A 288358-nucleotide genomic window follows, 5' to 3' on the forward strand; every position below is an offset into this window, starting at 1 on the left:
TCAGTGATTGTATGAGTGACTGTATTGAAACTGCATACCTGTAATAGTGATTTTATAACACACTAAGCATAAGTTACTATCTATATGAATAAATAAAGTTGTTTTTTATAAGTGTGCACGTTAGTAAATGTAAGTATGATCAATTGTTTGCATAAGTGAGTAGGATGACTGCATAAGTGAGTAGGTTGTGTGCTGGTGTGTAATGTTGATGTAGGTGTATATGTATATTTGATAATGTTCTATTGATCTTTGTTAGCATGTATGAGTGAATCTATGGGTAAGTGTTTAGATGGGTGTGTATATGTAGGAATCACTTAGTGGGTTTTTACAAACTTGTATTGGCGTGTCAATGGTTTCAAAGATGGTACTCCATATTTTATAATGAGTATTGAAAGGTTGTGTTACTGTATGATGAGGTGTATTAGATTGTCACATGGATGATGTCATTAGTGATGTCATCAGTGATGTCATTTGAGATGTCATCAGTGATGTCACTGACCATGTCATGAATGATGTATTATGTGACATCATCAGCAGTGGATTGCGGGCGCGTGAGTTATAGTTAGTACAACTAACTATAACGGGGGAATTTCAATGGTTTTGTATGAGTGAAATGTCTAGCTAACTATAACACCCCTAAAACTTATGGTCTTTTCAGTGAATTTCCACGGTTTTTTAAATGCTAATTCCTAACTATAACATGTCTGAAACCTATGGTTTTTCAGTGAATTTCAAAGGTTTTTTAAATGCTAATTCCTAACAATAACATATCTCAAACCTATGTTTTTTTTGTGAATTTCAAAGGTTTTTTAAATGATAATTTTTAAATATATTTATTGTTGCTTTTGTTTTATATTTTCTTAACTACATTTCTTTAATCTTTTTATTTGTAGATGTTATTTTTAAAATTATATTACACATATTATTTTATTATTTTATATTGTTTATAATATACTTAAATTATTTGTATTCTTTTTTTTTCCTTTTTTTTTGGAGTCGCGCACCAAAAGCGCACCCTGCTCGTTTACTGCGCGCATCATGTCCCCCATTTTAGGATTGCTGTATAGGATCCGCGTAGGGTGTGCAAAGGGCATGACTTTTCCAACACGGTTGCTATGCGACTTGTACGCGACTTCTGCCGCATATGCGAGATATATGTATTACGTGACGTGACGGATGTGTGGTAGTGCGTGACTTCATCTGCATATCGGACGTTGTGGGTGCACGACTCCTGCAAAAAAAATGTAATGTTCAAAAAGTTATATATATATATATTTAATAGAAATATTAATGCAAGACATTATCTGAGGTTATTATAAAAATAATATTCTTTAACTTTCATAAAAAGTACATCACTTTTAAATGGATTTTCGCAAAGTCACGCTGGGTGCGAGCACGGTGCGAGCAGGGTGAGTGCTGAGTGCGCGCATCCTACGCGTACCCCATGTGACCTCAAAAAACGAGATTTGATTGGTTCATTAGACTTCCTATTGAAACTATTGAAGGACTCCACCCATTTCAATCACTCTTCTTAGACCTTTTCTTAGGTAAAGACCTGCTAAGGAGAACTGCTGTTCCTTCCTGATTGGAGAAGAGATTCACCTGATTCCGCTATGGCTGCAAATCAACGATCTTCCTCTGAATCAGACCATTCCTCAGCAGAGGAATTTGTTGCAGAACCTTTTCCTAAAGAGAGATACTGAAGTATTGTGTGGAAATTTTTCACATTTCCTACAGGCCTGAAGAAAGTAAATGCTACTAAAGTTACTTGTCGCATTTGCAAGGCAGTGCTTTCTAGGGGAGACCCACAAAAAAATACTCGTGTGGTCCATCGACAGTAAAATACTAGACAATACAAGTCACACATATATAAAATGATTACTGCTAAGAAAATGTTATAATTTAAATTTATAAACACTATAAATGATGCCAGTTAAAATTATAAACCGAGACAATGTGCAACAAAAAGTCCATAATTCAAAGAAATACCTTTCCTTGAGGCCAAATTTTATTTTTGCAGTCATTTTTATGTAAATTGTCCAATGGTAATCCTATTAAATGATAATAATAAATTCCTCAGAGGCTGAATTATCTTCCTAAAACTTTGGCTTTAAAAATATTAGGTAGGAATTTGGTCATTCGAAAGGCAAGCGTTGTTTAAAAACCAACGCAGCATCATTAAAAAGACTCCACCCTTTCTCACTTTTTAGACAGGCAGTGTAATGTCCAGATGTTGTCGAAGGACCATCGTGGAAAATTATTACTACTGCTACAAAAGTCCTTCCTGATATTGATAGTTGACTTGCTACAAAATGTTTTATTAAAGTGTCCAATTTTCTTCCGTCAGCTGTCCAACGTTTCATCATTAAAATTATATATTTTCCATATCTTTGTATAAATAATGTTGAAAACATTTTTGATTAGCATTGGCTACACTCCATGTTTTGATTTGCAGCTTTAACTAATTTACTGAAAGACACTGATTTACAGTCCGGTAATGTCAAATATAGAAATCTTTCAGTATCTACATTAGTGCTACATGTATACATACAATTTTCACATTGATGTTCCCATTTATAACAAAGGCCAAAAATATTCTCTGTGTCTACACCTTCATTTTCCAATACAGTAAGCATATACATTAGAAATTCCTGAGCATCTTGTTGGATATTTTGTGTAAATTGTGTAGAACCAGAACATACATCCAAAAGATTACGAACATCAGAAACACTGTGTATTTTACTTTTATCAGTTTTGAATTTTTCATGAACAGAATGCAACAAGGAACAAAATCTTTTTTCCCGATTCTACAAAATTTGCTGTTGCACTCCAAAATTTACCCCGTGCCCCAATCTGGCACACAGAGCTTGTAGCAATGCCAGATTAACCCGAGACATCTCAAGTGGCACTGATCTAAAAAAATATAGAATTTTGGGAAGAATCAACATCTTCAGGACTTTACATCGCCCTACCATAGACAAATGTGAACATTCGCACCGGTCCAATTGTTTACGCAGATCCCTTAGAAGAAACTGCCAATTAACCTCAACCAATACATTTAAACAGGTCCACAACTTGATCCCCAGGTATGTCCCCTCATTCATAACCCTTTGATCATCAAATGTCGTTATATTAACACACAGTATTTGTGTCTTGGTGGTATTTAGTTTGTAGCCTGAAACGGCTCAACACTGAACGCCATTTGCTCTATTTCTGACATAGCTGTTAAAGGATTCGGTGTTACCACTGCCACATCATCTGCATATGCAGAAAACACCCGGTAATGTTCTTGTCACCAAATCACTGATTCAATCCTAGAATTGTATTCTAGCATTTTTTTAAAAGGAACTATGTATAGAGAAAATAACAGGGGAGAGCAGGGACATCCCTGCCTTGTTCCCCAAATAATATATACAGGACTAGATTCTAGACCCTTAACACAGATTCTAGCTGTGGGTTGACAATATAGCATTTGTAAAGCAGATATAAAGTTTTGCTGAAAACCCCGACGTCGTAACACCGCCCATAAAAATCCCCATGCGACCTGGTCGAAAGCCTTTTCGGCATCTAATAATATAAGACTTAGTTCATCCCCGGTGGTAATTGCAATATCCAACAAAGTCACCACCCTGCTGATGTGATTAGTTGTCCCCCTCATGGGGATAAAACCGTGCTGTCGTTTAGATACCAACTGGGTTACTACTTCCACCAACCGGGTTTCAAGGATTTTAGAGTAGATCTTACTATCTGCGTTAAAGAGAGAAATAGGATGGTGTGAAACCGGATATTCAGCAGTCTTATCCTTTTTAAAAAAAACTATAATACTAGCCTCATCCCAAGTCAAAGGCGGAGCACCAGCCTGTGCCGACTTAAAGCAAGCAAGCATATCAAGTTTCAGAATACCAAAAAAAGTTTTATATATTTCCAATGGGAGCTTGTCCGGACGGGCAGCCTTTCCCATTGCTAAACTATTGATAGCTCTCTCAACTCCTCCATAGTAATAGGGGCCTCAATAGCTCCGCATCTTGCCTACTCAAATTATTATCACAGAAGCGCTGCACCAAAGGCTCCCCCGATTGTACATCATACCGTTCCCCTGTATATAATGTCTCGTAGAAATCATGAAATACATCCAAAATCCCAGCCTCAGTTTCAATCGCCCCTAGAATCTGTAATCGCACTAATCCTCTGGGCCGCCTCTTTGGATCTAAGCTTCTGAGCGAGACACCCCATATTCATAATTCAGCTGTTTCTTAGTCAGATTTTTCTTAGCTGTTTCTTTGCTCCAGTAGAGATTAATTTTAGCCTTGCAGTGGGCCACTTCAGTTTTGAGACCAGTGAACTCGTGGCCTCCATGTATACCTAACATAAGCTTTTCTTCTGCCACCATTAACGCAGCATACAATTCCTTCAGTGCAGCTCGCATTTGGTTTTTCTTATATAGGCCAAAGCTGAGAGCTTCCCCCCTGAAGGCTGCTTTAAAAGTATCCCACACACAACCGGTCCCTGCACTATTACGATTTATTAGAAAGAAATGCTTAATCCATATCTTCATATCACTTACAAACTGTTTATCAAGCAACAATTTCCTATCAAATGAGAAGACTCGTGGTTTGATTGCAGGGAGCATTAAGCTTAAGTAGAAGAGGACCATGATCTGAAGTAACCCGTGGATACACCTGTATTCTTGCCCCGACCAGCACAAGACTAGATGCAAAAAAAGAATCCAACCTTACCAGTTTCTGATGGGGCAAGAATAAAACGTATACCCGGGCTCCTCACCTCTCAATGTGGCCCAAGCATCCACCAAGCCATGGTCAACCAAAGGTGACTGAAGTGCCTTAAAAACCTCTTGTTTCCTCCCTAATACTACTGTCCTGTAAGCCTTTAGGCCCAATATGTATATTTAAATCACCACAAATGATTAATGGGGTGGGCCAGTGGGCCAATTCAACATTAAGCCACTCAATTACTAGAGCTTCATCAAAGTTTGACCCGTATATAGAACATACAGTACATTTCTGCTTCCCAATAATACACTCAGCAATAGCCCACCTCCCCTGCTTGTCTGCCAGTGCCCTGCCCGTCCCTTGTATATGATTTTTAGCTAGAATTGCAACTCTCCTCCTAGTGGTGGACTGCTCAGTGCACATCAGTACTTTAAGACCAAGATCCACCTTTAGTTTTCTTTTAGCCCATGCAACATGAGTTTCCTGCAGACATATCAAGTCACTCTGCTACATCGACAGCTCGCTTGCAACCTGCTGCCTTTTATTATAATTGTTTAGACCACTAACATTCAGAGAGCAGATCCGAATGCCTCTATAAATGCCACTGTCTGCCATCGATTTCCCCTATACTTTTAAGTTTGCAGACTGTGTACCAAAGACCCTCAACTACCCACCCCACAATCTTGTACCATCAGGATTATTTGTTCCCTACCCACAGACCCCCACCCACCCCACACCCCCAATGCCCCCCACCCTCCGTCTCCCCCATCCTGTTTGTGGCGTAAGGGCCAATGTCCTCAGTGATGGAGATAGATTGTGAGATGCAGCCCCCCAGCCCACCCGTGACCTACCACCCCCCCTTAAACTACCCTCGTAGCACCCACACACGCTAGTAACAACTACATAATATAAAGAAAAAGAAAGGGGGATCACACGTGATCAAAATATATGTTAATTTCACATTGTCTTCAAGAACTCTTGAGCAACAATTTCCGAGAGAAAATACTGAGTCTTTTCTTTATGTATCACTTTTAGCTTTGTCAGGGTTTAGAAGAAACGCCTGCCCCCCTTTGGCCTGGAATGCTGAGATCAGTTGGCGTAGTCTCCATATTTGTTGCACCGTCACCTGGCAGAAATCAGGGCGCACAAAGAAGTCACAGCCATGCGATACATGACTTTGTCTCGGGAGCAAGTGGTTGGGCTGTTCCGGATTTTACTCTATACTATTATGTGTGCATTTTACAGCATATAAACATCTTATTTACCGGGGCAGAACCGAGTAGTGTGGCCGATGCCCCCTCCATATACCAAATGTTGCTTGGTAGCGATGCTAAAAATCGATTGTTTATTAACGTGGATATGAGTTACTACAAGAGAAAGCGGTTTAAGGTCATGATAGCGGCCTATAAGGTATGGAGGGCAGTTAAAAAGCACTATATATTTGAAAAGATATCAGGGTATACCCCACTAACCGCTACAATGTTGCTTCCGTTGATATTTTGGGACCGAATTGTAGACAACTGGCCGTCTAACGGGGTTCAATGTATAGGAGATCTATATACTAATGGGGATCTGATGTCTTTCGAAATGTTAGTTGATAAGTTTCAAATTCGTCGCTCCGATTTTTTAAAATTTTTACAAGTCTGTGACTATCTGCTTAAACATCGATGGAAAATGGAATCAAATCCTGTTATTGAAGCTGTGGGGAAGAAAGCTTGTATTAGTCTTCTTTATTCTTTCCTGTTAGATACTAAGGGTAACGATTTAGAGATTCAAAACTCCAAGTGGGATATTGGGCTAGGGTGCCACGGCACTCGGGTCGAAACTTCTATAGACCTGGCGGGGAGACTGTTTATGGCTGCTAATTTGCCCTTGCAACATTACAAGACCATTTTTAATTTGTATTATACTCTGGCTAAATTGTCTAAATGGGGGGGGTCCAATGACGGGAAATGTTTTTGTTGCGGGGTAAATGATGTGGACATAGTACTTATATTTTTATGCCTGCAGGCACTTAAATATTCTGTTTGAGCACATAGAGAAGTTCCTGGCAGAAATGCTGGGTGGGTCGTTGCAGTTATCTTGTGCTCATATATTACTTGGGTTAGATGAGGCAACGGAATGGGATCAAGTGGTGTATAAACATCGGTATTTGATATTTTTGGCAACAGCTGTGGCAAGATTATGTATTGCCTCAATGTGGCTTCAGAATGATGTGCCATCTTTTGGACTATGGAGGGCTAGATTCCTAGCAATCTTTAATATAGAATACAGCCTATATGCTTTGAAAGGAAACGGAAAAAGAAACTGGACTGTGAAATCTGGGGTCCAGTTGTTATCTATATGGCTGAATAAACTGTATGTCCTTAATTCTTCTTATTCTCTTGCTTTTTTTTTCCTTTCTCCTCTCTGTTTCTTTTTTTTTTCTCGATGTAGATTGTGTACTATGTAGGAAATTAAGTATATGGAACAAGTGGTTGATGTACTGTATTGTGATTTTTGTGCGATCATGGATTAACAATAAAAAAATAATAATAATAATAATAATTTGCTGTTGCAAACCTTCAAGAAAAAAAACAACATTGACCACTACATTAGCATAGCAGTTGAAACCAGAACTATTTTCAAACTGATAACTAACAATCTCTTCCACATGGTCCTTTTACTTTTTGCTTGCAATCACAACATTATCTTGTTTTTTTCCCTTTTCTACAACTTCAGTACAGATATTCTCATACCTTTTTTTTCGACCAACCACACGCTTTTCAAATACAGGATATTGACCTAAATTAGGATCATGTGTTCTTCTTAACCTATTGTACTCTTTGACACAGTTGGCATCTGCAGTAACCTTTGTATCATCAAAATCAATCAAAAACAAACCTCATAATGTTCTGATTCGCGACAAAGCAACATATGCCATTCCCTCTTTAAACGCAGTATTTCTAATGTTCACTAAAGCACTGTCAACACTTAAACCTTGAGATTTATGAATAGTGACTGCTTATGCCAGAGAAACTGGAACTGTTTTCTACGGACATATAAATCTTTACCAAGCAAAAAACTAACAGAACAGCGACCGAATTTCTTTAACTTCTTTAATCTGATCAAATTTAATCTTTATTTTGATAATTAACAAAATCCACAACTTTGCCCATTGCTCCATTAACTAAACCTTTTTCTACATCCAAATTACGACTTAAAATTATCCGACAGTTTCAACATGCATATAGATTCTTTTATAAACAAGCAGTTTTAGATATTGATTTTTCTAAAGAATCTAATTTTGTCTTCAATTTTCGGTCAAAATAATAGTGATTCCTTCATGCTCTATTTTATCGATGGCTTTCATTTTTATTATTTTTTCATTTTCCAGTTTCAAAAGTTGTTTGTTGAATATAGAGCACTCACGCAGTGTTGCCATTAAGCAGACTACAGATTTGTTTTCTGCAATTTTCATGTATATTTTCTCAGGAACTACGTTTTCATTTGGAAACAAATTGGAAAGTAATCGAGTCTGCAAAGCTTGTTTGCCATGTTCAGACAGCAGTCCAATTCTTATTTCTTGGAGAATAGTTCCATAATCAACATCATATGCCTGTCGCATATTTGTAATGAGTTCTTTGTATTAAAAATATGACCAAATATTCACGTTTCCAACACTACCCAGAGACTTTCTGGTGTCTTCATGCGCAAGTGTTTTAAATACTGGTTGTCTTTTTACAGTAGTCAGTTGCAGGAGATCTCCAAAAACTTTGACATGTTTTCCTCCAAATAACACGTCATAATCTATTTTAAGAATTTGCTGCATTCTTAAATGCACAAACGCAAGCATTAAGTTTGATACCATGCTTACTTCATCAATAATAAGAAGTTTCATTTTCTTCAAGACTCTTGAAACTTCACAACAAGCTTCTCCAGATAGCTTGTGGTATTCCAATTTGTTTTCATGCTCAACTGGTAGCATTAGTAAACGATGTAAAGTAATTCCTTTAAGGTTGTGTGCTGCCAACCCAGTTGGAGCAGTGACAACACAAGACAAATGCGACTGTTTTTTTGTAGATAACTTGTAATTACTTTAATTAAAAAACTTTTTCGTGTTCCAGCTTGTCCACTCACGTACATTCGGATAGGTTGAAATGACGTGCATGAGCACTCTTTCTTTTCATGAAGTAATCCATGGTCAATCTGTTGTCTCACTTGCTCATATATTTGTTTTTGCTCAACATTAGTTGTTCTTCCAAGTTTGTTACATCTTCTTGAGCTTGATGCATTGCTGTTTCCACCTCATTCATGGCGATTGCTGCTTCATTTTCAACAATTGGTTGTCCTATTGGATCTTGACTCAGCGCAGCAGAACTTTTACTGTCTTGAGAATTGTCTCTAGCAATCTCAGCTGCAATTGTAGCTTCTTGATCAATTTCATCGTTCAATATTTTCACATAATTTGCAAAAGCTCTGCATTGTATACTATCTTTACAAGCATTAAAGGAATCTTCATAGCTCTGGAAATCTCCAAATAATTCCAGTTATGAACGCCATGGTTTCAATAGTTGTAAAAGGGCTAAATAGTAAATTTCCCTTTTATCAGCAATGTTGCAACTCAGCTTTCTGTGATTAATCAAATTTCCTTTCATTTGTTTCACCAAACATCCTTCGAAACCTATGACTCCATATTTTCCATCATTGATGTTTGCTGTAGTATTCCGTTTAAAAGTGTAGTTTTGCAGCACTTCATATAGACACATGTTCTCAAGATGATGCCTTCTGTTTGGGTAATATGTGTCCAACATATTCGCTTTCAAAATATCTGTACTTTTTGGATCTTTTTGCTGCTAAATATTCAATTTCTTGTACAGATTTCAGCACTTGTATTCAATATTTGTTATATTGGAATTTGCCTCTTGAAGAAATTCTAGCAAATCATCCCAAGCGTACTCAGCACAGCTTAGGGTAAGGAACCATGTTGGAGTTCCTAAGTTACATTTCAGTTCTCCATGACAACTGTACCAATATTCATTAGTCCCATGCTGACATGCAATTAAATTAATGAGCTGAGATTCTATATGATCATCTCTCTGGTGCACTTTATCCATAAAATCTTTTGCAGATACATTTTGCAGATGTATTCCAGTTTTTAGAATATGATTGACTGCATATGAAAGTCCAGACAAGTCACTTTCAAACAAAAGATGAAATATATCAGGGATACATTGTCAAAATCCTAGATCTTCTGCATTCAATCTTGTTGTCCGATATTCAGATGCAGGAATCTGCACAGGACATTCATCATATCGTCCTCCTTTTCCAGTTGGGAACAAATGAGGAAAACAACAAGCTTCCAAGCTCTCTTCTTATACACTCATGGGAGTTCCTTTTGCTTTTTTCATTTGGAACAAATCAATAGCGTTTCCCATCACTTCTTTTGAATTAAGTGAATGCACATTGTAATGTTCATAGATTTCTTCACATCTAAACATATCCACTTTTTCAATTTGTCCACTTGACGTTTCAGTATCTTCTGCTAAAACAATTTTTTATTCTCCCATATAAACATACTTCTTCTCCCATATAAAAATACTTATATGTATTGTTCTTTATCAAATACAATGTTGCCTTTTTCACTTTCCTAACATCCACTAATTCCTGCCAGATTTTCTTATTTTTAGTCGCACACCATTAACAAGAATTACTAGTGGTTCACTTTCTACACTCTGTACACCAATAGTTTCAATATTTTTCTTTAAATCTAACTGTAAATACACAACTCTTCCTTTTAATCCTCTTTGTAAATCTGAAGGAGGCAATTTACCTGTTTTAGGCTCCATACGAACAATAGCCTGAAACGGGTGCACACATTGAAGGAGAATAGACTCATACTTGTTTAAATTTATCAGTTCTGGAGGAATAGCAACCAACTCTAGATTATTATGAACAGCTCTAGCGGGCATTTTATTCTCATCTGATTTGTTATAACAATATTTACAAATACGCTGATCAGAACCCAAATCAAAACAATTTTGTACCAACATATAAGTTGCAAATTCTTTCCACTTATCATTATTTTCTTTTTCACTTTTTAAATACAAATCAACACTCCTAGTCTGATTTTTGTAGTGAGTTCTGCTACAATAAATACAAGAAACATTTGGCCTTTTAACTGAAATCACCTTAAACTTTGAAATTTCATTTTCAAAATTTTTTGTACAACTATGTTCAACATTCTCTACTACATTTTCTTCTATTAATGTCTGAGTTTCTTCACGCTCTTCTTCAGGACCAAAGTAACAAAACTCAATATCATCACAAACCTTTTTCACATCTGATACTGACCCTCGCAAAAGAGCACTGTTCAACTTATTTAACATTAGTGCTGGACTTTTTGCATAATACAATCTTCTCACTAATTTCCGCATTTGAGTTTGATGTACTGCCAACATCCTAAAATGATAAAAAAAACTTTGACATACTTTCCTAGAAAGACAGGCCAGAGAATGACCTTGCAAACCAGTATGTTTTCTCATTCTGCAAGGGTCTAGTCCTTGCAACACCGTCATCTTTTGTTTAACACTTTTTTACAATATGCTTGTAAGAAATTGCGTAATTTTTCAAAAGATTCTTGTCGTACACTACAAATACTACTACAATCCCAAGTGCACACTGGAGCTTTAGTACATCTGCCTAGAACTTCATCAGCTATCACTTCTTCTGCATTTCTAGGAACCATTTGGTCTTTCTCAATTGGACAACCATTCTAACCTCATAAGCTCGACCACTGGTGTCAACTGCATGCAACAAATCATTGCTCTGTAAATAACTCTCTTCATTAAAAAAAGAACTTGAAGTGTGTTTCCATTCCCCTAAGAAAATATCACAAAAATTACTTCTGTTGATTACTCTTTTCCTCTTTCTTTTGGCCTTCATTAAATGGATTGGTTTATCTAGTGATCACATTCTCTTTAATACTAAAATGAATAGTTTCCTCTTTACTTCAAAAGCCTTTTCAACAATGGATTTGATATGCTTCTTTTTTATAAAATAGTGTTCTCTTTCTACATTTCTTTCTATGTTTCAGTAAATTATGGACTATTCTGTTGTAAAATATTTTTTTGCGCATTTCTTTATATTAATTTTCTCTTCTTTTACTAAGTTGTATCCTTTGTATGTACATTGCCAATGTTTGCACTTTTTTTGTGTTTGGAACACTTTCACTGCTTTGCACATTTCCATTTATTTTCTGAATCTAGTAATATTTTTCATGAAATCCTTTGTGGTCTTACCAGAAATTGTTCTCTTTTTAGACACATTGGGGTCGATTTCGATTCGGGAAACAAATCCGTACTACGATTCGTATTCGAAGCCGATTCCGTACGATTCGTACAAATCCGTCCGAATCACGTAGTACGATCCGTAGGATAGAAATATGTCCGAATCTGTGCAAACCGTACGAAATACAAGGCGAAATCCATACTAATTAGATTCTAACAGTGAACCGTACGATTCACAAACATGCTGTACGAGCCGTCAACTATGATCCGGACCGGGTAATGAATACGCGATTTATACAGAAGTTGTCGCGTATAGGCAATTCGTACGGAGAGCCACCTAAACGCAATGGGTGTACGTACGGGGTGTACGTACGGGGTATACGCACCGTACACCTACGGCCTTGGGGGGTACAAACCGTACCCCTACGCGCTGTATGCCAACATTCATGGGGTGTACGCACTGGGACATATGCACCGTACTCCTGAAATCCAGGTGTGTATGCACCGTACCCCGACGCACTGTACCCCTGCTATCATGGGGTGTACGCACTGAACCCGGGGAGGTCCGTTTCGTACGCATTTCAAGGCAAAATATGCTTTTACGGATGTTTTAAGCTCCCGTAGAAAAAGAGTCGTACGGAGTGTTGTCGATACGATTTGTACTTGCTGGGTCGGAAAATACAGCTTCGATCCATACGGACGTCGCGTACTGCACGTTCCGAATGCGATTCGTACAGATCAGTGAGTTGTACGGTCTTCGGTATGATTCGTACAGAGAACTGCTTTGGGTACACATCGTACTAGGTCGTACGTACAGGTACGGTTCTTCATACGAATCGTACGGGAAAAAAGCTCCGTACGGCTATTCGGAGGGCATTTTCCCGAATCGGAATCGGACCCTTTATGTTGGTCTTCCAATACTTGTGGTTGAGTCTTTTTCAAGTAAGTATCCTTCTTCTGAGTATTTTCTTATTCTTTTTTTTCTCTGGCATGATAACTTTTTTTAATGATGATAAACAGTATCTGTAAAAAATTATCATAAATAAGTATTTATTAATAAATTTAAAATTATACTTTTTTATTATTATACAAACACATTCCATATAAATTCTAACTAAGAAATTTTAGGCCTGAAGCACAACTGTGAAGTTGGTAACAGCAGTACATATATAGTAGATACCAGTTTGAAGCACTCCATAACACTAAAACCTGAAGCACTTTATGAGTTATGTTATGCTATGTTATGTTAGGAAGAATTTATAAAGCGCACCGTCACCAGAGGTTTCAAGGCGCTAATCGAATGAATGTTGATGCCACGGGCCAGAATTAATAGGGTTGCACGAAAAGCCATGTCTTCAAGGCCTTTCTGAAGTCCAGTAAGTTGTTGCAGTTCCTAACTGGGACTGGGAATGAGTTCCAGAGCCTGGGTGCCAAGTAAGAAAACCTGCGTCCACCCTGCCTTTTTAACTTGATGGTGGGGGTGGTAAGAAGATGGAGGTGGGCAGATTGGAGGTTACGTATGGGGGCATATTTGGTGATCCGACTATTAAGAAATTTTGGGCTCGTACTGTGCAGTGTTTTGAAGACTATGCAGCCTGCCTTAAAGGTGGCACGATGTACTATGGGCAGTCAGTGTAGTTTGACCAGTAAAGGCCTGGCCGATTGCCATTTCGGCTGTGTATAGATCAGTCTTGCAGCCTGATTCTGAATCATTTGGAGGCGGTTAAGCAGGCCCTGAGGGAGGCCAGTGTAGAGGGAATTAGAGAAGTCCAGGCGTGAAAGTACCAGGGCAATGATCACTTGAACCAGAGCTGAATAGGATAACAAGTGTGAAATTTTCCTAATTTTTCGCAGCTGGAAGAAGCTGGTTGAAACCACGCTGCCCACCTGTCCTCTCAGAGTAAGATCGGAATCTATAGTTACTCCAAGGCTCTTCACAGATAGTGAAGGAACTGGGGGTGAACCTAATTCGGCCGGCCAAAAATGAGATCCCCAGTGTGTGGAGCTCTTCCTAGGCAGCACCAGCTCTGTCTTGCCAGGGTTGAGCTTCAACTGATTCACATCCATCCGATGCTGGATGTGACGCATTGTGGATTGGAATTCAGCAGCAGCACTAGGAGATTCCAGCGAGAACATAAGCTGAAGATCGTCAGCATAATTGAAGACAGTGGTTCCCCTGGCTTTAAGAGGGTGAATCAGGGGCCTGATGTAAAGGTTGAACAGTAATGGGGAGAGGGAGGAGCCCTGTGGGACCCCACAGGACGTGGATTAATTCGGGGCAGTATAACTCCCAAGACGCACTGCATGAGTTCTATCCGTAAGAAAGGACTTTATCCACTGGAAGGCGGCACCCCGTATACCAGCTTGCTCGACACGGTTCAACAATGTGATATGGTCGACTGTGTCGAACGCTGCAGATAAATCCAGGAGCACAAGTGCTTGTGAAATTCTTAGGTCAGCGTTAGCCCTCAAGGTATCCATCACCGCCAGGATGACTGACTCGGTGGAATGAGCCGGCCGAAAACCGGCTTGGTTAGGCTCCAGGTAGTCCGTTTCTTCAATAAACTTAGAAAGGCAACTAGCCACGTGGGCCTCCAGGATGTTTTACAAAAAATGGGAGGAGGAAAATAGGGCGATAGTTTGAAAGGTTTGAGGGGTCTGCTCTGGGTTTCTTAAGGAGCGGGACTAATGTGGCGTTTTTGAAGGTTCTAGGTACTTCTGCCTTCCTTAGAGATTCATTAAGGAGAGGAATATTACATGCATATTACATGCATATTAAGAAAATTATCACAATACTATAAGGAGAGACACTGAGTGAATTCATAATTGATTCACTTTTACTTTAGTAAATAGATTACTACATGGTATATAAACAGTCATTATCGTTTAGCTGCAGTACAGATTTATAGTTTAGAGTACTGCAGTGGTGTTTTTGTAGTGTAGGGGGTCGTTGTGGAGCACTGTTGTAGGGTAGTGCAGTGGTGTTTGAGTAGTATATGAGGTCATGCTGGGGTATTGTTTTAGCATTTAGGTTAGTGCAGTGGTGAATGGGTAATGTAGGGGTCTTGCTGGAGGTAGATTTTGTGTTTACGGTTGTAGAAAGGTGTTTATGTAGTGTAAGGTATCGTGCTGAATTACTCTTTTAGGGTAGTACAGTAGTGTTTCGGTAGTGTAAGAGGTCGTGCTGGGGTAGGTTTAAGGTTTAGGGAAGTGCAATGGTATTTGGGTAGTGTAGGGGGTCATGCTGGAGTAGTGTTTTAGGGTTTAGGGTACTGCAGTAATGAATGGGTAGTGTAGGTGATCGTGCTGGAGGCAGATTACGGGTTTAGGGTAGTGCACTGGTCTTTGTGTAGTATAGGGAATCGTGCTACGGATAGTGTCACTGCAAGAGTACATGTATTTATATGCAAACACATAAACCAACCAAATCAGTGTCTCTCAATGTTCCCAGATAGACACTGACTCACAGTGTGATTCTAGACACATAACAATATTTCTTATAAATGAAGTACTAGGGTAGTATAGTGGTGTTTTGGTAGTGCAAGGGGTCGTGCTGGGTTAGGTTTCAGGTTTAGGGTAGTGCAATGGTGTTTGGGTAGTGTAGGAGGTCGTACTGGGATAGTGTTCTAAGGTAGTACAGTGGTATTTGGGTAGTGTAAGAGGTCATGCTGTGATAGATTTAACTTTTAGGGAAGTTAATGGTGTTTGGGTAGTGTAGGGGGTTGAGCTGGGGTAGTGTTCTAAGGTAGTGCAGCGGGGCTTATGTAGTGTACAGGGTCATACTAGGGATAGTGTTTTAGAGTTTAAGGTACTGCAGTGGTGTTTGTGTAGTGTAGGGGGTTGTGCTGGGGTCGTGTTCTAGGAAAGTACAGTGGTGTTTCAGTACTGTAGGAGTTCGTGCTTGGGTGGATATAAGGTTTAGAGTAGTGCAATGGAGTTTGAATAGTATAGGGGGTTGTGCTGGGGTAGAGTTTTAGGGCTTAGGGTAGTACAGTGGTGTTTGGGTAGTGTAAGTGGTCGTGCTGTGATAGATTTAAGCTCTGGTGTAGTGCAATGGTGTTTGGGTAGTGTAGGGGGTAATACTGGGATGGTCTTCTAGCATAGTGCAGTGGTGTTTATGTAGGGTACAGGGTCATGCTAGGGATACTGTTTTAGGTTTTAAGATAGTGCAGTGCTGTTTGTGTAGTGTAGGAGGTCGTGCTAGGGTAGTTTTCTAGGAAAGTACAGTTGCGTTTGGGTAGTGTAGGAGGTTGTACTGGGGTAGATTTAAGGTTTACAGTAGTGCAATGGTGTTTGAGTAGGGTAGGCGGTCGTGCTGGAGTAGTGTTTTAGGGTTTAGGGTACTGCAATAGTGAATGAGTAGTGTAGGTGATCGTGCTGGAGATAGGTTAAGGGTTTAGGGTGATGCACTGGTCTTTGTGTAGTATAGGGAATAGTGTTAGGGATAGTGTCACTGCAAGAGTACATGTATTTATATGACTGCAACACATAAACCAACCAAATCACTGTCTCTCAATGTTCCCAAATGGACACTGACTCACAGTGTGATTTTAGACAAATAACAATATTTCTTATAAAAGGAGTAGTTGGGTAGTATACTTCTGTTTGGGTAGTGTAAGAGGTTGTGCTGTGATCGATTTCAGCTTTAGGGTAGTGCAATGGAGTTTGGGTAGTGTAGGGGGCCATGCTGGGGTAGTGGTCTAGCATAGTGCAGTGTTGTTTATGTACTGTTCAGAGTCATGCTAAGGATAGTATTTTAGGGTTTAAGGTAGTGCAGTGGTGTTTGTGTAGTGTAAGGGGTCGTGCTAGGGTAGGTTTAAGGTTTAGGGTAGTGCAATGGTGTTTGGGTAGTGCAGGGGGTCATGCTGTGGTAGTCTTTTAGCATAGTGCAGTGGTGTGTATGTAGTACACGGGGTCATGGTAGGGATACTGTTTTTATGGTTTAAGATAGTGCAGTGCTGTTTGTGTACTGTAGGAGGTCGTGCTAGGGTAGTGTTCCAGGAAAGTACAGTGGTGTTGGAGGTTGTGCTGGGGTAGATTAGGGTAGTGCAATGGTGTTTGAGTAGGGTAGGCAGTCGTGCTGGAGTAGTGTTTTAGGGTTTAGGGTACTGCAGTAGCAAATGGGTAGTGTAGGTGATGGTGCTGGAGATAGATTAAGGGTTTAGGGTAGTGCACTGGTCTTTGTGTAGTGTAGAAAACCATGCTAGGCATAGTGTCACTGCAAGAGTACATGTATTTATATTTCTACAAACACATAAACCAACCAAATCATTGTCTCTCAATTTTCCCAAATGGACACTGACTCACAGTGTGATTCTAGACAGATAACAATATTTCTTATAAACGGAGTAGTAGGGTAGTATAGTGGTGATTGGGTAGTGTAAGGGGTCGTGCTAGGGTAGGTTTAAGGTTTAGGGTAGTGCAATGGTGTTTGGCTAGTGTAGGGGGTCATGCTGGGGTAGTGTTCTACCATAGTGCAGAGGTGTTTATGTAATGTACGGGTTCATGCTAGGATAGTGTTTTAGGGTTTAAGGTAGTGCAGTGGTGTTTGTATAGTGTAGGGGGTCGTGCTAGGGTAGTGTTCTAGGAAAGTACAGTGGTGTTTGGGTAGTGTAGGAGGTTGTGCTGCAGTAGTGTTTTAGGCTTTTGGGAACTGCAGTGGTGAATGGGTAGCGTAGGTGATTGTGCTGGAAGTAGATGGAGGGTTTAGGGCAGTGCACTGGTCTTTGTGTAGTATAGGGAATCGTGCTAAGGATAGTGTCACTGCAAAGTACATGTATTTATATGTCTGCAAACACGTAAACCAACTAAATCATTGTCTTTCAATTTCCACAAATGGACACTGACTCACAGTGTGATTCTAGACAAATAACAATATTTCCTATAAATGGAGTAGTAGGGTAGTATAGTGGTGTTTGGGTAGTGTAAGGGGTCATGCTAGGTTTAAGGTTTAGGGTATTGCAGTGGTGTTTGGGTAGTGTAGGAGGTCGTACTGGGATAGTGTTCTAAGGTAGTACAGTGGTATTAATGTAGTGTAAGAGGTCATGCTGTGGTAGATTTAACATTTAGGATAGTGGAATGGTATTTGGGTACTGTAGGGGGTCGTGCTTGGGTAGTGTTCTAAGGTAGTGCAGTGGTGTTTATGTAGTGTACAGGGTCATGCTAGAGATAGTGTTTTAGAGTTCAAGGTACAGCAGTGGAGTTTGTGTAGTGTAGGGGGTTGTGCTGGGGTAGTGTTCTAGGAAAGTACAGTGGTGTTACGGTAGTGTAGGACGTCGTGCTGGGGTACATTTAAGGTTTAGAATAGTGCAGTGGTGTTTGGGTAGTGTAAGAGGTCGTGCTAGGGTAGTGTTCTAAGGTAGTACAGTGGTGTTTATGTAGTGTACATGGTCATGCTAGTGATAGTGTTTTACAGTTTAAGTTATTGCAGTGGTGTTTGTGTAGTGTATGGGGTTGTGCTGGGGTAGTGTTCCATGAAAGTACAGTGGTGTTTGGGTAGTGTAGGAGGTTATGCTGGGGTAGATTTAAGGTTTAGGGTAGTAAAGTGGTGAATGTGTAGTGTAGGTAGTCGTGCAGGAGATAGATTAAGGGTTTACAGTAGTGCAATTGTGTTTATGCAGTGTAGGAAAGTGTAATGGGATAGTGTCACTGCAAGAGTACATGTACTTATTTGTCTGCAAAAACATCAAACATCCATTCCATACATTTTAGAATTGCATTTTACTATTAAAGCTAAACTCATTTTGGAAACACATAACCCATGACTATTTTTTAATTCCACCAAAATGTGAGAACACAATATGTTTTTAATAAATTACATGTCAGGAAACACATGAACTACCAAAATGCTTCTCTCAGAGTGATTCCTAAATCCACACAGACTCACTGTGTGATTGTACTCAAGTAACTTTATCCCTTGCATTTTACCAAAACACATTTACCACTCAACAAGACTTTAGGTGACTCTACACATTGCACAGCATTTTCTACTACACATTAGTATAGAGTGCTTCTATCAGAATGATTCCTAAATTGTTATTATCCCTGGGGACTCCATCCCCCGGGGCTTATAAAAACGTTGGGGACCGTGGGGGAGCCCCACGGTCCCAGCCGGCTCCCCACGTCCTTCGGGAGCCGGCATTGCTTTTCCTCAGGGAGAGCAGCTAACATGCTGCTCTCCCTGAGGAAATGCAATCCGCTTTCCTATTTGGAAGAGAGAGCAGGTTAACCTACTCTCTCTTCCAAATAGGAAAGCAGTTTGCAATGACAGGGTGGGAGCTGCGAGGCTCCGGCCCTGTCATTGCAAACGGCAGTATCCGGTGGGTGGGCACCCCGGGACACTGCAGGAGCCGGCCCTAGGTGTTTGCGGTCCCCAGGGCCAACTTGGGCTCCAGGAGGGGGGATCCTACGTGCATCGTGCGATTGAAAAACTTTCGGCCTTGGGGGTCCTTCTGGGACCCCCTGAGAAGGCCTAGGGGGTCACTGTGTGTCTACCCTGCACCCTTTTTGCATTTTGTACACATATTTCACAGACTTCTACAGCCTCGCTTCTACTGAGGCATAAAATGGCTGCCAACAGTTCCTAGTTTCGAATATTGACAACCACTTGACAGCCAATTAGCATTCAGCGCGTGATCGGGAGGGTGCCCTTATGGTGCGCTCACGGTGCACGCAGGATGCTGATATATAAATGGTTTTAACTGTCATTTTCTCAGGGACTACTGAACGGATTTACACCAAATAAGCAAAAGGCACGGATATGAACCAAGGACTACCTCTTTGCCAAATTTGGTGTAATTCCATTCAGCAGTTCGGGCTGTAGCTGTGGCTAAAGGTCCTATGGGAAATTGCATGGGGAAAACACGTTTTGGGCCCCCCCTTTTTTCTTGCTCCCAGCTTGACGAATCATGCAAAGACATTTTCAGGATAGGAGCGGACCGGAGCTGGCCAAAAGTTAGGAAAATTTCACTAAGATTCGTCAACCGGCGCCAAAGTTATTCCAAATAGAATGTTGCAGATTTCCTATGGATAATAGGTCCTAACTATAACTACCTACATATATATATATATAACAAAACAGAGTCACCTGCTACAGAAGAGCCCACAACAGGTAGGTATTCGCCATTTCTTTATTGAGAGGCAGCACTTGTAGAGACTTCAGATGTGTCAGCAAAAGGCTCAATCACCAGCTTGACGCGTTTCATGTATACCACTTCTTCAGGAGCTTAACGGCTATGACAGTCAACAGCTTCGGTGATTTTGGTGGCAACTAAAATACTTGTAACGTCCCGCCTCAGTGGGCGTAACAAGTTCTGGTTGTTGTAGTTTTTGCTGGATATCTACAGTGAGATACATTGTCTGTGACTATAGTGTTGCATATTCAAATCCAAGTGGAGTGTGACAACATTCAGAGGTTTACCAGTTGCTCGTAACTCCTCCCAATTCGGCACCTGTTCCTTCAACAGTCACGCTGTTTGACGCGACCACAGGGGTGCCAGAACGGCACCAGGGCTTACTTCCACGGCTCAGGCCAGGCCAGGGTAAAACCCTTCATCAGCCAGGCTAGCTTGAATCCAGTTGCAACGTGAGCAAGGGACCCACGTCTGGGCTGACTGCCACTGGATTCAAGCTAGCCTGGCTGAAGAGGGGTGTTACCCTGAATCCGGACCCAGGATGCTTGTGTCCGGTTAAGGCAGGGGTACTCAAAGTACGGCCCGCGGGCCAGTGGCGGCCCGGCAAGCCTTCCTGGGCGGCCCGCGGACCTTGCAGACACATGTGTTAAAAAAAAAATAATAATCAATAGTGTTCGCAAATACAGCCGCGGCAGTGCAGACTCAGACTCTGCTCTGTGGGGGCCGGGGGATTCCAGTATTGTCAGAGGGGAGCTGCAGGGGCTTAAGCGGTGAAATTCAACAAAGCCTCATTAACATCTTAATGGTCTTTTAAAGACCCGTGAAGTACTTGGTGCGGCTGTGTGTGCAAGCTGAGGAACCTGTCGCTGCCCGGGCTGAGGGCTGACACACACACACACACAGGTGAGAGGGAGGGAGGGAGGGAGGGAAACGGAGAGAGTGTGAAGGGGACATAGACGGAGGGAGGGAGGGAGACACAGACGGATTGAGGGAGGGAGACACAGACGGAGGGAGGGAAACAGAGTGGGAGACAGGGAGGGAGACACAGAGGGAGGGAGGGAGACACAGGGGAAGGGAGGGAAACAGAGTGACAGACAGGGAGGTAGACACAGAGGGAGAGTGGGAGACGAGGAGGGAGACAGGGAGTGAGACACAGAGGGAGGGACGGAAACAGAGTGGGAGACAGGGAGGGAGACACAGGGGAAGGGAGAGACACAGCGGGAGGGAGGGAGACACAGGGGGAGGGAGAGACACAGCGGGAGGGAGGGAGACACAGGGGGAGGGAGAGACACAGCGGGAGGGAGGGAGACACAGGGGGAGGGAGAGAAACAGAGTGGCAGACGGAGGCACACAGAGGGAGAGTGGGAGACAGGGAGGGAGACACAGAGGGAGGGAGACAGAGGGAGGGAGACAGGGAGGGAGACACAGAGGAAGGGAGGGAAACAGAGTGGGAGACAGGGAGGGAGAGGCAGAGGGAAGGAGGGAAACAGAGTGGGAGACAGGGAGGGAGACACAGAGGGAGGGAGGGAGACACAGGGAGGGAGGGAGACACAGAGGGAGGGAGGGAGACACAGAGGGAGGCAGAGACACAGCGGGAAGGAGACACAGGGGGAGGGAGGTAAACAGAGTGGCAGACAGCTAGGCACACAGAGGGAGAGTGGGAGACAGGGAGGGAGACACAGAAGGAGAGTGGGAGTGGGCGGGAGACATAGGGAAAGTGGGAGACAGGGGGGGGGAGACACACAGGGAGGGTGGGAGACACACAGAGAGGGAGGGAGACACAGAGGGAGACACAGAGGGAGGCACAGAGGGAGGGAGACGCAGAGGGAGGGAGACGCAGAGGGAGGGAGACACAGAGGGAGGGAGACGCAGAGGGAGGGAGAGAGAGGGAAGGAGACACAGGGCGAGAGAGGGAGGGAGACACAGAGGGAGAGAGGGAGGGAGAGGAAGAGAGAGAAGGATGGAGAGAGAGAAGGAGAGAGAGAGAGAGAGAGAGAGAGGGAGGGAGAGAGAAAGATGTGTGTATGCTGGGTCTGGTGGCTCAGTGGACGAAGGTGTCTGCTGCAGGGACCTGTGTTTAACCTCATGGTCACAATTTTTTTTTGTTTTCGCCCCGTCCCCTCCCTCTCTGACCCCGCCCCCACCGGTGCGGCCCTCGGCCGCAAACCACACTGTAAATTTGGCCCCCGAGAGAAAGTTTGTGAGTACCCATGGGTTAAGGGAAGACCTGGCTTGGCAGTTCCGGTTGGACTGTACCCATGAGGCACAGGGTCAAGACTGATTTGCATATAGGTAGGTCTGAACTGAGGTGGCAAAGTGAGCTAAAGAATGATGATGGATTCAACCCAGATCCGTGACTGGGGGTGAGTGTTTGAAATGTTTCAGCACTCTGTCCATCATCTCTTTGAGATGTCATATCAGCACAGTACAATAATCAAATGTACTGTATGTAGATTGCAACACTTTTAACAATTTGTCATGTAAACACAGCTTATCACTTTGCCAGTGACAATTACTTATATTACTTCAGGGACATATGGCTTACTATACCACCAGGCATGATAGAATCATTGTGTGGCCACAATAGTAGTGTGCAACGTTTTACGTGACACCTTTAAACAACACTATTTCTTATCATGTACATCCTGCTGATGCCCACATTTCACAAGGACAAGTCAGCCTATCCCTCCCTGATTAATATCATCAGTCAAATATTGTCATGCTTGGATGCCATTGTGTTCTTCACATGAATATACATGCCCTTTTCAGATGTCGGTGAAGCCACATTTCCAAATATCTGGCTTACAGTGCTAAACCATAGTCTCATTTGCACACACAGATTAATTCCCCTTCTAACAACTATCAATATCATTGTGAATGTGTTACGTCCCCTTCCATGGACTTGACCCCCCTTACAACCTAACACCTACTTTGTTAGGCACTCACAGACATCTGTTGTCACCTATATTTAGTCCAAAACATAGAATCAGCTCAAATTTAGACAGGCTGTATTCTGTCATTCACTTATGGTAAGGTCCAGTGTGACATGTGACATCATTTCAGATAAGTCTGAATATTGCCAGCTGCTATATTGGACAACAGATAGCACCAGTGGTGTTAGTAAATTGTTTAACACAGATCAATCTCCACTCACGAAGGCCTGCAATTACACAGTGCCTGCTACCTGGTTGTATTGCATGGCACATCACAGTCAAGTTCACAAGCATCAAATAACACAAATGTTGTGTTGTCTTAATACAGAGAGCATAGCAAACAACGGTATTTGTGATGAACTATGTTGAACATCACAGACATATGTAAATGGTCTCTTTCTTGCACATTGTGTTGTCATGTGCCAATTATACAATGGAATTGCACTAATGGTATTACCCAGCCTCTGTTAGTCTTATACATAGGCCTTAATCAAGGGACCTAACCATGCAACAACTATTGTTGCATATGCTACATGTTACATATTACATAGATCTCGATTGTCGCAAAATCTAAAAGTCATGACACTGGCTGCAAAATGTGTACATGAAGGGTATTGTACAAAGTCCATCAAGGCACATGCTCGACCCCTCCTTGCTGCTGTCTGGTTCTCAACTGCCCATCGAGGTCTGGATAGGCCACCGCCAGGATGCAATGCATTAGGTGGGTCGGGTGCGTCACACGCCCCTCCTGCCTGGAGTTGTCAGGTAATGTAATGTAATGTAACATAGCATTTGTACCGCGCTGCAGTCACTCCAAGGAGCATCAAGGCGCCAGATACTGATTCAGAGATGAAGGAAACAGGTAGGGAGTGGATGGAAACTCACCCAGCTGTTACACTAGTGCTCTAACGCAGGAGTCCTGTAGCTTGAAAATCCAGGTTTTCAGTCCCTTCCTGAAGTCTTTTTCCTTGTCTAGGGCACGAAGGGCGGGGGGGAGAGTGTTCCACGCTTTTGCTCCGAGTACTGGTAGGGATTTGCCACCTCTCGTGCTGAGCCTGAACCTAGGTACTGACAGGAGATTGGAGCTAGATGAACGGAGATTGCGAGAGGGATGGTATCTGGCGAATCTCTGCTGTAGGTATTTTGGTCCCAGAGCATGGGTGGCTCTAAAGGTGATAATCAGTATTTTGAATAGGACTCTCTTGTTAATTGGGAGCCAATGTAGAGTATTTAGTGCAGATGATGCAGAAGATTTCTTCGGCCATTTAAGGACTAACCTAGCTGCGGCATTCTGCACCATTTGAAGTTTATGTGTGGTGGTTTTTGTAGTACCTGCATATAGACTATTACAATAGTCTATCCGCGACGTCACCAAAGCGACTGTTACCGTCTTCCTAGCCTCTAGAGGAAGGAGGTCGAAAAACTTCCTGAGTCCTTTAATAATGGCAAAGCAGTTACCTGCCACTTTCAAGGCTTGCTGCTTGAAAGAGAGATTGCTGTCAAATGTAATCCCTAGGTTTCGTGCCGATTGAGTTGTGTTCGGTGGGATTTCTGCCTTTTCTGGCCACCAGGTTTTGGGCGTGAAGTTGTTATTTGGGCCCATTGGCACGATTTCTGTCTTGCCTGTGTTGCATTTTAGATGATTGACTTTCATCCAATCAAAGGTTGCCGTGAGGCAGCTTTTAAGTTTTTCTTCCCATTCCTGTGTGTCTTTGTCCAAAACCAATATCAATTGAGTATCGTCGGCATAGGCGACTACATCAATTCCAAATGACGATATTAGTTTGATTAAAGGGGCGGTGTAGACATTAAACAGTGTTGGGCTGAGGCTTGAGCCCTGTGGAACACCCATCTTTATCAATTTTTCCTTGGAGCGAAATTCTCCAAGAGTAACTACTTGTCTCCTGTCACTCAGGAAGTTTTTGATCCATTCCAATACTGTGCCAGAAATGCCAGAGGTTTCAAGTCTGTTAATCAGAATGGCGTGTGACACAGTGTCGAAGGCCGCCGACAGGTCTAATAAAATCAGGACGGCCTTCTTACCCTGGTCCAGGGCCATGCGGATGGTATCTGAGGTGAGCAGGAGGGCAGTTTCCGTGGAGTGTTGAGCCCTGAAACCCGATTGATTGGGATGCCAGGCTTCATTTCCTTCCAGGAATTTGGTGATCTGTTTGTTTACACAGGCTTCAGTGATTTTACACAGCATAGGGAGAAGGGATATTGGTCTTAAGTTGGATAAGGTGGTAGGGTCAGGGAGTGGCTTTTTTTGCAATGGTTTGACTGCCGCTAGCTTCCATTCAGCTGGGACTGTTGCTGTGGTCAAAGAGGAGTTCACAATGCTGTTAATCACAGGGTTAGCGACCTCCACCATCATATGTAGCAGTGCGGGAGGACATGGGTCAAACGGGGAACCTGACTTGGCCGCTAAGATAGCCTTATGGGTCTCGTCCAAGCTAATGGGAAGGAAAGTTTCCAGTCTGTCCCTTTCCACGTTTTCCTCATTTACCCTAACTTCAGAGGTGATGAAATCCTTGGTGAGTGCTAATACCTTGTTTTCAAAGTAGTCTGCGATGGTATTGCATAGTTGTTCCGAAGGCGGGATTTCTTGTTCTAATATTTTGGGTTTATTAAAACTATTGACAATTTTAAAAATAGTTTTTTGTTTGTTTCTGGCATTTTCTACTTCCGAGGTGTAAAAGTTGGTTTTGGCTTGTTTAATCAGAGCATGATATGCGCATCTGGTGGATTTGTAGTTATTCCTGTCTTCAACGCAGTAGTTAGTTCTCCATCTGCGTTCGGCTCTACGCACCTCTCCTTGTTTTATTTTTAACATGGGGTTAAACCATGGTGCTGATTGTTTTTTAGCCGTTGGTCTAGGTTTACGGTTGGTCGGGGCTGCTGTTGCTTTCAAGTCTGACATCCATTTCCTGAAGTTGTCATTATCAGCTTCAGGATGTCCTGACCATGAAGGTTCGTGTTCTTTTGCTATGTTAAGCAGTTCTGGATGTTTCATGGCGTCTTTCCATTCTAATTGACTGCTGTGTACAGTTTTCCCTGCCAGTTTATTATTTCTAGGCATTTTAAATGGTAGTACAAATGGAATTAATGTATGATCTGTCCAGGTTAGGATTTTATGGGATTTGATTTGAATGTCTTGCAGGTTAGTTGATATGCAGTCAATCGTGTGCCCTGCCTCATGTGTGGGCTGTGTGACGCATATAGTAAGGCCCAATACGTCCATGGTGTCCCTAAAGGCAATTGCTGAGGTATCCATAGGTGAGTCAAGATGGATATTGATATCCCCTAATACAGTGAAATTGGAGAAGCGCGTCGCCAGGGGGCTCAGTGCCTCTCCTATGCTTTCTAGAAAGCTTTTGCAGGGGCCTGGGGGGCGATAGATTAGAGCACCAGCAAAGGTAGAAGAGTCTGTGAGTTTAAGTAAGAAGCACATCCCTTCCGCGTCCTTAAGCTCTTGAAGTTTCGTTGTGGTGCAGTTGAGGGAATCTCTATATATTATTGCTATTCCACCCCCCCGAATCTCCTCCCTGTCTATTCTTTGGATCTGATATCCCAGGGGGAGTGCTTGCACTATGTCTGGCGTAGACCATGATTTTAGCCACGTCTCAGTGACGAACAGGCAATCAAGATTTTCTTCTACAATGGTATCATATATGTCAAGTGCGTGTTTAGATAGGGATCTAGCATTGATCAGTGCCCCTTTTAGAACAGCATTATTATTTGCATAAGCAGCAATCTGCTTCGGGTAGAACACTATATGGCATTGACAGCAATTTATTGTGCCATTTAGTGTCGCCAGGTCAAGTTTACAGCAGCAGGTCGTAGCAGATCTACCGATAGCCAATAGTTCCTGACTGCTGTAGGTAATGAAGGGTCTAGTGCTGACAGCGTTTCCAGCCCTATGCCCGGTCTGTGCACGGACGGGCACAGACGGGCCTACCTTTGGCTTACCTTCGGCGCGCCTTGGGCGCGCCCGCTGCGCCCATCCGCTGCGCTCCTTGGAGGGTGGTCCCATTTTGTAGCTGCGAGGGCGGGATGTTCCAGCTGGACTTTGACGATCTTCTTTGCCCAGCCTCTCAGGTCCTGCCAACATTTGCACCAGTTGGCACTGTGCTGACATGTGACCCCCCCAGGGAATACAACTTCTGGGCGATAGTCCTCCACAGGAAAACCTTCTAGCGGGAGTCGACCTGTAAGGATGACATGGTATCGGACACTTAGTATACATGCAAGTTGTACCTATCCAGGTACTTTGTCACATAGGTCAGGATAGTTAGCGTTAACAATATCCAAGTCAGCAGACTACAATTCTCAACACTGCACCTGTTGTCAAACATGTGGTCCGAACATATTTCATGAAACTTTTTAATTTCCTGTTGACACAACATTCCTACCTGACCTTGCCCTAGGCGACCGTGCCACTGGAATCAAGCTAGCCTGGCTGATGAGGGTTGTTACCCCAAAACCGGTACCAGAATGCTTGTTTCCGGTCCAGGGATGACCTGGTTTGGCACTTCGCCCTAGACTGTTCCCATGAGCCACAGGGTCAAGACTGATTTGCATATAGCTGGGTCTAAACTGGGGTGGTGTTGTGAGCAAAAGAATGATGATGGATTCAACCCAAATCTGTGATTGGAGGTGAGTGTCTGAAAAGTTTCAGTGCTCTGCAGATCATCTCTTTGTGTTTGCTTTGTTTGCCCTAGGTGACCATGCAACACCTCTCATTACACTGTTAGTGGGACAACAACACAGGTGGCATGAAATCTCATAACTACTAACGTCAGCACACCTATGTCTTCTGGGGAAGGGACTCGTAGCATTTTGGCCCTGGAAATACACCTAACTAGTTTGGCTATTTACCAATGATTACACTGCGTCAATAACACATTGTCAAACATAATCTACACGTGGCATAAATGGACATTATGAGCCATGCATCTGGTCACCTTCCTACATCTGACATTACTATTGTGGACCACTGTGATTTGCTATATGATGGCTTGTGACATGACTGTCATAACGCTGATATTGCATCATGTACGTGGAGTTGTTGTTGTGACTATATACAGTAACATCTTAACCGCATATGCAAACAACATTTCACATTCACCATTATCGTTAGTTTAGCTATGACTTCACCAGCAATTACACTTGAAATGTGACAGAAAACAAGGCAACACCATGTAAAACTGATGTGTATATGCCTAAGTAAGACACCATCTGAAGTTTTTGATTGATGAAGAGATAGTCACATGAGAACAGTGATATGAAGTCCATACCAGTACTGACACACACACAGCAGTGAACTTGTCCATCACATTTCCAAACACGCCTTTAAACAAATGGCTACAGATTCAGATGTGTGTCTCATTGCAACAATCTGCCCTATGTGAATGGTTAGCTGACATTTAAAATATGTATCCTGTCTGAATTGCTCTCACCTGCTCCTCTGGTGGGCCATGCATTTGCTTGGACAGAGGAAGGACCGTGTCCACCAGCATCTTCAGCTCCTCTGGTGTGAAGGCAGGGACCCTGATCTCTGTACAAAGAGACATTGTAGCTCCCAGAGGATGTGAACAGCAGCAGAGAGATAGGGAGGCCTGCAGAAGTGCAAGTGATCTGTCTAGCAAAACCCAAGGCTTATATCTAGACCCCATAGGCGGTCTGCTCAGTGGGTGGTCAAAGGGATAGGTCAGCGTTGGTCTCATTTTCCGTAGTCTTCCAATGCATTCAAATGCTGCCTGACACTCTGGGTGGTTCCAAATAACCAGAGGTATGCGAATAAGATTGCTACATAAGCAATGGAAGTTTACTGTGTCTTCTTCACTGCAGGCGGACACAATCAGCGAGCCACAACTATCAACATAACAAGTTACAGCCTCTGGCCGTGTCCACCTCTGTTCTGAGCCGCCTACCATAACTTTTGAATGAAGTTTCAGTTGTGGGAAAAAACTTGAACATTTTGATGTTTTGGACTACACCATGCCTGGATGCACTATATTGTGTGTTGAAGGAGCTTACAAATCAAATACCCACATCAACATGAAGAAGTCACCTTGAGAGGACCATGAAATACTTGTTGGCAGGCTAAACTAACATGAAAGTGAACAGTACAGTTTGTGATTTTCCCCTTTGTCTCAGGCAGTATGCGGCCCATGTCCATTAACAGGTGTCAATACACCTTATCACAGTGTTGGAACCACCGTCACCCAGTGTGCGGTGTGTGTGATGTTTAGTTGGAAAGGGTCTGTGTGTCTGTTGTGCAGTATCCTACCTTCCCAGAGTGCCCATACACTCGACAGTTTATACCATGAAACATTTTTCTGCATGAAGTGCTAAGTAAATCTCAAGATGTATGTGGTGTGCATGATGTCATACATAACATGGTCCTACTGTGTTTATGACAAAACTTGCTCAATCATTAGACGTACCTAAGACATTTGTTTTGGCTTGTGAGGTTTGAACTATGTCCTGCTTGATTTTGCATCAAAAAACAGTGTCACTAGTGAAATGAGTTAAGTGTAATGTCCTTCCTGTGTAACTATACATTTCAGACATAATCAAAAATGTCATGTATGCTGTAGGGTGGGCGGAATTTGCGAAGTTGCCTTTTGCAAAATTCCGCGAAACGGCAAGAAAATCTCTGAAAGCACGCACAATTTTGCGTGCTTGCGGAGATTTTGCTGCGCCCGTCGAAAGTATCGCCTGTAAAGTGGCGCTACTGTGATTGCGTGAGAATAAAACCAACCTGGTCACCGTGTCTTGCTTTATTTATTTATTTATTTGATTTATTTGCCGCTTTGCGGCCAATGTGCTGTGCTTTATTTATTTCTTTTTCACGTTTTCTTAAACTTTTTTTCTGCCCTTCTCCATCCAGACGCTGCACTTTGAAAGAGAAAAATGAAAGACACAGACTGCTTTTTCAGCAACAGAGTTTCATTTGATCTTGGATCCATTTCACTGGGGAACAAATGGAGGAAGTTTGCTAGCAAGTCAGTAGGATCGAGATTCGAGATCGAAGTAGAGACGGACGGAAAGAAAGAGAGAGTGAGAGGGAGGGAGGGAGGGATGGAGGGAGTCAGAGAAGTAGTGAAGTGGACACTCGGGCTCCTGCAAGTGCTTCCTGGTCTGGTTTAAAAATACCTCATGCCCCCCGAATTCAGTTCCGCCGCGGATCACAGAAGTTTCGACATTTTTGGTTCCGCGCGGACCACGGAAATGCCAACATTTCACAAGTCCCTTGAGCAGAACGGAATTTGCCGTCCACCCCTAGTATGCTGTTGTATGTTTAATATATGTTTGTTTTGTGAAATCTGGGTTGCACTGCCATGGACTGTCATGTGTGTTTAATTGGTCTTTGGTGTTTTTTAAGTACATGTTACTAGGCATGTTCTGAGCTAACATCTGCTGTGTTAACACTTCACACACAGGCATTGCGGAATAGCCGTAAGACAGCCTCCTGTCTTCATGCCCTTTCCTGACCTACAAAGAGTGGGACGTGATCAGAAAATTCTGTTTCAATAAGGCCACATTAAAAGATTTGTGCCAGCAGTGGGCACCTTCATTGAGTTCACATTGCTACTCTCCTACATCACTGATGCCCAAAGTTAAAGTGATGATCAACAGAACAAAATGCCAGTACTGCTCAATATTTTCCTGTTTGGCAGAATAGTGGAAACTCAAATATCCTGCAAAAGACTACTATTTCAGTCCTGAATTAATCTCAGAAATTAATCTTTATTCTTAAATTTTCATTTCAAAATATGATATTTTTGCTACGTTTTTTAAAAACTTTTTTTGACAATTATACACATCATATTTACAAATGGGAGCCCCTATTTTCTAATATTTTCTGTGAATATGTACAAGAAAGCTGTGAATAAAGTAAAACATCCTTTAGAACGCATTCATCCACTCAAAATTGTGACTACTAACATTCCGTGTTGCATTCGTAATCTGGACAGTCAGCATTCATTCAAACAAATAAGAAGAAAGAAATAAAAAGAAAGAATTGCGTGTGAGTGTCCCTCACCTACAACTTATTAAGGAGAAAGATACTCACTCTAAACTGTTTTATACATTATTGGAAAACTACACTGTAGGAACTGGGTACGCCAGATCCCCGGGGGGTAGCATGGACCAAGCAGGCAGGCACCCGAAGCTTAGGTGTTAACTGACAATACAACACACACATCCACTGAGACAATTAAGTGCACGCAAAGACTGAGTCCACACCAGAATGCGTGTTTCAAATAAATAAGTTTTATCTGGTTCAAAATCAGGTCAGTCAAAAATCACAGCAGCATTAACTCATTGCTTTCCCTTAAAAATACATGCTGTCTATTTCTTGGCCATAAATACTTAAATAAATAAATATTAAATATTAAATAACGGTAGGCCTGGTAACAGCCTTGCTCCTAGTCAGCACCTGAAAAGATTTCCCTTTTAAGACATTTAAATAACATTTCATTACTCAGCAACAGTCACTTCGTCGCTGCAGGAATCTGCGTGTCAATAAATGGGGGGTGAACATTTCCTAGCTGCAAAGATAAGCCAGTTATCAGCAAATGTAGTGCATCTCACAAAGCTAGAATAAAGCAGTTCAATAATTAGAAATAAGCGTTTCTTTTAGGTAAACTCCAACAGTTCATTAGATGAGCAACAGGCACTAATAACCTTTCCTGCCGGCAAAATGAGCATTTCTTTTGGTCAGAATAGGCAGGAAATTACTCTCAGGAGTTAAGCATGACAAATTCCAATAACAATCAGGCCACCATAACAGAATTACCTTTGCTCTACTAAGGGGTTAACTTTTCCCTAGGGATAGTCACAAAAGCCCCCTGGAGGGTTCATCAAATGACACAGGGCTCCTGTCCAGTCCACAGTACTTATCGGGGCCAACGGGGCCCAACTGCAGGTCTCTCGTAGGGAGGGCGGTCTTGGAGCCTCCCCAGGGGTTTACCTTACTTCTTCGGCCCCTTCTCGGGCCCTTGCGGAGGTTCAGCACGCTGGAGTAGATACCCGGAGGAGCGCTCTCACTCCTGCGCTCTCCGGTGAAGTCGGGGACAGGCGGGGGCTCCGGTACTCTTCGCGAGCCCCCCGCGCAGGTGTAAGAGGCGGGCCCGGTCCTCCCTCAGTGCTTGGAGGGACCGGGAACCAATGGGAGGCCCGGGCGCACAGCGACCACCAATAGCAGTACGGCTCGGGGGGCACAGCACAGGGACTCAATCAGCACACGGCGGGGTGGAGTCAACACAGGGGCCCCCGTCACGTGATGCCAGATCCAGGCTTCAGGCCTAGCGAGGCCTACTGCGGCCTGACAAGATTTCACGGCGGCCCTCTCCTGGCTCTGGGGGCCGCCGAGGGGATACAGAAGGCGGCGGTGGTGTCTTGGGGAACGCGCCGGGCTGCGGCAATGTCGGTAAGGCTCAGAGGGCCCCTGGGCTGAAGCAGTAACTTCAGGGGCGCACTCGGTGGAAAGCACGAAAAGAGGGGGCCCAGCTGAGAAGCGCCTGGTAGATAAAGCGCTTGGTCCTCGTAGCGCTTTGGGGGCAACTCACGATCGTGCCTCGGGCAGCTCTCTTTGGGCCCACAGAGGGTCTCCACGCAGTAGCGCTTCTCAGGGGGGGCACAGCGCTTGCCAGTCAACAGTTCACAACGCTTCTCAGGGGGACCATAGGAAAGCGCTGGATAGGGGAATCAGACAGAGTTGCAGGTCAGATAGCCCAGGACAGGTCACACGACAGTGGCAAAACAGCAGAGGGTGTAGTGTAGTTCCTATATTGCCAATAGGCTCTGCGCATTGGAATAACACAAACAATAGTTTAGACTTAGGACTGAGGTCGACTAGGTCTCTATTGAATATGTTAGACTTAATTATGAATGCCAGCTAGCTCAGAGGTCACTAGAAACTTTCTCGAGTGAACAGGAAGGAGTTAACTTTCCTGAATAGACAAATAGGGATTAGTTTCTGACAACCGCATAAACATGACAACTTTGCTCCCTCCAGAACAAGGAGTATATCTCCAGAGTCGTGTGAAAACAATAGACAGCTATTTCACTCAGTCAAACGTGCATGCTTAGTTTCACCAGAGTGCAGAGAAATAGAGAGACGGGCGTTTTCAATAAAAGTTGTTATTTATTGAGCAGTCCTCTTTCTCGTGCAAGAGAAGTGAATTGCCACAATTGCAATACTTGTCATAAAGTAAAGCGCGTACAGTAAATGGAGTATTATGAAATAATACTGTAAAAGCATTGATATGGTTTCTGAGCCATATGATACTTAAAACGGATAAAATATATACATACATAAAAACATTGACTAAACATACTCAACTGGTGCTTCTAAGATACGCCTACCCCGGTGTACCTAACCTAAGCCTAGTATGTGGGAAGGAGTAAGTGAGCTGCAGTTTAAGTTAAGTTAGTTTTTGCCAAGAATCTGAATCAAGAATTCTCTAAGGATCTAATCAGCTCCGTACCTTGGTTATAGAATGAAGGAAGTCTTGTATCTCGTTCTCAGGACTCGATCTCCCAGAAACCCGCAAGGGTGACTGGAAAAACTGGAGCTGGATTTCTCGGCAGGAGAAAAGACAGCGTCTCTCTCAGTGCATCAAATGGGAGGATCGGCTTCCTTCAGCACTCGCATGAGCTGGGCGTCGGGCAAGTAGATAGCCGCTCTGCTCCAAACCACCGTGTGTTTGCTTAAGGCAAATGTTGGTATATTTATACCTGAAAGGTGCCGTGTTTGACGTAAGGTTGGACATAAGACGTCACCAAGAACTGACAGTTCTTTCTGGACTCCAGGAGTTCTTGCACAAATCAAAACAAAAGCAGGGGGAATTCCCGGGCTGCTGGAGGCTTGGTTTGTTTAAAGAACGCGTTGTACTTTCTAGGAGTCTATGGGAGTAGCCTTGCCGTATTTGGACTGCATTGGCTATGACTAAATATGGATATGATTCTTATGCCTTTATAAGGATATGTTTTGTTATAACCACATAAGGGCATAAATCGGGAATATTTAAATAGGGTCCTAGATACGTTCACAACAAGGGGTCCCAGGTGAAGTCAGGGACCGCAGGGGGTGACACAGCGCCAATACCTGGTCGATTCCTCACCAGTCCTGTTGGGCAGTGAGAAGGTCCTCTTGGCGCTCGCTGGTTCCCACGCCCTTGTTAGAAGTTACTTGAAGAGAGGGGTGGGTTTAGTTGACGTTTTGTCAAGTTTCCTCAGCAGATCACTTCAGGTGGTCCCTGGGTTCCCCTCCCGCTGGGCCAGATCAGTGGGCTAGTTCAGTGTTCCTCACACAGCTTGGTGGGCAGCGCCTAGACCCTGTCACCCCCAGTGACACCCCTACCGCCTAAGTCTCCTGCGTAGGGTCCCCCAGGTCAGTGATGCCCCAACTTTAGACTGACTAGAAAGTTTCCCTCCCTTTCCTTATATAGCGTCTGTTGGCAGTTGGCAGTGGCAGTTGGTGTCCACTCCCCTATTCTGGAAGGTTTCAGGAGCTTCTTCACTCTAGCTATGGGCAGGCTGGTACTGCAACAATGTTTAAGGGTTCCAGCCAGCTCCTGGCTACTAGAGTGCGCCTATAACGACCACGCTGCAGCTGCAGGGGTCAGTGGCAGCCATGTTGGGGGAAGAGACCACCTGCACCTTAGCATTGATAAGCAATGGGAAGGTGCCCAGAGACCTAAGGCCAACAAAAAGTAGGTGGGAAAAATGAGGCGACCGAAAAAAATATGGTACTCACTTGGATGTAAATATCCAGTAACATAAGTCATAACATTCAAGAGATCCGGTGTGACTTGGGGGAAAGGCTGAAAGAAACGATTTCCTAAGATCAGTTGTCGGAGTGGCATTCATTCTTAGCAACTTTCGAATTCCGTTTCTCGCATTTACCTTATGATGCTTTTCGATACCAAATGTTCCATGTGTTTGATTCAAACACATGGTAACATTTGGCCTTTCCCCCGAGTCACACCGGATCTCTTGAATGTTACGACTTATGTTACCGGATATTTACCTCCAAGTGAGTACCACACTGGATACAACAGTATAAGTCTTTAGAAGTTGTGTATTAACACCACAAAGAATATATATTCATGTCCGTGTTTTGTTACGCCCACAGAATCAGAATTGAAAAATCCCTCAAAGACTGACAGGTAATGCATGAATGTTGTTAGCTGCACGTAAGTTGAAGGTTGCATAATAGGATAAGACAGTAAGAATGGTAAATTTTTGTTTTACAGATATTTATGCATGTGGTCCTGAGGATAATCCCCACAGTCTAGGGGATTTGAAACACGTCGACCCTTTTTGCTAATAGGACAATCAAACACATATATTTGCATTTAAAATAATAGAAGGAGTTTAAAAAAAACCTAAGATGGTCTAGGTGTAGTTTTCCAATAATGTATAAAACAGTTTAGAGTGAGTATCTTCCTCCTTAATAAGTTGTAGGTGAGGGACACTCACACACAATTCTTTCTTTTTCTTTCTTTCTTCTTATTTGTTTGAATGAATGCAGACTATCCAGATTACGAATGCGACACAGAATGTTAGTAGTCACAATTTTGTGTGGATGCATGCGTGCTAAAGGATGCTTTACTTTATTCACAGCTTTCTTGTACATATTTACAGAAAATATTAGAAAATAGGGGCTCCCATTTGTAAATAAGATGTGTATAATTGTCAAATTTTTTTTTTTAAAAACTTATCAAAATATCATATTTTGAAATGAAAACTTAAGAATAAAGATTAATTTCTAAGATTAATTCAGGACTGAAATAGTAGTCTTTTGCAGGATATTTGAGTTTCCACTATTCTGCCAAACAGGAAAATATTGACCAGTACTGGCATTTTGTTTTGTTGATCATTAGAGTGGCGTGGCCTTACTGCGCTGAAGCCAAAACCCTTGTTGTTTAATTGCAAAGTTAAGGTGATGGCAGTACTGTATTTCTTGGCCACTGGTTGGTTCCAGTACACAATGGCAACATCTGGAGGTTTGCCCCAGCCTATGTTTAGCAGTGTACTTCAGGACGAACTGCAGGCATTGACCAGGCACTTGGACAGTTGCATGAAGTTTCCCAAACTAGGGGAATTGGCCAATATCAAAGCTGATTTTTATGGGTTTTGCGAATCCCACGTGTCATTGGAGCATTTGATAGGACGCATATTGCTTTGATTCCTCCACAGGCTAATGAGTAAATATATCAGTACAGGACGCACTTCCACTCAATCAGCCTACAGGTAGTGTGATAGGCAGATTTGTGTATTTCCCACATCTGTGCCTGATTTCCTGGATGAGACCACGACTCACATATTGTAGGGAAAAGCACCATACCCAGTTTGATGACTCAACTACTTCCAGGCTGGGCCTGACCTATAGGTAAGTAAGCTTATTAATGATGTTCGTTGTGAGTGGTTTTGTGTGTCTTATAAGTAAATGTTTGTTTGAACATTGTACTCATGTCTATCTTCCATTTAGGAGATGCAGGATACCCCAAACAGCCAAGGTTACAAACGCTATTGCAGAATCCAGTCACTTTAGGAGAAGTCCGCTTCAATGAGGGCCGTGAGAGGACAAGGCGGATAGTGAAGCAGACTTTTGGTCACCTTAAGGCAAGATTCTACTGTCTTGACAAAACTGGAGGAGCCCTACAATATTCTGTTGGAAAGGTGTGCCAGATCCATTGCCTGCTGCATGCTCCACAACCTGGCAATAAAGAAGGAAATACCTCTGATTGAAGACGGAGACCAGCAAATGCCACTGACTGAGGATCCTGGACTAGGCAATGAAGGCAGTGGTGAGGAGGAAGGAGTTGACTTGCGAGAACAGCTTATCATCAACTTATTTTCATGACTAAGTATGCAGTGAGATGTATTTTCATATCCACAGTGTTTGTTGTTGTGTATCTGTGTGGACTATGTGTATGTATATATCTATCTTCAATATTCCGTCAATGGACGACATTGTCAGAACTCACTTGGATACAAAACTGTGAATGAATAGGGGGGAATTTAACTCCTTAGGATTCAACAGCTACCAAACAAACCTATGAGGATTCAACTATAACAAGCATTTGCAATGCAATAGGTCTCGCATTAGGAAAGTTTGAGCTATTGGTATTGTAAATGTAATTTTTTTTATTTATGTGTTGGTTTTGAAAATAGCAAAATTAATAGCTTCGTCATTTACAATGCCAATAGTTTTAACTTTTGCAAATGTGACACCTATACCATTTGTAATGCAATATGTGTTGTATTTACGTGACTTAGATGTATTGATATTACAAATAAAAATGGCTTATTTTTTTAATAATTAATACTTAAATAAAAGTTATGGTAATTTATAATGGCAAATGCTTTTGTAAATAACTTTTGTGAAGATTATGTTCATTGTTTTCATTGTGACGAAAATCCAAGAACAGAAGTGAAATATTAACATCTTTTTGTGACATTTCTAATAAAGCTTGAAACATTGAGAGAACATATTTGAACCAGTTGTTGTTGAATGGTTGCACAGATTGATGCTGTGGCGCTGACTGATGTTGTGGTGGCGACGAGTGATGCTGTGGCGTTCAGTGATGCTGTGGTAGCGCATAGTGATATTGTGGAGCCCCTGAGTGATGCTGTGGTGGTGCTGAGTGATGCTATGGTGATTCGATAGATAGATAGAGTGATGGCGATAGATATAGGGAGGGCGACAGATATATAGAGTGAGGGCGATAGATATATAGAGTGTTATGTGGCACTGAGTGGTATTTGGAGTATATGTTCCATTGCAGAGTGTGTGAGGGTGCGCAGGGTGTTTGAGGGTGCGCAGGGTGTGAGGGTGCGCAGGGTGTGAGGGTGCGCAGGGTATGAGGGTGCGCAGGGTATGAGGGTGCGCAGGGTGTGAGGGTGCGCAGGGTGTGAGGGTGTGCAGTGCGTGTGAGGGTACGCAGTGTGTGTGAGGGTGTGCAGTGTGTGTGAGGGTGCGCAGTGTGTATGAGGGTGCGCAGTGTGTGAGCGTGCAGTGTGTGTGAGGGTGCAGTGTGTGTGAGGGTGCAGTGTGTGTGATGGTGCAGTGCAGTGTGTGAGGGTGCAGTGGGTGTGATGCTGCAGTGTGTGCAGTGTGTGTGTGAGGGTGCAGTGTATGCAGTGTGTGTGAGGGTGCAGTGTGTGAGTGTGCAGTGTGTGAGGGTGCAGTGTGTGAGGGTGCAGTGTGTGCAGTGTGCAGTGTGTGAGGGTGCAGTGTGTGAGGGTGCAGTTTGGGCAGTGTGTGTGAGGGTGAAGTGTGTTTGAGGGTGCAGTGTGTTTGAGGGTACAGTGTATGCAAGAGTGCAGTGTGTGCAGTGTGTGTGAGGGTGCAGTGTGTGTGAGGGTGCAATGTGTGCAGTGTGTGTGAGGGTGCCAAAAATGAGAAAGGGGTGTAGAGAAATGAAAAGAAGGAGGGTGAAAGAGAGGGGAGCTATGACAGAAGAGAATAAAGGATCTAAGAGGTGTGAAGACGAAAAAGGAGATGAAAGAGAAAGAGGGAGGAAAGGGTGGGGCTGTGGACGGTGGGAGAGATAAAAGCCATAAGGAGAAACGAGTAAAAGTTAGGGGCTTGAACTGGAATTAGAGAAAGAACTAGGCGAGAATGGAGACAGCGAAATGGCGGCACAAGAGAGTGGTGATATAATCGAGTAGAGATCGGTGAAATAAAGTCTGACAGAAGAGAGCGTGTGTGCTTGTGTTTTACAGCGAAAGTAAGAAACCAGATATCAGAAAAGTGAAAAGACGAATGAGATGGGACGATACAAGCTATCTACACATTACACAGCCCAGTGTTTGAGCATCACACACTGCACGATCAAAAGGGCTAAACCGTCGTGTTATTGAATCCCACTAGCGCAACTGGTACCCACGCCCCTTTCTATACAGAAGTGGGAACTGCATTTGGTCAAATTCATCTTTTCTGGAAAGTAAAGCCAAATAAATGACTTCTAAGCACTACTCTGAGTTCTAGTCGAAACTGACGTATCCTGCGAAGTCACAGGGTTGAACCGGTATTACCAGATTCACTCCCGTGTTTAGGTGCTGAGTCTTCCGCATCTAGGCTGCAGTGTTAAGTTGGTCACTTTTGGGTCATGCTGTTAAACGTGTCACAGTGAGGGCAGGGAGTGGGACTCGAGCAGGGAGGCTGGGCTCGGCGAGGATTAAGAAGACACATGGCTTATGTTTGGAAGGCTGATGCATCTTTTAATGAGGCCGTACCAATACAGATTTCTGAAAGGCATTTGATTGGAGTAACATCCTCTAAGTGAGGATATGCTGATATGCAGGAGGGAGGAAGGTCACATAATGCATGCAGGCAGTTCATTGAGCACCGATCATGCTCCAGCACCGCCAACAGTTAAACAGAACAATTTCTGCATGAAGCACCCTTTATTTCGCTCACATACTGCTATGCAACACTGCACCTACTAAAAGTAACCTTCCCTGCAAGTCCTGTATTCACATGCTTCGTCTAAATCTTCCCATACAGACCATACAAAAAATTATAATAATAATAGTTTAAATAGTTGTAAGTATTGTAGATAACAGGCGCTAGTAAAACCCAATTTAACAGTACTCAATTTACTAACATCGGAAGGATGGAAGGCTGAGTAGGCCATGTCTGGATTCAAACTTTTGACGGATTATCATATATTTCAGCAATGAACATTGATCTCACTGAGCTGCCCAGCAGTACAAGAACACAGTACTCCAACCAAAAACACAGTTCTGTCTGTATTTGCTCCAAAGACTTAAGAGCGCCACGATGCTGTACTATTGACAGGTATGCAATGTGCAAGTGTCAAAGACCATAATATTAAACAGTGAAGTCAATAGGAAATGGCTCATGTTTGGAAGGCTGATGCATGTTTTAAGGAGGCTGTACCAATACAAATTTCTTAATGGCATCAAGTTGGTCGGAGTAACATCCTCCAAGTGAGGATAAGCTGAGATGCAGGAACCACACAAAAAGCATGAGTGCAGCTCATTCAGCAGGGAAACAGCTCGGACCTCTCCCTGGGGGGCGTGACGCCTGTCCCTACAGTCTTTTCGGTGCATGGGGTCCCCACCTTCCAGGGGCCCGCATTCAGCTTCAGGGCTAGGAATGCCAGTGACAACCCAGGTGCCCCTCAAACCAGCCTGCAGGTGAACCCCATCCTTTTGCACTGCCTCTCCCCCTCCCGAGGCTCCACATCTCCCCTCACCTCTCGAGCGGTCTCCTGCCCCACCAGCCCCGCGGCGGTGGGCTTGGCCAGGCCGCTATCCGAGTCCAGCCCCAGCCCCTTCACGTGGCTGTGCGCAGCGATGCGCTGGGTCTTCGTGGTGCTCTTCACCTCCTCGATCTTCATGGCTGAGGCCTACGGAGCGGACACGGCCGGGAACGGTCGGTTGCTGGGGGAGAGTGCCTCCTGTGAGCCCGGGGCTGTCACAAGCCGAGAGCGTTGTGGAGCGGGAGACGGGGTCTGTGCGGCGGGACGGGCGTGGACAGGGAAGACGGACACCCACAGCAGCCGGCACGGGCATAGAAGACGGACACCCACAGCGGAAGCAAAATCGCTGGACCCGAGCGGCCGTTTCACCAATGCGCCATTGTAGAGTTCTAGCCTGCGAAACCAATGGAACCATTTTATAATACTATAAAAATGTATCAGCATTTTTTAGTCAAAGACTACGTGATTAAAACACACATTATAACACAGTGAGTAAATATAAAAATATGCTTTTAATTGTTTTTACGTTGTGGGGAACGTCCACAGTAATATATAATAATGCCATATTTTAGTAGAACAACCAAATAAGCCCATCTTATCGAACGTGTTTGAATAATTACCTTGTTTTTCAACGATAAGCGAACACTACAAGATGTCCGCTGACTTATGTTGTCTTAGACCGCGCTGGTTATGACAGCACTGTAACGGAGTCTTTCTTTTATGTCTGGGAGTTTAACACGTGCGAGGCGAACGCGCGCTGCTGCGGGAGGTGGCCAAAGGGCAGGGGCTATGAATCATGCGCAGCCGCCGCCTGCCCCGCCCATGCACCGCAGCTACCGTAGTAGGAAGTTATCAGGCTGGAAGTTGTTAGCCTGTCCCTGGCCGCGTCGCCCCCACCCACCCAACGGGAGCCGAGGACCCGGCGCTCCAGAAATGATGGTCAGCAGTCGGAAGCAGGTGAGAGGGGGGTGTGTGTGTGGAGGGGCGTGTATGTGTGTAGGTGTGTGTGTGTAGGTGTGTGTGTGTAGGTGTGTAGGTGTGTGTGTGTGTGTGAGAGAGAGGCAGTGAATGTGGAGCAAGAGATGTGCAAGGCTCCGGGAGGCTGTGCACGCGCGTCCACGATGTGAAATCGACGCGCGTGCCCAGATCTGTCTCCCTTGAGAGCCAACTCCACAGCAATAGGTCTCGAGCGAGACCTAAAATAGCCACAATAATGATTGTCCCTCAAAAGCTGGAGGCAAAACTGTGTTTAGACACCCACCATTGCAAAAAGTAAAATCAAAAACAAAATCAAAGAACAGCGTTCTCAGTGGTGTTAATCTGGATGTGTATATATATATAAATAATGACTGGTTGAACGTACTAAACAATAGGCAATCATAGTAGAGGATCATCAGTAAAAAGGAGAACAACAGTGGCTGAATAAGTAGCACTCATATGACAGATACCTCTGAAATGCTGGCAGGGCTAGTTTACGTTCGGACAATTGTGGGACCGGTGACATGAAGAACAGTATTTCTGGCTAGTCAGAAATAAGAATAACCTCATAGGGGGAGTGGCTGAATCATGTCATTTGAGGCTTGGTTAGTCGGAAACCAACCACCCTCATAAGTCTAGCTATTTACAACTCAGTAGAACTGCATTAGTTTAGGAAAATTAATTCTGGATCATCTGTCCCGAGGCAAAAGTATATTAAACCAGCAGCAAAAGTATATCATAACTATATACAGTGTAGGATGATGCGCAACACAGACTGAGCCCATGCGCTGAGACACAAAATGGAACGTGCATTGTAAAATCCTACTACAGACCACACTATTGTAAAACCAATAATATAGCTTTTCCCTATATCAAACAATAATAAAACTTAATTCTCGTTCTTCTCAACTCCTACATATTATTCAGTATGTTTCTACACAAACATGGAAGGCCAATACAAGTCATATTCATCCTCCAGTACTGTATCCCTCTGCAGCAACAATCATCAACTGAACAGAATTAGAAGATCAGTTGAGATCCGCCTCATATCGCAAGCTAACCCTATTGTAGGCTACCACTGCAGATCCCAACTAACTGCACACAACAATGCTAAGCTGGTAACTCGCTTGCAATGCCACTCAAAAAGAGTACATCAGTGTCATCGGGAAGCTTAAAGTGATTCCATCAATTAAAGCAAATACCACCTTCCAAGCACCCTTTATTTTACAGATTGACCACTTGTGCACATTTACATTTTTTTCAGGTAGTTTAGCTGTCTGCCCCGCCTTCATTTTCACAGCACAAGGATACTATCTGCCTTACACTTTTAGCTTAGACATTTCACTGTCGGAATCAACCGTACCGGATGGTGAATTTTCACAAAAAGAAGGCAAACTATTGTTCTTACATTTAAAAAGTATGGGCACCTCGTGCCCCTCAGTATGTATATAGTATCATACCAAATATAGCACCCTGTCAACCACACACCCTACATAGCGAGTCTACCTTATGTAGGCAGGGAAGCACTTCAGCATCCCACATATGGGTATTAAGTGCTATATAATGCTACAAATGAATACATACCAGGCAAGGTTTAGTGGTACAGTTTGTGGCACTTGCAAAGGCTTTAGTGTACTATGATTAACATTTTTGACCATTCTAACATCAACAACTTAGTGAACAGGAGTGTTAGTCTTTTAACGTGCGTTGTTTAGAGGACCAGCGTGCACGATAAAGAGGGAGCATCTGTATGTAAAATATACATTAACTGAGTATGGTCTACCACACTTTTAGCTAGCTTCAAGGTGCAGTCTGCGGTACAAGAGAGAATAAATACTATGCATGGTTTATACACAAAAGGGGTGGCGCAAAGAAACTCAGCATCATTGCAAAGTTCCTTACCCTCACAAACAAAAGGGTAATTTCTTACCAAGCGGCAACAGCTTTGAGGGATTGGTGGTTGCGTTCACCGCCATATCGCCTTCCCGCAAACAAGCCGTGAGCGTGCACGCTCTCGAACTTCCGGTTTCGGGATGTGAACGCTCACGGCTGTCGTGGGGCGGGACTTCCGTCTTTGCGAGAAGCCCACGGAGTGGATGACCCAGAGGAGCGGTGGCAGCAGAAGTCAGGATTGGCGGCTGAGGCCGCTGATGTGGTAAGTGGGGTTTGGGGGGCTTTCCACGTGTGTGTGTGTCTGCGCGCGTGTGTGTGTCTGCGTGCGTGCGTGTGTGTGTCTGCGCGTGTGTGTGTCGGCCGGCCTGCGTAAGCGCGTCCCCAGAGCCTGGTAGGCTCGTGCACCGCTCTGTCTCCCTTGAGAGACAACTTGGCTGCAATAGGTCTCGAGAGCGAGACCTAACAAGCAATCAGTACTCCAGATTAGCAGGGACTCTTCCACAGTTTCTAGAGACAATTAAAGGACAGCCAGTGACGAGTGAATTCAGGATTGTGAATTATGGCAAATTTCTTCTAAACAGAAGAATTTATAGTAGACCAGAGGTGAGCACAGGCTCCTACAGAAGGCATACAGTACCCTTTAAGAAACTGAAAGCAAACTGTAAAACTTTGGGCAATGTATTAAAGAGGTTCAACAGGATGGAAGGAAATGACCATTCAATGTTCAAAGGTTGTGGATAGGGTGCAGGAGGGGATAATAATGGTACACCCGGGCGAGATGGTAAAGGGACCCTAAACTGAGAACATGGTAGCACCTCATGGGAAATGTGCTAACACAGAAATAGTACATATGAAATACTGGTGCAAAGTATCAAGTCGTTCAGATTACTTCTACCCCTGCTGGCCATGAAATAACCCCCTTCTACTGAAATACTGTTGAACAATCTGGTTAACCAAAAATAGGCTTTTAAAGCAAAAAGAAAACAAGTGCAAGCCTGTGATTACCACGTCACTGGGGGAAATTGTACCATACTTATTTAGATGTAAATATCAGCATAAATGATATTGCAAATATGAACAAACTTTAATGAAGTGCAATGCACAACCTAACAGGTGCCCTGGGTGTAAGAACTGTGCTACTTGCTAAATGCTGACCCAAATCTGGGCAGGCTCAGGGCAGCTTTTTAAACCATATCTGCGTGACAGACAGCAAGCCAGATTGAGGGGAAAACACGGCTACTTGTTGAAAAAGCATTGAATTAGTCCAGGGTATGAAGGTGTAAGGCTCAAATAATACAGTTGTAAACCAGATTTACTCGTTCGACCCTGTCAGAAATTGTTTAAACAACTCCCCCCCCTGCTGCCTCCTTCCTACAGGAGTGTTGCTCTTCCATCCTTTCCCAGTTATCCTTCCATGTTTGCTTCCTTCTGCTTCAATTCCACTCTTTGCCTGCGCGTGGCTAATCTGACAGATACGGAGTTTCCACCATCGGTAATTCTTGCCTTTGTAGTTCTCTGCGTGGGCACGAGACGGGTTTATTATCATAATTCCAGCAGGATATAAAGCACATCTTACTTCGTTGCCTAATGTAGAAACAATGCTATCTCAGGAGACCCGAGGGTGCAGGGTAGAGGAGCAACTGCAAAACTGTAATATTTCCTGCTTAATTTATAAAAGCCGATGTTACTGCACGCATCTTCGCTCTGATGACCATTCTCTTCGCATTTGTCACAAATGATGGCGCCAAAAGAACTATTTCTCTGTCCAACTTTTCTTCTCAAGGCCGGAAAGAATGCTGTAAGAAATCCCACTACAGTGTCACGGATGTGCATGTGTCTGAAAATATGTCATTTCAATATTTGTTAAAAATCAATAAAAAGATTAGACTAAAACTGCGCACACTGAACACGCGGACGTCTGCCCTCCTCCGATACCTACAAATTATAGTTACAGTCTCACTACTAATTGCATTCAGCCCAAGTCGAGAAAAAGTCATCCACATCGTACGCACCGCACACGGCACCACCACCACTAGGGGTGCGCACGCGCACTGTGACGTGCACTAGTTCCACTTCCTGCCTGCGCGAGTGCACTTTCCGCATTTCATGTCGGGCCGGGCCCACTGATCGGCGGTCTATTCTGCGGGGAACCCTGGGCAGCTGCCCATACAGACCATGCCTAGGACCGGCCCTGGGACTGCCGCCGGCGAAGAAGGTAGAGCAAGATATAGAGGAGGAAGTAGTAACAGGAGAAACAACAAAAATCGAGGCAGGAGAAGAAGATGTGGGTCATTCCATGCAGCAGCGGCAGCGGGTAAGGGGGGGGCGGCGGCGTGTGTGTGTCTGTGTGTGTGTGTCTGTGTGTCTGTGTGTGTGTGTGTGTGTGTGCGAGCGCGTGCATGTGTGCGTCTGTCTGTGTGTATGCGCGTGTGTGCGTGCCTTCGGCCGGCCTGCGTAAGCGCATCCACAGACCCTGAGCAGCTAGTGCACCGGTCTGTCTCCCTTGACAGGCATCTTAGCAGCAATAGGTCTCGAACGAGACCTAAAAAGGAAATTAGTTTTGTGATTTCAGGATGCATGTGCCCTGATGAAGTTCAAAAGAGGTTTCTTTGAATGAAACACGTTGGCTGGATGTTCTTTGTGGCTGAAAAGCCTGTTATACAAAAGATAATTCACGTATATGGATATAAAGCAAAGAAAGAATAAAACAGATATTTGCCAACACTTATTGGCTCTTTATGGACTGCAATTTCTTCTGGGTGCACCTTTCCATATTATATTTCAATTTGCTTCTGTTGGACAGTGGTATCAAACAACGGCAGATACCGGAAAAGTAGTGCACAGGACACAATTGATTGAAACTTAGATTGAGGTGCCGTATCTGTGGTCCACCGTAGTTTCATGTTCTTTGGCTTTATATATGCTGTAACCTACCTAAAGACGAAGCCCCACTTGTTGTTATGGGAGTTGTTCACACTGGCCAGTAGTACAGTCCTGTGTGCTTTTCTTTTGTCCAATCAATCAATCAATCAATTAATCATTTGTAAAGCACACTACATACCCGTGAGGGTCTCAAGGCGCTGGGGAGGGGGGACGCTACTGATCCAACAGCCAGGTCTTGAGCATCGTCCTGAAGGTCAGCAGGTCTTGGGTCTGTCGTAGGCTCAGTGGGAGGGTGTTCCATGTCTTGGCGGCGAGGTGGGAGAAGGATCTCCCACTGGTGGTTGTTCTTCGGTTGCGCGGGACGGTGGCAAGTGAGAGGTCGGCAGAGTCTAGCTGGCGGTTGGGGATAAAGAAGGAGAGACGTCTGTTGAAGTAGGCTGGGCCGGTCTTGTGGAGTGCTTTGTGTGCGTGAATGAGGAGCTTGAAGGATAACCTCTTGTTGACGGGGAGCCAATGCAGGTTTCTCAAGTGGGGGGGTGATGTGGCATTGTTATGGTACATCGAGGATCAGTCGTGCTGAGGCGTTTTGGATACGTTGTAGTTGTTTCATGAGCTTGGTCGGAGCTCCCGCATAGAGGGTGTTTCCGTAGTCGAGTCTGCTGCTGACGAGGACCTGGTTGACTGTATTTCTTGTATCTGTCGGGATCCATCTATAGATCTTGCGGAGCATGGGGAGGGTGTTGAAGCAGGAGGAGGAGACAACGTTGACTTGCTCGGTCATTGAGAGCTTTGAGTCGAGGATGATTCCCAGGTTGCGTGCGTGGTCGGTGGGTGTCGGGGCTTCCCCCAGTGCCGTCGGCCACAGGAGTTCAGCTTCAGACAACTGATCTTCATCAAGTCGGCGGTGGACTTCATTCCTTAGTGGAGGTTGGCTTTGGCGGTGATGGGGTCCTTGGTGAGGGAGAGGATCAGTTGAGTGTCATCGGCGTAGGAGATTATGTTGAGGTCGTGCTGTTGGGCGACATGTGCGAGCGGGGCCATGTAAATGTTGAACAGTGTCGGGCTGAGGGAGGATCCCTGGTGTACTGCGCAGATGATCTTGGAGGCTTTAGAACGGGATGGAGAGAGGCGGACGCTCTGGACTCTGCCGGAGAGGAAGGAGGTGGCCCATTCCAGAGCCTTGTCTCGAATCCCTGTGGCGTGGAGGCATGTGCATAGAGTGCAGTGACAGACAGTGTCAAAGGCGGCAGAGAGGTCTAGGAAGATGAGTCCTGTGGTCTCACCGTTGTCCAGCAAGGTCTTGATGTCGTCGGTGGTGGCAAAGAGGGCAGTCTCGGTGCTGTGGTTGCTATGGAACCCTGACTGGGAAGGGCACAGGATTCTGTTTTCTTCGAGATATCGGGTTAGCTGTCTGTTGGCAATTTTCTCGATGACCTTGGCCAGGAAGGGGAGCAGAGAGATGAGCCGGAAGTTCTTAAGGTCTCTTGGGTCTGCCTTAGGTTGGTTGATCTCAGAGTGTTTTCAGCTCTCTGGGAAGGTTGCGGTTTCAAGGGAGAGATTGATGACGTTGTGCAGGTGGGTGGGCGATGGAGCTGCTTGCTTTGTTGAAGACGTGGTGCGGGAATTGGTCTGACGGAGAGCCCGAGTGGATTTGGCTCATGGTCTTGATGGTGTCATCGACGCTCACGTGGTCCAGGCTAGAAGGGGGTCATGGTCGATAGTGTGCGGAGGGTCTGCTGTGTACTTGTCTGTTGGGGCTGTCTGGGTGTTGAAGCTGTTGTGGATGTCTGCTATTTTGCGGTGGAAGAAGGTGGCGAGGGAGTCGCACAGGCCTTGTGACGGCGAGATGTCGTTGGTGTTAGAGCTGTGGTTGGAGAGTTCCTTCATGATATTGAAGAGCTCCTCGCTATTGTGTGCGTTGTTGTCGAGGCGGTCTTTGAAAGAGGTCCTCTTGGCCGCCCTGATGAGGTGGTGGTGGTGGTGGTGGCAGATGGTGTCCTTGTGAGCTGCGTGGCTGTCCGCAGTTTGTTCACTGTGCCATTCCTTCTCTAGTTTCCGGCAGGCTTGCTTGGAGGCAAGGAGTTCTAGGGTGAACCAGCTGGCCCTCTTGCTGGTGTCTCTGTGGGGGGGTTTCTTCAGTTGGATGAGGGTGTTGGCGCAGTCCTCGATCCAGCGTCTGAGGCTGTGGGCAGCGTCATCGGTGTTGGAGGGTTCGGTGGGTGGGTTGAGAGCGAGGTTTGCATGTAGTTGGTCTTTGGTGATTTTGCTCCAGCAGCGGCAGGGGATCTGTTGGGTGCAGAGGTGTGTGGTGGGTTTCTGGAAGGTGAAGTGGATGCAGTGGGGGTCGGTCCAGAAGAGTTCGGTGGTGTGGCTGACGAAGACGTGCGGGCTTGAGGAGAAGACGGGGTTGAGCGCGTGGCAGGCAGAATGGGTGGGCGTTGTGACGAGTTGCTTCAGGCAGAGGTTGGCAAGGTTATCGATCAGGGTTGTGGATTTGTTGTCGTTGTTATTCTGAAGTGAAAGTTCAGGTCTCCCAGGAGGATGTAGTCGGTGGGGATCAGGGCGTGTGCGTGCTGATGAAGTCGGCGATGGAGTCACTGAACTGGGGACTGGGTCGGTAGATGAGGGTGCCTCTGAGGGTGGAGCAGGGGCGTAACAAACACCCCCGCGTGGTGGGCCCCAGTGTCCAGCACATGAAGGGGGCCCCCCTCAGCTCATCTGCAGAGAGCTGTGACAGAGACAGGCTCTACAGCAGCAGCTGTGTGTGCAGCCTGCTCTGAGCTCCTCCTGGTGCCCCAGGACTCCCACTGAAGAGAAACAAAGTATCAATTTACATTGTTTCTCTTCAGTCAGAGTCACGAGCCAGGCCCGGAACAAGGATGTGGTGGGGGCCCTCAGAGGGTTACAGAAACTTCATCAGCCAATTTGCCACACATGGTAAAAAGAAATTCAGCCGTGCATTAAAGCCCCTCACTCTCTCTCTCTCTCTCACTGGGGATCTTGTAATTTGACATTTTCTTTTTCAGGGGAAATACAGAATTCCTCCAATTATGGATTCCAACATATTGGAGGGCTTGAAATGTGTTTTCTTCTTTAAAATGAAAGATAAGGAAGGGTCTGTTCTTGCTTCAGGCCGCCCCCCCCTTCCTGGGTCTGCAGTGACTCGTTTACAGGGACAGTGATGATGATGGTGTCATGATATGCTCCACCTCCTTTGTAAATAAATGTTCAACTTCTATTTTATTTGGATAGGATGGGGCAGCAGGGTCATGCCCGACAGTGATTAGACTAGAGACAGGAGGCTAACTCACTGAGTCATATGACTTGGGACCATACAACAGACTCTGTTTCATATCTTCATGTCTGGTGATGTCTGGGGTGTGCACAAGGTCTGTGTTTCATTACTGGTGATGTGTGCTCAAGGCCTGTGTTTCATTTCTGGTGATGTCTGGGGTATGCACACGGTGTGTGTTTTATTTCTGCTGATATCTCGGGTGTGCACAAGGACTGTGTTTCATATCTGGTGATGTCTGTGGTGTGCACAAGGCCTGTGTTTCATATCTGGTGATGTCTGTGGTGTGCACAATGTGTGTGATTCATTACTGGTGATGTCTGGGGTGTGCACAAGGTAAGGTGTGTGTTTAATTTCTGGTGATGTCTGGAGTGTGCACAAGGCCTGTGTTTCATTTCTGGTGATGGCTGTGGTGTGCACAAGGTGTGTGTTTACTTTCTGGTGATGTCTGTGGTGTGCACAAGGTGTGTGTTTCATTTCTGGTGATGTCTGGGGTGTGCACAAAGCCTGTGTTTCATTTCTGGTAATGTCTGGGGTGTGCACCAGGTCTGTGTTTCATTTCTGGTGATGTCTGTGGTGTGCACAGGGTGTGTGTTTCATTTCTGGTGATGTGGGCGGTGTGCACAAGGCCTGTGTTTCATATCTGGTGATGTCTGTGGAGTGCAGAATGCCTATGTTTCATACCTGGTGATGTCTGTGGTGTGCACAAGGTGTGTGTTTCATTACTGGTGATGTCTGGGGTGTGCACAAGGTGTGTGTTTCATTTCTGGTGATGTGGGCGGTGTGCACAAGGCCTGTGTTTCATATCTGGTGATGTCTGTGGAGTGCAGAAGGCCTATGTTTCATACCTGGTGATGTCTGTGGTGTGCACAAGGTGTGTGTTTCATTACTGGTGATGTCTGTGGTGTGCACAAGGTGTTTGGTGATGTATGTGGTGTGCAGAAGGTGTGTGCTTCATTTCTGATGATTTCTGGGGTGTGCACAAGGTGTGTGTTTCATTTCTGGTGATGTCTGGGGTGGATGTATGACGTTACAACGCAGGCTATTACAACGCCTGCCTTTACAATGCGGTTTTTACATCGCATACCATTACAACGCATAGCGTTTTTGGGTGCTGGATAGTGAATAGTTTAATTTACTATTCCAACTCCAGTCCCCGAGGACACTAGGGAAGGTGTTGGATAGTAAATTAAACGTAGTCCCTATCCTAGAGCGCCCCCCAGCGCAATGCGTTGTAATAGTTTGCGTTGTAATGACCGTGTTGTAATGGTAGTGCGTTGTAAAAGTTTCGTTGTAAGTGATGTTTACCATCTGGGGTGTGCGCAATGCCTGTGTTTCATTTCTGGTGATGTCTGTGGTGTGCACAAGGTGTTTGGTGATGACTGTGGTGTGCAAAAGGTGTGTGTTTCATTTCTGGTGATGTCTGGGGTATGCACAAAGCCTGTGTTTCATTTCTGGTGATGTCTGTGGTGTGCACAAGGTCTGTGTTTCATTACTGGTGATGTATGGGGTGTGCACATGGTGTGTGTTTTATTTCTGGTGATGTCTGGGGTGTGCACAAGGCCTGCGTTTCTTTTCTGATGATGTCTGTGGTGTGAACAAGGTGTGTGTTTATTTTCTGGTGATGTTTGGAGTGTGCCAAGGCCTGTGTTGTGCAGAAGGTGTGTGTTTCATTTCTTTTGCTTTCTGGGGTGTGCACAAGGTGTGTGTTTCATTTCCGGTGATGTCTGGGGTATGCACAATACCTGTGTTTCATTTCTGGTGATGTCTGTGGTGTGCACACGGTGTTTGGTGATGACTGTGGTGTGCACAAGGTCTGTGTTTCATTACTGGTGATGTATGGGGTGTGCACAAGGTCTGTGTTGTATTTCTGGTGATATCTGGGGTGTGCACAAGATCTATGTTTCATTACTGGTGATGTGTGCTCAAGGCCTGTGTTTCATTTCTGATGATGTCTGTGGTGTGAGCATGGTGTGTGTTTCATTTCTGGTGATGTCTGGGGTGTGCACAAGGCCTGTGTGTCCTTTCTGGTGCTGTCTGTGGTGTGCACAAGGTTGCATTTCATTACTGGTGATGTCTGGGGTGTGCACAAGGTCTGTGTTTCATTACTGGTGATGTTTGGGGTGTGCAGAAGGCCTATGTTTAATTTCTGGTGATGCCTGTGATGTCAACAAGGTCTGTGTTTCATTACTGGTGATGTATGGGGTGAGCACAAGGTATGTGTTGTATTTCTGGTGATATCTGGGGTGTGCACAAGGTCTATGTTTCATTACTCTTGATGTGTGCTCAAGGCCTGTGTTTCGTTTCTGATGATGTCTGTGGTGTGCGCATGGTGTGTGTTTCATTTCTGGTGATGTCTGGGGTGTGCACAAGGCCTGTGTGTCCTTTCTGGTGATGTCTGTGGTGTGCACAAGGTGTGCGTTTCATTACTGGTGATGTATGGGTTGTGCAAAAGGTCTGTGTTTTATTTCTGGTGATATCTGGGGTGTGCACAAGGCCTGTGTTTCATTTCTTGTGATGTCTTTGCTGTGCACAAGGTGTGTGTTTCATATCTGGTGATGTCTGTGGTGTGCACAAGGCCTGTGTTTCATATCTGGTGATGTCTGTGGTGTGCACAAGGTGTGTGTTTACTTTCTGTTGATGTCTGGAGTATGCACAAGGCATGTGTTTCATTTCTGGTGATGTCTGTGGTGTGCACAAGGTGTGTGTTTACTTTCTGTTGATGTCTGAGGTGTGCAGAAGGTGTGTTTCATTTCTGGTGATGTATGGGGTGTGCACATGGTGTGTGTTTTATTTCTGGTGATGTGTGGGGTGTGCACAAGGCCTGCGTTTCTTTTCTGATGATGTCTGTGGTGTGAACAAGGTGTGTGTTTAATGTTTGGTGATGTCTGGAGTGTGCCAAGGCCTGTGTTGTGCAGAAGGTGTGTTTTTCATTTCTGGTGCTTTCTGGGGTGTGCACAAGGTGTGTGTTTCATTTCTGGTGATGTCTGGGGTATGCACAATGCCTGTGTTTCATTTCTGGTGATGTCTGCGGTGTGCACACGGTGTTTGGTGATGACTGTGGTGTGCAAAAGGTGTGTGTTTCATTTCTGGTGATGTCTAGGGTATGCACAAAGCCTGTGTTTCACTTCTGGTGATGTCTGTGGTATACACAAGGTCTGTGTTTCATTACTGGTGATGTATGGGGTGTGCACAAGGTCTGTGTTGTGTTTCTGGTGATATCTGGGGTGTGCACAAGATCTATGTTTCGTAACTGGTGATGTGTGCTCAAGGCCTGTGTTTCATTTTTGATGATGTCTGTGGTGTGCGCATGGTGTGTGTTTCATTTCTGGTGATGTCTGGGGTGTGCACAAGGCCTGTGTGTCCTTTCTGGTGCTGTCTGTGGTGTGCACAAGGTTGCATTTCATTACTGGTGATGTCTGGGGTGTGCACAAGGTCTGTGTTTCATTACTGGTGATGTTTGGGGTGTGCACAAGGCCTATGTTTAATTTCTGGTGATGCCTGTGGTGTCAACAAGGTCTGTGTTTCATTACTGGTGATGTATGGGGTGAGCACAAGGTATGTGTTGTATTTCTGGTGATATCTGGGGTGTGCACAAGGTCTATGTTTCATTACTCTTGATGTGTGCTCAAGGCCTGTGTTTCGTTTCTGATTATGTCTGTGGTGTGCGCATGGTGTGTGTTTCATTTCTGGTGATGTCTGGGGTGTGCACAAGGCCTGTGTGTCCTTTCTGGTGATGTCTGTGGTGTGCACAAGGTGTGCGTTTCATTACTGGTGATGTCTGGGGTGTGCACAAGGTCTGTGTTTTATTTCTGGTGATGTCTGTGGTGTGCACAAGGTGTTTGGTGATGTCTGTGGTGTGCAGAAGGTGTGTGCTTCATTTCTGATGATTTCTGGGGTGTGCACAAGGTGTGTGTTTCATTTCTGGTGATGTCTGGGGTGGATGTATGACGTTACAATGCAGGCTATTACAACGCCTGCCTTTACAACGCGGTTTTTACATCGCATACCATTACAACGCATAGCGCTTTTGGGTGCTGGATAGTGAATAGTTTAATTTACTATTCCAACTCCAGTCCCCGTGGACACTAGGGAAGGTGTTGGATAGTAAATTAAACGTAGTCCCTATCCTAAAGCGCCCCCCAGCGCAATGCGTTGTAATAGTTAGCGTTGTAATGACCGCGTTGTAATGGTAGTGCGTTGTAAAAGTTTCGTTGTAAGTGATGTTTACCATCTGGGGTGTACGCAATGCCTGTGTTTCATTTCTGGTGATGTCTGTGGTGTGCATAAGGTGTTTGGTGATGACTGTGGTGTGCAAAAGGTGTATGTTTCATTTCTGGTGATGTCTGGGGTATGCACAAAGCCTGTGTTTCATTTCTGGTGGTGTCTGTGGTGTGCACAAGGTCTGTGTTTCATTACTGGTGATGGATGGGGTGTGCACATGGTGTGTGTTTTATTTCTGGTGATGTCTGGGGTGTGCACAAGGCCTGCGTTTCTCTTCTGATGATGTCTGTGGTGTGAACAAGGTGTGTGTTTAATTTCTGGTGATGTCTGGAGTGTGCCAAGGCCTGTGTTGTGCAGAAGGTGTGTGTTTCATTTCTGGTGCTTTCTGGGGTGTGCACAAGGTGTGTGTTTCATTTCTGGTGATGTCTGGGGTATGCACAATACCTGTGTTTCATTTCTGGTGATGTCTGTGGTGTGCACACGGTGTTTGGTGATGACTGTGGTGTGCAAAAGGTGTGTGTTTCATTTCTGGTGATGTCTAGGGTATGCACAAAGCCTTTGTTTCACTTCTGGTGATGTCTGTGGTGTGCACAAGGTCTGTGTTTCATTACTGGTGATGTATGGGGTGTGCACAAGGTATGTGTTGTATTTCTGGTGATATCTGGGGTGTGCACAAGATCTATGTTTCATTACTGGTGATGTGTGCTCAAGGCCTGTGTTTCATTTCTGATGATGTCTGTGGTGTGAGCATGGTGTGTGTTTAATTTCTGGTGATGTCTGGGGTGTGCACAAGGCCTGTGTGTCCTTTCTGGTGCTGTCTGTGGTGTGCACAAGGTTGCATTTCATTACTGGTGATGTCTGGGGTGTGCACAAGGTCTGTGTTTCATTACTGGTGATGTTTGGGGTGTGCACAAGGCCTATGTTTAATTTCTGGTGATGCCTTTGGTGTCAACAAGGTCTGTGTTTCATTACTGGTGATGTATGGGGTGAGCACAAGGTATGTGTTGTATTTCTGGTGATATCTGGGGTGTGCACAAGGTCTATGTTTCATTACTCTTGATGTGTGCTCAAGGCCTGTGTTTCGTTTCTGATGATGTCTGTGGTGTGCGCATGGTGTGTGTTTCATTTCTGGTGATGTCTGGGGTGTGCACAAGGCCTGTGTGTCCTTTCTGGTGATGTCTGTGGTGTGCACAAGGTGTGCGTTTCATTACTGGTGATGTATGGGGTGTGCACAAGGTCTGTGTTTTATTTCTGGTGATATCTGGGGTGTGCACAAGGCCTGTGTTTCATTTCTTGTGATGTCTTTGCTGTGCACAAGGTGTGTGTTTCATATCTGGTGATGTCTGTGGTGTGCACAAGGCCTGTGTTTCATATCTGGTGATGTCTGTGGTGTACACAAGGTGTGTGTTTACTTTCTGTTGATGTCTGGAGTGTGCACAAGGCCTGTGCTTCATTTCTGGTGATGTCTGTGGTGTGCACAAGGTGTGTGTTTACTTTCTGTTGATGTCTGAGGTGTGCAGAAGGTGTGTTTCATTTCTGGTGATGTATGGGGTGTGCACATGGTGTGTGTTTTATTTCTGGTGATGTCTGGGGTGTGCACAAGGCCTGCGTTTCTTTTCTGATGATGTCTGTTGTGTGAACAAGGTGTGTGTTTAATTTCTGGTGATGTCTGGAGTGTGCCAAGGCCTGTGTTGTGCAGAAGGTGTGTTTTTCATTTCTGGTGCTTTCTGGGGTGTGCACAAGGTGTGTGTTTCATTTCTGGTGATGTCTGGGGTATGCACAATGCCTGTGTTTCATTTCTGGTGATGTCTGTAGTGTGCACACGGTGTTTGGTGATGACTGTGGTGTGCAAAAGGTGTGTGTTTCATTTCTGGTGATGTCTAGGGTATGCACAAAGCCTGTGTTTCACTTCTGGTGATGTCTGTGGTGTACACAAGGTCTGTGTTTCATTACTGGTGATGTATGGGGTGTGCACAAGGTCTGTGTTGTATTTCTGGTTATATCTGGGGTGTGCACAAGATCTATGTTTCATTACTGGTGATGTGTGCTCAAGGCCTGTGTTTCATTTCTGATGATGTCTGTGGTGTGCGCATGGTGTGTGTTTCATTTCTGGTGATGTCTGGGGTGTGCACAAGGCCTGTGTGTCCTTTCTGGTGCTGTCTGTGGTGTGCACAAGGTTGCATTTCATTACTGGTGATGTCTGGGGTGTGTACAAGGTCTGTGTTTCATTACTGGTGATGTTTGGGTTGTGCACAAGGCCTATGTTTAATTTCTGGTGATGCCTGTGGTGTCAACAAGGTCTGTGTTTCATTACTGGTGATGTATGGGGTGAGCACAAGGTATGTGTTGTATTTCTGGTGATATCTGGGGTGTGCACAAGGTCTATGTTTCATTACTCTTGATGTGTGCTCAAGGCCTGTGTTTCGTTTCTGATGATGTCTGTGGTGTGCGCATGGTGTGTGTTTCATTTCTGGTGATGTCTGGGTTGTGCACAAGGCCTGTGTGTCCTTTCTGGTGATATCTGGGGTGTGCACAAGGCCTGTGTTTCATTTCTTGTGATGTCTTTGCTGTGCACAAGGTGTGTGTTTCATATCTGGTGATGTCTGTGGTGTGCACAAGGCCTGTGTTTCATATCTGGTGATGTCTGTGGTGTGCACAAGGTGTGTGTTTACTTTCTGTTGATGTCTGGAGTATGCACAAGGCCTGTGTTTCATTTCTGGAGATGTCTGTGGTGTGCACAAGGTGTGTGTTTACTTTCTGTTGATGTCTGAGGTGTGCAGAAGGTGTGTTTCATTTCTGGTGATGTCTGTGGTGTGCACAGGGTGTGTGTTTCATTTCTGCTGATGTCTGGGGTGTGTGCAATGCCTGTGTTTCATTTCTGGTGATGTCTGTGGTGTGCACAATGTGTTTGGTGATGACTGTGGTGTGCAAAAGGTGTGTGTTTCATTTCTGGTGATGTCTGGTGTATGCACAAAGCCTGTGTTTCATTTCTAGTGATGTCTGTGGTGTGCACAAGGTCTGTGTTTCATTACTGGTGATGTATGGGGTGTGCACATGGTGTGTGTTTTATTTCTGGTGATGTCTGGGGTGTGCACAAGGCCTGCGTTTCTTTTCTGATGATGTCTGTGGTGTGAACAAGGTGCGTGTTTAATTTCTGTTGATGTCTGGAGTGTGCCAAGGCCTGTATTGTGCAGAAGGTGTGTGTTTCATTTCTGGTGATTTCTGGGGTGTGCACAAGGTGTGTGTTTCATCTCTGGTGTTGTCTGGGGTGTGCACAATGCCTGTGTTTCATTTCTGGTGATGTCTGTGGTGTGCACAAGGTGTTTGGTGATGACTGTGGTGTGCAAAAGGTGTGTGTTTCATTTCTGGTGATGTCTGGGGTATGCACAAAGCCTGTGTTTCATTTCTAGTGATGTCTATGGTGTGCACAAGGTCTGTAGTTCATTACTGGTGATGTATGGGGTGTGCACAAGGTCTGTGTTGTATTTCTGGTGATATCTGGGGTGTGCACAAGGTCTCTGTTTCATTACTGGTGATGTGTGCTCAAGGCCTGTGTTTCATTTCTGATGATGTCTGTGGTGTGCGCATGGTGTGTGTTTCATTTCTGGTGATGTCTGGGGTGTGCACAAGGCCTGTGTGTCCTTTCTGGTGCTGTCTGTGGTGTGCACAAGGTTGCATTTCATTACTGGTGATGTCTGGGGTGTGTACAAGGTCTGTGTTTCATTACTGGTGATGTTTGGGGTGTGCACAAGGCCTATGTTTAATTTCTGGTGATGCCTGTGGTGTCAACAAGGTCTTTGTTTCATTACTGGTGATGTATGGGGTGAGCACAAGGTATGTGTTGTATTTCTGGTGATATCTGGGGTGTGCACAAGGTCTATGTTTCATTACTCTTGATGTGTGCTCAAGGCCTGTGTTTCGTTTCTGATGATGTCTGTGGTGTGCGCATGGTGTGTGTTTCATTTCTGGTGATGTCTGGGGTGTGCACAAGGCCTGTGTGTCCTTTCTGGTGATGTCTGTGGTGTGCACAAGGTGTGCGTTTCATTACTGGTGATGTCTGGGGTGTGCACAAGGTCTGTGTTTTATTTCTGGTGATATCTGGGGTGTGCACAAGGCCTGTGTTTCATTTCTTGTGATGTCTTTGCTGTGCACAAGGTGTGTGTTTCATATCTGGTGATGTATGTGGTGTGCACAAGGCCTGTGTTTCATATCTGGTGATGTCTGTGGTGTGCACAAGGTGTGTGTTTACTGTCTGTTGATGTCTGGAGTGTGCACAAGGCCTGTGTTTCATTTCTGGAGATGTCTGTGGTGTGCACAAGGTGTGTGTTTACTTTCTGTTGATGTCTGAGGTGTGCAGAAGGTGTGTTTCATTTCTGGTGATGTCTGTGGTGTGCACAAGGTGTGTGTTTCATTTCTGCTGATGTCTGGGGTGTGTGCAATGCCTGTGTTTCATTTCTGGTGATGTCTGTGGTGTGCACAAGGTGTTTGGTGATGACTGTGGTGTGCAAAAGGTGTGTGTTTCATTTCTGGTGATGTCTGGTGTATGCACAAAGCCTGTGTTTCATTTCAGGTGATGTCTGTGGTGTGCACAAGGTCTGTGTTTCATTACTGGTGATGTATGGGGTGTGCACATGGTGTGTGTTTTATTTCTGGTGATGTCTGGGGTGTGCACAAGGCCTGCGTTTCTTTTCTGATGATGTCTCTGGTGTGAACAAGGTGCGTGTTTAATTTCTGGTGATGTCTGGAGTGTGCCAAGGCCTGTATTGTGCAGAAGGTGTGTGTTTCATTTCTGATGATTTCTGGGGTGTGCACAAGGTGTGTGTTTCATCTCTGGTGTTGTCTGGGGTGTGCACAATGCCTGTGTTTCATTTCTGGTGATGTCTGTGGTGTGCACAAGGTGTTTGGTGATGACTGTGGTGTGCAAAAGGTGTGTGTTTCATTTCTGGTGATGTCTGGGGTATGCACAAAGCCTGTGTTTCATTTCTGGTGATGTCTGTGGTGTGCACAAGGTCTGTAGTTCATTACTGGTGATGTATGGGGTGTGCACAAGGTCTGTGTTGTATTTCTGGTGATATCTGGGGTGTGCACAAGGTCTCTGTTTCATTACTGGTGATGTGTGCTCAAGGCCTGTGTTTCCTTTCTGATGATGTCTGTGATGTACGCATGGTGTGTGTTTCATTTCTGGTGATGTCTGGGGTGTGCACAAGGCCTGTGAGTCCTTTCTGGTGCTGTCTGTGGTGTGCACAAGGTTGCATTTCATTACTGGTGATGTCTGGGGTGTGCACAAGGTCTGTGTTTCATTACTGGTGATGTCTGGGGTGTGCACAAGACCTATGTTTAATTTCTGGTGATGTCTGTGGTGTCAACAAGGTCTGTGTTTCATTACTGGTGATGTATGGGGTGTGCACAAGGTATGTGTTGTATTTCTGGTGATGTCTGTGGTGTCAACAAGGTCTGTGTTTCATTACTGGTGATATCTGGGGTGTGCACAAGGTCTATGTTTCATTAATCTTGATGTGCCTGTGTTTCATTTCTGGTTATGTCTATGGTGTGCGCGTGGTGTGTGTTTCATTTCTGGTGATGTCTGGGGTGTGCACAAGGCCTGTGTGTCCTTTCTGGTGATGTCTGTGGTGTGCACAAGGTGTGCGTTTTATTACTGGTGATGTCTGGGGTATGCAAAAGGTCTGTGCTTTATTTCTGGTGATATCTGGGGTGTGCACAAGGCCTGTGTTTCATTTCTGATGATGTCTTTGCTGTGCACAAGGTGTGTGTTTCATATCTGGTGATGTCTGTGGTGTGCACAAGGCCTGTGTGTCATATCTGGTGATGTCTGTGGTGTGCCCAAGGTGTGTGTTTCATTACTGGTGATGTCTGTGGTGTGCACAAGGTGTGTGTTTCATTTCTGGTGATGTCTGGGGTGTGCACAAAGCCTGTGTTTCATTTCTGGTGGTGTCTGGGGTGTGCACCAGGTCTGTGTTTCATTTCTGGTGATGTCCATGGTGTTTACAAGGTGTGTTTTTCATTTCTGGGGATGTCTGGGGTGTGCACAAGGCCTGTGTTTCATTTCTGTTGATGTCTGCGGTGTGCACAAGGCCCGTGTTTCATATCTGGTGATGTCTGTGGAGTGCACAAGGCCTGTGTTTCATATCTGGTGATGTCTGTGGTGTGCACAAGGTGTGTGTTTCATTACTGGTGATGTCTGGGGTGTGCACAAGGTGTGTGCTTCATTTCTGGTACTGTCTGGGGTGTGCACAAGGTCTGTGTTTCATTACTGGTGATGTCTGGGGTGTGCACAAGGTGTTTGGCGATGTCTGTGGTGTGCAGGAGTTGTGTGTTTCATTTCTGATAATTTCTGGGGTGTGCACAAGGTGTGTGTTTCATTTCTGGTGATGTCTGGGGTGTGCACAATGCCTGTGTTTCATATCTGGTGATGTCTGTGGTGTGCCCAAGGAGATTGGTGATGACTGTGGTGTGCAAAAGGTGTGTGTTTCATTTCTGGTGATGTCTGGGATATGCACAAAGCCTGTGTTTCATTTCTGTTGATGTCTGTGGTTTTCACAAGGTCTGTGTTTCATTACTGGTGATGTATGGGGTGTGCACATGGTGTGTGTTTTATTTCTGGTGATGTCTGTGGTGTGAACAAGGTGTGTGTTTAATTTCTGGTGATATCTGGATTGTGCCAAGGCCTGTGTTTTGCAGAAGGTGTGTGTTTCATTTCTGGTGATTTCTGGGGTGTGCACAATGCCTGTGTTTCATTTCTGGTGATGTCTGGGGTGTGCACAAGGTGTGTGGTGATGACTGTGGTGTGCAAAAGGTGTGTGTTTCATTTCTGGTGATGTCTGGGGTATGCACAAAGCCTGTGTTTCATTTCTGGTGATGTCTGTGGTGTGCACAAGGTCTGTGTTTTATTACTGGTGATGTATGGGGTGTGCACAAGGTCTGTGTTGTTTTTCTGGTGATATCTGGGGTGTGCACAAGGTCTATGTTTCATTACTGGTGATGTATGGGGTGTGCACAAGGTCTGGGTTGTATTTCTGGTGATATCTGGGGTGTGCACAAGGTCTATGTTTCATTACTGGTGATGTGTGCTCAAGGCCTGTGTTTCCTTTCTGATGAAGTCTGTGGTGTGTGCATGGTGTGTGTTTCATTTCTGGTGATGTCTGGGGTGTGCACAAGGCCTGTGTTTCCTTTCTGGTGATGTCTGTGGTGTGCACAGGGTGTGCGTTTCATTACTGGTGATGTCTGGGGTGTCAACAAGGTGTGTGTTTCATTACTGGTGATGTCTGGGGTGTGCACAATGCCTGTGTTTCATTTCTGCTGATGTCTGTGGTGTGAACAACATGTGTGTTTCATTTCTGGTGATGTCTGGGGTGTGCCAAGGCATGTGTTTCATTTCTGGTGATGACTGGGGTGTGCAGAAGGTCTGTGTTGTATTTCTGGTGATGTCTTGGGTGTGCACAAGGTCTGTGTTTCGTTACTGGTGATGTTCGCTCAAGGCCTGTGTTTCATTTAATGTGATGTCTGGGGTGTGCACAAGGTGTGTGTATCATTTCTAGTGATGTCTGGGGTGTGCACAATATGTGTGTTTCATTTCTGGTAATGGCTAGGATGTGCACAAGGCCTGTGTTTCATTTCTGATTATGTCTGGGGTGTGCATAGGGTGTGTGTTTCATTTATGGTGATGTCTGAGGTGTGCACCAGGTGTGTGTTTAATTTCTGATGATGTCTGGGGAGTGCACAAGGCCTGTGTTTCAGTTCTGGTGATGTCTGGGGTGTGCCAAGGCCTGTGGTTCATTACTGGTGATGTGTGCCAAGTTCTGTGTTTCATTTCTGGTGATGTCTGGGGTGTGCACAAGGTGTGTATTTCATTTCTGATGATGTCTGGGGAGTGCACATGGTCTGTGTTGTATTTCTGGTGATGTCTGGGGTGTGCACAAGGTCTGTGTTTCATTACTGGTGATGTGTGTGTGCACAAGGCATGTGTTTCATTTCTGGGGTGTGCGCTGTGTATTTCATTTCTAGTGATGTCTAGGATGTGCACAAGGCTTGTGTTTCATTTATGGTGATGTCTGGGGTGTGCACAAGATGTGTGTTTAATTTCTGGTGATGTCTGGGGTGTGCACCAGGTGTGTGTTTCATTTCAGGTCATGTCTGGGGTGTGCATAAGGCCTGAGTTTCAGCTCTGGTAAAGTCTGGGGTCTGCCAAGGCCTGTGTTTCATTACTGGGGATGTGTGCACAAGGTCTGTGTTTCATTTCTGGTGATGTCTGGGGTGTATCTGTTGTGTCATCTTCAGGTGTGCTCAGAGTTACAGCAGGGCTGAGACTGGCATCTGACCGCTCTCGGCCAGCCCTGGCCTCTAGCCGTCTTCAATGCAGCTCTGACGCCCTCAGCCAACTCGCACCTCTAGCCGCTGGCATCCACCTTGGGCCACTAGGCGCCCTCGACCAGCTCTGGCCTCTAGCCGCTATCAGCCAACCCTGTTCTCTAGCCCTCTCAGACAGCTCTGGCCTCTAGCCGCTCTCAGACAGATCGGGCCTCTAGGCCCTCTCAGACATTTCTTTCTCTCTAGCAAGAGCATTATTCACAAGAGTTATCTTAAATTTTTTTTGCTGTCAGAAAGCTGGATGCACAAGGAACTTTGCAGCAGGAGTTTTTAAATCGTAAGAAGCTGGTCAGCACAACGCCCCTCCTGAGTACATCGCTCACGCCAGGTCAGCGCGAAGTGCGGCCGCACCACTCGCACAGCCCTAAAGTGGGCCCTGCTCACCACTCCCAAGCTCAAATGTTAGATGGATATTTTCCCCTAAAAGCTAGAAGAATTTATAAAAATGAACCAGTAGTGGAAAGTTGAAATAAACAGATCTAAGGAAGAAAATGATTTTCCAGGGTGAGCGAAGGTGAGTGCTTCTGTTCTTGTTCTCAAAACTTAGACACTTACTTGACATTAAACTATAGTTTGTTGTCTGTTTATACAGTCCCTCCTGGGGTGCAAAGTCTTTTCCATTTTTGGGGGGATGCCAGAGCTCATAAACACACTGGTATAAATGTCCTTAGATTCGCAGCAGTCCATTTAGGAACAGCACTTGTGCTGGAGAAAGGTTCCTTTCTCCATGGTGAACACTACAAAGGACACAAGAACACAAAGCACCGGCCAGTGCATATTTGAACGTAGGGGCAAAAATGCTGCAATTTGAATTTTAGGCGGCATTATGCTGTTAAAACCTATATGCTGTGGTATATTAGAATGCGGCCTATCCATGAGGTGATGCAGCCCTTGGAGTATTTAACATGTTACTCCGGTATGCGATTCTAACCGTATTTTATAGATTCATTCTCGTGCAAAGTGAGACACCTACACATAAAGAAGTCTGAACTCTCAGAGAGCAATATAAGGGACAGAGTGGAAGATGACATTAGAGCTGAGAGTGCATCCATCAGAGCCAGAAAATGAGAGAAGGGAAACCTGTGATTGAGAAGTGTAACAATATGAGGGGAAACAAATGTGAGAAGCAAGAGAACAAAGTAGGTGACAGAAGAAGCAGAGCGTAAGGGGTGAAGAACGAGAGAGGGAGGTAAAACAGAGGAGGAGCAAGAGAATGAGAAGGCAATAACTGGAAAGAATGAGAGTAAGTGAGGCAGAGAGATAAAGAGAGTAAGGGTGCAAGAACTAAGAAGAGAAGATGAAGATTTTGAGAGAGGGAGAAAGTGAGAGAGTAGATACAGTGAGATCAAAAGAGAAGGCATGTTTTGTGATTTGCTGTTCATGAATTTTAATCTCAACTAGGCCAAGTCATAGTTTCAACTGTTTGAGGTTGGTAAATTTGTACAGTAACACATTTGGGACTGTAGAAATACAGAACAAAGAAACACTTTATTAAAAGAGGTGCCTTGATGTGAAGAGGAGTATCAGAGAGTTCCGCAGACCAAAAGAGAGTGAGATAAGTTTAGTAACAGCAAAATATAAGACCACAAATCTGAGAAACCTTAAAGCACCCTGAGATGTGAATAGATAAACAGAGAGAAAAAAAGTAATCTTTAAAGAGCACAAATGTGTGCATGTGAGAAAGAAAACAGGATTAGAGCTATGGAAAATGTATTAATTTGCACTTAGGAAAAAAACACTCTGGCATATGAAAGAATATAAGATCAAAAGGTGAACGAAAGCCCCAAAGAGAAAGTATAAAAGGAGCCTGAGAAACCCAGAGAGTCACATAAAGAGTGAAAGAGACCCACAAGAGCAAACAGGACACCCTTGAGAATGAGGGAGAAGGGTAGCTAAGCCATGAGAGAGAGAGCATATGAATGTTTTCTTTTGGAAGGAACACTGATAAACAATACGTTCTATTTCTGCTGAACATCATCAAAATATGTTGTGCAGAGAAAATTTAAGAAGCCACAGATGGTAGATTGTGTTGCGTAGACTTGTGTCAGGGGATAGATAAAGAGAAAATGAGCAAAGAGAGAAAGGTAATGTTGGACAACCTAGGAGAGAGTGAAAGAAATCCCTTCAAATAGATCGAGAGAAGGGGCGAATATGGATGAAGTAGGGCCTCAGGAAGCAATAGTATGGGCCCCAGGGAGACAGAAAGGGTGATAGAAACAAGCCCAGAGGGAGGTGATAAAATTTTTTGAAAGAAAGAGCGCCATGATTGTAGGGTAAAAAGATCCCAAATAGGAAAATGGGTGGAAGAGACCCGGAACCCACAAAAAGAGTGCAAATGTAAAAGAGAGAGCCAGTGAAAAGGTAAAAGGGAGCCAGTGAAAGACAAAGGGAAAAGAAAGAAGGCTGCTGAAAAGTATTAAGACTTTGCAAAAGAGAGAAATCCACTGAAACAGTGGGTAAAGGAGACCCACAGGAAGAAAATTAGATCAAGAAACACCGAAGGGAGAGGACAACAGTATTCCCTTTACGTGAGTTGGTTGTCAGTGTTCAGTGCATGTGTGATGTGCTGGATTGGGAGCACAGAGTTTGAAGTTCTCTAGTTAAGTGTAAATAGCTCACAGTGTTCTGATCAGCCACTGCCATATCCCCCGACAGTGCTTCCTTCTCAGACTGCTCAGCGGGATCAAGGTTCATTCATTAAGGCTCATGGACCACTTCTGCATATTCCATAATTAAAATCCAACTCTGTGTGAGGGATTAAACTTCCCAAGCTGATAACTCTTAATACATTGATTATTTGACATTTAAGGCTCACATTTACCATCTCACTAATAAAACCTGAATGTACTTTTCTTCAATCTTGGTGCAGTTAAAACATCTTTGTTTATAAAATATCTAAGTATTTGGTGGCATATCCTATTCTGCTTGATGTAATTAGGTCTTGGCTTTTTCCCTAAAACTTTTTAATTTGCTTTATTCTCCTTGTAAATAGTGTTTCTTACTGATGTTCCCCACTTTGAATTTTACTTGTGTAGATGGAATATTATATTAACAATGTTAAAATTTAAATATTTTGAAAACCCATTGATCTTTTATGGTTCAGATCTTTTTATTATTGTATCCAGGAACAGACACTCTTACCTAAATCTAAGGAAGATGAGGTAGAACAGTGGGAGAACAGAAGAAGGAGGCAAAATGTAGTTGGACAATTTAATGTGTGTGGCAAAGTGCAGTGTTTTTTCTGTGTTGTCACCCAATACATTTAGCAGCTGTGGTGGTGGGCTACGGGAGCCAGGACAAAAAAGCACTGGGGAACTGGCACCATCTGGCCTCTCTAGAGACACCAGTGAAGACTCTGGAGTAAACAAAAACAACCTTTGAGGCTAGGGGTTCTGGGAGAGTATGAGGAAGAAGAAGGGCAATAAGAGCTCAAGACGAGCGACCCAGGCTCGAGGTCTGTACGGGATTGATGAAGAGCATAGTGATAGATAAGAATGCACTGGAAGTGCCAATCAAGGGACACAGTGAGAAAGTATGAAGGAAAGAAATCATGAGGGGCTATAAGGACAAGGTCAGCTGGAAAGCTGATAAGGAAGAGAGGGTGGGGAATAAAAGAGGAAATGAGAAAGGAGAAATAGGGAATGGAGAGGGTGAGAAAATGGACGAAGGAAATGCAAAGCAGATAGCAGAAAAAGAGCAAAAAAAGGGAGAGAAATACTGCACAGGCAATAGGAAAATCATAGTTGGAATGATTTCGACTGGATGGAAGAGAAAAAGTTGGAGATAAACAGAGTAACAGAATAGAAGGAAAAAGGATAGGATGAGAATGAAGAAAAGATAGGATGCTTAGAAATAATGGAAAGGAAGAGACAGAAAGCAAGAGGGAGGAAGGAGGTGTGAAAGAGGAGCAGTGGATACACTTTTGGCGAAACTGAACGATGAGTGGGCCCGATGTATATCATGACAGGAGTCTGCATCAGGAAACCCACCTAAAATAGGATAAACTTTGTACCGTGTAGTGGATAGACCACCACGTATGATAGACTGCGAGCAAACAGAGCCCAACTATTAACCCCACCATCCAGGGGTACTTATAATGGATGTACTGGTGACAGTGGCGTAACAAAAGCCCCGCAGCCCCTGCAGTATGGTGGGTCGCTAGCCTGAGAGCTCTTGACCGGCATGGGTTTTGGGGGGCCCCCTCCATGTACTTTGCAGGGGGGCCCCCTCAAGTTTCGTTACCCCACTGGGGTGGAGTTAGGGTCTGTGTGGATCTGGAAGTGCATGTGTTCGGCGGTGCTGAGCGCGTCTTTGGTGCTAGTCGAGACCCTGATGCTGTTCTTGTGGACGATGGCTATCCTCCTCCGACTCCATTGGTGTGGTCTCTGTGGGTGATCTTGTAGCCGTCTGGGATGCTATGGCGATGTTGGGGGCGGAGGAGTCGTTCTATCAGGTCTCTGTTAGGAAGGCGACGTCCGGGGATGTTGTGTTGAGCAGGTCCCAGAGCTCAACAGCGTGTTTGCGTGTGGAGCAGGTGTTCAGTAGTATGCATCGGAGGTGGTTGGGGTCTTTCTTGGTGGGTGGTTCATTGGATCTGAGGCTGGTGTAGCTGCAGTTTTGACAGGTGAAAGGTCCGTGTGTGCGTTTCGGGGCGGCCTTGAAGCAGGTGTGGGTCCGTCTGGAGTTGAGAGCGTGCAGAGTGCTGGCGTCGTAGTGGCGGCGGTCGTCGTGGCGGGTGCGAGTCCAGGGGTTCTGGCCCTGTGCGCAGTCCAGGCACGAACGGGCACAGATGGCTCCCCCTAGGTGCGCTAGAACGCGGCCGCGCAGCGGCCGGAATATATGGCGAGGTGGGAGGGAGGAGCAGGCAGGAAGCAGGGGCAGCAACTGGGCAGTCAGGGGGACGGGGCCACAGGGGAGGCAGCGGCGGGGGTGGTGAGAGACGATAAAGGCAAAAAGGGCACAGAAATACAGGAAAAATTAGTGTCACAAAGGCAAGAGGGCACAGAAATACAGGGAAAAAATGAGTGGCACAGAAGGCAAAAAGGGCACAGAAATACAGGAAAAATGAGTGTCACAGAAGGCAAGAGGGCCCAGAAATGCAGGGGAAAAAACGAGTGGCACAGAAGGCAAAAAGGGCACAAGAGTACAGGAGCAGCTGAGAAACAGAAGGCAAAAACGGGCGGATAGGCACGGGGGCAGCGAGGGGAACAGAAGGGAAAACCGGCTGAGAGACACGGGGGCAGCGAGGGGTATAGAAAGAAAAAACAGGCGGAGACACGAGGGCAGCGAGGGGTACAGATGGAAAAAACGGAATGAGAGACACGGGGACAGCGAGGGGAACAGAGGGAGGAAAACAGGCACTGACCACGAACAGGCAGCAGGGGAAGACAGAACAACAGCAGTCACAGACACAACAATGAAATACAGGCAATACAATAACACAATAAAGCGGAAAATGAACAAACCTACGGCCTACCACTGGCCACCAGGGATGAGGGGCAGGTGGTGGAGGGCTTCGAATTTCCTCAGCAGCGACAGCTGGGTCAGGGACACACAGGCGGTGCTGTGCGGAGGGGGAGCGACCTACCTGGTGGGGTCAAGGGTTGCTCCACTTATTGTGTATGGCATTTATGGTGTTTGTGATCTGCTACCAGGTGTTCACAGTAAAAAACTATTTTGTTTCGAATTGAAGTTTGCATTGTCTCATGTAGCTCCTGCAAATTGTTTGTCTAGTTGCTTGAACATGACAAACTAGTTAGGTGGCATGGATTGTTAAGGGGGATGTCAATATCTGATGATTGTGAGGACTCTCAAGAGTTTTAAGGGCTGCATGAGAGACATTGTGCTGTGGATGAGCAATAATAAAGTCCAACTCAACGCAGGAAAAACAGAGGTGATGTTTTTCGGGAAGGAGTCGCCTCCAGCGCCGGATCTCTGGTGGCCAATGGAGATGGGATCACCCCCTGCCCCCGCAGCAATGATAAAAAATGTAGTAGTGAAATGGGAGGCTGATCTTTCATTCTTGGCTCAAATACAGCAGGTGACAGCCACCTGCTTTAGTAAACTGAAAAATTTGCGGAAAGTTCTGCATCTGTTGACAGAGGAGTGCCGTAAAGTCATAGTCCATGCCATGGTGACATCAAGGTTGGACTATGCAAATGGCCTCTATCTGGGCCTGCCAAAGTATTTAATCAGACGACTGCAGATGGTCCAAAATGCGGCTGTGAGACTCATTAAGCATGTACCATGACGCCATGATGTCTCTCCGCATTTAAAAGAGCTCCACTGGTTACTGGTGGCGAAAAGAATTGAGTTCAAGGCTCCGACTTTGGCTTTTTGAGCAATGCATGGTAATTGCCGCAGCTACCTGAAACAGAGGTTATGCTGTTACAAGCAGACTCGCTCACTAAGGTCCAACTCACAGAAGCTGCTCTGCATCCCTCGCTTTAGGAAGGCTCGTTTGGGTGGCAGATCCTTTACGGGGGGGGGGGCGCCAAATTGTGGAATTCTGTGCCTCGGAACTTCCGCAACATTGATTCAGAACCTCTTTTTAGGAATGCGATCAAGCCTTGGCTCTTAAGGTCAGAGTAGGGGTGGGGCCTTCGCTCTAGGCTTTCCATCTGCATACTATCTTCCACTAGAGCGCCGGGACACCTCTGTTTGAGGTACCTGTTGCGCTTTACAAGTGTCTGTATTTTTATTATTATTGTTCGTACAAATGACTATCTGTGAAAATGTAACGTGGACTAAGGTTTTTATGATACACTAGATCTGTATAACTATCTTGTGGTGCCACGATTGATTGACTTTGTGGCACTTAAGTTACAATTTACATTTACTTGTTGACCTAGGTTGATTACTCTTTCATCAGAGTGCTCACATGATACTCACAACAATTTGTGATAGATGTCAAAGCCACACCATGAGCTGGCATTGATGTGCAAAGTGTATCTTATTTACAAAACAGGTTAGATAGGTGGAGACACACATTATGGATCAGTGATAAAAAAAATGAAAATAGAGAAGTTGACAGTGTTGTTGGTTGGAATCTAAAACATCCTAGCCACAGTTATTAGAGTCCAAAGTCCAACAGTGTACTTCCATCTGATGTGGAACAGTTGGTATGAATAGTCAACAAAGTGAACGGGTAGCGCACAAAGAAGGATATCAGGTGCGCCTTTTTTTACTGCCTGGGGCTTCTGCATTGTCATCCGACCCTTCCTTATCTTTTTTGGATGACCCTTCCTATGTTTGGGGGGGACAACAACTTCAGGCTCCTTGGGTACTAAGGATTCTCCACCAGACTCAGCGTCCCTCCCTGTGACTTGTGCAGATATTGATGGCACAGCTAGAGAAGTCACACAGGGAGGGACACTTGTGTGTGCAAATGCCTGGCGGAGGATGGAACTGATCTCCTTCAGCACCCAGATGACCTCGTCCATTTGCTCATTGAAGCAATCAAGTCTTCGGTCTTGGGGCGGCTGCAGTTGTTCAAATTTCCGAAGGTATTCAGAAACCTGGGCCATTGTTCCCTGGTACCCCTCAAAGTCATCATAATGTCTTGGGCATCAGTGGCACCAGCTGTTTGGTGACGGGGATCCACACGTCCTCTCCCCTCTCCCCTACTTCGACAGGCTGGCACAGTTTGTGTCTACACAGTCGAAGCAGATCCTACTTCCTCAATGACTGAGTTTTTGTCCATCAACTCCAGAGAGGGCTGTGCAGCTGTGATGGTGTTGTTGCCCTTGGTTGATGTTGCATCTGTTGTGCTAGTGGAAAGCTGGGTGATGGTATCTGAGGTGGTGGTTGTCGCAGTGGATATGGCTGAGCATGCTGAGCCAAACCGGATTGGCCAGGTTCCTCCTCCTCCTCCAAGTCGCCGGGGAGCTCATTCAAGTTTGGAGTCTGAGCCAGGCTGTTTTCTTCAGTCTGCATCAAGGTATTCCAAGATTGCCCTGTTGGTACAAATATGACAAAGTCAGTTATGTGATTCTACATTATACCTCAATTAGTATACATTGAGAATACGCCTGGATGCCGTAACAGTTTGAGAAGGATGATTTGGCACCTATCTCCAGGATGTTAACCTTTATTTGGCATAAACAATGCAACTTAATCATGATGTGGATTCTGGTCTGTGCTGATATGCTGATGTTTGCAAATTAGATTGTAACATGTCTTCTGAAATTGACTTGTACCTGACACTCACTAGATGATGCTTGAGGATTAGTGAGCTCAACATCCATCTACAACAATTGCATGACCTACATACTCATCTATTATTAATGTTATTTGTGTGTGCTGTGCAAGGTCTCTGTCTCACCAGACACACTGGAGTAATAGCCTAACCTTGAGCAGTTTGTGTATGTTCCCATACAATGTAGTCAAGCTTTGGGTGATGGTCTCATTCTTTTCTACTCAAGAGACTGTGGTACTGCAGCCTGTGTAGGCATCCGTGTATGGGCATAGCATTGTGTATACACTGCTCAGTGAATGTTACCTTACGCTCCATAGTGGGATGTGAGGTGAATGGTTTTGGAGGGACACCATAGGGGACTGTTTCTGTGAGCTTGTATTAACAAGCATTGGAAATGCAATAGGTCTCGCACCATTAGAGTTAGTGTTTTTAGAATTGTTTATGGGTTTTTTTTGTAAATGTTTAACATTTTTGTTTCCTGTAGCCAATGCTAAAGAATTACAAATAAAAAAAGCCATAAACATTTCTAAAAGCTCTAACTGAAATGGTCTGAGACCTATTGCACTGTGTGAGGGTGAGGGATTGAGGGTGAGTGAGGGTGAGGGTGAGGGTGGGTGAGGGTGAGTGAGGGTGAGTGAGGGTGGGTGAGGGGTTGAGGGTGAGTGAGGGTGAGGGTGAGTGAGGATGAGTGATAGTGAGGATGAGTGAGAGTGAGGGTGAGTGAGGGGTTGAGGGTGAGGCGTTGAGGGTGAGTGAGGGTGAGGGGTTGAGGTGAGGGTGAGTGAGGGTGAGTGAGGGTGAGTGAGGGTGAGTGAGGGTGAGGGGTTGAGGGTGAGTGAGAGTGAGGGGTTGAGGGTGAGTGAGAGTGAGGGGTTGAGGGTGAGTGAGGATGAGTGAGAGTGAGGGTGAGTGAGGGGGTGAGGGGTTGAGGGTGAGTGAGGGTGAGGGGTTGAGGGTGAGTGAGGATGAGGGTGAGTGAGGGTGAGTGAGGGTGAGGGGTTGAGGGTGAGTGAGGGTGAGTGAGGGTGAGGGTGAGGGGTTGAGGGTGGTGAGGGTGAGGGTGAGTGAGGGTGAGTGAGGGTGAGGTGTTGAGGGTGAGTGAGGGTGAGTGGTTGAAGGTGAGTGAGGGTGAGGGTGAGTGAGGGGTTGTGTCTTAACTTTGGTCCCAGCACCATGAAACAGGAGTCTCTTGAGGGGATAAAGGTGGGCCTGGCAGTCAAATGTGTGCTGTCATTGGCGAGGAGTCAAATAATCAGTGATGCCTCTCGTTGCTCTTAACTTTGGTCCCAGCACCATGAAACAGGAGTCTCTTGAGGGGATAAAGGTGGGCCTGGCAGTCAAATGTGTGCTGTCATTGGCGAGGAGTCAAATAATCAGTGATGTCACTTTCGCTATCCTCAGCGAATTAATGAGCTGATGTCCATGTGCATATACATTCCACTCTGTACCGCGAGGATTGTTGTGGGTGAAAAACGCTCTTAAACTTATATCCTGGAGGCGTGATCCAAACCAGGTTTTCTAGACGCACAACAAAAAGCAACGGTTTATAAAAAATATATAATTGGAGAGGTTAAAATGTGATTCAAATAGTAATTCAATTCCCCCCCCCCCCTCTCTCGCGGTCCTTGCTTCCTGGAAGGGAGCCAAGCCCTTGGGGCGGGGTGCTGCAAAGCAGGACAGGCTGTGGTATGCACGTGCAACAGGAAATGAGGCAGCCTGCGCCCACGAGGACTCTCTCGAGCAGGGTTAGGTGCACAGTTTGTTTAGAATGTGTCCGTCCTATAAGCTGAATGTTGCACCTTTGAACTTGTCGCGGGAAAGGCAGAGTTTTGTTTTTAATATACAAAATGTTTTACCTCTGCAGAGACGTCTGGTCCTCGAGGAAGGAATGCATGGTTTCCCAAAGTCCAGCAGCATGCCCTACTCCCAGAGTCGAGGCGAACATCCATCACCCCATAAACCGTTTCCCACGGCTTTTTACGAAAGTCAATAGATTACAGATATAAACAAGACGGAGGGAAGGAAGATAAGGGGAGGGGGGAGGAGAAATGCGACACGGCGGGCAGGGGAGGGGGCGGAGCAGGGAGAAGGAACAGACGAAGGAACGGCAGATAAGGGGAGGGGGGAGGAGAAATGCCCCCTGGAGGTCTGAACCTGGTGCTTACTTCTGGAGGGCGTTGGAATCACCCTGTGAGAAGCGGCTTATTGTGGCTCGAGGGACGGAGGGAGAGAGCAGCAGCCCGGGTGGGGCTTTTTCCTGTGCGCGGGATGTTTGTCAAGCATGGTCGCATTTCAGTTACAGGAAACGGTACCCACGTGAGAGCCGGCATACTGACCGCGTTGCTCAATGTGGGAAGCACGTGGTGGCTGACGGGGGGTGGGGGGGGGGGTATATGGGATGTGTGCGTTTGAACATTGTGCACCTAAAGCAACTGCTTTCAGCGTTGATGAAGCAATAAATGTTCACGCTCTTGAGCAGTCATCTGTGCAACTCCCAAAATGCACAGTAATCGGCCGAAGCACACTTGCGTGCAGTTGTGACATTAATAACTCCCTTTTAGGGTTGGACGCTTTGCTGTGAACTCCGTGAACTGCAAATTATTGTAATGTTTCTGAAGAAAAAAAGCAAAACTCACGCTTTTTTCAATGAAAAGTAACAATATAGATACTTCAAAGTTCTGCTCAGACTGTGGAGTATTCCCCAATCATCGGTGTGCTTATACATTGCGAATTCAGAGCTACAGATTTATCTATACTGGCCGTAGGCTGCTTTGGAGCGACACGGCGGGCAGGGGAGGGGGCGGAGCAGGGGCCTGGCAGCTGGCAGGGGTCAGGGCATATCTAAATTTGAGTGACAACAAAATGGGACTATAACTAATGTGGCAGAGATATGGGGAGTGGGTGGGCGAAGCTAATCCCCATATGTACGTTAAAAATGCTAAAAAAATCTGCTGCTGTTTTTATCTCACCATTAACCGATTTCCAAACTCAAAAAACGTGCAAGAAAATAGCAGCAAGGAATTATCACAAGCACTCAGTGGGATTCCATGATGGCGGTACATCAACTACTGGGCTGAGGTGGACTGGAACTGACCTAGGAGGGGGGAGGAGGGAGGAGAAATGCGTCTCGGCCGGAGCAGGGGGCGGAGCAGGGAGAGCGGGCTTTTAAAATGTACTTCACACGGCCGGCCGGTCGTGAAACTGAAAGCATGGCCGGCCGGCCGCGAAAGCCTTTGATGCCGCAGGGGGTGGAGCGGCACCAGCTGGGAGAGTAGGCAAGGCAGGCGGCTGGGGGCATGTGCACGCGCTTTTAAGCTCAATGCGCATGCGCATTGAGCTTAAATTTCTCGTGCACTGCAAGGAATCGCCACGATTCCTTGCAAGTTGGATAAAGAGTGGATAAGCCACCATAGTCTCGCTTGCTCGATGCGCATGCGCATCGACAGGCGAGACCTAAAAAGCTTGCTGGGATCTGTGGTCTTTTTTAACCCCCCCACCCCCCACTTGACCAATGACTTCCTTGCAGAGAGGAAGAGCGCAGTAGTAAGATCGCTGACAGAAGCGATGGCGATTGGAGTGCAAGGCCTGCTGAGATGTGTGGTCAGTGCAGTGAGCACTGCTCCCAGCCAGCTCAGCCAGGCCACCTGGTCCTATTGCTTCCTGCCAGTGAGAGTGAGTGCAGTAACAAGATGGCTGACAGAGAGGATGGATTTGGGAGTGGAAAGCCTGCCAAGATGTGTGGTCTTTTCTAACACTCCTCCACCCTCCCCCACTTGACCATTAACTTCCAGCCAGTGAGGGTGAGTGTAGTATCAAGATGGCTGACAGAGGGGGATAGAGTTTGGAGTGGAAGGCCTGCTGGAAATTCTGGTGTTTCTAACACTCCTCCCCCTCCCAAACTTCACCACTGACTGTAGGAGAGTAGGGTCTGCTATCCTATGGTCACCCCAAATTTTTGCTTTTTGCTTCACTGGTTTATGACTTAATGTGGCTGTGGGCCTGCTAATCAGACCCACAGCCTGCTGCTCTCTCTCTAAATTAATGCCAATGCACACTAGGTGCATTACGAATTGGAACTGGTTCACCTTATTGGCCCCTGTGCTGCAGCATGTATTATGCCACCCCTGGCCTGGCCTCCATATTTGACACAACTGGCTGATCACTCAGCTGGGGTAAGTTGGTGTAATCATCTCTTGCTTAGGTATAGTATATCTATATCTAACTTAAAATGGACACATATGTTCCTATCAGCCACTACTATGGAAGGCCTCATCAATCCTGGAAGCAGAGTGCTTGGAAATATGTGAGATGGTGCTCTAGCATGAGCTGAGCCTGTCTGCAGCTGTCGGAACAACGTCCTTTAGCTGTTCCATGATACTGCCATACCATATACTCTTAAGTGCATTATGAACCTCGCGGTTAAATGCTATCTTTGGTTTAGCTTTATCAAAACATGTCGAGGTGTCATACGAATTGGGATACTACCCCCTCGCCAGTTCTGGTGACGGGGGTAGCATTCCACCCTTCTAGAGGGACACGACATGTACATAACCTGAACCCCGGTTAAAGTTAAACATGAGCCTCAGCATCACAAAATGGATGCTGCCACCACAGACACAAGTCTGACCTCCTGCTGCTGGGAGTCCTTCCAGCGAGGGAGGCTTGGACAAAGGGTTTCCTGCCTTGGGAGGTGCTAGCACCACCCCAGACAGGATTTTGTGTATTGGGTAGGACAGGGCTGAATAGATTGAGACATGCCTGGGGCACACAAGGTGTCCCTGTGCATAGGCCAGTTCAAACCGGTGCTGGGGCTCTCCAGCCCCAGTCTTGGCGCAAAGCTGGACAAAGGAAAGGGGGTGTAACCACCCCCCTTCCTGGTCCCACCCAGAGGAGGGACCTAGCAGGTAATCAGGCCCCTAGATTTGGAATAAGAGTAGGAGCTGTGTCCCAAGACTTCAGATCATCCTGAACTCGACTTGAAACTAAGTAGAAAACTGGACTTCGACATTCTGCTGCACAAAAGACTGAAGAGAATCTCCCTTGTGGCCAAGGAGTGACCACCCTGTGAATACAGGCACCAACCAGCAACTCGACGTCTGCTTTGCCGCCGCCTCCCGCCGGAGCCGGAGCCCAGAGCCCAACAAGACCTGGATTCCCAGACATCTCACAGCCCGATCCACAGTCCCTGAAAAGAAGAAACCCGTGGAGGCACCGAGAGACGTGGGACCGGCCATCTTGAAAGACCCCCGAGAAGCTGACTGCGCAGCACCCGAGGCACCCTCGATGCTGTGCTTTGGGGTTTGAGAAGCCCCACCACCGAGCAGCATCTGCACCGAAGATCAGCCCTCCAGCATCTCCACGATCTGCGTGGGGCCCTTTTGCACTTTGCCACTCGACGCGTCATCCCAGTCGCTAGCCCGTTGGCTGGTGGCCATCTTGGCGACGAAATCTACAAACAACAGAATGTTCTCTCATAATGCCGCCAAGTTGTGGAATTGCCTCCCCTTTCAGCTCCGGTCCAACCTGTACTCATTCCGGAAGCAACTAAAGACATTTCTTTTTAATGGGCACCAATAACCGTTCCCCAGTTAATACCTCGGACAAGCTGCCACACTTATCTATTAGCGCTTGGACGCCCCAGGGCAGCAACTGCGCTTTACAAATGTACGTTTTCATTTTTTCATTTCATTTCACTCACACTCATACAGCCACTCACAGATTGATACACCCACTCTGTCAGCCATCTCGCTACTGCACTTATCTTCACTGGCAGGAAGCAATAGGCCCAGATCAAGGAGGACCACTGCCACTGATCCCCCCTGGTCCAAGATCTTTCTGGTTTCCTCGGTGACCGCTAGCAGTGCGGTCTCCGTCCCGTGTCTTGGTCGAAAGCCCGTCTGGGTGGCATCCAACAGCTGGTTGGTGTCGAGAAAGTCCATCAGATGGATGTTGATGTGCTTTTCGAGAATTTTGCTCACCCAGGGGAGCAGGGAGATCGGGCGATAACTGCTGAAATCACCGGGGTTAAATTCGGCTTTTTAAGCAGGGCCCGGACCATAGCCTGCATCCAAGCGGGCAGGAGAATACAGGAGGTGATGGAGGCATTCAGGAGGTTCATGATGGTAGGCAGAATGACCTGAAGTACTGACAACATTGCCTCTGGTGGAGCTGGGTCCCATGGTGAACCTGATTTTACTTGATGGGCTAAAGATTCAGTGGACTCAAGCTCTAGCAGTGGAAAGAGTTACAGGGTTGCCCGGGGTTGAGATAAGGCTTCTATCAAGTCAGCCGGTCCCTGAACCATGGGAGCTGATTCTATGGTAGGAAAGGAGGAGTAAATATGGTGGACTTTCTGATGGAAGAATTCCACCAGGTCATTACAGAGGGCTCTGGTATTACCGGGCTGCATAACAAGAGGGGGGGGGGGGTTTAGTCAGGCTTTTTACTATCTGAAAAATTTCCTTTGGTTTGGATTTGGCTCGCATTATTTTTCCAGAAAAATAAACTGATTGGGCAGTTTTTACCTCTTCCTTGTAAGCTCTAATTGCCTCTCTATATTGGGACTTCTCGTCCAGGGAGTAGTCCAGGCGCCACCGTCTCTCCAATTTCCTACAGTGGTGTTTCTTTTCCCTAAGGGCCTCAGAGAACCAGGGAGCAGTTTTTCGTGCTGGTTTCAGCGTGACTTTACGAAGGGGAAGAGTGGCCTCAATGGATTTCGCGATCCAATCTTCAAATTCTTGGTTGGCTGCACACGGGTCCTCATTTGGGTGGGGGCAGGAGGTCGCGAGATGGGTGGACCAAGAATCTACTGGCAGTCTGGCCCAGTTTCAGGAGTTTCTTACAATAGGGTTAGGAAAGGGTGCCTTTCGAGTGGTCCAGGTCAGGGGAACAAGCGAATGGTCGGTCCAAGGCACCTGACCATAAGCTCGGTGCAGTTGCTAAACACCGGGTCCAGGAGGTGACCTTTAATGTGGGTGGCTGAATCGACCCGTTGATCTAACTGTAGGGCCGCTAAGTCGTCCCTCAGTTCCGTAGCAATGTGATCGAGAATGGCGTCAAAATGAAGATTAAGGTCACCTAATAGTGTGAAGTTGTAGGCAGTTGTAACCTGTACGGCCAAAATGGCTGGGAGGGACTTGTGGAACTGCTTTGGGGGGCCCGGCGGTCAATATACAAGAGTGCCTGAGAAACAATTATTAGAAGAGAATTCGATGCTAAATGTGAGGGTCTCGCACTCTGGGATGGAGCCAGGAATGGCTCGGCACCGATATTGCTCTTTATATATAATTGCCAGGCCACCTCCTCTCCCCACGGGCCGGTCCTATCGTATGATTTGGAAACCTGGGGGCAGGGCTGTCACTATGACCGGATCAGAGTCTGGAGTCAGCCAAGTTTCTGTTAAAAAGACTATATCAGGCATGCGCTCTTCCAGCATAAGGGCAACTTCCATGCCGTGTTTTACTAAAGATCTACAGTTTAAAAGGAACATTTAGTAGTCTTGTTTCGCATCATGAGGCTGACTAATATTTAGGTTCTGTTTGCACACTAAGCAGACCGCAGGAAGATCCATGGCTGCAAATGAGTGCAGACAGCCTGTTCCCCCTGTAATCCTCATGCTGAGGAGGGAGTCCGAACTGTAATACCTTGTCTGTGCCAGTGAACCGGCAGGGGTTTTGGCCCCTGGTCCCGACCTGTCGCAGACGGGCTTAACTTAGGCGCAACTTCGGCCACCTTCGGCGCGCCTGCTGCGCCCGCCCGCTGCGCCGTCTAGGCTGGGTGTCCATTTTATGGCGAGGGAGTGGGGGCGGGAGTGGCGAACAACTAGTGCACTGCACAGAAGTCCACCCAAGATGGCGGGACCCTCTCAAAGAGCTTGTCAGCGTCGCCGATTTAGCCAAGTGGGGAGCGGGTGTCTGCTTGCAAACAAAGCAGAGTGCTATACAATTCAAGGACACTGAGGGAAGGGTCCAAAAGGTGCAAACAAACAATTTAATAAGTGACAGTTAAATTTTTTTTTTAAATGAGCGAGTAGCTGCCTAGAACCCCCGGCTCACGCCTCAGGGGAAAATTCAATACACACTATCTGGACGCGTGAGGCTGCGCGCGATTTTAAATACTCCAGGGGGCGGGAGTGGCGAACAACTAGTGCGCTGCCCAGGAGTCCACCCAAGATGGCGGGACCCTCTCAAAGAGCGTGTCAGCGCCGCCGATATAGCCAAGTGGGGAGCGGGTGTCTGCGTGCAAACAAAGCAGAGTGCTATACAATTCAAGGACACTGAGGGAAGGGTCCAAAAGGTACAAACAAACAATTTAATAAGTGACAGTTAAAAAATTTTTTTAAATGAGCGAGTAGCTGCCTAGAACCCCCGGCTCACGCCTCAGGGGAAAATTCAATACACACTATCTGGACGCGTGAGGCTGCGCGCGATTTTAAATACTCCAGGGGGCGGGAGTGGCGAACAACTAGTGCGCTGCCCAGGAGTCCACCCAAGATGGCGGGACCCTCTCAAAGAGCGTGTCAGCGCCGCCAATTTAGCCAAGTGGGGAGCGGGTATGTGAGTTGTTCTGTAGGTGGGTGTGTGAGTGGTGCTGTAGATGATGTCATCAGAACCACTCTGAGTTGTCATTTGAAATGTCATGAGTGATGTAAAAAATGAGGTCTTAAGCAGTGCATTGCGGGGCGTAATTTATAGTTATAGTTGAAATTCAGTTGCTGAATTTCATTGGTTTTATAGAAACAGAAATCTGAGCCTAAATATAACGTTCCTGTAACCTTTGGTTTTTCAGTGAATTTCTAAGGTTTTTAAAATTCTATTTCCTAACTTTAACCCCTTCGGTGCTCATGACGGAGTGGTTCCGTCATGAGGGCCGGTTGGGCTGTGCTAATGACGGAACCACTCCGTCATGGCCCTGCCCGCTCAATAAAACCTTCAGCACAGCGCGAGAATTCGCACTGCGCTGAAGAGGTTAACATCTGTGTAAGCTTTGTTTTTTTCAGTGAATTTCTAAGGTTTTTAAATATTATTTGCTAACTATAACATCCCTGTAATCTTAGTTTTTTTTAGTAAATCTTCATACTTTTTTCAACTGTATATTCCTAACTGTATCCTTTAAGAGTGGGTGTGTGAATGGCTGTATAGGTCAGTGAGTGGGTGTGTGAGTGGCTGTATGTATTTGTGAGTGGATGTATTAGTGGGTGTAGGTGTCTCTGAGTAGGTGTGTGAGTATTTTTGTGGGTGTATGAATACATTTATGGGTCGGTGAGTGGGTGTATGAGAGGGTGTGTGAGTAGTTTTAAGGGTGTGTGAGTGTATTTGTCAATCAGTGAGTGGCTGTATGGGTTTGTGAGTGGGTGTGTGAGTACCTGTTTAAGTGGGTTTATGAGGATAGGATAGGATATCGTTTTATAGAGCGCTCGATTGCCGAAGCGTCTTGGCGCTAAAAGGTGAGATTGAGAGATCGCAGCAGCCATGCCTGACCTTAGAGTGCTGGAAACAACCACGTTTTTAGCGTCTTCCTAAAGAGAAGGTGATTCTCATAGAGATGGGCCGCTGGTTCTGATGAAGCAAAGCTTTGCATATTTTGCGGCTTGCCGAAACCAAGAACCTCATTTATGTGTAATAAGGTAACCCGTGTATGTTTTACTAACGTTTATATTTAGCTTAAGTAAAGTTCCCGAAGCTTGCCTATGTGTATTTCTAATGAATTAATCCGTGTCCTTTTAAAAATGGCCGTCGCTTGTATTTTAGTTACTGCGCATGCGTCAGCCACACTCACGTGTCCTGACGCGTCTGCAGAAGTGGAGGGAAAGTTATGCGCATGCGTAATTCATAGCTGTGCTTATCATGTGGTACAGCTCGTGCCACTGCTCTTGTGTCCGTCTCAGTGTAGCTAACATTTAAATGCATAAGTTTATTTCTTGATGATGAGTTAAAAGTACAAACCCTGTGATGTGTTTTCCTAATGACATTATTATGTATTAATTTGTTTTCGCTTACTTTTCATGTACCGCGGGAAATGGGGGTCTGAGTGAGAGGAGAGCCATATTGGAGGTCCCTTCTGCGCCTGTGCGACATTCGGCAGCACGAGGGACCTTGGCTGATGGAACATAGCCAGCTGGCAGTGATGGGCGAGATGCTCCTGAGAAAGTCACCTCTGCCCTGCGAGAACAGCGAATGTGGCTCCTTATGTGATACATTGTAATGTTGCGCTACTGTTAGCTCATGGGAACCCCAAATCTGCTAGGCGGTACCCAAATATGTTAATGAAGGCTTCAATTCGCGTATTGTGATTGGTGTGTTACCCAAACCCTACCTTAGGACCAATCGAAATTGAGGGATTCTGACACTTTGCAACATTGGGGGGTGGTACACTGTCCCCAAACTGTATATCTACCCTGGGTTCACCTAGTGAACCGTCCGACTTGTCTGGTTTAGCTGACCTGTCACTGACCCAACGCACTTAATAGGTGACTGAAGATACAGAGCGCTGCGGAGCACTCTGTCCAAATTTGACTATAGACTAAGGTTCTACTGAACCTTAAAAGTGCTGGCAAGGCACTTAGCTGGGAGTTCGCTGACCCAATCGGGGTCTTGATCGATAGCTGCAGAGTGGGTGGAGCGCAGGCGTTGCTTCCGAACTGTGGGTTCCGGTCCTATCCTGAAGAGGGTCCTGTCCTGAGGGTTTGCCGTCCTGTCCTGAGGGTCCTGTCCTGATTCCTTTTTCCGAGGGTGTCCTGTCCTGTCCTGGGTGTCCATTCTGCACCTGCTGTCCTTTGAGGGGTATCCTTCCTTGAGGGTTTCCTGTCCTTAACTGACCCGTGGCCAGGGTTTGGTTTCCACACCTTTTCTAGGTAAATATTACTCTGAACCTCTTGAAATTCTTGCACCTTCTGAATTTCTAACTTTTGCTTAAATAAAGTTCAACATTGCATATGTTATATTTCCATGCCTTTCCGCAACTATTGAACAGTCATTTATAATTTTGCAAAGTTATTCCTATGTCTTCTCATTTGTTAGGAATTATATTTTGCATAGCAGTGTGTCATTTTCTGATATGGTCTAGAACTTCGTTGCCTAGGTTGTTCAAAGGCCCCTTCACCTTAAGTGAAGCGTGTTATTCATTATAAGCTCTTCTATAGTCACACACACTTAGGGGGTCATTATGATGGCGGATTTTCCGCATACTCCGGGCCGGCGGAAGCCACCGCCGGCCCGGAGTATGCGGGAAATCCGCCGAGGAGGCCTGCAAGACCCACCGCCAAATCAGGATGGCTGGTGGGTCTCACAATCTGTCCGCCGCTTTTCCGCCGCGGTCGGAAGGCGACCACGGCGGAAAAGCACTAACATGGCAGGCGGTGTCTATCAGACACCGCCAGCCATATTAGGATGTAGGGAAAGTAATGCTTTTCCGCGGCGGCTTTTCCGCCGTGGAAAAGCATACGGACAATCACTTTGGGGGCCCGTTGCGGGCCCCCTGGGTGAAGGTTGCGTGGGGGGTGCACATGGGGGGTACCTATGGTACCCCCCTGCCTTTGCGTGCACGAAGCGGCAGGCACCGTGCGGTGCCTGCCGCTTTGTGCATGCAAATGCACAGCTTTCGTTTTTTACATTGCAGCGGGTGCTGCTTCAAGCAGCACCCGCCGCAATGTAAAACATACAGGATGTGACCGCCAGGGTGGCGGTCACATCCTAATTGCCATGGAGGGACCGCCGCTGCCCATGCGGACGGTCCCTCCTACTCAGGGGTGGCGGACGGACGCAAGTCCGTCCGCCATCCTAATCGGCCCCTTAGTCTATCCCTGTCTAGATAATACTGACTTATATAGTATTTTCTCGTTACATTTTATTTAGTACCTTGATGATTACTCTGTCATTATTTCTTTCTGCCTATGTGATTTACGTTATCTTGGTTATTGATTGCCTTATTTTACTGTACCTCATGCAAGAAAATATTGAATTTAGATAAACATTTTAAAACTTCCAGTTGTCCGTGGTCATTTAAACAGTATTTGAATGGTATTGGTGGGGTTTGTATTTTGCTGCTTTTCCTTTACAGCTAGCTCCCTGATTCATTGTGGTCATTAGGCACCCGCATCGGTGGATGGTAAGTCGGGTGCACCGAAATTTGGTAGCAGGGAACACACACACACCAACTTGATAGAGCTCGTGAAGTCACCTGATCGATGTATATGGTGGTTTGAAAAGTATATGGGCCCTGAAGCCGGAAACGGCGAAAACTGTTGGTCGGGTGGCCTCGCGCGCTCTATCAGTTTTCTGGTAGCTAGAGGATGGTTAGGGACTAGCTAAAGGTTAGGCAGGATTAGTTGGACTAGTTAAGTCGGAAGCTGCTATTATATTAATGCTGCTATAAGAGCGGCTGTTCTGAGGGAACTGATCACTCTCTTGTGAATACGCTGCTGAAATTCATGAATTACTGTATTGCCATTATTCTTGTTCTTATATTGTTATATGTACTAATCCATGCAATTGTCAATCGTTTAGTTAAGTGTTGTCCGAACTCCCCGGGGAATTGAAAGGGCAAGTGGTGAATAGAATCCATTGTCCTGAGGTCACAGGTTCGAGGAAAGTTAGGTGCAGGTTAGGATAACCGGGAAGCACTAACTAGGGTTTTCTGAATACATGTGTGAATAAATGACAGTAACGGGGTTCATTGGCAAAATTCCCATAGTGGCGTAACCTAGTAAGGGTCACATCGGAAGAGTAGCAGGTTCCTCGGAGCTAGCGTGAAAGCAGAGGGGTCCGCTGAGAAACCTTAAACTCGGAACATATCCCGGAAAGAAGTGGATGAGTTTAGGGGAATAACAGGTTCATCGATGCTAGAGTGAAGGGTAGGCGGAAGAGATCTGCCCGCAGCGAGTGAAAAGTAAATGGAAGTAGTTTACTTGCAGCAATAGAATTTTTTCTCTGTCTAGACACTTGAGCACTGTGGCGAATGTGTATTTGTTGTAAAATAACCAAGCACTGAGCACTTTAAAAGAAAGAAAGTTTCCGTTACCTTGTGAAGGGAGGGAGTCAGTCGCGAAGCGCCTCTGACGTCACTCTGTGCCGCGCTGGGATTGGTAGACGCAGCGGGCGGGTAGCGGAGCTGAAATTGTAAAGGAGGGGTGAGCGCCGGAGCGTGGGAACTGTCTCACGAAGGGGCCGCGCACCCATTGGCGGAGCTTATTTTGTGTCGCGCACCCATTGGTTGCACGAATTTTCTGAAGCGCGTTCTGATTGGAGGTAGTTTGTAAACAAAGTTAGCGCAGAAGTCGTATGTGGCACTCGCGGACTACAGAGACGCGACCTGATCCAAGGCATCTAGGGTTTGAAAGGGATCAGTGGAAGGCTAACAGATACGATATTATGTACGGAACCAAGAGAAAAATGTCCCTTGTAAGTAAGGTGAAAAATTATTTTAAAACGGACAAACCGATTAAATCTAGGGAAGGTGTTCTTGTCCCAGCACCCAATACTCCCGCCTCATTCATGATGTTTGACCGAGGGTACAATACCTGTGTGTGGCTGGAGAATTGGGTGAAGTATACAAAGGATGACGGAGTATTGGCGTTTCCGTTAGATGGTACTTTCAATGGTAGGATCTTATTTAATTTAAGAACCCGAATGAATGAGCTGCATCCCAGACCAAGACTAACGCAGTATGAGGCATTAGAGGAATGGGAGATTGAGGCTTTTGAAAGAGAAAGACCCCGAATGGACAAGGGTTTGACCAAGTGGTACCCCAGGCAGAAACAGGAGTCCAGGGATAAAAGGATGAAACAGTGGAGACAAAGCATGATTGTTGAGGGTCTGTTTCCCATGATGCCGGCATGTCATAACATTGGAACGGGTGAGAAAAGTACTGAAAAATGTAAGCATTGGGGGGCCCTGGGGGATTCAGATGATGAACTAATAGATGACATCTGTACCAGAAGTCCGCCACCTTACAATGAGGGAACCCGACCTTCCAGTGTAGGAGATGTTCCCCGACGCCACTTCCTAAAGGAAGAAGACAGGTCCCTGGGACTGGGAGGGGGTGGTCAAGTATTACCCTATCCTGAGAAACCCGAACTGGCGGAAACAAGGGATATATATCCCAAAGTGCCCGCAAGTCAGGAAGAAAAATATCCACGTACGAAAACTTTTTTCCCCAGACCCTTGTATGAAAGCGAAGAGAAACCTTCGAATTCGGGACTGCCTTTTGTTCAACCTCCATATGGGGAAGAGCGCAGGTCCTTTAATACTGGAACTTTATTCCCGAAACCAAATTATGGGGGAGGACCAAGTGAAACGCATCCTACTGCCCCGAGTTTTACTCCTCCATTGAACCCCCAAATATTACATGACACAACATTAAGAAGGGTACTAGTGGAAAAGGAGCAAGAGGCTCTAGCTAGACAAAGAACAGAAATAATTCAGAAAATTTCTCAGATAAATACCAGTCCTGAGGCATTGACTATTCCAGTAACTATTGGACCGGTGGTCCCGTTATACGGAAATGGTCAAGGAAATCCGATTACTCCAGTTATGACCCCAGTCATGGCAACCCCGAGACAGGAACCAATCATCATAGATGATCAGTCCAGTGAATGCGAGTCTGAAGTTGCGTTTTTGGAATTGCCAAACAAACAGACTGTAAAGGGAACACAGCAGAGGTATAACCCTTTTAATACAAAAGAAATTAAATTAGAGACAGCAACCGGTACTAGGAATGTCTCTCTGGTAACTCCGGATGAAATTGAGAGTTGGAGTCGTGAATTAGAGAAGCAGACTCCGCAAACAAAGCCTTTAGACCTCTACAAGCTGAGGGTTGAAATAGAAGAATTAATGGCAGGAAATGTGGGGTTGGATCGATTGAATACCTACTCTGAGGAAGAATTGTCGTTCATATGTAAAAGCTTTACAAGGAACACCAGAGTGCTCCACGAAAAACTGACCGAAACAGCAGTTAGTATGGGGGTAGATATCTCAAAATCCAAGCCCTTACAGAAACCGTACAGAGCAGACTTCTCAGACAAAGATATAGAACACCTGAATGTGGCAGGGAAGAAGTTGCAGATTAAAGAATTAATGGGAGTACTGCAGAAATGGGGAGATGTGGAAAGATGGAGAAGCAGGTGGGCGAAAAAGAGGGAAGAGGTTCGCTCCCGACAAGTGACTCCCGAGTTTGCTTTAAGAGAGGTAGAAAAACCTGAGCAGTTATGCCCCATGCGCGAAGTTCCAGGGGGGAAATATGTGCATGTCCCCTGGTCTAGGCAGGATATTGTGTCCTTCACGAACGATTTTCCAAAATTACGAGAGAAACCAGTTGACTGGTACCGGCAGGTGGAGAGGTTCGTGAAGGTACAGAAATGTCTGTGGAAAGACCTGGATGGGTTTTTCGACATTGTGGTTCCAGTAGATTTATGGACCCAGTGTAAAATAAACATAGATTGGCCCAGTGAAGAGTATCCCAGAAACAAGGAAACAGGGGAGCCATCAAAGGAAGTCATGCGAAAATATGAGCAGGTAATTCAGCACTTGAAAGAAAAGGTGCCCGCTAAGGAAACTGATTGGACAAAAATAGATAGAACAACACAGGAAAGGGACGAGACAGTGCACTCTTTCTATGAGAGGTTATTGCAGGTATTTAAAACATACAGTGGTATTGACAACATCGACCTGAAGGATATGACGCACTTTATTTACAGGTTTGTAAATGGTTTAAGACCTGAAATTTGTCAGTGGATAAAAGACAATAAAATCTGTTGGCATACTAAGAAAATGGATGAGGTCCTGCGGTACGCTAAGTACTGCGAGGACGAGATGGCAGAAAAGAAAAAGGCCCTTAAGGAGAAGGTTATGTGGGCTCAGGTGAAGCTCGCAGAACAACAGGAAAAACAATTGAGTAACATGGTTAAAAATGCTGAGAACAAAAGTCCTGGGGGAGGGGGTGGAGGAAAGCCCCGGCCCAAATTTAGCAGGGAAGAGGCTATGAAAAAATTTCCCTGCCATCAGTGCGGCGAAATTGGACACTGGCGAAACGAGTGTCCCCAATTAGTCGATGTTAATGAGAAAACTCCTGATTTAATTCCACAGACGCAGAAAGAAAGACCAAGAAAGACTCAACCCCAGGTAAAAACAGTTCAGGTGCCTCGAGCACCCAAACAGGTATACAGGGGAAGACAGGCAGAAAATGAAGAGATAGAGGTTTGGGAAAGCGGGGAGAACAGAAATACAGCAACTTCGCAGTATCTGCTGAATGATACCTTCCTTTGTAATGATCAGGACTGACGGGGCCTGAGAGGGGAGGACGAGGAGTGCGTACTTGGCGCTTCCTTGCCGGTAGACCAGTCTGGACCATATATTGAAGGAAAGGTTGACGGAAATGATGTCACCTTTCTGTTGGACACTGGCGCTACCCGTTCTACTGTAAGAACAGTGGACGTTCCAAACCTACCCCTCTCGGGAGAAAATATCCAAGTAGTAGGTGTATCTAATCAATTGATTAGTACTCCTGTTACCGAACCAATGGAGATTTCAATTGGAAATTTTAAACAGATGCATAGATTTGTCGTCTGTGACACCAGTCCAGTAAATTTACTGGGACGTGATTTGCTGTGCAAAATGAACTGTACCATCTTTTGCACACCAAAAGGTGTTGAAATACAGACCCCAGATGAAGACGGCATTTATAAATTATTGTTGCTTAGACCTGACTCAGAAATTAAAAGATTGACCCTGCAGGACTTGCCCCAAGAACTACAGGAAGCCGTAAAGCCAGAGGTGTGGGATTTCACTGGAAAGGATGTGGGGTTGATGAAAGATGTGGACCCCATACAAATAGCCATCAAGGACAATGCAGTATATCCTAACACTAGGCCCTACCGAATGAATGCTGAAGTGAAAGCAGGTGTCACTCTGGAAATACAAAAATTATTGGAAGGAAACATCATACAGGAAGTGATGAGCAGCCCGTGCAACTCACCGATTATGGGCATCAAAAAGCCTAGTGGCAAGTATAGGGTAGTGCAGGACCTGAGAAAGGTTAACAAAATTGTAGTTCCTTGCTGCCCTATTGTCCCGAACCCTGCAGTAATTCTGTACCAGATTCCTTGGGATGCTGAGTGGTTCACTGTGATTGATTTGTGTCATGCATTCTTTTCGATACCCCTGCACCCCGACAGCAAATTTCTTTTCTCATTTGCTTTCGAGGGTCACGTGTATTGTTGGAACAGGGTCCCTCAAGGGTATACAGAGAGTCCCTCTATCTTTAATCAGATCTTGAAAAAATGTCTAGAGACTTTGATCTTACCTGGGAACTCTGTATTAGTGCAGTACATAGACGACCTTCTATTGGCGTCTAAAAGTCACAGGGACTGTGTAGTTGACACCATTGCCCTCCTAAATCACCTGTGTGAGAAAGGGCATAAAGTGGCCCCTGACAAACTACAGTTCTGTGCAAAATCAGTGAAATATCTAGGACACCAGATAGAAAAGGGTGTCAGAAAAGTCACTTCAGAAAGAGTGAGAATAATTCAAAAAATGCAGTTGCCCCGTACTCAAAAAGATGTCAGAATGTTCCTGGGTGTATTAGGGTACTGCAGGCAGTGGATTCTAGGATTTGCAGCCTTAGCCAGGCCCTTGATAAAAATGACCACGAGAGGAATGCCAGATGTTGTACAGTGGGACGATGAAAGTCTAATGGCTTTCACAAGATTGAAAAACTGTCTGTGTACAGCCCCTGCGTTGGGAATGCCAGATTATTCCAAAGAGTTTGCACTATTCTGTGACACTCGCGATAATTGCGCATTGTCAGTCCTGACTCAAGAACATGGCACGACCAGGAGGCCTGTGGCCTATTTCTCTGCCACACTGGACCCAGTAGCCGCTGGGTTACCAGGCTGTCTGAAAGCAGTAGCTGCTACCTGTGCAAGTTTGGAGCAGAGTGAGTCCATTGTCATGGGACATCCTGTGACCGTGTATGTTTCACATGGAGTGGTAATCCTATTGACCAGAACTAAAACACAGTATCTCACCCCTAGTCGGCTGACTAAATACGAGAGGATTCTTGTGGGTGCAGCAAATGTGAGCATTGTTAGGTGCGGTATTCTGAACCCTGCCACCTTACTCCCCGACCCCTTGGAAATGGAAGGTGGGGATGATGATGAACATGATTGTATTGATCTGACAGAGTTCAGTACCAAGCCACGCCCAGACATAAAAGAAGTACCATTGCCTGAGCATGATAAAGAACTATTTGTGGATGGTTCCTGCCTAAGACATGAATTAGGAGGCTTGAGTGCTGCTTATGCAGTAGTGTCTTTCACAAAAATTGAACAAGCAGGTTACCTATATAACATCAAGTCTGCACAAGTAGCCGAATTGATAGCCATGATAATGGCTTGCAAAATTGGGAAGGACTTACGCATAACAGTGTATACTGACAGTCAGTACTGTTATGGCGTTGTGCATGACTTTGGCCAATTATGGCTGCAGAGGGAATTCATGACTTCCTCAGGTACTCCCATTCGGAATGCAAAAGTTGTTCATGACCTTTTAGAGGCCATCCAGTTGCCCAAAGAACTGGCAGTGGTAAAATGTACTGCTCATCAAAGGAGCATGGACAGAGTATCAATGGGAAACGATTATGCTGATCGAGTGGCTCAATGGTGTGCCAAAGATCGGTATATTGTAAATCCAAAACGAGGGGGGCCAGGAACCAGCTGCCAGCTTCAGGTGTTTGAGGAAGTGCCTACATGGGATGAGGTGAGAGAGTGGCAGGAGTCGGCTCCTTGGCAAGAAAGAGAGAAATGGAAGGAGGATGGCTGTAGACCGAGACGTGTGGATGGTGTGATTTTGGGCCCAACTGGTATGCCTGTGTTACCCCGACACTTGCTTGGCACAATGGCAAGATTGATACATGAAGGATCACACATTGGTAGGGATGCCATGATTCTGGTATTTCAACAGACTTGGTACAGCAAGAAGTTCAGGAAGGTAGCAGAGTCCCTCTGCCAGAGGTGCCTGTCATGTCAACAGATGAACCCAGGCAAAAGGACAATGGTTGAGCTGAGCAAGATTGGGAGATCAGGGGGTCCCTTTATAAAGATACAGATTGATTTCATCACCATGCCCCGTTGTGAAGGGAAACGATATGTCCTTGTCATTGTTTGCGTATTTTCAAAATGGGTAGAAGCTTACCCTACTCCTCAAAGTGACGCACTGACAGTAGCGAAGTGTTTACTAAAAGAACTGATACCTAGGTTCGGAATACCATGCATTATTGAATCAGATAAGGGTGGACATTTCCAGAATGACATACTGGCTGAACTTTGTAAGGCCTTTGGAATAAGGCAGAAACTCCATTGTGCATACCACCCAGAGGCTTCTGGAATAGTGGAACAAGTAAATGGAACTATCAAAAACAGACTAGCAAAGCTGACAGATGCTACTGGCATGACCTGGGTGAAGGCCCTGCCCCTGGTCCTGATGGGACTGAGAAGTGTTCCAGACCGCAAGACAGGCCTAAGTCCCCATGAAATCATTATGGGAAGAGTGATGAGACAAGCATGGGTGCCAGGAAGCAAACTGTTGAGTATTACTGATGATTTGGTGCTTGAATACTGCAGAAGATTGGGTGACCAAGTGCGTTCTATCTCTCGCCAGATTGGAGACGACGGCATCCTTAATCCAACGACTCCTCTCCACAACTTGGTTCCAGGAGACTGGGTCAAAATAAAGAAGCACACTCGATCAAGCTGTCTGGCACCAAGGTGGGGAAAGAAACGCCAAGTAATCCTGGTGACAACCACTGCAGTGAAAGTCGCAGGTGTTCCCCAGTGGATCCACGCTGGACACACCCAGAAGGTATTGCCAGACAAAGGATTTGAAGAACCAGGGCAACCAGCAGAGGACCCTGAAGGAGTCCGACCTGAAGCAACTGACAACGAGCAGCCCAGCACCAGTCAGGGTGCAGGAACAGCAGACGTTGGCCCAGGAGTAGTTGACTACGAACTGCCAAGAATCCAGCCTGCTGAAGAGGTCCAGGAAACTGAGCCAGGAGTAGCTGAAGACGAGCTGCCAAGCATATGGCCAGAAGAATGGATACCGATGATTGATCTGACCGAAGATCCTATCAGAACAAGAGAACGACTTAGTGAAGGTAGAGAGTGGACTAGTCAGGAAAAGCAAGGCACAGGCGAAGAACCTCAGCCACTTGAGATTCAAATCAAAACTGAGGAAGGAGAAAGTCAGACAGGGACAGAGCACGTGATTGATACAGATCAAGTGAATAAGACTGAACAAGTACCCGATACTGAACAAGTGCAGGATACAGAGCAAGTGTTTGATACTCCTCCGCTAACTCCTGATGTGGATAAGGGACAGACTAGACATAGAGTAATAGTTCGAGCAGAAGAAAATCAAGAGATCGAAGTGCTTGAACAGGATCAGATAGGGTTAAAAGAACGGGTTCAGGAAACAGAAACAGAAACAGAGACAATCGAAAGCCAAAAACAAAATATTCCTGAACAAGGCCAGATTAGCAACCAGGCAGAAGAATTTGATGCTAGCCCTGGAACTAGTCAGATAAGGGAAGTAGGAGAAGAAAGTGGAGAAGAATTACCACAAGATAAAGAGAACAAGAGAAGAAGAAAAGAAAGTGAAGTCCAAGTACCGACTAAGAGACTAAAGAAAAGAAACAACCTTGAGCCTAGGTTTGTAAAAAGACTGAGACTAAGGATAAAGACAGTGGAAGAAAAACGTGCAGAAGCAAGAAGAAGTGCTCGAATAGCAGAGCAAGAAGAAGACTCTTCCAAAAGAAGGAGTGAGCGAATAAAAAGACAAAACAAAAAGTACAAATCTCCTGAATGGACACTGGTTTTGGAAGAACTTGAAGATCTTGATATAACTGACGTGAGCGACGGAGAACCTGTCCCAGAGTACTCAGCTGAAGAGGAAGACGAGCCACCGTGAATTTGCACAAAGTAAGCTAGTTGTGTAAAAAGTAAAAAAGAGGGGTGAGAACACTCCTACTGAGCTAAAATGTCTGATTCAACAGTGAATGGTAGACCTAGTTGCAGCCGTTTTAAGACGTGTTGCAAGGTGTGTATATGTAGTGTAGTAGTGCTGATAGTTATCTGGATAGGATTAACAATTTTCATTCCCTTTGCTGTAAGTAAAGATACTAACATTGTCCCTACTGAAGTTGTAAATACTGACAATGAGGAGCTGACAACACAGAGTGTAGAAAGACATGAGAGAGCATTGAGACAAACTAAACGAGACTTAGAAGCATCAGATGAGAAAGGACTACATTATCATGGAATGAAAAACAGGACACATTTGAATGTTTTCGCAAACTTGTTAATACATTATGTAGAGACTATGGAAATTGAAGATTGCTATGTCTGCATGAAGCTACCTACTTCGGTGGCTGAAGGCGTGACATACCATCATCTGCCATTAACATATGGAATTTCCTGTAGCATTTTAGCTAGTTTATTTTACAAAAGGGGACCGTTACAGTATTATTACTCTAACAATGACGTGATCTTTTCTGAACTTCCTATACGTGGGAACTTGAATCCTGTACATACCAAAACTGACACCATAAGATATATGGGAGACTACTTTCTGACTATAGGGAACATTGACATAGCAGACGCACACAGAGATAACTTGACTTGTTCTTTGCGTGAGCAGGAAAAGATGTTCCTGAACATGGCAGAGAAAAGGAGAATTAAAATTCAGAAGAAGGCTAATGACGAAAGTCAGAAAAAGCCAAAGTGGGCAGAGAACATGGAAGGCACCTCATCTGGTGGAGCGGGTCCTGCTCTGTTGCTGGATTTTGAAAAGAAAGGCAAGCTATGTCTTCACCGCGAGAAGACTAGCTATTATAATAATGTTTTCATTGGTTCCAGTGAATGCGAACATAATTACAAGGTAATTGGAGGTTGGGGTTTCAAAAATGGGTCAGAGCCTGTGTTTCCTGGAATTTATTATATTTGTGGGGACAAGGCTTATTTCAAATTGCCGGATCACTGGTATGGAAGCTGCTACTTTGGCATTGTTTTCCCGAAAATATACCATGTGAATGGAAAAGCTGGAAGCAATGAAGATACTAATGGCTTAGTGCGTAGTAAAAGAGAAAGTATAGGTGAAATTATGGGTAGTATTTTCAGTGCACTGATACCTGGAGTGGGAGTGGTTCTGAACACTCACAGAATTTGCAAATTGTCTACTATAGTAGATGTGCTGTCTACTGAAACAGCTCATGGATTTCTGCTGGTCAATACCGAAATGGTTGCGATCAGATCAATGGTTTTACAAAATCGACTTGCTCTTGACACCTTATTAGCGAAAGAGGGCGGAGTCTGCCGGATGTTGAAGGCGCAACATTGTTGCACTTATATTCCGGATAAAAGTGTGCAGATCAAAAGATATGTGAAAAACATTACTAATTTGGCAAAGGAACTCAAACCACTCGAGGTTGATAGTGCCTGGAAGAGACTGGTAGATGGTCTCTCAAATGTAGGTCATTGGCTTGCTAGCATAGGTAAAAGCTTATTATTCAAAATTCTGATGCCAATTGGTATTATAGGTCTTATTATACTTTCCATTTTCTTATGCTGTAAATACCGCAAGCGCACCAAAAAGCACGAGGTAAATGCAAGAGGAGTGAAACGAAGTGTGGATGAGATTGAATTAGAGGAAGTGAATGATCAGATATACAAAAAGGTGAAAACTTCTCACCCTGCTAAAACTGAAAGAGAAAAGTTAGAGCGGTTGCTGGAAGAAATAGAACTTTATAAAGTGTGAAAGAAAGTTGGCATCTGGTTCCAGTATAATTTGTGATGATAGTAGATATCATCAAAGAGGGGATTGATGAAGCAAAGCTTTGCATATTTTGCGGCTTGCCGAAACCAAGAACCTCATTTATGTGTAATAAGGTAACCCGTGTATGTTTTACTAACGTTTATATTTAGCTTAAGTAAAGTTCCCGAAGCTTGCCTATGTGTATTTCTAATGAATTAATCCGTGTCCTTTTAAAAATGGCCGTCGCTTGTATTTTAGTTACTGCGCATGCGTCAGCCACACTCACGTGTCCTGACGCGTCTGCAGAAGTGGAGGGAAAGTTATGCGCATGCGTAATTCATAGCTGTGCTTATCATGTGGTACAGCTCGTGCCACTGCTCTTGTGTCCGTCTCAGTGTAGCTAACATTTAAATGCATAAGTTTATTTCTTGATGATGAGTTAAAAGTACAAACCCTGTGATGTGTTTTCCTAATGACATTATTATGTATTAATTTGTTTTCGCTTACTTTTCATGTACCGCGGGAAATGGGGGTCTGAGTGAGAGGAGAGCCATATTGGAGGTCCCTTCTGCGCCTGTGCGACATTCGGCAGCACGAGGGACCTTGGCTGATGGAACATAGCCAGCTGGCAGTGATGGGCGAGATGCTCCTGAGAAAGTCACCTCTGCCCTGCGAGAACAGCGAATGTGGCTCCTTATGTGATACATTGTAATGTTGCGCTACTGTTAGCTCATGGGAACCCCAAATCTGCTAGGCGGTACCCAAATATGTTAATGAAGGCTTCAATTCGCGTATTGTGATTGGTGTGTTACCCAAACCCTACCTTAGGACCAATCGAAATTGAGGGATTCTGACACTTTGCAACATTGGGGGGTGGTACACTGTCCCCAAACTGTATATCTACCCTGGGTTCACCTAGTGAACCGTCCGACTTGTCTGGTTTAGCTGACCTGTCACTGACCCAACGCACTTAATAGGTGACTGAAGATACAGAGCGCTGCGGAGCACTCTGTCCAAATTTGACTATAGACTAAGGTTCTACTGAACCTTAAAAGTGCTGGCAAGGCACTTAGCTGGGAGTTCGCTGACCCAATCGGGGTCTTGATCGATAGCTGCAGAGCGGGTGGAGCGCAGGCGTTGCTTCCGAACTGTGGGTTCCGGTCCTATCCTGAAGAGGGTCCTGTCCTGAGGGTTTGCCGTCCTGTCCTGAGGGTCCTGTCCTGATTCCTTTTTCCGAGGGTATCCTGTCCTGTCCTGGGTGTCCATTCTGCACCTGCTGTCCTTTGAGGGGTATCCTTCCTTGAGGGTTTCCTGTCCTTAACTGACCCGTGGCCAGGGTTTGGTTTCCACACCTTTTCTAGGTAAATATTACTCTGAACCTCTTGAAATTCTTGCACCTTCTGAATTTCTAACTTTTGCTTAAATAAAGTTCAACATTGCATATGTTATATTTCCATGCCTTTCCGCAACTATTGAACAGTCATTTATAATTTTGCAAAGTTATTCCTATGTCTTCTCATTTGTTAGGAATTATATTTTGCATAGCAGTGTGTCATTTTCTGATATGGTCTAGAACTTCGTTGCCTAGGTTGTTCAAAGGCCCCTTCACCTTAAGTGAAGCGTGTTATTCATTATAAGCTCTTCTATAGTCACACACACTTAGTCTATCCCTGTCTAGATAATACTGACTTATATAGTATTTTCTCGTTACATTTTATTTAGTACCTTGATGATTACTCTGTCATTATTTCTTTCTGCCTATGTGATTTACGTTATCTTGGTTATTGATTGCCTTATTTTACTGTACCTCATGCAAGAAAATATTGAATTTAGATAAACATTTTAAAACTTCCAGTTGTCCGTGGTCATTTAAACAGTATTTGAATGGTATTGGTGGGGTTTGTATTTTGCTGCTTTTCCTTTACAGCTAGCTCCCTGATTCATTGTGGTCATTAGGCACCCGCATCGGTGGATGGTAAGTCGGGTGCACCGAAATTTGGTAGCAGGGAACACACACACACCAACTTGATAGAGCTCGTGAAGTCACCTGATCGATGTATATGGTGGTTTGAAAAGTATATGGGCCCTGAAGCCGGAAACGGCGAAAACTGTTGGTCGGGTGGCCTCGCGCGCTCTATCAGTTCCACAGTTTGGCTGTGAATTATGATAGGCTCCTCCCTCCCCATCTGGCTTTATGAATTTTGGAGATACAGATGAAGCCTGCGTCTTTGGATCTGAGGTTTCTGGTGGGGGTATACCAGGAAAAGAGTTTCTGCAAATCCGCTGCCCCTCTACTATATAATGTCTTATGGACCAGGCATAAGGCTTTAAACTCCATCCTTTGTTGAATCGGGAGCCAATGTAATGGCCTGATGGCAGCGGAAATTAGGTGACCCCTAGGAATGTTTAGCAATAGCCCGGCAGCAGCATTTTGTATTGACTGCAGTTTTATCATCTACGCTATATTAATGCCTATAAAAAGTGCATTGCAATAGTCTAACCGCGAGAGGATGAGGGCCACTTCTACTGATTTTCTCAATTCTTTGGGGATGAAAGGAAAAATCTTCCTAAGAAGCTTCAATACAAAGAAGCAAGACGAGGTAACGCTGTTGATCTGGGCCGCAAAATTAAGCTGGGCATCAAAAATGACCCCCAGATTCTTAACTTTGATGGACGGCACAGGACATTGCCCCGCCTCTGTCGGCCACAAGGTTGGATTCCACAGGGATGGAACCCTGCCAAATTCCATCACCTCCGTCTTATCCGTGTTGATCTTAAGATAGGTACGACTCAACCATCTCATGATGTGGGTGAGACAGGCATGGAAGTTAACTGCCATAACTTCGATTTGATTTGATTTGATTTGATTTATAGTTTTGTAAAGCGCACATATGCCCTTGGGCGTCTTAGCACTGCACAAAACGGACCTGATAACGTGTGCTGTTGGAGGGGGCATGCTTTCAACGGGACTTAAACAGCCAGGTTTTCACTGCTTTCCTAAAAGACAGTAAGGAGGTGCTGTTCTTGATGTCCAGTGGGAGTCAATTCCAGTCCTTAGCTGCATGCAGTAGGAAGCTCCTGCCCCCCCATCTGGCCTGTTTGAATCTAGGAACCTGTATCAGTTTTGCTTGGCTGGACCTTAGCTCTCTTGAGGGGACATATGGCTTGAGGTGGGTTCGCAAGAACCTGGGTCCCAAGCCCTGGAGCGCTTTAGAAAGTCAGGCATAATGATTTAAACCTGATTATTTTTGCCAGAGGAAGCCAATGCAGTGATTCCAGATGATGCGATATATGTTCCGACCTCGGGATATTCAGAATCAGCCTAGCCGCTGAATTCTGTAGACGTTGAAGTTTGGTCAGATGCTGAGCCTGCATCCCGGCATATAGCGCATTCCCGTAATCAAGTCTTGATAGGGCTAGTGAGGTGGCCCCAGTTTTACGGGTGTCTATGGGGATGTACGGCAGTATTTTCCTAATAACTTTTAGAACAAATCACATTGTGGCTACTAGTTTGTTAGTTTGGGCCTCGAATGTTAGTCTATTATCTAGCATGATTCCTAAGTTTCTCACTTTATCCACTGGTGATGGACAATTACCTAGTTCTTCAGGCCACCAGTCTGGGGACCAGATCCCTGTGCTTGTTCCCAAAATCATCACCTCGCTTTTATCCCCGTTAAGTTTCAAGCAATTTTGCTCCATCCACACACCGACCTGCTTCCTGCAGTTCTTGAACTTATCTGCAGTCTTTACGGTGTCATTTTTAATTGCGACCACGATCTGCGTGTCATCTGCGTATGACACTGGGAGGAAACCATATTGCCTAATTATTCCCGCTAGCGGTGCTGCATACACGTTAAAAAGCGTTGGGCTTAACGATGACCCTTGTGGCACCCCACACGGGGAACTGAAGGATTTCGATTTTGTCTCTCCTAATTCCACTGTGAAGGTTCTGTTACTCAGAAATGAAGCCAGTAATTTTCTTGCCTCTCGGTGAACCCTGCTGTTGTTAGTCGGGCCAGGAGTGCATCATGGTTTACCGTATCGAAGGCCGCCGACAGATCTAGTAGGATCAGGGCGGACTTCCCCCCGGCATCCAGTACACTCCTGAGTTCTTCTACCGCCATCAACAAGGCTGTTTCTGTGCCATGGCCCTCACGGAAGCCATACTGTGTGGGGTCCAGGGTGTCTGTATCCGCAATAAATTGTGCGAGTTGTTTATTTAATAGTTTCTCAAATACCTTGGCCCCAAAAGGGATCCTAGCTATTGGCCTGTAATTGCCAGGTTCTGCTGGGTCTAAGTTAGATTTTTTAGAAGGGGTAGAACTGATGTTGATTTCCAGAGTGTTGGATAGGTACCTGATTTCACTATATGGTCCATAAGCCCTACCAATTGTTCGCTGAGAATCTCCGGGAAGAGATGAAAAATCTTCGGCGGGTATGGATCTACTAATGCCCCTGATTTGGTTTCCATAACTGTCTGATAGACCTGTTTCAGTTCTGGGGAGCAGAAGTTAAATGTGGGTTTTGGCTCTGTGCTCTGGCCTAATTCCTTAATTTGGTCCATATATTCTGAGGGGGGAGTTGGAATTTTGGCCGCCTTAAAGGAATCATAGACCGAAGTAACTTTATCAATAAAGAATCGCCCTAGAGTATTACAGAAATTTGTGTCGACTGACAAATTAGTGTTTCTTTTCATTTTGGATAGTTTTTTTACCGTAGAGAAGAGTTCTCGGCTAGAGTTTTTAGCCTCCTCTATTTTCTGAGTGAAGTATTGGCTTTTGGCTACAAAGATCAGTTTTTTGTATATATTCAAAGAAGCTCTGTATTCAGTTTTACTGTCTGCATCATAGCTAAATCTCCATATCCTTTCATGTTTTCTGCATCATCGTTTCTGGGCTCTTAGATGTTCAGAAAACCAGGGTTGGGATAGCTGGTTTTTCTTAAAGGTCACCTTTTTTTCTGGAACGGCCGTTTCTAAAGCAGCTGTAATCCATTTTGATATTTGGTCAGTCGCCAAATTGCTTTCCCGACTTGATGTTGGTCTATGGGAAGCCACAGATGTTCTTGTAACTTATTTGTGTCTATTCTAGACCAATCTGGATATGAGGTGGGCGGATCGTGTATAGAAGGGGTTGGTATCACTTCTGCGGTACCTAAATTCAGCGTGAAGATGACCACTTTGTGGTCAGACCAGGTAACGGGGAGACAGTCAATAACTTCAATGTTTTTATTGGAGGAGAAGATTCCATCAAGGGTATGCCCTGCTTTATGGGTGTCCTTGAGCACTAACTGTTCTAAGGCCAGATTGGCCAGAGTATCGATCAGCCCTACTGCCCCTATGTTGTTGTTATTTTCGAGGTGAAGATTAAAATCCCCCAAGATAGTGAACTCTTGGTAATGCACGCTGGATTCTAGAAACGGATTTAGAGACAGTGATAGGCTGGCTTTGGCTTTAGGTGGTCTATAAACCAGAAGACGATTAAATGTGTAGTTCTGTGTTAGTTTAATGTGAAACAACAGAGTTTCGCAGTCTGGCGTGCTGCCCCGTTCGCAGCCCTTCATCTGCAGCTCACTTCTGGCAATAATGGCTAAACCCCCTCCCCGTTCCTTTTTCCTATCTGCTCTGATCATATTGTATCCCTCTGGGATTGCCAGTAGTAGGTCTGTGTCGGAGGCTTCATCAGCCCAGGTCTCGGTAATGAAGATGAGATCTAGTCTTTTGGCATCAATGAGGTCCGCCATTTCAGAATTATGTTTCACTAGCGAACGCGCGTTGATTAGACCTGCTCTAAAAGATTTTGTTTCTTGTTTAACGGGCATAGAGCCTATTGACATACTGTGACAAAGCGAATATTCAAACTTCAACTGGCACTTCATGCCATGTTTTAGTTCCAATAAAGGTGAGAGCTGACAGCAACATGGTCTAGGTCTCAACGAGAGTAGATCCTTCTTGGAGTATCTTACCTTCCCCGTGTCATCACTAATATTTTGGGCAGAAATTATGGTCCTAGGCCCGGTCCCGGCGCGGACAGGCGCAGACGGGCTTGCCTTTGGACTTAGGACTCTTTGGATACAGTGATGACAATCTGTGAATTGTCTGCATAAGAGACCAACAAAAAGCCATACTCTCTATGTGACAAGTGGAGTGATGTTTATATTGAACAGTGGCTGCATGGGTATGTGATTGGCTGTATGGGACTGTGAGTGGGTGTGTGAGTGGCTGTATACGTCTGTGAGTGGGTGTGTGTGAGTGGCATTGTAGGTTTGTCAGTGCATGTGTGTAACTACAAGGGTGTGTAGGTGGGTGTGTGTGATTGGCTGTGTGGGCCGAGGAATGGATGAGAGAGTGGCAGAATGGGTGTATGAATGGGTGTCTGAGTGTCTGTGTTGGTGTGTCAGTAGTTGTCTGTGTGACAGTGTCAGAACGGAACCTCACCTGCCCTTTTATCCAACAACAGTCCACAGTTTTGCACAAAATATCTAGCCAACTGAAGTACTTTCTACTGGTTAACTAGTAAGTGCTACCTTGTAGGGTTAATGTTCAGTGTGTATTATACGCTATTCATTGGTATTTATTTATAAAGTTTTATATAGTGCAAACAAGATCCTGAAGGATATCAGAGCGCTTTACAATATGATGGAAGGAAGAACATAAATGCAATATGAGCATCAGGTAGAGAGAAAACCCCCCAAAAAACATGAATGGTCGCAGAATGCAGGACAGTTGTAAGCTGGCAATGAGGTGGGGTCACAGTGTGCAGTAAACAAATGGAGGTACCATGATAGTAGGAACATTGACAATGAACAAGTGAGCCTATCCCTCTTAGGGTAAGAATTTGTTCATTAGGAATCGTTTGGCTTCCTATTTGAAAGCCGCCGTTGAAGAGATTCTGCGTACTTCTTGTGAAAGAGAGTTCCATATCTTTGGGGCAGCGCCGGAGAAGGCTTGGTGACAAGTTCTTTTTTTGTTAAGGATGAGTGGTTTCAAGAGGAAGTTAGTGGCGCTTCTTCAAAGCACAGTATAATGGTAAAAAATCACTGCGAGCATGCAAAAGTTTCACAAACATGCGGAATTGCTTGTTCTGCCCATTCGCAGTGCTTTTTTCCTGTTCGCGAACGCTGTTTGCATGCTCGGGGAGAAATATCTTGTGAACACGTATTTTGAAAGGGCGAACAAGCAAAGATTTCTGCGAAGCCACGGATCGCGAAATTTATGGCAATTCCGCGTTCTCCTCGGAACGGGAAATTACCCAAATTCTGTGAGCGGAACGGAATTTACCGCCCAGGCCTACCTGTAGCCCCCTCAGGGCACCCAGTATACACGGTAAGGAACCATGGGGCTCCCCACCTCCAGCGGAGCTGGCATTGCTCCCACATGTAGGGAGCAGACAAAAATGTGGCTTCCTGCATGTGGGAGTAATTATTTCATCTTTTTTCCTGCCCGTCTGACAGAGGACAGGAAAACAGATGAAAAAGTCTGCTCCCAGAAACTGAGTTACTGTTTGCACTTGCTTGGCGGGAGCTGTCAAAGCTCCCGCCAAGTGAGAGCAAACAGCTATGTCTCTTGGGTGGGTATCCAAGGACATACGGAGCAGGCTCTATGGGGTGGCAGTTCACAGGGCCATTGGTGGCTCCAGAAGGCGGGTCGTGTGGCCCCCCTCCTCGTCCTCGTTTCTGTTTATTTGGCCAGGCCCCATGGAGGTGGTAATGCTCCGACAGGGCGACCGCATGGCCCCCCTTCAAATAAAACTTTATCCATGCCCCGGAGAGATGGTGGTCCCATGGCCTAATATGGCCCAGAATGAGTGCCACGTAACCCCCGTCCAGGTTTCATTAATACATTTTGCCTCAGGGAGGTGGTGGTCTCTGGGGCAAGCAGTAAAGAGGTAGGGGTGCGCGGCACCCTCTTGTTTTATGGTGAAACCACGGGGATGTGGTATACCCGGGCCACTTCAGAGTGGAGCTGCGTGGCACCCTACTTTTTATTTTTGGTTTGCTTCTGCAGTGGAGGTGGTTCTGGAGGTGTAGTCCCCTGGGCCCATTTAAGCAATGGGGAGGGGGCCACGTGAACCCCTCCCCTTTTTATATTTAGAAATAATACCCATGGACCTGGTCCACCACAGGCCCACGTTTAAACAAGTATTGGAGACAACGCTTGTGATTTTTTAAATGTTTGTCATGAATTTGTTAATCTGACCAGATTTTCGCCGCAAAATAAATTCTTTTTTTTAAAAAAAGCTTTTGGGCCAGGTAGGGTCCCATGGGACACCCAGGACCAGGCCTAGGGGGTAGGGTATTCCTATCCTTCCCCCTTCTCTTTTTTAAAACATTTTCGTTTGGAACTCGGCTGAGTCCAAGTCCTAAAATGGCTGCCAACACTTCATGGCTGAAGTGTTGGCAGACAATCAAATCTCTGCACGAGATTGGGAGGATTCGCGAGGGTTCGCGCCTCTAGATATAAAAATGTGTGTTTTCTTTAATATCTCCAAAACTACTGAATGGATTTACACAAAATGACAAAAAGGTCTCCTTCTGGACCAAGACCTACCTTTCTGCCAAAGTTGGTGTAATTCTGTTCTGCAGTTTGGGCTGTAGTTGTGTATAAAATCTCTGTGTGAATTAACATGGGAAATGCACTTTTTTTACCCCATTTTTCTCTGCCCCCGCTTGATGGATCACCCCGAAAAATGTTATGCACAACTAGACTTTGTAGGATATGTGATGTTACTCCACATACATTTACCCCGCATGCTTTTACCCCACAGTTTTTACTCTGAAAATCTTTTACAACGCAGGGCTTTACAACGCCATTTGTTACAACGCATTCCCCATTCCAACGAAATTAAGATTCTAACTCCAGGGTGGCGTTACTTTGCGGGAATGCATTGTAACAGTTTTGTGGTGTAAAGCCCTGCATTGTAAAAGTTATTTCCGAGTAAAATCTACAGGGTAAAGCCATGCGGAGTAAAAAATGCGGTGCAAATGATGTTTCCTGACTGGGTACAGCACGTTTGTGAGGAATTTCATAAAGATCTATGAAATGGTGCCAAAGTTATAAGCAACTCAAAAAGGTGATATACATATATATATATATATATATATATATTCACTGAAAAAAACATAGGTTTCAGGCCTTATATAGTTAGGAATTAGCATTTAAAAAACCTTTAAAATTCACTCAAAAACTATAAGTTTTAGGGGTGTTATAGTTAGCTGGACATTTCACTCATACAAAACCATTGAAATTGCTCCTATATAGTTAGTTGTACTAACTATATTTCGCGCACCCGCAATCCACTGCTGATGATGTCACATATTACATCATTCATGACATGGTCAGTGACACCACTGATGACATCTCAAATGACATCACTGATGACATCATCCAGTGAATGTGGTTTGCTTCGTTATTTAAATATGCATTATATATATAGCAATTTGCATTGAAGAATGAGTGGATATATAAAAATAAATATTTGGAAGGAGGATTTAGTAGCAGTGTAATTGACTGTTTACTTGACCAATTTATAGTGTCTCACTAAATATAGTGGATAGTGACTAAACTGTTTGACTTTGTCAGTTGTTGTGTAAACTGGTTCTCCAGTTGGTTACTAGCTATGTGAAAGTCTGTATTAGTTATTGATTAGTTAACTGAGTATTTGTATGGGAGAGTGAATGTGTGTGTGGTTCGGTGGGGGGGGTGTGACTGCCCAAAGATGTGTGAATAGTTGATTCACTAGATATATGAAGTTAAAACTACATGTTCTAACAGTTGTTTGGGTGAGTGAATATCTTTATGGGTGTGGTGATGAGCAAATATATTTCTCAATGGTACATGTCCAACAAACTAGAAAAATAAAAGGCAGTGTATGTGTCAGTTGTTGTATATTAATAAGTATACATAAGACTCAATGATTGTGTAAGTGACTGTATGGATAACGTTATACTTGTAATAATGATTTTATAATTCACTAAGTATGACTAACTATCTAAATGAATAGATGAAGTTGTGCTTGTATAAGTGTGTAGCCAAGTAAATATGTAAGTATGATCCATTGTTTGCATAAGTGAGTAGGATGACTTCATATGTGAATAGGATGTGTGCTGGTGTGTAATGTCGATTTAGGTGTATAAGTATTTTTGATAGTGTTCTATTGTTCATTGACAGCATGTATGAGTGAATGTACAGGTAAGTGATTAGTTGTGTGTATACATCTATGAATCACTAAGTGGGTTTTTAGATACTTGTATTGCTGTAACAATGGATTCAAATATGATACTCGGTATTTTACAAAGAGTGATGAAAGATTTTACGAGTGTATGAAAAGGTGTATGTGATTGTCACGTGGATGATGTCTTCAGTGATGTCATTTGAGATGTCATAAGTGATGTCACTGACCATGTCATGAATGATGTAATATGTGACATCATCAGCAGTGGATTGCGGGTGCGCGAAATATAGTTAGTACAACTAACTATATAGGAGCAATTTCAATGGTTTTGTATGAGTGAAATGTCCAGCTAACTATAACACCCCTAAAACTTATAGTTTTTTGAGTGAATTTTAAAGGTTTTTTAAATGCTAATTCCTAACTATATAAGGCCTGAAACCTATGTTTTTTTCAGTGAATTTCAAAGGTTTTTTAAATGCTAATTCCTAACTATATAAGGCCTGAAACCTATGGTTTTTTCAGTGAATTTGCAAGGTTTTTTAAATGCTAATTCCTAACTATATAAGGCCTGAAACCTATGTTTTTTTCAGTGAATTTCAAAGTTTTTTTTAATGCTAATTCCTAACTATATAAGACTTGAAAGCCCACCAGGAATCTCCAGTATGCGCCAGGGGACTGCATTGCAGAGAGGTGTAATGAAGCCACGCCCCTTTTTACACCTCTCTGCAACGCAGCCCCCGTGCATGTTTGAAGAGGGGGAACTAATTCCCCTTGCATAGTGGGGGCCCCTGGGGGCCAACTAGCCCACCTTGAACCTCCAGTATGCGCCAGGGGGCTGCATTGCAGTGGTGTAATGAGGCTATGCCCCTTGTTACACCTCTCTGCAACGCAGCCCCCTGGCGCATTTGCAGAGGGGGAACTAACTCCCCTTGCATACTGGGGGTCCCTGGGGGCCAACTAGCCCACCACGAGCCTCCAGTATGCGCCAGGGGGCTGCATTGCAGAGAGGTGTAATGAGGCCACACCCTTTTTTACACCTCTCTGCAACGCAGCCCCCGTGCATGTTTGAAGAGGGGGAACTAATTCCCCTTGCATACTGGAGGTCCCTGGGGGCCAACTAGCCCACCTGGAACCTCCAGTATGCGCCAGGGGGCTGCATTGCACAGAGGTGTAATGAGGCTATGCCTCTTTTTACACCTCTCTGCAACGCAGGCCACTGGCACGTTTGCAGAGGGGGGACTAATTCCCCTTGCATACTGGGGGTCCCGGGGTCATATCTGCCCAAACGCCGAAATTCCGAACGATTGAAAATGACTTTTCTTGAGAAACATTTGGATTTGGATTATCATGTCCTATACTTTGGAATTTTTGAAAGACTGACTTTGAGGATGCTATAAATTACTCAAGTCTACCCCGAATTGTGTGGGTAAAATTGATACCTAGTCACTTTGAATAAGAATGTACTTACGTCTCGTCTAACATTTGGAAGAAATATCTAGTTATATGACAACAGGATACTGACATAACTTGACGGAAATAAGAACGCCTTGAAGAAGTTCTGTTGTACAGAACGAAACGCGTCAGCTGGCTGTGATACATAAACTTAAGGAAAATAAAAGCATTTGAATATACACCAAGATTCAGCGCTTCAATAAGGACTCTAAGTGATATGATTTGATTGGACTTATTGTGCAAGTGGTGCTGTGCCAAACCTTGGAATATTCTCCACTACTCTCTACTACTTACTCTCTACTACTCCACTACTCTCTAATACTCACTCTCTTCTACTCATTCTCTACTACTCTACTACTCTCTACTACTCTCTCTCTACTACTCACTCCCTACTATTCACTATCTACTACTCTCTACTACTCACTCTCTACTACTCTCTACTCTCTACTACTCACTCTCTACTACTCTCTCTCTACTACTCACTCTTTACTACTCACTATCTACTACTCTGTACTACTCACTCTCTACTTCTCACTCTCTACTACTCTCTACTACTCACTCTCTACTACTCACTCTCTACTACTCACTCTCTACTACTCTCGCTCTACTACTCTCTACTACTCACTCTACTACTCACTCTCTACTACTCTCTACTATTCTCTCTCTCTGCTACTCACTCTCTACTACTCTCTACTACTCACTCTCTACTGCTCACTCTCTACTACTCTCTACTACTCACTCTACTATTCACTCTACTACTCTCTACTACTCACTCTCTGCTACTCTCTCTACTGCTCTCTACTACTCTCTACTACTCACTCTCTACTCTATTACTCACTCTCTTCTCTCTACCTCTCTACCTCTCTCTACTTCTTTCTCTACTAGTCTCTACCTCTCTACCTCTACCTCTCTACCTCTACATCTCTACCTCTCTACCTCTCTCTACACGCACACATATACACATATATATATGCATATATATGCATATGCATTTATGTATGTGTATATATATATATATATACATACATATATAAACATATATAATCTGCATATCTATATAAATACAAATATAAATGCATGCATACATATACATATATGCATACATATGCATGTTATTTACATGAACGTTTTAAAAACACTAATAAAAGCAAAGCTAAAAAACCACCTCATTACAAACAGAATGGCTTTAACTTAAACGAGGGCGAGATCTATTGCATTTTCAATGCTTGTTTACTTTGGTTCCATCAAGAAGGCATTCAGATGTGTCACACATTTGCCATAAATTCTGAATGTTAGCACTCTAGTTGCTCATTAGATCACTGTTGTAAAGCTACTGCTCACCAGGGAAGTCTGCTGCTAATCATACTTTCTATGGAAAAATAAACCCCCTCATTTTGTTCCTTTTTAAATTAAATGTTTTCAGACTTACCACTTCATTCCAATCAAGATGGCTTCTGGTGTGCCATACTTTTGTCATAAGTAAGACTGTTAGCGCTCTAGTTCTTCTTTAGAACACTCTGGGACATTCTGTCATTGGGCTATACTTGGGCTACATCTGGGTGATATTTGGGCTACATTTGGGCTCTTTTGTCTCTGGTGGCCATCTTGGGAAACTGCATGTCAGAATTGTTTTAATGAAATAGAAGAAGATTTGGGAAGTCACTCAAAATGTGCCCTAATTTTTCTTTCTGCAGCACTAATCATACTTTCTATGGCAAAATATACCCCCTCATTTTGTTCCTTTTTAAATTAAATGTTTTAAGAGTTACCACTTTATTCCAATCAAGATGGCTTCAGGTGTGCCATACCTTTGTAATAGGTAGGACTGTTAGCGCTCTAGTTGTTCTTTAGAACACTCTAGGAGGCTGCAGTAGAACACAAAGGAATCAACTGACAGTCTCCTGTCCTTGTTGGATGTACATGTTTTACTGAGAATGTCAGACTTCATTCTCACAGGACTGAGAAAGATAATGTGAATTTACAGAAAATATGCTTTCAGTTTAGCTTATAGATCCCCTTCCAAACCACTGTGGGAAAAGCATGAGATAATAGTTTTCTTTCAAACATGATTCATGATATCCCAGTAGAAGGCTTTTTCACATAGTAAAATCACCTTAGAACACACCACAATTCCTAAAATGAGTATGGTACCATCAACAAATGATTTATAATGTAACTAAAGTCCTAAAACCCTCTATTAACTACAATGCTTTTTAATGAGGTGCTGGACATGTATATTGGTCCCAAGATGGCTGCCAACACTTCTTGGATGAAGTGCTGACAGCCAATCAGATCTCACGATGAGATGTGTGGTTAGGCTCCGCCCAGATATATATGTGTTTTTGAAGTTAATTTTCATACAAACTACTGGAGCAATTTTCACCAAATATAGCAAAGGCACTTCTGCGTACCAGTCCCTACAATTTTGCCAAGTTTGGTGTAATTCCGTCCAGCGGTTCGGGCTGTAGCCTTGTCAGAACGTCTTATGGAAATTAACATGGGGAAAACACGTTTTGGGACCCCCCTTTTTTCTCAGCCCCCACTTCACGAATCTCCCCGAAACTTTCAGGGAAGGAGCGCAGCGGAGCTGGCCAAAATTGTAGACATTTACACGCAAATTCCTCAACCGGCGCCAAAGTTACTCCCAATAGAATGTTGCGGATTTCCTATGGTAGCTAGGTCCTAACTATGTATACCTACTGGCTATCGCCAGTAGGTAATATATATATATATATACAACAAGCAGAACCCTTGAAAAATTTGATTGCAGCATATTGACCCCTATGATCGTGACATTTTTTGAACTACCTTGCCCAGGATGCATTGCAACAATGACGCTTATTTTCTTTGCATACATTTAGACCCTGTGGGAGTGAGGAGTTCCTGCATTTGCCAAATCCCGTGATCAAGACGAACTGCCGAAACGCGTTGGGAATATGAAGGGAGTGCTGCGGCAATGATTAAAGGACACAGTTTCAGCTTGGGTGTGCCACTTACTGCTTTCCGGGGTCTTCGTGGGAGCATTAGTAAAGACATATTTCGCGGCACAGCCCAGTGCCGGTAGAAGTTGGCGCCACCTCCAAAACGACATCACATTGCCCGCGGATTCTCAGACGGGTGGTGTGAGTCATCGCGGACTGCCGCGTTTGAGGGTCTACCTAGGGCCATTATGATTGTGGGCCCGTGGTGGAACAAGCCGAACCCTTGAAAAATTTGATTGCAGCATATTGACCCCTATGATCGTGACATTTTTTGAACTACCTTGCCCAGGATGCATAGCAACAATGACGCTTATTTTCTTTGCATACATTTAGACCCTGTGGGAGTGAGGAGTTCCTGCATTTGCCAAATCCCGTGATCAAGACGAACTGTCGAAACGCGTTGGGAATATGAAGGGAGTGCTGCTGCAATGATTAAAGGACACAGTTTCAGCTTGGGTGTGCCACTTACTGCTTTCCGGGGTCTTCGTGGGAGCATTAGTAAAGACATATATAAATCTATATATATATATGTATATATATATACACATATATTACCTAGGTAGATATAGTTAGGACCTAGTTTCCATAGGAAATCCACAACATTCTACTGGGAATAACTTTGGCGCCGGTGGACGAATCTTCGCGAAATTCTCAAAGAAGATGGCCCGCTCCTGTTGGGGGGATTCGTCAAGTGCGGGCTGATAAAAAAGGGGGTCCCAAAACGTGTTTTCCCCATGTTATTTTCCATAGGAACTTTAGACACGGCTACAGCCCGTACGGCTGAACGGAATTACAAGAAATTTGGCAAAATGGTAGAGACTGATTCGCAGATAACGCTTTTGCTCAAATGGTGTAAATCCCTCCAATAGTTCCTGAGAAAATCATAAGAAAAAAAATATATATACCTATAAGCGCGCACCATGCGCGAATCGGGTGTGCGCGAGCGGAATTCTGATTTGCTGTTAGACGTCTCTCAACATTCCAATCGGTTGAAATCAGGAAGTATTGGCCGCCATTTGTGTCCGAGACAGAAGAGAGTGGATAAGAAAAGCGGAAAACGGGAAAAGGGGGCAGGGTAGAGACTCCCTGACCCCCTAGTTCTTCTCAGGGGGTCCCTGAAGGACCCCGAAGGCCCCCCAAAAATTGTTGTTTTTTTTTTTTTAATTCGCGAGGCAAAAGTGAGTGAAAAACAAAAGTGGAAAACGTGAAAAGGGGGCAGGGTAGAGACTCCGTGACCCCCTAGGTCTTTTCAGAGGGTCCCTGAAGGACCTCGAAGGCCCCCCAATTTTATTTATTTTTTAACTCGCGGGGTGCGCGCACGTTGCACGCACCCAGAGGCAAAAGTGAGTGAAAAACAAAAGTGGAAAAGGTGAAAAGGGGGCTGGGTAGAGACTCCCTGACCCCCTAGGTCTTCTCAGGGGGTCCCTGAAGGACCCCTAAGGCCAAAATACATTACTATAATTTTTTTTTTTAAATCGCGGGGTGCGCGCACGTTGCTCGCACCCCGAGGCAAAAGTGAGTGAAAAACAAAAGTGGAGAACGTGAAAAGGGGGCAGGGTAGAGACTCCTTGACCCCCTAGGCTTCTCAGGGGGTCCCTGAAGGACCCCGAAGGTAAAAAAAAATATATATTTTTTTTTTAAATCGCGAGGTGCGCGCACGTTGCACACACCCTTAAGGCAAAAATTCTCGAGGTGCGCGCACGTCAGAAGAAAAAAAAAAAATACAGTAAAATAACAAGTATGATTGTTTAGATGTTGGTTGGCTCTAAAAAGAGCCGTTGTGTTCATTGAGTGTTTTTTGTACCTACAAGTAAGTACCGATGCAGTCTAAAATTCAAGAGGAAGACTCTGTTTCCATCATCTGTGAAATGTACACTGTATCCTCTATAAATGCCTTGCATGTTGTAACGCAAGTTGTTGTGGTATATAAAACCCATACCCTAGTCTCTGAGGAAAGCAGAAACAGACTTATTCACATGTTTCCTTGCTTTCTCAACCTGTGGACAATATTGGTTGGACCAGTTCCATTTTTGCCTTTGGCATATATTAGATTATACAAAGGCAGTTTGTGGAAAAAGTGACATCAATTGCCCAAAGGTGTCCTTTAAAAGCATTTGCAGACCTACCCCAGTCAAAATGCCTAGGTCATTGCCACCACAGTGCACAATTATGAGGTCAGGGTGTGGGAGATGCAAAAAGTATTTTACCAATGGGATCAATTGGTGACATCTCAATCCTCTTTGGCCAATCCACATAATATCCACATTTGGTAAGTAAAGGTTGAGAAAGCATCTATTTGCTGCATACCTTTCACTCCAGAATATATAGCTGTGTCCTACAATCCACACTCTAATCATCTTGAAGGGAGATCTGGTTGTACTCAGATGGGCTCTGGAAATGAAATGGCAGTTTGAAAAGTAGGAGTTTAGAAAAAATGTGGATGAGATTCAGTGCACTTGAAAAAGAATAAATGATTGGTGGTTTCTGTAAATTCAACATTGAAAACTATGGTGCATGCTACTGTTTTATTTAAGGAGAAATGCTAATGGTTGAGAGAAAGTGATTGAAAGGAACATTGCACAGGATTCGCTGCTGTTTTGAAAAGTCAAACACCCTTGCTGGTTAGTTTTGCAGATGAAATTTTGACCTGTGTGTTCAGTTAGGTGTCTATGGAGTGTTACCATTGTAAGAGGCAGAGAGAGCAGTGGGGGAAGGTTGAATTTTATGAGAGATTGAAAGTGTTTCAATGTACAACCAATTAAAATTTTAGTTTTGTTTTGAATTTCTGTGGGAAGATATTTGATTGGTTATCTTCAAGATTAGAGTGTAAAATGAGAGGGAAGCTAAGCCATTTTGTGCTTGCTCTGAGTGGTGCACTGTTCAGAGATTCTGCTTAAGAAAATCTGCTGTGTGATTGACACTGTTCTAAAACTACAAAAGCATTTTTAAAGGTGAGTTGTTAATTTGTAAGGGGGTCTATGTTGTGCAGTTTAAGTTAAATTGAAAAATGTATTCTAATGTGGAAGCAGGAGTTTATTTGAACAGAGTTTGAATTTGGCTGCTTTGGGAAAAATTATTGTGAAAGGAGCATTTGGTATGTTGATGTGTTTGAGGAGATATTTTTGCAGTACAGTGCTGTTGTTAAAAATGATGTAAAAGCCTCTTTTACTGTAGTAATCATTTTGCTGAATTGCAAGGCATACTGTCATGTGTCTACATCACAGTGTGAGTCAGACTTCATTGCAGAAACATGTGTCAGAATAATTTGCTTTGTTAATGTGTTTTAAAATATGGAAAAAGATGTAGTCATGGAGTAAGTCATTCCTTATGACAGTTAGTGCTATATATTTGAAAGCAGCATGAGTGTCAGGCCTCTGAATTCCCAAATAGTCTCCATGCTGTGTGATAAAGATCCTGGATGTGCTTTAGAAATTGCATACCAACTTTTTCAGTAGCATGTACAAATTATTTCAGTAAATTCTCATTTCTACATTCTTAGTCACACCTTGAGCCTTTGCATTGCCTGTACTCCACTGCACTGTCCAAAAATGTGAAACAGCACTGCTAGCTAGACTGTTTTTTCACTGTAGTAATCATTTTGCTGAATTGCAAGGCATACTGTCATGTGTCTAAGATCACAGTGTGAGTGAGAATTCATTTCAGAAAAAAGTGGCAGAATAATTAGCTTTGTTGATGTGTTTAAAAATATGGTAAAACATGTAGTCATGGAGTGTGTCAGGCCTTAGGACATTTAGTGCTAGATAGTCCAAAGTAGCATGTGTGCCAGGCCTCTGAATTCCAAAATAGTCTCTATGCTGTGTAATAAAGATCCTGGGTGAGCTGTAGAAACTGCATACCAAATCTCTCTGAAGCATGTAGAAATCATTTCAGTGAATTTTCATTTCTTTATTCTTAGTCTCACCTTGAGCCCCTACACTGCCTGAACACCACTGCACGGAAAATAACTTTTACAACGCAACATCCATTACATAGCATGCCATTACAACGCATGACACTACAACGCATATCATTACAATGCATACCATTACCATCCAACACTAACCATACTAATGGTAATGAAATTTCCTCAATTTTATTACAAAGCATGGAGACTATTTTGGAATTCAAAGGCCTGGCACACATACTGCTTTGAACTTTCTAGCACTAAATATCCCAAGGCCTAACACACTCCATGACTACATGTATTGCCATATTTTGAAACACATCATCTAAGCAAATTTGCCAATGTTTTTTTTAATGAACTCTAACTCACACTGTGATCTCAGACACATGACAGTATGCCTTGGAATTCCGTAAAATGATTACTACAGTAAAAGAGAGTCTTGCTGAGAGTGCTGTTTCACATTTTAGGACAGTGCAGTGGGGTTGTATGACGTTACAACACACACTTTTACAATGCACACCTTTACAACGTATTTTTTACAACGCAACATCCATTACAATTCTGAAACAGCACTCCCAGCAAGACTCTCTTTCACTGTAGTAATCATGTTACTGAATTGCAAGGCATACTGTCATGTGTTTAAGATCACAGTGTGAGTCAGTATTCAGTTCTGAAAAATGTGGCAGAATAATTTGCTTAGTTGATGTCTTTAAAAATATGGGAATACATGTACTCATGAAATTGATAAAACTAGTTTTGTATTATCTATTAGTAAAAATAATAAACTGAAGTGTTTATATTTTTCTGCTAGGTGCAGCAACATTATAAAATATATTATGGATCAAAATCAGAAGAACATTGAAGTCACTTTTGAAATTTCTAACACTCTGATAGAGGACTTAAATGCACCTTTTGTGGACAGGAGCAATGAAGAACAACCTATTGGTGCAGGAGATATAACCTGTGATTTTTTGGATGAAAGTTTGGACAATTAATTCATGGATGTATTAGATAATGTTGAGTTTAATGTGTCAAGTTTATTAGTAGATGAAGATGTTCCTGAAATTCCTGATGACATCATGCTAGATTTTCTATTACAATATGAAATGTCACTAGAATAAATTATGATTAAAAATTAAAAACAATTTGAGAGAGTCTTCTTGTCCAATTGTAATTTTTGAACTAGTACCCAAGTTATTGTGATATAAACTGAGTCTTACAGCATAGTTTTTATTTCCAGGTGTATTTTGTTTGACTTTTAGCAAAGTCTGTGTCATTGTTGATTTCCTATTGTACAGAGGTATTCAAGAGAATGTCTGTTTGTATGCACTGTGGTAAAAAATGAGACTATTTGTGATCTTAGACAGATGACAGTATGCCTTGCAATTTACTAAAATGATTACTATAGTGAAAGAGAGTCTTGCTGGGAGTGCTGTTTCAGGGTTTAGGACAGTGCAGTGGTGCTCAGGCAGTGTAGAGGGTCAAGGTGAGACTGAGAATGTAGAAATGAGAATTCACTGAATTGATTACTACATGCAACAGAGACAGTTCCTATGCAATTTCAACAGCACACCCAGGATTTTTATAACACAGCATGGAGACTATTTCGGTATTTAGAGGCCTGGCACACATGCTGCTTTGGACTGTGTAGCACTAATTGTCCTAAGGCCTGACTCATTCCATGAGTACATGTATTCCCATATTTTTAAACACATCAACTAAGTAAATTATTCTGCCACATTTTTCTGAAATGAATTCTAACTCACACTGTGATCTTAGACACATGACAGTATGCCTTGCAATTCAGTAAAATGATTACTACAGTGAAAGAGAGTCTTGCTGAGAGTGCTGTTTCTGGTTGTAGGACAGTGCAGTGGTGTTCATGCAGTGTAGAGGGTCAAGGTGAAACTGAGAATGTAGAAATGAGAATTCACTGAAATGATTACTACATGCTACAGACATAGTTGCTATGCAATTTCAACATCACACCCATGATTTTTACGACACAGCATGGAGACTATTTCAGTATTCAGAGGTCTGGCACACATGCTGCTTTGAACTTTGTAGCAGTAATTGTCCTAAGGCCTGACTCATTCCATGACTACATGTATTGGCATAATTTAAAAATACATCAACTAAGCGAATTATTCTGCCACATGTTTCTGAAATAAAGTCTGACTCACACTGTGATCTTAGACATATGATAGTATGCCTTCTAATTCAGTAAAATGATTACTACAGTGAAAGAGAGTCTTGGTGGGAGTGCTGTTTCAGATTTTAGGACAGTGCAGTCATGTTCAGGCACTATAAGGGGTCAAAGTGAGACAGAGAATGTAGAAATGAGAATTCACTAAAATGATTACTACATGCTACAGAGACAGTTGCTATGCAATTTCTACAGCACACCCAGGATCTTTATTACACAGCATGGAGACTATTTGGGAATTCAGAGGCCTGACACACATGCTGCTTTGGACTTTATAGCACTAACGGTCCTAAGGAATGACTCACTCCATGACTACATGTATTGCCATAATTTAAAAACACATCAACTAAGAAAATTATTCTGCTACATGTTTCTGAAATAAATTTTGACTCACACTGTGATCTTAGACACATGACAGTATGCCTTGCAATTCAGTAAAATTATTACTACAGTTAAAGGGGTTCTTGTAGGTAGTGCTGTTTTAGGGTTTAGGGCAGTGCAGTGGTATTCAGGCATTGTTCTAAATTCAGAATTATCAGTCCAACATTGAACCTCTACAGTGTCTGAACACCACTGCACTGTCCTAAACCCTGTAATACCATCCCTAGCAAAACCTGCTAAACTCTTTCAACACTACTGCACTGCTGTAAACCCTGAAACATAATTTTCAGCAAATGCCCCTATAATATTCAAACACTACTGCACTGTCCTAAACCCTGAAACAGCACTCCCTGCATGATCTCCTACACTGCCCAAACTCTGCTGCTGTGCCTTAAAATTACTTATGGAGTGAAGCAGACTTAACAACATATAGTGCTTATAATTGCTATGTAGTATGCTAGTAGTGGTCAACAATTGTGAATAAAATAATTAAATATGGTTTTTTTCTTCACAACAGATTTTAATTATCTACAGAACGAAAAAAGAAAATGCCATCTAAAAATGTTATTTATTTATTTATTTTGTGCAATTTTTAAAGCGCGCAACTACCCGGGGGTGTCTCGGCGCTAAGAGATACAGAACCATCGCAGCGGTGATAAGTTATGATTAGAAGAGCCATGTTTTTAGTTTCTTTCTGAAACTGAGGAGGGATGGGGCAGTTTTAATGTGGGGGGGCAGTGCGTTCCAGAGTTTGGCTGAAGAGATGGTGAAACACCTGTCGCCCCATTTGACCCTTTCTGTTCGCGGGACTTTGAGCAGGTGAGCAGAGGAGGAACGAAGTGTTCTTGAGTGCTCGAGTGGACAAAAGGCAACTCTAAGGAACTGTGGACCCACATTGTTGACTGCTTTGTAGGTAATGCACAGAGCCTTAAATATTGTCCGGTTCCTAACAGGGAGCCAGTGAAGTTGGCGAATGTATGGAGAGATGGACGCGAACTTGGGAACGTTCAACAAGACCCTAGCAGAGGCGTTCTGGACTGATTGTAGTCGGTTGATGGATTTTTTTGGGGCGTTCAAGAGAAGGGCGTTGCAATAATCAGTTTTGGAGAAGACCAAGGTGCTGAGTAGAGTTTTGCCGGCTGAAGATGGGAGGTAAGGCAGGAGTTTTTTTTATTCTTTTCAGGGTATAAAAGGATGAGGAGACTACTGAGTTGACATGGTGATGAAATGTCAGTTTGTCATCGAATATGACTCCAAGGTTACGAACCTTGGTAACTGGTTGAGGGGGGGGCTCCCATCTCCGATGGCCACCATTGAGGGGACCAGGTGGGGTCCAGCTTCCCGAATGTCATCACCTCTGTTTTATCAGAGTTTAGTTTGAGACAGTTTGATGACATCCAGGAACTGATGGCCCGCATTCCATTTTGGAAGTTTGCTGCCACTGATGTACCATTGCTGTGTACAGAAAGTACCAGTTGTGTATCATCAGCGTAGGTTGTCAGGGCGATTCCATAGGATTTTTTTACTCTCGCTAAGTCCGAAACATAAATGTTAAATAGTGTCGGACTTAGCGAGGAGCCCTGTGGGACACCGCATGGGAGGGTGAAAGTGTGGGAAGTGAAGTGGGCCATTTTTACTGTTTTGTGGACGATCAGCCAGGAAGGATGCGAGGAGTTCTTTCGCTTTGTTTTGAACTCCTATGGCTGAGACACGGTCGATCAAGATGACATGATCGACCGTGTCGAAGGCTGCAGAGAGATCTAATAGTATCAATACCGCTGCTCCTCCTTTGTCCAGGGTCATCCTAATTTCATCTGCGGCTTTAAGTAGCGCGGTCTCCGTTCCGTGACCCTTTCTAAACCCGAATTGGGTGTCATCCAGTAGGTTATTATTGTCTATGAAATTGGATAGTTGTATGTTAATGGCTTTCTCAAAAATCTTTGCTGGAAAAGGGAGACAAGCAATGGGTCGGTAGCTGGCAGGAAGGAGGGGGTCAAGAGTGTTTTTTTAGAAGAGGCTTTATAATAGCCTCTTTCCAGAGAAGAAAAAAATATAAACAGGCTTACATTTCCAAGAAAAAAGAAGTACAAGATTTATCTAAAGAGCAATGTCTGGAAAAAACAAAGAAAGCTCCTGGTAAGTCAACAAAGGTTTTTATAAGGATAATAACACAATTTCAAAAAACTGTGGACAATCAGGAAAAAAAAAACTGTAAGTACAAAGAAAAGCCAGAAAAAAACGAAAAATTATGGAAAAATAAGTGGGAAAGATAGACGAAAAAATCGGTTTGTTGAGATTCGGAAGTGAATGTTTTATAACAGAGTTGTTGGAAATTTATTTAAAAATGTAAAGAATTGTACAGGAAAGACAGCTTTTTATAAGAAGAAAAAACATATCCAGTCAATTGTGGACAAAGCTTTTCATTTAAAAAAACAACTTTTTGTTTTAGTAATCAGTAGGATTCGAACACTAGATAAGCCAATCAATGTTATGAAGGTCAGAAGTAAGTGGAAAAGACTAATTAATAGAACTAATTTTTGTAATGTTTTTTTCTGGAGAATGGAAACATAGTTTAAGTTGTGAGCTGTTTTTTAATGAAGAGAGTTACTTTCAGAGTAATGATTTGTTGCATGCAGTTGACACCAGTGGTCGCGCTTACGAGGTTAAGAATGGTAGCCCGATTGAAAAAGAGAAAATTGTCCCTAGAAATGCAGAAGAGGTGTTAGCTGATGAAGATTTAGGGAGACGTCCTAAGGCTCCAGTGTACACTTGGAATTGTAGTAGTATTTGTAGTGTACAACAGGATTCAATTGATTTTTTGCACAATTTTTTACGTAAGTATACTAAGAAAAGTGTTAAACAAGAATTAGACCCCTGCAGAGTGAGAGAAAAAACAGGTTTGCAAGGTCATTCTTTGGCTTGTCTTTCTAAAAAAGTATGTCAGAGTGTTTTTCACCATTTTAGGATGTTAGCAGTGCATCATACTGAAGCGAGGAAATTAGTGAGAAGGTTGTATTATGCAAAAAGTCCAGCACTTAAGCTAAAACATGGATCTGTGTTAGATGTGATCAACATTTGTGAAGAAATTGAGGTTAGTTACTTTGGTCCTGAAGAAGAAAGTGCAGAAACAGATACATTAATAGAAGGAAATGTGGAAGAATGTTTTGATTTGGGTTCTGATCAACGTATTTGTAAATATTGTTATAACAAATTAGATGAGAATAAGATGCCTGATAGAGCTGTTCATAATAATCTTGAGTTGGTAAATATTCCTTCTGAACTGATGGATTTAAATACTTATGAGTCTATTCGCATTCAATGTGTGCATCCATTTCAGGCTATTGTTCGCATGGAGCCTAAGACAGGGAAATTGCCTCCTTCAGATTTACAGAGAGGATTAAAGGGAAGAGTTGTATATTTGCCTCTAAATTTAAAGAAAAATACTGAAACAATTGGTGTAGAAAATGTGGAAGAGGAACCTCTAGTTATTCTAGTTAATGGCGTTCCTACGAAGAGTAAGAAAATCTGGCAAGAATTAGTAGATGTTAGGAAAGTTGAAAAGGCAACGTTGTATTTGGTAAAAAATAATCAATACTATAAAAATGTGTATGTAGGAAAAGAAGAAAAAACAACTGTAGAAAAGGAGAGTGATTTGCCAACTGCACAAATTGAAAAAGTGGATGTGTCCAGAACTGAAGAAATTTATGACCATTGTAGTGTGCATCCACTTCACTCTAAAGAAGTGATGGGAAATACTATTGAGTTATTTCAAATGAAAGAAGCGAAAGGAAGTCCCATTAGTGTATGGGAAGAAAGCTTGGAAGCTCGTTGCTTCCCTCAGTTATTTCCAACAGGCAAAGGTGGACGATATGATGAACGACCTGTGCAGATTCCTGCATCCGAATACCGGACTTCAAGATTATATGCATAAGATCCAAGGTTTCGCCAATGTATTCCATATTTGTTTCATCTTCTGTTTGAGAGTGACTTGTCTGGACTTTCTTATGCAGTGAACCATATACTAAAAAGTGGAGTACATTTGCAAAAAGTTTCGGCAAAGGATTTTATGCATAAAGTCCAACAGAAAGATACTGTTTTGGAATCTCACCTTATTAATCTTATGGCATGTCAGCGTGGTACTAATGAGTATTGGTACCGTCGTCATGGGGAATTGAAATGTATGCTAAGAAACTTAGGAACTCCTACATGGTTCCATACTCTAAGCTGTGCAGAGTATGCTTGGGAAGATTTACTTCAATTTCTTCGAGAGGCAAATGCTAACATAGAAAATATAGAATACAAGACACCTGGAGAACTGTGCTCTTTGGATCCAGTTAATGTATGCAGGTATTTCAATCATAGATTTGAAGCTATGATGTATTTTATCACAACCAAACAAAATCCTCTTCTTTGAGAGGTTCCGGATTTCTTTTGGAGAAAGGATTATCAAGCAAGAGGTGCTCCTCACATACATATGCTGCTATTGATCAAAGAGGCCCCCAAAATTGGAACAGATTCAGATGACACAGTGATGAGTTTTATTGAACAATATTCTACATGTGCTGTACCCAAAAGTACAGTAGAAAAGAGTTTAAGACATCAAGTCTTACGGTTTCAAACTCATCGTTGTGGGAAATACTGTCGTCGAAAGTACAAATCTAAGGCTAAGTTCTCGCAAAATGTCGATTTGCATTTCCACGTCCAGTATTATCAAAAGGAAGAGTGAACAATTTTATGTCATCTTTGCGACATACTGTCACAAGAAAAGCACCGAAAAATACCTACAACTTAAAAAGAAATGAAGAGTCAAAATACATAAATGACTATAACCCAGTCATTTTGTCCATGAGGAATGCTAAAATGGATATTCAATATGTTGCAGACAACTCGATTGCTGTGGCTTGATATGTAACGTCTTACATTACTAAATCTGAAAAGACGGAACTAAAGGAAATGTGGGAAGAAATTTCTCATGAAAAGAACCTAAGTAAGAAATTGTACAGCTACAGTTTGAAGATGTTGTCTCATCGAGAGATCGGAGTATATGAATGTTCAGATTGTTTATCATCTGCAAGTCTATACTCCAAATCTAGAACAATCATTTGGGTGAGTTTAGGTCTTGCAAGAACACGAAACCGAGTTTTGAAATCTGTACAAGAAATTGAGTATTTAGCAGAGGGAGAACCAGACAGTACAGATATTTTGAAGACAAATATGTTAGATACATACTATCCAAATAGAAGTAATCATCTTGAGAACGTTTGTCTCTATGAAGTACTGCAAAGCTATACTTTTAAGAAGAATATTACAGAAGATATCAATAAAGGAGTATATGCTGTGATTGGATCTGAAGGATGTTTAGTGAAACAAAGAAAAGGACATTTGATTAATCATTGAAAACTGAGTTGCAAAACTGCTGACAAAAGGGAATTTTACTATTTAGCTCTTTTGCAACTCTTTAAGCCATGGCGAACAGAACTGGAACTACTTGGAGATTTTGACAGTTATGAAGATTCATTCAAAGCAACTAAAAATACTATAAAATGTCCTGTTTTACTAATTATCTGAAAATGTTGAACAACGAAATGCAGAAAGAGGCTACAATTGCAGCATAGATTGCTAGAGACAGTTCTCAAGAAAGTCAAAGTTCTCCTTTGTTGAGTCAGGATCCACTAGGAGAACCAATTATTCAAAATGAAGCAACGACTGCCATGGATGAGGTGGAAACAGCAATGCAACAAGCTCAAGAGGATGTAATAAACTTAGAAGAATTGGAAAAACAACTAAATGTTGAGCAAAAACAAATATACGATCAAGTGACTGAACAGATTGAGCATGGTTTATATCACAAGAAAAAAGAGTGCTCATGTACGTCATTTAAACCTGTCCGACTGTACGTGAGTGGAGAAGCAGGAACTGGAAAACGTTTTCTAATTAAAGCAATTGCATCTTATCTACAGAAAAGAACTGAGTCGTCACTCTCTTGTGTTGTTACTGCTCCAACTGGGTTGGCAACACATAACATTAAAGGGATTACTTTACATTGTTTATTGATGCTGCCAGTAGAGCATGAAAATAAATTAGAATACCACAAGCTATCTGGAGAAGCTTGTTGTGAAGTTTCTAGAGTCTTGAAAAAAAAGAAGCTTATCATTATTGATGAGGTAAGCATGGTATCAAATTTAATGCTTGCCTTTGTGCATTTAAGAATGCAACAAATCCTTAAAACAGAGTATGATGTGTTATTTGGAGACAGACACGTCAGAGTTTTCGGAGATCTACAACTAACTCCTGTGAAAGGACAGCCAGTATTTAAAACAGTTACACACGAAGACACCAGAAAGTGCCTGGGAATCAATGGAAATGTAAATATTTGGTCATATTTCGAATATTCAGAACTCATTACAAATATGCGACAGGCAAAGGACGCTGATTATAAAAGTATTCTTGAAGATATAAGAATTGGAAAAGTGAGTGAACACGGCAAAGAAGCTTTACAGGCACGATTACTTACAAATTTGTTTCTAGACGAAAATATTCTCCCAGAGAATATATAGAAAAATTGCAGCAAAGAAATCAGTGATATGCTTGATGCCAACTCTGCAAGAATGTTCAATATTCAATGAAAAAATGCTAGAGTTAGAAAATCAAGAAATTATAAAACTGGAAGCTATTGATAGAATAGAGCATGAAGGAGCTACTATTATTTTGTCTGAAAAGTTGAAGTCAAAATTGGATTCTTTAGAAAAATCAATATCTAAAACTGCTGGTTTAGAAAAGAATCTATATGCATGTATAAATTGTCGGATAATTTTACGACGTAATTTGCATGTGGAAAGAGGTTTATTAAATGGAGCAATGGGTAATGTTGTTGATTTTGTAAATTATCCAAATAGAAATGACATTGAATTTTTGAAAATCAAATTTGATGAAATTGAAGAAGTACAACAATTGAGTCGTTGTTCAGCTCGATTTTTGCTTGTAAAAGATTTATATGTCCGCCGAAAACAGTTTCCTGTTTGTTTGGCATATGCGGTGACTATTTATAAATCTCGAGGTTTAAGTGTAGATAGTGCTTTGGTGAATATTATAAGTACTGTGTTTAAAGAGGGTATGGCATCTGTTGCTTTATCTCGAGTCAGAATTTTATCTGGATTATTCGTGATTGATTTTGATGACACAAAGATTAGTGCAGATGTAAATTGTGTAAGAGAGTATAATAGGTTAAGAAGAGAACATGCTCCCAATTTATCTCAATATCCAGTATTTGAAAAGCGTGTGGTAAGTCGAAAAAGAAGATAGGAGAAAAATTGTAGCGAGGTTGCAGAGAAAAGAAAAAAACAAGATGAACCAGTGATAGTAAGCAAAAAGAAAAAGGATTCGATTGAAGTGGTTGTTGGTTTTCAGTTTGAAAACACTTCTGGTGTCAACTGCTATGCTAATGTAATGGTTAATGTTGTTTTTTTTTCTTGAAACTTTACTACAGCAAATTGTTGAAAATCAGGACAAATGATTTTGTGGTTTGTAGAATTCTGTGTTTGAAAAATGTAGTAGTGATAAAACTAAAATAGAAAGTGTTTCTGATATTTGAAATGTTTTAGACTTAGGTTCTGGTTTAAATCAATTTTCACAGAATATTCAGCAAGATTGTCAGGAATTTCTAATGTATATGCTTGTTGTATTGCAAGATGAAGGTATAGAAATTGAAAATCTTTTTGGCCTTTCTTATGTTATGTTATATGTTATAAATGCTTATATAGCGCTCTATTGCCGTGGAGAAGTGTGGCTCACTGGTTAGAAGAGGCAGACCCGGACGCAGAGGTCAGACCCGGGAACAGGGTTCAATTCGCGACGCGGCAGGGTCTTGAGCTCAAAAATGTCCACGGACTCGATAATTCTCGCCTCGGCGCCTACTCGAATCATGGGTTCACACTCTGCAACTCTGGGCAATAGCTTGCTTAGTCTCCACAACGGCCCCAACACGATGGGATGCCTGGCTTTCACCTTGGGGATGCCCAGTAGGGGTATTCTCGCAGGGAAAAGCCAGGACGGGATCCCAAAGCATGCGCCTTGAGACCTTACGGTGAAAGGCGCTATATAAGAACGTATGATTTACGATTTATTTATATTGCCGGGGCGTCTTGGCGCTGGGGTGTGCAGTTAAGCCATAGTCGAGAAACCTGATCATTTAGCCAGCATTGAAAATATAAGTTTTAAGCTCTTTCCTGAAGTGAGTATGACTAAGCTGTAATCTTAGGTGGACCGGCAACTTGTTCCATAGTAGAGCTGCCTGGTAGGTTAGCCGTCGTCCACCCCATCTCGCTAGCCTAAACTTTGGAATGGCAACATGACTGTGACAATTGTTCATTTTCAAGTAGTACTGAAATAGACACTGAAAGGTTTATATATTTGACTCTACCAGACTGCAAATCAGTGTCTTTTAATAATCTAGTTAGAGAAGCAAATCAAAACATGGTCTGTTCCCAATGTAACTCTCAAATGTTATCACATTATTTATACAAAGATATGGACAGTATGTAATTTTAATGCTGCAATGAGGCAGACCTGATGGAAGAAAACTGACAACTTTAATAAAAACATTTGTGGCTTCTCAACTATCAATATCAGGAAAAACTTTTGTAAATGTAGCAATTATTTTCCATGATGCTCCTTCTACAACATCAGGAATTTACACAGCTTATTTAAAATGTACGAAAGGCTGGACTCATTGTAATGATACTCAATAGATTTTTAAACAACGTTTGCCTTATGACTTATCAAATTCTTACCTAGTGTTTTTACAACCCAAATTTTAGGGAAAATAATTGGCCTGGGAAAATTACTGCTGTTAAGAAAGGGTAGTCTGTTGTTGAAAAGTACTTTGAGAGTGAGGGTGAGAGGTTCAAAAAATTCTTGTAGTTGACGTAGAGGTAGTGTAAGTGTATCAGATAGTGGGTGATGTGGCTATCACAGGAGATGTTGATCATCAGTGAGGCAGAGGTGTTTTAGATTTGTTGTAGTTGTTGGAGATGTTGATGACATTTTTCATTCCCTTGTAGAGGTTTCTTTTAATGGTATACAGCTCCTTGGTAAGATAAAGGGTGAGCAGAGTGTCATTGGTATACCAGATGATGTTGAGATTCTGATAGCATGCTAGTTGTTTAAGGTTCTATGTATATGATAAATAGCATCGGGTGGAGGTATAACCATTGTTAGATGGTCCAAAAGATGTTGGTGCTTTTGATTCAGAAGGTTGGGAAACGGACGCTTAAGAGTACTATTAAGTAACTTCCAAACTAAGGATTTCACACATACTATTTGGCCATCAGGAATTGTATGTGAAACAAAAAATGACTATTTTGGGTAAATGTTGTTAGCATATGTTTATACATTACTTTATTTAGAGTGTATAAGAAAGAAGTAATAATGTTTTGTTACTTTGTGATTGTTGGTGACATTCCTTACTTATGTAAAAAATTGCTGTTCGAAAAAGAAATACAAGATATGTTTTTTTCAAATTGTTACATTCTTAATGAAAATGTTGAATGGGCTTTTTAAAGACAATCTTATTGATTGTCTTTTTTTGCCCGCTATTATATGATGAGTACTATTGAACTCATTGTTTTCAGTGAAATTCGATTTATTCTGAGAACAGCAAAATAAAATAGAAAACGTATTGTACATATTATTTTGTATTGTGAAATATATATTATAACTCCCTCAGTCCCTTTCGCTCACTCCCCTTCCTTTATTCTCTCCTCACTCTCCTTTCCTCCATCCGTCTCTAAGTCTTTTTCTCTGTCTCAGTCACTATAACTGACTTACTCCTTCACACTTCTTCAAAACTCTCCCTCTGTTTGTCTCTCTCACTATCTCCCTCTCTCTCCACCACTCTTCCTTTTTTTTCCTCTCTCTTTCCATAAATCATTCCCTCTCACTTACTTCTTTTTCCTTTCTCTTACTGTGCTTTTTTTCCATCACTGCCATTCCTCACTCTTCTATCCCTTCTCTCACTGTTACTGCCCTTCACTCAATCTAAGTCCTCTTCCCCCACTTCATGTTCTCCTCTCTGTGTATCAGTCCCATTCCCTTTCTCCTGCTCCCATTCCCTCACTCTCTTTCACTCACTCCATCTGTCAATACCTTTCCCTTATTCCCTTTCCTCATTCCCTTTTGCTAACTCTCATTCCTTTAGTGTCTCACTCCCCTTAACTCCAATTCTCTCTCCCTGTCTCCCTCTGTCTCACTCAGTCTAACCACTTCACTCCCTATCAGTTACTCGTTCTCCCTCCTCTCTTTCTCTCTCACTCTCTCCCTCTCTCTCTCTTCCTCACCCTTCCTTTCTTTCCCTTTCTGTTTTCTTCACTCCTACTTTCTTTTGTATTATGAAATATATATTATAAATCAATTTGTTCTTGTCTTCCACAGATACTATATTTAAAAAACAAATGTACTATTAACTTGTCATTATTTATAAGGTAAGTATAACAAACAAAAAATACTTTTTTCATCACTCTCTTACTTCTCTTTCTCTCTTTCCCATTCTTTAATCTTTGTCTTACTACCCTTCCTTTACTCATCTTACTCACCTTTCCTCATTTTCATTACTCCACTTCATTCATATTTACAGTCCTTCTCTCACTATCAGTACTCTTTCTTCACCCTCACTCACGTTATCCAACTACCTCTTTCCCCTCTCTGTCCCTCACTTTTCTTTCCTATCTTACTCCATCACTACCTTTGTCTTGCTGTATCCCTCAGTCCCTTCTCACTCCCCCCTTACTCTCTTTCCTTCACATCATCCCTCACTCACCTTCACTCACTCCACTTCTCTCACTCCCTCACTCCCTTTCGCACACTCCCCTTCCTTTATTCTCTCCCTCACTCCCCTTTCCTTCATCCGTCTCTAAGTCTCTTCCTCTGTCTCAGTCAGTATAACTGATTTACTCCTTCACACTTGCTCACTCTCCCTCTGTTTGTCTCTCACATTGTCTCCCTCTCTCTCCACCACTCTTCCTTATCTTTCCTCTCTCTTTCCATAAATCCTTCTCTCTCACTTACTTCTTTTTCCTTTCTCTTACTATGCTTCTTTTTCCATCACTCCCCTTCCCTCACCCTTATATCCCTTCTCTCACTGTCACTGCCCTTCACTCAATCTGAGTCCCCTTCCCCCACTTCATTTCCTCCTCTCTGTGCATCAGTCCCATTCCCTTTCTCCTGCTCCCATTCCCTCACTCCCCCTCACTCTCATTCACTCACTCCATCCGTCAATACCTTTCCCTTATTGTCCTTTCCTCATTCCCTTTTGCTAACTCCCATTCCTTTAGTCTCTCACTCCCCGTCACTCCATTTCTCTCTCCCTCTCTCCCTCTGTCTCACTCAGTCTAACCACTTCACTCCCTGTCAGTTACTTGCTCACCCTCTCTTTCTCTGTCACTCTCTCCTTCTCTCTCTCTCTCCCTCATCCTTCCTTTCTTTCCCTTTCTGTTTCCTTCACTCCGACTTCCTTTTGTATTATGAAATATATATTATAACTCAATGTTTTCTTGTCTTCCACAGATACTATATTTATTTAAAAAAGTATTAATAACTTGTCATTATTTATAAAGTAAGTATGACAAACAAAAAATACCTTTTCATCACTCTATTACTTCTCTTTCTCCTATTCCCTTTCTTCACTCTCTCTCTTACTGACCTTCTTTTTCTTCATCTTACTCCCCTTCCCTCATTCTCCTTACTCCCCTTCATTCACCTTTACACTCCTTCTCTCACCATCAGTACTCTTCCTTCACCCTCACTGTCCAACTCCCTCGTTCCCCTCTCTGTCCCTCACTTCTCTTTCCTATCTTTCTCCATCACTACACTTGTCTTGCTGTATCGCTCTGTCTCTTCTCACTCTGCCCTTACTCTCTTTCCTTCACATCATCCCTCACTCTCTTTTACTCACTCCACTTCTCTCATTCCACCTCACTCTCTTTCTTTCACTCCATCCGTCAGTCCCCTTCCCTTACTCCCCTTTCCTCATTCACTTTTGCTAACTCTCATTTTTTTAGTCCCTCACTCGCCTTCACTCCATTTCTCTCTCCTTCTCTCCCTCTGTCTCACTCAGTCTAACCGCTTCACTCCCTGTCAGTCACTCGTTCTCCCTATCTTTCTCTCTGACTCTCTTCCTCTCTCTCTCTTACTCACCCTTCCTTTCTTTCCCTTTCTGTTTCCTTCACTCCTACTTTATCCCTGAGTCCCTTTTGCACTCTTTCAATCTCCTTCCTTTTCTGTCATTCCCCTTTCGTCACCCTCAAACCCTTTCTCTCATTGTTACTGCCTTTCACTCTTCCTCCGTATTTTTCCCTCACTCCCCTTACCTCACTCCCTTTCCTTCACTCCTCTTTCATCACTTCCTCACTCCATCTCACTTACTCAGTTTCGTTCACTCCTTCCCTCTCTTTTTTCCCTCTATGTTTCTCTCCCATTCTCACTCTGTCTCATTCACTCTAACTGCCTCACTCCCTCTCAGTCGGTTGGTCTCCCTCTCTGTCGCTCTTTTCCTCTCTCTCCCTTACCCTTAATCTTCTTTCTTCTGTCTTTCTACCATTCCCCCACTCTCCCTCACTCACTTTACTTCTCTCTTAATTTTATTTCTTCTCCTTAATTCTCCTTCACTCACCCTCATACCCCTTCACTAACTGTCACTGCCCTTAACGCACTGTCACTCCCCTTCCCCATTACACTTCCTCCTGTCTGTCTCTCACCCCCTTCTCTTTTCTGCTCTGTTTCCCTCACTCTCCCTCACTCTTCTTCCCTTACTGCCATTCCCTTACTGTTTCACTCCCCACCCTTAGTCCCCTTGTTTCAGTCACTCTTTGACTCCACTTTCCTAACTCATCATACTCCCCTTTCCTCACTCATTCTCTCAGTCCCTTCCTCCTCTTCACTCAGTCATTTCAGTCATTCATTTATACACTACACATTCATTCAAACAAAATAATGACACAGTATATAGGAAATACAGGTCTTCTTGGAGAAGTGAAGTTAGTTCTGAAAAGAACAGTTTTTTTTCTTGTTTTTTTCTTTTTTGAGGTTTTATATTTTTTGTGTGTTTTTGTATGAAAAAAATAAACAGCAAACGAAAAACTATTCAACAGGAACAAACTAAATAAAAAATTGTAAAAATTATTTTCGTGAGCATTGGTGCTGCCTTATCTTATTTTCTTGCCAGCAGCATGCATCTATCATCGTTTACAAAAATTCCCACATAGCCTCACTCAAGATGGGTGCAACCATTCGCGAGGTGGGAACTCGCATGCCACACAGCAACTCGTTTCACAAATTATGGAACACTCGCTGCGTCTTATAAGATATTTATTCCTAGCAATTATCCCTGCATGCCACGTTTCTGCATTTTGCCTTCCTCAAATGCCGTTAGCTGTGTTCGATTCGGTACACCGTGTGTTATCGGCTAATGTCGACCATTATCACTGGTCGACCTTGGCCAATCAATCAATAAATCGATCATAGTACTTGTAGAGCGCGCTACTTACCCGTGAGGGTCTCAAGGCGCTTAGAGGAGAGGGGTGCTGCTACTGCTCGAAGAGCCAGATCTTGAGGAGTCTTCTGAAGGCGAGTAGGTCTTGGGTCTGCCGTATGTGGGTAGGAAGGGTGTTCCAGGTCTTGGCGGCGAGGTAGGAGAAGGATCTGCCACCGGAGGTCATTCGTTGGATGCGGGGGACAGCGGCGAGGGCGAGGCTGGCGGAGCGGAGCTGGCGGGTGGGGGTGTAGAAGCTGAGTCTGCTGTTCAGGCAGGCTGGTCCGGCGTTGTGGAGTGCTTTGTGTGCGTGGGTGAGGAGCTTGAAGGTTATCCTCTTGTTGACGGGGAGCCAGTGTAGGTCTCTCCGGTGAGGGGTGATGTGGCTGTGACAGGGAACTTTCATGATCAGTCGGGCGGAGGTGTTTTGGATGCGTTGTAGGTGTTTGGCTGGGATTCCTGCGTAGAGTACGTTGCCGTACTCCAGTCTGCTGCTGACAAGGGCCTGTGTCACCTTTCTTCTTGTTTTGGTCGGAATCCACATGTATATCCTGCGGAGCATGCGGAGGGTGTTGTAGCAGGAGGAGGAGATGGCATTGACCTGTTTAGACATGGAGAGGGAGGAGTCGAAGATGAATCCTAGTTTGTGTGCATGGTCGGTGGGTGTTGGTGCAGTTCCCAGTGTGGTCGGCCACAAGGAGTCCTCCCAGGCTGAGCGGGTGGGTCCGCAGATGAGTACCTCTGTCTTGTCCGAGTTCAGCTTCAGATGGCTGCTCCTCATCCAGTCGGCGACGGCCAATGAGAGAACCAATTTACCAAATGTCTGTTGCAAGTCTTTCCTCTCCTTGTGACAATGCTATGAAATCCATGATCTAATTAATCTATGTATGGGCTCCAATTCCCCATATGCTCTCCACCCCACTTCATAACAAATAAGTCTCCCAAGATGACCACCAGAGACAAACAAGCCCAAATGTAGCACAAATATCACCCAGACGTATCCCAAGTATAACCCAATGACAGAATGTCCCAGAGTGTTCTAAAGAACAACTAGAGCGCAAACAGTCTTACTTATGACAAAAGTATGGCACACCTGAAGCCATCTTGATTGGAATAAAGTGGTAACACTTAAAACATTTAATTTGCAAAGGAATAACATGAGGGGGTTCATTTTGCCATATAAATTATGATTAGTGCTGCAGAAAGAAAAATTAGGGCACATTTTGACTTCTCAAATCCTCTTCTATTTCATAAAATAATTCTGACATGCAGACTGAAACATGCACTTTGAATACCAGCAGTAGACTTCCTTGGTGAGCAGTAGCTACAGTGATCTAATGAGCAACTAGAGTACTAACATTCAGAATTTATGCAAATGTGTGACGCATCTGATTGCCTTTTTGATGGAACCAAAGTAAAAAACTGAAAGTATTTCCTACTGAGGAGACTACAGTTAATGAGGAAATTAGGAAACTTCGTAACATATAAGTCTCCCAAGATGGCCACTAGAGACAAAAGAGCCCAAATGTAGCACAAATATCATCCAGATGTAGCCCATGTATAGCTCAATGGCAGAATGTCCCAGAGTGTTCTTATGAACAACTAGAGCACTTACTGTCTTACTTATGACAAAAGTATGTCACACCTGAAGCCATCTTGATTGGAATAAACTGGTAACACTTAAAACATTTAATTTAAAAAGGAACACAATGAGGGGATTCATTTTGCCATAGAAATTATGATTAGTGCTGAAGAAAGAAAAATGAGGGCACATTTTGAGTGACTTTTCAAATCCTCTTTTATTTCATTAAAATATTCTGACATGCAGTCTGAAACATGCACTTTTAATACCAGCAGCACACTTCCGTTGTGAGCAGTAGCTTTACTACAGTGATCTAATGAGCAACTAGAGTGCTAACATTCAGAATTCATGGCAAATGTGTGACATATCTGAATACCTTCTTGATGGAATCAAAGTAAAAAACTGAAAGCATTTACTACTGAGGAGACTGCAGTAAATGAGGAAATTAGGAAACTTCATAACAAATAAATCTCCCAAGATGGCCACCAGAGACAAACGAGCCCAAATGTAGCACAAATATCACCCAGATGTAGCCCACATGTAGCCCAATGACAGAAGTGTGCAAAACACTTTTTATTTTTTGTGTTTTTGCAGTTTTATATAGTGCAGACTTGTCAGGTATTGGAGTGCTTTACATGAGCATTGGTTACATCACACAAGAACAAATTTATTTTGGTTGTAGACATGGGGAGATTAAGGGCCATATGTATCATACAAATTCGCAGAATTTCGGCCTTTGCGAATGCAAATTTGCTAAATGGGATGTATGAAGGAAAATCCGGTTCAAAATAAGGAATCGCAAAATTTCCGATTCCTTATTTTGCAATTGCATTTAAGGAATCGCAAATTTTGTGATTCCTTAAATGCAATGTATGAAGCTAAAAAAAATTGCTAATTGTCCCCCAGGAATCGCAAATTACCACCAACTTCAAGTTGGTGGTAATTTGCGAATTTCTTGAAAAATGCCCATTTTTGCATTTTTCAAAGTGCCATGTGACGCACATACATGCCCCCAGGGCATGTATGTGCACCACATGTGCACCCATGCTTATTTCAGGGGTGCAGCAGCGTGTCCTTTGGACCCTTTGGCACCGTTGAAATTATTCTCAATTTGCAATTAGCAAATTGCGAATCGCAAATTGAGAATAAATTCCCATTCCTTCTTATCGGCCTCCTGGCCCATAGAAACGAATGGGAAAGTATTCCTTAATTGGGAATTCGATTTGCGAATTCGCAATTAAAGAATATCAAGAAATCGCTAAACAATTGCGATTTTTTTGATTCATACCAATTAGCGATTCTGAAATAGTGATTTCTTAAAAATCGCTATTACAGAATTGCTAATTGGTACCTTGATACATATGGCCCTAAGTGATTTGCCCAGAATCACAGAATTTCGAGTTGAAGCAGAAACTCCAACCGTGTTCCCCAGTTGCAAAGTCTGCAGCTCTGCAAGTAACAGCACATCCTCTCCCCTAAGTGCAACATTTAATCAAGTGGTCAACTGGATAAAAAAAATAAAGATAAAAAATAATTTAAAAGTGCTTTGTCACTATTTGAAAACAGAAAATATGTCCTCATTGTAGTTTTTTAGAGCACTAACCATAATTGTGATGCAAATAAGACCCTCTCATATATGTAATTTCTAAAGGAAATGCTCTAGGTATTACAGTTTTGATTACATCAAGATGACTTCAGGCGTTCCACACTTTTGTAATAAATATAGAATGTTAGCAATCTAGTAGGCCATTAGGATACTGTTGAGAGGCAGAGACCAGGGGCACGGACTCTGAAAATTGAAGGCAGGTAGGAGGGTGCAGAGGCAACAATTTTACCACACTGGGCAGGCAGGAAGTGCAGTGGCAGCAGAACAGACAATGGAGGGCAGTGGAAAGGGGGGCAGGGGCAACAAACCAACAATACAGGACTGGCAAGAGAAGCTGTGTCAATATAATAGACCATTGTGGGCAGAAGAAAGAGGCAGTGGTAGTACAACCATACATGCCAACAGACCCGATTCAGTCAGGAAACTTCCAATGTTTTTAAGCCCAAATCTGTCTCCTGTTTACAATCTCCTCTTTTTCAATGTAAGTCAAAGTGGAAAATCAATACCCCAGTTTCTTTTCAAAATCTCTCTTTTACCAAGTTCAAAATGTTAGCAAGTATGGTACATTGGATTATGGAAGGCAGGAGGAATTGGGGTAGGGACATGGACTCGGATAACAGAGGACAGGAGGGACATGGAGAGATGCACCAAACGACCCTACAGGGCAGGCATCAGGGTTTGCAGCAGCACAATACACCACACAGGGCTTGCAGGACGGGAGTGCAGCACAACAATCCATAGAAAGCAATGGGGAGGGGACAGAACCATGCACATGAACAACAGATAACAGACGGGAAAGCGGCAGTGGTAGCTAGCTAACCATAATGGACAGACAGGAGAGAAAGCTGCAGCATAATGGACCATAAAGGGCAGGAGGGACAGATCGAGGGCATTACAATGAAACAGACAAGCCAGGAGGGAGGGAATAGGGGTCTGCACATGGAAACAGAGGGCTGAGGGCAAGGGGTCCGGGCAGGAGCAGCAAGATGACCATGGAGGTCAGGCAGGATGGGCACTAGAAGCAAGGTACACCAAGGAGAGTAACAGTGAGACTATGATGGCATACACACAGACCATGGAGGAAAGGTGGGAGGGGGTCAGGGGCAGCTAGCTGACACACAGGGAAGGTGGGAGGGGCTGGGGCAGCATAGAAGACCATGCATGGCAAGCGGGAGTTTAGTGGCAGCACAATGGCTATAATGGGAAAGAAGAAGGGGGCAGGGGCATGCACAAAGGACCATGGAGGATAGAAGAGTGTTCTGGGGAAGGGGCCTCACAACAGACCACACGGGGCAGGCTTGAGGAGCAGTTGCAGCACAACAGACCAGGGAGGGCCGAAGGTGTGGAAGTTAAATGGACCATGGAGGGCAGGAGGAAGGGGATAGGGGCATGGAATGTTGACAGGCAGGGTGGAGGTGACAGGGACAGGTTACAGTCATCTGACTATGCTAGGCAGGTGGGAGGGGAGAACACTCAGAGTAGATAGGAGTGGCAGGTCCATGGAACATGGTGGGCAAAAAGGATGCAGCATACACACAGACATCGGAGGGCAGGGGGAAGGAGAATAGGGACAGCCAACTAAGCACAGAGGCTAAGCAGGAGGTCAATGATGAGGCATAGAATTGGGCAATGGAGGGCAGGAGGAGTGGACTGGTACATCATGCTAAATGGAGGGTAGTGGCAGCACATCAGACCATGCATGGCAGGAGGGAGGAGGCTAGTCCATGGATTCAGACAACAGAGGATAGGTAGGAGGTGGATGGGGCAGCAAGCTAACTGTTCAGAGAAGGCGGGAAGGCCAGTGGGAGAACAACGGCCACACAGGGCTGTAATAGGGGAACAGGGACATGGACTTAGACAAAGGATGGCTAGGAGGAGGGATGGCAGGAGCAGCAATCTTGGGTTGGGGCCGCACAATGCCAGGCACTGCTTCCAACCCCCCACCATCCATTGTGATATGCATCTTAACTAACGTTAAAAAACAAAGATTACCGGGACGTTACAGTTAGACTCAGATTTCACTCATACACAACCAGTGAAATTCAGCAGTTATAGTAACCTGAGCTAACTATAACTTACGCCCTCCCAATGTACTGCTAATGACCTCAGACGTTACATCATTCATGACATGGTCAGTTACATCACTCATGACATCTCAAATGAGCTGTGAATGGAATGGAATTGTAATCGTTGAACTTTATTGAGGGATAGTGTGTGTATAATAACACCCCCTTTTTTTTCTTTCGTGTAAGAACCATTATAATACGCAACGTGCCCAGATTAATTTGGCCGATAGACTTTCACTTTAAAGTAATGTGTAGTCCATTGTTTATGTTGATGTTTGAATGACGACCATACAGATATGGCGGTCATGGGGCAAGATATGCTGAAATGACATTGTGTGCATATTAACACTTGTTTTCTTTTCTTTATTGTATCAATTCCTGAATTTTCACATCCTGACCAGGCCAAAATGGCCACCCGCTTTTTGGATTAAAGTAATATATAGTCCTTTGTTAATGTTGGCAACTGGAGGCATTTGTACATTTAAATAAGGATGCTAAAATGACGTTTTGTATCGTTATCAACGTTCGGACGAGCCGAAACACATGGTTCACGTCTTTTGCCTTTTAAATACTCCCAAACTACAACCTGAGTGCTGATTCCTTCCTTGTAAGACTAAGAGGAGAATAAAAACATATATATAAAATTCACTGAAAAAACCAGAAGTTTCAGGGTCATTATAGTTAGAAATTAGCAATTAAAAAACCTGCAAAATTTTTTGAAAAAAACACAGGTTTCATGGACGTCATAGTTAGTTGGATATTTCACTCGTACAAAACAAGAGAAATTCAGCTGTTATAGTTAGTTGTGCTAACTATAACTCATGATGTCACATATTACATCACTCATGACATGGTCAGTGACATCACTCATGACATCCCTGATGACATCTAATATGACATCACTGAAGACATCATCCACGTGATTATCTGATGCACCTCCTCACACCCTAAAATACAGTCTACCATTCTCGAAACCATAGACACACCAATACTAGTACAGCTACAATATTCTGTGCACTATGCATGCAGACCTCTAATCAGCTATATGGCATTGATACAGTCTTTGAAATACTCAGTACCTATGCAGTCTAGGAATCCTTCTGTCTATCCCATGCACTTGTCCATTCGCCCATCCAGCACCATGCATGTATCCTGTCACTCGGCCAATACCTAAGCACTTATACATTTAGCATGCACTCTCTTTGCAGCACTGAAATTACCTCAGTTATTAGTCATATACTTAAGGAATGGCCTAACCACTAACCCAAGTACAGGTACATTGTTTTGTACACTATGCCTGCAGATCTCTAACACGCTACATACTATTAATACGCTCTTCCAAATACCTAGTTAATACCTATGCAGTGTTGGAATCCTTCTGTCTGTGTCATGTATTTCTCCAATCACCCAACTAGCACAATCTACGTATCCTATCACTCCGCCAATACCATAGCACTTTAAATTCACTATACACTCTGTAATACTGTAATTATTCTAGTTACTAGTCATGAATTTATGGAATGGCCTAGCTACTAACACAAGTACAGCTATAATATTTTGTGCACTATCCAAGCAGACCTCTAACTAGCTACATACTATTGATACACTCTTCTAATTACCCAGTTAGTACTCATGCAGTGTACGAACTTTCCAGTCTGTCCCATGCACGTCTTTAATCACTTATCTACTATCTACTTATCCTATCACTCCACCAATACGTAAGCACTAATAAATTAAATGTCCACTCTGTTTGCCGCACTGTCATCATTCCAGTTACTTGTGGTATTCTTATAAAATGACCTAGGCACCAACACAACTACACATAAAATATTCTGTGCATAATCCCTACAAATCTCTAAGCAGATACATACTATTGGTCCACTCCATTAAATACTGAAGTAGTACCCATGCCGCGTAGGATACCTCCTGTCAGTCTCATGCAATTCTTCAATCACCCATCCAGCACTATGTTGTTATTGTATCAGTCTGCCAATACCTAAGCACTTATGGGGCAGATTTACAAGCACCCTGCACCACCAGTACGTCACTTTTTGTAACCTAGTGATAGCGCCAGGCACTCCTTCATATTTACAAGGAGAGGAAAAGCCACCCTGTGTGGTTTTTCCTCTCCTTGTAAATATGACCCCTCCATACAAAGAACTTTGCGTTGAAGAGCCGTTTCATAGGTGTTACTGTGGGTATTCCCACGCAACACCCATAGACCAAGACACATCTCCAGATTCATGAGAAATCGTATATATATATTCTCCACACCAAATGCTCTCCTCGAGGAAAAGCAAGCAGGACACGGCTCCGGGTACAGACACAGGATTCATTGAGTAAAGCAGAAGACTGACAGGAGGTATCCTACGCTGCATGGGTACTACTTTAGTATTTAATGGAATGGACCAATAGTAGGTCTCTGCTTAGAGATTTGTAGGATTTGTAGGGATTATGCACAGAATATTTTATGTGTACTTGTGTTGGTGCCTAGGTCCACATGCGCATTGCTCCGGCAAGATTATAGTATAGTAAAAGTCTACTGATACAAAGGACGAAGGCTAATCAAGGTAAGAAGGAACCTTTATTCTCACTGCTCCTCTCTCCACCAGTACAAGAAAGTCCTCACACAACATCCTAAGGTTGACTCCAGAACACCTGGAATGTACCAATAGGAACTCAGGAGGAGGGAGGAAGGAATATACCATTATAGTATGAGAGCAGAGCAATGTGTTGTAATACTTGCAATTCGAGATTACCAGAGGTAAACTAAATAAGCTAAATAGATAATCCATACTAATATTATAAAGAGAGAGCCCAAACCTTTGAGGCGGGTAATCTCAGTAACCACAGCACCAATCAAAACACCCAATACAGCGTTGGAAAGGGCAGTTGCAGCGGAAGGACATAGGTTATGCAGACGGCCACCATATATATATATTTTTTTTTTTGCAGTTTTATATAGCGCAAACTTGACCCAAACTGAATCAGGTATCAGAGCGCTTTACATAGCACCAGTTATGTTACATGAGGACACACATTCATTTTTGTTAGGCACGGGGAGATTAAGTGATTTGCCCAGAATCACAGGATGTTTGACGTCGTTACCAAGACTCGAACCCAGATCCCCAGGTCCGAGGTCGAGCGCCTTAGCCGTTAGGCCAACTCCTCTATATATTTAAAAGGTAAAAGCACCGTACCAGCAAAGTAGTCCCTTGTGGGCGTGTCTGCATTGTGCTGTGGGCGTGGGCTGGGGGCGTGACTAACGCTGGGGGCGTGTGGTACGGCCATCACATTGTGGGCTGTGGGCGTGTGCTGGGGGCGTGACAAACGCTGGGGGCGTGACAAATGCTGGGGGCATGTGTCCGCCCTTCATGCCATGTGAGTCGTACATACAAGCGCCAATTACGTTGCTGCGGAGATCACAGGCACAAATATGGTGACAATCACATAGAGATGCTGCAACATGCTGCGGAGCATCAAGGGGCACGCTGGGGGCGTGAGAAACGCTGGGGGCGTTTGCTACGTTCCTGTTAGGAACGTAGCGAATGGGCTCCGCAAACGAGTAAGACCTATTAGCCCTAGGAACTACAAATCCCGAAAAGAACTTGCGCCGAACTACAGTAACCAGAAAGCCCTGCATGGTGCATGCGCAGATCGCGCCACCATAAAGCCAACCCGGAAGACGCCGACCGCGTCTGATATTTTGAATGAGAGCCGCAATCCTGCTACGCCGAGGCTGCAAGAAAGGTGAGAGCTAGTATCGAGAAGCAACCGAGAGATAGGACGGTCTCCATTACCGCCTAGGCTCGAGGCTCCGTACCTCTTTGCGTTTCCAGTCCCCACTCGAGGGTAAATCGAGCACGGTGGCTCGGTTCCGGTCCCGAACACAGACAGTCCCCGCTCGAGGGTTTATCGAGCATAGAGACTCTGTTCCCTTTACGTATCCTGTCAGTCCCCGCTCGAGGGTTTATCGAGCCTCAGTTCCCTTTCCGAACCCTGTCAGTCCCCGCTCGAGGGTTTATCGAGGATAGGGACTCTGTTCCCTTTCCGTATCCTGTCAGTCCCCGCTCGAGGGTTTATCGAGCGTAGAGACTCAGTTCTCTTTTCGAACCCTGTCAGTCCCCGCTCGAGGGTTTATCGAGCTTAGAGACTCAGTTCTCTTTTCGAACCCTGTCAGTCCCCGCTCGAGGGTTTATCGAGCGTAGAGACTCTGTTCTCTTTTCGAACCTTGCCAGTCCCCGCTCGAGGGTTATCGAGCGCTGGAGCTTCTTTTGTTTACCGCACCTTGCCAGTCCCCGCTCGAGGGTTATCGAGTGAGAGGGACACCGTTATTCATCGTTATCACAAACCGCGCATTGCCCTCCGTTGGAGTGAGTGTCGGGACCGACACTATTGCGGAGGACGAATTGAGGAAACAACGTAATATTTCTTACTCGAGTGGTATTGTCGGACACTGCTTAGCACGGTGTCCTCTGTTGGGGAATACCGGGACCGGTATTCATGCAGAGGACGGTTTGACCCGCCTTATACCCTTAACCAAGGAGTTATAGGAGATTCCTCAACTTGTCCTGTCTAGTGATAATAAAGGGACAGTTATCAGAACACGTACCGTGTTGTCATTACTTCTGCTTAGTCAGGGGGCCCGGAGGTGTTACCCAATCCTGAGGGAAACAGGATTACATAATATCCAACCACCTAACACCAATCAACCTCCCGGTTGGGTATAGCACCATGGCCACGATGGAGGACGTTTTGGCAGCGTTACTGGATGTACAAAACGACCTAGCAGTGTCACGACAGGAAACTGCGGACCTAAGAGCTAGGATGGACAACCAGCAGAGGAATCCCTTCAACGCAGGGGCTCCTAGCACAGGAACACCGTCTGCAGTCGTAGTGGAAATGCCCGTGGCAATACCCCTTGCCACCCCGGAACGATATAGCGGGGATCCCAACACAGTGCAGGTCTTCATAACGCAGGTGGCCCTCCACTTCTCCTGCAAGCCAAAATCCTTCCCCACAAAGCAAGCACGAGTGGCGTTCATGATCTCTTACCTGGCTGGGAACGCCGCTCAATGGGCGGTACCCCTAGTGAGCAGGGACGACCCGCTACTGTACGACTGGGAACTGTTTCAGGAAGAATTCGTGAAGGTGTTCGATCGGAGAGCAGATTCCTACACTGCAGACAGGGAATTGCTTACGCTGAAACAGGGCTCCTCAGGACTGGTTCAGTACCTGAACGCATTCTGACGCCTGGTTGCTGAAACCAAATGGCCGCCAGCCAAACAAACGGCCCTCTTCCATCAGGGTCTGAGCGAGGAGTTGAAAGACGTGATCGCCCAAATCGACCCACAACCGCTGCTATGCGAAGACCTCATAAGTCTGGCCCTTCGTCTCGAACACCGATTGGGTGAACGTCGGGGGGGTGTTCAAAAGAAGGACATAACACCGCTCAATACAAGCCATCATACAACCACAGAGGCGACCCCCACACAACGCTCTGATGCCATGGACATCGGGACCGTCAGAGCCAGTCTTACTGCAACCGAAAAGGAGTCCCGCAGAAAACAGGGGCTTTGTTTATACTGCGGCAAGAAGGGGCATTATGTCCAAAAATGCCCAACAAAACCAAAGATAGGACAGCCACGCTCCAGCAGAGTATCGACCGCCACGTTGGACAAGGGGGCGGAAAACTAACGGACTCCCGGAACAATGAAGGGTATTCCCGGAGTCATGGTTGTATCCCTTCAACGCTCGTAAGGACATCGACAAACGAACAACACCTGTTCATTCCGCTTCGATTAAGGGTGAAGACCGATTGGGTTTCGGTTTTCGCAATGGTGGATTCAGGGGCCACGGGGCTGTTTATGGACGAAAAAGAGGCTCAACGTGTGGGAGTGGAATTGAGGCAGTGCGCAGCCCCTGAGGAAGTGTTTGCTGTCGACGGGCGCAGGTTGGTTTCAGGGCCCATCAGCCACCACACGGGTGACATGGAGGTGAGATACGGGACACATCACGTGGAAGTCATGGACTTCAATATCATCTGTGCTCCTCAGTATGGGCTCCTATTAGGGTTGCCCTGGCTGAAAAAACACAACCCGTCGATCAATTGGGACACCCAAGAGGTACGGATGGACTCCCCTTTCTGTTCACGTTCATGCGGGGTGTCTTCATGTTCTCCCACCAGCCTCGAAAAAACAGGGTGGGAAGTGGCCACCGCGGCAGAAAAGGAAGTGGTGCTCCCTGTGGCCTATCTTGCATTTAAGGACGTTTTCGATGATGACCAAGCGGAATCATTGCCACCTCATAGGGTATACGATTGTCAGATCGACCTGGTCCCTGGGGCTACCATACCAGGCGGCAGGCTGTACGCCTTGTCATAGCCGGAAAACATCCACCTCAGAGCATACCTGGACAAGATGCTGAGCATGGGGTTAATAAGGCCCTCAAAGTCCCCGGCGGCGGCGCCACTGTTTTTTATCCCCAAGGCCAATGGAGAACTCCGCGCCTGTGTGGACTTTAGGGCGCTCAACGCCATCACCATCAAGAATCGATACCCCCTGCCTCTTATCAACGTGCTCCTTGAACAAGTCAAGAAGGCCCGTGTTTTCACGAAGCTCGATCTGAAAGGGGCTTACCATCTTGTCCGCATGCGCAGAGGGGACGAGTGGAAAACGGCCTTCAAGACACGGTTCAGCCTCTTCGAATACAGGGTGATTCCATTCGGGCTTTGTAACGCCCCGGCAGCGTTTCAGTTTTTCCTGAACGATGTGCTACGAGACATCCTGGATGTATACGTCGTCGTATACATCGACGACATCTTGATATACTCGGACAACATGGAAGATCACGTGTATCATGTGTTGGAGGTATTGCGGATTCTACGAAAAAACTCACTCTACTGCAAACTTAGTAAGTGCGATTTCCATGTAACAACGGTGGAATTCCTGAGAGTCATGCTGAGTCCAGATGGCCAAACAATGGCGGAGAGGAAGGTAAAAGCAGTGGTTGAGTGTCCTGCCCCTAGGAACATCAAGGAAGTGCAAAGCTTTCTTGGCTTTGCCAACTTTTACCGCCGGTTCATAGAGGGGTTTTCGGGACTGGTGGCTCCCATCACTCATCTCCTGCGGAAATCGGCGAAGTTTCTTTGGTCCGCAGAGGCTGAGGGTGCTTTCCGTGAGTTGAAGAACGCCTTTGTGTCCGCTCCAGTTCTCGCCCACCCTGACCCGGAACAACAGTACATGGTGGAAGCAGACGCCTCGGACGTGGCAGTTGGGGCTATACTGTCGCAACGGAACCCGGTAACGGGGTTGCTACATCCCGTTGCTTTCATGTCTCGGAAGCTAAACATCGCGGAACGCAACTATCATGTGGCCGAGAAAGAACTCCTGGCCATCAAGGACGCCTTCGCGGAATGGAGGCATTTGCTGATGGGAGCAAAGCATGTGGTCTTGGTGTTCACCGACCGCAGGAATCTCCAATTCATGACGGCAGCCCGACAGCTGTCCCCACGACAGATGCGATGGATGCTCTTTTTTTCTGGTTTCAACTTCACCATCACCTACAGACCGGGCACTGAGAACCGGAAGGCCGATGCTCTTTCTAGACAAACCACTGAGGTAATACTTCCATTGCCCACCATCAAGTCCATCATAAGCCCAGGGGCGGTGGTAGGTGCGATACAGCCAGGGGCCTTCCTCCAAGGCATTCAGAATGGCATCGATACCTTCAGATGGAAGACATGGGTACGGATGCATAAGGAATGGCAGGTCCAAGATGGGGTGCCGGTGAGAGGGGGGCGTATACTAGTACCTACGGCCCGTCTGCGGAAACAGGTATTCCGTTGGTGACACGAGTCGCCCTGTGCTGGACATTTCGGTGTGGAGAAAACGGTTGACTGCGTATTGCGCCAGTTTTGGTGGCCGTCGGTGAGAGCTGATATTCGAGAATGGACAGCCGCCTGCACGATATGTGCCACCATGAAATCGGATCACGGTCGCCCTCAGGGTCTGCTGCAACCGTTACCAACACCCGCTAGACCATGGGACCACATTTCGTTGGATTTTGTGGTCGGTTTGCCCGTGGACCAGGGATGCACCGCTATCCTTGTGGTAATCGACTACTTGACCAAGATGGGTCATTTTGACGCATGTAAAAGGGTACCCACGGCTGGACAATTGGCGATCATGCTCCTGAAGGAGGTGGTGAGAATCCATGGACTGCCCAGTATCATCGTGTCGGACCGAGGGTCACAGTTCACGGCACGGTTCTGGAAAACCTGGTGCTCGGCGCTACATGTCACCTCCGCGTTGTCCACTAGCTATCATCCCCAAACGGACGGCCAAACGGAGCGACTAAACCAAACGTTGAAGCAGTACCTCCGTTGCTACGTCGAACAGGGCAAGGAGGAGTGGGTGGATAAACTGTGGCTTGCAGAGATCGCGTACAACAACGTCACGCACGCATCCACGAAAGTGTCTCCTTTTTACAGCAATTATGGACACCATCCTAGATTCCTTCCTCTGTATCACCCCTCCAGCGCACAGGGCAATCCTGAAGCAGCCAGAAGAGTGGTTCACATCAAGGACACAACCGAGAAGGCCAAACAGTGCTTGACTGAGGCCAAGAAGGCCTACAAGAGGTATGCAGATAAAAGGCGGAGGCCGGGCCTTTGTACAAAGCGGGGGATTACGTATGGGTGTCATCGAGAAACCTAAGGTTTCGGAAACACAGTGCTTTTCAACCAAGATTCATTGGTCCGTACCGCATCAAGGAATGCATCAGCCCGGTGGCCATGAAGCTGGAGCTACCAAGAAGCATGCACATACACCCGGTTTTCCATGTTTCTCTACTCAAGACCTCCTACGCGACCACGCCTCCGGTTCAGGAGCCAGTGTTGGTGTGCAGCGAACACGACTACGAGGTCGAGGGCATCAGAGACTCAAAATGGAGTAGAGGCAAGCTGTGGTACCTCGTTGCGTGGAAAGGCTACGGGCCTGAGGAACAGTCATGGGAACCTGTCGCCGGAATCTGTGCACCTCGACTGGTGTCAGCGTTCCACAAATGGTTCCCGGAGAAGCCCGGTCCTACGGGGGGCCCCTGAGGAAGGGGGATGTACTGTTAGGACACGAATGGGCTCCGCAAACGAGTAAGACCTACTAGCCCTAGGAACTACAAATCCCGAAAAGAACTCGCGCCGAACTACAGTACCGAGAAAGCCCTGCATGGTGCATGCGCAGATCGCGCCACCATAAAGCCAACCCGGAAGACGCCGACCGCGTCGGATATTTTGAATGAGAGCCGCAATCCTGCTACGCCGAGGCTGCAAGCGAGGTGAGAGCTAGTATCGAGAAGCAACCGAGAGATAGGACGGTCTCCATTACCGCCTAGGCTCGAGGCTCCGTACCTCTTTGCGTTTCTTTGCGTTTCCAGTCCCCGCTCGAGGGTAAATCGAGCACGGTGGCTCGGTTCCGGTCCCGAACACAAACAGTCCCCGCTTGAGGGTTTATCGAGCATAGAGACTCTGTTCCCTTTACGTATCCTGTCAGTCCCCGCTCGAGGGTTTATCGAGCGTAGAGACTCAGTTCCCTTTCTGAACCCTTTCAGTCCCCGCTCGAGGGTTTATCGAGCATAGGGACTCTGTTCCCTTTCCGTATCCTGTCAGTCCCCGCTCGAGGGTTTATCGAGCGTAGAGACTCAGTTCTCTTTTCGAACCCTGTCAGTCCCCGCTCGAGGGTTTATCGAGCGTAGAGACTCAGTTCTCTTTTCGAACCCTGTCAGTCCCCGCTCGAGGGTTTATCGAGCGTAGAGACTCTGTTCTCTTTTCGAACCTTGCCAGTCCCCGCTCGAGGGTTATCGAGTGAGAGGGACACCGTTATTCATCGTTATCACAAACCGCGCATTGCCCTCCGTTGGAGTGAGTGTCGGGACCGACACTATTGCGGAGGACGAATTGAGGAAACAACGTAATATTTCTTACTCGAGTGGTATTGTCGGCCACTGCTTAGCACGGTGTCCTCTGTTGGGGAATACCGGGACCGGTATTCATGCAGAGGACGGTTTGACCCGCCTTATACCCATAACCAAGGAGTTATAGGAGATTCCTCAACTTGGCCTGTCTAGTGATAATAAAGAGCCAGTTATCAGAACACGTACCGTGTTGTCATTACTTCTGCTTAGTCAGGGGGTCCGGAGGTGTTACCCAATCCTGAGGGAAACAGGATTACAGTTCCGCCCTTCATGCCATGTGTGTTGTACATTCATCAGAAGATGGTCTGCTGTGGCCGTGTGCTGGGGGCGTGACAAACGCGTTCACCTGGAGGCCTGGTAAGTAACGTTACTGCAGCCTCTTCTGCGCGCTGTTACTGAACTCTCTCATTCAACAAAATTACACGCGCCTGCTACTATCAACCAGGGCTCTAGCCGGGCTCAGGCGGTGGATCAGTACACTAATTACACACGCCTGATAACATCAACCAGGGCTGCATCTGGGCCTCAAGCGGGTGAACACGCAAATGAGCGTGTCTGCGGGGACAATTACTGCAGCCTCTCCTACTCGCTGTCACTCAACTCTCTCATTAACACCTTCCATGCGGTGCAGATTTACCCCCGGTGCTGGGCCCCAATGTAAATGGGTGTGGTCATGACGGAACAGTTCCGTCATGAGCACAGCTCGACCGATGCTCATGACGGAACCGTTCCGTCATGAGCATCGAAGGGGTTAAACTGATTTACCCGCGGCTGATAACTCTCTCATTCCACGACATTACATGTGCCTGCTAACATCAACCAGGGCTGTAGCCGGGCTCGGGCGGCGGATCACTACACCAAGTACACGCGCCTGCTAACATCGACCAGGGCTGCAGCTGGGCCTTCTCTGTCCCTATTCTAATGAAACAAAAAAATGTGTCTACCGCGAGATTTTAAAATAAATTGCCCTTGCCAAATACACACATTACACACATTCTATTTCATACCCGGACAACGTCGGGACGGGCTGCTAGTACTTTGTAAAATAACAGGAATGTAACATATCTTCCCCCCTTAATAACAATGCAAACAATTATTTGTACCTAATAAAGTCCTTGTGCCAACCAGGAGTTTTACGTGTTCTCTGGGTAGAGGAAAGGTTGCTCGACTGTGGCATTGTGGGGAGACTTTGGTTTGCTGGTTGGATGTGTACATGTTGTGACTTAACTAATCTATCCATACTCCACAATTGATTATTGTCTAAAATGACAGTGTTGTTTCTTACAGCTGTTATGCGCATGGGTTTAGAGAATTTTGTCTCAGGATTGCTCTTCCTAGGATTCTTGATACAAACTCAGTCCCCTACCTCCCATCGTGGAACTTCAACTCCATGTTTGTAGTCATACTGGGATTTGTACCTGTCCTGATGTATGAGAATCTTGTCTTTGAACTCTTGCATCTCATTAGTGACGTGAGACCCCCCTCCTAACCAGCTAGGGTAGAACTTGGTGCAAGGTTTCCTACCTCCTAAGGCAGAAAAAGGGGAAATGCCTGTGGTTTGATTAGGGGTGGTATGATAAGCACACAACATATCTTGTAATGCCTGTTCTGTGGGAATGCTAGCTAACTGTATACAACCTTTGACCGTGCGGTTCATTCTTTCGACAAGAACATTTGCCCTAGGACAATAGAGTGTTGATCTTACATGTGCTATATTCAGGTTGCTGAGAAATTCTGTCACGGCATGAGAAGTGAATTGAACTCCATTGTCAGTGACGATGGATGCCGGAATTCCCTTTGTTGCAAAAGTGTCTCTAAGGAATTGAATGACAGTCATGGTTGTTATTTGACTAACCAACCTAACAGTTGTCCAATGGGAATGGTAATGCACTAAGACTAAAGCGAACTGCTTAGTTACCCTTCTGAGGTTAAATGGACCCATTATGTCTAAAGCGACCTTTTCCAATGGTCTATCCGGAACCGGTACTGGGAAGATGGGAGTTTTCCTAGACACTTTTGTTTTGTCGCTGTTAGCACATGTCTGGCAATCTTTGACTTTAGTTTCTACTAATGAGTCCATGTTAGGGAACCAATAGCGTTCATGCAGCCTAGCTTTGGTCAGGCTTCTGCCTAAGTGACCCTCGTGGACTAGGTCAATTATTTTATCTCTAATGGCCTCTGGTGGGATTATTTTATCATTCCTAAATAAAATGCCTTGGTCAATATTCAGTTCATGGCGTACCTCCCAGAATTTCTTTACCTCGGCAGCCATCTGATCATGAGTATCAGGCCAACCCTGTATAGTGTTTGAAATGAGTTGTGATATCGTGTTATCTGAGTCCATACTTCTTAACCATTCTTGGGAAGAGATTGTGGTGAGACTAAGTTGGAAGATAGGGTATTCACCTACGTCAAATTGTTCTTCCCTGTGGAGTGGACTTCTGGAAAGAAAATCTGCTGCTGAATTTTGCACACCTGGCACATATTCCATTCTGAAACAGAAACCTTCTAACCCCAGTATCCACTTGGCTATGCGAGGGGTGTTACAAGAATTGTTCTTTGGATTGAACATAAAAACTAATGGTTTGTGATCCGTACGTACACAAAATTGAATGCCCCAAAGAAAAACCTTGAAGTGCTTCACCCCCCAAACAACAAGCTAATGCTTCTCTCTCCACCACCGAATAGTTCATCTCAGCTTTGGTTAGAGAATGTGAGGCAAAGGCAACAATTCTTTCCTTGCCATCAATCCCCTGTGAGAGGGTAGCCCCCAAACCTTTTCCGCTTGCATCTGTGGTAAGAATTGTTTTTCGGTTATGTTCAAAATTACATAAGTAAGGGGTTGAAAGTATACCTTCTTTTACTTTAGCAAAGGAAATCTGGTGTTCTTCTGACCACTGAAACTGAAAGTTCTTATTGGTCAGTTCCCTGAGACTGGCAGTCAACTCCGCAAAATGATTGACATATTTAGACAGGTATTCTGCCAATCCCAAGAAGGACTTGAGTTCTTCTTTATTGGTGGGTGCTGGGGCCTCTTTCACTGCTTCGATTAGACAATGTTTTGGTTTGAAACCTTCTCTAGAAATGCAATGGCCTAGATACTCCACTGATTCCACCCCAAGTTTACATTTCTCTCTTTTCAGTGTGAGCCCTGTATATTTGAACTTAGAAAGGACGTGTCTTTGTAGTATGTTTATCTAGGGACCTGTATCGATACTCCTATTTCTGACCCTTGTCCGGTTATAAATCACTAATATCCATACAACGGCACAGAAACCCGTTTCATAAATTAGTCATAGCGCATGCTGTCACATTGAGCAAGCACTATTCCTCCAGCCCCCTAGAAAGCACACCGAGTTCTCTAAACAAACCAAGCCTCCAGCAAACCTGGGAAATCCCCGCTGCTATTGTTTTGATTTCGTTCGAGAACTCCTGTAAAGAATGTAAGAACGACTAGTTCTTAATGACATCCTTATTGACGTCTTATGTTCATCCTTACGTCAAACCCGGCACCTTTCAGGTATAAATATACCGACGCTACCCTAAGTAAAGACACGGTGGTGATGAGCTTGGAGCAGCAACTACTTGCCGGAGAGCCCAGCTGATGCAGAGAGCCCACGGACGCTGCCCCTCCCCTTTTGACGCGCTGAGGAAAACGCTGCCTTTTCTCTTGCCGAGGAATCCAGCCTCCAGCGTTTCTAGCTTGCCCTCGCGGGTAACTGGGATACCGAGTCCTGAGAAAGAGATACCAGCCCTCCTGCCTTCTAAATCCCAGGTACTGAACTGACTAACCCCTTACAGAGAATTCTTGAGTCAGATTCTTGGCAAAACAAACTTAACTTAAACTGCTACTTACTTACTCCCTCCCATGTATTAGGCTTAGGTCAGGTACACCGGGGTAGGCGTAGTTAGAAGCACCAGTTGAGTACGATTAGTCAATGTATATATGAATGTATATCTTTTATCCATTTTAAAGTATCATATGGCTAAGAAACCATATCAATGCTTTTACAGTATTATTTTATAATCCTGCTTTTACTGTATGCACTTTACTTGACTATAAGTATTACAATTGTAGCGATTCATTTCTCTTGTATGAGGAAAGAGACTGATCAATAAATAACACCTTTTATTGAAAACGCCCTTCTCTTCTTTTCTCTACAATCTGGTGAAACTAAGTATGCACGTATTGACTGAGTAAAATAGCTGTCTTTTGTTTTCACACGACTCTAGAGATATACTCTTGATCAGGGAGAGCAAAGTTGTCATGTTCTATGGTTGTCAGAAACTAAATCCCTTCTTGTCTATCCAGGGAGGTTAAACTCCTCCTCGCCTATTCGAGAAAGTTTCTAGTGAACTCTGAGCTAGATGGCACACAAAACTTAAGTCTAATATCGTCAGTAGAAGACCTAGTTAACCTCTGTCCTACGTCTATACTATTGAAGATATTATTCCAATACGCAGAGCCTATTGGGATAATAGGAACTACACTACATGGCGCCCAACGGTTTGGTAAGGCGATAAATCTAACGCAAGGCATTAGAGTAACTCAGTCATGCTTTTTCACACAGACCCTTTCTCCCATAAATACTCCAAAGACGTCTGGAGTGGGTCAAAGGTTAAAAATCCGCCAAACTTAGTAGGAGGAGACTCCTATGTATGGTTTTTGGTTTATTCAACGTTGAGGGATACAGTGTTCCAAAATATTGTGCACCTAATCTTTGTTTCCTTGAAAACCTGATCTGCAACAAAAAACCTTCCTGTCAGTAAAATGTCAGACAGCGAAGGAGAAAGGGAGGCAGCTAGAATAGCAGCTCAACTCCTAGCGGATGACACAAGTCTCCTGCAAACTGACCCAGATGCAATACTCATCCCGGTCAACATAAGAAAAACTATAACTTTAAAACTTATAGAAAATGGACTGACATCGAGAGGTGGTACAGTCATATTCGTAATTGAGGCACATGAATATCGGCAGACAGAGGTATTGTATTCATGGATAAACTTTCCAGCAGCAAACGCTGTAACAAAGGAATTCCGCTATTAGAAAATAGAGGAACCTCCGGAAGAGTACACTCCTTTTGAGGAGGTGGAAATACCACTAAAATACCAAGAGCACCTGCTCTGGTTTAAAGGCGCCCTAAAACATAATAATCACATCACCAGGCTCGGTCCACTAGGTAGACCAGGAGCAACGTGGCCGGTTCTAGCCAGCTACACACCACATCCAGACATTGAAAAAATGTCTATACCAGAACTTTTAACACAGCTTAAAATACTGTTTAAAATACATAGACAACTAGTCCAATATGTTATGCAGACTTCAACAGTCCAACCGACTATTAATGTTCCACAGCTGACCCCTCATCAGGGGAACACAAATAAAATCACACCACAGAACATACAGTCCTGTCTAGGCAAAGTACCCATTAAACGGGAACAAATTCCATTCTGGTTAGCACAAAAAATCACTCAAATAGAGGCAGTATTTCCGGATACTACCCCTGTTGAGAAACACAGAATTCTGACTATCTGTCTTCCAATGGGGATCGCACCACATGTGGAGGACTGTGACACTTGGGGCACAGTCTTTGCTTCCATTTACACAAAAACACATGGTGTTCCGTCCATGGCGGTAATACCAGATGTGCTAAAACAGATTCAAAATGAATACGGTCCAGAGCCTGCTTTAACTCTGGGAATGAAATTACTGAAAGACTTCAAGCAGGTCTCAGCTTTATTGTTATCCAACATAAAAGGAGAAGCAGCATCTGTGGCGATCCGCCAGAAGTTGAAAGAAACAGATATAGCAGAACAGCCAATTGAACTTGCCAGAATCATAGAAAAATCCTATGAAGAACTAGGAAGAGATAGTTTGGGTGGGAAACCAGTGAAACCCCAACTATCTGAAAATCCTGAAAAGGTATTTATTAAAAATAATCTAAACACTCCAAAAAAGAGCTGGGATGGAAATAAACAATCCACTCCCAAAGACAAAAGATTCCAGTCCAGAGGAAGGTCTCCTAGGCGGAGAGAAAGATCTCCGGACCAAGGACACAAGTCTCCCCAAAGGGAGCCCTCTGAGAAAAGATACAACCTCAGAAATAGGGATAATTTAAAGAAACCTGATAGATATCAAGATATTGATACACGTCCCTCTCGATCTTTTCAGACTTCCTCGCAGAAATCGGAAAGAAGAGGACGGTCAGAACACAGGGAAGAGCACGTCAAGTCCAAAGACAAGGAACCTGCTCATCAAAGTAAAAAATTACAATTTCCAAAGAAGAAGGTAGCCAGTATTAAAGTAATCAAACATGCCGAGGATACTGAGGACACATCTGAAAAACGGAGAGTGGGCTCAGACAATGCTAGACAGCGCAGCAGAAGTGAGCATAGCTCGCAAGATCCTGATGAATCATCTGGAGACAGTGGACACGAATGAATACATTCAGGTGGAAACTGCAGATACCAGAGTTAGCAAACCTCATATAATATATGAAATAACATTGCGTATAGAGGGAGATAAGACTAGGAAAATAAGGGGTCTATTTTGGGATAATCTCTCCAAAGGCTATGACATCCTTTTAGCTGAAAAAGACTAGCCACCGGAGTTTGTCAGGGAGTGCCCTCATGGCGAAGAAATGATTATGCTAATCAAATGGAGGGGGGAGAAGGAAAGTACTGATCCCTCAGTTTCCTTGGGTAATTACAAATAATCAAGAGGGAGGGATCACTTGTCCTGCGTGAACCAGGGTATGCAGGAGATCGAACAACGGTGTCTCCAGAATTAAACCCTCATGCACGTGTAGGGTAGCGTGGTAAGCGGTATATCTTGATTCTCCGCTCTTCTGACACGTGTGTGCATAATCATCGGGTTTTTCGGTATGCAGCCTCCACCAGGAGGATCTTACCCTCGGTAAAAACAGTAGTGACCCAGTGATGTGGAGGGAGTGTAGGACAATAAAAATCCCCCGGAGACCCAGTAAACGGACTTTTATTAAATCTGGGTTCGGGTGGATCCCATTAGGGGAATGCTCCAATCATGTGCGCTCTGTTGAAAAAGTTAAGTTTTCAGGACGCACTAGCATTCAAAATAATTTAAAATGGCCAACATGTTTCAGCCCTCTATGCCGTGAATCGGACTTTAGGGCTTTCTTCAGGACCCGTGGTGAAAGGTGATAGTGATGCTAGACTATTAAATTTATAGCAAGCAGGTGTGTAGAAAAAGGGAAATTCTCAACCTGTTTCTTGGATCTCGAGGTCACGATGTACCTATAGTTCAGACATAATGATAAGAGACATACACAGACATACACAAATACACAAAAAAGGGTAAGGGAGACACATAATGTAGTGAATTCACTACTAGTCAATGCAGATTGTTGCAACTTAAAATAGCAATACTTCGTAACCCCCAGTAATTGGCAATGTCAACTCTCTCTTTCTCCAACAGGCTAATGCATGCAAAAAGTGGTTCATAGACAATGAATCATATTTATATGCAAATTTGTAGGGTCTGGAAAACCCCACCACTCAGAAGACTATCGTGATAAGTCATAAGTGGTAATTGTTTGTCATGTGGCATGCAGTCAATGCTCATTCATAAGTGCAATTTCTAATATCTTTAGCATGAAATCGATTGCCCCGCGTAGTGAAAATCTTTCATACCGCCGTGCTCTGTGCGTCAAATTCATACCTGGAATAAACAATAGTTACACCTCCTTCCGTTGTAACTGGGGCATATATACTTATATGCAAATGCTATGACAGTAAGATAATACCTGTCCACTAGAATGACTATGGTGGTGAATCAAGATATGTGGCCATTGTTGTTCAAACATCACATGCAAGATAACTCATTCGTGAAAAATATATCTAGTTTGTTACTATGTTGGGGCTAATAATGGTTGCTTCACGTGGTGAGGGAAACAATCATGCCGATGTGCTCTGTGCGCCCTACGCGCCAAAATCATACCTGAGATATATATTAGTTACACCTCCTTCGGGTGTGGCAAGGGCTTCGAGGGGGCTAAACAGAAGGAATAACGCACTGTTAGCGTGAGGCCGGGCTCAGTATACTTGCGGTTTTGGTTGCAGAAGGGTCTCGTGGAAATACCTAACGCTCCTGTCCTCGCGCTTCGCGTTGCGCTTCTGCTGCCTCTTGCGACACGGAAGTAACAGTGCTGAGCTTCCGGGTCGGTATTTCTGCTGTTTTCATGAAAATAGAAAGGGGACTTCGTCGTCCTGCGTGTTTACAATGTTGTGACTCTGAGAATCTTGTTCTTCATGCCGCTTTGTTTTAATGCAAAGTTACTGATCCAAAATAGGATATTGGGAAAAATCTTTGAAATATCAATACAAAAAGAGGATTTTTTTAAAAAGAGGATTTTTTTAAAAAAAGGCTAAGTAATTTAGAAATTATATCTTTCAAATCGGGGTAGTCAATTGATTGGTGAATTAGGTAGTGAAAGGGTGCCGAATTCATCTTAGATGTTCCTCAAAATACAGCCTATGTTATTCGTATTGGAGAGATGGTTAATAGTGTTCTAAGTGGCGCTCTTCTTGGGGTCACGCTTATTATTTCAAAACTTGGAAAATGAAAAATGCGAAATGAACCGCTGGTCCAAATCATGGTGGTCAGTTGTACAGTTTTGACAAATTAGTGAATTTTTGTGGCGAGCAATTTCGTGCACAAATCATTTCTGGTATTTTTTACGCAGAGCAGTTTGGGGGTGTCTCTCATTCGGAATATGCTCACATTTGGTGCATAATTCATCTCTGATGTTTTTTTCTTCACAGTACGGCCTGGGGATATCTTACATTATGGAATATGCCTCATGGTAGGCAGTCTTATTTCAACACACTGAGCCACGGGATATTATCATTGAGCCCCCTGGTATCTGTCCCCAGACGGTGGACCCAACGTTGCTCTTTTTCAAAGAGGATTCTTTCTGCGTTGCTGTCCTTAGTATCCAGTGTTTCTAGGATGACCCAACTGAGGTCGTCCACTGTATGGTTTTTCTCCAAAAAATGACTAGCCATCTTGGTTGTGGTTTTTTTGCATTTAACATTGCTCTTGTGCTCAACGATCCTTTGTTTGGCTTTTCTGCAGGTCATGCCAATGTAGTGCAGTTGGCAGGGGCAGGTGATCATGTAAATTACATGGCTCGTGTTGCAGTTTGTGTGTCTGAGCATTCTCCATTTAAGATTTGGAAGTAGTTGTAACTCCTTTGTTGGTTGGGTCAATTTACACACTGAACAAGAACCGCAGGGATAGTGTCCAATAATGGGGGGGTTTCCCCACAAGTTGGATTGTTGTCCTCGTTTTGTTACAGGTGGTCTCGTGTGCACCAGGATGTCTTTTAGGTTCCTACAACGCCTGTTGGCGAATCTCGGTTTTGGCCAAGAAAGAGCGCCAGAGGTGAGGATCCTCCAATTCTTATTCACAATTTTCTTGACTTTGTCAGTTACTGGACTGTAGGTCGTGACACAGGTAGTGAGATCTTCAGGTTCTGTTTTTGGGAAGGTCTCAAGGAGGCCTTCTCTGTTCTGGTGCTGGGCTCTTTTTTTGCATTTATTTACCACTCGTCTTGGGTAGTCTCGATGTTGGAGTTTGGTGCAAAGATCTTCTGCTTGCGCCCGATATTCGGTGTTCTTGCTGCAGTTCCTCCGCAATCTGAGGAACTGGCTGCAGGGAAGATTTTCCCTCAGGGGGCGAGGATGAAAGCTCTTGAAGGAGAGGAGACTGTTCTTTGCTGTTTGTTTGAAAAAGGTGCGTGTTTGTAGATGCCCGTCTTCTGCATATATTGTAATGTCCAGGAAGTCTAGGCTTTTTCTATCTGCACTGTAAGTGAACTTCAGACAGTTGTCTTTTGTGTTCAGCCATGCGTGGAAGTCTTTTAGATCCTCCTCACTGCCTGCCCAGATTAGCAGGATGTCGTCAATATACCGCTTCCAAAGCAGTATATGACGGATATAAGGGTTTGTTTCTGTGTGTATATGAAGGCTCTCAAAGGTGCTTACATATAACCCGGCCACGCTCGGGGCAAAGGTGCTGCCCATCGATGTCCCATGGCGTTGTAGGTATAGTGTCTCTTTGTATAGAAAATGATTCTCTGTCAATGCCATGCGGCAACATTCCAAGACGAAGTGTCTAGGGGTTTTGTATATCCAGTCCTTATCAAAAAGAATTTGTTCAAGCATATCTAAGGTCTCTCGTTGTGGTAGACTTGTGTAGAGACTTTCCACATCAAGTCCTACAAGCATCATGGTGTCAGGTGAATATTCGACATCTTTGAGGAGGTTCAGAAGGTGTCGCGTATCTTTTAAGTAGGTGGGTGTACTCTGGACCAATGGTTTGAGATAATGATCAGCAAACTGTGAGAGAGGCTCTAAAACTGACCCAATGCCTGACACTATAGGTCGTCCCGGAGGTGGCATTCGGGCCTTATGAATTTTTGGCAATGAGTAGAAGTAAGGAATTTTAGGGTTCTTTGCTACTAGAAATTCAGCTTCTTTTTTGGAAAGCCAGTCATGAGCTTCTGCTTCTTCGATCATCATTTGTATTTCTCTCTGTAGCCTCGGGGTGGGATCGATGGATAGTTTTTTGTAGAATTTCTCATCTGAGAGGAGATCAAGACACTGCTTGTCATAACCTTCTGCAGACAAGAGTACTACCCCTCCTCCTTTATCGGCTGGTTTTATAATGATTTGGCCGTCGTTCTTTAATTCGTCCAACGCTGTCTGTTCAGCTCTCGTTACATTGTGAAACGGTTTCCGTTGGTCGGATGATAAATCATCTACTTCTCTCATGATGGCTTGCTCAAAGGTTGCGATTTCAATTGGAACTTGAGAGGGTAAAGGGCAGAAAGTGGACTTGTTCCTCAATGAGGTATCTCCCTCGGGGATGTACTTTGGTTGGTCCTTAAAAAAGGCTTTTAGTTTTAAGGTTCGGCAGAATTCTGCCAGTTCGCATTTTATTTTGAAGACGTCTGTTTTTGGGGTAGGGACGAATCCCAGACCTTTATTAAGGACATCCTCCTGTTCCTTGGTTAAGACCTTGTCGGTCAGATTTATGATGAGGGAACAGTGTTGGCTTTTGTCACACTCCTCGTTTGGACCTGTCGGGTCTGGTCCGACCAGGTTACACCTCGGTTCTTTCCTCGTTGTTGTGGTTGGCCCCTCCCTAAAAAAGGAACCCTGGGTGGAAAATTTTGTCCTTGTTGTTGGGGTCCTTGGTGATTCATGGGCGGGGGTCCCGCGAAGAATGGGTTCATCCAGCCTTGAAAATGTGGGTTGAAGGGTTGGAAAGGAATTCCTTGGTGGTCTACTTGGAAGAATGGAGGACGCCATGTGCTCCTGCCTCGTCGATTGTTCCTCCTGTTTTGTGGTCTTCCTCTATTGTAATTGGAAGAATCATCTCCACTCTGGTCTGATCCATCAACCGAGGACCCACTGGTTGACCCATAGTTTGATGTATTGTCATTGAATTTGTGGTCCTTATTACTATAAGGGTGGATGCGTTCAAGTGAAAACCTCTTCAGTTCTTTTGCTAATTTTTGTAGCTTGGTCTGCGTGAGATATTCTTGAGTGTCGTCCATTTCTTTATTGATCTCTTCAAGCCTTTTCTTATAGATGGTTACATTCACCGTATTGTTCAGTTTTGTTTCAAGGATTTGAATTTTAACGGTAAGTTCATCTGTTAGTCTTGATGCTGTCTTGATTATTAGGACTAAGTAGTCCCTTGTACACTTCCAGGATATGGCCGACCAGTCTTTTCTAAAGGCCAGGTCTTTCAGAAAGATACGTGGGGCATTAGTAACCCAGAGGCCTCTGGGAGCTGCATTTACCCTTAGGTATTCTGTCATGATAATGCCGTGGACGGCAGTTCTTACTTGTTCCTTTTTTATTTCGGTTAATTCATCCCAGTCTGTGGTGCTAGCTAGAGTCTGAGTGAGGTCACTGTCCAAGAAACGTGCATGAGGGTTTAATTCTGGAGACACCGTTGTTCGATCTCCTGCATACCCTGGTTCACGCAGGACAAGTGATCCCTCCCTCTTGATTATTTGTAATTACCCAAGGAAACTGAGGGATCAGTACTTTCCTTCTCCCCCCTCCATTTGATTAGCATATTCTAAGCAGCGCACAGCTGTGGGAGAATTCTAAGATCTAGACTCTCCGGTAAATCTTACCAGATTGAGCCTACTGCCTTGGCACGAACCAACCATGGCTGAAAACTTCGGATTAAGCTACACAACCGAAGAGATCGACGCCATACTAGCAAAACCTCCACGTTTCTTGGACAGTGACCTCACTCAGACTCTAGCTAGCACCACAGACTGGGATGAATTAACCGAAATAAAAAAGGAACAAGTAAGAACTGCCGTCCACGGCATTATCATGACAGAATACCTAAGGGTAAATGCAGCTCCCAGAGGCCTCTGGGTTACTAATGCCCCACGTATCTTTCTGAAAGACCTGGCCTTTAGAAAAGACTGGTCAGCCATATCCTGGAAGTGTACAAGGGACTACTTAGTCCTAATAATCAAGACAGCATCAAGACTAACAGATGAACTTACCGTTAAAATTCAAATCCTTGAAACAAAACTGAACAATACGGTGAATGTAACCATCTATAAGAAAAGGCTTGAAGAGATCAATAAAGAAATGGACGACACTCAAGAATATCTCACGCAGACCAAGCTACAAAAATTAGCAAAAGAACTGAAGAGGTTTTCACTTGAACGCATCCACCCTTATAGTAATAAGGACCACAAATTCAATGACAATACATCAAACTATGGGTCAACCAGTGGGTCCTCGGTTGATGGATCAGACCAGAGTGGAGATGATTCTTCCAATTACAATAGAGGAAGACCACAAAACAGGAGGAACAATCGACGAGGCAGGAGCACATGGCGTCCTCCATTCTTCCAAGTAGACCACCAAGGAATTCCTTTCCAACCCTTCAACCCACATTTTCAAGGCTGGATGAACCCATTCTTCGCGGGACCCCCGCCCATGAATCACCAAGGACCCCAACAACAAGGACAACATTTTCCACCCAGGGTTCCTTTTTTAGGGAGGGGCCAACCACAACAACGAGGAAAGAACCGAGGTGTAACCTGGTCGGACCAGACCCGACAGGTCCAAACGAGGAGTGTGACAAAAGCCAACACTGTTCCCTCATCATAAATCTGACCGACAAGGTCTTAACCAAGGAACAGGAGGATGTCCTTAATAAAGGTCTGGGATTCGTCCCTACCCCAAAAACAGACGTCTTCAAAATAAAATGCGAACTGGCAGAATTCTGCCGAACCTTAAAACTAAAAGCCTTTTTTAAGGACCAACCAAAGTACATCCCCGAGGGAGATACCTCATTGAGGAACAAGTCCACTTTCTGCCCTTTACCCTCTCAAGTTCCAATTGAAATCGCAACCTTTGAGCAAGCCATCATGAGAGAAGTAGATGATTTATCATCCGACCAACGGAAACCGTTTCACAATGTAACGAGAGCTGAACAGACAGCGTTGGACGAATTAAAGAACGACGGCCAAATCATTATAAAACCAGCCGATAAAGGAGGAGGGGTAGTACTCTTGTCTGCAGAAGGTTATGACAAGCAGTGTCTTGATCTCCTCTCAGATGAGAAATTCTACAAAAAACTATCCATCGATCCCACCCCGAGGCTACAGAGAGAAATACAAATGATGATCGAAGAAGCAGAAGCTCATGACTGGCTTTCCAAAAAAGAAGCTGAATTTCTAGTAGCAAAGAACCCTAAAATTCCTTACTTCTACTCATTGCCAAAAATTCATAAGGCCCGAATGCCACCTCCGGGACGACCTATAGTGTCAGGCATTGGGTCAGTTTTAGAGCCTCTCTCACAGTTTGCTGATCATTATCTCAAACCATTGGTCCAGAGTACACCCACCTACTTAAAAGATACGCGACACCTTCTGAACCTCCTCAAAGATGTCGAATATTCACCTGACACCATGATGCTTGTAGGACTTGATGTGGAAAGTCTCTACACAAGTCTACCACAACGAGAGACCTTAGATATGCTTGAACAAATTCTTTTTGATAAGGACTGGATATACAAAACCCCTAGACACTTCGTCTTGGAATGTTGCCGCATGGCGTTGACAGAGAATCATTTTCTATACAAAGAGACACTATACCTACAACGCCATGGGACATCGATGGGCAGCACCTTTGCCCCGAGCGTGGCCGGGTTATATGTAAGCACCTTTGAGAGCCTTCATATACACACAGAAACAAACCCTTATATCCGTCATATACTGCTTTGGAAGCGGTATATTGACGACATCCTGCTAATCTGGGCAGGCAGTGAGGAGGATCTAAAAGACTTCCACGCATGGCTGAACACAAAAGACAACTGTCTGAAGTTCACTTACAGTGCAGATAGAAAAAGCCTAGACTTCCTGGACATTACAATATATGCAGAAGACGGGCATCTACAAACACGCACCTTTTTCAAACAAACAGCAAAGAACAGTCTCCTCTCCTTCAAGAGCTTTCATCCTCGCCCCCTGAGGGAAAATCTTCCCTACAGCCAGTTCCTCAGATTGCGGAGGAACTGCAGCAAGAACACCGAATATCGGGCGCAAGCAGAAGATCTTTGCACCAAACTCCAACATCGAGACTACCCAAGACGAGTGGTAAATAAATGCAAAAAAAGAGCCCAGCACCAGAACAGAGAAGGCCTCCTTGAGACCTTCCCAAAAACAGAACCTGAAGATCTCACTACCTGTGTCACGACCTACAGTCCAGTAACTGACAAAGTCAAGAAAATTGTGAATAAGAATTGGAGGATCCTCACCTCTGGCGCTCTTTCTTGGCCAAAACCGAGATTCGCCAACAGGCGTTGTAGGAACCTAAAAGACATCCTGGTGCACACGAGACCACCTGTAACAAAACGAGGACAACAATCCAACTTGTGGGGAAACCCCCCCATTATTGGACACTATCCCTGCGGTTCTTGTTCAGTGTGTAAATTGACCCAACCAACAAAGGAGTTACAACTACTTCCAAATCTTAAATGGAGAATGCTCAGACACACAAACTGCAACACGAGCCATGTAATTTACATGATCACCTGCCCCTGCCAACTGCACTACATTGGCATGACCTGCAGAAAAGCCAAACAAAGGATCGTTGAGCACAAGAGCAATGTTAAATGCAAAAAAACCACAACCAAGATGGCTAGTCATTTTTTGGAGAAAAACCATACAGTGGACGACCTCAGTTGGGTCATCCTAGAAACACTGGATACTAAGGACAGCAACGCAGAAAGAATCCTCTTTGAAAAAGAGCAACGTTGGGTCCACCGTCTGGGGACAGATACCAGGGGGCTCAATGATAATATCCCGTGGCTGAGTGTGTTGAAATAAGACTGCCTACCATGAGGCATATTCCATAATGTAAGATATCCCCAGGCCGTACTGTGAAGAAAAAAACATCAGAGATGAATTATGCACCAAATGTGAGCATATTCCGAATGAGAGACACCCCCAAACTGCTCTGCGTAAAAAATACCAGAAATGATTTGTGCACGAAATTGCTCGCCACAAAAATTCACTAATTTGTCAAAACTGTACAACTGACCACCATGATTTGGACCAGCGGTTCATTTCGCATTTTTCATTTTCCAAGTTTTGAAATAATTTGCGTGACCCCAAGAAGAGCGCCACTTAGAACACTATTAACCATCTCTCCAATACGAATAACATAGGCTGTATTTTGAGGAACATCTAAGATGAATTCGGCACCCTTTCACTACCTAATTCACCAATCAATTGACTACCCCGATTTGAAAGATATAATTTCTAAATTACTTAGCCTTTTTTTAAAAAAATCCTCTTTTTAAAAAAATCCTCTTTTTGTATTGATATTTCAAAGATTTTTCCCAATATCCTATTTTGGATCAGTAACTTTGCATTAAAACAAAGCGGCATGAAGAACAAGATTCTCAGAGTCACAACATTGTAAACACGCAGGACGACGAAGTCCCCTTTCTATTTTCATAAAAACAGCAGAAATACCGACCCGGAAGCTCAGCACTGTTACTTCCGGGTCGCAAGAGGCAGCAGAAGCGCAACGCGAAGCGCGAGGACAGGAGCGTTAGGTATTTCCACGAGACCCTTCTGCAACCAAAACCGCAAGTATACTGAGCCCGGCCTCACGCTAACAGTGCGTTATTCCTTCTGTTTAGCCCCCTCGAAGCCCTTGCCACACCCGAAGGAGGTGTAACTAATATATATCTCAGGTATGATTTTGGCGCGTAGGGCGCACAGAGCACATCGGCATGATTGTTTCCCTCACCACGTGAAGCAACCATTATTAGCCCCAACATAGTAACAAACTAGATATATTTTTCACGAATGAGTTATCTTGCATGTGATGTTTGAACAACAATGGCCACATATCTTGATTCACCACCATAGTCATTCTAGTGGACAGGTATTATCTTACTGTCACAGCATTTGCATATAAGTATATATGCCCCAGTTACAACGGAAGGAGGTGTAACTATTGTTTATTCCAGGTATGAATTTGACGCACAGAGCACGGCGGTATGAAAGATTTTCACTACGCGGGGCAATCGATTTCATGCTAAAGATATTAGAAATTGCACTTATGAATGAGCATTGACTGCATGCCACATGACAAACAATTACCACTTATGACTTATCACGATAGTCTTCTGAGTGGTGGGGTTTTCCAGACCCTACAAATTTGCATATAAATATGATTCATTGTCTATGAACCACTTTTTGCATGCATTAGCCTGTTGGAGAAAGAGAGAGTTGACACTGCCAATTACTGGGGGTTACGAAGTATTGCTATTTTAAGTTGCAACAATCTGCATTGACTAGTAGTGAATTCACTACATTATGTGTCTCCCTTACCCTTTTTTGTGTATTTGTGTATGTCTGTGTATGTCTCTTATCATTATGTCTGAACTATAGGTACATCGTGACCTCGAGAACCAAGAAACAGGTTGAGAATTTCCCTTTTTCTACACACCTGCTTGCTATAAATGTAATAGTCTAGCATCACTATCACCTTTCACCACGGGTCCTGAAGAAAGCCCTAAAGTCCGATTCACGGCATAGAGGGCTGAAACATGTTGGCCATTTTAAATTATTTTGAATGCTAGTGCGTCCTGAAAACTTAACTTTTTCAACAGAGCGCACATGATTGGAGCATTCCCCTAATGGGATCCACCCGAACCCAGATTTAATAAAAGTCCGTTTACTGGGTCTCCGGGGGATTTTTATTGTCCTACACTCCCTCCACATCACTGGGTCACTACTGTTTTTACCGAGGGTAAGATCCTCCTGGTGGAGGCTGCATACCGAAAAACCCGATGATTATGCACACACGTGTCAGAAGAGCGGAGAATCAAGATATACCGCTTACCACGCTACCCTACACGTGCATGAGGGTTTAATTCTGGAGACACCGTTGTTCGATCTCCTGCATACCCTGGTTCACGCAGGACAAGTGATCCCTCCCTCTTGATTATTTGAAGAAATGATTATGCCTGCCTTCTCAAATCATATTCCAATTCATAAAAAATATACACTTGCAAGAAAGTGGGCAGTAGCCCAAGCTCCTGCATTATATAAAAACCATGTGGGATGGGATGAGGACTCTCCTCCTCACAAAATCCAGTTACAATCTTAACCAACTGCACAGAGGCAGTACCCAATTAAGCAAGAAGCTAAAAAACAGGTCAGGGAGATCTTAGATCAACTTGAATACCAGGGGGTGATTGAAACTTGCACCTCACAAATGAACAATCCTTTGTTTCCTGTCTCCAAACCAGATGATTCATATCGTCTAGTTTTGGACTACAGACACCTAAACTCATGTTGCAAAACTTTTGCAGTACAAAACTCACGCAGTGCAGCACTAATGAATAGCATAGTGCGCAAAAAATACAAAACAACATTAGACATCTCTAATGGATTCTTTTGTCTAAATATAGCACCTGAAAGCAGATATTTGACGGCTTTCTCCATAAATGGCTCGCAGAAAAATTCTGTCGTTTGCCACAGGGGTTCAAGAACAGCCCAGGATTATTCTCAGCGAGAGTAACAGAGTTACTACAAATATATGATGATGAGGCATTATCTTATGTCGATGACATCTATCTAACAGATGATGACTTGGATACTCACTTGAAAAGAGTGAACGCCATAATACTTGGGTTTGCAGCAGAGGGTTACAAATTCAACTTCAAAAAGTCAAGAATTGCCCATCTAACTGTCCTGTTTTTAGTATATGAATTATCAAGTGAAGGCAAAAGCCTGGCTGACAATTTCCTAGAGAAATGTGCTGTAATCCAAGCACCAAGAACGCTGAAAAACTTACAATCAATTCTAGGTTTCCTGAATTTCGGAAGAACTTACATTCTAAATTATGCAGAGAGAGTTAAACCTCTCTATAACCTAATAAAACCAGATTTTAAAGGAATCAATTGGACTCAAAAACACACAGAAATTTTGAGATCTTTACAAACAGACATGTTAGTTAAAACAAAACTGCAAACGCGCGATAACACACGCAACCTTGTAATCTGAGTCATCCCAGGAAGATGCGGATTCACATACCTAACCTCTAATGAGGGAGAAACGGTACCAATAGCATACAAATCTCATTTGTACACAGAAGCTGAAAAAACGTTCAGCATTAAGGAAAACATTGTTCATGCAGTTCAAACAGCTGTAGCAAGAGAAAAAGACCAAGCTGACGGCAGACGTATTACAGTCAGAACAGCAGAATCAGCTTTTGAGGCATTAACAAGCCCATGTAATTTACCTACTATGGCATTAAATCCAAAATGGATACAATGGGAAAATTCTCTTGCTACAGACAAAGTGAAATACTATGTTGATCCGGAAATGAAAAAATTAAAAAATCTAGAATATGAAAGAGAATACCCTCTGCCAACCGACATTCTGCCCATACGACAATACGCCTGTGTAATATATACAGACGGACATGCTCAACCCTCAGTTTGGGGAAAACTAGCCTATAACGCCACATGCGAGATTGTAAAAAACGTATGGCGTGGAGGTAAATTGAGACCTCTGGTAACAAAATCACACTCGGTAGAAAATAATTCAGAACAATAAACTGAAATAATAGCGTTAAAAATGGAGCTAGATAATGCCGATCGCGAATTCCCGACACTAATAGTGTGCGATTCGTATTACTGCGTCAAATCATACAATAACGATTTACAGAAATGGATTCAAAACGGTTACAAAGATGACACAGGTGCTACAATCAAGCAAAAATCGCTTTGGGAACAAGTAGTTCTTTTACAGAAAGAACTACCAAAGAATCACGTGATACACTCACTGAGTCATCAGCGTGATGGCATTCACGCTGCAGGGAATTCATTGGCTGAGACAGCCACAACGGAAGCAACTAAATCGGCTTCCGTAGCTACAAAAAAGCGTTCAGAAAAATACATTGACGGGGAAACAATGCTGGCGGTGAAAACTTCATGAAAAGGTGACTGCTCAGCGCTACCCATCAACTATCCACTCAATTATACATACATAATCGATGCAAACTCCGTTCCTTTTGCTCAAATCCCTGGAGTGGGGGATAGAGTAATTCCAAACACGAACAGGAGAGTCTTGTTAATAGCAGACGCACATATGGGTGAGGGTTTTAGACACCTTAAGCTTAAGGATTCTCTGGAAGAATTACAATCAATATACTGGTGGCCAGGAATGAGCCTGGAACATCACATATTTGCAAAAAACTGCCCAGACTGCAACAGAGATCGCAGTGGCGACCGAGACGGTATATTACCATGGCGTTTCGCTCCAGATTGGATTAAACAATAAATATAAATAAAAAATAAAAAAAAAAACAGTATGAATAATGCGTCATATTAACATGTAGAGACTATTTTCACTTATAATGTAGACCCCAGCTCTAGGCTGACGTCTGAACTGTTATGAAAAGATTTGCGAGTCTATAATGGCATATACGCTAGGAGCATGCTACATTCTGACCAATGTCTTGCCTTTAGCTCTCGAGCTTATAGGGGGGGCATGGCCAGCATGGGCATTGCATTGCGGGACTCTTCTCACTTCCTTCCTGAGGGAAACGGGATGGTGTAAAGAAAAAACCAAGGCATAAAGCAATCTATAATGGCAAAGGTATTAGGTTCGGGAGCTGGGTGGGTCAAACATTTAATAAGTGTCCAACGTAGTCTTAATAATCTGCCAAGAAATTCTCTGAGAGGTCTCAGTCCGTACGAACTATTGTTTGGGACTAGAATGTTGATCCAGGACCTCGATAGTCAAACTTCAGTGGTTAAAGAAAAATGCTTTGATATCAAAGATCGTTTGGCTATTTTACAGGACTTAAACGAAAAAAGAAAAGACCTGAGCAACATAAAGTTGAAACAACAGCCAGCAACCACTGAAGAGAAACCACCTGTCCCAGCAAGGCCTGTCTGGATTCCAAAAATCGGGGATCTGGTCAGAGAGAAGATCGCGGTAAAGAAGGAATTTGGGCCTTCTTACAGAAAAGCAGTACCTGTCTTGGCTATCAACGGGACAAGATCAGTAGTATTACCGCCCCTTGCTGGTAAAAAGGAGAACCGAGTTGTATCCATCGACCTGGTTAAACCACAATCATGTGGCCGCTAATAAGTAGTAGGCCAAGTGGACTCCCAAGAAGTAGTAGAACACCAAAGTTTGCTACAAACACAGAGGTTCAAACTGAGAGACTAATCACTTTTGATAAACCTACAGTGAATCAACAAGGACTATGCAATAAAGCCATGGAACTTAAACCTCTTGAAACCCAAATCCAAACCTTACATCAAGGAACACCAATTTACAATGATGTAACCACTGACTATGCTAATGAAACAAAGCAAATTCCAAAAGCAAAAAGGAATCCAGAAGCAATTGAGACAATTGACAGAACAGCATCAGGCTACTTCATCAACTTCGATGATTTTTCTGAGGATCCAAGTGAACCTGAGGAACAGCCAACAACATCAAAAACTTTTAAAGACAAAGCAAAGGAACTCATTCATCAACTACAAGAAACCTATCTGATTTCTCCATGGATTGAATTTTGGGTGGCACAAGGTACATTAGTCCTCATACTTTGGCTCATCATGGTAATATGCTTGGGACATTTTATTGAGGGAAAATATGTTACAATGGACACAGCAAGTCAGAAAATCAACTTGGTCCTGAAACCACACAAGTCTTCACACATCGAGAAAAGAGAACTTTCTTCAGTAAACTTCACAGCCAATCCTATACCCGGTGGGGTAGCATGGGACAAAACTGATTACGAAATCTATGGCCCAGTCGAGCTCTTGAAGTATCCTCATCAATTTAAGGTTTCATTAAGTGACTTTGTAAAACCGAGCACATTCTCTGATGATTGGGTCTTTGAAAGTATTAATGATATGATGTCAGACCTAGTGATGTCAGCTAAATTTACAGAACATGATTATTTGCAAGGTTCATCTAATTATGACCAGATGTATTGTTACAACCACTATGGTAACCATTATCTGCATAAATCTGCTCAACCTAGAAATGTTTTTAATTTTAATCAATGGGAACATTGTGCAACTCCACCAAAAGGCAGTTCAAAAACATTTTATGATAAATTTTCATACTTCTCAGGGTTTAACACAAGTAATGCAGAAACATTTTATTTTAGAATGTTAAATAAAACAGGAATGAAAACCATGCTTACGAACACAAAGTTAATCTATTCAGAGACATTTTTTGAAATAATGAAAACATTCGGTTTTGATTTCTGGAACAATAATATTGAAACGAAAACAATCTGGGGTACAAAAGATTGGCAAGTGCAAGGTATAGAATCATTATTTAGAGCCTGCATGATCCCAGAACAAATTATATTTTTGAATGATACAATTCAACAGACTACCTGTCTTGGCCTAGCCAAAATTAAAGACTTGAACAAACTGTCTATTCCGAAACCAACACCAGACAGTAATCACACTGAAGATGTTGAGATAGACGTATCCCATATTTTAAACCAAAACAGAACACATCCTGATTGGAAAAAATGGTTAATCTGGCCCACAGACACAAATAACTGTCAAGATAGATTCCTGAACAAAATACAGGGGTTCAAATTGACCAGGCCAGACCCTAGATACTCCCAGAGAAAACATCCAGGGATTATAACAACATACAGTGTAGGTAAACTCTGCCTCGAATGGCTACAAACATCCACACTGGTTGAAATTAAGCAACACTTGACTTTACTTAAAGAAGGTGCTGACTTACGTGATTTCATTATGGGACAAAAACGTTTCATAGCGGCCTCTATATATGCAGCTTACAACGAAGCTTGGAAAGAAACTCAAGTTGAAACAGCAGAGAAAATACGGGAAATTGACCGTGTTAATTTGGAAAAATCCCTTTCTGTTGTGGACAATGGGTTAATGACTCTGTCTTCCAGAATATATTCACTGGACAGTATTGTATCATCTGCAATCGATATAATAGAGCAAGACTTACTGATGTTGCAACACGGTCAGTCCCAATTGCGTTCTATTGTACAGCTTGGCTGGACGTTAAAAAATCTGCATTCAGGCTACGTGCCTTGGCGTTTAATCAACACAACGTCATTATTCACTATCTTTAACCTTACTGATACACAAATCAGCTTGGCACAAAAGGGTGCAGAGTATACAATTCTGAGCATTGAAAAACTTGAGAGATTACCATTGACAATGTCAGAACGACCTGTCATTGAATGGATAATACATAGAATCATAACTATTCCGATAACGACTTTCCAATTTCGATACTGCCAAAAATATATACAGGCAGGCCAGTATGAAAGGTTGGGTAAAGGATACATTAAGTCAACATGGAACTTACCTTATACACACACATGTTATAGTAATACAGGACAGAGTGTATTTCTTAGTGGTAATAATTGTGAAAAATCACTAAGTGGTATACTTCTGTGTCAGGATATAAGTTTACATGGGGCCTGTGAAGGGACTTCAAATAACCTTTCATGTCACCAGCTCGGTACACCTGCAGCTCGAATAGAGCCATTCTTTAGACGGCTTTCTAACGGGAGCTACATTCTAATTGTGGATCACAGATGTTGTGGCTTGCTGCCAGGAAAACCTTATCTAGTAAGCGTGAGCTCCATGGTCACTTGTTGTGAGCGAGTATTGTTTCCAAACGTCACTCCAGACAGGGAGGGAAAAATTTGGCCCAGTTTGAATATCTCTTCTATTCGAATTGATACTTTAAGCAGAATGAAGACTGTGCTCCTACAGACGCCAGTTCACTTGACGTCATCAAAAGAAACATATGATCTCCAAGTTGCAAGGACAACGGGAGAGATACATGCATTGTTATCAACAAATTGCCCCCTACACTTCGCAGAAATGCTAAACGAAATCTTAAACATTTCTGATACAAATGGTATCGCGAGTGTGTTTAAGACAGTTTTTTAGGGACTGTTAACACCATTCAAAGCAGTCCTGGGTATATTTCCCAATTTTGTCCATTCCATCTTTGGCGGACTTCCACTCCTGTTGGGACTCGTAGCAGGCATCCTATTTTTGCTACTCTTGCTTCGTTATGGCAAGCCATGTCACAGACAAGACTCCAGCAACAATGGAAGAAACGATCCTAGCTATACGCTATCGGGACCGCATAACTAAAGTCCTTGGATTAGCCCAGCTAAGAGATCTGAATATGACCTGGTTTCTTTCGTTCAGACCCATATGGCAGGATTGTGTCTTACCTGTATTGAGATGCATGCTATGTGGTGAAGAATGCGTGTTGGACACCTGTCTTACACTACAATCAGAAGTACCATTGGATGCAGATACTTTGTTGGGTCCAGTAAAGGCTCATGCATTGTGCTGTCCCCAGCGGCTACCTATCCTGATGACGGCATTCGTGGAGACTTCACCACTACGATTGAAGGGTAGTGAAGTACAGGATGAGAGCAGCATCAACCAGGTACGACCTTCTGTAAGCAATGCTGATCAAAACATCACTGAAAGCGAACATGCGCACGACTGCATGATAGCGACATCTTCCAACTTGGTCAAACTTTCACCTGAGGCAGTAGACTGTTTTTTTGAGAGTCTGTCTGAAATGATGTTTTCACCAGAACAGAGAGAGTGACTTTAAGCAAACGTGCACACAGCGTTCCCTGAACTCTGAATTTGGCCTTCAGCTTTAAAAACAAAGCTACTGAGAACTTTTTTCCTTCTTCCTCTGAAAACGAAAACTTTTTCCCAAATCCAAAATATTTACCTTTTGGCACTTATCTTCTGCTTAAAGAAAACTATTCTTAGAGAACAGAGCTTCTATTTTTAGGAACTCTAGAGACATTACATTACCTCAACCTCTAGCTTATTTACAAGTAATTGTATTTATATGTGATGAAGTGGTCTCGCACTTTTTCTTCTGTATTAAGAGCCATTTCATGTGTAATTTCGCAAATCATTCATGCTGATATATATGTGCATCTCTTTTGAATGATTACACTGCTTGAATGCATACAGTACCTATACTCATTTTCGTGTATTTCGCATATGCCATTTTTGAAATGCAAAAAATGTATTTTGGGGTGGTTCGGTATACACATGCACTATTAGTTATGTTTACTATTGCTTAGGTTAGTAAATATGGACATGAATTCGTGGAGTGGGTGTAGTATGTTTATCTAGGGACCTGTATCGATACTCCTATTTCTGACCCTTGTCCGGTTATAAATCACTAATATCCATACAACGGCACAGAAACCCGTTTCATAAGTTAGTCATAGCGCATGCTGTCACATTGAGCAAGCACTATTCCTCCAGCCCCCTAGAAAGCACACCGAGTTCTCTAAACAAACCAAGCCTCCAGCAAACCTGGGAAATCCCCGCTGCTATTGTTTTGATTTCGTTCGAGAACTCCTGTAAAGAATGTAAGAACGACCAGTTCTTAATGACATCCTTATTGACGTCTTATGTCCATCCTTACGTCAAACCCGGCACCTTTCAGGTATAAATATACCGACGCTACCCTAAGTAAAGACACGGTGGTGATGAGCTTGGAGCAGCGACTACTTGCCGGAGAGCCCAGCTTATGCAGAGAGCCCACGGACGCTGCCCCTCCCCTTTTGACGCGCTGAGGAAAACGCTGCCTTTTCTCTTGCCGAGGAATCCAGCCTCCAGCGTTTCCAGCTTGCCCTCGCGGGTAACTGGGATACCGAGTCCTGAGAAAGAGATACCAGCCCTCCTGCCTTCTAAATCCCAGGTACTGAACTGACTAACCCCTTACAGAGAATTCTTGAGTCAGATTCTTGGCAAAACAAACTTAACTTAAACTGCTACTTACTTACTCCCTCCCATGTATTAGGCTTAGGTCAGGTACACCGGGGTAGGCATAGTTAGAAGCACCAGTTGAGTACGATTAGTCAATGTATATATGTATGTATATCTTTTGTCCATTTTAAAGTATCATATGGCTAAGAAACCATATCAATGCTTTTACAGTATTATTTTTATAATCCTGCTTTTACTGTATGCACTTTACTTAACTATAAGTATTACAATTGTAGCGATTCATTTCTCTTGTATGAGGAAAGAGACTGATCAATTAATAACACCTTTTATTGAAAACGCCCTTCTCTTCTTTTCTCTACAATCTGGTGAAACTAAGTATGCACGTATTGACTGTGTAAAATAGCTGTCTTTTGTTTTCACACGACTCTAGAGATATACTCTTGATCAGGGAGAGCAAAGTTGTCATGTTCTATGGTTGTCAGAAACTAAATCCCTTCTTATCTATCCAGGGAGGTTAAACTCCTCCTCGCCTATTCGAGAAAGTTTCTAGTGAACTCTGAGCAAGCTGGCACACAAAACTTAAGTCTAATATCGTCAGTAGAAGACCTAGTTAACCTCTGTCCTACGTCTATACTATTGAAGATATTATTCCAATGCGCAGAGCCTATTGGGATAATAGGAACTACACTACATCTTAATATGTTGTCATGTTCCTCGATGTTGGCTCCATATATAAGAACGTCATCCTGGAAGCACAGGGTTTTGGGCACTCCCTTCAGGACGCGCTGCATTATTTTCTGAAATACAGCTGTCGCCGAGGCTAACCCGAACGGCATACGACAGAACATGAATGTTCCTAAGGGTGTAGTGAACGCAGTGAGCCTTCTCGAGTCTGGGTGTAGCTCCACCTAGTGGTACGCCATGGAGAGATCCAGGACACTGAAATGTGTAGCCTCCCCCATCGTGCTTAGCATCTCATGGATGCGGGGTAAAGGATGTCTTTCTACTAGAATACTGTTTTTTAAGTCCTGTAGATCGATGCACATCCTGATGTCTTGGCTATGGCTCTTTTTAGCAATAACAATGGGGGACACCCACTCTGAACAATCAACTGGCTGTATGATATTTAAAAGAAATGATAGACTTGAACATTCCCTTCATGGGTATGTGGTCCCTATTGTAACCACTTGGGGCTATGTCTGCCTTACAGAGTTTATTTCTATCTTGGCCCAACATGGTTTTAAAATCTGAGAAATTTACTAAGGTGAATGGGGAACAGGAGTCTGCAAACATTTTGAAATTTTTCCCATTAATGTAGACATCGCACTCTGGATAAATTTGTATATTATTAGCCCCCACTTCATTGATCTGTAGGATTATCTTTTTGACTTGGGCTTTATCCTCACTGGGTTTGTTGCTTCCCATTCTCCTCAGAAAGCATCCACAAACCCTTGATAGGTGACCGCTCTTATTACACTTCCTGAACCAAGCAGATCTTGCTTGAGAATTAGGATCGTTGGCCAAATGATTGTTGCTTCCACTACAATAACATTTTAACGTAGGAAATTCTGAGTCTCCTGCTTGATTATGCCCATTGTCCTTCTTAGGTTTAGGTGACTCATTTTTGATCTTGCAGACATCGGGTTCTTCCTCTGTGTTAGATATTTCTGCTATTCTTTCCTTATAATCCGAGGAGATTATCTCTTTAACACAGATCTCCGTGTGTTCAATAGATTTTGCTATTTTAACTGCTTCTTGAAGATCTGGTTGTTTTTGCAGCAACTTCTTTTGAATCTCTTTGTTATTAGTATAGCGTACTAACTGGTCCCTGATCAACTAATCATTTAAATCCTGGAAATCACATAATTTATTGAGGCCCCTAAGAACCGCAACATATGTAGATACACTTTCTTGTTTACCTTGTGAACGACTGAGGAATTTTTGTCTTTCTAACACTACATTCACCTTGTCCCCAAAGTGAATGCGTCATGTTATTAACATGGTATTGTACACATCCTCATTATCTTCTTCTATCTCTGGTTCAGGGAGCGACTCAAACACCTTCCTTCCAGTAGGACCTAAATTGTGCAACAGTATATGCTGTTTTCTAAAAGCACTGAACTTCCCCCCCCCAATGGCCACCAGATAGGATTCAAATACCTTCTCCCAATCTTCCTAGGGGACGCTAGGTTCCCCAAATTCATTAAAAAATGGGGCTGGTTGTGACATGCTCGCAGCAACCATTATGTAAGGTACCACAATAATAAAAGAAAGGGAAGGAAAGGGGAAAAACTAACGAATATTAGGAAAAGAATAACCCAGCTACTTTGTTTACAGAAACATGCCTTCCATACTACATATACCACTTACGTTTTAGCATGCCATTATCACTACATCATTTCCCAAACTCAACTTTCAGAAACTCTCGCACTTTCACTTCCCTATTCTTACCACATATTTCGCCTGACAACAATCTACTAGCATCGCATGCCCAGCTTTCATTTACCTACTCGCCAAATTACTATTACTACGGTTCTTCGCATTCCCTGACAACTACTTTGCCCACAGCGTACCTTCATTATTACTCCATGCTTTCGCATTGCAAAAACTAGAAACACATTTTTCCCATATACACACGTTTTGCTACACATGCCATTTTCAAAATCCAGAATTTAGCTAATTCTGGTGCAGGTTGTGAACATAAGAGGTCTGCATCCCCTCCGCTGCATCACCGACAATTGCCTGTCACTGCAGCATGCATTCTATGCAGTCACGGAGGCATTAAGTATGCCCTGTGAAGTATTTTAAACCTTTGTTTTTCTGAATACATTTGTAGGGAATTTTGCATCTGTCAGTATATTTAAATACCTTCAGCTGTTACCTATTATACGTATCAATTAGCCCATCAATGGCGCAATAGTAAGCCAACACCATGACCCAAAGCTCAAACCCAAAATTACCGCTTAGCAGCTCTAGTCATTACGCCACATTTCTTTTTATCTATGCAAAGGATGTCTCTGTTGTGTTTTGTCCCTATGTTTCGTTGTTTTCAATCTGTTGCAAATAAGGCTACTGTTTTCTGATGTTCTGCCCAGTGCGCCATAATGTTGTATAATAAGTATATGCAGACATTTTATTGCATTACCTAATACACATAAAACAGTATAAGGTTTAAAAAAGGCTACTGTGTCTCTGATGTTCTTCTTGACGTGTCATAATGTTGCTGTGGGAGGAGGGAATGCACATTTATTTGCGTTGCCTAAAACAGTATTCGGTTTATTTTTTTATTGAAATACCTACAGCTGTTATCGATTACACATATCAATTAGCCCATCAAACACGTGATAGTAAGCCAACGCCGTGACTCAAACTTTGTTTCTTGTGCATCTCAAAAACATTACCTGGCGCATTTATAGTGTCAGGTACAGCAAGAAAGAAAAATAGATAAACAAAATGTGTAACATATATATTACTATCTGGTGGACTTTCATGTTTATCAAGCGACGATTTTTTCTGTTTTGTCATCTGTCCTAAGAAATCTCTCCTGCCACGGGAGTCTCTGCCTCACCATCAGAAAACGTAATGAAAATTCTGAATATAGGTGAAATAACTTCATAGACCACCAACCACATTGGTCACCGTTTGGTTACAACTAATGCGAATTCTTCTTTTGATTCCCCACCCACTCCCACCCCTCACCCCGCCAAAAACAAAACCCTCATATTTACAGAATTCGTTTACTGCAGCAAAACCATCTTCATAAAAAAAAAGAGGGATCTGTGACGACCATATTGTTCTAAGTTGCTTTTTATTAGGTCTCTCTTAAAGCATTGCTTTAGCCCTCTATCTATCTATCTATCCATCTATCTATCTATCTATCTATCTATCTATCTATCTATCTATCTATCTATCTATCTATCTATCTATCTATATATCTATTAGTCGCCCTCACTCTATCTATCGCCCTCTATCTATCTATCTATCGCCCTCTATCTATCTATCTATCTATCGCCCTCACTCTATCTATCGCCCTCACTCTATCTATCTATCGCCCTCACTCTATCTATCTATCGCCCTCACTCTATCGCCCTCACTCTATCTATCGCCCTCACTCTATCTATCTATCGCCCTCACTCTATCTATCTATCGCCCTTACTCTATCTATATATCGCCCTCACTCTATCTATCTATCGCCCTCACTCTATCTATCTATCTATCGCCCTAACTCTATCTATCGCCCTCACTCTATCTATCTATCTATCGCCCTCACTCTATCTATCTATCTATCTATCGCCCTCACTGTTGGACTTGGCCCTTCTGGCAGGTTCACCCCTAAACTTTTTGCTTTTATATGTCACTTGGTGTTGGTTGTTTTTAGCTTCTGCTCACTTTACCACTGTGTCCCGGTGTAAAGTGCGTGCGCACTCTGAGTGCATGTTGTGAGATAGGCCTGCCCTCCCATAGGAATGCATGCGGAATGTGTGTGTCCATGTTAGTTCCTGATGTGTGGGGAGTGCAGGGTCGAGTTTGGTATGTGCGGACTTGTGTGATTAAATGCTGCGCGATGATGTGTGCGGCGTTAATGTGTCTAGTGTGGAAGTGCCACTTCTAGAAGTTGGCCTGTCTGTGTAATAAAGGTGAATTTCCTGTCTGGCTTGTGATTGGCTGGTGAGCCTGGCTCCAGAAGTCAGGATGGTCTGCCCCGGTGGTGAATAGAGAGATTGACAGCCAGATGGGTGGGAGGAGTGCACCTGGAACCTGCATAGGGCTGGGCTTTCCCTCCACAATGCTGGCTCTGCCCCCTGTGGTGCGACTGATGACCCTAGCCCGGCCAGTGAATGGGGAGAGGGGCTGAGCACAACAGAGTGCTCCTAAAACCAGTTGCATCTGGTTTTCCCTTAACCCTGCAGCCTGAGACAAAGGGTTTATGTGTATAAAAAAGGGCTGTAACCCCTTGCAAAATCTTCTTGCTGATCCTAACTAACCCTGGGCGAAGAACTACGCTCCGTTCGCGGAGCTTGCGGAGTTTCGGCAGCTCCGCGTTCCGCGGAGAATGCGTAGCTGTCGATTACTCCGCGATCCGGTGCGTAGCGTAGTTCTCGCGCGCTGAATAACATTATCGCGTGCGCGGCAATGGCTTACCTTCGTTCTGCGTTCGTTTTTTCCTGGTCGCTTGTGCCACCATGTTTGGAAACACTCTCGCACAGTCCCGTGCGACTGTGCGAACGCGATAACGTCATTTTGATGCGCGATAGCGTCATAAGGATGCGCGAGGATGCTTTTTGGTAAGATCGAGTTGCCGAACACGCAGAAACTGCATTCTTGCACAGAATAACTCGCGAGCATGTTAAAACCATAATAAATTCCCATTTTGGTTAGGAAAAAAAAGCAAAAAACCTTAAAGTTGTACCTTTGGCTTTATTTTTAGGGGGGAAGGACCCCTCTTTTTGTTTCTACTCTTGTTTTGAAGAGTAAGGAGGAAGGGCTCTTGAGTTTACAACTTCCTGTTCCTGTCCACCAGGCTCCTCCCAGTGCTTTGTCCATGTGGTGCTCACTTTCCTTTGGATTTTGAGCTGGAAGGATCACTTTCTGTCTGTGTTGGCTGCATTACTGATTTACCTTGGATTTAATGAGGACTTTTTGAATTGGAATTCTCTTTTTCAAGTAAGTTTGTGTAATGTATGAGTGATGTAGACTTGTGCTTGTTTGATTTGTTTTTTTTTTAACTACAGTATTCAATCCTGGAATTAAATTATTGATGGAGGCCTGTACTTTCATGAGGTCCCAAATTGTAATTTTTTTTTAACATTGCATTTTGTGGAATTTAAAATGTTTCTAATTTTTAAGCCAATATCTGACCCTAGTACCCCATGTAGTTAGTGTGTAGGCATGCATGAGTTCATTGTATTAACTTTCTGTGGTTGGCCTGGCCATGTGTTGGCGGCCATTTTATGTTTCCAGCCACTTTGCTCTTGCCATAGGCCTCCAACCTTGTGCCCTACTCTGGCAGTAGGCCATAGGTACTACTCATAGGGTCATGAAAGTTAATCAACTGTTTTTGTGGTGTACCCTTAATGTGAAAATCATGGATGGCTTGGATTGATATAGAAAATCTTATTTTTATGTGTGGGGTATTTCTGGTTTTGGGTGTGTTTAAACTTTAAATACTCTGTCAATTTCTGCCATTAGGTAACCCTAGGAATACAGCTTGGGTAGTTTTGGTAACTTCGCACAGTGTGAGCACATGAACTTACATTTTTTGTCTTGTCCGCGCACTCAATGTACTTGCTCGGGAACGCGAACACGACTTTTTATTCCATTCGCGCTGCCGAACATGCCGATTTAGCATTCTCGCGGACAATATGTCCCGAGTTGCATAAAAGTTTCTCAAAAATGTTGCAGGTGTTTCTTGTGCACCCAAAAAGTCCTCATTTATGTTATGTTGTCATTTGGTTGTAGTTTTCTCTTTTTGGAGCATGGACCACTTCCATTTTCTGTCCTCTATGTAACTTTTCTTTTTTTTTTGGGTGGGGTGACCAATTTGGGCGGTGGTGTGGTGTGTCCATTTTGTGAAGCAAAGCATTGTCCCTTTGCCATAGGCATTATTGTCTGTCTTCTCTTTCTTGTCATGTTGTTGTTGGTGGCCAGGCCATGTGGTGGCGGCCATTTTGTGTATGCTTCCTTTGTGATTTATTTTGCCATGTTGTTGTTGGTGGCCAGGCCATGTGGTGGAGGCCATTTTGTAAAGTTGCCCATGTTGTTGTTGGTGGCCAGGCCCTATGGTGGTGATCTTTTTGTGTATGCTTCCTTTGTGATTTATTTTGCCATGTTGTTGTTGGTGGCCAGGCCATGTGGTGGAGGCCATTTTGTGTATGCTTCCTTTGTGATTTATTTTGCCATGTTGTTGTTGGTGGCCAGGCCATGTGGTGGAGGCCATTTTGTGTATACATCCTTTGTGATTTTGCCATGTTGTTGTTGGTGGCCAGGCCCTATGTCGGCGGCCATTTTGTGTGTCCTTCCTTTGTGCTTTTGCCATAGGCATAGGCCTCCAACCTTGTGGCCTACTCTGGCAGTAGGCCATAGGTACTACTCATAGTAGGGTCATGAAAGTTAATCAACTGTTTTTGTGGTGTACCCTTAATGTGAAAATCATGGATGGCTTGGATTGATATAGAAAATCTTATTTTTATGTGTGGGGTATTTCTGGTTTTGGGTGTGTTTAAACTTTAAATACTCTGTCAATTTCTGCCATTAGGTAACCCTAGGAATACAGCTTGGGTAGTTTTGGTAACTTCGCACAGTGTGAGCACGTGAACTTACATTTTTTGTCTTGTTCGCGCACTCAATGTACTTGCTCGGGAACGCGAACACGACTTTTTATTCCATTCGCGCTGTCGAACATGCCGATTTAGCATTCTCGCGGACAATATGTCCCGAGTTGCATAAAAGTTTCTCAAAAATGTTGCAGGTCTTTCTTGTGCACCCAAAAAAACTGAATTTGTCATTTGGTTGTTGTTTTTGGAGCCTGGGCAGGGGTTTGTTTGTATGTGTTTTTGCGGTGTTAGGTTTACAACCTCTGTCTTAGCCATGGGCTATTTATTCCTTGCACATTAACCTGTCATGTGCAGCAGGCATCCTCATTTTTCTGTCCATATTGGTATCTATATAGGCCTGCTTGACTTTATTGGTTCTTTCTGGACTTCATGTGGCCTTTGAGCTGTGGTGCTGCTGGACTGGTATTATTAGTCTTCTGTTTTGTCTTTTATACATTGGCCTGTGTGTCTTTCAATTGTTCATGTTGCCTTACTGCTTGTTTGACTGATGTTGTTCTGCCTTCTTTACTTGTAGGTGCACAAAAAAGACTGAGGAGGTGCTGGTTGTTTTTTCATCCATCGCTCGTTCTACTGCCAGACGGACGTCCTTCAGTTGTACGCCACGTGTGGTGTGTGACTCATCTGACCAGACATCTCTGCAATTTGTGCTGCTGTGAGCTGACTGACATCAGAAGAAGATGGGCCCTAAGAAAGCTATCAGGTCCTCCACCACAAAGAAAGTTGCTGCGAAGAAGGAACAGCAGAAGGAAGTGTCACTTAAGTCTGGTATGGACCCCAAAACCTTTTTTGGCACCCCAAAAGGTACGCCTGCAGCAGCGGGGTCTGGGGTGCAAGCTGGGACCAGCACATCTGCATTAGTGGGGGCAAGCCAGCATCCCCGGGCCAAGCACATGATGAGGGTCGAAGAGGTAGCCAGCCTTCTGCTTGCGAGCAGTGATACTGAGCCAGAACTAAACTTATCGCTGTCTCAAAGTAGTACACAATCCACGCAAGATGGAAGTGCTCAACAACAACCGCCAGCAGTAGATGTTCAACAACCACAACCACCGCCCGCAATAGGAGTTGTTCACCCACAACCACAACCACTTCCCGCAACAGTTGTTGAACAACCACAACCACCGCCCGCAACAGTTGTTGTTGAAAAACCCCAGCCCGCAATAGTACTTCCTCAAGAACAACAACCACCATCTCCGCACCAAATAGTAGTAGTTGTTCCTCCCGAAGTCGGGGCAGTTCAGGAAGTAGAGCCTCCTTCCGAGCAAGAAGAAGAGGAAGCCACTTCTGTAGGTGATCTATTTCCTTTGAATTCACCAAGGGAAAGGAGGGTTAGTGCATCGAGTTCTTCGCACAGCATCCCTTCCGATGACCTTGATACGGATTGGCAGCCACAACTATCTGCGCATTCAAAGGAGAGACATCCCAAGAAGACCATGCTAGGAAAAAGGAAGTTTCCAGGCAGGCTTGAACTTATGGAGGTCGATGTAGGTGAGCAGGATACTGCTGGTGATAAAGACGGGTCTGACACTGTCATCATCACAAGCGTTATTCCTGGTGCAGAGGATGTAGAGACCAACATTTTCACCCTATCCAGAAATGCTGCAATGACTGATGAGCAGGTACCACGCATAACTCCTACACACTCAACACCCAAAGTAACACCAGCTCCAATTTTTTCAACAGCGAAGGCCCGGCAGCATCCGACATCCAGCAGAAGCGCCACTTCAACAGAAGGAGGTAGTGGCAGTACTAGGACTGAGCTGTCCCATAGTGAAATTCCACAATCCTCCAGTCCATCCGGCATTGGCAGTGGGTCCTCCTCTTGCTATGGCAGGAGACAAAAGTTTACCTCCCCAGTGTGGGTCTTCTTTACGGTTCACCCAGTTCAGGAGAACATTGCTGTATGCACCATTTGTCATGTCAATGTTAGTCGTGGTAAGCTTGGTACAAACTATGGGACTGGAGGCCAAACGACCCATTTGAAAAAAACACACTTGATCAGGTGGGAGAACCACCTTGCAAGCTTAAAAACTGTTAGCACTCGTGTTGGTGGGGATACAGTGGTACAAGGTCCACTCATGGTTGACCAGGAGGTAGAAGAAGAGGGAGACGATGACCTTCTATCTAGGAGTGGTACACAATGGACCCCTGTCACCAGCACTGGAGTGGTAAAGTCCACATCCTCCGCATCTGCAACTTCTCAGTGGCACCAGAGTCAGCTGGAAACACCAAGGAGTGCAAAGTCTGCGATGCAAGGTGGTCCGTCTAGCACAACTCAAAGACATGCAAAGCAGATTACCATTCCTAGCATGTTAAGGCAGGAGGGAAAGTACGAGCGGAACCACCCAGTAGCACGTTTATACAATGCCAAACTTGCGAAAATGTTAGCACTGGACCTTCTCCCATTTTCATTTGTTGAGGCTGTTGGATTTCTGGAATTAGTGGCAACCCTCTGCCCAAAATGGAACGTTCCCAGTCGCTACTATTTTGCCCGAGTGGCTGTTCCAGCACTACACCACGATGTGCTGGAATTGATTGGGAAAGCCTTACAACAGAGTGTTGTCCATTGTATCCACCTGACAACAGACATGTGGAGCAGTTGCGATGCTACAGATTTCATGTGCATCACCGCACACTGGATCTCTTTTGCAGGTGTTAAAGACAAGTTAACTTCAGGCCTCCGTGACGTTGCTGGAATTTTTAATGATACGCGCAGACATGCAACTATAGCCATGTTTGGTATGGACAAAAGTCATACTGCTGAAAACATTTTGTCTGACTTTAACGACAAGGTCTTTGAATGGCTGAAACCAAGAGGCCTTAAGATTGGTTTTGTTTCCACCGACAATGGCAGTAATGTAGTGAAGGCAATGAGAGAAGGACATTATTTCAGGGTACCCTGTTTGGCACACTGCATAAACTTAGTCGTGCAAGACTTTCTGAAAAATGAAGCCAAAGTCAGCAACATAATGGCCATCTGCAGAAGAATATGCACGCACTTTAACCATTCTTTCAAAGGACGGAAGCTGCTACGGGTCATTCAGCAAGAGCATAGGTTGCCAGTCAAAGCACTGATCCAGGAGGTCCCAACACGTTGGAACTCAACTTATTTCATGCTTGAGCGTCTCTTTGAGCAGTACATCCCACTGAATGCTTATGTCATGTCAAGAAGATTAGGGGATCCTACTGTTAATCTTAAAGCCCTGACCATTGAGATGTGGCAGTGGGACCTCATTAAATGCATCACAGAGATGCTACAACCCTTTGAGGTCTTCACACGTGCAGTTAGCAGGGAGGACTGTACTATGGGCCAAGCCATCCCATTGTTGTACATGCTTGAGCAACAGGTGAAGGAGGTCTGTCAAACATACGAAGGTGACGAACAAAAAGTTGATGCATATACCTTAGCCAAGGGCTTAGTCAACCGCTTGTGTGAAAATGTAAGGCTCAACAATATTGTGTCAGGTGAACATTACATAACTGCAACAATCTTGGATCCACGGTACAAATTATTTGTCAGCAGTAACGAAGTAATTCCATTTTCAGATGAGGATGTTGACAAGTACAAAACTTCCATAGCTGCGGAAGCTAATGAGTTAGAAACTGAACGGCTGTTACTTAAAGGCCTGCCACTGCCAGCCCAGGCCAGTCCAAGTACTCCTGACGCAAGTTCTTCACAGCATGAGAGCAGTGCGTCTGCTTTCCAGCAGGCACCAACAGTACCAAAAGCAGCACCTACACGATCTGATTCAGCAGACCCAACCAAAAGCATAACTGCTTTTTTTCTACAGAAAGGGATGGGTAAGTCCGTTGCTGTTGCAAAGGGAAAAGAGGACCAGCAAAGCCGAGCACCAATGAACATTGAGCGGATGGTTCAGGCCTATCTGGATGACACAACAGAGGTGTTCATGGAGCAAAGCCCATTGGTCTATTGGTATGAAAGAAGGAGACAGTGGCCAGTGCTGAGCAGGCTGGCGATAAAGTATCTGGCTTGTCCTGTAGCCAGTGTCTCCTCTGAGCGGGTTTTCAGTGCTGCTGGTGCCATTGTCACATCGAAAAGGACTAGTCTCTCCCCCAAAAGCGTGGAGCGGCTGACAATGATAAAAATGAATCAACGCTTCATACCACCAGACTATCAAGTACGTGAATCACCGCCGGATGAAGAAAGCGAGTGCGAAGAAGACGTCCTCACTACTGGGTTACATGACCTACTTCTGTCTGAACGCACAGAGTTTGAGGACGAGCTCCTCTTCCCTGACAACTAGGACAGGTATATTAAAGGAATGATGCAATGCATTGCATAGGATTGTTTAGCCGACTCTGAGCAAATGTGCATGGAATTAAATTATACTAGTAACTTCAGACTCACGTGATGGGCAATTTTCCCATGTTATTTAATAATATAAATTATTTATGCACTTGTGACCCTACTACTACAGGTGCAGTCAGTACTTAATTTATCGTTCGTAGTTCATTTTCATGTTGCACAACGTACATTTTTTTGTGAAACAGTCCCCCCTCCACCCCCCCAACAAACACAAATGAACTTCAAATGTTTTCTTGTGAAAATATCTTTGTTTTATTTTTATATTTTCATAATGATAATAGAAAAATAAAATATATAACAAATGTAACCCCCTGACCCAGAGCTGTCCCTACCCTCCCCTAACCCCAACCAAATTTCAACCCAAATGTACACCCCAACTCCCACATCCCACCCACCAACAAAAGGATTAAAAAAGGGGCAAAAAACAGGGTCCATTTCAAAGCCGGCGGGCTTTCAGGTGTTTGTCCACCTTTATCTTCACACGCTCCTCTAGACCGTCCTCCAGCTTCTTCCGCTCCTCCTCCAACTTCGCTACCCGGCGGAGAATCTTTGCTTTGAAATCACGGCACCTACACTTGCATGCATGTTGTTGTTGTTGTGGGGGGGCCGCCGAAGATGTAACAATGCGGCGGCGGGCGGCTGCCTGACCACGGCGACGTAGTCCTGCAGGCTTGGGGCCCGGGGCATTGGAAGAGGCAGCAGCTGCTGCCGCCGCCTCCTCCTCCTCCTCGGCCTGATCCACCAGCCGGCGGTAGGCCTCTACAATTGCCTGCAGTTTCAGCTGCCGGGCCCGGACTGCCAACTCCTTCCTTGTTGGTTTTTGGGAAGGAGTAACTATAAAGAAAGAAACAGAATTGTTGTAATCCAAACTCCCCGCAAATCAAGAACACAACATTGATTCAACACATAGTGGGCGGCACAGTAGCACTAGCAAGCAAGCTGAGTACCAGAAATTGTGTTGCGTCTATCTTGAACATTCTACAGCCTCTATTAATTTTTTGGACTTTTTGGCACGGCATTATGCCTGCCCTATTAGCATGGGTGTACTTCAACGGTCACACACATTAGAACGAACACCTGTCTTTTTCATATCTCCTTTTGTATTATATACTCTGATTCCGGGAAGGCGGGAACACTCTCAAAGTAACATTAATTAACAGGGGGCAGCTAGTAGCACATGTCTAGTAAAGACTATAATACTTTATACCGCGCAACAAACCTTATTTGGTTTGTGTTTCACCAGCAACGACCCATGCACCCAGTCGTCCCCTCCTTCCCTTGCCTTTGGGTTTGCCCAAAACACCGCTGCTGCTGAGACTATCCACTAACCACCGGTATTGGGTGTGTCTCCCAACCACGCTGGCAGCTGTGTTTTCCCCTTTACATGATTTAACAACAACCCATGCATCCGACTGCTATCAGCCACTTGCATTACTGTAGTGGTAATGCTTAGCATGCTAATGACAAGTAAAGGTAACATCATATATTTTCCAGTAGAGTACAGTGAGAAAGTTTTCCCCTCCCACCAAGTAATGCAGATCACTATTGAATGTAACTTACCATCGCCCGCCGCTGTTGGCTCCCCCCCCACTGCTGCTGGTATAGGTGCCTCTGTTCCTCCTGTCCCCGCCGGGATCGCCGAAGCTGCGCCGCTGTCCCCGTCGGCACTGGTCGATGGTAAGGGTTCTGCACCTATAAAAATAAGTACACCTTTTTAGATGGATGCACAGCCCCCTTTCTACTTGTTCACCAAGAATGGAGTTCTTCAAAACAGTTAAGTACAACGTACGTAATCAGTATGAGTCCACATTGCATAGTACAGCAGAGTCACTACACATATTAGCATTCATTGTTATGGTATGGTACCCAAGCTCATCTCATCTGTCCTGCTACTCTAGTCCTTGGAAATTGGAAGTGAACTATGTAACCTTTGTACATCAATGTATCCAGTTTTGCGCATGTTAACTCGCAGCTTGTTGCGCAGTACGAGAAGACGCTCTGGGGCAACACATCATTGTTCAATGCATACACCTGAAGAGGTGGGAAAGTAAAAGGGCCCGTATTTAAGTTTTCTATGTGGATTGTGGAATAGAGTTTGCTTACAGGTTACAACTTCTTTTTAGCATGGCTGCATAAAACTGGCATAAATGTATTTCATACTGTCTAACGTGCACCACTTTTGTCATTATTTTTCGGCAGGTGAGAAGATTGCCTTCTACGAAGCGGACATTTCCATAGCTTACAAAAAAAGAGGAATATCTGACTAGTATACGTTGGTGAGAGGTCTCCGATAGTTGCCACATTTCCCTATTGTGCACTAGTAGCTGTACAAATGTTGATTACTTTATTATGCCTTTTTTAACTCTGGATTTTTTCTGGTGGGCCCTTCAACGTATTTGACGGAACAACTTAAAAACATTGATGTTACTTACTTACTTCTAACAAAATAAAGCTTTTGAATGACCACTTTGACTCTGAAGTTTATTTTCAGTGTCTGTTGTCTTAGAGACTCACACGAGTGAGTGAGCAAAAGGGGGTTTCTTAGGTAACGGTTTGTGTCCTAAAAGCATTCGGCATCTTGGTATTGGGGTTCAGGAGTGTGAATTGAATAATTGACCAATGACTCAGGCCATATAGGCTGACGTTCAGTGAATTGTGCGTTCCTCAGAGTTCTGTGACTGAGGTGTAAGTAAGGTCCAACCTGCCTATCAGTACCAACATCCAATTTTCGTGTGCATAGTTACATAGTTGTGTAATATGTATATAACTCCATAGGAGATAGAATACCCACAAGACTAGTAGTGGTATACTAACGTTTACAAAAATACTAGACAAACATCATTCTGGATGCATACTTGGTTGCTGTCAATTGCCAAAGCAGACACATTACAGAGGAAAAAACAAGCACTGTTGGACTTACTGGGGACAGCAGCAGGATCCTCAGTAGAGGAGCTCTGTGTAAGTGGTGGTTCACCCGCCGACTCGGTCCCTGTATTCTGCTTGCCCCTGGGTTCTGTGGTTCATGTAAAAAATAATAAACAAAGAGAAAAACATTGAGTGCTGTGAAACATAGACATCATTGCAAAAAACACTGCTACAGTGGAACAGAGCCGGAGGCAACAAATCCATGCCAGGGGCCGCAACGCAAATATGTATCCATCCTTAGAGTATTATTAAATTAAGGATATCTATTGGTGCGGTGGCCCCTCAAGTTTGGTGCCCCTGTGCAGTTGCACAGCTTGCACATGCCCCCTAGAGCCGGCCCTGGCTGAGGTAAGAAGAACAAAGTAACGTTAGCATTCTTTGCAAGAAAAGGATTCGATTCATGCAGAAGAGAAGGCCGTGAAAAAAATGCTACAATATGCAAACTACGTACAATTATCCATCCACCGCTATTTCACTGACGGACAAAGGAAGGACAAGACTCTATTAATAGCATTAACTAACTTCAGTTCTCAACAATAAAGAAAATCTCACATCAATAAACAGCAACAGCTAGCGCCAAGTTGAAACAACACGCAAGAGCCAGTGAAGAAGAAGAACACTGTCATACAATGACAGTAGATATACCGGAATACATCGCAAATGTAACTAGGAGCAACAGTCATCGCGTTACTTATTCAGCCAATATTTACAAAGATACAATAACAATATTTATACAACTATATATATATATATATATATATATATATATATATATATATATATATACATACACACTTTATTTTTGGGGTAGCCACTCACCAAGACCCACAACCTCCACACCAAGCAGGTCCAACAGGTCCTGCTCCCGGTCCAAAATGTCGGCCCAGCGGTGGGACAGCTGATGGTGGGTACGCCGGATACCGGAGCAGCGGAAGACTGCACGGCGCACCTTCGCCCACCGCCGGAGACGCTCTTCAATGCGCTGGTAGCCGGAGCCGGGCCTGCCGCCTGCTGCCAAAGTCAAGGGGAGGTGACGTTGGATAAAAAAGACCAGGGCGGCCACCTCCTCCTCCCCAAAAAGTTGGCGGGGCGTCACTCCTGCCGGGCGCATTCTGCCGCAAGGCAGCCGGGTTTTTTTAGGCACAGCCGCCTTGCCCTTTGAGCCGCCGATGCTGCTGGCACCCTTCACCATGGTTCTGGGTGGAGGGGAGAAGGAAAGTTGAAGACAAAAAGGTTAGGGGAAGAAAGAAGAAAGATAAAAGAAGGAAGTAATATAAAACAAGAGAAAAGTTGCAAAAAAAGTGGTAAAAGTAAACATAAAATGAGAAATATAAACCTAGGCGCAGACAGAAATAGGTAAGAAGTAAAGAGAGTTAGAAAAACTGAGGGAAAAGACCAGGATGGAAGAGATAGGAGTGAGATGCTAAAGTAGGCCCAAAACCATAGCCAGAGTGTGAAATCGAAGATGGCTCTGCCCGTCGCGACCGCACCGGTAAGTTCGCGCGATATTTGACGCGATCACGCACTTTGGCAGTGCGAACGAGAAGATGAGTTCCCGAACATGTCTAACACAACGCGAACACGTTACTTGTGACCCGGAACCGGAAATAAGGGAACGCAAGCGGGCGGGACAAACCTCATTGAGTAACTTAGCGCGCTAGCTATCTCGAGCATGCAGGCAGCGCCCCGAACACGCGCACCGCGCTCCCGAAGACGAAAAACGGCGCGCGAACGGGTCTAGCAAGCTACTACGCATGTCCGCGGAGCTACGTGTAGCTCGCGGAGTGCAAGTGCGTCTTCGCGTAGCGTCGCGGAGTGCGGCTACGCGAACTACGCCCAGGGTTAATCCTAACTTGAGGGGGGCCTGCTGATGCTGCTGGGTGCCAGGAGGACCGCCACTGGGTGCTGCCTCCCTGCCTGGAGGGCCCTGTGAGCTGGCCCCTGGGCCCAGCCTTTGTCCCCCCCCAACCTTCCTAAGGACTCTGTCTGGACTGGTGACTTGGCTTCCCCTAGTGCCTGGGAGCGCTTTACTTTTATTTCTTTGAAGCGCTTTGTTCCTCCTGTCCAGGAGCGCTGTTGCTTTCACCTGCAGCCCGGGGCTGCAAACCCCTGCCTCGAGGGATTCTCCGGCGTGGGGATCCCCCCCTTTTCTGCCGATCCGCGGCGCGGGTGCCACCCTGCTCATTTGCCGTTTTTTTATATATCCCCGGCGGGTGCCCACCCCGCCAGGGACCTGATATTTTACCGGATGCCTACCCCGGATTACGGCCGACACAGAAATCAATACTACGGGCCGCCGCTCTGCCCGCAGCAACCCGGAAGTGCTTCTCCCAAGAACCAGAAGCCGACGGGAGCCCACCGCGCGCTCCGGTGTAAGGAGGAGAAGTGCCACCGCCAGCGAGGGCCCGGTGAGGGAGAGCCTCGCCTGCGGCACCAGGGAGACCGCCGAGCCCCGAGTGCAGCGGGACACAAGGAAGAGGAGTCCCGACGTGCCCAGCCGCAGCCGGTGAGTGCGGGCGCCTCGGGTGTGGGAAGCTCATATCCCATTGTAGAGCGGCCCTGGAAGGCAGCGGGCCGCTCCGACAATCACAGGAGCGTTTCACCTTTTCTCCATGAGTCCCCCGAGCGGTAATCCAAAGTAGTGGAGCATTCCCTTGTATCTCGAGTCCCCAGAGAGGGACTCCAACGCTAAAGGGGCCATTGTTTTCCTGAGTTCCCCGAGGGGGACTCCAGCGTGATATGGGGCATTTCTGGTGGTAGAGCAGCCCCGGCTGGCAGCGGGCCGCTCCCCCAGTGCTGGCAGCATTGTTCCTTTGAGCCCACGAGGCTCCAACGGCCCATCTTTGTTCAGAACCCACGTGGCTCCCACGTTGTTTTGGGCACTGTTATTGATTAGAGCCCACAGGAGAGCCAGGAGGCATGCTGGTGCCAGGCTCAGTTCCCGAGCTGCCCAGCACATAGTGGGCAGCTGCCACGTTTAGGCCCTGAACCTTTGCGCAATCGTCTTTGGATACCTGCGCAGCCAGCCCAGACATTCTGGACATTGGGCCTGTGGGCCCCTGAGATTGGCCTGGGGTCAGTTCTGTGTGCTTTTTGGCGCAAACGTGATTACTTGCTTAATGTGATTCATGCAATGCTTTTTGCCCATACCTCTAAATGTATTTTTCCTGCTTAGGAGGTTGTTCTGCCTAGTATAGTTATACTAGTGAGGTTGTGTCCCTGCGTGATATATATGCCTAAAGTGGTTAGGGTTGCGTAGGGTGTACATACCTTTACCAGTAGTTACTGGTTGTGTTCTACAAGTGCTATTTTATACTACAATTAGTCTATGTTCTAAGTGTTATTCCTACAAAGTGCTATTTCTACCAAGTGCTAGTTCTAAATGTGCTTATTCCTGACAGTGGTCCATGGGGCCCTGTCCTATGTATATAATCCCCTGTAAATTCCACCTGTGCCAGTGGCACAGTGTAAATTGTGTGTTTATTATCTAATGTGTTTGGTATAATACAAATGCTATTTTTATATATAACCTTGTGTGGAGTTCCTTTTGTGGGGGGCCTGGGATGTTGTTGTTGGTGGGTGCGTGCGCAAATACTTAATCTACATGGCCTCCGGGATCAGCCTTATTGCTCGTGTCACGTTACCTAGAGGGTGAGCAGGGGTTATCTTTGGCGTGTAACTCCCTTGCCCCCCTGACTAAAGTGGTGGTTTCTGCCTGGCTTTGGCGCAAGCCTTAGCCAACCGGAGATCCCATTTCTAACACTCACTCTATCTATCTATCGCCCTCACTCTATCGCCCTCACTCTATCTGTCTATCTAGCTATCTCTCTATCTATCTATCTATCGCCATGGCTCTATCTATCTATCGCCATGACTCTATCTCTCTATCGCCCTCACTCTATCGCCCTCACTCTATCTATCTATCTATCTATCTATCTATCTATCTATCTATCTATCTATCTATCTATCTATCTATCTATCTATCGCCCTCACTCTATCTATCGCATCACTACAGCATCACTCAGGGGCACCACAACATCACTATGCGCTACCACAGAATCACTGAATGCCACAACATCACTCAGCACCACCACAGCATCAATCTGTGCAACCATTCAACAACAACTGGTTCAAATATGTTCTCTCAATGTATCTATCGCCCTCACTCTATCTATCTTTCTATCGCCCCCACTCTATCTATCTATCTATCTATCTATCTATCTATCTATCTATCTATCTATCTATCTATCTATCTATCTATCTATCTATCTATCTATCTATCTATCTATCTATCTATCTATCTATCTATCTATCTATCTATCTATCTATCCATCTATCTATCTATCGCCCTCACACTATCGCCCTCACTCTATCTATCGCCCTCACTAAATCTATCGCCCTCACTAAATCTATCGCCCTCACTCTATTTATCGCCCTCACACTATCTATCTATCGATATGATATGATGATATGATATGATAATGGGATTTTATAGAGCGCTCGTTCACCAGCGGTTTCTTTGGCGCTAGGCAGGGGGTGAGCGTGGACAGGCAGAGCGGGTAAGTTATTGGTTGCAGGCCTGGGAGAACAGCCATGTTTTGAGAGCTTTCCTGAACATGGAGTAAGACTCGATTTGACGTAGTTCGGGCGGAAGTGTGTTCCAGAACTGGTGTGCCAGGAACGTAAATCGAAGTCCACCATGTTTCTTACGTTTAAAGGAATGGGGAGTCAGGAGATTGGAGCTGGCAGAGCAAAGGCCGGGGCGGGGGATATAGCACTGAATTCTGTTGGCTATGAAGACTGGCCCATGGGAGGCCAGAACCTTGTGGATCAGACAACCTATTTTGAAGAGGCAGCGTTGGGCAACTGGGAGCCAGTGAAGGCTTTTAAGCAGGGGTTTTACACGGTGCGACCTGGGTTGGCCGTATACGAGTCTGGCCGCTTGGTTCTGCACCAATTGAAGCCGCTGTACCTGGTAGGCGGGGATTCCAGCATATAAGGAGTTGGTATAGTTGATTCGTGACATGACTAAGGCCAGGATGACCAGGACGAGGGCCTCAAAGGAAAGAAATCTACACATTTTCTGGATCCTGCGTCAGTGGAAAAAGCAGGAGGAAACTACAGAGTTGACCTGAGTCTTTAGGGTGAGATCACTGCTAATTGTGACACCGAGACTTTTTACCACACTAACTGGGGAAGGTGGAGGGCCCAGGGTGGGGTGCCAGAAGTTATGGTTCCAGAGGTTGAATGAGGGCCTAGTGAGTACCAGCTCCGTCTTGTCTGGATTTAATTTTAGTTGGCTTAGGTTCATCCAATTTCTGATGAACGTCATGGTCAACTGAAAAGTTTCCATTGCAGGTGGGGAGGGGTCAATGGTAAAGACGAGCTGGATGTCATCGGCGTAGTTGAAAACAGCTATGTCTCTCCTCCGTAGATCTGAGATTAGTGGCAGGATGTACAGATTAAACAGTAGCGGGGAAAGAGAGGAGTCCTGGGGGACCCCACAGATGAGTTTATTTTTCTCTGAATTGAAGTCGGAGAGGCGGACAGCTTGATGGCGATTGCTGAGGAAAGAGGTGATCCATTTTAGGGGGATGCCCTGTATGCCGGCGCCCTCGACTTGTTTAACCAATAAGTTGTGGTCGACGGTGTCGAAGGCCACCGACAGATCCAGGAGGACAAGAGCCTGCGAGATGTTTTGGTCCGCCCCCTTTCTTAGTTCATCATGGACTACCAACATGATGGATTCGGTCGAGTGTTCGGGTCTAAAACCCGCTTGGTGTGGATCCAGGTAGTGTGAGTGTTCCGCAAATGCACTGAGGCAGCTTGCGAAATGAGCTTCTAGGATTTTTCCCAAGAAGGGTAAGAGCGAGATGGGTCGGAAGTTACTGGGTACGATAGGGTCGGCCCCTGCTTTTTTCAGGATGGGTCTGACTTCTGCTATTTTAAAACAGTTAGGAACAATGCCTGTGGACAGGGAGTTGTTAAGGAGAGATAATGGGAGTTCGGGGAGCTGGAGAAAAATCTCACGGGCAATGTGGGGGGGGCAGCTATCTGTGGGGGAACCAGAGCAAACTTTTTTAAGGAGGGATAAGAAAGTCTCTTGAGTGATAGGTGGAAAAGAGTCAAATGAGATCGGGTTGCGATGGGTCAGGGCAGACCTCACTCTATCTATCTATTGCCCTCACTCTATCTATCTATCTATCTATCTATCTATCTATCTATCTATCTATCTATCTATCTATCTATCTATCTATCTATCTATCTATCTATCTATCTATTTATCTATCTATCACCCTCACTCTATCTATCTATCGCATTACCACAGCATCACTCAGGGGCCCCACAACATCACTATGCTCTACCACAGCATCACTGAACGCCACAGCATCACTCAGCGCCACAACAGCATCAATCTGTGCAACCATTCAACAACAACTGGTTCAAATATGTTCTCTCAATGTTTCAAGCTTTATTACAAATTTGTTGTATCTTGTAACATAATCTCCTCATTTCCCTTTTGTTTGTGTTGCCCTTTTAATCTAGAATGTGTATTCTTTTAATCTGTGGTACTGACTCTGCAGTTGTGTGACATCATGTCAGAATGTGCTTATGGTCATACAGAACTTCATTTCAGCCTGGACAGATGTACTGTGCTTCTCTTCATTAAACTGAATCCTGTTTTACAAATTTATCTGGATTTATTGGACTTTTACATTGGCGACGAGGACAACAGGTACCTACTACATATTGAAGCACAGGTGTGGTACCAATTTTGGATTTATTGGAATTCTTTTTTTCCTCTACTTGTCTTATTTTAAAAGATCTACTTTTTGAGGAAGAGTTTTCTACACTTTGGACACCTGGAGGATCTATTCTTTGAACTTCTCAATTCCTACGATTTTTATTTCTTTTACTTCGAAAATTGACAAGTATGTAATCATTTTCATGAAAAGCAAAAACGCTTTTTATTAGTGTGATTTACTGGCCTGCCGATTTTCCTACATTGAATTGCTTAACTTCTGCTCTCTGAATATTTACGGATTTGACATTTTTTATTCATATACATCGATGTATTGGGATACCGATGTATTGTCATTCCTACAGCTGTGTAAGATTTGAAAGGCGCACGGCAGTCAAAACACGCGTTGCATTTTGCTGAACTTACTTATCGTTCGGGCAAGCAACCATGACGACGCTTCATCGGATGCATTCTTGAAGAGACGCTTCCCCTTCGTGACGTGACAGTGAAGGCGAAGCGTGTGAGAGGCAACGTGTGACGTCATCGTGTGATGCATGCGTAGTGACGATTGGACGTCGGCGGCCATTTTTGTTTGGGAAACTCCGCTATTTCTTCGTGTTTCCCGGCTCACCGTGCTTTGGATATAATTTCTTAACGTTTGGTCACACTCAAACGGATTTCATCTTTTGACAATTTGAACACAGCACACATCTTTGAGTGGATTGCTACATTGATCAACATTTTGTCATATTCAAACGGATTTCATCTATTGGGATTTGAACACAGTGCACATCCTTGAGGGAATTTTATAGATCGTTTTTCAACTTTATTCGCTGATGTGCACAGCAACAAGTGTATTCAAGTTTGAGTCATGATATTCATTGTAATGTATTACTATTTTAATTCGCATATTGTACAATTTTATGTATTTTAATTCTCTGCTTATTCTAATTTCTTGTTTATTATTTATTTTATTTTATTTTTTGCCTATTTTTAACTGTGTTGCCATTCTAATTTTTAGTTAGCATTAGTTTGACCCACCCAGTAAGTTTCTCCAGTCAAAAGGTGAACCACCAATTCCGTGGTCTAGATGGAAAGAAGAATTTACAACGTATTTAAAAGCGATTGATGGGAAAAGGATGGGCAATGAGAGGAAAAAAAACATTTTATTACACTGTTTGGGGTCAGAAGGGCAAGCGGTGTTTAGAACTTTACCTACTGCCAGTGGTGATTTGGGTACGTTCGATGAAGCATTGATGAGGATGGAGACTCATTTTAAACCAACCACGAGTATAGCACTAAATAGGTATACGTTTTATACCAGGGCTCAAAGGGAGTCTGAAAGTTTTGATGATTTTCTTACTGCCCTTAGAAGTTTGGTAATTTCTTGTAACTTTGGAAATTTAGCAGATGAAATGATTAGAGACCAAATTATAGTTAATGTAAGAAGCAAAAAAACTCAAGAACATTTGTGGATTTTAGGGAACCCTAACTTACATGATACTATCGCTACTGCTAAAGCTTTTGAACAAACTGACAAATGGAGAAAGACCATTGATGATGTGAGTGCCAGAGGTGATAGTAGTAAGTGTATTGATGAAGTCTGTGTTGTCAAAAAATGTGTTCCAACGAAACCTATATATCAATCCAACAGGAATGTGGTATGTTTTAGGTGTGGAAGTACCAACCATGTGGCATCATTTAAATTTTGTCCAGCAATAGGTAAAGAGTGTATCAAGTGTGGGCGTGTGGGACATTTTGCCATGGCGTTCAAAGATGATCAAAAGAAGAGTTTTGATACTCAAAAAATGTACCTACTAAAAGTTCTGGAGTGTCCAGTGTGAGAGATTTGGCTGAGAAGCCTTCTCAAGGGTTAATAGTTTCTATTATTGATGTGTGCGCTGTTGAAGACAGTCTGGGATCCCCAAAATGTGTGGTTACTTTTCTGGGGGTAAAACTTGAACTGATGGCAGATTCTGGTTCTCCATGGACTATTATAACGGAAGTATATTTCCATGAAAAATATGGTGATGTCTTATCTTTGAATGATTTGAATTCTCCGGATATTTTAGCGAAAAGTTTTAACGGAACAGAAATTGACTTTATAGGTTACGTTGCTTCAGAGATTGAATTTAAGGGAAGGACAGCTTATATAAAATTGTACGTTGCTAGGAAGGGTGTGAATGTGTTAGGATGGCGTGACCAGTGGAAACTAGGGATAATGCTTAATCCTCGCAATAAAGAACCTGTAATGGTTGTGGAAGATAAAGAAGTGTTTTGCAACAAAGAACCTGTTTTGGTTGTGGAAGATAAAGAAGTTTTGAGTGATGATTTTCATGACATTGGATAAGAATTTCCAGGAGTATTTTCAGATTCTTTAGGAAAGTTAGAGGGTTTCCGTCATGTGATTAAATTAAAGAAAGATGCTGTTCCTGTAAGGCAGAAATTAAGGAATGTTCCTTTGAATGTAAGAGAAGATTTAGGAAAGCTGTTGAAAGAGATGTTACGTGAGGGAGTAATTGAGGAAGTGGAGTCATCGGAGTGGGTTTCTCCGATTGTTTTAGCACGGAAATCTGATAATTCTTTGAGGCTATGTGTTGATCTTCGTGCATTGAACGCTAATATTCTAGTAGATTGTCATCCCCTACCTAACATAAATGAGCTAGTTAGCATGTTGGGAGGAGCTACTATTTTCTCGACCTTAGATCTCAGGTCGGCATATCATCAGGTGGAGTTATCAGACGAATCTCGACATTTGACAGCTTTTATCACACCTTTTGGTCTATTTCAGTTTAAGAGAATGCCTTTTGGGTTGGCCTCTGCGGCCTCTGTATTTCAGAGATCTATGTGCCATCTATTCAGCAGTGTGGAATCTTTTGTGAAGTGTTTCCAGGACGATATATTGATTTTTTCACCGAATAGAGAGTTACATTCAGAACATATTATTATTATTATTATTATTATTATTGGGTTTTGTAAAGCGCGTAGTCACCCGTAAGTATCCCAGCGCTAAGATCCTCACAAGCTAGATGGTAACAGGGGAAGAGAAAAGGAACAAAAAAGGGAGAAGGGCTCAGGGGAACAGGTGAGTTTTTAACCGCTTCCTGAATCGGAGATAGTCTGGTTCCGTCCTGAGATCCAGAGGGAGGGAGTTCCAAAGGCGGGCTGTATTGACAGAAAAGCGTCGTCCACCCGTGCGCACCTTCTTCACTCTGGGAATAGTGATGAGATGTTCATGGTCGGATCGGAGGAATCTTGAGGCTTTGTAAGGCCTTATGAGTTTTTTAAGACAGTATGCAAAATTCTTAAAGATCATGGTCTTACCTTAAAGAGAAATAAGTATAAGTTATATCAAGATTCGGTTGAGTACTTATGGCATACTTTGTCAAAAGAGGGTGTGATTCCTAAAAAATCTTTGGTTGATGCAATACTTAAGGCACCTTCTCCTGATTCAAGAGAAAAACTTCTGTCATTTTCAGGCTTATGTGAATACTACAGTAAGTTCATAAGGAATTTTGCTGAGAAAATGGAACCCTTGAGAGAGTTATCTAGGAAGAATGTGGAATTTGTGTGGGGTACAAGTCAACAGGTTGCGTTCGAGAATATTAAAAAAGACTTGGTTGCCGCTCCCTCTCTCAAACCATTTTGCATAGGTAAAACATGTGTTCTTACAGTTGATGCTAGTCTTTATGGGCTAGGATGTGTTTTGTCTCAGGTTGCCTGTAAGGAAGCATGGAATGTAGCGTTTGCATCCCGAACGTTGAATGCTACAGAGAGACGTTATGCGGTAATCGAAAAAGAATTGTTAGCCTGTGTGTGGAGTGTGGAACATGTCAGGAAATATATCTGGGGTGCAAGGTTCATTATTAAGACAGATCACACACCTTTAATAAATATTTTATCACCAGGCGGAGGATTAAATGCTACTGCTAGGATAGCAAGATTAATGTCAAGATTACAAGAGTACTCTTTTAACATTGAATATGTTCCAGGGAAATGTAATGTTGTTGCGGACTGTTTGTCAAGACTACCTTGTGCAGTTGAGGATGAAAAGTGTTCTGGTGAGGTGGTTTCCAACATCACAGAGTTGTTGCCTGGAAGATTTGGGGTAATTTCTGAGGATTTGTGGATGAAGGAAATGAATGAGGATAAGTTATTACAGGATGTTATTAAATTTACCTTGGTGGGTTGGCCCAAAAGGATAAGATTACAGAAGATCTACAACATTTTGGAATATTGCTGAAGAGATTATGGTGGAAGGTGATATGGTGTATAAGGATGGGAAATGTATTCCTCCCAGCTGGTTACGTGAAACAATTCAATCTTTGAGTCATGAGACACACTTGGGTATGTCATCCATGAAAAAACTTATTAGATCCACATTCTGGTGGCCTGGCATGGATACATTTGTGGATAGAATTGTACGAGAATGTACGGAGTGTGTTAATAGTGAGAAGTCGCTTAGGTGTCATCCTGCTCCTTTAGTTCCTATTAAGTGGCCAAGTTTCCCGTGGCAGAAATTAGGGTTGGACATTGCTGGTCCATTCAATTTCTTGCCACAGGATTGTAGATTTGCTATAGTCATGGTGGATTACCATACTAAATGGCCTGAAGTTAAGTTGGTCCCACGTGTGGATACCAAAAGTGTCATTTTATTCTTGAAGGAGGCTTTTTCTCGTGAAGGAACACCAGAGGTTATTATATCAGATAATGGTGTACAACTAAAGTCTTATGAGATGGAAGAGTTCTTGAAATATCACAATATTAGTCATGTTACTACTCCCCTTTATGAACCTCAAGGTAATGGGCAGGTGGAGAGATTTAACAGCGTCTTAAAGCAAGACATTATGTGGGCTAGAGATTTTGGAGCTGATTGGAAAGACAAATTGAGGGAAAAGTTGTGGATGTACAGGATCACTCCCCACTCAACATCTGAATTTTCGCCTTTCCGTCTACTAAAGGGGCGGGATCCAATTTCTAAACTATGCCCTTCGTGGCTATAGAAGAATGTGAAGTGTTACTCTTCTGATGTAGATAATGAGATTTTAACCCGAAACATTGAAAAGAAACAACAGAAGAGTAAAGAATTGTATGATTTGCGCTTGAAAGTTAAAATTCCTGATTTTAGAGTTGGGGATATGGTTAAAGTTAAAAAAAAACGGGTATTCTTCTTAAAGGGTATAATAAATTTGGTAACCAGTTAGAGTTGTCAAAGTTAATCATAATAGTATTGTAACACAAGATGGACATGTTTGGAATGTTAGACGCGTTTCCAAATGCAGAGATGTTATATCTTAATTTTTCTTACGGCGAAAATGTGTTGTATCTTGTAATGTCGTGTATTTCTATAGGTTCTGAATCGATCCCCCTATTCCTGACCCTATTCTGGTTAAACTAACTATCAAGTTAACTAACAGTCAGCCCATGAGGCAAGAAAGCCCCCATGATGCAGATACCGTTATCTGACGCAGTCACACTACGGCACAGGAACGTGTTATCTGATTAGGTCATAACGCTTGAGATCTAATTAGACAAGCGACATTCCTCCAGCCCCTGATAAGGCATACGACGTTCTCATAACAAATCAAACCTATGACAACCTGGATAATCCGTGCGGCCATTGTTTTGATTTCACAGAGAACTTTAGTAAAGAATGTGCTAACGAGCAAGTCGTATGACATCTTTATTGACGTACCTATGTCCATCCTTACGTCAATCTCGGCGCCTTTAAGGTATAAATATTGCCGACCTTGCCCTATGCAAACACACGCGTGGTGACAAGACGTAGCAGCCACCCTTGCCGAAGCCGAGAGCAGAAGCAGACCCCGCTGGCAGCAGCCCCGCCTTCCTGACGCGCTGAGAGACGCGCTGCTATCTCAAGCCGAGAGACCCAGCACCGGCGCTTCTGGGCAGCCCTCGCAGGCAGCCTGGAATATCGAGAGCAGAGAAAGAGATACCATTCCTCATTCATCCTAAATTCCAGGTACAGAACTGAATAACCCCTCACAGAGAATTCTTTAGTTATTCACTTGGCAAAAACAAACTTAACTTAAACTGTAACTTTTTATTCCCGCCCACGCATTAGACTTAGGTCAGGTACACGGGGTAGGCGTATTTAGAAACACCAGTTGAGTACGTTTAGTCAAATGTATATGTGTATGTAAATATATTTTAATCATTTTAAAACATCATATGGCTCAGAAACCATATCAATGTTTTTACAGTATTATTTTATACTATTGCTTCTAATGTATGCACTTTACTTAACTATAAGTATTGCAATAATATCGATCCATTTCTCATGTATGAGAAAAGAGACTGATCAATAAATAACACCTTTTATTGAACACGCCCGTCTCTTCCTTTTCTCTACATTCTGATGAGACTAAGAATGCACGTACTGACTGAGTAAAATAATTGCCTTGTGCTCACACGACTCTCGAGATTGACTCTTGATTAGGGGAGAGCAAAGTTGTCATGTTCTATGGTTGTCAGAAACTAAATCCCTTCTTGTCTAATCAGGGAAGTTAATCCTTCCTTGAACATTCGAGAAAGTTTCTAGCGAACTCTGAGCTTAGCTGGCAAACCCAAAAATTAAGTCTAGTATCGACAGTAGTAGACCTAGTTAACGTCTGGCCTAGGCCTTTACTGCTGTAGGTACTATTCCAATGCGCAGAGCCTATTGGGAAAATAGGAGCTACACTACATGGCGCCCAACGTGTTTGGAAAGGGCGATAAAACTAACGTAAGACATTTAGAGTAACTCAGTCGTGCTTTCTCACTCAGACCCCTTTTCCCAAATACTCCAAAGACGTCTGGAGTGGGTGAAAGGTTATATCCTCCAAAACCTCGCAGGAGGGAACTCCTATGTATGGTTTTTGGTCAAGTCAACGTTGAAGGATACACTGTTCCAAAATATTGTGCATCTAATCTCTGTTTCCATAAGAAACCTGATCTGCAAATAAACATAATACCATCCTGTCAGTAAAATGGGAGACAGTGATGAAGAAAGAGAAGCAGTTAGATTAGCAGCTGAAATAGCAGCAGCTGATACTACAGCACTCGAAGCAGACCCGGATATAATACTCATCCCGGTCGCCAAAAGGAAATCTATAACCTTAAAACTTATAGAAAATGGACTGACACCTAGAGGTGGTACAGTCATATTCGTAATTGAGGCACACGAATATCGGCAGACAGAGGTACACTATACATGGATACATTTTCCAGCAGCTAATGCTGTAACAAAGTACTTCCACTATTACAAAATTGAGGTACCACCTGACATTTACACTCCTTTCGAGGAGGTGGAAGTACCACTCAAATTCCAAGAGCATTTGCTCTTATTTGATGGCGCCCTAAAACATAACAATCACATTACAAGGCTCGGTCCTTTAGGAAGACCAGGAGCAACGTGGCCGGTCCTAGCCGGATACACACCACATCCAGACATCGATAGGATGCCTGCAGCAGAGCTGTTAATACAGCTAAAACAACTACTAAAAATTCATAGACAATTAGTTCAGTATGTAATGCGGACTTCAACAATTCAGCCAGCGATTAAACTTCCACAGCTGACCCCTCACCAGGGGAACACAAATAAAATTACACCACAGAACATCCAATCCTGCCTAGGTAAAGTTCCAGCTAAACGGGAACAAATACCATTCTGGTTGGCACAGAAAATCACCCAAATAGAGGCGGTGTTTCCTGACACCACCCCATTAGAAAAACACAGGATTCTGACTATATGTCTCCCAATGGGAATCGCACCACACATTGAGGACTGTGATACTTGGGGTACAGTCTTTGCTTCCATATATACAAAAACGCACGGTGTTCCATCCATTTCGGTAATACCAGATGTGCTAAAACAAATTCAAGATGAATACGGTCCAGATCCTGCTTTAACTCTTGGTATGAAATTACTAAAAGACTTCAAGCAGGTCTCGGCTATATTACTAGCCAACATAAAAGGTGAAGCAGCAAACGTGGCGATCCGCCAGAGGTTAAAAGAGACAGATATAGCAGACCAACCAGCTGAAATTGCCAGAATCATAGAAAAATCCTATGAAGAACTAGGCAGAGATAGTCTAGGTGGAATACCAGTAAAACCGCAACTGACTACAAGTCCAGAAAAAATATTTTTTAATAATAATAATTCACCAAAAAAGAACTGGGATGGAAACAAACAATCCAATCCCAAAGAAAAGAAATTCCAGTCCAGAGGAAGGTCTCCTAGGCGAAGAGAGAAATCTCCAAACCAAAGACAGAGGTCACCGCAGGGTGACCCCTCTGGCAATAGATATAACCTTAGAAATAGGGATAATATTAAAAAACCTGATAGATATCAAGACATTGATACGCGTCCCTCTCAATCTTTTCAGAATTCCTCGCAGAAATCGGAAAGAAGAGGACGATCAGAAGAGCACGCCAAGTCCAAAGACAAGGAACCTGCTCAACTGAAAAAGAAATTACAATTTCCAAAAAAGAAGGTAGCCAGTATCAAGGTAGTTAACAATGCCGAGAATACTGAGGACACAACTGAAAAACGGAGAGTGGGCTCAGACAATGCTAGACAGCGCAGCAGAGGTGAGCATAGCTCGCAAAGTCCTTATGGATCATCTGGAGACAGTGGACACGAATGAATACCTTCAAGTGGAAACTGCAGATACCAGAGTTAGCAAGCCCCACAAGATATACGAGATAACATTACGTATAGAGGGAGATAAGACTAGGAAAATAAGGGGACTATTTTGGGATAACCTATCCAAAGGCTATGACATCCTTCTAGCTGAAAAAGACTGGCCACCAGAGTTTGTCAGGGAGTGCCCTCATGGCGAAGAAGTAATTATGCCTGCCTTCTCGAATCAAATCCCGATTCATAAAAAATATACACTTGCTAGAAAGTGGGCAGTGGCCTTAGCACCTGCTTTATATAAAAATCACGTAGGATGGGATGAGGATTCTCCTCCTCACAAAATCCAGTTAAAATCACAACCAACTGCACAAAGGCAGTACCCAATTAAGCAAGAAGCTAAAAACAAGTAAATGAAATACTAGATCAGCTAGAATACCAGGGGGTGATTGAAACTTGCACCTCACAAATGAACAATCCTTTGTTTCCGGTCGCCAAACCAGACAATTCATACCGTCTAGTTTTGGATTACCGACACCTTAACACATGTTGCAAAACTTTTGCAGTGCAAAACTCACACAGTGCTGCACTAATGAATAACATAGTGCGCAAAAAATACAAAACAACCTTGGACATCTCCAATGGATTCTTTTGTCAAAACATAGCACCAGAGAGCAGATATTTAACTGCATTCTCAGTAAATGGCACTCAAAAACAATTCTGTCGGTTAGCCCAGGGGTACAAGAACAGCCCGGGGGTATTCTCAGCGAGAGTAACAGAATTACTACAACTATATGATGATGAAGCATTATCTTATGTTGATGACATTTACTTAACAGATGATGACTTGGAGACTCACTTGAAAAGAATGAACACCATAATTCTTGGGTTCGCTGCAGAGGGTTACAAATTCAACTTTAAAAAATCCAGAATTGCCCATCTGACGGTCCTATTCTTAGGATATGAGTTATCAAGTGAAGGCAAAAGCCTGGCAGACAATTTCCTAGTGAAATGTGCCGTAATCCAAGCTCCTAAAACACTAAAAAACCTACAGTCAATTCTAGGCTTCCTAAATTTCGGAAGAACATACATTGCAAATTACGCAGAAAGGGTCAAACCCCTTTATGATCTAATTAAGCCAGACTTTAAAAGATCCAGTTGGAGTCAAACACACACAGAAATTTTGAGATCCTTACAAACAGACATGCTAATTAAAACAAAATTAGAAACACGTGATAATACACACAACCTTGTGATCCGAGTCATCCCAGGGAGATGCGGATTCACATACCTAACCTCTAATGAGGGAGATAAGGTACCAATTGCATTCACATCACACTTGTACCCAAAAGCTGAACAGAGATTCAGCAACAAAGAAAAAATTGTTCAAGCAGTTCAAACCGCAATAGCTAGAGAAAAAGACATAGCTGACGGTAGACATATCACAGTCAGAACAGCTGAATCAGCCTTTGAGGCATTAACAACACCGTGTAATTTACCATCAACAACATTGGATCCAGAATGGTTACAATGGGTAAATTCTATCACAACGGACAAAGTATACTACTTCTTTGATCCAGAACTAGAAGAAATGGAAAATCTAAAATATGAAAAAACGTATCCTCTGCCAATCGACATTCTGCCTCTACGACATTACGCCTGTGTAATCTATACAGACGGACATGCTCAACCGTCCGTTTGGGGAGAACATGCATACAACCCCACATGTGAGATTACAAAAGAAGTGTGGCGCGGAGGTAAATTAAAACCTCTATTAACAAAATCACACTCAGTAGAAACTAATTCAGAAAAACAAACTGAAATAATCGCATTGAAAATGGCGCTAGATAATGCGGATCGCGAATTCCCGACACTTATAGTGTCAGATTCATATTACTGCGTCAAATCATATAACAGCGATTTGCAGACATGGATTCAGAACGGTTACAAAGATGACACAGATGCACCAATAAAGCAGAGACTGCTCTGGGAACAAGTAGCTCTTTTGAAAAAAGAACTACCAAAGACTCACGTGACTCACTCACTGAGTCATCAGCGTGATGGCGTTCACGTTGTAGGGAATTCATTGGCTGAAGCAGCCGCAGCGGCAGCCACTAAACCGGCTCCCGTAGATCGAAAAAAGCGTACATTAAAATACATTGACGGCGAAACATTGCTGGCAGTGAAAACGTCATCAAAAGGCGACTGCTCAGCGTTACCGATCAACTATCCACTCAATTATACATACATAATCGATGCAAACTCCGTCCCTTTTGCTCGAATCCCTGGAGTGGGGGATAGAGTGATTCCAAACATGGACAGGAGAAACTTGTTAATCGCAGACGCACACATGGGCGAGGGTCTCAGACACCTTAAATTAAAAGATTCTCTGGAAGAATTACAATCACGGTACTGGTGGCCAGGCATGAGCCTGCACTACACCATGTTTGTAAAAAACTGCCCAAACTGCAACAGAGATCGCAGTGGGGAGAGAAACAGTTTAATACCTCGTCGTATCAAGGCAGATAATGTTACCAGTAAAAAGAATGGCTTGCGATTAACATATACAGGCTAGTTTCCACTTATAATGTAGATCACCAGCACTCGGCTGACGTCCGGACTGTTATACAAGATTTGCGAGTCTAAATGGCATATACGCTAAGAGCATGTTACGTTTGACCATTGTTTTCAATCAGGCACACCAGCCTGGGGGTAAAGATGGCCAAATGAGCACAGCCCAGCGGGAATCTTCTCACTTCCTTCCTGAGGGTACGGGATGGTGTAAAGAAAAAACCAAGGCGGAAAGCAATCTATAATAGAAAGGATATTAGGTTCGGGAGCTGGGTGGGTCAAACATCTAATAAGTGTCCAACGTAGTCTAAATAACTTGCCAAGAAATTCTCTGAAGGGATTCAGTCCGTACGAATTATTATTTGGAACTAGGATGTTGATCTCTGACCTTGATAGTCAGACTTCAGTGAAAAAACCTTTGATGTCAAAGACCGTTTGGCTATTTTGCAGGACTTAAACAAAACAAGAAAAGACCTGAGCAACATACAGTTGAAACAACAGCCAACAACCACTGAAGAATCACCACCTGTCCCAGCAAGACCTGTCTGGATTCCAAAAGTCGGGGATCTAGTCAGGGAGAAGATCGCGGTAAAGAAGGAATTTGGGCCTTCTTACAGGAAAGCAGTTCCTGTCTTGTCTGTCAACGGGACAAGATCAGTTGTACTACCGCCACTTGCTGGTAAAAAGGAGAACCGAGTTGTATCCATCGACCTGGTAAAACCACAACATGTGGCCGATAACAAACAGTAGGCCAAGTGGACTCCCAATAAGTAGCAGAACACCAAGGTTTGCTACCAGTACAGAGGTCCTATCAAAGAGGCTCATCACATTCGAAACGCCTACAGAAGAACAACAAGACAACAAGGACTATGCAACAATGCAATAGAACTCAGACCTCTGAAAACCCAAATAAAAACATTTAGCAGAGACACACCAATCTACAATGAAGTACCAAGTGACAATGCAAAAAACAAAAATCCTGAACCAATTGGAACAATTGACAGAACTGCATCTGGTTACTTCATCAACTTCGATGATTCCTCTGACGGCTTCAGTGAATCAAAGACACAGCCATCATCAAAATCCTTTAAAGACAAAGCGAAGGAACTTTTGAAACAACTGAAAGAAACATATCTGGTTTCTCCATGGATTGAATTTTGGGTGGCTTTTGGTGCATTTATCCTCATACTTTGGCTCATCATGGTATTTACTTTGGGACGCTTCATTGAGGGAAAATATGCTAAAATGGACACAGCAAGTCAGAACATCAACTTGGTCCTCAAACCACACACATCTTCGCACGTCGAGAAAAGAGAACTCTCTTCAGAACTTTCTTCAGCCAACTTCACAGCAATTCCGATACCTGGTGGGGTAGCCTGGGACAACACTGACTATGAAATTTATGGTCCGGTCGAGATCCTGAAATATCCACACCAAATCAAGATCTCCTTGAGTGACTTTGCAAAACCAAACTCGTTTGCTGATGATTGGGACTTTGAAAGTATTAACAACATGATGTCTGATTTAGTAATGTCTGCTAAATTTACAAAACATGATTATTTGCAAGGTTCTACAAATTATGATAGTATGTATTGCTATAACCATTATGGTAACCATTTCTTGCATAAATCTGCACAACCTAGAAATGTTTTAAATTATAACCAATGGGAACATTGTGCAACACCTCCAAAAGGGAGTTCAAGAACCGTTTATGACAAATATTCATACTTTCAAGGTTTTAACACAAGTAATGCTGAAACATTTTATTACAAATTGTCAAACAAGACAGGGTGAAAACCATGATAACCAACACAAAATTGATTTATTCAGATTCATTCTTCGAAAAAATGAATACTTTTGGATTTGATTATTGGGACAAAAATGTTGATTTGAAAAGTGTTTGGGGTACAAAAGAATGGCAAGTACAGGGTTTAGAAGCTTTGTTTAGAGCCTGCATGATCCCAGAACAAATGATATTTGTAAATGACACTGTTCAACAAACCACCTGTCTTGGCTTAGCCAAAATCAAAGATTTAAATAACCTGTCTATTCCAAAGTCAACAATGTTTACCAATAACTCTGATACAGATGAAGAAATAGACATAAACCATATACTTAACCAAAACAGAACACATCCTGATTGGAAACAATGGTTGATCTGGCCCACAGATACAAATAACTGTCAAGACAGATTCCTGAATAAAACACAGGGGTTCAAAATGACCAGGCCAGACCCTAGATATCCCCAAAGACATCACCCAGGGATAATAACAACCTACAGTGTGGGCAAATTATGCCTTCAATGGCTACAGACTTCCACACTGCCTGAAATTAAGCAACACCTAACTTTACTTACTGATGGTGCTGACTTGCGTGATTTCATACTGGGACCACGCAAACAGCGTCAAAAGCGTTTCATAGCAGCCTCTGTATATGCAGCATACAATGAGGCCTGGAAGGTTACTCAAATTGAAACAGCAGAGAGAATACGTGAAATTGATCGTATTAATTTGGAAAAATCACTTTCTGTAGTGGACAATGGGTTAATGACTCTGTCCTCCAGAATATTTTCATTGGACAGCATTGTGTCTTCAGCAATCGATATATTATCGCAAGACTTACTGTTATTACAACATGGTCAGTCACAATTGCGTTCTATTGTACAGCTTGGCTGGACGTTACAAAATCTGCGTTCAGGCTATGTGCCTTGGCGTTTAATCAACACAACGTCACTATTCCAAATCTTTAACCTTACTGATAGACAAATCGGTATGGCGCAAAAGGGTGCTGATTATACAATCTTGAGCATTGAAAAACTAGAAAGATTACCAATGACAATGTCAGAACGACCTGTCAGTGAATGGATAATACACGGAATCATAAATATTCCTATCTCAACCTTCAGGTTTCAATACTGCCAAAAATATATACAGGCTGGCATGTACGAGAAATTGGGAAAGGGGTACCTTAAAACAACTTGGAACCTGCCCTATTCACATGCATGTGTCAGTAATAAAGGACAGAAAGTGTTTCTTAGTGGCAACAATTGTGCTATGTCACTTAGCGGCACGCTTCTGTGTAACGGTATTAGTTTGCACGGAGCCTGTGAAGGGAATTCATACAACCTTTCATGTCACCAGCAAGGCGCACCTGCAACTGAAATAGAACCATTCTTTCAAAGACTCTATAATGGGAGTTACATTCTTATTGTAGACCGCAGATGTTGTAGTCTTATGCCCGGGACTCCTTATCTAGTCACTACGACGGCCAAGGTCAAGTGCTGTGGACGTTCTTTGTTCCCCAGCTCCTTTCCAGACAGGGAGGCAAGGGCATGGCCCGGTTTGAAAATTACTTCTATTCGAATAGACACTTTAAGCAGAATGAAAACAGTGCTTCTTCAGACGCCTACAAGGCTCACGTCATCAAAAGAAACGTATGATCTACAAGTCGCAAGGACGACTGCAGAGATACATACATTATTATCAACTAATTCCCCCGTACATTTCGCGGAAATCCTGAGCGAAATCTTAAATATTTCTGATACCACTGGGGTCTCAAAGGTATTTAAGACAGTATTTTCGATGGCATTAACACCATTCAAAGCCATACTGGGTATTTTTCCAGATTTCGTCCATTCGATTTTTGGCGGACTTCCCTTGATCCTGGGACTAATTGCAGGAATCCTATTCCTAGTCCTTATTTTTCGTTATGGCAACCCATGTCACAGATCAAACTCTCGCGACAATGGAAGATACGATCCTAGCCATTGGATACCGGGACCGGATATCAAAAATCCTGGGACTCTCCCGGCTTAGAGACCTAAATATGACTTGGTTTCTATCATTTCGACCAATGTGGCAAAGGTGTGTTTTACCTGTACTAAGGTGTCTGCTATGCGGAGAAGAATGCGTGTTAGACACCTGTCTGACGCTACAATCGGATGCGCCGGTGGATGCAGATACACTGTTGGTTCCTACCAAGGTTCACGCTTTGTGCTGCCCTCAAAGGCTGCCAATCCTGATGACGGCATTCCTGGAATCTTCACCACTACGATTGAAGGGTAGTGAAGTTCAAGATGAAAGCAGCATCGAACAGGTACGACCTTCTGTCAGCAATGCAAATCAGAATGTCAATGGAGACAATCATGCGCATGAATGCATGGTTACACCTATTTCCGACTTAGAGGAACTTTCCCATGAAGCTGTTGACAGTTTTTTCGAAAGCCTGAATGATATGATGTTCTCTCCGGAACAGAAATAGAGACTTTTGAGTAAACTCGCACACGGCGTTCCCTGAATTCGGCCTTCAACTTTAAAAATAAAGTCACATGAACAATTACAATCCAGTTTACGGACAGCGATTTTTTTCAGCAAGCCCCTAAAATATTTTTCTATATATTTTTTTTCCGGGACACTGATCTTCTGCTTAAAGTAAGAAACTATTCCTAGAGAACTAAGATTTCTATTTTTAGATACTTTATATATACTTTAGCTGCCCGCTGGTATGTTCACAAATATTTTATTATGTGATGAAATGGTCTCAAACTTCCTTTCTGTATAGCCATATTAAGAGCCATTTCATGTGTGTTTCTCATATACCAAAAAGCAATAATGCATAACAATGCGTGTTTTACTTTTGCATTTAATTCATAGCTTAATTCATAGCTTAAGTGCATACAATATATATGACTGCAATTTTTCAGTATATTTGAAAATTTCGAAATGCATTTATGTATTTTGGGGTGGTAAGGTATACACTATACTCTATAGTATGTTGTACTATGTTATACTATGCATGGATTAGTAGATATGACCATAGTTAGCGTGGAGTGGGTGTCGTGTATTTCTATAGGTTCTGAATCGATCCCCCTATTCCTGACCCTATTCTGGTTAAACTAACTATCAAGTTAACTAACAGTCAGCCCATGAGGCAAGAAAGCCCCCATGATGCAGATACCGTTATCTGACGCAGTCACACTACGGCACAGGAACGTGTTATCTGATTAGGTCATAACGCTTGAGATCTAATTAGACAAGCGACATTCCTCCAGCCCCTGATAAGGCATACGACGTTCTCATAACAAATCAAACCTATGACAACCTGGATAATCCGTGCGGCCATTGTTTTGATTTCACAGAGAACTTTAGTAAAGAATGTGCTAACGAGCAAGTCGTATGACATCTTTATTGACGTACCTATGTCCATCCTTACGTCAATCTCGGCACCTTTAAGGTATAAATATTGCCGACCTTGCCCTATGCAAATCAATCATAGACATTTATAGAGCGCTCTACTTACCCGGAGGGTCTCAAGGCGCTAGGGGGGGGGGTGCTGCTACTGCCCGAACAGCCAGGTCTTGAGCTTCTTCCTGAAGGCGAGGTGGTCTTGGGTCAGGCGCAGGTCGGTCGGGAGGGAGTTCCAGGTCTTGGCAGCCAGGTAGGAGAAGGACCTTCCTCCTGTTGTCGTTCTTCGGATGCGGGGGACGGCGGCGAGGGCGTGACTGGCTGATCGGAGGTGTCGTTTGGGAGCGTAGAAGTTGATACGGTTGTTGAGGTAGCTCGGGCCTTGATCATGTAGGGCTTTGTGTGCGTGGGTGATCAATCAATCAATCAATCAATCAATCAGTGACACTTATAGAGCGCGCTACCTACCCGAAGGGTCTCAAGGCGCTGGGGGGGGGGGTGCCGCTACTGCTCGAACAGCCAGGTCTTCAGCTTCTTCCTGAAGGAGAGGTGGTCTTGGGTCAGGCGCAGGTCGGTCGGGAGGGAGTTCCAGGTCTTGGCGGCCAGGTAGGAGAAGGACCTTCCTCCTGATGTCGCTCTTCGGATGCGGGGGACGGCGGCGAGGGCGTGGTTGGCTGATCGGAGGTGGCGTTTGGGAGCGTAGAAGTTGACTCGGCTGTTGAGGTAGCTCGGGCCTTGGTCGTGTAGGGCTTTGTGTGCGTGGGTGAGGAGGGGGAACGTGATTCTTTTGTTGACGGGGAGCCAGTGAAGGTCTCTCAGATGTCCGGAGATGTGGCTGGTTCGTGGGAGGTCGAGGATGAGTCTGGCTGAGGCGTTCTGGATCCGCTGGAGTCTCTTCTGGAGCTTGGCGGTGGTCCCGGCGTAGAGGGCGTTGCCGTAGTCCAGCCGGCTGGTGACGAGGGCCTGGGTGACGGTCTTCCTGGTCTCGGTGGGGATCCACCAGAAGATCTTCCGTAGCATGCGCAGGATGTTGAAGCACGCCGAGGAGACGTTGTTGACTTGCCTGGTCATGGAGAGGGAGGAGTCCAGGATGAAGCCCAGGTTGCGTGCGTGGTCCGTCGGTTTGGGTGCGGTGCCCAGGGCGGGGGGCCACCAGGAGTCGTCCCAGGCGGAGGGCGAGGAGCCCAGGATGAGGACCTCCGTCTTGTCCGAGTTCAGTTTCAGGCGGCTGGTCGTCATCCACTCGGCTACCTCTTTCATCCCTTCGTGCAGGTTGGCTCTGGCGGCGGCGGGGTTGTTGGTCAGGGAGAGGATCAGCTGGGTGTCGTCGGCGTAGGAGCTAATGCTGAGGTTGTGTTTGCGTACGATGGCCGCGAGGGGGCTCATGTAGACGTTGAAGAGGGTTGGGCTCAGAGAGGATCCTTGGGGGACGCCGCAGATGACTTCGGTGGCCTCTGACTTGTACGGTGGTAGGCGGACTCTCTGTGTTCTTCCGTCGAGGAAGGAGATGATCCATTCCAGTGCCTTCCCCTGGACTCCGGCGTTGTCGAGGCGCTGCACTAGGGTGCGGTGGCAGACCGTGTCGAAGGCCGCGGAGAGGTCAAGGAGGATGAGGGCCGCTGTTTCTCCATTGTCCATCAGGGCTCGGATGTCATCGGTGGCGGCGATGAGGGCGGTCTCGGTGCTGTGATTGGCTCGGAAGCCGGACTGTGAGGGGTCGAGGGATCCGTTCGTCTCGAGGAAGGCGGCCATCTGCTTGTTGACGTTCTTCTCAATGACTTTGGCTGGAAACGGGAGGAGCGAGATGGGGCGGTAATTCTTGAGGTCGGTGGGGTCCGCTGTTGGTTTCTTGAGTAGAGCGCTGAGTTCGGCGTGCTTCCAGCTCTCCGGGAAGGTGGCGGTGTCGAAGGATGTGTTGATGATGTCTCGCAGGTGGGGTGCGATGACTGCGTCGGCCTTGTTGAAGACGTGGTGAGGGCAGGGGTCGGTTGGTGATCCGGAGTGGATGGAGTTCATCGTGCGGATGGTGTCTTCGGTGCTGATCGGGGTCCAGGCGTGGAGGGTGGTGGTGGGGGGTGGTTGTTCGGTCATGGTGTGCGTTGGTTGGTTGTTGAAGCTGTTGTGTATGTCCGCGATCTTGTTGTGGAAGTATGAAGCGAGGGAGTTGCAGAGGTCTTGCGATGGGGTGATGTCGTTGTTTCCTGCGCTGGGGTTGGAAAGCTCTTTCACGATGTTGAAGAGTTCCTTGCAGTTGTGTGCGTTGTTGTCCAGCCGGTCCTTGAATGCTGTTTTCTTGGCGGCGCGGATCAGCTGGTGGTGTTTTCGGGTGGCGAGTTTGAAGGAGGTCCTGTTGTCCGGTGTTGGTTCCCTTTTCCAGATTTTCTCGAGGGCTCGGCAGTTCTTCTTGGAGCTCTTGAGTTCGTCGGTGAACCATGGGGCCTTCTTGCTGCCGGGTCTGCTAGGCGGGGTCCTCAGAGGGGCGAGCTCGTCCGCGCAGATGCTGATCCACTTCGTGAGGTTGTCGGCGGCCTGGCTGGGGTCTGCTGAGCTGGCAGGAGGGTGCTGGCTCAGGGACGTGGCGAGCTGGTCTGCTGTGATCTTGTTCCAGCTTCTGCGGGCGGTCTGTTGTTGGTGGTGGTGGGTCGTCGTTCTCTTGAAGGTGAAGTGGACGCAGCTGTGGTCCGTCCATTGAAGCTCAGTGGCGTGGCTGAAGCTGACGTCTTTGCTGGAGGAGAAGACTGCGTCGAGTGTGTGTCCGGCGCGGTGGGTGGGGGTGGACACCAGTTGCTTGAGTCCCAGGTTGGCGAGGTTGTTGAGCAGGGTGCTGGAGTTGCGGTCGTTGTTGTTTTCCAGATGGAAGTTGAGGTCTCCCAGGAGGATGTAGTCAGCGGAGGGGAGGGCATGCGGGCTGACGAAGTCGGCGATGTCCTCGCTGAAATGTGTGCGTGGTCCGGGGGGTCGGTAGATCAGGGTGCCTCTGAGGGTGGTGTTCGGGTTGGTGTGGATCTGGAAATGCAGGTGTTCGGCGCTGGTCAGGGTGTTGTCGGTGCTGGTCGTGAGACGGATGGTGTTCTTGTGGATGATGGCGATGCCTCCTCCCATCTGGTTGGCGTTGCGGTCCCTGCGGACGATCTTGTAGCCTTCTGGGATGGCGATGGCGATGTCGGGAGCTGAAGAGGCGTTCATCCAGGTCTCTGTGAGGAAGGCAACGTCAGGGGCTGTGGCGTCTAGGAGGTTCCAGAGTTCTACGGCGTGTCTGTGGACGGAGCGGGTGTTGAGCAAGATGCACTTGAGGTGTGTGCTGCTGGTGTTCGACTTGGCGGGTGCTGGTGTGAGGCAGGTCCGGATGCAGGCGAACTTGCAGGCGTGGCAGCTGAAAGGTCCGTGGGTGCGTCGTGGAGTGGCTTGGTGGCACTCTGGGCGTCGGCCGGTGTTGAGTGCGCTGAGGGTGGCGGCGGAGTACGTCCAGCGGGTCGGTCGGGATCGTCGAGGTCCAGGGGTCCTGGCCCTGGGCGCGGTCCAGGCGCGGACGGGCGCAGACGGGCTTACCTTTGGCGCGCCTTCGGCGCACAATCGGCGCGCCCGCTGCGCGTCATCGCTGCGCGTTCGCACGGTCGCCATTTAAGGCGAAGTGCGCGGGTGGGCGGAGCAGCTGGGAGGCGGGAGCGGGGAGGGATACAGAAGAGAAGAAAGGGGCGGGGACAAGCGGCGGTGGCGGGAAGGGAGGGTGGAGGGCGGCGGACAACACGGAAGGAGAGCCAGAAACACGGGTGAAAAGGGGGATAAACAAAACAGGCACAAATCTGCTACAAAACAAGGGATATAAGGGGAAAGATACCAAGATACACGGAGTAAACTAAACAGGCACAACTGTTAGACAAAACAAGGAAAAAAAGGAAAAAATAAAGGAGATACACGAAGTTATGGGAAAACAGGCACAAATGCTTGGCAAAACAAACCCTACTGCGGAGGCAGCCGGCAGCCGGCAAAACGAGGCAGTAGCGAGGCAGAGGGCGGGCAGGGGCACACGCAGCAGCTGGTGGCCGTGCGGCGCGGGGGTGTCCCACAAGTGGGTCACACTCACCTGCGTCGCACGGTCGCCATTTAAGGCCAAGTGCGCGGGTGGGCGGAGCAGCTGGGAGGCGGGAGCGGGGAGGGATACAGAAGAGAAGAAAGGGGCGGGGACAAGCGGCGGTGGCGGGAAGGGAGGGTGGAGGGCGGCGGACAACACGGAAGGAGAGCCAGAAACACGGGTGAAAAGGGGGATAAACAAAACAGGCACAAATCTGCTACAAAACAAGGGATATAAGGGGAAAGATACCAAGATACACGGAGTAAACTAAACAGGCACAACTGTTAGACAAAACAAGGAAAAAAAGGAAAAAAAAGGAGATACACGAAGTTATGGGAAAACAGGCACAAATGCTTGGCAAAACAAACCCTACTGCGGAGGCAGCCGGCAGCCGGCAAAACGAGGCAGTAGCGAGGCAGAGGGCGGGCAGGGGCACACGCAGCAGCTGGTGGCCGTGCGGCGCGGGGGTGTCCCACAAGTATGCAAACACACGCGTGGTGACAAGACGGAGCAGCCACCCTTGCCGAAGCCGAGAGCAGAAGCAGACCCCGCTGGCAGCAGCCCCGCCTTCCTGACGCGCTGAGAGACGCGCTGCTATCTCAAGCCGAGAGACCCAGCACCGCCGCTTCTGGGCAGCCCTCGCAGGCAGCCTGGAATATCGAGAGCAGAGAAAGAGATACCATTCCTCATTCATCCTAAATTCCAGGTACAGAACTGAATAACCCCTCACAGAGAATTCTTTAGTTATTCACTTGGCAAAAACAAACTTAACTTAAACTGTAACTTTCTATTCCCGCCCACGCATTAGACTTAGGTCAGGTACACGGGGTAGGCGTATTTAGAAACACCAGTTGAGTACGTTTAGTCAAATGTATATGTGTATGTAAATATATTTTAATCATTTTAAAACATCATATGGCTCAGAAACCATATCAATGTTTTTACAGTATTATTTTATACTATTGCTTCTAATGTATGCACTTTACTTAACTATAAGTATTGCAATAATATCGATCAATTTCTCATGTATGAGAAAAGAGACTGATCAATAAATAACACCTTTTATTGAACACACCCGTCTCTTCCTTTTCTCTACATTCTGATGAGACTAAGAATGCACGTACTGACTGAGTAAAATAATTGCCTTGTGCTCACACGACTCTCGAGATTGACTCTTGATTAGGGGAGAGCAAAGTTGTCATGTTCTATGGTTGTCAGAAACTAAATCCCTTCTTGTCTAATCAGGGAAGTTAATCCTTCCTTGAACATTCGAGAAAGTTTCTAGCGAACTCTGAGCTTAGCTGGCAAACCCAAAAATTAAGTCTAGTATCGACAGTAGTAGACCTAGTTAACGTCTGGCCTAGGCCTTTACTGCTGTAGGTATTATTCCAATGCGCAGAGCCTATTGGGAAAATAGGAGCTACACTACAGTAACATAATCTCCTCATTTCCCTTTTTATTGTGTTGCCCTTTTAATCTAGAATGTGTATTCTTTTAATCTGTGGTACTGACTCTGCAGTTGTGTGACATCATGTCAGAATGTGTTTATGGTCATACAGAACTTCATTTCAGCATGGACAGATGTACTGTGCTTTGCTTCATTAAACTGAATCCTGTTTTACAAATTTATCTGGATTTATTGAACTTTTACAAAATGTCACAAAAAGATGTTAATATTTCACTTCTGTTCTTGGATTTTCGTCACAATAAAATACAGTGAACATAATCTTCACAAAAGTTATTTACAAAAGTTTAAGCTATTGCCATTATAAATTACAATAACTTTTATTTAATTAATAATTATTAAAACAAATTCAAAGCAATTGTTATTTGTAATAGCAATACATCTAAGTCACGTAAATACAACACATATTGTATTACAAGCTCAAACGTTCCTAATGCGAGACCTATTGCATTGCAAATGCTTGTTGATTCAGCTGCTGTGTTAAATGTTTACAGTTGATCAGTTAAGTGGGGGCCTAGGCAAAATGGAGGTCCCAGAGTGTGCATGTTAAGTCTATGGGGATTTTTCATTTTTTGAACACGACTATAGACCCAACTGCTGAACTGAATTACACCAAATTTGGCAGAAATCTGGATGTTCGTCCATAAAGCGTGCTTTTTGTAATGTAGTGTAAATCTGTTCAGTAGTTTTTGAGATATCTTAAAAAATATATAGATATCCTGGGATGCGAGTCTTTGCAGTGGACTCGCAAATCCTGCTTAAATTTGTTTGCATGTCAACACTTCAACTAGGAAGTGTTAACAGCCATCTTGGGACTCGGCTTGTAATAAGGAGGCAGGGTAGGAATATCCTGACCCCGCGCCAGATATGATGGGGAGGGGGGTCCCACAGGGACCCCACCACGTTTTAAAATAATTTCAGTTTTTTATTTTGCTGAGGACTCGCGAGTAGATCCGTGAATCTGTGACATTTTTTTTTTAAAAAGATGCGCAGGTGGGTCAAATACCTAGGACATGAACAAGGGAGGATCCCCGCTTGGGCCACATGCCAAGCCCCGGGAACCACCACCTCCCTGGGGCTGTAAAGAATAAAAATATGGGGGCCTGCTCAGCCCCCGGCAGCCCCAAGGACTACAATCTCCCCAGGGCACTTTTGCATACAAATGTGGGGGAGACCTCCCAGGCCTCCCCTACTGCCCAGGGGACCACCACCTTTCTGGGGCACAACCATTCATGAATTAAAAAACAAAACATGTGGGGGAGAGGCCCTATGGCCTCTCCCCCCTGGCCGCAGGGACCACCACCTCCCCAGGGCTATATAGAAGATGGGAGGCGGGCGGCACAGCCCTCCTCCAGGAGCTCTACGTGGTCTTGGGACCGCCAGCCCCAGGGCCGGCTCGACCCCTCGAACATTGTATTTTGCTGTGGCTAGGCAGGAGCACCGCTCCTGCCAAGCCATAGCAAACACTGCTCCTCTTCGATGAAGCGAGAGCATTAAAAATGATCTCACTTCCACGAAGCAGAGCAGAATTGCTTTTGGATAGAGGGAGCTGCATGTTAGCAGCTCCATTGCCAGCCGGAATCGTGGGGACCTTGAAGCTTCTCCCTCAGTTCCCAACGGAGAGGCCTGGCCCCTGGGGATGTGGTCCCCAGGGCTGAAATCAGCCTTGAGAGAGGGGCCGTGCGGCCTCCCTGCCTTTATAAAATAAAATAAAATGTTTTTAAAAAGGCAGTCCCCGGGGATGGGGTACACTGGGCCAAAAATGGTTCTGGAGAGCGGCCGCGTGGCCCTCCTCCCTTTTAAAAAAAAATTAAAAACACCCAAAGGGCCAGGACAGTGGGATGGGGACACCAGGGGCCAAAATGGTCCATGGAAGGGGGTCACACAGCCCCCCTCTGTTTCATTATGAAAAAAAAGGAATAGAGGGCAGGCCCCAGGGAATGAGGTAGCCGGGGCCCAAATCGGCCCCGGAGTGGGGCTGCGTTGCCCTCCTCCCTGTTTTTTTTTTTTTTTTAAATAAAAAACACAAAAATGGGACAGGTCAGTGGGATGGGATCCTGGGGACCAAAATGGTCCAGGGAAGGTGGGCCATGTAACACCCCTTACTAAAAATTAGCAAATTGAAAATAAAACCCGGTTACTCACTGAGGCGCCACCCCCTTTCTACACCACTCCGCAAACGCGCCTCCTGGCACGCTGCTGGGTCGGGTATTAAAATTCGCCTTGGCTGCTGATGATCCTTGGGGGGGAAACAAGACCTCATGTTACCTCTAATAAGCCCCACACAATGAGATTGCTGAGAGGTGGTTTGAGGCCATGCACCATTTCTCCAAGACTCTGCAAGCCACCTCTCAGTGCACTGCAGGTGGGGGGAGGAGGTCCCCTTGCCTCCTGAAGGCCGCAAGACTAAAATGGAATTCATCCCTGAAGCAGCAGTGCACCAGAGGCGCGTTTGCATAGTGGTGGAGTGAGGGGACGTGGCCTCTGACCTCTCAGCAATCCAGCTGTGTGGGTTTTACTGGAGGCAACAAGTGGGCTAGTTGGCCCCCAAGGACCTTCAAGAGACAAGGGGACTTCATCCCCCAACTAGTAGCATGGCAGGAGGCGTGTTTGTAGAGTGGTGGAGAAAGGGGGCATTGACTCTGTCAACATCTCAGCAATTCCAATGTGTGGGGCTTACTGGAGGTAACAGGAGTGTTAGTTGGCCCTCAAGGACCCTCAATAGCCAAAGAGACTTCATCTCCCTACTAGTAGTGCACCAGTAGGCGTGTTTGCACCGAGGTAGAGACAGGGATCGCGGCCTCCTACCAGTTCTCAGCAATCCTGCTGTATGGGACTTACTGGAGGTAACAGGAGGGGTAGTTACAGTGCTTAATTGTAAAATGTTAAGTGCCAGGGCTCTGACCAGGAGGTTACTGCAGCTTGCACCACCAATCACCTCTGGCATCACTGCCAAAGCAACTACTAACCATCTCTCTCGCATGTAAATGTGACAGTTCAGATTATTCCAGGTCCCCAAAGCTAAAGGAATGGCTTGGGAGGCAGGTATTAGCAGTTTTTTATATGCATATTGATTTCCTAAACAACTGTTATACTGCTCATCTCTAAATTACATGAGCAGCGCCACCTTGTGGCAGACTGCCCTAAGTGTGGTGTTGACAAGTAGGTGCTGTTGCCGAGCACCGGAAACCAATTAACCCATTGACCGAGGCGGGAATTCCAACGCGGTGCGGGTGATTTATGACTGAGCATGGTCAGGACGGCACCCGGCCGTCCTCCGCACAAGCCCACCGTGACGTCCGACGGCCGGGGGCCGTCCGATGCACGCAAAGGGTTAAGTGCTGGTGCTCAGCACTGGAAAGCACCGGCCCAAATTAAGCACTGGGTAGTTGGCCCCCAAGGATGTCCTTTGGGGCCAACTACCACTCCTGTTATCTCAAATATGTTCCACATAGCAGAATTGCTAAGAGTTCTTCGAAGGCCATGCCCCCTTTCTCCACCACTCTGTAAACGCAGTTCGTGGTGCACTACTGGTTGGGGGATGAAGCCCACTATACTTGTGAGGGACCTTGGGGGCCAAGACGCCCTCTTGGTAACTCCTATAATTCCTACATAGCGGGATTCTTGAGAGTTGGTCGGAGGCCCGCCCCCCTTCTCCACCAGTCTGCAAACGCCACTACTAGTTAAGCAAGCATTTGCAATGGAATAGGTTTCGCATTTGAGAGAATTAGAGCTATTGGAGTTCTAAATATAGTTATTTTTTCTTAATGTGTTTTGGAGTGGATGTATGTGGTGTGTCATGGAAATATGTGTTATGTTGTGCAGTCATTTTATTTGGATAGAAATTTTGTGTTAGTGTATAGGAATTATGTGGAGTTGGATTCGGATTGGGTGTTATGAAGAGTAGTTATGTGGTATGGTATTTTGTGTTGTGGAGTGTTATATATTGGAGTTTTCTTATGTGATGTGCTGCTGTTATTTTGTGGTGTGATGTTGAATTATTTGGTGCCGATTTACGTTTGTGGTGTTTTATGTAAATGTGTTGTTGATTTGTGGTTTCTTGTTGAATTATGTGGTGATTAATGGAAATGTGTTGAGTTTATTTGTGTGATGTGGAACTGTGCAATTGTGTTTGTAAAAATAGATATTGTTTGTAAACTTAAAAATGCACTAACCCCCCTACCACACACCAATTGGAGCTATACATTTTCAATGTTGTTTTTTGTGCCCTGTTTATTTAAATCTTTTACATTTTTTTCAAATAACAAATATATTAAGTTTAGAAAAAACAAACAGATAAGGTCTACAAAGTGACCCTCAAACAGGATTTAACACATCATTTGTAGTAATTGACACATATCCCCTAAGCCAAAAACATGTGCTTTAGAAAAGAAAGTAAAATGAGAGTTAGAGTTTTTGGTGTTGTAAATATGTTTTACCTATTTGTTATGGAGTGGAGTGGATGTACGTGGTGTGTAGAGGAATAATGTGTGTTGGTTTGGGATGGTTAGGTGTGGCATTGTGTGGCGTGGCATTGAATGGTGTTCTGTGGATTTATGTATTGGAATTATTTGGTATGGTGTTCCATGGAATTATGTGGATAGCGATTATGTGGTATTGATTGTATTGTAATTATGTGGAATAGGATTGTGTATCATGTAGTATAAATACGTGGAATGGTATTTTGTGTGGTGGAGTGTTATGTAGTTGGGCTTAATTATGTGGTGTGCTGTTGAATGTTGTGGTATGATGTTGAAATATGTGGTGTGGATAGAATGTATGTGGTATATTATGTCATTATATTGTTGAGCACAATTATGTGGTTTGTCGTTGAGTTATGTCTACACAAAAAACACCAGGTTTGTTTGGGGATGGTATCACTGCTTTCTTGAGTTAGTAATAGAACCTGTAGATAAGGAATCTGCTATGAGCTGTGTAGGTGCACACCTAGCACAGCTAGCTGTAAAGAGTGCAAAAGTAACTTGTCGTGCACAGTAAACCACACTGGTGATGGATTGTGAAAGATCTGCTAATGTGCCCCACACCGAAGTCTGCTCCTTTTGTTGTGTGCTGCGTGGTGTGCCTAAAATGGATGTTTGACCCATTACTCTAAAGTGGATTTCATGTCCAGAACTGCTTCAAGGAGTTTGTTAAATCTGCGGGAGTGATTGGACAGTGTGGCCGCCAGTATTTTCACCAACCTTTGGATGCTGTTCGGACACCTGGGTGCCACTGGGCAGTGTGCGTGTCTTGTCCGACTTGGTCTTCACCACTGACGAGGGGGCAGCGCAACCTGGTGCTGCGTGATCAGTGTAGTGGTAGGCGTAGAGTGTATGAGGAGAACGGCAACAAAGACAACAAATTCAGCCTGCACTACTGAAGGCCAAGAATAAAGTAGTGAAGTGGGCCAACGTGGCATCAGCAACATCTATTGGGGCACTCTGCGCGCCTTTCAATCCCTGCTTGGACACCCATTCGACCACCAAATACAGTAAGGCGGCATGGTGCTATGCACCCCGATCAGGATCATCAGACACGCAAAAAACAAAAATGCAGGAAACAAGCAATTTGAGTTGCAAAGGTGTGCACTAAGGGGAGGAACTGGTATTCATAATCAGGCTCATCCAGGGCATGATACAGTAGCAAACAGCCAAAATGTCCCAATAACAGGTCCACACTAGGTCCGGAATAGCTGGTCCTTAAGAAGCTGCACTCATTGCGATTTTTTGTTTAGACCCCATCATTGTCCGGTAGGGGCCGCCCGTGGCTGCTCATGTTGGGCCTATCCCCACACCCTCTGTAGTTCCTGGTCTAGGGCTGAGCCGACGTAGCGGGCAGCCGCAGTGCCAGTTGATAGGATTGGAAGGTGAAGGAAGGGTTCAGAGTGATCTGTGTGGTGGAGGGCCAGGCCAGGACTGCAGCAAGGCCCAGGATCAGCACTGACAGGCTGTGGCCCCCGTCCAGCCGCACCACCATATGACCGGCACAATCCTCTGCTGTCTCATGGATCCGGCCAGGTGGTAAGTCCTGCACCATGGTGCCGCTGTCCTAGGCCCGCTCCTAGGTGTGGCACAGCCCACAGCCGAGTAATCTAGTGCAGGCTAGGCCACAATAGAGGCCCCCTGGCCCAGCAGCCCACACCGCTGAGTATTCGTCTCGCAGGCATCGTCCCCCATGGCACAGGATTTTGACAGGCCTCGCGCAGGGCACGTTAATGCGCGTCCATTTTGCCCACCATCTTAACCATCCTTAAAATCACATCCTTCTCCATTTCCTGCATCCACACCACTTCAGATAACTACAGCCCGCTTCCACGCTCTTCTTTACTCAACACAACATCCTCATAAATAGGAGCGACATCACATTAATTCTCACTCTTTAACAAATTCATTTCCATCATTCAATGGTAACTGTGACAACTTAACCGCAATGCTGTTATTTTTCCTTGGCACATACACAATCTCATAATGAAACATTTGCAATTTCGATACCAACCTTCTTAACGTAAGAGTAAGATTTCTTCCCCCACCTTTTTTTTAAATGGTTATCAATGGTTTACAGTCAGTGCACATTTTGAGCTTCCTCCGCCATACATATACTATAAATTTTACCACAGCCCACATGGCTGCAAGTAATTCCTTCTCAATAACTAAGTAAATATGCTCCCTCTGGGATAACATATGGGTAGCTTATGCCATAATCCAATCCATTCCATTTTTTGTGATAAAATTGCACAACTCCATACGACTGACATCCACAGATATGTATGCAATCCACCCATGTGACAAATGATTTAACAAAAGATGTATTCAATATTTCATTCTTAAATTGTGCGGACCTTTTTTGTTTGATCTTAGGTTCAGAAAAACCGTACTCGAGCTCGGCGGAGAAGGGTAGGTCAAGCAGCCAGGACACAAGAGATTGGAGTTCTGACCCAAGGACTCATCCTTGATGTCTAGTCCCGCCGACCCCTCTGGTGGCTGTTAGTTCTTAACTTATAGGCATAGGACAACCCCCACAGAGGTAATACACACACCACTTCACACATGACACCAGCATGTTGTTGTTCACCTTTTTATAGGTCCTGATGAATCGCGGGTAACTATTACCCATTGCGAGAAACATGTCGACCATCTTCACCCCTAGCCCCATCTAGGGTCACCTGAACTTACTCGTTGAAACCTAGTGAGCTAGCACCTTGTTTTTAATTGTAGCCAGGGGACCCCCAGAATAAAGTGGATTCCGGTACCCTTAGCTACATTTTTACATCCCTTATCACTACCATACACCACCCTGCCCACACACCCACACCTCACCATAAGGCTGTTGGATAAAAAGATCTCCGCCAAAGAGCCCCTCTTTGAGGTGAGCCCGTCGGGGATTGCACCGCCTCCCCGACGAGGAGCAACCGCCGATGATGAAGCATGACACCCTTCTGGGTGTGTGAGGCAAATCCATCCAACAAAATGGATGCCCTAGGGTGTTACTCCTACACCTTTGGTCACGCCAGTTAAATCTTCCCCTAGTTACACATTGGAACAGTCCAGCAACCCCTCGTTGTTGTATGTTCAGAAAAACCTAACATTTTTCTTCAATAATGATCATAAATGTTCTACTTTAGTAGCATAGTTCTCCACAAATCATAAATAGAATTCTGTTAGCCCTAAAAAGGACATCAATTGTTCCTTGCTTTTTGATTCATGTGCATTAAAAATTGCTTCAACATGGCTGATTTTAGTATGAATACCCTCATTAGATATTACAGGGCCTAAGTTTGACTTGCTGTTTCTCAAAGATGCCCTTTCTCCATTTTTACAGTCAAACCATTCTCCGTTAGTGCCTCCAAGATTTGTCTCAATTTCCTATCATACTCACGTTTATATTTACCCAATATTAAAATGTCGTCCTGGAATATTTTTGCACCTTTTAATCCTTGCAAACCTCTAGACCTTTCTCTCTGAAAAACAACTGAAGCAGTCATGAGGCCAGAAGACATTCCTTTGTACTGGAACATTCCTTCTGGTGTTAAGAAAGCCGTACAGTTCTGACACCTTCCATTTCAATTTGGTGATATGCACTTGAGATCAATCGTAGCAAAAATAGTTGCATCGCCAACCAAAAACATGAATTCTTGCTAATTAGGTTGAGGAAAAGTGTCCAACCAAATATCTTAATTCAAGCACCTTAAATTCACACGAAGTCTAAAACCTCCATTAGCTTTAAGTGAAATTACAACTGGTGAAAGCCAATCGGAATTTTCAACAGGCTCTATTATATCCTTTACATAAATCCTACAGTATTACTTTTAATTTTTCCCCATAGTTCAAGGATGCATTTCTCAACTTTTGCCTATTCGGCAAATCATTATCAATTCTGCATTTGTAACCCTTCAGTTTGCCCAAAGCATCACTAAACACACTAGGAAACATATCCTTCAAATCCATATATCCCCGCCATATCTTTCACTTGTACTACATCATGCATAGAAAACACTGGGGGATTATCACAAGGTTCTATTTTCATACCTAGGTCATTATGCGAGGCCAACCCAAAATCATAGCACCTTTGGTAGCCACATAAATCTTGTCACAATACTTCTTGGAACCAGAGTCCATGTTTACCCATATAAACCCTATGCCTAGGATCCTATGGCCAAAATAACTACCTGGGCTACCCTCAGGTTAACACAATTTTCTACCTATCAAACATCTCCTTGTTCATAATAGTGTACCAAGCACATGACTCAACCATCGTTTCAATTTGTACTCTATTTATACTCACAGTACATCTGGGTAATTTCACAGTTTTCTTCCCTTCACATACAAGATCATCATGTATACTCCACACAACTCCTTGTATACTCACATTCTCATCCCCAACATCTTCAAATATGTAATTAACTTCCCTGCCTACACTCTTATATGCTGTACTAAATGACCTATCTTCGTGCACATACTGCATCCTCAGCTTACTGCTGGACAAACTTTAGATTATCAAGTGGCTACTTGACCCACATCTGTAACATGACAACCGTTTACTACCAGTTCACATCGCTTAATTATTTTTTGCTTCATAAATCTTTCCTTTGCCACTAGTATCCTTTCCTCCTCCAAAACACAGACTGAAACAGCACAATCACTTTCTTTTCTCACAGCTTGTATACATGTTTCTGACACTTCTATGCTTCTAGCAATTTCACAGCTGACTTCAGAGTCATTTCCCCACAGAACCATAATTTTTCTTGTATTTTGTTGGATTTAGTTTTCATCAGTATTTGATCTCCCAATATTTGGTTGTATGACATATGCACAAAGTCAAATGTTTAATCTAATCATCTTAAAGCTGCAACAAAGTGGCCAATTGTGTTCACCTCTTTTTGAGTCCTTGAACAAAATGTAAACCATTCCAGGACCACATACATTTTCTTAACATACCTTTCTTGCATCTGTTTGGTAGCATATTGATAAACATCTTTATTATTAGCATTAGGCCTGGGCGGTAATCTCCGCTCCGTTCGTGGAGTTTGCAGGGTTTTCTGCACTTCGCACCGCGCGGAGCTCGCGGAATGCAGAAAACTCCTCTTCCCGAAGTGCAGCTGAATTTTTTTCCCGCTCATGATTGCAAATGGTAAGTTCACGAGCGCGAGATGATTGCAAATGGTAAGTTCACGAGCGCGAGCTGCCGCTCAGGTAAAATTTCTACCCGAGCGCCAGGAAGACCAGCGCAAACAGCAATTCGCACTGCACTCCACCACTTGCGGAACTCTGTAGAGTTACTTTGCAAAGTTCCGCATAGAAAAACTCTGCGAACTATGCCCAAGACTGATTATAATTCTTCAAAATAGATACATTCATACATTATCTATATCTAATTACCTATATCTATGGTGCCTAATCTATGTTTGAGTAGAGATAAACATCTTTGAGAGGTACATTCACCATCTTCTAATACATCCACACAAGCTTCAGAAATAACAAGCCACAGATTGCCATTGTACTGAGGGTTCACCAGGTTCAGCTAGAAAAAAAGGTGGAGGGTGTATACTTATGATAGTTTGCAGATATTTAAATAGCTCTGGAAAACTATGTAAATTCTCCACTACAACAATCAATGCCTATTACTAAATGTAGTAAAACAATTACTTACATATAACATATGCTAGGAAGAGAAAAAAACAATAACCTACAATACTAAATATTATCTGCATCCATTATCATGAAACCATTTCTCCACAGAATGTAATACATATCTGGTGTGCCAACCACCAACAGGATAACTGACACCATAATGGCAGAAACTTGAAAAGCAAGAAAATAAATATCTGGTGTGCCAATCACAGACAGGATGACTGACACAGTACTTAATTACAGAATTTACTTGGTGCGCCGATTTTCTTGATGTGCCAATCACCGAAGAATAGTGTAATTGAGGTGCTATTTGAATCTGTACACCATACCGTTAACTGTGGAAAGCAGCTCCAAAACATTGCACGCAATGTAGACCTTCACCCAGGCAATGCAAGGAAACTCAGAAAAAGGGTGATGATAACCGCCTTGGCGGAAGAAGACCAACGTTGACAAGCTAACCCGGAGGTTCAAGAAATGGCTACTGCATAGACCCAGGAACCCAGAAGATGTCCGCGGATGATAGCTGTGATGAAAGTGGACCAACATTGTCCAGGGAACACCAGAGACTCAGAGAATCGGTGCTGGCAACTGCTGTGAAGTAAGCGGACCAACTCAAAGACTGTACCACACAGAGATCCACCCTGCAAAAAACAAATGCCTTGACGGAAGCAGACAAACTTCGAAGGCTATGCGCCTCATAGTTATCCGCCGAGCAAGAACTACCAGATATAGATTGGGAATCTTTTGCGATGTACGCCCTGTGAGGGCATTCCCTCTGGGTTTGGTACACAATGCCCGAGTGTATACTCATGCTCAGCATAAACCTATCCATCCTATAGACTGGGTCCTCCTGTGGAGATGCACCCATTGATTTATGACTGCCAGTTGAGCTGCCCAATAGTACATCTGGATATTCGGTTAAGCAGTTCCCTCATCATACCACCCCTGTATAAACTTCTGCATTGCTATCAGCTGAGGTTTCCCATTCCAGAGCAGATCTCGCACTTCACTCTCAATAGCCCAGAAATACGCCTGCTGGATCTCATATGGAGTGCTTTGTAAAGCGTATCAGAAGCAGGGCAGCGCCATTATTTTGAATAGCGCTGCACGTCTCAATAATGATAATGGTAGTGACTGCCAATGATGGACATCACTACGGAGGCATGTCAGGGGGGCCTGGAGATTGTGGTCATAAAACAGGTCTGGGTCCGCTGTAACGAACATCCTAAGATAGTGCAAGCCCTACACTGCCTCACATTCGCCGGTAGAGCCGGGGGCGGGCCGTGTAATATGAAAATTGTGAATTTGGACCAATTTATGGAGTAGACGGAGTATTTACGAAAGTTTGAGAATATGTTCATAATCTTGGCTTCAGTGAAATGTCATCGGCGTATAGGACTATGCGATCTTCCCATCCCTCTGTCCAACGGTGACCCCGTGTCAGCGGGTCACTCCTGACCCACACTGCCAGAGGCACCAGAAGCAAGGCAAAGATGAGCGGCGACAGGGTCAACCTTGGTGTGCCCCTCTCCTGAGAGTAAAGTCGCTGAGACCCGCCCATTCCCTACTACCTGCGCTATTCCATATAAAGGGGCCAAATTCATGCCCAAAATTTGAAACCAAACCCTGTTTGTTCCAGCAATGTTAATAAGTATGGCCACTCAATAGTGTCAAAGGCCATATGTGCGTCTGGGAAGATCACTACTGCGTCTTCACTTATGGTATCTTTCCTGCCCATTACCCCAATATGGTGGCGCAGATTAAGGGCTGTGTTTCTCCCTGGCATAAAACCTGATTGGTCTGGGTGCACCAAGGGTGAAAAATGCTGGATCAGCCCAGGGGCGAGTAGCTTAGCTAGTATTTTGGTTTCTGCATTAGGCAGAGAGATTGGCCGATATTAGACACAGGAGTTTATAGGCGGGCATAATACTTTGCAAATGCCTCTGTGATATCCTGATGGTCGCTAAGAGTCTTGCTTGTATCTGCAGTGAGCGCACGGACCCACCTGTCTGCTTGTTCCTGCCTCTCAAGCCAGGCCAGTAGTTTGCTGGCTTTACCTCCAAGTTCATAGATTCTATGTCGCGTTGCCGACTGTTTGGCTCTAGCTACGTCTAATGCCAGGTCTCTCTGCTCATGTCTCTTGAGCGTTAGTATGTGTGTTGTCACGTCTGTGTGGTCGCTGGTCAGTTTAGCTTCTAAGTCTAATATGGTGCCCTTGAGTGTCACCTTGCCGCCCTTTTGTCTTTTTTGTAAACCATGATAAGGGAGAGTCCCTGACCTTTTATAACTGTTTTATAAGCCTCCCACAAGACCTGCACAGACTTCCACAAAGTCTCATTTTCCTTGAAGGTGGCTTTTGTGGCCTGCACCAGTCCTGTCCGTAGCTGCAGAACCTTCAGGCAACACTGGTCCAATTTTATATTCGATGAATGCTCTGTGTCTCTGCTGAATAACAGGCCCACAACGGGGATTGGTCCGAAATACCTCGGCCAGATGGTGCACATCTCTGAAAGTGGGCGCTCAATCTGCATGTTTGAGAACGAAGTCAAATCATGAGTGGCTATTGTTAGCCCCTGAATAAAAGTTGAAGTGCTGTGTCTGCAGGTTTTGGGTACGCCAGACATCTATGAGTCCAATCAAAATTTAAAAATTCCACCAACTTGGAGTGATTGTGTTGATGGGTCCTTGGGGGGTGCCTTGGAGATCACTCAGCATCATATTAAAGTCTCCCCCTATTAGGGGCTCTCCCTCTGACGGGTTCAGTAGGAATGCGCTCAGGTCAGAAATAGCTATGTTATGTAGTACCGGGGGCATGTACACTGAGACAATATTTATAGTTTTCCCCTCCCACCTGCCAGTGAGTGCTGCAAATCTGCCCTGTTCATCCGCCCATCTCTGTTCGACCATTAGGGGAAATTATTTTATTTACAAGAACGCCTAACCCTCTCGACTTGTAAGTGAAGCCAGAGTGAGCCACCAGCGTATGCCACCATCACACTAGAGCTTTACAGGAATTTCCCACCAAATGCATTTCCTGTAAGAGGGCCTTGTCTGGTGGGTGTTATTTAATGTACTGCTGCACCAATCCCCTTTTCAATTTGTCCCCCAGTCCATTAATGTTGCACGAAAGCATACGCAGTCTGGTAGGCACACGTGTCCCCTCCCACCCGATGTTATGTATGTTAGACGAGTGATCGTGGAGACGCCCTCTGCTCGATGCATCATGAAGGTCTGTAACTCTGCGCCTGATATTGACTGCTACGTAATCTCAAAGGGTACATTAGCTAAGAGACCTAGCTGCCATGTCAGTCTATCACTGGCAATAGTAACTGTAGGGACAAAATAACTACCCCTATCAACCATTTAAAATCCCACCCCCCTCCCTGCCACACTGTATCGCGGGCACTGTACTAACGACCTTCCTAACACTGCAGAGCACCTGTCGTCCCTTCCCAACCCTCACTCTGGAGATGGTGTCCGGCTTTCCTCTCATTCCCCCACCAACCCAAGACAGAACATCAATGCATGCATGGTAGCAATGACACTTGAATTGTCCGAACGTCCGCTAGAACCACAGTAGTACCCTGTATTACGTCTTGATCACGGAAGTTGAAGATACGGGCCAGGATCGCTCACTACGGTGCCCCCAGCTTTGGTCGCCCACCTGGCACTCGGTGAGCCCGCTCCACCGAGAAGTACTTTGAGAGAGCGTGGAGCTGGAGGTATTTCAGAACAAGATACTCCTTGAATAGATCCACTGCTGGCCCTTCAGCTCCCTCAGGAACCCCAATAATTCTCACATTATTATGCCTAGACCTTCCTTCTTAGTCTTCGAGCTAGGCCTCCATGGCCTTGATTGTATCATATAGTTCACAAACTTGACGTTTGAGTGTGTCGGTGTCAGTATGCAGTACCGCAGTCTTCCACTTCAGCGACTCTTGTGCTCATTTTCCTTAGATCTGTCCTAAGAAGAGATACCTGTGTGGTTACTGAGTCAATTCTTGATTCAAGTGAGGCTTGCACTCTATTCAAGTCTGCCATGACGTCCTGTAGGGTTAGGTCCTCTTTAGTAGTGGCTGCATGGGTGTCGGACTGTGTGGCGTAGCAAGAGCTCTCCATGACTTCTTGTTGTTTAATCCAGGCTACTTATCAAGTTTAGATTGTTGGGAGTTGCGTGCTCCTTTGCCACCCATCATTGTAAGGAAGGGAAGTTAGGGCTGCGAGGTGGACACTGGTTGCTAATACCCCATCCGAGTACTCTGGTCACACCCTCCCACCCAGGCAGGGTGTGTCTGGGTGTCACAAGGTGGGCTGCAGTGTGATATGCCTTGGCGTGTTCCTGCTGGTCACCCACCCTGCTCTGCCGTCTTCTTCAGGCTAGCGTCATGCTGCTTTCTGGGGCCTATGCTATTGCCTCAGGCACGGAGAGCGGCGCCCTCAAACCGTGACCTGTGTCGGCCCTCTTGTCTCTGAGGCTCTTCCCCTGTCTGACTAGCAGGCACCGGGAGGGATTCTCTGGTCACCCCCGTCAAGGCTGGGTGTAGGTGGGTGGCAAAGCAATATGTCTTGGCGTGCTCTCGTTGGTCACTCACCCTTCCTCGCGGTCTTCACTGGGTCACGGTTGTGCTGCTTGGTAGGGGCCTCTGCTACCGCCCCAGGCATGAGGAGTGAGTGGCGTGCCTCTCCCGTGACGAGTGACGATTTTTAGCCTCGGAGTCTCTTCCGCATCCAGCGACACCCCATTCGACAACCAGGCACCTCCCGTTGTCAGTCAAATACTGGGGAATTCAGGCATCCGTGTGAGAGGGCCCAGGAGCTGTCCGACACGTCAAAGGCCCACTCTCGTCTCTCTGGGTCCGGCAGTCCCTGATGCCCCCAGCTACCTCCGTCCTCTCGCCGTGGCAGTGTCACAGTCACCTCAAGCTGCCAGGTAATGCGCCAACTGGAATGCCGCTGGCATCTTCTGCATATCGCCACTGTTGCCGTTCTACTCCATCACTATCGCCATTTTGATCCACACCGCAGCGCAGCCGTGGCCATCGATTCACTCCCCCGGGTTCAGTGACGCCATTCTCAGCCTTAAGGGCCCACTTATTTGGCACTTGAGAGATCTGCTGTATAGCTGCTCCACTCATGCATGAACATAAACCAACAAGTTGTCATCATTCTAACAAGAATAACATGTATATGTATTAATGCTAAGAGCGATTTGTAACGACATATAAGAATGTATTGAGTAATGTATGTATCTTTACAATGTACATGAAGACAACCTGTTCATCATATAAGGAAATGTGATTAAGCAGAACAGATATCTGTCTGTATATAAATTGTGTATTGTTTTTATGATCTAAAATAATCAACCAAAGAAAAATAATGAGAAAACATTTTTTTATATACAAATATTTAAAATAATAAAATAAAAATATATTTTTTGATATAAGGTTGTTTCGTGGTGCAAATAATATACACATATGGTGACTTACATTACCTGGAGAATATAGAACATGTTGAACAAAAGTTAAATTAACATGAAATGTGCCTATACTAGATTGTGATCCACTTTGCCAAGTGATTTTTTCAAATATATTAAATTTCCAAGTCCTGGCCATTAAACCAAGATTCAGGGGCCCCCCTTTTACAAATTTGAAAGCTGCGGCTCGTCCACTGTGCCGCTCATGGTGTATCCGGCGGATCACTGAAAATATATCGACCACATAAATATCGAGATACAATAATATCGATGATAAAATATCGAGGGACAAAATATCGACTGGCTATCTTCAAACAGGTAAGTACTAAAATATCGACTCAAAAATATCGAGTTACAAAAATATAGACTGTCAAAATATCGTTTTTTTTAAATGTCTTTAAATTAAGTTAAAACTAATATAATAATAAATATATTTATTATAAACTTAGTTAAAATTATTAAATAAATGTAATATAAATAAATAATTAATGTGAATTAAAAAAAAATAACAAAAATAATATATATATATATATATATATATATATATATATATATATATATATATATAAAAACATATTATTAAATAAACATATATAATATTTTTACCGTAGCATAGCAAAATGGTTAAAATTTACTGTAACAACTCTAGTGAGTTCAACAGTAGCAAAAGCGTTGGATAGCGTAGGGGTAAAATTTACTATTCCCACTCCAGTGGGTGCAACAGTAGGGAAAGCGTTGGATAGCGTAGGGGTAAAAATTACTATTCCCACTCCAGTGGGTGCAACAGTAGCGAAAGCGCTGGATAGCGTAGGGGTTAAAATTACTATTCCCACTCCAGTGGGTGCAACAGTAGGAAAAGCGCTGGATAGCGTAGGGGTTAAAATTACTATTCCCACTCCAGTGGGTGCAACAGTAGGGAAAGCGCTGGATAGCGTAGGGGTTAAAATTACTATTCCCACTCCAGTGGGTGCAACAGTAGGGAAAGCACTGGATAGCGTAGGGGTTAAAATTACTATTCCCACTCCAGTGGGTGCAACAGTAGGGAAAGCGCTGGATAGCGTAGGGGTTAAAATTACTATTCCCACTCCAGTGGGTGCAACAGTAGGGAAAGCGCTGGATAGCGTAGGGGTAAAAATTACTATTCCCACTCCAGTGGGTGCAACAGTAGGGAAAGCGTTGGATAGCGTAGGGGTTAAAATTACTATTCCCACTCCAGTGGGTGCAACAGTAGGGAAAGCGTTGGATAGCGTAGGGGTAAAAATTACTATTCCCACTCCAAAGAGTGCAACAGTAGGGAAAGCGCTGGATAGCGTAGGGGTTAAAATTACTATTCCCACTCCAGTGGGTGCAACAGTAGGGAAAGGGCTGGATAGCGTAAGGGTTAAAATTACTATTCCCACTCCAGTGGGTGCAACAGTAGGGAAAGCGCTGGATAGCGTAGGGGTTAAAATTACTATTCCCACTCCAGTGGGTGCAACAGTAGGGAAAGCGTTGGATAGCGTAGGGGTTAAAATTACTATTCCCACTCCAGTGGGTGCAACAGTAGGGAAAGCGTTGGATAGCGTAGGGGTAAAAATTACTATTCCCACTCCAAAGAGTGCAACAGTAGGGAAAGTGCTGGATAGCGCAGGGGTTAAAATTACTATTCCCACTCCAGTGGGTGCCACAGTAGGGAAAGTGCTGGATAGCGCAGGGGTTAAAATTACTATTCCCACTCCAGTGGGTGCCACAGTAGGGAAAGCGCTGGATAGCGTAGGGGTTAAAATTACTATTCCCACTCCAGTGGGTGCAACAGTAGGGAAAGCGCTGGATAGCGTAGGGGTTAAAATTACTATTCCCACTCCAGTGGGTGCAACAGTAGGGAAAGCGCTGGATAGCGTAGCGGTAAAGATTACTATTCCCACTCCAGTCGGTGCAATAGTAGGGAAAGCGTTGGATAGCGTAGGGGTTAAAATTACTATTCCCACTCCAGTGGGTGCAACAGTAGGGAAAGCGTTGGATAGCGTAGAGGTAAAAATTACTATTCCCACTCCAGTGAGTGCAACAGTAGAAAAAGTAAAAACTTCATAAATAAATATAATTAATAGAAATATTATTACCAAGTAAATTTAATTTCCTATACCAATTACTTGTATTTACCAATTAAAATGTAATTAATGGACAATTATTAATTAATTAACAATTATTATATTTACATAATTAATTAATTATAATTAAATTACTTCCCACCCTATTCCCCTAGAAACCCACAACCCACTACAGAAAATAATTTACTAAAAATTAATTATTTATCAATTAATCAATTATTAATTACCAATTATATTTTAATTAATTACCAATTAATAATTAATTAACAATTCTTATTAATATACATAATTAATTAATTTTATTTAAATTACTTCCCACCCTATTCCCCTATGAACCCGCAACCCGCTACAGAAAATAATTTACTAAAAATTAATTATTTATCAATTAATCAATTATTATTAATTACCAATTATATTTTAATTAATTACCAATTAATAATTAATTACCAATTCTTATTAATTTACATAATTAATTAATTTTATTTAAATTACTTCCCACCCTATTCCCCTATAAACCCGCAACCCGCTACAGAAAATAATTTACTAAAAATTAATTATTTATCAATTAATCAATTATTATTAATTACCAATTATATTTTAATTAATTAACAATTAATAATTAATTAACAATTATTATTAATTTACATAATTAATTTATTATATTTAAATTACTTCCCACCCTATTCCCCTATAAACCCACAACCCGCTACAGATTTATATTACACAATTATTACAAATTATTAAAAACGTACCTTATTTTCGATTTTTTTTTTGTCTATATTCTATATAGTCGATATTATATCTAGTCTATATTTCTGATTCGATATTTTGGCTATTAATATCCATATAACTCGATATTTTTGTAGTCTATATTATGTCTGGTCGATATTTTGTCTAGTCTATATTTTTAACTCGATATTATGTCCAGTCGATATTTTGGAATCGATATTATCTCTGTTTACGGTATCCGGCATCAGGGACCCTGCCACTCCAGCTGCTAACTCCACCTTGTACGTAGGCCTCATCGCATTTCTCAGTCCGCTGGCGTTAACGGACCCCCGGATGTCACCCAGCAACCCAAGCAGGCCTTCAGCACCTCAGACTTCTTTTTCTTGGTACCTTGTTTGGATTCATTGCCTTATACGATCAATGAGTGCCAACGATTCGCCACAGACTCACAAGCTACCAACCTTATGCCCCAGTCCAACCAACCAAACATGGTTTTACACAAGCAATGAGTGCCAGCGATTCCCCGAGACTTGCAAGCTACCAGCCTGAAGACCCACAACAACCAACCATGGCCTTACACAAGCAATGAGTGTCAGCGATTCCCCGAGACTTGCAAGCTACCGGCCTGAAGACCCACACCAACCAACCATGGCCTTACACAAGCAATAAGTGCCAGCGATTCCCCGAGACTTGCAAGCTACCGGCCTGAAGACCCACACCACCCAACCATGGCCTTACACAAGCAATGAGTGCCAGCGATTCCCCGAGACTTGCAAGCTACCGGCCTGAAGACCCACACCACCCAACCATGGCCTTACACAAGCAATAAGTGCCAGCGATTCCCCGAGACTTGCAAGCTACCGGCCTGAAGACCCACACCACCCAACCATGGCCTTACACAAGCAATGAGTGCCAGCGATTCCCTGAGACTTGCAAGCTACCGGCCTGCAGACCCACACCAACCAACCATGACCTTACACAAGCAATGAGTGTCAGCGATTCCCCGAGACTTGCAAGCTACCGGCCTGAAGACCCACACCAACCAACCATGGCCTTACACAAGCAATGAGTGCCAGCGATTCCCCGAGACTTGCAAGCTACCGGCCTGAAGACCCACACCAACCAACCATGGCCTTACACAAGCAATAAGTGCCAGCGATTCCCCGAGACTTGCAAGCTACCGGCCTGAAGACCCACACCACCCAACCATGGCCTTACACAAGCAATGAGTGCCAGCGATTCCCCGAGACTTGCAAGCTACCGGCCTGAAGACCCACACCACCCAACCATGGCCTTACACAAGCAATGAGTGCCAGCGATTCCCCGAGACTTGCAAGCTACCGGCCTGAAGACCCACACCAACCAACCATGGCCTTACACAAGCAATGAGTGCCAGAGAGTCCCACTGAGACTCACTAGCTACCGGCCTGAAGACCCACACCACCCAACCATGGCCTTACACAAGCAATAAGTGCCAGCGATTCCCCGAGACTTGCAAGCTACCGGCCTGAAGACCCACACCAACCAACCAAACATGGTCTTATGCAAGCAATGAGTGCCAGAGAGTGCCACTGAGACACGCAAGCCACATCAACCAACCATGGCCTTACACAAGCAATAAGTGCCAGCGATTCCCCGAGACTTGCAAGCTACCGGCCTGAAGACCCACACCAACCAACCATGGCCTTACACAAGCAATGAGTGCCAGCGATTCCCCGAGACTTGCAAGCTACCGGCCTGAAGACCCACACCACCCAACCATGGCCTTACACAAGCAATGAGTGCCAGCGATTCCCCGAGACTTGCAAGCTACCGGCCTGAAGACCCACACCACCCAACCATGGCCTTACACAAGCAATGAGTGCCAGCGATTCCCCGAGACTTGCAAGCTACCGGCCTGAAGACCCACACCACCCAACCATGGCCTTACACAAGCAATAAGTGCCAGCGATTCCCCGAGACTTGCAAGCTACCGGCCTGAAGACCCACACCACCCAACCATGGCCTTACACAAGCAATGAGTGCCAGCGATTCCCTGAGACTTGCAAGCTACCGGCCTGCAGACCCACACCAACCAACCATGACCTTACACAAGCAATGAGTGTCAGCGATTCCCCGAGAATTGCAAGCTACCGGCCTGAAGACCCACACCAACCAACCATGGCCTTACACAAGCAATAAGTGCCAGCGATTCCCCGAGACTTGCAAGCTACCGGCCTGAAGACCCACACCACCCAACCATGGCCTTACACAAGCAATGAGTGCCAGCGATTCCCCGAGACTTGCAAGCTACCGGCCTGAAGACCCACACCACCCAACCATGGCCTTACACAAGCAATGAGTGCCAGCGATTCCCCGAGACTTGCAAGCTACCGGCCTGAAGACCCACACCACCCAACCATGGCCTTACACAAGCAATAAGTGCCAGCGATTCCCCGAGACTTGCAAGCTACCGGCCTGAAGACCCACACCAACCAACCAAACATGGTCTTATGCAAGCAATGAGTGCCAGAGAGTGCCACTGAGACACGCAAGCCACATCAACCAACCATGGCCTTACACAAGCAATAAGTGCCAGCGATTCCCCGAGACTTGCAAGCTACCGGCCTGAAGACCCACACCAACCAACCATGGCCTTACACAAGCAATGAGTGCCAGCGATTCCCCGAGACTTGCAAGCTACCGGCCTGAAGACCCACACCACCCAACCATGGCCTTACACAAGCAATGAGTGCCAGCGATTCCCCGAGACTTGCAAGCTACCGGCCTGAAGACCCACACCACCCAACCATGGCCTTACACAAGCAATGAGTGCCAGCGATTCCCCGAGACTTGCAAGCTACCGGCCTGAAGACCCACACCACCCAACCATGGCCTTACACAAGCAATAAGTGCCAGCGATTCCCCGAGACTTGCAAGCTACCGGCCTGAAGACCCACACCACCCAACCATGGCCTTACACAAGCAATGAGTGCCAGCGATTCCCTGAGACTTGCAAGCTACCGGCCTGCAGACCCACACCAACCAACCATGACCTTACACAAGCAATGAGTGTCAGCGATTCCCCGAGACTTGCAAGCTACCGGCCTGAAGACCCACACCAACCAACCATGGCCTTACACAAGCAATAAGTGCCAGCGATTCCCCGAGACTTGCAAGCTACCGGCCTGAAGACCCACACCACCCAACCATGGCCTTACACAAGCAATGAGTGCCAGCGATTCCCCGAGACTTGCAAGCTACCGGCCTGAAGACCCACACCACCCAACCATGGCCTTACACAAGCAATGAGTGCCAGCGATTCCCCGAGACTTGCAAGCTACCGGCCTGAAGACCCACACCACCCAACCATGGCCTTACACAAGCAATGAGTGCCAGCGATTCCCCGAGACTTGCAAGCTACCGGCCTGAAGACCCACACCACCCAACCATGGCCTTACACAAGCAATAAGTGCCAGCGATTCCCCGAGACTTGCAAGCTACCGGCCTGAAGACCCACACCACCCAACCATGGCCTTACACAAGCAATGAGTGCCAGCGATTCCCTGAGACTTGCAAGCTACCGGCCTGCAGACCCACACCAACCAACCATGACCTTACACAAGCAATGAGTGTCAGCGATTCCCCGAGACTTGCAAGCTACCGGCCTGAAGACCCACACCAACCAACCATGGCCTTACACAAGCAATGAGTGCCAGCGATTCCCCGAGACTTGCAAGCTACCGGCCTGAAGACCCACACCAACCAACCATGGCCTTACACAAGCAATAAGTGCCAGCGATTCCCCGAGACTTGCAAGCTACCGGCCTGAAGACCCACACCACCCAACCATGGCCTTACACAAGCAATGAGTGCCAGCGATTCCCCGAGACTTGCAAGCTACCGGCCTGAAGACCCACACCACCCAACCATGGCCTTACACAAGCAATGAGTGCCAGCGATTCCCCGAGACTTGCAAGCTACCGGCCTGAAGACCCACACCAACCAACCATGGCCTTACACAAGCAATGAGTGCCAGAGAGTCCCACTGAGACTCACTAGCTACCGGCCTGAAGACCCACACCACCCAACCATGGCCTTACACAAGCAATAAGTGCCAGCGATTCCCCGAGATTTGCAAGCTACCGGCCTGAAGACCCACACCAACCAACCAAACATGGTCTTATGCAAGCAATGAGTGCCAGAGAGTGCCACTGAGACACGCAAGCCACATCAACCAACCATGGCCTTACACAAGCAATAAGTGCCAGCGATTCCCCGAGACTTGCAAGCTACCGGCCTGAAGACCCACACCAACCAACCATGGCCTTACACAAGCAATGAGTGCCAGCGATTCCCCGAGACTTGCAAGCTACCGGCCTGAAGACCCACACCACCCAACCATGGCCTTACACAAGCAATGAGTGCCAGCGATTCCCCGAGACTTGCAAGCTACCGGCCTGAAGACCCACACCACCCAACCATGGCCTTACACAAGCAATGAGTGCCAGCGATTCCCCGAGACTTGCAAGCTACCGGCCTGAAGACCCACACCACCCAACCATGGCCTTACACAAGCAATGAGTGCCAGCGATTCCCCGAGACTTGCAAGCTACCGGCCTGAAGACCCACACCACCCAACCATGGCCTTACACAAGCAATGAGTGCCAGCGATTCCCCGAGACTTGCAAGCTACCGGCCTGAAGACCCACACCAACCAACCATGGCCTTACAGAAGCAATGAGTGCCAGAGAGTCCCACTGAGACTCACTAGCTACCGGCCTGAAGACCCACACCACCCAACCATGGCCTTACACAAGCAATAAGTGCCAGCGATTCCCCGAGACTTGCAAGCTACCGGCCTGAAGACCCACACCAACCACCCAAACATGGTCTTATGCAAGCAATGAGTGCCAGCGATTCCCCGAGACTTGCAAGCTACCGGCCTGAAGACCCACACCACCCAACCATGGCCTTACACAAGCAATGAGTGCCAGCGATTCCCTGAGACTTGCAAGCTACCGGCCTGAAGACCCACACCAACCAACCATGGCCTTACAGAAGCAATGAGTGCCAGCGATTCCCTGAGACTTGCAAGCTACCGGCCTGAAGACCCACACCAACCAACCATGGCCTTACAGAAGCAATGAGTGCCAGCGATTCCCTGAGACTTGCAAGCTACCGGCCTGAAGACCCACACCAACCAACCATGGCCTTACACAAGCAATGAGTGCCAGCGATTCCCCGAGACTTGCAAGCTACCGGCCTGAAGACCTACACCAACCAACCATGGCCTTACACAAGCAATGAGTGCCAGCGATTCCCCGAGACTTGCAAGCTACCGGCCTGAAGACCCACACCACCCAACCATGGCCTTACACAAGCAATAAGTGCCAGCGATTCCCCGAGACTTGCAAGCTACCGGCCTGAAGACCCACACCACCCAACCATGGCCTTACACAAGCAATGAGTGCCAGCGATTCCCTGAGACTTGCAAGCTACCGGCCTGAAGACCCACACCAACCAACCATGGCCTTACAGAAGCAATGAGTGCCAGCGATTCCCTGAGACTTGCAAGCTACCGGCCTGAAGACCCACACCAACCAACCATGGCCTTACAGAAGCAATGAGTGTCAGCGATTCCCCGAGACTTGCAAGCTACCGGCCTGAAGACCCACACCAACCAACCATGGCCTTACACAAGCAATGAGTGCCAGAGAGTCCCACTGAGACTCACTAGCTACCGGCCTGAAGACCCACACCACCCAACCATGGCCTTACACAAGCAATAAGTGCCAGCGATTCCCCGAGACTTGCAAGCTACCGGCCTGAAGACCCACACCACCCAACCATGGCCTTACACAAGCAATGAGTGCCAGCGATTCCCTGAGACTTGCAAGCTACCGGCCTGCAGACCCACACCAACCAACCATGGCCTTACACAAGCAATGAGTGCCAGCGATTCCCTGAGACTTGCAAGCTACCGGCCTGAAGACCCACACCACCCAACCAAACATGGTCTTAGCAAGCAATAAGTGCCAGCGATTCCCCGAGACTTGCAAGCTACCGGTCTGAAGACCCACAACAACCAACCATGGCCTTACACAAGCAATGAGTGCCAGAGAGTGCCACTGAGACATGCAAGGTACACCAACCAACCATGGCCTTACACAAGCAATGAGTGCCAGAGAGTCCCACTGAGACATGCAAGGTACACCAACCAACCATGGCCTTACACAAGCAATGAGTGCCAGCGATTCCCCGAGACTTGCAAGCTACCGGCCTGAAGACCCACACCAACCAACCATGGCCTTACACAAGCAATAAGTACCAGCGATTCCCCTTCAGACTCACAAACTACCAGCTTGATGTACCCACCAAGCAACCTGGGCCTGATACAAGCAATGAGTTCCAGCGATTCCCGCTGAGAATCCTGTGCGACCCGCCCGATGCCCCACAGCAAACTAGGCACCACGGCCGATGCCAACAATGAGTGCCAGCGCCTCCCCCCCCCATGCAGAGACCTCCAAGATACCGGGACCATGATTGAAACAAGCGAGGGACACCCCCCCTCTCCCCTGGTTCATCTCCTAGGGAGGCACAGGGCACCTGTTGCAAGAGACGCGCCTCTGTCACACCGGCTGAAGACTCAAAAAGGGGAGTGATTCGACCTAGGTAGAGAGAGGCTGGAATCTACCATCAATTTGACACAAAAACACTGGCAGCATGGCCGCAACAGGATCAGATCACGTGTCTGGCCTGCAGTGCCAGCATCACAGCCGTCTCCTCTGCATAGGACTAGAGCGTCTCGGCACTTGTTTCAGAAAGATGAGCGCCATGACGCCTCACCAGCGGCGGCTGTGCGCTATACAAGGATGACATTCATGTGAGGAGGGGCAGTCTAGTAAGATATGGGACGCCTCTTTTCGGACTTGAATGGGGTGCATGTGGTAAGGAGCCTGTGGCCTTGCTTTGCAGGGGGGGGGGGCACCCCTAAGGGATGTGTGTACGGGAGGAGGCCCCTGGTCACATTGTACGTGGGGTTGGGAGACGAGCTGAAGGTGGCTCTATTTCTAGCCCCTATCCCCCTCTACCGTGCCTGCGGCCTCCTCATAGACCCCCGGCGACTGTCCTGGGACCCCCCACCTTCCCGTAAACCCTGGCTGCCACCTTCCCTGCCGCCGCTGAGGCCTTTTGGACATATCTGCCTCGCTACAGGTAAGGCGGCCTCCCCCTCCCGCCGCGTGCGCAAGGGCGCATCCAGGTGGGCGGAAGGTGACAGCTGTTGTTGTTCCAACACAGGTTAATGCGACCGGGCGGGGCGCCTCCTCCCCCCGCCCCCGCCCCCCCTCTCTGGTTTTAAACAGGCTGCGCCGCCCGCAGGCGCGTATCAGCCCCCATATCTCCCCGCCATTAACAAAGGCAGGTTTGCATGGAGCCCTGCCGGGCCTGGCAGCCATCAGAGGTGGCCCTAATAGAATCACCTCCGCCCCTCCCCCGCGCCTGACTTCCCTCTGTCAATGTTTGCACAGAACACATGCGCCCCTGTGACAGGTGCGCGGGGCACTGTCCGCACACTGCATTAGCCATAATGAGATATGGCTGTATATGGACGGCCTGCCACCCGTGCGGCCATATGGCTGCCTGACGCGCGCTATATAAGGCCCAGGGGCGGACCCGGCGCCACTCGCAGCCCGGCAGGGGCCGAGGGAGGGCTGGCTGCCGCCTCACCTCACCTGGGCGCCGGCTGACGTGTCTCTGGAGGCGGCCAGGTGAGCAGGGCCGGCGCCGGGCGCCTGCATCCCCGGGGTGGCTCTTCTCGGCGCTTGACCCCTGAGGCTCCGGGTCACCTGCAGCCCCCGTCCCGCTGCAGGAGACCCCCTCCCCCTCAGCTCAGCACCTCTTCATGTCCTGTGAACAGGGGACGGTCCCGGCCACTCAGCTGCCCGTGTCTCCAGGTGTACTCGATGTCTCTACCTTACCTTTTCACTTCTTTCTGATTCTCTTTTCTGTGTCCATGTATTTCTATATTCGTTTGTTTCTTCTCACTTTAACTCGTTCCTTCTGTTTAACTCTTATTCGTTCTTTTTCCAATTTTCACCCCCCATATTTTCCCATGTTAACTTTCTTCTTGCTTCTTTATTCCACTTCTTTTTTTCTCTGTAACTTTTTCCTGTTTTGTTCCCTTTATTCGTGCTAGCATTCTGCCTGCTCATTCTTTGTTTTGTTGCTTTTTGCATCGTTTGTAAATATCTTACTCCACTTTTCGATAACAGTTTTAACCCAAAAAGGTCCAGCAATGTAAACTTTAAAGCTTCTGTTTGTTGTGTTTTTCACCCCTAAGTTCCTTAACCTTTCCCGCATGTTTTTTCTTTCTCGCCCTTTGTTTATTCCAACACGTGTCCTTCGTTAATAATACTCCCTTCTCTTTATCACTCTCGGTGTGTCTGTCTGCAGGGCACACGTCCCCGTCCACCCGCTTGGTACCCCGACTCGAGCCCTGTCTGTCTGTCTTTCTGCCCCTCTCCACAGCGCATTGTCAGTCCAGCTGTCTCCCGCACCTTCTCGTCTCTCTGAACTATTTTACCTTTGACCTCTCCATGTGCCCTCCCCGGACCTCGCTCTCTCCTTATCACTCCTAGTTTTCCCCAGTACTGCGTCGGTTTGTGTTTGGTTCTGTTATTGCACCCATGTAATGTCTTTGCTTTGCTCCATCCCTTGGTCCTGATGTCGCACTTTACCTGTCGTTATTCCTCATTCACTGTGCTTTCTCCCAGACAGAGCCTCGCCGGCGCACATCCTGCTTCCTGCATCGTCCCAGAGGCGCCGAGGGTCAGCCGGCGCTGCAGGGAGGCGCCACCGCCCTCCACGGAGCCCCCCGGACCCCCACGGAGCCCCCCGGACCCCCAGCCCGGGCCAAGGACACTCTGCTCCTGCCTCACGTCGAGCCAAACGTGCAATGCCTGACGCAACGTTTTGTTCGTTCGGCTCGCGTTACGCAGGTTCAGTTTATCGGCGCCCCGCTCCCTGGACACCGACCCCCTGTGCTGCCCGGCAGGCCGGACTCCCGAGTGGATGTGGGTAAGACAGCTCAGTGGGTCAGTGCATGTGCTGCTGAGTGCCACAGTTTCAAGTCATCAGCGCATGTGCGCGGACGCACAGCTACCGGGCCTGTCCCAGAGGCTCGACTTCAGCTCAATGTTGGTAAGACATCTCAGTGGGATACTGTCTCTGCTGCTGCGTTGCAAGATTCAAGTAAACAGCGCCTCATTATCGCGGACACACAGGTACCGGGCCTGTCACAGAGGCCAGACTCCTGAGTAAATGTTGCTAAGACAGTTCAGTGGGATAGTGCACCTGCTGCTGCGTTCCACAGGCTCAAGTAATCAGCGATTTTCCGCGGACACACAGCTAACCGGCCTGTCTCAAAGACCAGAATTTCGAATGAGTATTGGTAAGATAGCTCAGTGGGATAGTGTCTGTGTTGCTGAGTTTTGTAGGTTACATTTATCTGCGGTAATATTCCCCTGACTCGGAATTACCTGGCCTAGTAAGAGGCCAGACTTCTGAGTAGAAGCTGGCGAGATAGCTCAGTGCGTTCATGTATCTGCAGCTGGGATCTAAATGTAGACCTCACCCACCTCCCCTGTCCTGCGGTGAGCGGCTTCCTTAGGTACATTTGCTTCGTTTGCATCGTTGCTGTGCTACTGCACAGACCCCGTCTTTAGAGGAAAGATTGAACAGGATGACGCCAGTCCTGTCTATGTGACATCGTCTGTGTCATTTCGTAGTTTTATGCTTTCTACCACCTGTGCAGTTTTGCTCAACTTTCAATTTTGAGAGGTGGATTTCCAAAGTAGGGTGCCCCAAAGTGTTGTTAATACTGTACTAACCCCCCAGAGAGGGTGCGAGGTGGAGGGCTCCTGTGTCTACTTATGTAATATCTGATCTGTCTTCGTACCGCTGGTTGTTCTGAGCATTGACACGTTGGCAGGGCCGGCGGTAAGATAGCTGAGCGGGCTCGTGCGTTTGCTACAGACAGTCCTGGGCACCCACCTTCTTCCTGGTGAGAGTCGAGTTTGACAGGGTACAGAGGCGTTTTACTGCTCCATACAGCTGTGCCATATAGTTTCCATAGGACCAGCAGAGAACGTCAACGAACATACTATGATTAAATAAAAGTCCCTCCATCCGGTTCCAGGGCGCAGCGAGCCTCCCTGAGGGCCACACTTTTCATTAAATACACATTTGCCAACAACTGCCCCCCCCCCCACGGGACTGTCCGGAGCTGGAACCTCCTCGGCCCTGGGCTGACAGGGGTGGGTGGCCCCGGTCGCCCCGAAATATGTACTTCTGCGGTGGATGGTGATAGTGCATAGGGTGTATAGCGCCGCGAAGTAGTGAGACTATGTAGCAAGCACTAGACCTAGGCTAATCTATTTTCAGGTGAGGCTTTCCAGTGGGCGCACGTTGACGACGCAGAGCTGCTCTCAGTGGCTAACACGGGCCCCGCAGCCCCCTTGATTCAGGGGCCCCGAGCTGCAGGGGGCCCCTCGACATAGTACTCTGGTCCGAGAGCTCCTGATAGGAGCTGGGGCCCCTACCTGCACCTTGCAGGGGGGCTGCTTTGACTCTGTGTGGCCGGTTCACCCTGCGCTGTGTTCCGTTTTATGTGTTTGGGGTATTAGTGCGCTTCCGTGGTCCGTCCAGCGCGGCTGCCAGGGTGCAGGGTCGCTGACGGGACCGGGATGGGCTACAAGTTGGGGGTCCCGCAACTGTAATGTTTCCTGCGAGGACCCCACACTTTCTGTTTCCGGCGAGTGCCGTCGTGGGGTCTTTGCCACCTTCCATGATGCATTGCGAGCTTAGGTGGAAAGATAGCTCAGAGGGTTAACGTGCCCAACGCAGTCTGTGTGATCTGAAAGTCTCAGGCCCGGTGCACCATGAGTACACCTGCGGAGTACATCTCCCCCCCTCACCCCCCCCCCGACCACACATACACGCAGTGTCCACTCCCCACGAGCCACCTGGATGTCAAGTAGCGCCAGACAGAGGTACGGGCTGCTACCCCTGGCTGTCCCTCTAATGCCCATGGCAGTGCCTCCGCCCACTGGCCTCGCGGCACTATCTACGCACTCCTAACAAGTCTTGGCAGGGCCGCGTCGGCCTTTCTTCCTTCAGTGGTTGAGTCATGTGATTCAAACCTCAGCAGTGAGATACACTCTGTGAAATGACCCAGAAGGGTCAGGTCTCAGCTGCAGACCGGGGTGTAGTTGAGGGTCGTAGGGCCAGGCCTGGTAGGAGCAGCTCCTCCTTTCATCTTTCCGAAGGTGGTCAGCATGGGTAGCATGGATTCGTATAAGGCATGTTTTCCGAGCACAGAGACGATCCCGTTCATAATCTGTATTGTAAATTGAGTTGTGTACAGTAAACACCTGTTCCGTGTCAATAGAGCCGGAGACCTCATGGGGGGTACTTTGGACTCTACTTGCAAGTGTGTAATGAAACAAGACAGCGCAGCGCAACGCTCCACGACTATAGGTGCTACTGTAGAAAACCCTGAAGAAAAAAAAATATTCTTTGTTTCACTGGTGAATGAATAGATGGATGCTCGCGCACAGACGGGGCAGCTCTGTGCGGTGGTCATGCGGTGCGGTGGTGGATACTGGGTGCACGCATGAGGGTGGGGTGTGTGCCCAGAAGGGAGTGGGATGTGTGCCCAGGGGGCAGTGGGCCCAAGGGGCAGTGGGATGTGTGCCCAGGGGGCAGTGGGCCCAAGGGGCAGTGGGATGTGTGCCCAGGGGGCAGTGGGAGGTGGGCCCAAGGGGCAGTGGGATGTGTGCCCAGGGGGCAGTGGGAGGTGGGCCCAAGGGGCAGTGGGATGTGTGCCCAGGGGGCAGTGGGCCCAAGGGGCAGTGGGAAATGGGCCCAGGGGGGCAGTGGGATGTGAGCCATGGGGGCAGTGGGATGTGAGCCCAGGGGAAAGTGGGAGATGGGCCCAGGGGGCAGTGGGATGTGAGCCCAGGGGGCAGTGGGCCCAAGGGGCAGTGGGAGTTGGGCCCAGGGGGGCAGTGGGATGTGAGCCATGGGGGCAGTGGGCCCAAGGGGCAGTGGGAGATGGGCCCAGGGGGGGCAGTGAGCCCAGGGGCAGTGGGACGAGGGCCCAGGGGGCAGTGGGATGTGAGCCCAGGGGGCAGATATCCCCAACCGGACCCCACATGTGTTGGCCAACAATGGGGCGCACCCCAGATGTCTCTTTGCATGTTTTAAACATTCTTTCAGCCTGGGCAGCCTCGTGGGCGTTGCGCCACAGCCTCGCTGAGCTGTGGGTGCTACAAAGGTGATCTGTTCTCTTCTTTCATTTTAGATTGCCAGGGCGGGGGCCACGCTGGTCTCCAGGGCCGCACCCCTCACCGGAGCACCGTTACACCCCTGGTAAGGAGAGGGGGCGCCACGCCCTCATGCCAGCCGGGGTGGGGGCAGTGCCAAGGCGCGCATTAAGGAGCAGAGCGGCTGAGCAGGGAGAGCAGCTCTGGGGAGAGCCCGGGTGAGCGCAGCCAAGCAGGATGTGAGCCCGGGGGGAGGCACAGCAGGCACAGCGTGACCACGAACCAGGACACGCGCGCTCCCGGGCCCGCCTGCGCGCGCGCGCGCTCCTCCGGCCTGCTCTCCTTTATTCTCACCCTCCCGCCTTTTCTGTATCCCACTCTCTTTCTTTGCACTTTTCTTCTCAATGTTCTCCCTCTTCGCCAACTATCTCTCTTTTCTAACACTCATTCCGTCTTTCTCTGTCGATCCTTGTACTTTTTCTCCAGCTTGCTTTCCTTCGTTCACGTTCTCCACATCTTTATTTCCTTCTTTCACGTTCTCTACATGTTTTTTTCCTTCTTTCTTTCTTTCTTTCTTTCTTTCTTTCTTTCTTTCTTTCTTTCTTTCTTTCTTTCTTTCTTTCTTTCTTTCTTTCTTTCTTTCTTTCCCATTCCCCTCCCTCTCTTCTTTGTCCCATTTTCCTTCTCCGCTTTATTCTATCCCTCGCTCTCCCTCCTTTTCTCTTCTTCCATTACTATCTCTCTTCATCCCTTTCTATACACATTTCCACTTCTTTTCTCGTTGTCTCAATGTTATTGTTCTTTCATTTTTGTGGTCATTTTGTCATTCTCTGTCATTTCTTTCTCGCTCATCCCTTCTCTCTCTTCCTTTCTCTTTTGATTCTCTCACACATTTCTTGTTGTATTTTTCATCCTTCATTTTTTTCTCATTCGTTCTTATATCTTTCACTCACTCGCTCGCTCGCTTTGTTTTCTATTTACATTTTTGTGTCTGTGTCTTTTTGCTTTTAACATTGCTTTATCTCCTCGATTTTGTTGAATTTTTCTTTTAGCATCTCCCTTTTCTGCTTTGTTTGCCACCAGCTTTCCCTTTTGGCCCCTTTCTTCTTTCGCCATCCTTGACACTTTTGTTTTAACCCACCTTCTCCTCTTTGTTTTCTCCTTGTTTTCACTATGTTCGCATTTTTACTCTCCACCTTCTTCTCCCTATTTGACCTTTCTGGCTGTTTCAGTCCTTTTTTCTCGGCTGTTTCTTGCCCCCATCCTCTCCACTTTCTCTGACTCTGGCCCACTCTCGTTGTAACTACTTCCAATCTCTTTTTCGGTGGCGAGCACGTCTGCTGGGGGTCCTGATTCAAGCCAGAAACTGGACCGCCTTGTCCTGGTTGCTTCTACAAAATAGAGCCACAATGAAGGTGTGATCGGCGCCTCTGGCCCTTGGCTCTGGGCTGCGGTACCACTGCACGCGCTGCACTCCTGTGACCCCCTCTCTGATTCTTCCGCCACATTCAGTCTCTTAAAGTAGAGTTAAGAGGCAGAGCCCAGGCAGGGGGGGGGGGTCTGTTTGATTCTCACGTCCCGTGCTCGGGCAGAGCATTGAAAAGATTTGTAAATCATGCGGCAAACATCACGTTAGAGAATGACAAAGTTTGTTCAAGATTTTTAAAAGCATATTTCTTTAATATGTAGTAGCGTTTAATTTTATTACATCAGAATATATCTTGGTATCAAGAAGTTTGAATTACAAGTGATAGTCTTGCACTTTAATAATTGGCTTTATATGGAATCTTTGCACCTGTATTTGTATGAACTTTTTGTAGTATATAGTCCTTGAAATGTATTTTTAATTCTTATATTTTAAATGTACTGCTTTTATGGATTTGATGAAATCCGAATAAAGATTTTGAATCGAATCGAATCGATAGTCTTAAAACAGAAACAGGATACAATATTTGGAAGGGATGCCCTAAATACGCACCCCCCAAAATACCCATTTGTGTGGCTAAACTCATTTAACAATTCGGAAAACCTTTCCCAGTGATACTAGGCCTATGACATTTGCAAAAAGGGTTTGTGACTTTGCAACCCCTCGAATTTACTGAACCAGAGGGTTTGAGAACCCTAAAACCGTGTGCACACCCGGCCCTAAGAGGCAAGTCCACTGTCTTGTGTACCCTGTGTGTGGCCTACGTCCTTCTTATAGACAGAGCAGCATTGTAGTTGATGAAATCAGACTCCCGTGAGGTTTTTGTACAACACACACCCTGAAGGCACACCTTTGAAGGTGCTCTGATGTGTGATGATGAACACAAAGGAGATTCTTGGCTCCCACACTCTGGTCCAGCAGAGACGGCTCTGGGATTGTCTGGTTGGACACTGTGCAGCCCTGCCACTGGACGGGTATCTCTTTCTGACGTCAAAGGTTAACGCTTTTCCTTAATGCTTGGAAGATTGGATTAGAGAGTGGGTGGCTGGCAGAATCCACATTTTATTTTTCGTCCGTTTCACATGGTGCCAACATACAAGCGCCTCACAACGGGCTCAGACGACATTTCAGGTTTTTCTAATGCCACAGGGAGATTTACCGAGGTTCACAGGATGCAGAGAATTCAAACCTTTCCTGTCCATGCGTCAAGGTCGGCATTTATTGCCACTAAACCACATGATCTTCTGTGCAAGCTCAGCTCGGTTTTGGCTTGAGGTTCTAGGAGAACTTCGAGCCGGGCCAACACCACGCATCTGCGCGAGCCCGGCTCGAGCTTCCAGTGGCTCGACCCCCTCAAGCTTCAGGGCCTCGCCTGGGTGGAAACATGGACTGTGCCGGCTCCTCTCCACTCGCCTTCATTCTACCCCAGTGGGTAGCAGGTGGGTAGCAGCCCTCATGCAAGCGAGGACCATGGCCCCCCACCACGGGATGGGTCGTAAAGTGCAGCCATTATTGGGATGTGATCGCCTCTCCCTTGCTCTCCTTCTCTGCCTTCTCTCTCCGTCTCCACTCTTTCATTTCTCTCCTCTCTTTATCTTCCTCTCCCCTCACGCACTTTCTTTCTCCTTTTCTTCCCCCGTTTTCTGTTTTCTCACTCTCCGTACCCCCTTCATCTCTCCATTTCTTTCCCACACATTTTCCCATTTACTCTCCCCATCTTACACTCTTTCTCCAGCCTTCTCTTCAATTGCTCTTTCACTTTTCGCGTCACCTTTCCCTCCTCTTGATCTGTCTCTCTTCCCCCTCCTTGTTCCGACTGGCTCATTCTCCTCCTGTCTTCCTCCCTCTACCTTTCTTTATTTCCTTTTTTCATAAGTCTTACACCCTCTTTTCATCTTCCTCCATCTACACCCTCTATTCCTAACACTTGCATTATCTTTCTTTTTCTCGTCATCCTCACTATTTATTCCTTCCTTCCTTTCTCCCTCTCAATCTCACTATTTCTTCATTTCTTTCTTCCTCTCATCCAATTTCTTACTTTTTCTCCCTCCCATCTTGACTATTTCTTCCTGGCTTACTCCCTATCATCTTCACTATTTTTCCTTTCTTTCTTCCTTTCTCACTCTCACCCTCACCATTTCTTCCTTTCTCGCTCCCTCTCATCCTATTTCTTCCTTTTTCTCCCTCTCATTTTCACTATTTCGTCCCTTTTCTCTCTCTCATCTTCAAGATTTCTTACTTTCATTCTCTCCCTCACTATTTCTTTCTTTCTTTCTCACGCTCCCCCTCACTATTTCTTTTGTTCTCCACTGTCCTCTTTTGCTTTCCGTTGTCTTCTATCTATATATGTTCTCCCTTCTCTCCTCTGCTTTCTCCTTCATCGCCCTATTTCCATTCTTTCCTGTTTTTCTCACTCCCTCTCCACTCTCCTCCGCTGTCCAGATCTCTCATCCTGTGTCTTCTCTCTCACCCTTGCTGTCTTAACTCATCTGCTTATCTCACCAGCTCCTCCTTAACTCTCCCACTCTCTCTCCTTCCACCAGTCCCTTTACACTTCCTGTTCTTTTCCTTTTCAGCCTTTATCTCTCAGTCTGTCTCTTCTTCACACCCTCATTCAACTCTCCGAATCTATCCCCGTTCTGTCTTCTTTATTTTACTCCTATTTACTGTTACCTTTCATGTCTCCAATGTTTCCCTTTCTTCTCAACCTGTTTTCTTTTCTTTCTCCTTTCCTTCCCAATCACGCCTTTCATTTCCTTAATTTCCTCCTGTTCACTATACTAGTTACTATTATCCTTCCCGCCTTCCATTCCCCTTTATACACCACCTTCCTTCTTCCCCTTTCCTTCTATTTCACTGTCTCGTGTTGATGTTGATGTATTTTTTATAATTCTTCTCATTATCTTGTGTTTCACTCTTTTCTTTTTTGTTCGCTTTTTTCTAATTTTTTGTGCTCTCTTTTTTTGGTGCCTTTTATTTTTTGTAATTTTTCAGTTTTTACTTCTCCAATGAAGCTATAAGCACCCTGTAATTTTGACGTGCCCTCCCTTGGCAGCAGAGCCATGTTTGATGCTTCTAGCGTGATATGGTCCTATCTGCTGGGGTCAGGCTCGCAAGTCAGGCTAGGCCACTCCATTTGGGGCGGATTCGAGACTGATTTGTAGTGGCTAGGCCGCGAACAAAAGAGCAATAGTCTGTAATTCAACTCAAAATATTCACAACAGAGACCCATTCAAGTATTCATCCATTGCTTTTTTAGTTAATCACAATTTATTGGTGACCTCCTGGGTATATATTCTGAAGGTGATGTGGCTATTTCTTTATTTAGGAATTTTTATAACGTGCCACGCCTGATGCCTTAAGGCCATGGCAGAGCTTTGAAATAAAGAGAAGGAAACCGAGCGAGGGGAGAGGAGCTTGAGGCTCACCAGATGCGAGGTGAGAGCCCTGTTAGACATTCTTCTGTTCTTCTTCACCCCAGTCACCAGGGGGTGCTGGCCTGAAGAGGTTTGTCTGCAAGAGATTCATGGACTGGGGCTGGCTTGGCTCTGATCTCAGCTTGGGTCCTTGGACTTCCAAGGGACCCTCCCCCATGCTGGATTTTTATATTTGAGTTTTGTGGAGTGTGCAACTATTGATTAAATCAAACTTGTGGCAAAAGGTTTTAACTAGTTATACACTGGCCTAAAGATTAAAAGTCCAGGGGCAAGATGTAGGTAGGCTTTTACCGGTCGGTAAAGGCCGATATCGGCCGTTACCGACCCTGTAAAAGCCTTTTCCTATGTAGGAGGCTATTTTACCGATTCGGTAAATGAGATTTAGGAAGCACTATAAACAGTTATTCTGGCCTTTAAGAATTCGTAATTTACCACCAACTATTAGTTGGTGATAAATAAAGAATTCCTATGTAAATGCATAAATGTGCATTTACACCTGTGCCATGTGACAGACATGTATGCCACATGTGCACACCAGCACTAATCAGGGGTGCAACAGGTTGTCAAAGTGACACCCTGCCACCCTTGAATTTTTCGGTATTTACCGAATCGGTAATTACCGATTCGGTAATTCACATTCATTCCTATGGGCCTCCAGGCAAATACCGAATCGGTAATTACCGATTCGGTAAATACCGAATCTTAACGATTCGGTATTTTTTACCGATTAATTACCTACATAGGACTTACCAATTCTGAAATACCGAATCGGTAAAATTCGGTATTTTAGAATCGGTAAAACCTATTTACCTACATCTAGACCTTGGTCTTAAAGAGTTTCCTGAAGATAGGATGATTTTTGGGTGTTCCCAGCGTTCAAGGCAAGGAGCCTCAAGCCTTTGCCGTCTGTATGGAAGGCGCGGCCATCTTGAAGGGCTTTCTTGATATGAAGGAGAGTAGGATGCCAACCTGCAGCGGATGGTAGGGCACGAGGGAGCCGGTAGAGCAAGAAAAGGCTGCTGATAACAACGAATCCTTGATTGTGCGAGGCTGTTTGTCCTTCCAATGGTTGTTGTTGCTGGATAAGGTGCATGTTCATGGCGCGGAGGGTGCTACTTGGAGTGGATCTGGGTTTTGAAGGTAGCCCAGACCTTTATGTCTATAGTGTAGGCCTTGTGGACTGTGAACGCGATTACAAATGTATCCCTAGATTCCACCGTACACAGAGAGAGGAAGTGACTTTAAATCTTTGCAATCTTGATCTGTTTTTAGGTTCTTGATCACAGATCACATGTCTATTGCCATGGTTTGTGTCAACTTCATGAGATGATTGGCGTGTACCGTGAGAAGGATCTCCATGAGCGTGGACAGTTGTTGGGTTATTTCACTGATTACCGCCTGGCTTGGGAAGGAAAGAGCGTTCCTAATCAAAGATGATCCGGAAAGTTCTCAATTTGGGAATATCTGTGGTGGGAATTCCAGACATTTCGACCATTCAGTAGAAAGCGTGACATGAGTTTCTCCTCTTAGTACCGGGATCTCTGATTTGGCTCCTTTCACACAGTGGAAGTTATTGTTCATTCTGTGCAAAAATTTGTTCGCGGCCTCCTTTCGTGCTTGTCCATCTCACAGGGTTGTGGCTCAGTCAGATGTGGCTCTGGGCTTATCAATGTACATTTGGAAATGTACCTGATAATATCCTCCAACTTCGACCCGGGACGCTCCCGCTGTATGCATTTTCTAATAACTGGTATGGAGCAAAAAAATTATCATGTCCCGGGTGCAATGAGTCCAAAGAAACAGAGGCCCACGTGATCTTCTTTTGCCCTGCCTACAAGGCTGCAAGATCAAAGTGGGCTCTCCAACTCTGCAGGAACTTTGGAATCAGGAACTTTAGAGATGTTCTTAGGCTATTCAAGTATGATACACACCCAGTTTTTGTTGCTGCTATAACAAAGTTTCTTTTGGCAATGTGGTGTAAGTGCAGACGTTTAGTGAAAAGCTAAGGCTGTGTAAGGTAATGACTCTCCCTATTTTAATGTTCCCCCTCCAGATCTAATTTTTCTTATTAATTGACGCCTGTCTTTTAATTATGTTTTTAATCATGTTTTTTGGCTTACCTATTTATACTTTTAAATGAAATGGCCCACATGATGTATTCCCCCCCTTAAGATGCGATTTGTTCCCACTGTACTTTAAGTTTTTAAAGAAAAATTTAATACCACTCTGTTTTTAACTCAAAAAGTGAATTTTATTGTGTGTTGCTATTTATGAAATTGTGCTTCTATGGCAGCAATTGCCGAAATAAAGTTTACATTAATTGATTGATTGATAATATTACAAAGTGTGTGCGGACGGGAAGGTGAACGTGTTGAATAGCATGGGGGACGACTCGTGAGGGACATCATTGTAACAACCGTGGCCGGTAGTGGGAGTACCGGCCGGGCGGTGACATGGGGAGGGGCAGGGTGGTGGGTAGTAATGTATGGAATCCGGACCTTAACCGCATGCGTGCGGCGGCTTTTCCCGCTGTGTGCGGCATTTTTTAAATTACCGCGATACATGACGAGCTCAGCTCGTCATCAGCGTACGGCAGGTAACGCTGATGACGAGCTGAGCTCGTCATCAGCATGGAAGGGGTTAACAGGTAAGTAACCATAAAAATAAATAAAACGAATTTCGTTGCGCGCACTGCATCGCATTTCGTGATGCAGTGCGCGCAACAAAATTTGTTTTATATATTTTCATGGTTACTTACCTGTTAAGGTCCGGATTCCATACATTACTACCCCCCACCCTGCCTCTCCCCCTACCCACGTCACCGCCCGGCCGGTACTCCCACTACCGGCCGTGGCTGCATTGTAACCTTCTTGTTGAGGACTCATCAGTACCACTACACAACCGTTGACTCTGATTATGATGGAAGGATTGAATCCATTGTAAAATTGTGCCAGAAATCCTCACCCATTCATACAGTTGGTTCAAAATATTCTCATGGTTCAAAATATTGTGAGGCACTAATAGATCAAGGATAACTTACCATCAATTGGTTCCCTCCATTTACGGTGGAGAAACCTTCCTAATGATAATAAATACAGTTTCTTTTCCTCAAGACGACCTGACGTCTGATTGTAAGTCATGGAGGACGCGATTAGATTCAAGGGACCTCATTCGCAAACTGGATTTTGTAGTATATATACCACCAAATACTATTCACAAACTGCACTTCTAAAGTACTACTTGAAAAGAGGATAGTAGTAAGTCGAGCACCTTATATGACCAACCACAAACGTCATAGGAAATAATGTTAAATTCAATTATTTAGAATTGTTAAAAATATAAATACATTTAATTCAATGGTGAAACATCTAAAAATAGTACATATTTGTAATTTAATTATGAAATATTTTTGCAACCTTATTTGAATTTAAATATTAATGTAACATTGTTTATTATAATGTAATTAATTTATTTTAAATTCATTCTATACAACACTTTTATTCATTGGTAAGGCATAATGAAATATATCTTGAAGTGGAAGTTTTTCATTTAACTTAAACTTTGGAATAATAATTTTCATTTAGTATCCTTAAAGTAGTTAGGTAATAAATGAAAAATAAAATTACTAGTGCTGTTGCATTTTTTCTTTTGTTCTACATTTAAAATATGTATATACATATAAATTTTTACATTAATAGTTACTACAAAAATATTTTTTTCAAGTTAAATAAACTATTTCAAATTTTCACTTCAAGAAGAAAAGTACTTTTATGCACTACAACTAAATATTACAAATAGGAAGATGTACAAACATCAGTTTAGTCTTGAGGCACAGGAGCATGGTTGCACCTTTTTCTACTCCTGGTCATGGCCCCCCACTTATGGTCCAGGTGGGTCCCTCCCTAGCTTGGGATCTAGTGTGATTAGGCTCAGGGGCAGACATCCCTCCCAGTGCTTTTGTTATCATGCCCTTCTTTATTTCCAGGTCACTGCTTCACTCCCGTGTCCCTCGGAGTGACCGGTCATCATGCCGGGTGGCTGCAGTCACCGCCTGCGCTTCGCCTCTTCTGGGCTGCGCGTGAGCGCGCAGTTCTTCTTGGCCTTCTCGGTAGTAGCATCAGTGATGGTGCAGCAGCTCCAGATGTTGGGTATATCTCCTTGGGAAGTGCTAGAAATCTCCCCACTGGTCGTGCAGGTGTTGGGTCAAGCCTAGTCAGGATGATCAGGTCCGGATTGGTGCAGCCATCAACAGGCCTTGCTGGCTGGAGGGGGTCCATGGCTCTGGTCACACTAAGGTTTCGCGTCATGCGGCAGCTCAGGTCACGCTGCAGAGTCATGATTCAGGCACAGAGGTACTGGTCACGCTACAGCTTCACTATTCAGGAACAGCAGCCACGGTCACGCTGTAGGTTCACTATTCAGGCACAGCAACTCAGGTCACGCCGTAAAATCACAATTCAGGCACAGGGGTACAGGTCACGCCACAGCCTTACTATTCAGGCACAGCAGCCAAGGTCACGCTGCAGGTTCACTATTCAGGCACAGCGGCTCAGGTTACGCTGCAGTTTCATGATTGAGGCACAGGGGTACAGGTCACACCACAGCTCCACTATTCAGCACAGCAGCCACAGTCTCGCTGTAGGTTCACTATTCAGGCACAGCAGTTCAGGTCACACTGCAGTTTCAGGATTGAGTCACAGGGGCACTGGCCACGCCACAACCTCACTAATCAGGCACAGCGGCTCAGGTCACACTGCAGTTTCAGGATTGAGGCACAGGGATACTTGTCACTCCACAGCCTCACTATTCAGGCCCAGCGACTCAGGTCACGCTGTAGGTTCACTATTCAGGCACCGCGGCTCAGGTTAAGCTGCAGTTTCACGATTGAGGCACAGGGGTACAGGTCACGCCACTGCTTTACTATTCAGGAACAGCAGCCACGGGCACACTGTAGGTTCACTATTCAGGCACAGCAGCTCAGGTCACACTGCAGTTTCACGATTGAGGCACAGGGGTACTGGTCACGCCACAGCCTCACTATTCCGGCACAGCGGCTCAGGTCACACTGCAGTTTCACGATTGAGGCACAGGGGTATACAGGTCACGCCACAGCCTCACTATTCCGGCACAGCGGCTCAGGTCACACTGCAGTTTCACGATTGAGGCACAGGGGTAAAGGTCACGCCACCGCTTCACTATTCAGGCACAGCAGCCACAGTCACACTATAGGTTCACTATTCAGGCATAGTGGCGCAGGTCACACTGCAGTTTCACGATTGAGGCACAGGGGTACAGGTCACGCCACCGCTTCACTATTCAGGCACAGCAGCCACAGTCTCGCTGTAGGTTAATTATTCAGGCACAGCGGCTCAGGTCACACTGCAGTTTCACGATTCAGGTACAGGTGTACAGGTCACACCACAGCTCCACTATTCAAGCGCAGCAGCCATGATCACACTGTAGGTTCACTATTCGGGCACAGCGGCTCAGGCCACACTGCAGTTTCATGATTCAGGCGCAGGGGTACAGGTCACGCGACAGTTCCATTATTCCGGCACAGCAGCTCAGGTTACACTGTAGGTTCACGATTCAGGCACAGAGGTACAGGTCACGCCACAGCTCCACTATTCAGGCACAGCAGCTCAGGTCACGCTGTATATTCACGATTCAGTCACAGGGATACAGGTCATGCCACAGCTCCACTGTTCAGGCACAACAGCTCAGGTCACACTGTAGGTTCATGATTCAGGCACAGGGGTACAGGTCGCCCCACACCTCCACTATTCAGGCACAGCAGCTCAGTTCACGCTGTAGGTACACGATTCAGGCACAGCGGTACAGGTCACGCCTCAGCTCCACTATTCAGACACAGCAGCGCAGGTCACTCTGTAGGTTCACGATTCAGGCACAGGGGTACCGGTCATGCCACAGCTCCACTACTCAGGCACAGTAGCTCAGGTCACGCAGTAGGTTCACGATTCAGGCACAGGGGTACAGGTCATACCACCGCTTCACTATTCAGCCACAGCAGCTTAGGTCACGCAGCAGAGTCACAATTCAGGCACAGGGTTACAAGTCACACCACTGCTTCACTATTCAGGCACAGCAGCTCAGGTCAGCGTGAAGAGTCACAATTTAGGCACAGGGGTACAGGTTATGCCACAGGTTCTCTATTCAGGCACAGCAGCTAAGGTCACGCTGCAGAGTAACGATTCAGGCACAGGGGTACAGGTCACGCCACAGCTCTATTATTCAGGCACAGCAGCTTAGGTCATGGTGCAGAGTCACGATTCAGGCACAGGGGTACAGGTCATGCCACAGCTCCACTATTCAGACACAGCAGCTCAGGTCACACTGTAGAGTCAGGATTCAGTCACAGGGATACAGGTCATGCCACAGCTCCACTGTTCAGGCACAGCAGCTCAGGTCACACTGTAGGTTCACGATTCAGACACAGGGTTACAGGTCACGCCACAGCTCCACTATTCAGGCACAGCAGTTCAGGTCTCGCTGTAGGTTCATGATTCACGCACATGGGTACAGGTCACCCCACACCTCCACTATTCAGGCACTTCAGCTCAGGTCACGCTGTGGGTTCACGATTCAGGTACAGGTGTAAAGGTCACGCCAAAGCTTCACTATTCAGGCACAGCAGCTCAGTTCACGCTGTAGGTTCACGATTCAGGCACAGGGGTACAGGTCACGCCTCAACTCCACTATTCAGGCACAGCAGCTCGGGTGACGCTGTAGGTTCACGATTCAGGCACAGGGGTACAGGTCACACCACCGCTTCACTATTCAGCCACAGCAGCTTAGGTCACGCAGCAGAGTCACAATTCAGGCACAGGGGTACAATTCACAACACCGTTTCACTATTCAGGCACAGCAGCTCAGGTCAGCGTGAAGAGTCACAATTTAGGCACAGGGGTACAGGTTACGCCACAGGTTTACTATTCAGGCACAGCAGCTAAGGTCACGCTGCAGAGTAATGATTCAGGCACAGGGGTACAGGTCACGCCACAGCTCTATTATTCAGGCACAGCAGCTTAGGTCATGGTGCAGAGTCACGATTCAGGCACAGGGGTACAGCTCATGCCACAGCTCCACTATTCACGCACAGCAGCTCAGGTCACGCTGTATAGTCAGGATTCAGGCACAAGGGTAGAGGTCATGCACAGCCTCACTATTCAGGCACGCAGCTTAGGTCACGTTGCAGAGTCACATTGCAGGCACAGGGGTACAGATCATGCCACAACTTCATTATTCAGGCACAGAGGCTAATGTCACGCTGTAGAGTCACGATTCAGGCACAGGGGTAAAGGTCACGCCACAGCTTCACTATTCAGCCACACCAGCTCAGGTCACGCTGTAAGGTCACGATTCAGGCACACAGGTACAGGTCACGCCACCGATCCACTATTCAGGCACATCGGCTCAGGTCAGCGTGAAGAGTCATGATTCAGGCACAGGGATACAGGTCATGCCACAGCTCCACTGTTCAGGCACAGCCGCTCAGGTCACACTGTAGGTTCACGATTCAGACACAGGATTACAGGTCACGCCACAGCTCCACTATTCAGGCACAGCAGTTCAGGTCTCGCTGTAGGTTCATGATTCACGCACATGGGTACAGGTCACCCCACACCTCCACTATTCAGGCACATCAGCTCAGGTCACGCTGTGGGTTTACGATTCAGGTACAGGTGTAAAGGTCACGCCAAAGCTTCACTATTCAGGCACAGCAGCTCAGTTCACGCTGTAGGTTCACGATTCAGGCACAGGGGTACAGGTCACGCCTCAACTCCACTATTCAGGCACAGCAGCTCGGGTCACGCTGTAGGTTCACGATTCAGGCACAGGGGTACAGGTCACACCACGGCTTCACTATTCAGCCACAGCAGCTAAGGTCACGCAGCAGAGTCACAATTCAGGCACAGGGGTACAAGTCACAACACCGTTTCACTATTCAGGCACAGCAGCTCAGGTCAGCGTGAAGAGTCACAATTTAGGCACAGGGGTACAGGTTACGCCACAGGTTTACTATTCAGGCACAGCAGCTAAGGTCACGCTGCAGAGTAATGATTCAGGCACAGGGGTACAGGTCACGCCACAGCTCTATTATTCAGGCACAGCAGCTTAGGTCATGGTGCAGAGTCACGATTCAGGCACAGGGGTACAGCTCATGCCACAGCTCCACTATTCACGCACAGCAGCTCAGGTCACGCTGTAGAGTCAGGATTCAGGCACAAGGGTAGAGCTCATGCACAGCCTCACTATTCAGGCACCGCAGCTTAGGTCACGTTGCAGAGTCACATTGCAGGCAGAGGGGTACAGATCATGCCACAACTTCATTATTCAGGCACAGAGGCTAATGTCACGCTGTAGAGTCACGATTCAGGCACAGGGGTAAAGGTCACGGCACAGCTTCACTATTCAGCCACACCAGCTCAGGTCACGCTGTAAGGTCACCATTCAGGCACACAGGTACAGGTCACGCCACGATCCACTATTCAGGCACATCGGCTCAGGTCAGCGTGAAGAGTCATGATTCAGGCACAGGGGTACATGTCATGCCACAGCTCCACTATTCAGGCACAGGAGCTTAGACCACACTGCAGTTTCACGATTCAGGCACAGGGGTACAGGTCATGCCACAGCTCCACTATTCAAGCACAGCAGCTGAGGTCACACTGCAGAGTCACGAGTCAGGCACAGGGGTACAGGTCACACCACAGCTCCACTATTTAGACACAGCAGCTAAGGTCACGCTGCAGTTTCACGATTCAAGCACAGGAATACAGGTCATGCCACAGCTTCAATGTTCAGCCACACCAGCTCAGGTCGCGCTGTAGGGTCACGATTCAGGCACAGGGTACAGGTCACACCACCGCTCCACTATTCAGGCACAGCGGCTTAGGTCAGGCTACAGAGTCATGATTCAGGCATAGGGGTACTGGTCACGCCACAGCTTAACTATTCAGGTACAGCGGCTCAGGTCAGCATGAAGAGTCACGATTCAGGCACAGGGGTACTTGTCATGCCACAGCTCCACTATTCAGGCACAGGAGCTTAGGTCACACTGCAGTTTCACGATTCAGGCACAGGGGTACAGGTCACGCGACAGCTCCACTATTCAAGCACAGCAGCTGAGGTCACGCTGTAGAGTCACTATTTAGGCACAGGGGTACAGGTCACGCCACAGCTTCACTATTCAGGCACAGCGGCTTAGGTCAGGCTGCAGAGTCATGATTCAGGCATAGGTGTACTGGTCACGCCACAGCTTCACTATTCAGGCACAGCGGCTCAGGTCAGCGTGAAGAATCACGATTCAGGCACAGGAGTACTTGTCATGCCACAGCTCCACTATTCAAGCACAGCAGCGCAGGTCACACTGCAGAATCACGATTCAGGCACAACAGCTCAGGTCGCGCTGTAGGTTCAGGATTTAGGCACAGGGGTACAGGTCACGCCACACCTCCACTATTCAGGAACAGCAGCTAAGGTCACGCTGCAGTTTCACGATTCCAGCACAGGGGTACAGGTCACGCCCCAGCCTCACTATTCAGACACAGCAGCTCAGGTCGTGCTGCAGTGTTACGATTCCAGCACAGGGGTACCGGTCATGCCACAGCTTCACTATTCAGGCACAGCAGCTTAGGTCACGCTGCAGAGTCACAATTCAGGCACAGGGGTATAGATCACTCCACAAGTTCACTATTCAGGGACAGCTGCTCAGGTCACGCTGTAGAGTCAGGATTCAGGCACAGGGGTACAGGTCACGCCACTGCTCCACTATTCAGGCACAGTGGCTTAGGTCACACTGTAGGGTCTTGATTCAGGCACAGGGGTACAGGTCACGCCACTGCTCCACTATTCAGGCACAGTGGCTTAGGTCACGCTGTAGAGTCATTATTTAGGCACAGGGGTCCTGGTCACGCCACAGCTTCACTATTCAGGCACAGCGACTCAGTTCACTCTGCATTTTCATAATTTAGGCACAGGGGTACAGGTCAAGCCACAGCTCCACTATTCTGGCACAGTGGTTGAGGTCAGCGTGAGCAGTCACGATTCAGGCACAGGGGTACAGGTCATGCCACAGCTCCACTATTCAGGCACAGGAGCTTAGGTCAGACTGTAGTTTCACGATTCAGGCACAGGGGTACAGGTCACGCCACATCTCCACTATTCAGGCCCCACAGCTTAGGTCACGCTGTAGAGTCACTATTCAGGCACAGTGGTACAGGTCACGCCACCACTTCACTATTCAGGCCCAGCAGCTCAGGTCATGCTACAGGTTCACGGTTCAGGCACAGGGGTACAGGTAACGCCACAACTTCACTATTCTGACACAGCGGCACATGTCACGCTGCAGAGTCACGATTCAGGCAGAGGGGGACAAGTCACGCCACAGCTCCACTATTCAGGCACAGCAGCTCAGGTCACACTGCAGAGTCACGATTCAGGCACAGGGGTACAGGTCATGCCACAGCTCCACTATTCAGGAACTGCAGCTCAGGTCAGCGTGAAGAGTCACAATTCAGGCACAGCGGTACAGGTCACGCCACAGCTTCACTATTCAAGCACAGCAGCTCAGGTCATGCTGCAGAGTCACGATTCAGGCACAGGGGTACAGGTCACGCCACAGCTCGACTGTTCAGGCACAGCGGCTCAGGTCATGCTGTAGTGTCTTGATTCAGGCGAAGGGGTACATGTCATGCCACAGCTCCACTGTTCAGGCACAGCAGCTCAGGTCACGCTGTAGGTTCATGATTCAGGCACAGGGGTACAGGTCACGCCACAGCTCCACTATTCAGGCACAGCAGCGCAGGTCACACTACAGAGTCACGATTCAGGCACAGGGGTACAGGTCATGCCACAGCTCCACTATTCAGGAACTGCAGCTCAGGTCAGCGTGAAGAGTCACAATTCAGGCACAGCGGTACAGGTCACGCCACAGCTTCACTATTCAAGCACAGCAGCTCAGGTCATGCTGCAGAGTCACGATTCAGGCACAGGGGTACAGGTCACGCCACAGCTCGACTGTTCAGGCACAGCGGCTCAGGTCACGCTGCAGTGTCTTGATTCAGGCGAAGGGGTACATGTCATGCCACAGCTCCACTGTTCAGGCACAGCAGCTCAGGTCACGCTGTAGGTTCATGATTCAGGCACAGGGGTACAGGTAATGCCACAGCTCCACTATTCAGGCACAGCAGCGCAGGTCACGCTGTAGCTTCATAATTCAGGCATAGGGGTAGAGGTCATGCCTCAGCTCCATTATTCAGGCACAGCAGCTCAGGTCACGCTGTAGGTTCATGATTCAGGCACAGGGGTACAGGTCACACCACTGCTTCATTATTCAGCCATAGCAGCTTAGGTCACGCAGCAGAGTCACAATTCAGGCACAGGTGTACAAGTCACACCACTGCTTCACTATTCAGGCACAGCAGCTCAGGTCAACGTGAAGAGTCACAATTTAAGCACAGGGGTAAAGTTTACGCCACAGGTTCACTATTCAGGCACAGCAGCTAAGGTCACGCTGCAGAGTCACGATTCAGGCACATGGGTACAGGTCACGCCACAGCTCTATTATTCAGGCACAGCAGCTTAGGTCATGGTGCAGAGTCACGATTCAGGCACAGGGGTAAAGGTCACGCCACAGCTCCACTATTCAGACAGAGCAGCTCAAGTCACGCTGTAGAGTCACGATTCAGGCACAGAGGTACAGGTCATGCCAAAGCCTTACTATTCAGGCACAGTGGCTAAGGTCACGCTGTGGAGTCACGATTCAGGCACAGGGGTAAAGGTCACACCACCGCTTCACTGTTCAGCCACACCAGCTCAGGTCAGGCTGTAGGGTCACGATTCAGGCACAAGGGTACTGGTCACGCCACAGCTTCACTATTCAGGCACAGCGGCTCAGGTCAGCGGGAAGAGTCACGATTCAGGCACAGGGGTACTTGTCATGCCACAGCTCCACTATTCAGGCACAGGAGCTTAGGTCACACTGCAGTTTCACGATTCAGGCACAGGGGTACAGGTCATGCCACAGCTTTACTATTCAGGCACAGCAATGCAGGTCACACTGCAGAGTCACAATTCAGGCACAGGGGTACAGATCACTCCACAAGTTCACTATTCAGGGACAGCTGCTCAGGTCACGCTGTAGAGTCACGATTCAGGCACAGGGGTAAGGTCATGCCACAGCCTCACTATTCAGGCACAGTGGCTCAGGTCACTCTGCATTTTCATAATTCAGGCACAGTGGTACAGTTCAAGCCACAGCTCCACTATTCAGGCACAGGAACTTAGGTAAGACTGTAGTTTCACGATTCAGGCACAGGGGTACAGGTCACGCCACAGCTCTACTATTCAGGCCCAACAGCTGAGGTCACGCTGTAGAGTCACTATTCAGGCACAGGGGTACAGGTCACGCCACCACTTCACTATTCAGGCCCAGCAGCTCAGGTCACACTGCAGAGTCATGATTAAGGCACAGGGGTACAGGTCATGCCACAGCTCCACTATTCAGGCACAGCAGCTCAGGTCAGCGTGAAGAGTCACAATTCAGGCACAGGGGTACAGGTCACCCCACAGCTTCACTATTCAAGCACAGCAGCTCCATCCATGCTGAAAAGTCATGATTCAAGCACAGGGGTACAGGTCACGCCACCGCTTCACTATTCAGCCACACCAGCTCAGGTCATGCTGTAGGGTCACGATTCAGGCACAGGGGTACAGATCACGCCACAGCTCCACTATTCAGGCACAGCAGCGCAGGTCACGCTGTAGCTTCATGATTCAGGCATAGGGGTACAGGTCATGCCACAGCTTCACTATTCAGGCACAGCAGCTGCTGACTCACAATTCAGGCACAGGGGTACAGGTCACGCCACAACTTCACTATTCAGGTACAGCTGCTCAGCTCACACTGTAGAGTCACGATTCAGGCATAGGGGTACAGGTCACGCCACAACTTCACTATTCAGGTACAGCTGCTCAGCTCACGCTGTAGAGTCACGATTCAGGCATAGGGCTACAGGTCACACCACAGTTGCACTATTCAGGCACAGCAGCTAAAGTCATGCTGCAGTTTCACGATTCAGGCACAGAGGGTACAGGTCAGGCCACAGCTCCACTGTTCAGGCACAGCAGCTCAGGTCACACTGAAGGTTCATGATTCAGGCATAGGGCTACAGGTCATGCCACAGCTCCACTATTCAGGCACAGCAGCTCACGTTGTAGCTTCATGATTCAGGCACAGGGGTACAGATCACGCCACAGCTTCACTATTCAGGCGCAGCATCCCCATGTCATGCTGCTGAGTCACGATTCAGGCACAGCGGTACAGGTCACGCCACAGTTTCACTATTCAGGGACAGCTGCTCAGGTCACGCTGTAGAGTCACGATTCAGGCACAGGGGTACAGGTCACGCCACAGCTTCACTATTCAGGGACACAACTACAAAAATGTGGTGACCAGGTATGAAGTAAGCGCACAACAAAAGTATGGCAATCAGTGAATATTCTCTGTACAAAATATATGCTACAAAGCAAAGAAAAAGAAGGTCACCACTCTTCCTTACACACCCAGAAGAGATCTTCCGGTTGAAACATCCAATACAAATCTTTGCTGAGCAATTACAGTCATATAAATACAATACTGTTATGTCTTTCCAAATTTGTTTAGCAACAGTCCACAGTTTTAAAGTCAGTAGTGTCCAAAAGTTAAATCCAACTTGAAAAAGTCACATCTATGGAAAACACCAAGGTATGTTGTTACAGCATCGTTTCCATTTATTTCACTCCTGGTTTCCATCAATCACAAAATAGCAGCCAACACGTGTTTCGTCTGGCATTAAATATCATGCCTTTCGACTTCTTCAGGGCTGCAACCCAAGAAGATAATAACATTTACAACTCAAAAACATTGGTAAATTAATAACACCATTTATATCTAATAATTTAAATTAAGGGGAACACCTGTGTGTAGGGACAAGCCTGAGTCCAAGGGTTCTTGTAATATAAGCAGAATATAAATCACCGAAATAAAAATAATGCATACCCTGGTGTGAAGATCAAACAAGAAAAGACCCAAAAGTCCCAAAGATGTCAGACACAAGTATTAAAAGTGCTTTTAATTACCAGGAAATGTATTCCTCAAATTAGATTTCCAAAATATAACCAAAGTCAGAACCTGAAAAAACAGTAGACAATCCTTAGCTCCGCAGTTAATAACTACTAATATTATCGCAGACAATATATAAACTAATGCTATACTTACTCTAATAATGGTAATATGAAATATTGAAAGTCATCATCAATTATAAGTATCCACTACATTACTGCCAATGGTTAACATCCGTCAAACTCTTCCTGTAACAAAAATCGAGAGAGTAGTCTAACTAGAGCCACCTAATTATACATTATAAGGTTGTTCAGTACGTTAAATATGTCACTCACCTCAATTGAGACGAGCAACCCTTTTAAGTGCAGTAAATGTATTCCTTAATTCAAAATAACAGGTTTGTCGTACTATCCAGTTATTTGCAGACACGGGTACGTGAAATCATACTGTTTAAAAAAGGGAAAGAAAGAACGACCATATAGTTCTTCTATTCCAAATTCGTACAATTATCATTCAAAATATCCAATAACCAGGCGGCTTACCTCCACATCTATCTCAAGGGAAATCAGTCCGAGTACTCCTTAAATTAAAGTTGCACGTTTTGTCGAATTATCCGGGTTTTAGCAGACACGGGTACGTGTAGTCAAACTATTTAAAGAAAAAGAGGAGGAACGAACATATAGTTCTTAGATTCCGAATATAAGCAAAATAACATTCTAGCTACATCTCTCTAATAACCAGGCAGTTTACCTCAAGTATACGGCGAGTACGCTCTAATCGGAGTCACAATCGGCAGCTAGCGTGCAACACAAGCGCCATATTTATTTCAATGTCTCATTTGGACTTGTAGGAGATTGGTCGCCATCTTGTAATATCGCAGATCTCTATTTTACCATATGTAGAGAACCACTACCAGTAATAGCGATTAAATGTAAGTTAACGCTTATCAAATATTACGTATTCTCGCTTCAAGTTTCAGCAGAGGGAAAAAGTATTCACACTACCAGTGTAAAAACACAAACAAAAGACTATTATTAAACAGTCAAATAATGTTGTGTACTAAATTTTAGATTAGAAACAATCATCTCAATCACATTTCAAATAATGCGAAATAATTTCAGCAATAGTCCTTACACTAAAAAGAAAACAAATATTTTCTCACAGTTCAAAGGAGAAGTTTCGTGTAGTAAAACTGATAACACTAGTATTCGAACCCCCATCATGGGGAAAACACATCAAAGCTCCAATGTGTGACGCCACCACTGCCGTCTGTGAACCCGATGAGGAATATAATACTCTAGAGTTTGAATAATTTAAAGAAATAATATAAATAAATGTGACTCTCTCAGCGTTGCAGGAGCTTCAGGCTACCCACATATGTCTCAGAGTCCCAACCTCGAGCACATCTGGAAATCATATTGTAAAGTAGATATATTAGGAACTAAATAGTGGGGGATAGTGATGTGACATCTCATCGAGGGATATAGATATAAGACAGATCGACTGAAAAGCAGTATAATGACAATAATATACATATTAACAGATATACACTCATTAGTGTAATACATAGTCATAATATACTGAGTACAGTATTTATATTTAAATAAACTTCACTTTCAATAAACAGAGGTTATGTTAAAACAACTATTACTAATAACAGTTATTATCCAGAATATGTATATAAGTCCAAAACTGTTCATAGGTATATCTTCCATTTACAGAACATATATTTTTTAATCACCTAAGAAGAACTGTAGTTCCGGGTCTAAATTTAATCCTTCCTCAACTGCTCGCAAAACCATAATTCATCTTGCTTCCCTGCGTCTTAATTTCAGAATCCTATTTCCACCTCTTTTGTCTACACTAACATGTTCTATGCCATGATATGTAAATTTGTGGTTGTCAGAGTCATCCCGATTTTGGATAGCATGGGAGGCAATGAGGTATCGGGTGTCCCCATTCTTGAGAGCACGAAAGTGTTCCATCATCCGATCTCTTAGTCGTCTTACTTTAGATCCAACATAGATTTTTCCACATGTACATGCTATTATATAAATAACAAATGTGGTTTCGCAATTAATAAATGTTTGGATTTTGAAACTCCCAGTATTGTTATATTCAAAAGATAACACTTTCTTAGTTGCCCATCTACAACAGCTGCAAAGGCCACAGTAGTAAAAGCCGACAGGTTTGATACGTAACCAGTGTTCTGACAATCTAGGTTTAACGGGTTTAGGGTAACTGGGGCTTACCATATTTGCAATTGTCGTGCCTTTTCTAAATGTCAAACTGGGCCTGTCAGTTAAGTATGGTACTAAGTCTCCATCTGTTTTCAATAATTGCCAATGTTTGTTTGATATGGCATACAGTTTATGACTCCCTGCTCCAAAATTGGTAATCATCCTCACCTTCTGTAGTCCCTTAGTTACTTCACTATTATTCCTAGACTTAAGTGTATCTTCTCTCCTCAGTTTGGAAACTCTTTCATGTGCTTTCAAAATAACGTTATCTATATAACCTCTGTTTTTAAATCTTCTGGTCATATCCTTGAGATTATTGTTAAAGTCACCATCATCCGAACAGTTCCTTCTGGCTCTCAACATCTCACCAACAGGGATAGCTTCTATTTGGCTTTTAGGGTGGCAACTGTCTGCATGTAAAAGTGCATTACAACTTGTCTCCTTCCGAAACATTCTACTACATAATTTGTCATCTTTTACAAACAATTCAATATCCAGAAAGGTAAGGTGTTTATGATCATAGTAAGTAGTGAATGTCATATTCTGATTGTTAGAATTCAAATAGGAAAAGAATGAGTTAAGTTCCTCTGGGGTACCTCTCCAAATCAGTAGACAATCATCAATGAATCGTCCCCAGAAGTAAATATGGTCAATCCACTCCTGACCCTTTGGGCCCCAGATCCACTCCGCCTCTAGGCGACCCATGAACAGGTTCGCGAAGGACGGAGCAAATCTGGAACCCATCGCAGTTCCAAGTTTCTGTCTATACCAAGTGTCCTCATAAAGGAAAAAATTATTCCCCAATACCATTTTGGTCATTTCTAAAATCATCATTGTGTGATCCAGGTATTCTGCTGGTCTTTGATTCAAAAAGTACTCTAGAGCCTGTATACCTAACTCATGATTTATATTAGAGTATAAAGAAACAACATCTAAGGTTGCTAAAATCATGTCAGGTTCCCAGTTGACATCGTTCATGATATTAAGAATATGTTTAGTATCTTCTATGTGAGAAGGCAGATTCTGAACAAATGGTCTCAAGTACATATCTATAAATTGTGAAAGTCTTTCTGTAGGCCCACCAATTCCAGAAATTATGGGTCTGCCTGGTGGTTTCCGACAGTTTTTATGTATTTTTGGCAGAGTATACAGACATGGGGCCCTCGGATATTCTACTCTCAAATACAGATATTCTTCATGATCCAGTAAAGTACTGTCATACCATTGCTTCAATTTGGTATTGATCACAGACATAGTTGTAGGTAAAGGGTTAGTAATAATTTTCTCATAATACCTAGAATCACTAAGTTGGGAAAAAATTTCTGAATCATAATCTTTTTTATCCATAACCACGATGTTGCCACCTTTATCGGCCATACGTATTATGATGTCAGGTTGAGATAATAGTTCCTTGAGAGCTAGCCTTTCATCAGGTTTTAAATTGCCTCCAACCAATTTCTTATTATTATTACATTCCCTTTTAATCAAATTGTCAATATCTGCAGTCACGGATTTATAGAAAGCATCAACCACATTACCTGCCGATAGTTGCAGTGTCCATTTTGATTTAACCTTAAGCCCACTCGAGGTGGCATGACCAGAATTGATCTCTAAGTCCCCCAAAAGAGAACTAACAGTCACCGGGTCTTCTTCATTTTCAGTTAGTGACAACAATAGTTTGGTGTCATATACCTCTTGTATGGTGATATTACTCAATGCTGGTTTACTAACAATTCTCGTGTCGTGGCTGTCCTGTTTTGCAAAATGTTTTTTCAGTTTTAAAAGCCTCGCAAATTTATACAAATCAATCTTCACTGAAAACCAGTCAACACATACAGTTGGACAATATCCCAAACCTTTCTTTAATAAAGACACCATGCTTTTAGATAGTACAACTGATGAAAGGTTAACAATCTCAATTTCATTTGTCCCTTCATTTACTTCCTCCAGGATCGTAGTCTCATTCCTGGCCTTACTTCTTCTGCCTTTGCCTCTGCTCCCTCTGCTTGTCTTTCTCCTAGGTTGTTGCCATATCTGCCCCCAGGTTCTCGGTTGCCCATTCTGATCCGCCGGACCTCCTCTAAAAAGGGTTCAGGGTTACACTAGACGCTGTGCCAGGGTCAATATTATCCTCATTTTCACTAGTAGAAATGTTGCTTGAGGATGTATTCAATTCTGAACTAGTGGGTGTTAATCCTTTCTTGTATGAATAACCTTTTACAATTAAATGATCAAATTTACGTGCGAATGTAAATTTGATCATTTAATTGTAAAAGGTCAATCATACAAGAAAGGATTAACACCCACTAGTTCAGAATTGAATACATCCTCAAGCAACATTTCTACTAGTGAAAATGAGGATAATATTGACCCTGGCACAGCGTCTAGTGTAACCCTGAACCCTTTTTTAGAGGAGGTCCGGCGGATCAGAATGGGCAACCGAGACCCTGGGGGCAGATATGGCAACAACCTAGGAGAAAGACAAGGAGAGGGAGCAGAGGCAAAGGCAGAAGAAGTAAGGCCAGGAATGAGACTACGATCCTGGAGGAAGTAAATGAAGGGACAAATGAAATTGAGATTGTTAACCTTTCATCAGTTGTACTATCTAAAAGCATGGTGTCTGTATTAAAGAAAGGTTTGGGATATTGTCCAACTGTATGTGTTGACTGGTTTTCAGTGAAGATTGATTTGTATAAATTTGCGAGGCTTTTAAAACTGAAAAAACATTTTGCAAAACAGGACAGCCACGACACGAGAATTGTTAGTAAACCAGCATTGAGTAATATCACCATACAAGAGGTATATGACACCAAACTATTGTAGTCACTAACTGAAAATGAAGAAGACCCGGTGAATGTTAGTTCTCTTTTGGGGGACTTAGAGATCAATTCTGGTCATGCCACCTCGAGTGGGCTTAAGGTTAAATCAAAATGGACACCGCAACAATCGGCAGGTAACGTGGTTGATTTTTCTATAAATCCGTGACTGCAGATATTGACAATTTGATTAAAAGGGAATGTAATAATAAGAAGAAATTGGTTGGAGGCAATTTAAAACCTGATGAAAGGCTAGCTCTCAAGGAACTATCATCTCAACCTGACATCATAATACGTATGGCCGATAAAGGTGGCAACATCGTGGTTATGGATAAAAAAGATTATGATTCAGAAATTTTTTCCCAACTTAGTGATTCTAGGTATTATGAGAAAATTATTACTAACCCTTTACCTACAACTATGACTATGATCAATACCAGATTGAAGCAATGGTATGACAGTACTTTACTAGATCATGAAGAATATCTGTATTTGAGAGTAGAATATCCGAGGGCCCCATGTCTGTATACTCTGCCAAAAATACATAAAAACTGTTGGAAACCACCAGGCAGACCCATAATTTCTAGAATTGGTGGGCCTACAGAAAGACTTTCACAATTTATAGATATGTACTTGAGACCATTTGTTCAGAATCTGCCTTCTCACATAGAAGATTCTAAACATATTCTTAATATCATGAACGATGTCAACTGGGAACCTGACATGATTTTAGCAACCTTAGATGTTGTTTCTTTATACTCTAATATAAATCATGAGTTAGGTATACAGGCTCTAGAGTACTTTTTGAATCAAAGACCAGCAGAATACCTGGATCACACAATGTTGATTTTAGAAATGACCAAAATGGTATTGGGGAATAATTTTTTCCTTTATGAGGACACTTGGTATAGACAGAAACTTGGAACTGCGATGGGTTCCAGATTTGCTCCGTCCTTCGCGAACCTGTTCATGGGTCGCCTAGAGGCGGAGTGGATCTGGGGCCCAAAGGGTCAGGAGTGGATTGACCATATTTACTTCTGGGGACGATTCATTGATGATTGTCTACTGATTTGGAGAGGTACCCCAGAGGAACTTAACTCATTCTTTTCCTATTTGAATTCTAACAATCAGAATATGACATTCACTACTTACTATGATCATAAACACCTTACCTTTCTGGATATTGAATTGTTTGTAAAAGATGACAAATTATGCAGTAGAATGTTTCGGAAGGAGACAAGTTGTAATGCACTTTTACATGCAGACAGTTGCCACCCTAAAAGCCAAATAGAAGCTATCCCTTTTGGTGAGATGTTGAGAGCCAGAAGGAACTGTTCGGATGATGGTGACTTTAACAATAATCTCAAGGATATGACCAGAAGATTTAAAAACAGAGGTTATAAAGATAAAGTTATTTTGAAAGCACATGAAAGAGTTTCCAAACTGAGGAGAGAAGATACACTTAAGTCTAGGAATAATAGTGAAGGAACTAAGGGACTACAGAAGGTGAGGATGATTACCAATTTTGGAGCAGGGAGTCATAAACTGTATGCCATATTAAACAAACATTGGCAATTATTGAAAACAGATGGAGACTTAGTACCATACTTAACTGACAGGCCCAGTTTGACATTTAGAAAAGGCACGACAATTGCAAATATGGTAAGCCCCAGTTACCCTAAACCCGTTAAACCTAGATTGTCAGAACACTGGTTACGTATCAAACCTGTCGGCTTTTACTACTGTGGCCTTTGCAGCTGTTGTAGATGGGCAACTAAGAAAATGTTATCTTTTGAATATAACAATACTGGGAGTTTCAAAATCCAAACATTTATTAATTGCGAAACCAAATTTGTTATTTATATAATAGCATGTACATGTGGAAAAATCTATGTTGGATCTACAGTAAGACGACTAAGAGATCGGATGATGGAACACTTTCGTGCTCTCAAGAATGGGGACACCCGAAACCCCATTGCCTCCCATGCTATCCAAAATCGGGATGACTCTGACAACCACAAATTTACATATCATGGCATAGAACATGTTAGTGTAGACAAAAGAGGTGGAAATAGGATTCTGAAATTAAGACGCAGGGAAGCGAGATGGATTATGGTTTTGCGAGCAGTTGAGGAAGGATTAAATTTAGACCCGGAACTACAGTTCTTCTTAGGTGATTAAAAAATATATGTTCTGTAAATGGAAGATATACCGATGAACAGTTTTGGACTGATATACATATTCTGGATAATAACTGTTATTAGTAATAGTTGTTTTAACATAACCTCTGTTTATTGAAAGTGAAGTTTATTTAAATATAAATACTGTACTCAGTATATTATGACTATGTATTACACTAATGAGTGTATATCTGTTAATATGTATATTATTGTCATTATACTGCTTTTCAGTCGATCTGTCTTATATCTATATCCCTCGATGAGATGTCACATCACTATCCCCCACTATTTAGTTCCTAATATATCTACTTTACAATATGATTTCCAGATGTGCTCGAGGTTGGGACTCTGAGACATATGTGGGTAGCCTGAAGCTCCTGCAACGCTGAGAGAGTCACATTTATTTATATTATTTCTTTAAATTATTCAAACTCTAGAGTATTATATTCCTCATCGGGTTCACAGACGGCAGTGGTGGCGTCACACATTGGAGCTTTGATGTGTTTTCCCCATGATGGGGGTTCGAATACTAGTGTTATCAGTTTTACTACACAAAACTTCTCCTTTGAACTGTGAGAAAATATTTGTTTTCTTTTTAGTGTAAGGACTATTGCTGAAATTATTTCGCATTATTTGAAATGTGATTGAGATGATTGTTTCTAATCTAAAATTTAGTACACAACATTATTTGACTGTTTAATAATAGTGTTTTGTTTGTGTTTTTACACTGGTAGTGTGAATACCTTTTCCCTCTGCTGAAACTTGAAGCGAGAATACGTAATATTTGATAAGCGTTAACTTACATTTAATCGCTCTTACTGGTAGTGGTTCTCTACATATGGTAAAATAGAGATCTGCGATATTACAAGATGGCGACCAATCTCCTACAAGTCCAAATGAGACATTGAAATAAATATGGCGCTTGTGTTGCACGCTAGCTGCCGATTGTGACTCCGATTAGAGCGTACTCGCCGTATACTTGAGGTAAACTGCCTGGTTATTAGAGAGATGTAGCTAGAATGTTATTTTGCTTATATTCGGAATCTAAGAACTATATGTTCGTTCCTCCTCTTTTTCTTTAAATAGTTTGACTACACGTACCCGTGTCTGCTAAAACCCGGATAATTCGACAAAACGTGCAACTTTAATTTAAGGAGTACTCGGACTGATTTCCCTTGAGATAGATGTGGAGGTAAGCCGCCTGGTTATTGGATATTTTGAATGATAATTGTACGAATTTGGAATAGAAGAACTATATGGTCGTTCTTTCTTTCCCTTTTTTAAACAGTATGATTTCACGTACCCGTGTCTGCAAATAACTGGATAGTACGACAAACCTGTTATTTTGAATTAAGGAATACATTTACTGCACTCAAAAGGGTTGCTCGTCTCAATTGAGGTGAGTGACATATTTAACGTACTGAACAACGTTATAATGTATAATTAGGTGGCTCTAGTTAGACTACTCTCTCGATTTTTGTTACAGGAAGAGTTTGACGGATGTTAACCATTGGCAGTAATGTAGTGGATACTTATAATTGAGGATGACTTTCAATATTTCATATTACCATTATTAGAGTAAGTATAGCATTAGTTTATATATTGTCTGCGATAATATTAGTAGTTATTAACTGCGGAGCTAAGGATTGTCTACTGTTTTTTCAGGGTCTGACTTTGGTTATATTTTGGAAATCTAATTTAGGAATACATTTCCTGGTAATTAAAAGCACTTTTAATACTTGTGTCTGACATCTTTGGGGCTTTTGGGTCTTTTCTTGTTTGATCTTCACACCAGGGTATGCATTATTTTTATTTCGGTGATTTATATTCTGCTTATATTACAAGAACACTTGGACTCAGGCTTGTCCCTACACACAGGTGTTCCCCTTAATTTAAATTATTAGATATAAATGGTGTTATTAATTTACCAATGTTTTTGAGTTGTAAATGTTATTATCTTCTTGGGTTGCAGCCCTGAAGAAGTCGAAAGGCATGATATTTAATGCCAGACGAAACACGTGTTGGCTGCTATTTTGTGATTGATGGAAACCAGGAGTGAAATAAATGGAAACGATGCTGTAACAACATACCTTGGTGTTTTCCATAGATGTGACTTTTTCAAGTTGGATTTAACTTTTGGACACTCCTGACTTTAAAACTGTGGATTGTTGCTAAACAAATTTGGAAAGACATAACAGTATTGTATTTATATGACTGTAATTGCTCAGCAAAGATTTGTATTGACTATTCAGGGACAGCTGCTCTGGTCATGCTATAGTTTCACGATTCAGGCACAGGGGTACAGGTCACGCCACAGCGCCACTATTCAGGCACAGCAGCTAAGGTCAAGCTGCAGCTCCACTAATACCGAGAAGGTATTTGCGTGCAGCATCGCGCTAAGCGCTACCTGTGCAGCGCTACGTTTTTAAAAGCTATTTCTGGAGCATATTCTTTATTTTAACTAAACGCGCTCATTTGGGACATCTTAGCGCCCCCTTACCTGCACCATAATTTGGCACCCCCACCGCCGTTTGGCGGGTCAGGACACTCGGTGGGTGGGATTCTAGGCGCCATTTTGGAGTGGTGTGGACCCGGCTGGGCTACATCGTTGAGCGCTTTAGCGCTCAGGCTGAGGGACGCCTATTTAAAGCTCCTTTTACCGCGCAGCGGGTCTGCGCAGCGCCTGCGCTGTGCCGGAGTCTTGCCAGAGTCCTGCCCGTCTGCGCCCGTCAGTGCTAAGGAAGCGCGGGGCGCGGCAGGACTCTATGACTCTCACCGTTTAGGATGATCACAACGGCGATTAGGTACTGCAGGGATGACCTGCTGGCAATTCGAGGCTGGTTTTTGGAGTGCTGCCCGCTTCCAGTGGGGCCGTTATGTGGCCCATATCACTGCACGTGCTGCAGCTGGATGTTACCATCTCCGTCCCGTATACGATCATTTGAGCTATCAGCTCTGACGAAAAGATCACCTGGGGTGCATGATATCACTATTTGCAATCTTAATGTCAGGTCCCTGGTTAAGCATTATGCGGAGATTCATGAATTCCTGACGAATGAGTCTCCTGATGCTTTTTTTATGACAGAGACCTGGCTGCAGGATGAGGACACTTCTGTCTTAAACCTGGCCTTCCCCCCGGAATACGCGGTGTTCACTCTTAATCGTGGCACGAGAGGGGGTGGAATCGCGATGGCGGTTAAGCTGTGCTTCCCCTGCGATTGGAAGGATGTGAAGCTTTCCGGTTGTGAATGTGCCCGTTTTAAAATTTCTTTTAGCCATCAATATACCTTCTCTGGCCTTTTAATTTATCGTCCTCCGGGCTGCGATGCTGCCTTTAGGGCTGCTCTCCCGGATTATATTAGCTCTGAGGCCTTAGGATGTGCAAACTTCAATGTGCTTGGTGATCTTAATTTGCACTTTGACTGTCTATCCCTACCCTCTATTCGGAGTTTTCTGTCTGACTTAGAAGCTCTCCAGCTCCCTCAATTGGTGACGCTCCCCACACATCGAGATGGGCATGTGCTTGACCCACTCTTTACCAATCTAGAGGGAGTCAAGTTATACAGCCCCTTTCGGTTGGTGTGGACTGATCATTTGTTAGTGAAAGCGATCATCCCTATGTCAGAGCCCCTTTTTACCTCTCAGAGTATAACTATCTCTGCCCGACAGTGGCACAAATTAAAGCTAGATGATTTCTATCTTCTATTGGAGAAAGCTCCGTTAGATCCTTTTACGAATGTGGATGGGGGCTATGACCTGTTCTGCGATTGGATTTCTCATGCGCTTGACTCTCTTATCCCGTTGGTCTGGACTAAACGCCGGGTTAAAGATCATAGCCCCTGGTATGACAGCACGCTAGCGTCCCTCAGGAGAGAGTGCAGGCAAGCCGAAAGGCGCTGGAGAAAATCCTTTGACCCCGCGCTTAAAATCTGTTACGCGGGGAAAACCAAAGCATATCATAGAGCGGTGTGTAGAGCGCGTGCAGCTCACTATGCACAGGAATTTCTGAATAGCTCCAACCCCTCTAAAGCGATATTTAAGGTACTAAAAGACCTTTTGGCTAAGAGAAGCACTGCTACAGAAATACTCTCTGACCCCCATTGTGAAAGCTTGGCATCTTTCTTTATTGGCAAGGTGCAAGCAATTCACCGCACTTTCCCCACCGACCAGCCGATTCCAGAACCACGCAGTGGGTCCTTGGATAGTGGTGTGGAGCTGATTACGCTACCCTCCCTGTCTACGGAAACGTTTAACTCTCTGAGTAGGAAAATTAAGTCGGGCTCCCCTATGGACCCACTTAAACCGGCTCTGTTGAGGGATATGTCGGCGGTGTGCCGTGCCCCTGTGCTGGACCTTATTAATCTGTCGCTGGCCTCTGGAACTGTGCCCACTAGGTGGAAACAGGCGGTAGTTACGCCTATTTTAAAAAAGGCTACTCTGGACCCTCTTAAGCCCGAGAACTACCGCCCCATCTCGTTGCTGCCATGGGTTACTAAAGTGGCTGAGGCCCATGTGAATGGGATCCTGGCAGACCATCTCGCCAGAGCTAACATCTTGGATCCCACGCAAAATGGATTCCGTGCAGGTCACAGCACGGAGACTGCTCTACTGTTTATGGTCGAGCATTTGCGCTCCGTGTTGGATACCGGTCGAACTGCGGCACTCCTGTTATTAGATCTGAGTGCCGCGTTCGACACGGTTTCACACGGTATCCTCTTGCAACGACTTGAGGAAGCGGGAGTTGGGGGCTCCGCGCTGTGTTGGTTTCGTTCCTTCCTCTCGAACAGATCATTTCAGGTCGCTATCCCACCCGGCAAATCTAAATCACACCCGCTGACACTAGGGGTCCCACAAGGGTCATCTTTGAGCCCCACTCTATTTAACCTTTACGTTAGACCGCTGGCTGCGGTGGTCAAACGCTGGGGCCTGACAATGGTCTCCTATGCGGATGATACGCAGCTGGCGGTCACGTTGAGTGGAGACTCTGATGTGGAGGCCCGCATGTTTCGTGAGGGTATATGTGCCGTGGCAAATTGGATGAATCAGAACTGTCTCCAATTAAATACTAAGAAAACGGAGGTCATGGTGCTGGGAAAACTGGCCGGGCTGTGGAACGATAACTGGTGGCCGCAGGAATTGGGGACGACACCTTCACCTGCAATTGAGATAAGAAATCTTGGGGTCTGGTTGGATCCGGCGCTCAGTTTTACGTGCCATACCAAGAGAGTGGCAGGCTCTTGTTATGGCATCATCAGAGTACTTAGGCCAATACTCAAGTTCTTTGATGCTTCCACCAGACAGCTGGTGGTTCAGGCGTCGGTCCTGTCCAGGCTGGACTACGCCAGCGCACTCTTGGCCAGGATCAACCAAGCAGAACTTATCCGACTACAGCGAGTGCAGAACACCGCCGCTAGAGTGGTGGTGGGACTGCCTAAACGATGTTCTGTTTCTAAGACTCTGCGCTCTCTACACTGGCTCCCTATGAGCCAGAGGATTACATTTAAGGTACTCTGCCTGGCTTTTAAAATTCTCAAAGGCATGGCACCACAAATTTTGACTAACCTTCTTAGTCCGTATGTTCCCTTACGGCCCCTGAGATCTTTGGGTGTGCACCTGTCAACTGTCCCTCGCTTTAGATTAAGCAGAATGGGCGGACGCTCTTTTCGAGTGGTGGCCGCAAAATTATGGAACTCCCTGCCTGGTGAGCTTCGGGCGATGGATAATCTGCTGCAGTTTAGGCGGGCAATAAAAACTTTTCTGTTTGCCTAATCTGCCTGACGGAATTTGCTCCTTGTTTTAGATGTTGTGTTGTGTTTACCTTCTTAAAGGCGCCAGGACACCCCTTTGCTGGGGCAGCTGTGTGCGGTACAAAAGACAAATAACATAACATAACATAACACTATTCAGACACAGGGGTACAAGTCACACTGCAGAGTCACGATTCAGGCACAGGGGTACCGGTCTTGCCACAGCCTAGAGCAGAAAGCAGGAATAAACAGAAACCTGTAAGAGTGAGTTAAAGAGACAGGAACTGTCATGCGGGGGAAGGAGAAGGCACATGGTAGAATCATTTAATAAACAAAAAGGATGGCGGGGCGGGGGAATCAAGAGAGGACCAACTGCAGAGCCTCAGCTAGTGAAGGGCCCCTTCCAAGCTCTGCCTAATGGAAATGAAGGAGAACGGGTTCAGAGGTCATATATTAAGGTTGCAAACTTGTACCTTGGATTCCGTACCCAAAATCTGTGACCTGCAATCAGAAAGCAACATGAGCATTAATATTTCGTGAAAAAGTGTTGTCTTGAGTTTTTGTAGTGAAGAGTCGTTAAAAGTACTTCTCTCACTTTACCCTCCATAATTGTCATACAAACCAGTCTCTTTTGATGTAATCAGTTTAGGCATCGTAAACACTGGTGTTTGGCAGCTCACAGCTGGATGCTAATAAAGTACTATTTTGTTTAATAAATGAAGCATACTCACAACCGCGTCCCCCTCAAATCTTGATCTTCCCTCGTCCATGTCTCCTCAGACCCCCCATCCCTCTCCATCTCTCCTTCTTTCCCTTTTGTTATTTTTCCACTTCTTTTCCAAGTTCCCCTTTCTCTCTTCTCTTTCGCTAATTTATATGCAATCTCCTTTTCTTTTTTCTCTTTCTCTTATATATTTTCCTCTCTTTCCCTGCAGTCTCTTACCTCTCTTGCATTCTTATTTTGTCTATTTTCCGTTTCCAGTCTCTTCTCGGCTTTCATTTTTCCTCACCTTCTCTTCCGTTTCTCTTTCCTTAGTTTGCTGCAGTCCTTTTATCCCTGCGGTATCTTTTCCCGCCCTCCCTCCCCTTCTCTTTAGTATTCATCATCACCATCATCAGATTATTTATTCGGCCGAATAAACTAGATCATAAAAGGACATAATATCAAAAACAAGTCCACAGTGTAACAATAGAATAGATGCAGATTTGCATTAATTTAAAAACAATTAAAAGAAATCTCATATGAGCTTAACAAAAGGTGAAGGGGTAAAGCAAGAACAGATTAATATAGAAAGTTATATGAATCCCAACCATCAAGCAAGTGACATAAGAGGTTCAAACAGCAAGCAAGTGACATATGAGGCTCAACCAACAAGCAAGTGACACATGAGGCCCCATCAACAAGCACGTGACAGAAGAGGCTCAAACAGCAAACAAGTGACATGTGAGGTTCAACCAACAAGCAAGTAATACATGAGGCCCAATCAACAAGCAAGTGACACATGAGGCTCAAACAGCAAGCAAGTGACATATGAGGCTCAACCAACAAGCAAGTGACACATGAGGCCCCATGAACAAGCAAGTGACATATGTGGCCCCATCATCAAGCAAGTGACACATGAGGCTCAAACAGTAAGCAAGTAACACATGAGGCCCCATCATCAAGCAAGTGACATTTGAGGCTCAAACAGCAAGCAAGTGACACATGAGGCTCAAACAGTAAGCAAGTGACACATGAGGCCCCATCAACAAGCAAGTGACACATGAGGCTCAAACAGCAAGCAAGTGACGTATGAGACTCAACCAACAAGCAAGTGACGTGTGACGCTCAACCAACAAGCAAGTGACACATGAGGCGCAAACAGCAAGCAAGTGACGTATGAGGCTCAACCAACAAGCAAGTGACACATGAGGCCCCATCAACAAACACGTGACTAAAAGGCTCAAACAGCAAGCAAGTGACATATGAGGTTCAACCAACAAGCAAGTAATACATGAGGCCCAATCAACAAGCACGTGACATATGAGACTCAAACAGCAAGCAAGTGACATATGAGGCTCAACCAACAAGCAAGTGACACATGAGGCCCCATCAACAAGCAAGTGACATTTGAGGCTCAAACAGCAAGCAGGTGACATAAGAGGCTCATACAGCAAGCAAGTGACATATGAGTCTCAACCAACAAGCAAGTGACATATGAGGCTCAAACAGCAAGCAAGTGACATATGAGGCTCAACCAACATGCAAGTGACACATGAGGCTCCATCAACAAGCAAGTGACATATGAGGCTCAAACAGCAAGCAAGTGACGTATGAGGCTCAATCAACAAGAAAGTGACACATGAGCCCCCATCAACAAGCAAGTGACGTGTGAGGCTCAAACAGCAAGCAAGTGACGTATGAGGCTCAACCAACAAGCAAGTGACACATGAGCCCCCATCAACAAGCAAGTGACGTGTGAGGCTCAAACAGCAAGCAAGTGATGTATGAGGCTCAACCAACAAGCAAGTGACGTGTGAGGCTCAACCAACAAGCAAGTGACACATGAGGCACAAACAGCAAGCAAGTGACGTATGAGGCTCAACCAACAAGCAAGTGACACATGAGGCCCCATCAACAAGCACGTGACAGAAGAGGCTCAAACAGCAAGCAAGTGACATGTGAGGTTCAACCAACAAGCAAGTAATACATGAGGCCCAATCAACAAGCAAGTGACATATGAGGCTCAAACAGCAAGCAAGTGACATATAAGGCTCAACCAACAAGCAAGTGACACATGAGGTCCCATCTAAAAGGAAGTCACATAAGAGGCTCAAACAGCAAGCAAGTGACATATGAGGCTCAACCAACAAGCAAGTGACACATGAAGCCCCAACAACAAGCAAGTGACATTTGAGGCTCAAACAGCAAGCAAGTGACGTATGAGGCTCAACCAACAAGCAAGTGACACAAGAGGCCCCATCAACAAGCAAGTGACATTTGAGGCTCAAACAGCAAGCAGGTGACGTATGAGGCTCAACCAACAAGCAAGTGACACATGAGGCCCCATCAACAAGCAAGTGACACATGAGGCCCCATCAACAAGCATGTGACATAAGAGGCTCATACAGCAAGCAAGTCACATATGAGGCTCAACCAACAAGCAAGAGACATATGAGGCTCAAACAGCAATCAAGTGACATATGAGGCTCAACCAACATGCAAGTGACACATGAGGCCCCATCAACAAGCAAGTGACATATGAGGCTCAAACAGCAAGCAAGTGATGTATGAGGCTCAACCAACAAGCAAGTGACACATGAGGCCCCATCAACAAGCAAGTGACATATGAGGCTCAAACAGCAAGCAAGTGACATATGAGGCTCAACCAACAAGCAAGTGACACATAAGCCCCCATCAACAAGCAAGTGATGTATTAGGCTCAAACAGCAAGCAAGTGACGTATGAGGCTCAACCAACAAGCAAGTGACACATGAGGCCCCATCAAAAAGCAAGTGACATTTGAGGCTCAAACAGCAAGCAGGTGACGTATGAGGCTCAACCAACAAGCAAGTGACACATGAGGCCCCATCAACAAGCAAGTGACACATGAGGCCCCATCAACAAGCATGTGACATAAGAGGCTCATACAGCAAGCAAGTGACATATGAGGCTTAACCAACAAGCAAGTTACATATGAGGCTCAAACAGCAAGCAAGTGACATATGAGGCTCAACCAACATGCAAGTGACACATGAGGCTCCATCAACAAGCAAGTGACATATGAGGCTCAAACAGCAAGCAAGTAACGTATGAGTTTCAACCAACAAGCAAGTGACACATGAGCCCCCATCAACAAGCAAGTGACGTGTGAGGCTCAAACAGCAAGCAAGTGACGTAAGAGGCTCAACCAACAAGCAAGTGACACATGAGCCCCCATCAACAAGCAAGTGACGTGTGAGGCTCAAACAACAAGCAAGTGACACATGAGGCCCCATCAACAAGCACGTGACAGAAGAGGCTCAAATAGCAAGCAAGTGACGTATGAGGCTCAACCAACAAGCAAGTGACACATGAGGCACAAACAGCAAGCAAGTGACGTATGAGGCTCAACCAACAAGTAAGTGACACATGAGACCCCATCAACAAGCACGTGACAGAAGAGGCTCAAACAGCAAGCAAGTGACGTATGAGTTTCAACCAACAAGCAAGTGACACATGAGCCCCCATCAACAAGCAAGTGACGTGTGAGGCTCAAACAGCAAGCAAGTGACGTATGAGGCTCAACCAACAAGCAAGTGACACATGAGCCCCCATCAACAAGCAAGTGACGTGTGAGGCTCAGACAACAAGCAAGTGACACATGAGGCCCCATCAACAAGCATGTGACAGAAGAGGCTCAAACAGCAAGCAAGTGACGTATGAGGCTCAACCAACAAGCAAGTGACACATGAGGCACAAACAGCAAGCAAGTGACGTATGAGGCTCAACCAACAAGCAAGTGACACATGAGGCCCCATCAACAAGCACGTGACAGAAGAGGCTCAAACAGCAAGCAAGTGACATATGAGGTTCAACCAACAAGCAAGTAATACATGAGGCCCAATCAACAAGCAAGTGACATATGAGGCTCAAACAGCAAGCAAGTGACATATGAGGCTCAACCAACAAGCAAGTGACACATGAGGTCCCATCTAAAAGGAAGTCACATAAGAGGCTCAAACAGCAAGCAAGTGACATATGAGGCTAACCAACAAGCAAGTGACACATGAATCCCCAACAACAAGCAAGTGACATTTGAGGCTCAAACAGCAAGCAAGTGACATATGAGGCTCAACCAACAAGCAAGTGACACAAGAGGCCCCATCAACAAGCAAGTGACATTTGAGGCTCAAACAGCAAGCAGCTGACGTATGAGGCTCAACCAACAAGCAAGTGACACATGAGGCCCCATCAACAAACAAGTGACACATGAGGCCCCATCAACAAGCATGTGACATAAGAGGCTCATACAGCAAGCAAGTGACATATGAGGCTCAAACAGCAATCAAGTGACATATGAGGCTCAACCAACATGCAAGTGACACATGAGGCCCCATCAACAAGCAAGTGACATATGAGGCTCAAACAGCAAGCAAGTGATGTATGAGGCTCAACCAACAAGCAATTGACACATGAGGCCCCATCAACAAGCAAGTGACATATGAGGCTCAAACAGCAAGCAAGTGACGTATGAGGCTCAACCAACAAGCAAGTGACACATGAGCCCCCATCAACAAGCAAGTGACGTGTGAGGCTCAAACAACAAGCAAGTGACACATGAGGCCCCATCAACAAGCACGTGACAGAAGAGGCTCAAACAGCAAGCAAGTGACGTATGAGGCTCAACCAACAAGCAAGTGACACATGAGGCACAAACAGCAAGCAAGTGACGTATGAGGCTCAACCAACAAGCAAGTGACACATGAGGCCCCATCAACAAGCACGTGACAGAAGAGGCTCAAACAGCAAGCAAGTGACTTATGAGTTTCAACCAACAAGCAAGTGACACATGAGCCCCCATCAACAAGCAAGTGACGTGTGAGGCTCAAACAGCAAGGAAATGATGTATGAGGCTCAACCAACAAGCAAGTGACACATGAGCCCCCATCAACAAGCAAGTGACGTGTGAGGCTCAAACAACAAGCAAGTGACATATGAGGCTCAACCAACATGCAAGTGACACATGAGGCCCCATCAACAAGCAAGTGACATATGAGGCTCAAACAGCAAGCAAGTGATGTATGAGGCTCAACCAACAAGCAAGTGACACATGAGACCCCATCAACAAGCAAGTGACATATGAGGCTCAAACAGCAAGCAAGTGACATATGAGGCTCAACCAACAAGCAAGTGACACATAAGCCCCCATCAACAAGCAAGTGATGTATTAGGCTCAAACAGCAAGCAAGTGACGTATGAGGCTCAACCAACAAGCAAGTGACACATGAGGCCCCATCAAAAAGCAAGTGACATTTGAGGCTCAAACAGCAAGCAGGTGACGTATGAGGCTCAACCAACAAGCAAGTGACACATGAGGCCCCATCAACAAGCAAGTGACACATGAGGCCCCATCAACAAGCATGTGACATAAGAGGCTCATACAGCAAGCAAGTGACATATGAGGCTTAACCAACAAGCAAGTTACATATGAGGCTCAAACAGCAAGCAAGTGACATATGAGGCTCAACCAACATGCAAGTGACACATGAGGCTCCATCAACAAGCAAGTGACATATGAGGCTCAAACAGCAAGCAAGTAACGTATGAGTTTCAACCAACAAGCAAGTGACACATGAGCCCCCATCAACAAGCAAGTGACGTGTGAGGCTCAAACAGCAAGCAAGTGACGTAAGAGGCTCAACCAACAAGCAAGTGACACATGAGCCCCCATCAACAAGCAAGTGACGTGTGAGGCTCAAACAACAAGCAAGTGACACATGAGGCCCCATCAACAAGCACGTGACAGAAGAGGCTCAAACAGCAAGCAAGTGACGTATGAGGCTCAACCAACAAGCAAGTGACACATGAGGCACAAACAGCAAGCAAGTGACGTATGAGGCTCAACCAACAAGTAAGTGACACATGAGACCCCATCAACAAGCACGTGACAGAAGAGGCTCAAACAGCAAGCAAGTGACGTATGAGTTTCAACCAACAAGCAAGTGACACATGAGCCCCCATCAACAAGCAAGTGACGTGTGAGGCTCAAACAGCAAGCAAGTGACGTATGAGGCTCAACCAACAAGCAAGTGACACATGAGCCCCCATCAACAAGCAAGTGACGTGTGAGGCTCAGACAACAAGCAAGTGACACATGAGGCCCCATCAACAAGCATGTGACAGAAGAGGCTCAAACAGCAAGCAAGTGACGTATGAGGCTCAACCAACAAGCAAGTGACACATGAGGCACAAACAGCAAGCAAGTGACGTATGAGGCTCAACCAACAAGCAAGTGACACATGAGTCCCCATCAACAAGCACGTGACAGAAGAGGCTCAAACAGCAAGCAAGTGACATATGAGGTTCAACCAACAAGCAAGTAATACATGAGGCCCAATCAACAAGCAAGTGACATATGAGGCTCAAACAGCAAGCAAGTGACATATGAGGCTCAACCAACAAGCAAGTGACACATGAGGTCCCATCTAAAAGGAAGTCACATAAGAGGCTCAAACAGCAAGCAAGTGACATATGAGGCTAACCAACAAGCAAGTGACACATGAATCCCCAACAACAAGCAAGTGACATTTGAGGCTCAAACAGCAAGCAAGTGACATATGAGGCTCAACCAACAAGCAAGTGACACAAGAGGCCCCATCAACAAGCAAGTGACATTTGAGGCTCAAACAGCAAGCAGCTGACGTATGAGGCTCAACCAACAAGCAAGTGACACATGAGGCCCCATCAACAAGCAAGTGACACATGAGGCCCCATCAACAAGCATGTGACATAAGAGGCTCATACAGCAAGCAAGTGACATATGAGGCTCAAACAGCAATCAAGTGACATATGAGGCTCAACCAACATGCAAGTGACACATGAGGCCCCATCAACAAGCAAGTGACATATGAGGCTCAAACAGCAAGCAAGTGATGTATGAGGCTCAACCAACAAGCAATTGACACATGAGGCCCCATCAACAAGCAAGTGACATATGAGGCTCAAACAGCAAGCAAGTGACGTATGAGGCTCAACCAACAAGCAAGTGACACATGAGCCCCCATCAACAAGCAAGTGACGTGTGAGGCTCAAACAACAAGCAAGTGACACATGAGGCCCCATCAACAAGCACGTGACAGAAGAGGCTCAAACAGCAAGCAAGTGACGTATGAGGCTCAACCAACAAGCAAGTGACACATGAGGCACAAACAGCAAGCAAGTGACGTATGAGGCTCAACCAACAAGCAAGTGACACATGAGGCCCCATCAACAAGCACGTGACAGAAGAGGCTCAAACAGCAAGCAAGTGACTTATGAGTTTCAACCAACAAGCAAGTGACACATGAGCCCCCATCAACAAGCAAGTGACGTGTGAGGCTCAAACAGCAAGGAAATGATGTATGAGGCTCAACCAACAAGCAAGTGACACATGAGCCCCCATCAACAAGCAAGTGACGTGTGAGGCTCAAACAACAAGCAAGTGACACATGAGGCCCCATCAACAAGCACGTGACAGAAGAGGCTCAAACAGCAAGCAAGTGACGTTTGAGTCTCAACCAACAAGCAAGTGACACATGAGGCACAAACAGCAAGCAAGTGACGTATGAGGCTCAACCAACAAGCAAGTGACACATGAGGCCCCATCAACAAGCACGTGACAGAAGAGGCTCAAACAGCAAGCAAGTGACATATGAGGTTCAACCAACAAGCAAGTAATACATGAGGCCCAATCAACAAGCAAGTGACATATGAGGCTCAAACAGCAAGCAAGTGACATATGAGGCTCAACCAACAAGCAAGTGACACATGAGGTCCCATCTAAAAGGAAGTCACATAGGAGGCTCAAACAGCAAGCAAGTGACATATGAGGCTCAACCAACAAGCAAGTGACACATGAAGCCCCAACAACAAGCAAGTGACATTTGAGGCTCAAACAGCAAGCAAGTGACATATGATGCTCAACCAACAAGCAAGTGACACAAGAGGCCCCATCAACAAGCAAGTGACATTTGAGGCTCAAACAGCAAGCAGCTGACGTATGAGGCTCAACCAACAAGCAAGTGACACATGAGGCCCCATCAACAAGCAAGTGACACATGAGGCCCCATCAACAAGCATGTGACATAAGAGGCTCATACAGCAAGCAAGTGACATATGAGGCTCAATCAGCAATCAAGTGACATATGAGGCTCAACCAACATGCAAGTGACACATGAGGCCCCATCAACAAGCAAGTGACATATGAGGCTCAAACAGCAAGCAAGTGATGTATGAGGCTCAACCAACAAGCAAGTGACACATGAGGCCCCATCAACAAGCAAGTGACATATGAGGCTCAAACAGCAAGCAAGTGACGTATGAGGCTCAACCAACAAGCAAGTGACACATGAGCCCCCATCAACAAGCAAGTGATGTATTAGGCTCAAACAGCAAGCAAGTGACGTATGAGGCTCAACCAACAAGCAAGTGACACATGAGGCCCCATCAACAAGCAAGTGACACATGAGGCCCCATCAACAAGCATGTAACATATGAGGCTCATACAGTAAGCAAGTGACACATGAGGCTCAACCAACAAGCAAGTGACATATGAGGCTCAAATAGCAAGCAAGTGACACATGAGGCCCCAACAACAAGCACGTGACATTTGAGGCTCAAACAGCAAGCAAGTGACGTATGAGGCTCAACCAACAAGCGAGTGACATATGAGGCTCAACCAACAAGCAAGTGACACATGAGGCCCCAACAACAAGCAAGTGACATTTGAGGCTCAAACAGCAAGCAAGTGACGTATGAGGCTCAACCAACAAGCAAGTGACACATGAGACCACATCAACAAGCAAGTGACATTTGAGGCTCAAACAGCAAGCAAGTGACGTATGAGGCTCAACCAACAAGCAAGTGACACATGAGGCCCCATCAACAAGCAAGTGACACATGAGGCCCCATCAACAAGCATGTGACATAAGAGGCTCATACAGCAAGCAAGTGACATATGAGGCTCAAACAGCAAGCAAGTGACATATGAGGCTCAACCAACATGCACGTGACACATGAGGCCTCATCAACAAGCAAGTGACATAAGAGGCTCAAACAGCAAGCAAGTGACACATGAGGCTCAACCAACAAGCAAGTGACACATGAGGCCCCATCAACAAGCAAGTGACATATGAGGCTCACACAGCAAGTAAGTGACATATGAGGCTCAACCCACAAGCAAGTGACACATGAGGCCCCATTAACAAGCAAGTGACATAAGAGGCTCATACAGCAAGCAAGTGACATATGAGGCTCAACCAACAAGCAAGTGACAAATGAGGCTCAAACAGCAAGCAAGTGACATATGAGGCTCAACCAACAAGCCCGTGACACATGAGGTCTCATCAACAAGCAAGTGACAAAAGAGGTTCAAACAGCAAGCAAGTAACACATGAGGGTCAACCAACAAGCAAGTGACATATGATGCCCCATCAACAAGCAAGTGACATATGAGGCTCAAACAGCAAGCAAGTGACATATGAGGCTCAACCCACAAGCAAGTGACACATGAGGCCCCATTAACAAGCAAGTGAAATTTGAGGCTCAAACAGCAAGCAAGTGACATATGAGGCTCAACCAACAAGCAAGTGACTTATGAGGCTCAACCAACAAGCAAGTGACACATGAGGCTCAATCAGCAAGCAAGTGACGTATGAGGCTCAACCAACAAGCAAGTGACATATGAGGCTCAAACAGCAAGCAAGTGACATATGAGGCTCAACCAAGAAGCAAGTGATGTATGAGGCTCAACTGACAAGCAAGTAGCACATGAGACCCCATCAACAAGCATGTGACATTTGAGGCTCAAACAACATGCAAGTGACATACGAGGCTCAACCAACAAGCAAGTGACACGAGGCCCCATCATAAATCAAATGACATAAGAGGCTCAAACAGCAAGCAAGTGACATATGAGGCACAACCAACAAGCACGTGACACATGAGGCCCCATCAACAAGCAAGTGACACATTTGGCCCCAAGAACAAGCAAGTTACATATGTGGCGCCATCAACAAGCAAGTGACATAAGAGGCCCCATCAGCAATCAAGCGACATGTGAGGCTCAACCAACAAGCAAGTGACACATCAGGCCCCATCATCAAACAAGTGACATAAGAGGCTCAAACAGCAAGCAAGTGACATATGTGGCCCCATCAAAAAGCAAGTGACATAAGAGGCTCAAACAGCAAGCAAGTGACGTATGAGGCTCAACCAACAAGCAACTGACACATGAGGTCCCATCAAGAAGCAATTGACACATGAGGTCCCATCTAAAAGGAAGTCACATAGGAGGCTCAAACAGCAAGCAAGTGACATATGAGGCTCAACCAACAAGCAAGTGACACATGAAGCCCCAACAACAAGCAAGTGACATTTGAGGCTCAAACAGCAAGCAAGTGACATATGATGCTCAACCAACAAGCAAGTGACACAAGAGGCCCCATCAACAAGCAAGTGACATTTGAGGCTCAAACAGCAAGCAGCTGACGTATGAGGCTCAACCAACAAGCAAGTGACACATGAGGCCCCATCAACAAGCAAGTGACACATGAGGCCCCATCAACAAGCATGTGACATAAGAGGCTCATACAGCAAGCAAGTGACATATGAGGCCCCATCAACAAGCAAGTGACATATGAGGCTCAAACAGCAAGCAAGTGATGTATGAGGCTCAACCAACAAGCAAGTGACACATGAGGCCCCATCAACAAGCAAGTGACATATGAGGCTCAAACAGCAAGCAAGTGACATATGAGGCTCAACCAACAAGCAAGTGACACATAAGCCCCCATCAACAAGCAAGTGATGTATTAGGCTCAAACAGCAAGCAAGTGACGTATGAGGCTCAACCAACAAGCAAGTGACACATGAGGCCCCATCAACAAGCAAGTGACATTTCAGGCTCAAACAGCAAGCAGGTGACGTATGAGGCTCAACCAACAAGCAAGTGACACATGAGGCCCCATCAACAAGCAAGTGACACATGAGGCCCCATCAACAAGCATGTGACATAAGAGGCTCATACAGCAAGCAAGTGACATATGAGGCTTAACCAACAAGCAAGTTACATATGAGGCTCAAACAGCAAGCAAGTGACATATGAGGCTCAACCAACATGCAAGTGACACATGAGGCTCCATCAACAAGCAAGTGACATATGAGGCTCAAACAGCAAGCAAGTAACGTATGAGTTTCAACCAACAAGCAAGTGACACATGAGCCCCCATCAACAAGTAAGTGACGTGTGAGGCTCAAACAGCAAGCAAGTGACGTAAGAGGCTCAACCAACAAGCAAGTGACACATGAGCCCCCATCAACAAGCAAGTGACGTGTGAGGCTCAAACAACAAGCAAGTGACACATGAGGCCCCATCAACAAGCACGTGACAGAAGAGGCTCAAACAGCAAGCAAGTGACGTATGAGGCTCAACCAACAAGCAAGTGACACATGAGGCACAAACAGCAAGCAAGTGACGTATGAGGCTCAACCAACAAGTAAGTGACACATGAGACCCCATCTACAAGCACGTGACAGAAGAGGCTCAAACAGCAAGCAAGTGACGTATGAGTTTCAACCAACAAGCAAGTGACACATGAGCCCCCATCAACAAGCAAGTGAAGTGTGAGGCTCAAACAGCAAGCAAGTGACGTATGAGGCTCAACCAACAAGCAAGTGACACATGAGCCCCCATCAACAAGCAAGTGACGTGTGAGGCTCAGACAACAAGCAAGTGACACATGAGGCCCCATCAACAAGCATGTGACAGAAGAGGCTCAAACAGCAAGCAAGTGACGTATGAGGCTCAACCAACAAGCAAGTGACACATGAGGCACAAACAGCAAGCAAGTGACGTATGAGGCTCAACCAACAAGCAAGTGACACATGAGGCCCCATCAACAAGCACGTGACAGAAGAGGCTCAAACAGCAAGCAAGTGACATATGAGGCTCAAACAGCAAGCAAGTGACATATGAGGCTCAACCAACAAGCAAGTGACACATGAGGCCCCATCAACAAGCACGTGACAGAAGAGGCTCAAACAGCAAGCAAGTGACATATGAGGCTCAAACAGCAAGCAAGTGACGTATGAGGCTCAACCAACAAGCAAGTGACACATGAGGCACAAACAGCAAGCAAGTGACGTATGAGGCTCAACCAACAAGCAAGTGACACATGAGGCCCCATCAACAAGCATGTGACATAAGAGGCTCATACAGCAAGCAAGTGACATATGAGGCTCAAACAGCAAGCAAGTGACATATGAGGCTCAACCAACATGCACGTGACACATGAGGCCTCATCAACAAGCAAGTGACATAAGAGGCTCAAACAGCAAGCAAGTGACACATGAGGCTCAACCAACAAGCAAGTGACACATGAGGCCCCATCAACAAGCAAGTGACATATGAGGCTCACACAGCAAGTAAGTGACATATGAGGCTCAACCCACAAGCAAGTGACACATGAGGCCCCATTAACAAGCAAGTGACATAAGAGGCTCATACAGCAAGCAAGTGACATATGAGGCTCAACCAACAAGCAAGTGACAAATGAGGCTAAAACAGCAAGCAAGTGACATATGAGGCTCAACCAACAAGCCCGTGACACATGAGGTCTCATCAACAAGCAAGTGACAAAAGAGGTTCAAACAGCAAGCAAGTAACACATGAGGGTCAACCAACAAGCAAGTGACATATGATGCCCCATCAACAAGCAAGTGACATATGAGGCTCAAACAGCAAGCAAGTGACATATGAGGCTCAACCCACAAGCAAGTGACACATGAGGCCCCATTAACAAGCAAGTGAAATTTGAGGCTCAAACAGCAAGCAAGTGACATATGAGGCTCAACCAACAAGCAAGTGACTTATGAGGCTCAACCAACAAGCAAGTGACACATGAGGCTCAATCAGCAAGCAAGTGACGTATGAGGCTCAACCAACAAGCAAGTGACATATGAGGCTCAAACAGCAAGCAAGTGACATATGAGGCTCAACCAAGAAGCAAGTGATGTATGAGGCTCAACTGACAAGCAAGTAGCACATGAGACCCCATCAACAAGCATGTGACATTTGAGGCTCAAACAACATGCAAGTGACATACGAGGCTCAACCAACAAGCAAGTGACACGAGGCCCCATCATAAATCAAATGACATAAGAGGCTCAAACAGCAAGCAAGTGACATATGAGGCACAACCAACAAGCACGTGACACATGAGGCCCCATCAACAAGCAAGTGACACATTTGGCCCCAAGAACAAGCAAGTTACATATGTGGCGCCATCAACAAGCAAGTGACATAAGAGGCCCCATCAGCAATCAAGCGACATGTGAGGCTCAACCAACAAGCAAGTGACACATCAGGCCCCATCATCAAACAAGTGACATAAGAGGCTCAAACAGCAAGCAAGTGACATATGTGGCCCCATCAAAAAGCAAGTGACATAAGAGGCTCAAACAGCAAGCAAGTGACGTATGAGGCTCAACCAACAAGCAACTGACACATGA

The sequence above is a fragment of the Lissotriton helveticus genome, chromosome 3_1, assembly GCF_964261635.1.
Source record: "Lissotriton helveticus chromosome 3_1, aLisHel1.1, whole genome shotgun sequence".
In the NCBI taxonomy this organism is placed as follows: Eukaryota; Metazoa; Chordata; class Amphibia; order Caudata; family Salamandridae; genus Lissotriton; species Lissotriton helveticus.